This window comes from Peromyscus eremicus, chromosome 6, assembly GCF_949786415.1.
Source record: "Peromyscus eremicus chromosome 6, PerEre_H2_v1, whole genome shotgun sequence".
NCBI lineage: Eukaryota > Metazoa > Chordata > Mammalia > Rodentia > Cricetidae > Peromyscus > Peromyscus eremicus.
In genome coordinates, this window is record NC_081421.1 from 43860769 (window position 1) to 44116047 (window position 255279).

The 255279-nt window shown below is 44.7% G+C and overlaps 1 protein-coding gene and 2 pseudogenes across 4 annotated transcripts; 1 reads left to right on the forward strand and 2 right to left on the reverse strand.

Annotated features, from left to right (window-relative positions):
- Positions 1-5575: 5575 nt before the first annotated feature.
- Positions 5576-6781, reverse strand: LOC131913720 (N-alpha-acetyltransferase 11-like; annotated as a pseudogene).
- Positions 6782-6918: 137 nt separating this feature from the next.
- Positions 6919-7109, reverse strand: LOC131913084 (thioredoxin-like protein 4A; annotated as a pseudogene).
- Positions 7110-65553: 58444 nt separating this feature from the next.
- Schip1 (schwannomin interacting protein 1) lies at positions 65554-229056 on the forward strand. Of its 4 annotated transcripts, none has more exons than XM_059265463.1 (8): positions 65554-65604; positions 94551-95237; positions 197049-197167; positions 217804-217921; positions 218885-219082; positions 219866-219989; positions 223449-223542; positions 228419-229056. In XM_059265463.1, the coding sequence occupies exons 2-8, from the start codon at positions 94569-94571 to the stop codon at positions 228468-228470; spliced, it is 1374 nt and encodes a 457-aa protein (XP_059121446.1). In that variant the 5' UTR covers positions 65554-65604; positions 94551-94568; the 3' UTR covers positions 228471-229056. The 4 variants fall into 4 exon arrangements, with proteins under 4 accessions (XP_059121446.1, XP_059121447.1, XP_059121448.1 ...); XM_059265464.1 differs by lacking the exon at positions 65554-65604 and adding an exon at positions 94225-94351; XM_059265465.1 differs by lacking the exons at positions 65554-65604; positions 94551-95237 and adding an exon at positions 172836-172963.
- Positions 229057-255279: the final 26223 nt, after the last annotated feature.

Consider the following 255279-nt stretch of genomic DNA (forward strand, 5'->3'; position numbering starts at 1 on the left):
ATGGCTGGATCTTAATTCCCAGCTTCCTAAGGAACTGCCACACTGATTCCAGATTGATTGCACAAGTTTGCAGTCTCACCAGCAATGATGAGTGTTCCCCTCACATCCTCCACAGCATGAGCTGTCCTTTGTTTTACTGGCCTTAACCATTCTGAGTGGTACAGATGAAATCTCAAAGTAGTTTTGATTTGCATTTCCCCGATGACTAAGGATGCTGAACATTTCTTTAAGTGTTTCTCAGCCATTTGAGTTTCTTCTTTTGAGAACTCTCTGTTTAGAGATGTACTCCAATTTTAATAGGGTTATTTGTTTTCTTGATATCTAGTTTATTTGTAGCTCTTCATATATTTTGGATATTAATCCTTGATCAGATGTGCAGTTGGTAAAATGCTTTCCCATTCTGTAGAATGCTTCTTTGTCCTAATGATGGTGTCCTTTGTCATGCAGAAGCTTTTCAGTTTCATGAGGTTTTATTTATTAATAATTTGTTTTTATTTTATGTTCATTGATGTTTTGCCTGCATGTACATCCACATGAGAGTGTCAGAAGCTCTGGAACTAAGACAAGTGTGAGCTGCCACCTGTTGGGGAATATTACTTTAAGGTGTGTTACTTTTGCTTGTGTTGCATTTGTTTAACTCTGTGAAGCTGTGTTACTGTGCCTGTCTAAAACACCTGATGATATAATAAAGAACTAAGTGGCCAATAGCAAGGCAGGAGAAAGAATAGGTGGAGCTGGCAGGCAGAGAGAATATATAGAAGGAGAAAACTGGGAGGAGCAAAGGGAGTAACCGGAGAAGGAGGAGGACTCTAAGGGCCAGCCACCCAGCTATACAACAGGTCACCGAGTAAGAAACAAAGAAAGGTAAACAAGAATAGAAAAGGAAAAGCTCAGAGGCAAAAGATAAATGGGATAATTTAAGTTAAGAAAAGCTATCTAGAAATAAGCCAAGCTAAGGCCAGGCATTTATAATTAAGTATAAGCCTCCTCATGTGATTTATTTAAGAGCTGGATGGCGGGCCTCCCAAAAGAGCAAAAACAAACAACAGCCTTGTGGGTTCTGGGAATTGAACCCAGGTTCTGTAGAAGAGCAGACAGTGCTCTCAACAGCTGAGCCATCTCTCCAGCCTCAGAGGTCCCATTTATTAATTGTTGTTCTTAGTGCATGACCTATTGGTGTTCTGTTCAGAAAGTCTTTTCCTGTGCCAATGAGGTCAAGGCTGTTCCCTACTTTCTCTTCTATCATGTTCAATGTATCTGGTTCTATGTTGAGGTCTTCAATCCATTTGGAGTTGAGTTTTGTGTGGGGTGATAGATGTGGATCTATTTGGATTTTTCTACATACAGCCATCCAGCACCATTTAATGAAGATGGTTTCTTTTTTCCATTGTGCATTTCTGGCTTTTTTTTTTTTCAAAAATCAGGTGTCTTTGGTGTGTGTTTATACCTAGATCTTCAATATGATTCCTTTGATCAATGTGTCTGTTTTGTGCCAACACCACGTTGTTTTTATTACTATAGCTCTGTAGTACAATTTGAGGTCAGAGATAGTGATACCTCTAGCAGTTCTTTTATTATTCAGGATTTTTATTTTCTGTTTCTTTCCTTTTCTTTTTTTTCTATCCTGAGTTTTTTGTGTTTCCACATGAAGCTGAAAATTTGAAAATGTTCCTTTCAAGATCTGTGAAGAATTGTGTTGGAATTTTGACGGAGATTGCATTGAATCTGTAGTTTGCTTTTGGTAGAACATTCATTCTTACTGTATTAATCCTATCAATCCATGGGAGGTCTTTCCATTGTCTTCAATTGCTTTCTTCTTAACCTTTTTACCATACAAGTCTTTCAGTTGCGTGGTTAGCATTACCAAAGATATTTGATATTTTTGAGGTGTTGTTTTCCTGATTTCATTCTCAGTCTATTTGTCATTTGTACATAGGAAAGCTACTGATTTCTATGAGTTAATTTTGTAGCCAGCCACTTTGCTGAAGGTGTTTATTTGCTGTAGGAGTTTTATGGTAGAATCTTTATGGTCACTTGTGTATACTACCATATCATCTGTAAATGAAGATGCTTTGACTTCTTCCTTTCCACTTTATATCCCCCTTGAGTTCCTTCAGTTGTCTTATTTCTCTAGCTAAGTACTATATCAAGTACTATATTTAGTAAGTATGGAGAGTGTGAACAAGCTTGTCTTGTTCTTTGTTTCAGTGGAATTGCTTTGAGTTTCTCTCCATTTAAGTTTCTCTCCATTGATGTTGGCTATGCACCTGCTGGAAACTGCCTTTTTTATGTTGAGATATGTCCCTTGTGTCCCTAATCTCTCCAGGACGTTTATTATGAAGGGATGGTGGATTTTTGACAAGGGCTTTTTCTGTATCTGATGAAATGATCATGTGGCTTTTGTCTTTCACTTTATATGGTGGGTTACATTTATTAGTTTATGTATATTGAACCATCACTGCACATCTGGGATGAAACCTACTTGATCATTGAAGATCATCTTTTTCATGTGTTCTTGTTTTCAGTTTCCAAGTATTTTATTGAGATTTTTGCATCTGTGTTCATAAGGGAAATTGGTCTGTAATTCTTTTTCTTTGTTGGATCTTTGTTTACCACTCTAAAGGTGGTGGAACCTGGGAGAACGAAGCCTAAAAGTGACTCGGACTAAGGTCTCATGCAATAACCAACTTTATTCAGAGCATTGGACAATTATACTCTGAGTTAGGAAAAGTCATATGAGTAAAGTTCTCATGAATTCAAGATGTATATAATCACAATGGCAGGTTGCATATGGCAAAATATGTTTTTCCATAGAGGCATATAAACAAATAATAGCTAGTTGCAATGAAAAAAGTAAGCCCACTCTTACCGACTACATCTGGGGCGGGGGGGCAAAAAACACATTCCAAGAACAATTCCATGTTCTGAAAAAACTGAGGTCACAAGACAATTGTCTTCTTTACTTGGAGTTTTCTCACAAGAACTTAGAACTCTCCTCACACAAGACTCCATTCCAGCCATTGCTCATGTGGTTTAGGTATCAGTGTAACTATGGTCTTATAAAATGAATTGGTCAATGTTCCTTCTCTTTCTGTTTCGTGAAATAATTTGAGTATTGGTATTAACTCTTCTTTGAAAGTTTGGTAGAATTCTGTGCTAAAACCATCTGGCCATGGGCTTTTTGTTGTTGTTGTTGTTAGGAAACTTTTAATGGCTGCTTCTATTTCACTAGGGGTTAATTTCTATAAGGCTTTGTCAATCTTACTGATTTTCTCAAAAAAAAAAACTTTGTTTCATTGATTCTGTGTATTCTTTTTTGTTTGGTTGAGTTTGTTTGTTTGTTTCTATTTTATTGATTTCAACCCTGAGATTGATTATTTCTTGACGTCTATTCCTTTTGGGTGGGGCTTCTTCTTTTTGGTCTAGAGCTTTCTGGTGTGCTGCTAAGACTAGTATGAGATCCTTCCAATTATTTTTATGTAGGCGTTTAGTGCTATAAACTTGCCTCTTAGAACCACATTCATTGTGTCCCATACATTTAGGTATGTTGCATTTTCATTCAACTCCAGAAAGTCTTTCATTTCTGTCTTGACCTATATTTCATTCATTAATGAGTTGTTCAGAGTCCATGCATTTATGAGTTTTCTGTTGTTTCTGTTGTTGATATCAGCTTCAATCTGTGATGGTCAAATAAGATACAAGGTGTTATTTTGATTTTCTTGTGTCTGTTGTGTGCTTATGTCCAAGTATGTGGTCAATATTGGAGAAAGCTCCATGAGCTGAGAAGAAGGTATATTTTGTGTGTGTTTGGATGAAATGTTCTGTCAGTATTTGTAAGGTCTATTTGGTTTATGATATCAGTTATCTCTAGCATTTTCTCTGATCAGTTTTTGTCTGGATGACCTATCTCTGGTGAGAGTAGGGTACTGAAGTCTCCCAAATCAGTATGTGAGGGTCAATATGTGAGGTTAGCTTTAGTAGTGTTTCTTTTGTGAAATTGGATGCCTTGCATTTGGTACACAGATGTTAAGAATTCAATGTCCTCCTCTTGATAGATTTTTCCTTTAATGAGTATAATAGTGTCTTTTCCTATCTCTTCTGATTAGTTTTGTTTGAAGTCTATTTTGTCAAATATTAAAATGGCTACACCAGCTTGCTTCTTGGATCCATTTGCTTAGAATATTCTTTTCCAACCTTTTACCCTGAGGTGATTTATATCCTAGATGTTAAGGTGTGTTTCTTGGATGCAGCAGAAGAATGGAGCCTGTTTTCGTATCCATTCTGTTAATAAGTGTCCTTGGGAAGAAATTGAGAGTTATCAATGAGCAGTGTTTATTGATTGCTGTTATTTTGTTGTGGTGGTGGTGTGAGAGGTAGAGGTGTGTGTGTGCGCACACGCATGTGTGTGTGTGTGTGTGTGTGTGTGTGTGTGTGTGTGTGTGTGTGTTTTCCCAGATTTGTTTTGCTGGTCTGGAGTTATTTATTCCCTGTATTATCTTGGGTATGGTTAACCTCTTTAGGTTGAAGATTTCCTTCTAGTATATTCTATAGGCCTGGACTTGTAGATAGATACAGCTTAAATTTTGTTTTATCATAGAATATCATTTTTCCATAGATTGTGATTAAAAGTTTTTCTGGATGTAGTAGTCTGGGGGACCTCTACAGTCTCTAAGAGTTTATAGGACCACAAGAGGTGTCAACTATGAGCTGAGGGTAAGACTGTTGGAGGGGATGGATTTGGAGAAGAGGAGGGAGAAGTGAAAATCTGCAATTAGCCTATGTATTTCCCAGGCTGATGTGGCCTATAGGTTCCCAGGGAATGAGAAAATAATTTTAATGAAAAGGAAAGGGCAATCAAATTCTCAGATGACATTTCCTTATTTACTTTATTATGAAGCTAATAACATCATAAGTAGCAGAATTTTTACAGGCTTCAGTGAGTTCACCACTTTTCCCCTTTTGTATATTTTTAGTTTTTCAGGTTAGAGATTGCAATTTAATCTCTGCTTGTCCTTTCCTTACCATCTACAAATTCTGCTTGTGTAAAAATCTAGCACCTACTGCCTCCTCCCACTGGGAAAGGACACATTCTTCTTCAAAAGGAGGGGGTGGGCAGGACATGGGCAGTTGTCTGAGAAACCAAGAGTAATTATCTTCCACCAGACAGTGGCAGAGGGCATGAGGACAAGCCTGATGGCCCCGACTACTCCAAAAATAAATGCCCAGATAAACGCTGAAAGCTGGGGAGCTTCCTGGGTTGTCCCCACTTTCTATTTGACATTCTAGTTGACAATCTGCAGGATGCACACAACCAGTGCAGGACGGCTGCAAACAGAATGCGATGCAACATGGTAGCAGCCAAGGAAGGTACCACCATGGCAGTCCTTAAACTTCCCTGGCCCCTGTACAGCAGGTTCCTTTTGTATGTTTGCCTTCATGATCACAGTAGCTCATGTGGGAGGTTTCTGTTAAGCCTTGAAATGACCCCAGAACAGGTACTACAAAGCACAGCTAGGGTTCAGAAAAAAAAAAAAAAGTGGCCAAAATACAAGGACCTGTAATGCTCAAGCAGGCTCTAGGAGGTAGATTCCAAATCCTGTGAGCCATCTTGGACATCAGAGATACCTTTGCTGTCACTGCCACTATTATCTCTGGTCATGTTCTCCTGCTGGCAGGCTCTTCAGTGTTGTGGAATATTATTTTAACTATGTAAAGATATTTGTTTATGTTGCAGAACATTACTTTAACTATGTAAAGGTGTGCTGCATTTGTTTAACTAGGCAAAGATGTGTTACATTTGTTTGTGCTGCATTTGTTTAATGATGTAAAGATGTATTGCTGTTTCACCTTGCCTGCCTAAGGCACATGATTGGTCTAATAAAAAGCTGAACAGCCAATAGCTAGGCAGAGGAGGGATAGGCGGGGCTGGCAGGCAGAGAGAATAAGTAGTAGGAGGAATCTAGGCTAGAGAGAGAATGGGAGAGAATGAGGGAGAAAGAGGGGGAGACACCTCCCACGGCCAGCCAGCCAGGCAGTAGCCAGACAGACAGACAAGGAGAAAGCAGTGTCAGTAGGACATACAGAATGAAAGAAAGGTAAAAAGCCCCAAGGCAAAATGTAAACAAAGAGAAACAGGTTAAATTAAGTTATAAGAAATAACAAGAAACAAGCCTAAGCTAAGGTTGAGCGTTCATAACTAATGAGTCTCCATGTCTTGATTTGGGGGCTGGCAGTCTATGAAAGCCTGCTACTCTTCAGAACCAAGAAGTGTGCTGCCCTGTGCCTCCTGGTTTTCCCTGGAACCTGGAACCACGTATCTGCCTTTCTGCAGCACCCATTGCTATCTCAGTCCATCTGCCCTCTGTGAGAGAGCTCCCTTCATAGCATATGCATCTTCTCCATCTGCCTAGCACTTGGGCTCCACCTCAATAACATGGAAGATGAGAGTGTTGGAATAAAGATGCAAGGCTGCTTGGTTGTTCTTCCTGACATTCAGGAGTACATACTTCACTCTGAAATTCTCCATCATGGCCCACGAGGCCCATCAGTTTCTGGATCAGGCCAAGACACCATTTGGAGCCAGTGAGGTGATATGTCTATGAGAGACACCATCAGTATCTTTTTCCATTTTGGCCAGGGCATAACCCGTGGTCTTCCCATCCCTGTCCTCAGCAATATGGAAGAGCTGGGGGCAAGAGAGGCCATGATAGAAATAATATGTCATCTGGTAGTTCTCAGGAAGGCAAAGAAGGTTACAGTGCTGCATGCTCATCAGGTCAGGTCAGCTGGCCAAGCACAGCAGATGTTCGTATTGGCTGCGAGTAGAAGCCTGTCAGAATGAGAAGCAGAAAGTTGCCACAGAGGACAAGCAACACCAACATCATTTTCTTTAAAACAGCAGGAATATCCAAACAGGGCTCACACAAGATGAGGAAGATCTTCCACTATCTTCCATTTCTTGTTGGCAATGCTGTGCAGACCCTCGTCCACCTTCATGCCGGTGAGGTCCCAATCATGTCCAAACTAATGATGACCAAACAATCCTCTTCCGATAGGATGGTCCGGTCAACCTGTCAGCCATTTTTTACATGTAGGAGCATGTAAGACATCTTGAGTGGGACTACACAGCCAGCCAGCCACCGTGAATTGCCTTGTGTGGGGTCCACATGTCCGAACCCAAGTTCATCACTTTAACAAACATCTGTTTTCATTATCACATGCTTACTTCCACTTCCAACTCATTGAACACTATTTTCATGCAGTTACCATTAGAGCATGGAAAATAATTTCAAATTTTAGGGTTTTTTTTTCTCTCTTTAGTGATTTACTGGAAACATTACCCACATTATCTCAGCACTTTCAAACTTCTCATTTTTGTTCCTGAATAACAACTCTGAGTCACTGGCAGGCCACAGTTCACCAGTTCAGGAAAGGCTTCCCTTCTCCTCTGCCAGCTTTCTATCTCTTTCTTTCAGTGGATGTGTCAGGGGTTGGACTTTGACAAAATCTTCCAGTTTAGTTGGTATCACTTGGCATTATCCCCACCCCATTCCACAAGCCTCTTCACAGGAGACTGTAGCAGGTGATCTGTACAGGGGTCGGGGTCAGGTAGAAGAAAGCCTAGTTAACGTGCTTATCTTACTCTTGTGCTCTGAGTCAACTTCCTCATCTTTCCTCCAAATGACACAACATGACAAGCTCTGGGTTTGGAATATAACTCAGTTGGTAGTAGTGTTTGCCTAGCATAAGGCCCTGAGTTTGATCCCAGCACCACATAGATAAGATAGGAGAGATGGAGGCAACGTCCTAGGTTAGCTTGAGATATGTGAGACCCTGTCTCTAAATAAATTAAATGTATTGTTCTTTAATCAGCTCAGCTAAAACTAAAGGCCTATAAAATAAATTTTAAAAATATAAGTTAAATTTAAAGCATGATTCAAAGGTCTAGCCCATGGAAAGCACTCAATAAATACTGGTTTCTTTTTTTAACATAAAAACAGATTATAATTCGGGACTCCAGGGTTATTTGAAACTGGAAAATATTTTCTCTGTAGAAAACAGTAAAAATGATAACATTTCCCAATAAGCCCTTTTAAGCCAAATAATAGCTGAATTATACATATAAATATTGATTAGATTCTGGGATACAGAAGAAACCTATCTTCATCGGTTCAGAGAGCTATATTTTACTTAAGTTGTGTAAGTGAGATTCCTATTCATCTTCCCCTTCACTGTTTGATTTATAGCAGACATTTTTCTATAGGCTAATTCATAATCTAAAAAGATTTCAGCCTCCCCTCCTGAAAGTACGGCCAGCATTTTCTTTCATGAGCTTGATATGGTACAAATTCTTATCCTAATGGTGAAATGTTTCACTAAAGCTTGCCCAGTGATTTGGCAAAACCAAAACTTATTATAAGCCACAGTCATCCTAGGATCCCGGCCCTGCTAGGTAGCCTCCCTGGATCTGTGGGTTGCAGTCTGATTGTCCTTTGCTTTATATCTTAGTATCCACTTATGAGTGAGTACATACCATGTTTGTCCTTCTGAGTCTGGGTTACCTCACTCAGGATGATATTTTCTAGTTCCATCCATTTGCCTGCAAATTTCATGATGTCATTGTAGGAAATAATCAAATTGAGGGCTGAAATCAATGAAATGGAAACAAAGAGAACAATACAAAAAATCAATGAAACAAAGAGTTAGTTCTTTAAAAAAATCAACAAAATAGACAAACCCCTATTCAAATTAACCAAAAGGCAGAGAGAGAGAAAGAGAGAGAGAGAGAGAGAGAGAATCCAAATTAACAAAATCAGAAATGAAAAGGGAGATATAACAACAGACAATGAGGAAATCCAGAGAATCATCAGGTCATACTTCAAAAACCTGTACTCCACAAAATTGGAAAATCTGAAAGAAATGGACAATTTTCTGGATAGGTACCACATACCAAAGTTAAATCAAGACCAGATAAACTATTTAAACAGACCAATAACCCATAAGGAAATAGTCATTAAAAGTCTCCTAACCAAAAGAAGCCCAGGACCAGATGGTTTCAGCGCAGAATTCTACCAGATTTTAAAAGAAGAGCTAATTCTAATACTCTTCAAATTGTTCCACACAATAGAAACAGAAGGAACATTACCAAACTCATTTTATGAGGTTACAGTTACCCTGATACCCAAACCACACAAAGATGCAACAAAGAAAGAGAATTACAGACCAATCTCCCTCATGAACATTGATGCCAAAATACTCAACAAAATATTGGCAAACCGAATCCAAGAACACATCAAAAAAAAGTTATCCACCATGACCAAGTAGGCTTCATCCCAGGGATGCAAGGATGGTTCAACATACAAAAATCTTTCAATGTAATACACCATATAGACAAACTGAAAGAAAAAAAAAAACCACATGATCATCTCATTAGATGCTGAAAAAGCCTTTGACAAAATCCTGAAAGAAAAAAAAAACCACATGATCATCTCATTGGATGCTGAAAAAGCCTTTGACAAAATCCAACACCCCTTTATGATAAAGATCTTAGAGAAATCATGAATACACGAAACATACCTAAACATAATAAAGGCAATTTACAGCAAGCCAACAGCCACCATCAAATTAAACGAAGAGAAACTCAAAGCGATTCCACTAAAATCAGGAACAAGACAAGGCTGTCCACTCTCTCCATATTTATTCAATACAGTACTTGAAGTTCTAGCTAGAGCAATAAGACAACAAAAGGAGATCAAAGGGATAGAAATTGGAAAGGAAGAAGTCAAACTTTCACTATTTGCAGATGACATGATAGTATACATAAGTGACCCTAAATTCTGGTTTCTTTCCTTCTCCTTTTCTGTGGTAGGTAAATAGCAAGTGTCTAAAGAAGATACCTTTTTGGGTTCAGTAACAGCTCTTAGAAAAGCCAGAGGATGGCAGGGCGGTGGTGGTGCATGCCTTTAATCCTAGCATTCAAGAGGCAAAGCCAGGCAGATCTCTGTGAGTTCAAGGCCAGCCTGGTCTACAGAGCAAGATCCAGGACAGGTACTAAAACTACATAGAGAAACCCTGTCTTGAAAAACAAGAAAGAAAGAAAAAAGAAAGAAAGAAAGAAAGGAAGGAAGGAAGGAAGGAAGGAAGGAAGAAAGGAAGAAAGAAAGCCAGAGGCTGGCTGGCTCCTGTGGGAAATTGGCTAGCACAGCTTCTCCAGGTGTGGCTGCCACTTCATTATGCTGCTTCATCTGAGGTTGCAATGATGTTGCTAAGAACTGTAAATTTAAATGGTGGATGATAAAATCAAAGCAGAGAGCACTTAGTTCAGGCGTGGAATCTTTGAGAACTCAGAATCTTAGAAGAAAATGGAGTCTGATCCATAATTCTGCCTGAAAAGATCCCAAACACTATAATCCTGAATGATGGAATCCCAAACACCATAAAATCCAAAATATCAAAATCCCAAAACTACAATTATAGAAAAAAATTAATTCATTTTTTATTATGTGTGTATGTAGGATTGCTTATGTGAATGATATGTGCACATGTTTGCGTGGGTATGCGCACAGATGCATGCAGTGTGCATGGGCCAGAGGTAAACGTCTGGACTCTTCCTCAGTTGCTCTCCATCTTATTTTTCGAGACAGGCTCTCTCACTGAACCTGGAGCTCTCTGATTCGGCGAGGCTGGTTGACCACTAGACTACAGGCATCTGCCTGATTCAGCTCCCGCCTCCGGCCTCCTCAGCTCTGGGATTGCAGGCACAGACCTCTGCACCCAACTTTTTATATGGATGCTAAGGATTCAGACAAAGCTCCCCAAGCTTATACCACAAGCACTATATTGACCAAGCTTTTTCCCCAGACCCACTTTTATTTGTGTTTGTTTTTAAAATATCGTAAAATGACAAAAAGTATTTATTGACACTCATATGCACAAACCCAAACTCAGACATACACTTTACACAAATTTTAAAAATAATTTTTTTAAATGGATGAGAATGCCATCATTTGCCAATGTGAAGAATGTTCTTTTTTAATCACTTTTAATTTTCTGACAAAGTGTAGCTTTTTGCTGTTGTTTTGTTTTGGCAAGCAGGACTCTGTGTATGAAGGAATGAAGGAGCAGAATTATGACAATTGATAATCATAGTGACAACTACCCTGTGTACAGCCAAAAAACATACTAACCCTGCCCCACAATTAGCTTTTATATCTCCCTTATAAGGAATTTTTCCCACATTGAGAATTGCAGTCAAAGCTACAAAAAAAATCTTAAAAGAATTTCAGTGTCAGGGTTTCAACAGTTGGGATTTTAATTACCCAGGATTAAGATTTTTTTTCTAAAAATCTCTGGGGGTTCTCATCTTTCAAGATTTCACCTTTCAGGATTATGGCTTTTTAGGACTAAATCATTCCCACAAGGAAACTATGGTTTTGGGGGTTTTTTTTGTTTGTTTGTTTGTTTTGTTTTGTTTTATCTAGAAACCCTTTGAGCGTGTTACCGTAAGCGTGACTGAAATCAACTCCATGACCTAAGCACACTAGACAAAGGATTGGCATCTCAGCCTGACCCTCTTGATCTAGGTCTGCCAACTATGGTTACTTCTGCCAGTGCACTGCCAAAAAAAGTTCATCAGGCAAAACTTCAACAAACAAGTTCCAAACCAAGGTTTCATTTGTATAATCCTCTGGCATCTTCGATCACAAAGCTGACTCAGGTGGCAGCGGGAAAGCTAAGGGTTCATTTGGGCTCTAAGGATACCTTTCAATGTGCAAACCAACCAACCCAGTCTACATCCCCAGACCTCCACCCCTACCCAAGCGCTCAGTCAACAAGCCAGTATTTGCTCTACTGATCTATTTGATCTATTCAGGTTAAGATAGCAGGCTGGAGACCCTCCAGAGCCCTAAGCCCATTGGCCAGTAACCAGTAACTGAATTGTTTGCTTCCCACAACCCAATGAAGTTTCCCACTAAGACTTCTTTCTATCACCTTGACACTGTGGCTTGCTCCCTATGGCAGGCACGATATGTTCTTTCAATGGCATTAGCCTCTTTGTGTTAAACTCAAGCATGCTGCTACAAGCTAACGTCCAGGTATGTTTTCAGACACCCTCTGTCCCACTTCAAGGCTTCTGTTCTGGTTTCCTTTCTGTTGCTGTGATAAAACACCCTAGCCAAAGGCAGCTCAAGGGAGGAAAGGGCTTATTTCATCACTCAGGTGACAGGTCACCATTGAGGGAAGTCAGAGCAGGAGCTCAAGTAGGAACTTGAAGCAGAAACTGCAGAGAAACACTGTTCTGGCTGGTTTGTTCATTTATTCATACTTACCTAGCTTTCTTACATATCTAAAGACCATCTACCTAGAGATGGTGCTGCCTAGAGTGGTCCAGGCCCTCCTGCATTAATTGATAATCAAAACAACCTGGCAGACTAGCAGCCGATCTGATCTAGGCATTTCCTCAGTTGAGGACTTCTCAGATGGCTCTAGGCTGTATCAGGTTAACGATTAAGCTAACTAGGATAGCATCCTTATGAACAATATACAATCACCCACCAAACCTCAAAACATCCTCAAGATGTAGCTAGGTCCTACTTACCTGGCTAGCCTCAGGACAGTCCTTTACACACTCAGCTCAGACGAACTCCCTGAAAGTTCTTTATTCCCCTTATTGTATGCATCCAGGACATATTAATTCAGCCACCCAAGACCTACTTTTGGCCTTGAAAATGTAGTAGTGAGTAAGATGGACAGATAGTCCTGTCCCTTGAGGAATTCACATTTTTTGTAGGCATGATCACCTCGGAGAGACACACATTCCACAACAGGAAGTTGATCTCTTGTTGATCTCACATCCTTCCATAGGAGTGGTAAAACTAATTCAATTAAGCTCATAACAGAAACAGCTGTGTTCTGTCTCAATGTCAAAATTCAAAGTAAAGGAGTTTTTATTTTAGTGAAAATTCAGAATATAATTATGAATATCAGCTTTTTTATCTGTTTCCTGTTTGTGCTTTGGATTCTGTTTGGAATCAAAGACCCAAATTTCTTAAGGAAAAACTAGTTATTGCAAATGGGTGTGTTGGATCATAGTCACAGACCTTCCAGGCGCATCTCTTTTCCCCGGAAATTAGAACACTCTCTCCCTGCAGTCTCTCTCTCTCTGGGACAGAGAGTTGATAGTGTGCTGTGGCCATACAGTCCCCCTTCACAGCTGCAGGCCTGTCCTGCTCCCTATAACTGTGAATTATAACTATCTTTATCAGTATCTTCTTAACTTCTAGCCTCTTAGGCTAGGTCACATGGTCTGGAGCTTGCCCAAACCCAACCCTACTGTACCCCCCAAAAACGTATAAAAGCCAAAACCAAGTCCCTTTGTTATACAGAGCGGAAGGGTCTGTGTCCCTTTAGCCCATCATGACTGCACATGGCCGTGACGCTGTCTCTTCTAATTGCTCTCTCACTTCACAAGAGCTCAGCTTGCCTTGACACCTGGTCTGTGGGGTTCACACAGCAGCTTTTGATCTCTTCCAACTGAACTGCTGAGTTTCCTTCTCTATGAACCAGCTACATCTTATATAACAATATGCATACCATTAAATTTTTCTTATACCAGCTCCTTAAATAACTCCATTGCCCTTACAAGAAGACTTTGTCTTATTGGGTATGGTCACACATGCTTTTAATCTCAGCACTCAGGAGGTAGAGGTCTGACAGAGCTCTGTGAGAGTTTGACACTAGCCAGGGCTATGGAGTGAGAGAAAGAAGAAAACTAAATAAATAAATAAACTTGTCTAGATGTATCAATGTGAGTTTACTTCTGATCCAAACCGCAGAAGAAGCTTTACAAGGAGGACTATTGCTCCATCAGCTCTAACTTCAGACCACTCATTTTTCTCGACCTCACTGTAGGAACAGTGAGCATGAGTTTTCCTGCCCATATCTTAGGTGTGACTTCTGGTTATCCAGTTATGATTGTCTCATTTATTCACACCAACCGTTCCCCTGAAAATGACTAAAGTACTGAGTAAGGTGTGTTTTTATCTTTATTGAAAACGTTAATAATCCGGGATACAGTGATGTCAAAAGCAAGAGTAAGGGAGTAAGAAGTAAGCCACTCACAGGAAGCTGGGTTTGTCCCAACAGCGGTTGCCTGCTCAGACCGCGAGGCTCAACTGGCTTCACTGGACGCACAGGGTGAGGTGGGTGAAACCAGATCCCACGGCTCTTCAAAGGGAGGCTCAACAGGAAAACACCATGTTAACGTGTAACAGGAAAGGCTCTGCTATAAAGAAGTGAGTCCCCTCCCATAGCCATTGGGAAGATGCTTTAACCCAGAACAAAGGCCGGGCAAGAAGAAAAGAAAAGGGGAAACTCAGTTCTGAAAGGCTACAATCGGAGGAGTGTTTGAAACCCATACATGAGTCCCAAAGTTGTATTGCTGCCAAGAATCAAATGCAGCTTAGTGTCACCAAACCGATGCTAAACCTACTCATCCTTAGAAGCAAATGGCGACTTTCTCCAAAGGGAAGAACGTTGATTTTATTAGCTCTTAGGGAATCCTCTGAAATGCTTCTTTCAGAATGCCATGAGCAGCACGTACTCAAAGGTGGCTCAGCACACAAAGAAACAAGGCACCTGTAAGCAAGAACCAGCAGGCAAAACAGGCAAGAGAATCACTCAGACCTTCCACACTGGAATTACCATGTGTGGATTGTTAAATGAAAAAGGTAATTAGCATATTCAAAGAAATTTTGGAGCCAAAAAAAATTAGAAAATGATCAAGAACTCATAAAAATTTGAAAGTTCTTTTAAATGGCAGTGTCTCTACAAATGAAAAAAGGAAAGACGCATGTCTTCATTTCCATAGCTGAACTTAGCCCCAGTCTCATTGCTGTGAGAAAACGTTTGACAGAGCAACCTAAGGAGAGCAAAGTTCATTCAGCTTACAGCTCCAGGGTGTATGGTCCACCATGATAGGGGACTTAGGATGGCGGGAACATGGTGAAGCTGGTCATGTTGTACCCACGGGTCATATTTCTGATAATGGCAGACATTTCAAATAACTAAAGATGCCATTATAAGTTTAACCTCTCTGAAGGTTCACAATAACCCCGCACTCAGGACTCAGAGCTAAGGGGTTTGCTCTGTGAACTTTGTCTTCTTCTTGGATACTCTGTTTCCCTCAGTTCTTCTGAATTCATTGGTTTTGGTCATCACTGAATCCTCTACCGAAGTAGCCACATGCCCTTTCCACGTCTGTCATGATGTTACTCCTTTACCCTGACTATGAGGCATATTGAGGTCTATGGGCCTCCTACCTGGTCTTAGTCTGTTCCTCCAGTTCATATAGTTTTGTAGAATGAGAACCCAATCAGTTACAAGTTTTAAGAGCCTGATACCATCAAAATGTATTAATTTACCATGTACTTCCCACGACATAGACAGAAATAGTGTTTCAGGGTCACTGAAATTTTGAAGCAAAGACTTACATTAACTTCAGTTGCTAGTTATGAAGGTAGAATGAAATTTTTAAATTGCAGAATTAGGAATGCTATTCTAACATCACAGAGTTTATTATTTCACCCCTGAGTACCAATGGAGAGATGTTATCCTCAATAAGAATTGATGCCAGAGGAATGGAGATATGGCTCAGTGATTAAGGGCACTTGTGCTCTGGTAGAGGACCCAGGTTTGGTTTCCAGCACTTACATGGTGTCTCACAACCATCCATAACTCCAGTTCCAGGGGACCAGATGCCCTCATTTGATCTCTAAGAGTACCAGACACACACGTAGTACACATACATGCATACAGACAAACACTCATACACATTAAGTAAAATAAATAAATATTTTGAAAAAATGGATGCCATAAGTTGATAATACAAAAATGACTCTGCTCATCAACTGAAATACTGCAGTTTCTGGTAGTCTAAAATGTCCTTTGGGTTTCTTTGGAGGAGAAATTTTGCTACGGAAAAATGAAAATTCTAAGACCTTTTTTTCCTTCAAAGATAAAAGCTACATATAAAAAGAAAGCTGATGAAGCCTTCCAACTTTACATTTGGAAAGAAATTGAGAGAGCATTTTTCTGCCAGCAGTCTTGGCTATAGACCAAGTAGATACAATTATCAGAAATGATTAATTGGATCTCAACTCTCACATAATTGAGCGGTAACTTTGGGTACCTGTTTCTTAAGGTATTAGATGAGCGGACAGTGTCTTTCAGCTAGCGTTGAAATGCTACAAAGACAAACTCTGGGAAGCGTTAGGGATACGTGGAAACACTCATGATTCTGTTGGCGTATTCCAGATGTGGCTATAGGCAGAGTCCACATCAGTCCTGTAGAATCAGCATTTATTTTCCACGCCTGCACCCCAAACAAGCAAGAGTGGAAATCCTCCTGTTGCGGGGATTTAAGGTTCACCTAGGAATGAACTTCACAAAAACTCTGGTCGAGTCTTTCCCTTTTGTAAGGCTTCAGCTAATAGGTTTTAGACATCATTTCAGAAAGTGAATCCACCCGTTACTAAGTCATTTACAGAATGTGATAGCTGAGGGCAGGTGTGTGCTGATTCAGGCCAGGTTTCCAAAGCAACTGCCATAGTAATCTTCAATCTTCACTCTGTGCTTTCCTCAACCTGGGCCTGTAACTCCAGTCCCTGATGGAAACACACAGGTGAGCTCACACGCACTCCACTATGTGGATAAGGCTTCTCAAGAACAGAGGTTTCCCTTCATCCCATCAGACTCTCCTTGGTCTGGAGAATTAGAGCATACTGGGCCTTTCTCAGGACTGTCAGATGCTATACAGAGTGACAAAATATTTTTATAGTGAAAATTATGAACAACTGCATATTTTAAAAACCAAATGATCACATGGTAAAAATTACCTGAACCCCCTAGCCTTACAAAAAATCCTGCCATTGGTTCAAAATACAAAAGTCTCCCCTTGGCCCACTGTTAATGCCAGAAACTGTGCTGATAGGATAAATGGATATTTCAGCTCAATTTGCCTTGAAACCTGGTCTGTGGGGTTCACACAGCAGCCTTCAATCTCTTCCAACTGAGCTTCTCAATTGCTTTCTGATTCTTGATAAATTGGTTGAACAAGCTCAATGTGTCCATCACACCAGGTCTCGGTGCTGGTCTGATTGCTATGTAGTACAATTAGCAGGGTGATTTATTTAGAAAGCTTGTCCTCACCATGAATGACAAGCTCCATCCCAACTGCTTGCTCTCCTGTTTCTATGGCAAGCTTTCCTTCCAAATAAAATTGCTCTTTGCAACTTTGGAGTTGATTAACATACCTAACATTTTTAGACTGCCTGCCATGTCAAGGACGGAGCTTTGGAGGCCCTATGCTGACGCTATAACTAAGCAGCTCCAATGGGGTTGATCAGGTACCCACAGCACAAAGAACAGTAACAAAGGAAGTTCCTACTCACTGCAGGCCAGTCCTTGAAATGGCTTTAAAACGGCCACTGCTATGCTGTCCTCTTCCTCTGTTAACTTTCTTATTCCAATGTCCTTCTTTCAAAGGCCTCCTCATTCTCACGCATTCCTCTTACCTCCCCCCAAAAATGCCATTTGTTCCCCATTCTCACCCAAATCCTGCTCTTTAATTTCTAGAAAGGTGGTAGTTTTTCTAGAAACACCCAGCGGGTCCATCTATGTCTAGATGCTTTGTTTTATTTCTATTGTGTTGTCTGGCTTGTTGGTTGTTCATGGTGACACTTTCCTACTTTCATCTCGTTTCTTACTGAGGATTCTGAAATGTTTAAGACACAAGAGGGCATAGAACAGAGATTCTCAACTTGTGGGTTGCGATCCCTGTGGGGTTCACCAAGACCATTGGAAAACATTTTGATTCATAACAGTAAAATTATAGTTATGAAGTAGCAGTGAAAATAATGCTATGGTTGGGGGTCACATGTCAACATGAGGAACTGCATTAAAGAGTCGCAGCATTAGGAAGGTTGAGAACCACTGGCCTAGAGCACCACGGAGGACTCTGGAGTTTAATGAAGTACACAGAAGCAGGGTAAGACGGAACCTGAGTAAAACCAGTATTTGAGCCCCTGTGGCTGTATACTGGTTACCTTGAGCTTTGGAGCCTCGTGTTGAGGATCTAGTCACTGTGTGTCCCACTGCTCCAAATGCCTCCATGTTTCATCCCTCCCTGTTATTTTCATCATCTCTCCAAACCAGCCAGAACTCTCAGTGGGAAGACCACCATTCATCCGGTCAACTCCACCAGGATTCTAAAACCAACACAAGGCATGTCTGACTCGCTAACCCTTCCTCACCCTTTGCGAGCCTTTTGGGTTTAGCTCCACTTCTGCAATACTTGGATCCTTATCACTTCTGGCCTGAATTGTAGTCCTACCTTCTCAAATGTTGCACTCACACCATTCAGAGTCATCCTTCCCTGCACCACAATATTTTTCTCAAACGTACCATTCCACTTCCTAAGTCCCTACAGCTTCCAGAACAAAGGTGAGACATCTTGGTTCACGATTGTTCTATTTTGCTTGTCTGTTGCTGCGACAAACACCATGAAGGAAAACACTTATATTACCTATGTGTAGCTATTCTATTGTGTCCTGGAAGGACTGTTCTGCTGTAGTCATCTCCCCACTCTTACAATCTTTCCGCCTCCCCTCTTCCTGATGATCCCTGAACCTTGAGAGGAGGAGTTGTGAGGTAGATGTCTCATGAATTAACAGGTAATTGTGACAGCATGCATGAGATCTGTGCAAGATCAAGCCAGGCAAAATCCCACCATGGAGGAGAAAAGTAGTCAGGAAGTGTTACCCTTAGCTGGGGAGCTATTGGCAATTGACGGCTGCTGGAAGTGGAAAAGTTGATGTTTAAAAGATGTTCTAGTAGATGGTACACACCCATACACATATTAGCAGTGCTGAGTGGATGCAGTTGTTGGGGAGAGAGAACACATACACACATACACACACACAAAGTTGGAAGGAAATAGTGATATGAGAATAGAGGGATTGGTGTGGAGGGAGTTGGGGGTGAACATGATCCAAACACATTGTATACATTCACAAAATTCTCATACAATTTTTAAACGCAACTTAGGGGAAGAAAGGGTTTGTTTAGCCTATACTTTAGGTCACACTGCATCACCAAGTAAAGTCAGGGCAGAAACTCAAGCAGGAAATGAAGCAGAAGCCTTTGGGGGGGGGGGGGGAATGCTGCTTCTGGCTCAACCACTGTCTCATGCTTAGCTAGCTTTATTATGATTTCATTATATATCAGGCCTTAGCTAGGAATAGTAAAGCCCACAGTGAGCTGGTCCCTCCCATATCAATCACCAATGAAGACAATTTCTCTCAGGCATGGCCACAAACCTATCTGATGCAGGCAAAGTCATCAATTGAGGCTCATCCTCCTGAGGTTGTGTCAAGGTGACAATAAAAACTACCCAGCATGATGATCATGTCCTGTATTGTTTTTGTCACCAGTGACATCTGTGTAGGAATGCCCACAATAACAACTTAGAAACAAGGTCTACTTAGGTCCACAGTTTCAGGAAGTTCAGCCCATGGTCACTTAGCCCCATCTACTTGGGCAGAGTATCACCGCAGTAGAAGTATGTGGCAGAGGAGAGAGGTTTACTTCCTGTCTGTCAGGAAGCAGAGGAGGCAAGGCAGGATGCAGCCAGGGACAAACAGCCCCAACAACTCCATCCATGTGATCTTCTTCTTCTACCCATCTCCCCTCCAAAGGTTCTCAGAACCTCCCAGAATGGTACCCCCAGCTAGCGACCAAGCATTTAAATCATGAGCTTGTGGGGAGCATTTGATATCCAAATCATAGCATGTCCTGTCTGTATTTGTGACTTCCTTTTCCACCAGCCTATCATGTGTCCAAGTACTGTTGTTTTTATTCCATCCATATGGAATATTGTGTAGGACCTATAATTCCTTCCAGCTCAGACTCCCTTATTTCATAAGTGAGTGCTCTTTCATCTCCCCAGCTGTCCCTTTCCCATGGATATTGAAGTTAACTGGTTTTGGTCCTTCCAATTCAGTTTACTATGTGTCATACACTGCATTAAAACAGTGCATTCAGAGGGCTAGAGAGGTATCTCAGCGGTTAAGAGCACTTGCTGTTCTTGCAGAGGAGCAGAGTTCAGCTCTGAGTACCCACACCACACACCTTTCAATCACCTTCTTCCAATTCAATCTGACACCTTCTTCTGGCCTTGAAGGGTACCCATATATATTCGATCAAACATGCACACACACACACACACACACACACACACACACACACACACACTGAATAAATAAAATAAATTATTTTTTAAAATAGTATGTATATTCCACTTCGATGCCCACCACTCACTCAGCATCTGTGAATACCTCCATTAGAATATCAAAAATAGCCTGGCATCAGTGGCACATGCTTTTAAACCCCAGCACTTGGGAAACAGTAGATGAATTTCTAAACAGTCTTATTAAATAAGAAACACAGAGCCAAATACAGGGGTGAAAGTCATAGAGATCAGAGAAATAGTGATAGTCACCAGCTAACCTCAGTTCACCACGCTGCTGTAGCTTCCCAAAAGAACCAGCTTTTTCCTGTCTAATCTGCACCTTCATTGCCTTGCTGTTCTGCCTTCTTGTTGGCTCTTAGCCCAGCCACCTCACTTCCTCATCACAGCCTGTCTGTACAGACATCCAGTCTCTATGGTTGGTACCAAGATTAAAGGCGCGTGTCACCACTGCTTGGCTGTGTCCTTGAACACACAGAGACTCTGCCTGCCATGTGATTGGATTAAAGGCATGTGCTACTACCGCCTGACTTTTGTTTATGGTTGGCTATCTATATCCTCTGATCTCCAGGCAAACTTTATTTATTAACATACAAATAAAATATCACCACATTTCAGCACAAATAAAATATCACCACAGGAGACTATGACAGGTTCAAGTCCAGCCTGGTCTTCATAGGGAGTTTCAGGACAGCCAGGCTATACACACACATACACACACACACACACACACACACACACACACACACACACACAAAGAAGAAGAATATCAAAAATAACATGACTCAGCTGGGAAAAGCCCTTGCAGCCAAGCCTGAAGATCTGAGTTTGATTCCCCAGAGCCACAGGTAAAAGGAGATAACCTACTCCTAAAAGTTGTCCTTTGACCCCCACACTCATGCTGTGATACTCATGCCCACACACACATACACATAAATAGATAAATATCACTCTTAAACCAAAAAGCATTTACTTAATTAATCTCATGCACTTATTCAAACAATACTTTCTGCTGCATCATACAACAGTGAGCAGCTTAGGTGGGTTGTCTATTCTCTTGTACTTAGAGGCTGAGAGAAAGACACCTGAGAAATAACATATGTGATGGCTGATTCCAAAGGTCAACTTGATTATATCAAGAAATGCCCACTGGGTGTGGTGGCACACGCCTTTAATCCCAGTACTTGGGAGGCAGAGGTAGGCAGATTTCTGAATTCAAGTCCAGCCTAGTCTATAGAGCTAGTTCTAGGGCAGCCAGGGCTACACAGAGAAACTGGGCATGGGGGTGGACAAGAAAGAAGGAAGGAAGGAAGGAAGGAAGGAAGGAAGGAAGGAAGGAAGGAAGGAAGGAAAGAAGAAAAAAGAAAGGCCGGCCTGGTAGGAGCATTAAGGAGGCATTCCTCTCTCTTTGGGTATATCTGCAGAGGTGTTTCTAAAAAGGTTTACCTGAGGGAGGAAGACCTAACTAAATATGGATGGCATCATCCCACAGGCTGGGCATGCAGACTGAATAAAAAACGAAAGTGAAGAAAGCCAACTGAACACTGGCATTTCCCCTTTCTCTGTCTCCTGACCCACTGAGATGTGAGCAAATAGCCTCACACCTGCTAAAGCCTTAGAGCTGCCTGGTACCATGCCTTCCCTGCCATGATAGGCTCCAACTGTGAGCCAAAATAAGTATTTTGCTCTTACGTTATTTTTGTCAAGCATTTGGTCACAGGAACGAGAAGAGCAAATGGTATCATGGTTAAGTATTACAAGAGGCAAAAATGAAAGTTTTCATGTATCTGGGGGCTCTTAAATGCAACTCAGAAGGTCAGAAAAGGCTTCCCATTCCCAAGGGAGTCATTCTTTAGGTGAGACCAAGGCATGTTTCAGGAAAGGAAAGTAGCCTGTTAGGGGCCTAGATCTGAGGGTAGACTGGCAGAGGTCCCTCTCCCGGGTGAAAGCAGCATGTTCCAAATTGAGAAAGGCAGAAAATTGGCAAGACATTAGTAGGATGGAGAGTCGTAGAGATGCTGAGTGGTGGATGCTACAGAAGACTTGGTTAAGGAAATTAGATTTTTATTCCTTTAACAATGAGAAGACTATTGTGTGGTTTTAAGGAGAAAGTGACACGATGAGACTTACCTTTTCTGAGATGTCTTTGTGGTCATCCTTGAGAGAAACAAAAACCAATTAGGACCCACTTAGAACCAAGTGCATGATGGTAGTAGGTTGGACTATTTAACAATTGGGAAACGAAGAAATGAGGGACTTTTTGGTTACTGCTCACAAGGTAGAATCGACAAATTTTGCTGATTTATTGGGGGAAAGAGCACCTGAGAATGAGCCGTGAGAGACAACTCCAATCCAAATGTCTAGGTTCAGGTAGTTGTAAGCACTCTTTATAACTGGCCTGTTTGGATGAAGACCCACTGTGTGACAAAGATGACAACCTCAGGTCAGGCGATGCTGATGTGAAGAGCCTTTAGAACTAGGAGAGCTGTCTAACATGTTTTTGAAAATGCGTAGATCTAGAAGTTGAAAGAAGAGAGAAGTAACTCTGGAAAGTTGATGGTTATTATTGGATAGATTGTAAATAATACCAAGAAGATGAGTACAATCTCATTAGACTCTCAGGCTCTACTACTGTGCTTCAAACACAGTAGATTCTTGGGTAATTTTGTTGAAATAATGACTGTGACAAACCATCAGCTTAAATTATAAAGCATTTTGAGTATAAGATACTAAAAAACAAAATGTGTTATTATATTGATAGGAATCCACAAAACTTTTAGAAAAGCAGTCCTGAGATGAATAATCTAAGTGGGGAAAAAAAATTGGGTGGAATAATACCTTCTTTGAAGACAAACACAATGCATTTCACTTGTACAAATCAAGGCACAGCTACAGCCCAAAATTACCAAAGCAGAATGTAAATGCTACTTTATTATGATCATTTGTACACAGTCTGTGACGGCGCAATTAAAATTTGATAATCATATTTGTCTATGCATAATAATTAGCAAGAGACAAAGAGATTAAAAGGATAAAGAGAAACGAAAACCCTAGCAACCTTTAAGTCATACATTTAGCACCACCACCCAAGCTTGCCTTCAGCAAAGGCCTGTCATGGAGGCTTGCTCACAGTCCTCCACAGTTCCCCTCACAGAGTTTAAACGTGGCAAGACAACAAAACCCCTCTGTATATTATTGTGGTGATTTTGCAATTATTATCAAAGGGAACTCATTGTATCTTTTTTATTCTTTTATCAAACTTATGAATCAATTCTCTGGGACCAATGTCTGCCATGATAGTAATGGATCTTTGCTCTACCAGTCAGAGAACAGGAACGTCTCCAGTTTTTAAGCATATCTCTTCCACACCTCCATTTGTGAGGGTGTGTGTGTGTGTGTGTGTGTGTGTGTGTGTGTGTCTGTGCCTGTATATGTTTGTTTAGTATGTTATATGTGTATGAGCATTTGGAGGGTCTTGCACCCAAAGTGTGGAGGCCAGATGTCTTCTTCTATCATTTCTCAGGCTATTTTCTTGAGATAGACTCTCTCACTATACCTGGAACTACACTAGCAGCCAAAAGTACAAATGATCCTTCAATCTCTGCTTCCCACAGAGCTAGGGTTGTAGGCATATTCAGCCATGCGTGGCTTCTTACATGGGTTCTGGGGATTTGAACTCATGTCCTCAAGTTTGTTCAGCAAGCAGCCTTGTAGTCGGAAAGTTTCTCAGGTCCCACCCAGCCCCATGGTCCTGCAGCTGCTTATAAAATAATCACTCAGAGGCTTATATTATTTACAAACTGTATGGCCTATGGCAGGCCTCTTTCTAGCTAGCTCTTATCTTAAATTAACACATTAACTATTAATCTATGTATCACCATGTGTTCCGTGAATCCTTTGGAGTCAATATCCATTACTATCATGGTAGACATTGGTCCCAGAGAATTGATTCATAAGTTTGATAAAAGAATAAAAACACCATATGTTTACCTGAATCCCATTACTTGTTACTCCTTGGATGATGGTTTACATCTCTCTCACTGACTTTCTTCTCTCCCTATTTCTGTTGGATTTTCCCACCTGGCTCCGTCCTGCCCTGCCATAGGCCAATGCAGCTTTATTTATTAGCCAACGGGAACAACACATATTCACAACATACAGAAAGACATCCCACAGTACTTCCCCTTTTCTATCTAATAAAAAAGAGGGTTTAACTTTAACATAGTAAAATTACATACAATAAAACAGTTATCAAGCAAGAATTACAGTTACAATATCTAGTCTATTTATATTTGGCAAAATCAAATACAACCAAATCATAACCAAGGAAAATTATAATTAAAATTATCTAGTCTTCAACTACATCAAAGACCCCAGAAGATATAATATTACCTAAGTGTCAGAGACCAAACATGGACCATGGAAAAGTACTAGCTAAGCCAGAGAACAAGCCCCTACCCTAAACCGGATGCCCCCAAAGATAAGGAACAGGTCAGGCAGGTCAGGTAGCATAGCAACAGAACAATGGGCCCTGACCAGTGACCTTACCACCTAGCAGCCTCACGACTTGCACGACTTGCACGTAGCCCTTCACCTGCACGTCCCCCTTCACCTGCACGTACTGCACGTCGTGCACCCCTTCCTTCCTTCCTGCCCCCTCCCATGCTATATAAGCCTTGCTGAGGAAAATAAAATTTGCAGCTTGATCAGAACACACTGTCTTGCTGTCGGTCTCTCGTGTCTCCCCCGTCCCTCTCATTCTCTCCCACAGGTGGGTCGCCCCCGTTGATACCCCGCTGGCCGGGGCAACTGGCGCCCAACGTGGTGGCTCGACCCTCGCCTCGTCGGGAGTTGAACGTCCTTCTCCGGGAAAGCCCAGACGTCTGGTGGAGATTTTTGGTGATCGTCCGTTGAGACCACCCGACTCAACGCCCCTTCTTGACGATCCGGAGGAGAGCGGGAAGGACGAGGTTAGTCTAAACTTAGGCTTAACCATGGGACAGGGAAGTTCTTCCCATGACCTTTTCCTTAAGGGCATTAAAGAGGCCCTCAAGACACGAGGGATAAGGGTTCGTAAAAAAGATCTCAACAAATTCTTTAGTCACTTAGAAGACTGTTGTCCCTGGTTTCCCCAAGAAGGAACGATTGATGAAAAACGTTGGAAAAGGGTGGGTGACTGCCTTATTGACTACTACCGCGTCTTTGGCCCAGATAAAGTCCCTGTCGTAACCTTTTCCTATTGGAACCTTGTTAACGATATCCTCAAAATCCAAAAAACCTCCCCCTCCCCTGACATCGAGTCAGTTATTTCTCAGGGACAAAAAGTCATGAAAGAACAGTCTCGTCCCCCCTCTCGCGCTGATTCACATCCTCCCCACTCCCCCCGACCCCCTTCACGAGCACCCTCTGTACAGGAGATTAAAAATATGGAAGAAGGAGCCCAATCACCCCCACCCCAGTCTATCTACCCCTCCCTTCAGGATCTTGACCCAGCCCCCCTTAACCCTGGCGATGAGGCCGGTCAAAAAAAAGAGGCTGCCAAATATAATTTTGATTGGCCACCTCCTGTGTCCTTGGCCCCCTTAACCCCCCTCTCACAAAAGCCACTTCCAACAAAGACACCATACAATCTTACTCAGCCCCCTCCTTATGATACCCCTCCCATTGCCCCCTTTTGTGCCCCCGTCATTGAGGCCCCTGCGGGTTCACCGCTGGCACTCCCAATGCTGACCCCCGATGATTCAGAAATTCCCCCTAATCTCGTAACAGAATTACAGCGCCTACAGGGCACACTTCGGGCCCGCAGACAACACCTGGCCCTTCTAAAGGAACTACGCTCCCTTGATCAGGAGCTCTCCGATCTTGCCCTGGGTGCCCCGAAAACGCGGCCTTCCCCCACATTTCCCTCACTCAAAAAACCTCGGCCACAGCCAGTTTTGGCTTTTCCCGTTACCCGAAGCCAGACAAGTGGATCAGATCCGCCAACTTTGCCCGAGATGGAGGAATTGCCTGCCCTTGAAGAGGAGGGAGAGACACTCCACGAGGAGGGGCCCCCGGTTACGGGCTCCGGGGCCGATCAGGGCCCCCCACCCGGTCAGTCTTACCAAAAACTTAGCTTTCGCTTTGTTGAGCGCCTTAAATCAGCCTGTGCTCAATATGGCCCCACCGCTCCCTTCACCCTTGCATTGCTAGAAAACCAGAGTGAGGCCTGGCTTACGCCAAACGATTGGTATTTTCTGGCCCGTGCTGCCCTGTCTGGGGGCGATTTTGTCCTATGGAAAACTGACTTTTCAGAAAACTGCCGTGAGACGGCCCAGCGCAATGCTGATGACCCTTCCTCAAAACACTGGACCATTAATAAACTACTTGGAAAAACTCCTTATGACAAAAATGAGGTCCAGGCCACCTTTCCACCCGGCTTATTGGCCCAGATTCAGGTCGCAGGCCTTCGAGCCTGGAAGCGGCTTCCCCAAAAAGGTGCCGCTACCACCTCATTGGCCAAGGTGCGTCAGGGACCAGATGAGCCCTATAGTGATTTTATATCCCGTCTTAATGATGCTGCTGAGCGCCTCCTGGGCTCAGGGGAAAGCGAAAGCACATTTGTTAAACACCTCGCCTTTGAAAATGCAAACCCAGCCTGTCAGGAGGTCCTCCGCCCCCACCGAGATAGGGCCCCCCTTTCTGAGTACATCCGCCTTTGTGCTGGAGTAGGCTCTGCCCACACCATAGGTTTGGCTATTGGCGCAGCCCTAAAGTCGGCAGGCGCCCAAGATTTGAGATCCCAGCAAAGTCGCCTTTGCTTCTCCTGTAAACAACCGGGACATTTTGCTCGGGAATGCCCTAAGAGGATCCTTGCCCCCTTGGGGGGTACGGCCACGATGCCCCAGCCCGGGGTCACCACTCGGCCACTGCCAACTACCCCATGTCCTAGATGCGGCCGTGGCCTTCACTGGGCGAGAGAATGCAGATCTAAAACCAATGTTCACAGTCACCCGCTCCCTCCCCGCCCGTCGGGAAACTTCCTTCGGGGCCAGCCCCTGGCCCCTCCACTCCGGGGAGTGCCCCATGGGGCCTCGCAGGTTGCTCCCCAACTGTCTGCTCCCTCCAACGGGCAACCCCAGGTAGCGCAGGCTTGGACCTCTGTGCCGCCACCGACACAATACTAGACCCGTCCCAGGGCCCCCAAGTCATTCCTACTGGGACTTGGGGCCCCCTACCCCCAGACACCCATGCCCTTATCCTTGGCCGTGCCTCATCCACCTTAAGAGGTGTCCAGGTCTACCCCGGAATTATTGATAATGACTATACAGGAGAAATTAAGATTTTGGCCTCAGCACTCCAGGGTCTTGTTGCCGTCCCCCGTGGCACCCGCCTTGCCCAGCTGGTTACCATCCCGGCGCTTTCCTCTGATAACCCCGTTCAGTCCGCCCAGCCCCGAGGAGCTTCTCAGATTGGCTCATCGGAGGCTTATTGGATTCAGCCTATTTCCCACTCTCAACCCACACTAACCCTTAAACTAGATGGCAAAAAATTCCAGGGGATTCTGGATACTGGCGCTGATGCCACTGTGATCTCCCAAGACCACTGGCCCGCCTCCTGGCCCCTCACCCCTTCCCTCACTGACCTCAAGGGCATAGGTCAATCCAACAACACCCTCCAATCCTCTAAAGTTCTGACCTGGTCAGATGAGGAGGGCAACCAGGGTACTGTCACCCCCTTTGTGGTCCCTGGGCTCCCTGTTAACCTTTGGGGCCGAGATATTCTCTCCCAAATGAAAGTCATCCTCTGTAGCCCAAATGAGGTGGTTACCCAACAAATGTTACGAATGGGCTTCATCCCAGGCAAGGGTCTCGGTAAATTTCAACAGGGCCAAACCCAACCCATTGTTCCAACTAATAAGACAGACAGACTCGGTCTCGGCTTTGAGGGTTTTTAATTGAGGCCACTGCTCCCCCTGTACACCATGCAGACAAAATCACTTGGCTTACCCATGAACCTGTGTGGGTAGACCAGTGGCCTCTGCCACAAGAAAAACTACAGGCGGCAGAGATGTTGGTACAGGAACAGCTCGCCGCCGGTCATATTGAACCATCCAATTCCCCCTGGAATACGCCCATCTTTGTTATAAAAAAAAAATCTGGAAAATGGAGACTCCTCCAAGACCTACGAGCCATTAATAAGGTTATGCAGCCCATGGGCGCCCTCCAACCAGGCATGCCCTCACCCATTGCCATCCCTGAGGCCTATCACAAAATGGTTATCGATTTAAAAGATTGCTTCTTTACCATCCCCCTACACCCCGATGATCGAGCTTATTTTGCCTTTAGCCTCCCTCGGGTTAATTTTCAGGGCCCCATGCTCCGTTTTCATTGGCGCGTCTTACCCCAGGGAATGGCAAATAGCCCGACTCTCTGCCAAAAGTTCGTGTCTCAGGCGGTGGATCCCATACGCCAAAAATGGCCCTCTACTTATATCTTACATTACATGGACGATCTTCTTTTGGCTGCCCCTAGCTCCTCCATTCTAGAAGCAACCTTCCAAGATCTGTCACAAGCCCTTTGTGCTGCTGGCTTACAGCTCGCCCCTGATAAGATCCAGCGCTCCGCGCCCTTTAGTTATCTGGGCCTTGAATTGCATTCCAATCGAGTCTTGGTCCCGCGCATCCAGCTGCGAACAGATAACCTTACCACCCTTAATGATTTTCAAAAACTTCTCGGGGACATTCAATGGCTTCGACCATACTTAAAACTCCCTACCGCTGATCTTTTACCCCTCTATGACATTCTTCGGGGCCCCAGTGAACCCACCTCCCCCCGTCAATTGACCCCGGCTGCCCATAAGGCCCTGTCACTAATCACCAAGGCCATTTCCTCCCAAGCCTCTTTTCAGATTGATTATTCCCTCCCGCTGGTTTTTGTTGTTTTATCTACTCCCCATGTACCCACCGGGGTCCTTTGGCAGAGCTCCCCTTCCACATTAAGGGATCAGGGTAAACTTAAGGGTCATTCCCTCTTATGGATTCATATGCCTGCCAGTCATACTAAGGTTATTCCCACCTATCCCCAACTTGTTTCTTCCCTAATAATGCGCGGTCGCCAGACCTCGCGCCAGATCTTTGGTAAGGACCCCGATTCCATCCTAACCCCCTACACCCGCGAACAAACTCAATTTTTGTTCCAGACACTGGATTGTTGGGGTGTTGCCCTCTCGGGGTTCCTGGGCCTTCTTGACAACCACCTCCCTGATGACCCAGTCCTTCATTTTGCATGCACTCATCCCTTTATCTTCCCAAAAGTCATTTCCCCCAGTCCCTTGCCTGAGGCCCTGACCGTCTTTACCGATGGGTCAGCCAATGGCACTGCAGCTTATGCTTTTCAAGGTCACTCGTTTCCCTTTCCTTCGCCCTTTCGTTCAGCTCAGCTGGTTGAACTCTTTGCTGTTCTGCAGGTTTTTCAGGATTTCCATGATTCCCCCCTTAACATTTACACTGATAGTGCGTACATCGCTCATTCGATTCCCCTTCTTGATACGGCCCCCTTCATTAAGCCCACTTCCAATGCCACTCCCCTTTTTGCTCAAATTCAACAAAAACTTAGAGAACGCTCCCATCCTGTTTTCATTGGCCACATTCGTGCTCATGGGGAGCTTCCTGGCCCCCTCACAGAGGGAAACGCTCTGGCTGATACAGCCACTCGCCAGGTTTTTCCAGTCCTACAAGAGCCCATCCTGTCGGCTTCTCACGCCCACCGCCTCCACCACCTTAATGCCAAAACCCTTCGGTTAAGGTTCAAAATCACAAAACAACAAGCTAGGGAGATAGTTAAACAGTGCCCTTCTTGTATAGTCTCCCATCCCGTCCCCCATGTTGGAGTTAACCCCCGTGGACTCCTGCCTAATATGATTTGGCAAATGGATGTCACACATGTTCCTGACTTCGGCAGACAAAAATATCTTCATGTTTCTGTTGATACATTCAGTGGATTTATTTTTGCCTCCCCTCATACTGGTGAGGCCGTCAAGGACGTTATCGCTCACCTCCTGGTCTGCTTCTCTACCTTGGGTGTCCCAAAACAAATAAAAACAGACAATGGCCCAGCATATACCAGTGGAGGACTTAAACGGTTCCTCCAACAATTTGAAATCTCTCACACTACTGGTATCCCTTACAATCCTCAAGGTCAGGGCATTGTAGAACGGGCCCACCAGACCTTAAAAACATGGCTCTCTCGATTAAAGATGTCGGAGCTTTCCTTCGTCTCCCCCCGAGACCGTCTGAGCCATGCCCTCTTTGTTCTTAACTTCCTCACCCTGGATGGTGAGGGTCGATCAGCAGCTGACCGCCATTGGCACCCCTCAGCGGATGCCAGCCGCCCTTTGGCCATGTGGCGAGACCCCCTTACAGGTGTTTGGAATGGTCCAGATCCTGTACTTATCTGGGGCCATGGCTCTGCTTGCATCCTTGACCAGACACATGACGCCCCGCGCTGGCTCCCTGAGCGCCTGGTCCGATCTGTAAATTTACCTAACATACCCAGGGGGTCGACTAGCCCCTCTGAGGACCCTTTTTCTTCTCTTCCAGATGCTAAAGCTACCATCAAAGACTAAGACCCCAAAGGGATGGAGACCACCCATAAAGCTGCCCATCGTGAGTCAGCTGACTGTCTGGGGTCTCGTACTCCTCCTTCCGAGCCTCAGCCTCTCTAGCCTACCCCGAAACACCAATCGCCACCAGCCCTTAAACCATACCTGGCAGGTGCTGACAGGGCGACAAGATGTTATCTGGCAAACTTCCCTAGTCACCCATGCCCCCTGGTGGCCTGACCTTTATCCTGACCTTTGTAAAATGGCCGCTTTAACATCCCCTGATTGGCATGTTGATGATCAACCCCCTACCGGAAGGGCTCCTGAGCTTTTTGATTCTTATCATGACCCCAGGCCTCGACCCCCTGGGTGTGCAAATCAGGCCCAGAGAAAAAAACTTGCCACCCTCAGTTTTTATGTCTGCCCTGGTCATCATCGACCTCGCAATCTTCTCCACAAATGTGGGGGAGCTGGAGATCTTTTTTGCAAGTCTTGGGGATGTGAGACTACGGGCAATGCCTATTGGCACCCCTCTTCTTCTTGGGATTTTATTACTGTTACCAATAATTATTCCATTGGGCATATTAATACTTATCATGGCACCCCTGATTGCTCTTCCTGGTGCCACCCACTAAAAGTTACCTTCACCGAGGCCGGAAGAGCTCATTCAGCCTGGGAGGCGGGCCTCACTTGGGGCCTTCGCCTATTTCAGGAGGGAAGAGATACAGGCATCACCTTTATCATTAAACTTTTGAAACAGCCTGTCAATTCCCCTAACCCTGTTGCCATCGGTCCCAACTCTCTTCTTGGCAACAATGATTTCCCTACAACCAATATATCTCAGACATCCACGGGTTTTTCTCCTACGTTCCCACCTCCCCCACCAACTACCAAAGATATAATTACCACCCTTATCACAAAAACCTACCAGGTACTTAATACCTCTAAGCCTGATTTGGTTGACTCCTGCTGGCTTTGCTATCATTCTGCGCCCCCATTTTATGAAGGAGTGGCTGTTGATTTAGATTTCTCCCTAACTACTGACCCACATGATTGTCGCTGGCAACAGCCACCCACATCTCGCCTTACACTCTCCCAAGTTATGGGCTCAGGCCGCTGCCTTGTCACCCAAGGCACTACCATCCCCCCTGCTTATCAGCCCCTTTGTAATATCACAGATAACCTAAATACCTCCCTTAAGTCTGGATATCTTCTCCCTGCCAATGATACTTGGTGGGCCTGTACTGATGGCCTAACACCATGCATTTCTCTTCATTTAAATAATCCCTCTGCCCCCTTATTCTGTATATTAGTTCAACTCATCCCTAGGCTAACCTATTATTCCCCAGATCAATTCTCGAGAAGATGGGAAGAGAAGACTCTGACAGAGACGGCTGCCCTCGCGCCCCCCCATCGCTCAAAAAGGGAACCTGTGACTGCGGTTACCCTGGCTGTCCTCCTGGGGGTCGGGGCTGCAGGAGCCGGCACTGGTATAGCTTCCCTAGTTTTATCTAATCAACATTATTCAGAACTTAGAATTTCCATAGATGAGGATATAGCGCAGCTTGAGCGAGGCATTTCCGCCCTTGAATCCTCCCTCACCTCCCTTTCAGAGGTGGTCCTCCAAAACCGCCGAGGGCTTGACCTCCTCTTTTTACAGCAAGGAGGTCTCTGTGCTGCTCTTAAAGAAGAGTGCTGCTTTTATACTGATCACACAGGAGTAGCAAGGGATAGTATGGCCAAGGTCCGGGAAGGCTTAGAGAGGCGCAAAAAAGAAAGAGATCAAGAGCTAGGCTGGTTCCAAAATTGGTTCTCTGCATCTCCCTGGCTAACCACCCTCCTACCGTCCCTTCTGGGACCCTTGGTTGGCCTCATTCTTGTCTTGACATTCGGCCCTTGGGCCTTGTCTCGACTAACTCGATTTGTGCGCGGTCAGCTGGCCGAACTTCAGGCAAAACAAATTCAGGTTCATTACCATCGCCTCGATCTCCATGATCGTGGTCTCGATGAACCAGATACAGACTCCATATCAGCACAGGCCCCTCCGCCCAGGGGAGGATGCACCTGTGCCTGGGAGCTGGAGCCCACTGCATAGGGGATTGAGGGTGCAGCTGGGACTGCAGAAGGCAGGGAGACTAAAAGTGCTCCACCATCCTGGGTGCCTTGGATGATATGCTCTATTGCATGGCGGTTATGCAGACCCTATACCCTTTCCTCCCGAATTCAAACCCGCCCCCTGTAAAAACTGCATCGTTCCAGCCTCCTTCGGGGCATGTGGGGACGCCTGCATGGACCGACAGCCAATAATGGAACTTATCAGGGATAGAGCCTCTGTCACCCCTCTCCCGTCATGGCAAAAACATTTGGGCCTCTTTTCTTTGTTTTGCTATACATATAAAAGGGGGAGATGTCAGAGACCAAACATGGACCATGGAAAAGTACTAGCTAAGCCAGAGAACAAGCCCCTACCCTAAACCGGATGCCCCCAAAGATAAGGAACAGGTCAGGCAGGTCAGGTAGCATAGCAACAGAACAATGGGCCCTGACCAGTGACCTTACCACCTAGCAGCCTCACGACTTGCACGACTTGCACGTAGCCCTTCACCTGCACGTCCCCCTTCACCTGCACGTACTGCACGTCGTGCACCCCTTCCTTCCTTCCTGCCCCCTCCCATGCTATATAAGCCTTGCTGAGGAAAATAAAATTTGCAGCTTGATCAGAACACACTGTCTTGCTGTCGGTCTCTCGTGTCTCCCCCGTCCCTCTCATTCTCTCCCACAGGTGGGTCGCCCCCGTTGATACCCCGCTGGCCGGGGCACCTAAGTAAATAGGAAGTGCATTACAAGCAAATTCCAAAAATCTAGAATGACAGAGACATCTGGCTACCTAGACAGTCACTCAAAGTTCCTCTGCAACGTTGGGGCATCCATCTTCATCCTATAGGCCTAGAGTCTTTCAGTTACTTCTCCCTGTGTCCTGTAGAATATCTGGTAGTCTCCTCTGTGAAGCAGGAACCTGAAGGACCATCTCACCTTGTTTTGGCAAAATTTAGTGGTCATTTTTCCATGGGTCCTGCATGTCGAGTTGATACAACATTTTGTCAAGCAGTTGAGGCAAGAAACTGGACTAACTTTTGCCAGAAGGAAAGTAAACTCCATATGGAGTTTCTTTGATGTCCATCATCTTCTTTGAAGTAAATTGGTGCTGCCAGGAGTAGACATGTCTCATTGTCCAGAAAGTCTAAGTTTTTAAAACATTTTAAGTGCCATATTCTGTAAGTCTTTGAAGTGTTTGAAGATTACCTACCTAATTGAAATATACCTTTATATACCTAAAAACCAACTAATATGACTATAAGTTTGATTATCCTAGATGACTATTAATCTTTATTTTTTAATTATATATTACAATTTTAAATGAGCTGCATAAACAAGAGTAGAAATATACATATAGTATAACAAAATTAACTTTAAATTTGTAGCAATAAACCAAAATCCATAGCAATATAAAACATTTTAAACAAATTGTTGCTCTTTAAAAGTAGATTCAAAAATCTATGCTTTTATCCTATCATATCTATACTATCACCTTTTCTTTTTTAGAAAGAGATTGCATTTATAATCAACCCCTTTTAAATAAAAATAAACATTTATAAACAATATTTTGGGAATTTGGGCATAGCTTCTCCTACTACTTCCTGCTGATTGGGGGCACTGGCAATCTTATGGGGATCCTGAGAAAATTAAGAATTATAGTTAAATCTTGGCTGTAGCAGTCTGTGAGGATGGAACATCTCAGTTGTTCTGAAGTTGATTTTGGATGTTGGATCATCTAGGCCATGGTGTTATCAGAGACCTTTCAGAGGATCTTGGCTGATCAAACCATATTAGCCTGGAAGCAATCCATAGGTTCTCATCTTCTGTGGAAACAAAAGCAGAACTTCTTTTCCAAAGTAACATATCCTTACACACAAATTTTGAAGTCAAGATACCTTTAAAATATATATACATTGGTTTAACTTAGCAACCTTTACAATCAAATGTCTTTCTGCAGTTAAAAATCCCAAAGACAATATAATCCAGACTCTGTGTGTGATTTCCATCTTTACATGGCTTATTTTTTATATTACTTTTACTGTCTCTTTAAAGATTTTATTTTGAAAACTGTTTCTTTATATAGCTGTCTATCCTCCTTTTTCCTCTCTCTTCCAAGCCTACATATATTTTTACATACGTGGTAAACCATTTAGAGGTTTATTCCATATGAGTCTGTCTTTTGTGTATCTATAATCCTTCTCTGACCAGGAGAGATGTTAAATTGTTAAACCACATGGTTAGGATGAAAAGCAGCAGCTTTGGCTGTTGACTCCACCCACCTCAGCTTCCCAACATGGTGGAGGTACCCAAGAGAGTGATGCTTACCCTGCCAACTCTGGAGTCCGTGCTGACACCAGGTAGTGTGCAGCCGGCCCATAAACCCTTTTTGTCTGTATGAGTAAAGGCTAAATCCACCATGCAGCATGCTACACAGCTTGGAGACAGCTCTGTGTACCACACTCAAGCCTGAATGCTGCAGTGTCTCCGTACCGGCCCACATGAGACGTGAAGTAGGAAGCTATTTTGGGCTCCGTTTTAGAGTCTCTTTTAAGTTATCTCAGGTTTTAGGTGGAAATTCAAGGCAACACATTGGGCAGCCAAATGTAGCTGGAAGGTTTCTCCGGCCCTACCTGGCCCCACAGTCCTGCAGCTGCTTTTAAAATAATCACTCAGAAGCTTGTATTATTTACAAACTGTATGGCCTATGGCAGGCTTCTTGCTAGCTAGCTCTTATCATCTTAAATTAACCCATAACTATTTACCTATGTATCACCAAGTGTTCTGTGGCTTTGCCTGCATCCCATTACATGTTACTCCTAGGGTGGTGTTTTTATGGCTCTCCCACTGCCCTTCCTCTCTCATTATCTCTCTTGGGTTTTCTCGCCTGGCTCCATCCTGCCCTGCCATAGGCCAATGAGGCTTTATTTATTAGCCAATGGGAGCAACATATACTCACAGCATACAGAAAGACATCCCACAGCACAGCCTTACATACTGAGTCATTTCCCTAATCCCACCCCTCTTAAATTAAATTATTGTTTATTCTTTCCATCTCTTAGAAGGCATTACTTAAAGTTTTCTTTCAGTTTTTGTATATAATCCTATCATCTGTGTGAGGCTGACAGATATATTTCAAGTCATAATCTTAGGTAACTGTGGTAGGCAGCAGACTCATGTAGCAATGGACTATGGCAGGGTGAAAAGCATTAAAGAGAGATCTTGCAGCTTGTCTGGGCTTCCCTTATCTTGACTCTAAATTGAGAGATTAAGTTGTCTACTTCTAAACTCCCTTCTTGTTCTGTAATTTTACAATTCTAACCCCAGGAACATTTTATTGTGTTAAACTATCTCAGCTTTATTAAATTTGACTTTACATCATTGTTTTATTATAGTTGTTCTCCATTAAACACCAACAGTTGATAATGCTGTGTCTCCATGCCAAATGAAGTTAAAGGCCTAGAGACATAGCATCAGTATTTATGATCTAAGATGACAGAGCTAATGATAGTGCTCCCATTCTCCAGGCATTTACCATGATCCAAGTGTCTACATAGGCATTTACTCTATCTCATTATATCTTCACAAGAAGTCTATGTAGTAAATATTAATAGTATATAAAGGATGATACTAAGCCAGGTGGTGATGGCACACACCTTTAATCCTGGCTAGCACTCAGGAGGCAGAGGCAGTCAGTCTCTGAGTTCGAGGCCAGCCTGGTCTACAGAGCTAGTTCAAGGACAGCCAGGACTACACAGAGAAATCCAGTCTCAAAAAAAACAAAAACAAAAACAAAAAATGGAATGAAACTAATATTTGTATAATTCGACAGCTATACTGTATTGATACTGCATTGTGTATTGATATTGTATAACAGGACAATATCGTGCCTGGGTTATGACCCCAGATCTACCTACTTCCAGAGCCTGAGTTCTTGACTGCAATAGTTTTATATATATGATTATATATCTGATTTCATATATATATGATTATATATATGATTTCTTGGCAGGGTCCTGCTCCAAGGGTGGACATGAACCCAGTGGGGGGAATGTTGAGTGAAGTCAGCAGAGAAGTTTATCCAGAAAATGGAAACTTAAGAAAGGAGAAAGGAGAACCAAAATTGTGCTTCAGAGGTGCTCAAGTTGTGGAGTAAGGCCTTACAGTCACAACCAAGAGCAGAGGGAGAGGTAGGCACGGGGAGATGAGTAGGCACGGGGAGATGAGAAGCCTCTCCATGTCTGCCCCAGCAAAGCAAGGCAGGGCCTGCAGGTTGGTGTGGAAATTCCCCTCCAAACATAAGGAAAAAGGAGAGCATGACCAAGTCAAGGAAGCAACGGAACTGGCCCTAGTTGACAAGTGGTTTGTGTTAGAGCGTCTCCCCAGGACTCTGCACTGGGCAGAAGGGAAGGAGATGCAGAGGTGATCTCTGGAGCCTGATGCCTACAGCCAGGAAAACAAGTACAGTTACTGCATTCATGACATCAAGGGGCTACTTCATCTGATGTAGTCATCAGACGTAACTGGGCACCCCCACATCATCCACACAATACATTATGTTACACAAGCACACTTACTCACAAGTGGAGAGAGGAAGAAAAGGGAGAGGGAGGGAGGGAGGGAGAGAGGCAGGAAGGAAGCAAGGAAGAAAGGAAGGAAAGAAGGGAGGGAGGGAGAGAGGGAGGAAGGGAGGGAGGAAGGAAGGAAGGAAGGAAGGAAGGAAGGAAGGAAGGAAGGAAAGAAGGAAGGAAGGAAGGCCATTCTTGAATGTGAATCAAGCATGATAGTACATACACTTAAAATCCTAGTGCTTGGAAGACAAAGGCAAGATGATCAAGACCAGCCTCAGCTACTGAGCTAGTTGGAAGCTAGCCAAATCCTATTTTCTTTAGGACAAGTTGTGTGGTTTCTCCAACCAGAATGACTCAAGTATCTCCAACAAACTAATGCTATGAAATAATAAGAATTGGAGTAAAATGTTAGAGATGAGGTATATAATATTACAATTTTTATATTAAAAATCAATGCATTTTATTAATTCTTTGAGAACTTAGTACATGTATCTTGACTATTTTCACACTCCCCCAACTCCTGAATCCACACCTCCACCTTCCCATATTCCCTCCCAACTTCACAACCTCATTTTTTTGTTGTCCCACTGAGACAAATTAATGTTGCTCACAAACACGTTGCTGTGGGGCTGTCCACTGTGGTGGGATCAACCTGCTGGGGACCATACCCTACAGAAAACTGACTCTCCTCCTCTTACACCAGCCATCAACTGTCAATAGCTTCTCAGCTAGAAGTGAGAGCTCAAGTGCTCCTCCTCCCTCCATGCTGGAAGGCTGACTGGCTCGACTTCCTGTAAGCAACCACAACTGCTGTGAGGTCATGACCGCAATGGTCTGTCACATCCAGGAGACACTATTCTGTCCTGGGCCTTGGCCACTTCTGGCTTCTATAACCTGAAACCCCTTCTTCTTCAATGTACCTGAGCCTCGCAGACAGGGCTATGGTACAGATGTTCCATGTATGGCTCAGCAATTCAGACGCTCACTCTCTATGCTTTGACCAGTCATGTGTTTCTGAATTAACCATCATCCACTGGCTAGTGCACATTTTTATATTTCTCCTAAGCATATATCTGGATGAGAGGGTGTAGTGCCTGAGGGCATTCACTGCTTTATTATTTACAGAGTGAGAAATACTCTTCATCCATTGGAAAAGGTGTTGTTCAGACATGTTAAGGCTGAGCAAAGGCACAAATTACAGACCACAGCTATGATTCAGCATGGTACTGTAATCAGAAAACCTAGGTTTTAATGTAAAGGCCACTTCCCACTATTAGATCTTGGGTAAATTAACTTGAGACTTTTCCTCATCTACAAATGAAGATAATTAACATTTCCGTCTCCTGCTATGAAATTAAATGTTAAACACAGGCCTGGCAGCATAAACATGCAGTATATCCTGCTGGAATGCCTACGCGCCTTCCTAGACTGAGTACCCCTATCCAGAAAGGAAACTGTGGGGAAGATTTTACCCTCTTCTAAATAGTCTGTCATCGTCACTCAAGTCCAGAATCATCAGTTTCAAACTAGAGTGCTCTCTGTTGTTCATTTTCAGCCAGCATCTTTTCAGACTCAAGGGCAAACAAAATCTAAAAAACTGAGAGAGAGAGAGAGAGAGAGAGAGAGAGAGAGAGAGAGAGAGCCCATGCATATGTATCGTCTTCATATTCATAGACATTATCTGTAGAGCAATTTTATCTTCATAGCAAAGTTAAGCCAACAGTACAGAGTTCCCACATCCCCTAGCCATATGCGTCAACCCCGCATCAGCAACAGTGTACCGGTACTCTTGAAACTGAGTTATGTAAGTGGAATTTTTAAATACCAAAAGAAATGGGTACCTTTAACATGAATGTAATATTCAATTGCATACCCATCAGAAAAGTGTATGTTTACAAGTTTTATCTTTGAAGACTTTCTATTTGGGGCTGGAAGCTCAGTGACCCTGTGCCTGCCTAGCCCGCAACAGGGTCCTAGGTTAGCTCCCCAGTGCTGCTAAAGAAAATATTTACATTTTCATTTCATGTGTAAACTAACAGTGACAACTATTCATAGATTACATCATCTGTATGATTCAGAGTCTATGTTTAGTTGTTGTCTACATAATATATATAGGTGTGAGTATACATGTGTGGTATATGTGTAGATGTATGTAGGGTGTATCTGAAAACGTCCATGTGGAGGCCAATGATCAATGTCAAATTTCTTCCTCTCCACCTTTTGTTTTTAGACGTTGAAACTGGCACTCTCTGATTTGGCCATCCTGTCTGGCCTTTGAGCCCAAGGGGGAAAAATTGGCAAGGCCTGAGCCAAACTGAAAGGAACCCTACTTGTGTAATAAACAAAATGTGAGTTTACACTCATGACTGAAAATAGGTAGCTCACAAACAGCCCACATGATGTATTTATTTTTAATATTAATGATACTGATTGATTTAAATTAAATCATTTAATATTATTTATTTTTAGATAATTTTATGAGTTTTGGGGTTCTCTGAAAGAATCTATAAATGTAAAAGTATAGCCTTATGCACCCACATTCCTGCAGCCAGTGATAACTAGAAAGTTCTGGTCCCCTTCCCTGACTGGAGTCTACACCAGCCTTCATGCCTTACTCCTTGGGTGATCTGCCTAGTTGCTCCCTATCCCATATTGAACAATCACACACAAGACAGCTTTCTGAATAGCCAGTGTTCACCTATATAGTACTTCCTGGCTGTACTTTACTGTTTAGATTTATTTTTTATAGCTATGAATGTCTTGACTGTATGTATATATGTGCACTACATGTATGCCTTGTACCTACAAAAGTCAGAAGAGAGTGTCAGATCCCCTGGAATAGAGATATGCTCAGTTGTGAACCACCGTATGTGTGCAGGTCCTCTGCAAGAGCAATATGCAAGAACAATACCATGTATGTAAAAGTCCCCTGAACCTCTGAACCATTTCTCTAGCCTCCTGTATATTTTTAAGGTTTATTTTATTTTACGTGTATGAGTGTTTTGCTTTCATGTACCTACATGCACACTGTGTCTGCCTGGTACCCACAGATGCCAGAAGAAGGTGTTGATTTGCCTAGAACTAGAGTTACTGATGGTTGTGATCTGTCATATAAGTGCTGGGAATTGAACCCAAACTGGTCTTCTGAAAGAACAGCAAGTGGTCATAACTTCTGAGCCAGTTCTCCAGCCCTATGGGCTGTATCCTGATCCTTTCTGATATGTAAACGCAAGATTCAAAAAAAATGGGTTTGAGACAGCATCTTATGTAGTCCAGGCTAGCCCCTTGAATTTGTGATCCTCCTGCCTCCATGTCCTGAATGCTGGGATCACCGATGTGGAGCCACCCACTTTATGCTATATAGGCCTGGGACTCGGTTGATGCCTGCTAAGCAAGCAAACTTATTTGAATCAGCAGAGAAACCAACAAAGCATACACAACAGAAGATCCCAGACAAGGAACAACCTTGAGACTCCTTAGTTAGAAAACAATATACTATGTATATGAAACTGTCCACAGGAGTCAGACCATGTCACTCTTTCAAAAACCACTTCCTGGGTTGATATTTGTTTTCAATAGCAAGCCTACACATTTATAGTTTCACCATCCTTTGGCAAAGAGCCCATGCATGTATATGGGAAAGAAAAAAAATGCGTTCACTAGAGAGCATCTGAAAAGTCATTGCCCACAGAGTCACATCCTAACTTCAGGTGACTGGTGCAGAACTCTTGTGTCTAAAAACATGGACTAACAAGAGCAAGAAGCTGAAAGTTAAAATAAATAAACAACTAAAAGACACTCTGAAAAAAATGCCCATATTCCCTGGAGCAGGTGAATTTCAAAGCTGATGTTAGTCCTGACTGAAATTTTCAGAAAATGAGAAAGCATTTAAAACTGAAAGTGCAATTGCATTTGTGAACTTAATTTTCCAGGCTTCAACTGCACCAAGTATCACATGGTGTGTACACTTAAAAACTTTAAAATATATTGTTTTTTCAGTTCAATGTAAGGGGGTCATTTTCAAAACCATGTCACAGCAAGAGTCAGTGACAATAACTTTTGAAACCGGTAGATTTGTACATTAAAACACATATAGCAAAGCTGAAACCTGTGTCTCCATTCCCAGGCATGACAAATCCTCCCTAAATAAATTGTCAGGACAGTTGACAGTGTTTGCACACTCGCTCTGTGTGTCTCATACTCTTCATAACTGAGGTGGTGAAGGAGGAGACTATTGTTGAGACCTTAAGCTGACTCGTGGCTTTGATCGGAGTTTAGCCCAGTGACCAGAAGCCAGTGTCATACTTTTCTGCCAGGATTGAAGTAGAGAAGAAGGATCAAACATAAGCAAAAGATTCGAGAGCTTGACTTGCAATGCCAAACACAGTTTCAGGGAATTTGGTTGAATGAATAAAAAGTTCACTTCACCAGGGGCTAGGAATGTAGCTCAGCTGTTAGAAGGCTTGCTTAGCATGCACAAAGCCCTGCTTTCTCTCTCCAGCTGCACATAACCTGGGTATGGTAGAGCACCTGTAATTGTAGCATTCAAGAGTTAGAATAGGAGGAGGTTAAAGGTCACCTTTGTCTATATAACAAGTTTCAGGCCAGCCTGGGCTACATGGAAACCAACCTAAGCACGTAACAGAGGGAAAGTTGAGTTGACACTTGCCAGTAAGAAAATGTACCAAAATAGCCTGGAATGGATTGCACTCCAGATTTGTAGCTGGCCTACCATAGATATTAGGGTAAATTATGTCGTACATATACTGTAGAGCTGAACCAGAGGTCCCTTAGCAGAACATATCACAAGATATTAGCAAAAGTGGGTGCCCAAACATTCTTGATAGTGGAGCCTACCCCTAATACATCTCCACTTTCTATTACGCTAAGACATTTCTGAAACCCCACTGCCTCTCAGCATCATTCATTTCATCCACACATCAAGCATTGGGTGACATCCCCTTACACAGCCACGCTTCTATCAGCAGGGGAGAGAAGGAACAGGACTTTTGGAGAACCTGAATTCCTTCCTGTGTTGAACTCTGTTTGAACAAAGGCCTTTCAACTGGGCAGAACTCCATGCAATTTGCCATTCTCCAAATGTACTCTTTACTCCCTTGCCTCTGCGTGTTGCAGTCTCTGACATCACCACGCTGTATTTCTTCCCTTGGCAAATTCTCACTCATCCCAGCAGGTAAAACCCAAGCCTCATCTGCTCTCAAAGCTTTTCCTGACTTCTCTTCTTGTGGCCCTTCTTTGTATCAAATAACCTAAGGATGCTTGAGAAGACTCACTGTGTCATCTGCCCATGTTCAGGTACCATGCCTTCCCAGCTATATGCCAAAAGTTGAGCTCAGACTAAAAAAACCATCCTCAGTAGATGAATGAATCAATTTTTTCACCCCCAAATTGTGCTAGAATATTAGCTTATTAGGGGAACTAAAAGGCATATTGATCCCTGTGGTTGCCAGGTGCATCCTTTTTTAAATCAAGGAAGTAGGAGAGCAAATCTTCTGGCACGTAGCAGTAATATAATAAATATTTCATTAGTCAATGATTTTTTTCAATGAAAAGCTATTACTTGTATTAGGCAGTTCTATTGGCAATTAATGTCAGAATTCCCTTAAAAGAATATAAGATTTTTCAACAGGAAAAAAGATCTATCCAGAATTATTTAGATCTTGTTCACAGGCTAAAAGAATCAATAGCACAAGCACACATAAGACCTATCAACCGTACAACTGTAAAAAGATGGTATCTTTAAAAATTCATCTTGTGCTGTTCTTTTTCCAACTTTCTTTCATGTGGCTACATTGGCTCAAAGAAAAGTAGGCTTGAGAATAAGAGAAAAATGAAAGATTCATCATCGTTTTTTTTGACTCTGAAGCAGGCTTTTGAAAATCTGACATCTTGAGGAGGTTTCAGCAAAATTAAAAGGAATTAGATAAAGCTCAATCCACCAGCATCTGTCCTTCCCAATGAGGGCCAGGAGACATAGAGATGCTCACTCAAGGCTTGCAGTAAGGGGATGAGAAGGAGATGATCTGAGCTAGGGTACCATGGGGAAAAAGCTTGGTATAGGTGAAGACTTCAGTGTCAAATGACCACCAAGATGAGTCCAGTGTGCTGAAAAAGAGAAAGTGATCAGTTATCACTTGAAAAGGCATACTGCACAGCGTGTGCAGGGCAGGGGGGCATGCTTTTTTGTGGTGGCTCTTATCATCAGGTTCTCCACTTGGGGCTTTCCCAGCTCAAGCACATTTACTTGTACCCCAAGATTTGTGAACCCCACTCACACAGCTCCTTATAGCTCAGTTACTCAAGATAACCTAAAGTTTCTTCCCAGTCTCTCTTAAACAGTCTTAATTTGCAGGGACTGCAGTTCAGTGACAGAATGCCTGTCAATCATATGTGAGACCCTGGGATCAATCTCCAATGCTGGAGAAAAAAACAAAAAACAAACAAAGAAACAGAAAAATCTTTGACTGCCAGTGTAACAAAGGGAATAGAACGATATGAAAGAGAAGGACCAAGCATGGGTACTTGAGGAGACATTCAGTGATGATCAAATTATCCCCATTGTGCATTTTAAATGGAGGTTGGATTGCTTGAAAACTCCATATGAATCAGTAGCAAGAAGTTAATATAATCTCTGTTCAAAATACAATGAATCTGGACAGAACATATCCAAAGTCCAAATGTTTTCTATAAGATCTGAATATTAGGAACATATGTTCAGAGAATGTAGATAAGACAATCACATGAGGACAGTCTAAGATTCAAGGTGCTCAGAGCCAGAAGAAAAGATGCAGGTAAAACTTTGATGTGGAATAAAGAAGGGAGAACACTGGAGCTCCTTAGAGTATTTCTCCCAACAATTCTGGCCCCATCAGTCTCTGGTCCAAAGACAATATTCAAGATTGCATGTGGTTGACCAGTTGGTCATAATGATTTCAGAGAACCTATGATTAACAGAGTGACTTCTGACCATGAGAGTCTAAAATTCTATACCATAAAGATAAAGAAATCATTCAATTGACCAGCAGCTGCTAATCTTTCATTATGTGACAATCCATGTAATGGAGCAAAACAAAGTGTAGCCTCTACCATAAGCTGATAGTCTAGGCAAAAAGACAGAGTCTAGCCAGAGAATTACACAAGCAAGTACAAATTGTAGTGATGATAAGTGTTACATAAAGAACAGCATAAGGTAGGCATGGTGACTCATCACACTTGTAATCCCAGTATCCCTAAGACAGAGGCAGGAGGATTGCTGCAAGTTTAAGGCTAGCCCAGTTTACATAGTATCAGCCCATCCTAGATACAGAGTGAGACCCCCACCTCAAGCAAATTAACAAATAGCAACAACAGACAGATTATGAAAACTTTTTTTTTTTTTTTTAGTTTTTCAAGACAGGATTTCTTTGTGTAGTTTTGGTGCCTGTCCTGGATCTCACTCTGTAGATGAGGCTGGCCTTGAACTTACAGAAACTGGCCTGGCTCTGCCTCCCAAGTGCTGGGATTAAAGGCGTGCGTCACTGCCACCGGTGTATTATGAGAACTTTTATGAAAGGCTATGGGAATATGGCTGTCTTAGTCACTGTTCTAATTGCTATGAAGAAACACCATGACCAAGGCAACTCTTATAAAAGAGAACATTTAGTTGTGGGCTTGCTTGCAGTTTCAGAGGTTTAGAACATTATCATCATGGCAATGAGCATGACAGCATGCAGGCAGGTGCCGGAGTAGTAGCTGAGAGCTACATCCTGATCTGTAGGCAAAGAGAGAGAGAGACTGGGCCTGTCTCTCTTTTGATACCTCAAAGCCCATTCCTGGTGGCACACTTCCTCCACCTCCTAGTCCTTCTAATCCTTTTAAATAGTGCCACTCCCTGATGACGAAGCACTCAAATACATGATCCTTTGGGAACCATTCTTAGCCAAACCACACATTGGTTCCCTCAGAATATTTGTCTTTTGCTCAAAGATACAAAACATTTAAATCCATGAGAAAAGAGAGAACAGTCAAGGTTATTAGAAGTGCCTTTTTCTCTATTTCCAGGTTAAAAATAATATACCTCTTTTAAAGACAAAATGTCATAATCTTTAAAATGATATAATAGAATTTCATACATTGTTTTATTAGATGCATATCCTTGGATAAGTTATAAGCTCATTAAGCCTAAAAGTTCTTATCTGTAAAAATCAAGAAAATGTCACTGATTATTGAATAAGATAAATGAGGAAATGGATATAAAGTGATTAACCTAAGCCAAATATAGACTGTTTATTAAGCTCTGGCTCTAATCCATAAATGGACATGAAATGACATTGAAGCAGAATATAAACAGACAGAAGATCCTGGGATGCTGAGTATGCCAGCAATGAGGCTGGTACACCAAGCTACTAATGCTAAGAGCACGAACTTGCTGTGAAATTTCATTTTTCCTTAAATCTAATTAAATCTTAACTTTTACACAGATGAAGAAAATTTTTTTCCTGGACCAAAGAATTATTCTTCATCAGGAAATCCAATTTTAATTACTATTGGATTCCTGCATCCTCTCTCATCTTCAGTGTATCATTGTCCAAAATAGCTTTGCCACTGGATGGTAAGAACTCAATTGGCCAGAATCTATGTGTTTTTCATCAAGGTCATTCTTTCCTCTCTAATAGTCCTCTTCCTCTCCCTCTTCTTCCTCTTCCTCCTCCTCCATCTTCTTTTTTTCTTCACCTTTCCTCTTCCCTCTCATCCTTTTCCCCTTCTCAAAGCAGCTCCACTATCTGCCAGAACACAAAGCTATTGTCCTTGATAGTTCAAGCTAGAACACAACCATACTCAAGGTGGATCCGGGTCCTACCAACTTAGAGTCAGAGGACACAAAGGCTTCTGTACACGTAGGACAGGAAGATGTGAAAGTACAGAGAAAAAAATACAAGATAATAATTCAACAAATAAGCTATGCACCCATTCCAAATGTTGGTGAGTGTAGAAAAACAAATACTTCTTACACACAGGGTGGATCTTCAAGCAGAACTTAATCCTTTCTTTCAGAAGTAGGGAAAGAAAGTCGCTAGATTAAAAACTAAATTGGAAATCTTCCTGGTGGAAATCTCAAATTACCTAAACGAAAGCATTTGGAATTTTGTTAGTGGTCAAGAAGAGAAGAAGATGACAAATGACAGACAGAAAAAAATTAGAGAGAACTAACACAAATAAATATTTGCGTAGATGAGTGGAAATGTGATAAATAAAGTTTAGAACTCTCAAAAGCTTCAAACCAGGAGAATAGGAAGAGGATTTTCACATTAGCTCTTAAAGTTACATCAGTGAGATCCTAGCAAAAAAAAAGATGGATACTCAAATAGTTTGATTGATGGAGGTTTCATGAACCTCTCAACATTTACAGAGTACTGACAGAAAAAAAAAAAAAGATAGGATACCCATGAATAACTAAGACCAGGGAGCTGTCATCATCCCTAAGCCTGAAATGAATCAACCTACCAGAGCCTAAACAGTCTCAAGCACAGTAAAAACTTTGAACTAGCTAAGGTAGCCAACATTAGAGCCATGATGAGACACTGTATCAGGGAAATGCACAGGAGAATAGATTAGCAAACATTCCTCTTCCCCCACCCTTCCTCTCCCTCCTTCTTGGTCTAGTGTCTGTAGAGCTGAGCCTAGCTGGAAGCCAGAGAATGAGGAAGCCTGAGTAATGTGGTTCCCAGAGGCCAGCCTCCTGAGAAGCAGAGAAGTTGAAAAGGAGGAGAGGATGGGTTAAAGTGGGAGAGAGTGGTGGCCAACACAGTGTCCTCAGCTGTGATGGTCATTGCTGCTATCAAAAAGATTTAGTTCATTCTTGAAGCGAAAAGAGGTTAAGGTTATTTTCAGGGGAAAAAAGTGATCATTGCAGATAAAAGAAGGGATAGGAAAAGAATCAAGGCAGAAATATTCTTTATCTTGATGATAGCAATGCTGACACACAAGGTCAGGTATTACACTGTTGTGGTTTAGCCCTGCAATGTCCCCCATAGGCCCAAGTGTTTGAACACTTGGTCCCCAAATGGCGGTGCTGTTTTGGGAGGTTGTAGAACCTTTAGGAGATGGAACTTGCTGGAGGAAGTGGGTCACTGGAGAGGGATCTTGTTTATAGCCTGGCTCTACTTTCTATCTGCTCTCTACCGCCTGACTGTGGGTGCAATGTGACGAGCTGCATCATGCTCCTGACATGATGATGGACTAGGTACCTAGCTGAACCATGGGCTAAAACAAACCCTTCCTTCCTTGTGTGGCTTTCATCAGACATTTCACTACAGCAAGAGAAGTCACTAATGCATGTACTGCAGAGCTTAAACACTGTTTTCACATGTACTACCTTCAGGCCTATGATGCGAGATCCCTCATATTATTCTTCAGACTGTGTGAATGTCATCAAAATATAATATTTAAAAAGAAAAACAGGTTAGCAAAGAGCAGAGGCTGAATGTTTCTTCTGAGAACTGTTTTGATCCTCAAAACACAGTGAACTCCATTTATTCAAACAGAAATCTGTAGCTTCCGGGATCTCTATTCAATACTAACCACGGAATAAATTTAGTTTCACTGAATGTCTCTCACACTTCAACTTTACCACATCTTTTTTTAACATTTATTTTATTATACTTTTTCTTGAGGATTTCATACATGAATGCTGTATTTGTATTTCCACCCTCCACCCCTCCCCAACATCTCCCTGTCCCTGACTCTCCCTCAACTTCATGACATCTTCCATAGTCAAACTTCTCTTTGGGCCACCAGCTCACAAATAATGACATGGAGACTTATTATTAATTATGAAAGCTTGGCCTTAGGTTAGGCTTTTTCCCAGCTAGCTCTTATAACTTATATTAACCTGTTTTTATTAATCTATGTTCTGCCACATGGCTCGGTTACCTCTCCTCTGTACCATATGTCCAGCTTCTTCGGTTTGTCTCTATAGTCTCTCACGTGGCTAGATTCATCCCAAGTTCCTCTCTCTGCCTGGAAGTCCTGCCTATTCTCTCCTGCGTAGCTACTGGCCATTCAGCTCTTTATTAAACCAATCATAGTGACACAACTTCACACAGTGTAAATAAATATTCTGCAACACTCTTCTTCAATTATTATTGCTACATATACACAAAAATGGGTAAATACATCTTGCTGTGTCCATTTAGTATTGCTTATATGTACATGTGTTTAGGGATGACCTTTTGGTATTAGATAACATCTTAGGGCCTCCTCAGAGAATACTGACTTTCTCTCTTAGCAGCCAGTAGCCCATAGCTTTCATGTGAAAGTGAGGCCTTGTGAGATTTCCCACACCGATGCTGGAAATAAACTGGTGTTGTCATTGTCCAGGTCTTGTTTAGGCAACCATATCATTGGTGTTTAGTGGGTATAAAACTCTCATCTTTAGAATACTGTTCGATTGAAAAATTCCAAACACAACCAGGAACTCCCTTGGTCTTCTGTGACACAGGAGGAATTCCTGCCTGAGGACAGAAAGGCAGCGAGGCCAAGGACAAATGTGCCTCTGACATAATGACAGAATTCTGCAAGAGGGGTGGGGGCAGTTGATTTAAATATGTATTCGTTATCCATCTTGTTAACAAGAAGATTAAATATGGATGTAGCAGGTGTGCAGTCCAATAATCAGCTCACACCTGTTAGAAAGGCTTATCAAAAAAAATAAAAAGAGGTGAGGGTGGAACTAGATTGGCAAAGATATAAAGAAAAGGGAAGCCTTACACACTGTTGGTAGGAATGTAAATTACTATAACCATTTGGGGAAACAATGTGGAGGTTCCACAGAAAAATTAAAAATAGAACTACCCTACAATCTGGCAATCCCCCTTCTTGGTTTATATCCAAAAAGTATAAAGTCGGTATGCTGAAGGAATGCGTGTGCTCCCATGCTCCCATGTTCGCTGCAGAACTATTCACAGTGGCTGAAATACAAAACTAAGCATCCATCACAGGTGATTTTAAAAATATGGTATATATACACATTGGAGCAGTATCCAACTTCTAGAAAGAGTAAAGCCCGGCTATTTGCAGAGAGCATTACACCTAAGGAAAATAGATCCTTACAGAGAGGCAAATGTAGAATCTATACATTTGAGGCTACAAAAAGAGAGAGTAGAACGTTTGTCACCAGACTGGACGAAGGAGACGTCAGCAGAGAAAAGCATCCCAATAAATGGTCGAAGGTTACAATGTGTCCAACAGGAAGAAGAAGGTCTGGTGATACACTACAGAGCAAGGAGGCTATAGTTAAAAATAATGAATTGTTCATTTCAAAAATTGCTGAAAGAATAGAATTCAAATGTTCTTACCACAAAGGGAGAAGTGATAGCTATGTTAATTCACCTAATCTTCTTATTCTACAATTTCAATATTCTGAACCTTCATATCATGCCCCATAAATATGCACAATCATCATTTTGTCAATTAAAATTAAAAAAAAGAGCTGAGCGGTGGTGACACATACATTTAATTCCAGCACTCAAGAGGTAGAAGCAGATGGATCTTTGTGAGTTCGAGGCCAGCCTGATCTACAGAGTGAGTTCCAGTACAGCCAGAGCTACACAGAGAAACCCTGTCTTGAAAAAACATAAATAGATAAATAGATAGATAGATAGATAGATAGATAGATAGATAGATAGATAGATAGATAGATAAGGGTTTGGGTTATAGTGTAGAATGCTTGTCTAGAATACACAAGGCCTTGGATTGGCTCTCAAACATTACAATAAATGAAGAAAGAGAGAAAGGGAGCAGGGGAGGGAGGGAAGACAGACTAGAGACATAGTTTAATAGTAGACTACTTTCCTAGCATACATGAATCCCTTTGTTCACTACCCAGCCCTGCATAAGCTTAGGATGGACTATGTATATCTGTAATGCCAACACTTGGAAGGTGGAGGCAGAAGCATCAGGAGTTCAAGGTCATCCTTGGCTACATAGATGTTTGATGCCAGCCTGAGCTACATGAAATCCTGTGTCAAAAACAATACAATAGGATTTCATTTCAATTTTCAAAAAAGCAACTCAAGAGGAATTAAAGACTTAAAGGTGAAAACGTTTAACTATAAGACTAAACAATAACAAGAGAAAGTTCTGGGCTGGAGAGATGGCTCAGCAGTTAAGAGCTCTGGCTGCTCTTCCAGAGGACCTGGGTTCAATTCTCCACACCCACGTGGCAGCTCACAACTGTCTCTAATTTCAGTTCCAGGGGATCTGATGCCCTCGCACAGACACGTACAAGCAAAACACAAATGCGCATGAAAATAAAAATAAAGTAAAAAGAGAAAAAAAATGAAAACTTTTTAAAGAATGCAATAAAATTTCCTAAAACTATGTGAGTAGATCCCAGTGAGATGAACACAAGGTGGGAAGTAACAGAAGAGGAATTTCAGAGGAGGGCTGACACCTTCGGCAGGTAAGAGGTCAGCCCCTGTAGCCCTGGTCCGTCCCTTCTAATAGCAAAGCATAAAGCAAGGCACAGAGGGTTGAACATCTGAGACAAAACTTGAAGTGAGCTCCCTATGCATCCTCATCGAAGTGGCATTGCACTTTACTCAACAACATCACCAGAGCTAGCAAAGCTAATTTCATATTTTGGTAGAAATAGCAGAGACTCAACCAGTCCATTCAGGTGTACAGTTCTCTGGCTTTGAATTGAGGCTATTTTGGAGTATGCTCAAAAATGGGAGAATTGCTTTTTTCAAGTAATCTAAAGTAATGGAAGAATTACTTTTTTCAAGGAATCAAAAGTAATGGAAGAATTACTTTTTTCAAGGAATCAAAAGTAATGTTTAAGATGTATTTTATTTTTAAGTGTGTGTGTGTGTGTGTGTGTGTGTGTGTGTGTGTGTGTGTGTGTATGCGCGCGCGCGCGCATGAGTGTGGGTACCTGTGGAGGCCAGAAGCTTTGGATAATCCTTAGAAGCTGGAGTTGCACAAGATTACCAGCTACCCAAAGTGGGTGCTGGGAACTGAATTCCTCTAGAAGAGCAGTGAGTGTTCTTAACTATTGAGCAGTCTCTCCAGTCCTGGTAATAAAAATAAAATAAACTTTATTTTCAACCAAGTTTGGATAAGAACCAGTGGGAACCCAGCTCACTATAGGGCATGAAGGCAAAATAATTAAGAGAAATCAGATGTCTGTCCAAACAAACACTTGAAGTCCAGCGAGCAAAGTGGCGGCTGACAAATAACCTCTATTTTAAGGGCATAGTAAGGTACCAGCTGTTATGATATATGCACGGGGGACCCCAAGGGTATCCTGCATGTGGAGGGAAACATGCTGGCATGCTGGGCAGATGCAGTGGCAGGCTGGCGGGTGACCCATGCCGTGCAGGTATGGCGGTGGGGGTGCGATGGACAGTCATTCACAACCCAGACGCTGCACCCATGCAGAAATGGTTTGTTATAATAGAGAGACGAAGAGAAGGATAGGAAAGAGAGAGAGAAGAGAGAGAAAAAGAGAGGAAGAGAGAGGGGGGTCGAGGGTGCACACCTTGTGGGAGGAAAAGTGGAAGAGAGAGAGAGAGGAAGGGGAGGGGCCTTTCCTCAAAATGAGGCTTTTAAGTCAGGACGCAGGACAAAGCCAAGGGGCGGGTCAGAATATTGAATTGGTTTCCAAGGGGCGTGTCAGAATATTAACACCAGGGGGACCCTGCGCCACCTAAGAGTCCCTGCTCCTCCCTAGACACTATCTTCATAACCAAAACAGGGACCAGATGTTGCCAGCCCTCGCCTCTCTCCTGTGGATTATGGTTCTGTTACACATGACAGGAATCACTCTATTTTAAGCACAAAGAGCAAAGCACTTCAGCGCAGGAAATGAGGTGCTTAAAATGAACTGAGAATGGGTTGCCAAAAGAGCAAGGAGGAACCAGCTGAGGAAGCTCGGAGCCCCGCCTTCCTTCCGTTAGACTGATGGGAAAATCAGGAAGACCCCACCCCATGACAGTTCAGAAGGAACACCAAGGATTAGGAAGTGCTGCTGCTGACTCTGTCGACTCCAGAGCTGTGCCTCCACCTGTTAAACCCACACTAGCAATCGACATACCAATAGCAACAGCTAAAAGATGCCCCTGCCCCACCCACCATTCGGACCCCCTGGCTCCACAAAGCTGGTGGCGGAATCGAATCCTGGACAACTCAAGGGCTTGCCACTGCATGTGGCAAGACCCAGAAAGCACTGCCTGATGCATTGCCCTTCTGTGCATATGACTGACTGATCAAAGACAAAGTCATGTCTGCATGTCTGTCTCAGAACCAACAACTCAAAGTGGCCGATACCTGGAGGCATGGCAGTAGGGAGAATGCAGAAGGACAGTAAACCTGTTTATCCACTATCTCTCCTATTTACACAAAACTCATTTGAAACGTTTAATGCTGGCTCTCTTAGTCCATTTCTGTTCCTAACAGCACAGTGTTACTGGTTGGGTAACCTACACAGAAAAACTATTTTGGTTCACAGTTCTGGTCCAAGGTCAAGGGGCCACATGTGGTAATGGCTTTCTTGTTGGCAGAGTCCTGAGAAGGAGTGGAGAGAGTTTGTGAGACCTGGGCTAACTAATGTTTATATAAGGCTCACTTTGGAAACAACCTGTTGACCTATTAATCCATTAATTAGCTAAGAGCACAGACCTTCGCATTCCTTCAGGGTTCCTTCAGATCCTCTCATAATATCTCATCACGGGGATTAAGTTTTACTATGAGTTTTGGGGTGGATATATTCAAATCACAGCACCAGCAATACAATCCACTGAAAGGATAATTGTGGGTCAGCCAAAACTGTGGAAGTTGAGAAATACAACAGTCACTGACGGGGTGGTGCTTCGGGACAAGAAGCAAGTGTTCCTCAAGCCCAGATCCCCCAGCCTGGGTGTGAATTACCATTCATACAGTGCCATCCAGGGACCCCAGCACCTAAACCTGCATTCTGTGTCACAGAGGCAGTAAGTGCTGGGTAAAACTCCATGGTAAGAACACAGGAAGTGAGACAGCTCTTTTTCTCCTCTTGTTGCCCACGGCCATCCCCTAAATGTCACCTGCCGTGACCATGTGACAGAACCACGTTGGACTTCACAGTGTTTGAAACAGAATCTTTTGAAAGCATCCTTTGTTCCTGGGGTTCTGGCTAAAAAAGTGTAACAGGAGAGCAATGGAGTAAAGAGAGGTGCCATCCGGTCTATATGGAGGTTTGAGTCAACTGGGGTGTACACAACCATGGGGTAGGTTAACCCCCCAGAAGGCAGAGAAGCAAACACAATTTCTTACAGCCAAGACAATAAATACAATTTGCTGCATAATGTACTTTATGAGTTTTGTGGTAATCTCAGACTCTGTGGTTAATGTCCACATTTATTGTTAAAATTTGAATATCTTAAAGATGTCTCAGTGAATATTAAAAGAAAAGAGCTGTAATTTATCATATTCTAAAATGCTGTAGGCAAATGTTTGGATTTGAATAAGACCTTTGTTTCCACGGCTTGTCTCTCAGCAACATATCTTGTTTATGGGGCTCCTGTTTTCATCAGAAATATATATTCTCTAACCTTTTCTTTCTTACCTGTGGAGACAACTCATAATGAACAGTTCTCAAAGCTCTCGGGTCTTCCAGACTTCTTCTTTAGGAATCCCAAGAAGTCTAGTGATCTACAACATCACTGAAATTGAGTCAAGGCCAAATCAAGGGTTTAGGCTTCTAGCTTTGATTGATGTAACTGATATATGGCATTTGTAATATACATTTCTGTGGATAGACAGATGGGTGGATGGACGGATGATGGATAAATAGATGGGGGAGATCCATACAGTGTGTACATTTGCAATTCATACAACCATATAAAGAAGCAAATAATCTGTTATTATCTCCATATTACTGTAGCTCAAAGAGGCTTATAGCTTCATTAAGACAACCAGTGAACCTGATTTGGGTCCTATGTGACTGAATCCCATACTCTTTTCCCTACACTGCATTGTCTTCACACAGCATTCATTAAATATAGCCGAAGGGCTTGAAAGTTCTCAGAGAAAAGTGGCGAGCATAAAGAGAAGATGGGTGGTTCTGTCTTCCCGCTCACAGTACTCATTAACTTGCCATCATGGCCAAGCCTGGCATGTGCTCTCTGCCCAGGAACTGGGTAACTGTTTGCAGCCTCTTGCCCGAGTCCCTGGCCAGCATCTCTCCACCAAGAATTGGGTTCTACTTTGTTTCCAGGCCTCTTAAAGCCAAACAACTCCCAAATCTTGATTTTTTTTTCCCTTGTCAAAATGCTTTCAAATGCTCTTTGCAATAAATTTAGAAAGAAATGGTTTAATACGGACTAAAAGTTTAAAGTAAACAATTATCCCTTCACCCAGACACCTGTATCACTAATGTGTTCTATATAACATTTCTTTCTTTGAGAGCATATTGAAAATGTGAAAGTAAATTTTATATTCTCTTTTGTAGTGTTCTCTCCTCAACATAAGTCTATTTCCACATCATTAGTCTTCTACAAGGACACTTTTAAGCCTAGCATTGTGTCGAACACCTTTAATCCCAGCAATGAGGAGCTACAGGCAGGTGGATCTCTGTGAGTTTGAGGCCAGCCTGGTCTACATAGCAAGTTCCAGGACAGCCTGGACTATATATTAAGACTCTCTCCGGGGGAAGGAAAGAGACTATCTCATTACATGATGTGAAGTTTACTTCATATCCCAGATTGGACTTTTTTTCCCTCTAGGACAGGGTTTCTCTGTGTAGCTCTGGCTGTCCCGGACTTACTCTGTAGACACGGCTGGCCTTGAACTTGGAGATACACCTGCTTCTGCGTCCCAAGTGCTGGGATTAAAGGCATTCACCACCACCACCTGGCCCAGATTGGACTTGTAAATCAGTTCCATTCTTCACCACTGTAGATATGCTAGCCTACCTCACATCCTGTCTTTTGCAGAAAATTTAACCCTAGTTCCACATGTGAACCCTAAAGATGTATCATACCCATCAGCTCACATTTCTCTTCTCAGATAAACAACAGCAAACTGGATGAAGTCAATCTACTGGCATACAAGTCATTAGTCTAAACTGACTAAGAATTGTAGCCAAGAGAACCAGGAAAATGCAAGGCAGCATTTCAAGCATACTTGAATTTTACTTGCACACTTGTGTTTACCTCATTAGAAGAATTATGAGGCTGGGGTTGCCTGTTCAAGTCTGCATTTCCTAAGGCTTTTATGTGTAGTGTCTAATCACTCCCTGCATTCACTGAACTGTTTATTCTCCACCCAACTACCACTAAATGTTAATTTTTCTAGTTCGACTTTCCAAATGTTATTTGTTGTCTTAAATGACATCTCCATGATCCCAGAGTGATTTTTAACATTTTCCATGGGATCGGCCTATTGGAAGTTCTTCTTTGGGTAACTACCTGTTTATATCGTTTGCCCAACTCTTTCTAGCAATGTCATCATAGTTTTCTCATTGATTTAAAATGACTCCTATGTATTGCAAACTTTGACCTTGATCATGAGCTGGTTTTCTAATGGGAGTGAGCTAATGGGAGTCAGAAGCAAGGACAGGAAAAGATTGGCCAAGGATTTCCTGAAAGATCTAAGGCCAAGGGTTTCAGGAAAAATCCACAATCCAGAGGATGACTCCACCTCCTGACTCTTGACCACTCTTCCCTAGACCAGTATCCTTATTGGGGGTCTAGTTATCCTGGGCATCCATCCATTCATAGAGACCTTCAAAGACATATAGATACACATAGTTTTAAATAAATTGAAAAACCCTTTCCTAGCACCCTTTTCCAACAGCATTCTCACAGCCTCTTGTGATGGTGAACCGTACTGGTTTGCAAAATGGTGATCCATACTGTTTTGCAAAGTACTGAGATCCAAGCCAAAAAGAAAAAGTAAAAGAAAGACGGAATAAATACATACATACATACATGCATGCATACATACATACATATATATACACATACATACATACATACATACATAAATAAATAAGGATAGTCTGAAATACTCATCTAAAAAGTTGGTAAGGAGTCTAAGAAAATGAATGACTTTAATGCCTGCATAACAAGTTCCTGTGCAAATCAACTGGCTGCTAAATCTTTGCCTTCAAGAACATTGAAATGGGATTCAATTCAGTTGGCGGTTGACAGATTGTTTTAAAATGTTATTATAGATCACTACATACATGTAACGCTGTGAGAACTGAGTAACATAACCAGAACTGCCTTCATTCCTATTTCCATGAACAAGATTTCTGTTTTCATTGAGTGCATTTTTAATTTTTTAAGTTATTTGTTCCTATTATACTTATCAGAAGTTATAATATGCCCACACTGCTTTGATAAATTGTGATGGTAGGATCCTCAGGATGAAGAAAGCTGTCTTACAATTGCCCATACACTCTACCAGGGATTTGGTTCTATTTTTTTGTATTATCTGATTACTTTTATTTATTATCTGCTTTTGTTCTGTAATGGTAGTAATAGTATGTTGATACTTCATATCTGATACCCTTGGCTTTCTCTGGCACCTGCATTTATGTGCACATAACCATATACACACATAATTAAAAAGAAAATAAAACTTTTTTTAAAACCTAACAGACCGGAAATACAGCTCAGCTGGCAGAGTGCCTACCTAGCATCCTGAAGTCCTGAGTTCAGTCCTCTGTGCCAAGTCAACTGGGAGTAGTGGTAGAATCCTATAATTCCTGGCAAACAGAGAAAGTAATTGTTAGTGGGACCACTCTCCTGTGTTACACTTTGCCTCTCCATTGTCTTCAAAGCACAGGCGTTTGGAACATCAACTTCCTGGAAATCTAGGAATAGATAGTTCCAGGTACAGAAATGTGACTCTTCCTTGGCAGAGTTCACATATCAAGATAACAACCAGATCCGTGGTCTGCTATACCTTCTTAGCTTTGCAGTCAAGGTCAAGCCGCTGTCCGTCTTGGGAATTCTGCGCTGTAGTCAGGGAATTTTCTATAGCCTTAGCCATCAGCTGGTCAGACTGAAGCACTCTCGCAGCTAAATAAACAACCTACCTCTTTCCAGAAAAGCCTGTCATTTTGACTGCTGCAGATGGCAGTTTGAGACAGGGGTCTAGCTCCCCTCCCTAAAAAGGTCCATTGACCTTTATTGCAAGTGAAATAGCTTATGGGAACAGTAAATGGCTACCTCACTGTACTATAAAACAGCGCTCCCTGTAGCCTTTCTCCGCTCGGCTCCATCGAGAGTCCTGTTAATAGCCCTCCTCGTAAAAGCCCTGTGCTGCTGCCCAGGTGTCAACCTTTACAGAAATACAGCTGGAGCTTCCAAGACTGCTGGAAGAGAAAATTGTCTAAGGATAGTGGCAACTGTTTCGCAGGGGTGTCTTGGCCAGAGTTGGAGATCACTGTTTCTGCATTTTCTGCTTTGTATCTGGCAACTGACAAGATTCTAGAAACAGGAGAGGGGGCTTAGATTAAAGGTGCACTGACCTCCATCTGACCTGGTGATCAAAAGGAAATCAGACTCTGAACCAAAGAAACTAAAAGCCACAAAGAGAGAAACAGCGGTTAGTCTCCCAAAACCTTTTTCTTAAATAAAAAATAAGTATAAATGTGCATTAAAGCCAAACAACTGTGATATCCTTAAGGGTAATATAAGCACGAACATAAAAAATAACATAAATTACACCTTTAATCCCAGAGTTACTTCCCAGCACTCAGGAGGCAGAGGCAGGCAGATCTCCATGAGTTCAAGGCCAGTGTGGTCTACATAGTGAGTTCCAGAACTCTAAGAGCTACATAGTAAGGCCCTGTCTTGAGAAAATAAAAAATAAATAAGTAAATCATATATAAAATATCTGTTACAAATATCTCTCACCATAAAGCCAAAAATAAAAATGTGTCCACCAAAGGATTAATAAACCCCTGACACATACTGATGCTTAGTTTGTTTTTTAGTATACTCATTTTTTATTTTTCAATATATATAAAACATACTATGATATGACTATATTGGTTACTTTTCTTATTACTGTGACAAAATGCCTAACAGTAGTGAGGAAGGACTTATTTGGGCTCACAGGGTACTTTCCATCATAGTAGGGAAGGCATGGTGGTGAGAACATGTAATGTGGCTCCTCCCATCTCTTCAGATCAGGAATTAGAAAGAGAGCTCTCAGGCCAGAAGTGAGGCTGGGAGAGACATCCCCCTAAAGTGCCCATGTAGTCAACTAGGCCCTACCACCTAAAGCTTTCACAGCCTCCCAAAACCCTAGCAGCAGCTAGGACCTAAGCATTCAACATGAGCCTGTGGGAGACATTTGACACTCAAACTATAATGTCCCACTCCTGGTCCTCATATGAGATTATGGCCATCTCATAATTTAAAGTGCATTTAGTTCAATTTTAGAGGTCCAATAGCTTCACAGTCACAGTGGTGGTCAACTCAAGGCAACCTTTTAACTGTGAGCGCCTATAAAATAAAAAAAACAAAACAAAACAAAAAAAAAAAAAACAAAAATATTCAAAGAAGCCGCACACTTCCAGCCTGCAACGGCACAGAATTAAACAGTCCCATTCCAAGGAAGATAAATGGGGCATGGCAAGGAAAAGTTGACCAAAGCAAGACCAAAATCCAGCAGGGCAAACACCAAATCCTGTAGTTCCATGTCCAGTATTCATGGCACGTGATCTGGGCTCCAATCAGCCTGGGTAGTCCAGTCCACACAGCTCTGGGGACTGCAGCAAAGGCCTCTCCATGGGGCTGGCTCTGCTGCTTTCCAGGGAAGATACCCCACATTTCTAGCCTAAATACACTTTAAATTATCTAGCTGTGATATATATCCAGCCAATAGGCATATTAGAAATGCCTTCAGCCAACCTATATTTTTATTAAGTAAATTATAGTTTATATTATTACCATTTTAACAGAAAAAAACTTAATCTGTTGACTCTTTTTTTCTGGGGTCACATGCTTTTCTTGCCCTTTCTTCTCTCCTCTTGCAAGACAGAAAAAAATCTCTGAGATAACTTCAAATAACAAACTATGATTACTGAGTTCAAACCTGTAAATATATTAGTGCCTCCTGATATAAACTGTAAGTTGGCTCTTATAACTTAACTTCGTTCTGTAATCTCACAGAATATAAATATATCAAGCTACTACACCCCTTAACAGTTAAAAGTACTGTCAGAAAATTTTAATTATAGAGAATTTGTATCAAAGTTCCCTCTTTATTCCTATAACAACTTCATCCTCTGTGACTGATAAACGTTTTTGGATTTTGAATGCCTTGTTGTCATCCACATGAGAGAAAAATTATAGTGGAATACCTCTTCTGTGCATGACTACAATACAATGCCTGATTCTTCTTTTAAAATTTATTTACTTCAATTTTGTGTGTTGTAAGTGGCTTTTTCATTTTTTGAGATTATAAATATAATTATGTCATTTACCCCTCCCTTCCTCTTCCTCCTTCCAAACCCTCTCATATACCACCCCTCTTTATTCTCTTTCAAATTTATGGCCCTTTCTTTCTTAATTGTTGTTATACATACACACACACACACACACACACACACACACACACACACAACCTGATACAAAAATACAACCTGCTCACATTACTTGTATTTATGTTTTCAGGGCTAACCATGGGGTATTGGAAAACCATTGGATAACGAGTCAGTGTGCTTTTCCCTGGAGAAGAATACTTCTCTCTCAGCATTTCTTTGTTGTCTATAGTTCTTTGTCTAGGAGCACATCTATTGGTATGCTTTGAGTATTTTGTCTGTGTGTATGTATGAGCATCGCGTGTGTACAGAAACCTGTGAGGGCCAGAAGAGGGTGTTGGATCACCTGGAACTAGAGTTACAGATGGCTGTGAGCCGCCGCATGGGTGCTGGGAATCAAACCCAGGTCCTCCTGCAGGAGCAGCCAGTGCTCTCAACTGCTGAGTACCTCCACAGCCCCACATTAAAAAAAAAAAAAAAAGTTATATTTATTTATGTGAATGCACACATATGTGTGTGGGTATGTGCTTGCCACAGCATATGTGTAGAGATCAGAGAACAACTTTCAGGAGTTAATTCTCTCTGTCCATTATATGGGCTCTGGGAATGAATCTCAGTCTTTAGGCTTTGTCCTAAATGCTTTACCCAGGGTGCCATCTCTCGCTACTGGCCTAATATCTTATTCTCACAGATAGAAAGAAAAGATGAACATGTCGCTTTGACCTGACCTTCTTGATTGCTTTTAAAGCTTGTCTCACTTCAGTACCCTCCATGATGCACTTGGGCTGGAGAGTCTCTTGATGGTGCCGGTTATGATTTAGACGTGAATCAACTCAGAAAGAGTGAGTTGATTCACTGCTTTGAGGCAGTGCCAGTGTGCAGCGTGTGGCACACACAGGCCCCAGGCCCAATTTCTGTGAATGGCACTGTCAGCGGAGGGCCACCCCTAACAATGTTACAGCTGACCTCCTGGGTTGGTTTCTTGGCTTGTAACTGACAGAAGCTACTTAACGGGTAAAAGATTTACATTGGCTCATGGCTCAGGGAGTTAGGCTCCATCACAGAGAGAAAGACCTTCCAGAAGTCAGTCTACGGTGGTAGCTACTTATCAAATGACACTTGACAGAGGCAGTGTGGCAAGAGCCTCTGGCACAGGGTTCCTGACGTTGTCACAGAAAACAATTTAAGACAAGTCATTAAGTGTGTGTGTGGGGGGGGTGTCAATAGAGAGGCATTTGGGAAAAGGAGACCACACACCCAAGCATGGTGTGTGCTTTTCAAGTGGGTCGCTTTTAACATGCACAGTTTGGTTAGTTTCTGGCTACATCTCAAAGGGTTGCTAAGGAACTTAAATGAGATGATAGGGTGGTTCCTGATGTGCTTTAAATACAACTGAGAAGTAAAACTCTAGTTCCCAAAGGTTGTACCTGAGCTAAGATATGTTCTTACTCTAAATAGGGTTTATGGTCTTGTTTATGAGATTCCCAAAAGATTACAGGCTCACATTTGGGAAAGGAGTAAGGCCATATGCCAATGTCATATGTTCTCAGGCCTTAAACATAGCTCATTGCTATTTTAACATTCTTATTTGAAAATATCTCTATGTAAAAGGAATATTATCTATGTGTAGGCAACTTTTGAGGCAAATGTTAATCTGCCTGGAATTTTTTTCTTTTACTAAAATATAATTATATTATTTCCCCTCTTTCTGTTCCTCACTCCCTTTCAAATCCATGTCCTATTTTTCTTTGCTATTGTTATACACACACACAAATACACGCACATGCACATGCATGCACACACACTATGTGTGTGTATTTATATATAACATATTATATCTAATATATAGACTTATATAATATATAAACATATAAATACAAAAATACATCTGCTGAGTCCATTTGGTGTTATTTGTATGTATATGATTACAGGGTTAACCAGTTGGTACTGGAAAGCCAATTAGGAGGCTCATCCTTGGGGAAGACTAATTTTCCTGTGCTCAGCATTCCCTGGTTGCCTGTAGTTACTTGACTAGGGTGGAGCCCTGTGGGATTTCCCCCTTCCAGTTTAGCATGTCTATGATGTTGTCTTTCTTCAGGTTGTGCTTATGCTTGGCTTGAATTATTGGCTTTCACTTGGGGAGAAACTTCAACTAGACTCCAGAGTGAGGGGCTCCTTTCCCTTCCAACTTGACCGTAATGTTCTCTGTCTTCCTCTCCTGCCCTGATATAAATCAGGAAGTAGAGAGCTGGGACCAAAGCAGAGTCAGTATATAACCCTAAAGGTTCAAGGACTCACATCATCGTCTAGCTAGGATCCACCTAAAGGTTCCACAAATACCCCAAATAATTCCACCAGCTAGGGACAGTGTTCAAACCCTGGTGTCTGTAGGGGACATTTCACATCTCAACCATAACAGACACCATCCAGAAACACTCTTGTCACTCTATAATCTAGCCCTAGCATGTGACATTGGATGCTGGAACAAGGCCACAAACTGAAAGCAGTAAGAAGGCCAGTCAAAGTTTTGTAATCTTTTAATGAAAATTCCTTTTAAAAGCCTACTTTAAGCCAGGCATAGTGGCTCATACCTTTAATCCCAGCACTCAGGAGGCAGAGCCAGGCAGATCTCTGTGAGTCCAAAGCCAGCCTGGTCTACAAAGTGAGACACAGGATAGCCAGGACTACACAGAGAAATCCTGTCTTGAAATCCAAAAACAAAAGCAAAAAATAAAAAACAAAAATCCATTTTTGCAGGTGTAGTGTCTACTACCTTTAACCCCAGCACTATGGAAGCAGAAGCAGGCAGATCTCTGTGAACTCAAAGCCAGACTGGTTTGCGTAGCAAGTTGCAGGACAGTCAGGGCTACATAGAGAGACCTTGTCTCAACTAAAAACAAACAAAAAATCTGTTTTACTTTGGGGAAAATTATCATTTCCCCAGTGCTAAGATTGCTCCTGGCAGGCTACCATGCTAGTGTGTGTGTGTGTGTGTGTGTGTGTGTGTGTGTGTGTGTGTTTAGCCTACATATATGTATTTGTACCAAATGTGTATCTGGTGCCCTTGGAGACTGGAAGAGGGTGTTGGGTCCGCTGGAACTGGAGTTACAGATGGTTGTGAGCCACTAGCTGGGTGCTGAGAATCAATCCTGGATCCTCGAAAGAGTAGGCTATGCTCTTGATCACCAGTCCTCTCTCCAGCCCCGTGACCAGCTTTTTCCGTGGATTCTGAGGAGTTAAACCCAGGATTCATGCATGCCTGCCTGGTAAGCACTTTACCAACTGCTTTGTCTCCTCACCCCACCAAGTTATTCTTCTGTTTCGTTCTGTTGTATTTTCTTGGAATAGCCTCACCATGTAGCAGAGGCTGGCCTCAACTTCACTCAGTCCTCCTGTCTCAGTCTTTAGCATGCTGGGATTATAGTTGCCATGCCTAGTATACTTTCTGCTTTTAGCCATTGCATGAAAGCAGGGTCCTTTCTGCATTCTCAAAATGTGTAACCACGGTGCTTATTATGATGCTCAACACAGAATGAAAATACCTCAATTCGAATACCAATTTCTTACTCTCCCTGCCTTCATTTTGTGGCCTAGGAAGAGGCATGATGGCCATTCCATCTCAGAGGTTTGTGCTGAGGGCTGAGTTGTCTCTAGGAAGGTTTTGGAATCGTGCATGGCACTTACCGAGCAATCATCAAAGAAGAGCGGTTGTTACTGGTACACAAAGTGACCTCCGAGTCTAAGTCACTTCCTATTTTCTTCATTACAAATAGCAGTATAAGGAACATCCTCACATAGTGTGTTGTTTCCTCGAAATCGGATTATTGGATCAAAGAGACACCAGAAGGAAAACTTTCAAAAGTATTTCCTTTGACCTCTGCCCTTGAAGAAGACTTACTGGTGTGGAAAAGAAACACTAATTGAGCTAAAAAAAAAAAAAAGACGATGAAGCAGAGAAACCCGTGTCTATTCCACAACAACCACAATAATTTAGCAAACATCCACTGTCTTCACAAAGCTGTGGACACCAGACAGATACCCCAGGTTCTACCCAGTTGTTTTCTGGTCTGCTCTAGACGTAACTGGAGTGTGGAGGAAAACGAAGTGCTCTTTGTCCTTAAACACACACTCACACATCTGTGTAAGGAGGTAACACAAGCCTCTCTAACCAGGTGCCAAATTCCATTCTTAAAGATCCGTGGTGCAGGCAGCACTGGGCCAAGTTAGCTAAGTGCTGAGTGGGTGCTGGCTAGAGCTACCTGGCAAGCTTAAAAGCGTTTTCAAAGGAGCATGGCCAGTTGGCTGCAAAGACAGAAGCATGTTACCACCCAAGTGATGACTAAATTAAACTCCGCTTTCTTCTTAGCATCTAGCCTTTCATAATTGCCTTTAATCTACCCCCAAACGAACAGGACAGCTTCGCACTTAAATATCAGCTGCAGGAAATGTTTTTTCTTGCTGAAACACATTCCCCTGCCGCTGTTGGAAGGAGAAGGTGGCTGGCAGCTTTGGCTGTAGGCTAAGGCCAAGAGGGGCACTTAGGAGTGGGGTCGGTGACTCGGGTGGAGAAAAGCGTGCATTTATCTGTTTAGGAAGGAGCAAAATAAACGCCACTTATTCTCAGGGTGTAGTATGGTAGATATCGGGGTGGATGGGCACCCGCTGGGATTTCTAGGTTCTTATGTCACAAGAACTTAGACCCAGACAGGTGGGTAGTTGGTTCGTTAAGGGAGAAAAGCATTTTTGACAGTGGAAGAGCTGGAGCTGGAAAAGGGTCCAAGGCTCAACGGCTCCGGGTCCGGAACCTTGGAAGCTTTCCTGAATGCCGCAAAAGGGCACCTGCCCTTCTCATGAGTTATTTTCATTCTGCTTGGCTTCTGTTTTGTTTTCTGCACATGTTTTATTCTGTTACTTTCAGCCTTTCTCTCAGCCGCTGGTGTCTTGCATATGCCGACCCTAATTTTGCCGGGTCCTCACTCTGTCTTGTTTTCTGCCTCTGGTGAAGAAGTGTATTAAATCACACCACAAACCTCACCACCCTCCAGTGCTCTACACCCCCTCATCTGGAGGAAGGAGTTACAATCTGCCTGGCCTGGGTGAAAGAGCAGGGCCACTCATTTCCAGAAAGCCAAACCTGAACTAGAAGCAGAAAGCCTTTCATGGCATTCAGGAAAACTTCCAAGTTGCCAGAAACTCCCTTTACAAGAAGATAAGACCCCAGAAAGGGCTTTTGGGCCTTAAAAATGCCCAGCCAAGCATTATTCTTGTGCCTTATCAAGGCTCAAGTAACCTGCCTCAGGAACTGACAGGCTCCAGATGCCCCCAGAAGGCTTAAGCCTCCTCTACACGGAGAGACTAGCTGCTTTGCCCAGGCAGCAGACAAGCAAAACTGCCTTCCTTATATGGCGAAAAGTGCCCTGCCCCTTTAAGGCCAAGATACTTGGCTGCAGACAGTCCCTGGGAAGTTTGCAGGCAGCCCCGTCCGGTGTCTGATCCTTGCTGCTGCGCAGGTGAGTGCCCAAACCTTCCATTCCCATGAGCGCCCCCCTCCCAGAATTGTTCCTCAGATGGGTTTGAAAATGCTTTTATGAAAGACTAGAGAATTTGAGCGTCAGCAGCAGATAGGGTGCTGCTTGCAGAAGTTTTGAGTTGAAGGAAAAAGCAAGGTTACTGGAAAAATGTGCAGTAATGCAGCCAGCTTGGATGCGTCTAACTTCACCAGCTATGGAGCGGTCAGGTTCCAGATGCCCGAGGCACTCCGGGACAGGAAAAGTGAGAGCAGATTCTAGGCAACGCCGTGAGGGGTAAGTTCGACTCTTGAGCTATATAATAATCTGGCGAGCTGCAAGTTTGAAGCACACAGGGACGGCAGGAAACAATGCTTCTGCCAAGAGCTGGTGACTCTGTAGAAGCTGGAGTCCGGGGCTGACTGCAGAGGAGAGCGTACAGGCGAATGTCCACCGCAGCTAGGGCATGGAAGGCTGCAGACTTAACCCTTTGTCTGGATCACAGTAAGGCTTGGCTCTCACAGACTCCAGGTGGACCGGGGAGGGCTGCCTGTGAGAAGTCTTGTGATACACTGCAACAAGAGACTGTGGGTGAGGAAGACTCTGGCTGTGGGAAAGTGTCCCCCAAGTACCACGTGAAAGAAAGCCCTGGGGGATTCTGTCATCCACCTGCACGTGGCTGGGAGGCTTAGTCGCCCTTAAGCTGATTATACCTCCATCATTTACTAAGTCAGCTTCCAGATGTTTCTTCCCATGATCTATAGCCTCTCACATTACCAATCTGAAATCAGCTAACGGAACTTTTAAGACCGAAAGACTCGCTGGCGGAGTGTGTGCCTAGGAGAGGCTAAGAGGCATCCATTTGGGACTGGGATTTTATTGATAGCCTAAGGAGAAGTGGGTGTGGCCAAGGAGGAGAATACTTGATGGTCATTTTATCTTCTGCCCCAAGCCTTTTTAATCAAGCCCATCCATCAGCTGCAGCCAAAAGAGAAGTCCGCCCAGGAATTTAAAAAGAGAGGTGGTATGTTGCAGGGTGTGGGGTTGCCTTTCCTCATTGCTCAGTCAGGGGTTATTCATCATTCCGAGGCCAGTTTCTGTGCAGTGCTTGGTGGTAGGAAGGTTTATAATTGGATTAAAATTCCTTACATATTCCGTGTCTTGTAAAAATATTCATATTATCTGAGTAGTCGCTGAAGAATTTATTATTAAGCAATGGAGTGCCTGTGCACTTGTTAGTGCTTCCTCAAGACTCCTAGGAGAAGGTTTTGTTTGTCTCAGCAGGGCCTCCTCCATGCAAGGGCTTCTTCTCATGCCTGGCTTCAGATGGGTGGGCAAAGTCTGACGCTGACTTGCTACACTGAGCTCTAAAGTCATGAAGGACTCTCTTGAGTGTGACCTACTCACAAATACTACTATCCACACCTAAAGTTCACAGTCACAACATAGGTGAGAGGTGAGCTTATGGGCCTAGCTCTGCTTCATTTTGTATCAAGCTGATACTGTCAGATACACTGCAGGCCTGATGATTTGAACTCGATCCCGGGATCCCACAAGGTGGCAGGAGAGAACTGACTCCTGAGGGTTGTCCACTGTCATCCATGGGCATCATGGCATAGAATGTCTGCACACACACACACACACACACACACACACACACACACACACTAAACATATGCATACATACATGTGTATACAATGCTTTCAATACGCATGCAGCCAAGAAAAACAAAATCCGACCCCACCCCACCCTACCCCACCCCATCCCACCCCTAGGGCTGGGAAATCTCTCCAGGTATACACTGTGATTTTCTGTAAACTAAATCAAGGCATTGAAGAAGTACGGCTTCTTACACATCTCACACAGTGACCTTCAGTCACATACCAACTGTATGACTTCACAAGGCCATTTATTTGAAGCATACTTCAGTCTCCTCACTACTGGCACGTGGATTGGAAGGGACTTTCCAATGACGTGGGAAGGCCAATTGGAACTGAGCAGGCCTGGGATACATTTCCAGTCCCTTCACTTACTCTGTGACTGCAGACAAGCTCCCTAGCTGGTATGCACCTCAGTGTCCTTGTTGGCAAAGTCAATGAGTAACTCATTTTTTCTCTCCCCGTGACCTGAAGAAATATGCCATCCCTGGAGGAGGAAACAAGGCTGGGAAGCAGAAACCAGCTCTGTAGCACACACAGGTCTAGAACCACAGAGCTCATTGTCTTCCTTTTAGCCCCCTTTGAGCGAGGACACGGAGCTCCCTGGGAAACCCATCCCTAGTTATTAACCAGGCTTATTGTGGGTGTTCTTAAAGCAAATGCACTTGCACTTGTGTGTGTGTGTGTGTATGTGTGTGTGTTCAGAGACAAAGGGTAGCTGATGTTTTCCTTTGGTATAAAACATTCCGTGTGCCTGAAGAGCACCTGGAAACCATCTCAGCATCTCTGTAGAAGTAGTTCACCCCAATACAAACACTTTAAGGAGACTTTTTTGTTACTATATGGCAGACATGTGCTTCAGTAACAGCGATTGCTGCTACTCTATATGATCTCTTAACACACTCACATGTTTTAGAGAATGTCGCTCTTGTTCCTTACATTGTTTTCATTGCTCAGGCCGCTTTGAGAGAAGGAGTGTTTCACTCTAACAGAGATGTATACGACATGCTTCTATATGGAAGACCATCTTTCTGCCATCTTTAGAAGGTAGAGAGACTTTTCAGCAGCAGAAGCACTCCAATTACATGTCACAGCACATTCACCAGCAGGGGAAGCAGAATGACCCTCCCCCCCCACACACACACACACACAGCCGATCTCCAGTTCTAGACCTAACACCTCTCCCATCAAGAGGCTAGATTTAGAGTACATTGGCTTGAAGTTTAAATCAGATCTGAGACTCTAGGCTTCTTCCTTTGTGTGTCTGAGCCTCAGTTCATATGCATAATAGAATGATAATGGTACCTGAGCACACAGCTGGGGAGAGTCAGAAACATGGCCAGTGCAGGTGACCCAGTCTGTTGCATCCCAATGTCTAACAGTTCCTAGCAGAATTACCAGAGCTCATTCATAAAACAGTGGTCCTGGGGCTCAGCTGGTAAGAGTGCACTTGCTATGAAGTCAACAGGCTGAGTACAATACCCGGTACTCACATACAAATCTGTCTTCCCAATATTGATATTGAAAAGCAGCAACAGACAGATCCCAGGACCTAGCTGGCCAGCTTAGGGTTCAGTGGAAGATCTTGTCACAAAAAAATAGGTGTAAAGCAAATGAGCCAGACACCCAATGTCTTACTCTGACTTTTGCATGCACATGTACCTGAAAACACACAGGCTCATACACCACCACCACCCCACACACAATATATATATATGCACAAATGTCTCCCTCTGACTTCTGCATGCACACACACTTGAAAACCCGTAGGTTCATAGACCACACATACACACACATATATACACACTACATATATGCACAAAAATGAAGTTTTAAAAAGACGCTTGCCCTGGATCTTTTGGCCCTTTGAACTAGCTACCAGTATAGGTATATTTCTAAGGATACACAAATTTTATTTTATGTGTGTGAATGTTTTGCCTGCATTTATACAGGTACACTGCATGCATGTCTGGTACCTGTGGATATTAGGAGAGAATGTCAGATCTCCAGAAGCAGGAGTTACAGATGGTTGTGAACAACCATGTGTGTGCTGGGAATCAAACCTGGATCCTCTGAAAGAACAATAAGTGCTCTGAACCGTGAAGACATCTCCCCAGCCCCTATAAGCTTTTTTTTTTTGGGGGGGGGGGCTGTTTCAAGACAGGGTTTTTCTGTGGAGTTTTAGAGCCTGTCCTGGAACTTGCTCTGTAGACCAGGCTGGCCTTGAACTCACAGAGATCCGCCTGGCTCTGCCTCCCAAGTGCTGGGATTAAAGGCGTGCGCCACCACTGCCAGACTTTTTTTTTTTCTTATTTTTTAATTAAAAAAAAAAAGTGTGTGCTTAAGTAGGACTGAAAAGCAGTTGTGGGGATGGTGGTGGATCTGTGAATGTGGCTTAAAAGCTGCTGGATGTCATGGGGCTTTGGACTGTGTTCTTTAAAGCCTTTAACCCCATGGGGGATGCTACAAAAAGAAAGCCTTGCAATGGAGAGCAGGAAGTGATCCTCTATTAGGCAGGTGAATAGGAGACTTGGGTGGAGCTGAATCACCTAAAACATCTTCAATTATTTGCTTGACTTCTGCAGATGATGTCATTCATTCATGAAGCATCTATGATGGGGAAGCCTGGGGAATTGTCTTGACTAATATCTAGCCTTCAGCTAAAGCTGCACTTGGAAGAGTCTAGAACAGTGGCACCTCCCTCAGGGAAAGGGACAGTTCTCTGTCTGTTGCCTACCTGCCTTGGGGCTGCCTTTGAGATGCTTTCTCTCTGCCTTGTCTTGTAATTCAAGCGCAGGCTTGTCTAGTGTGCTCTGGGTCTGCACTTCCTGTTTGTGGCAAGCTGATGTCTGCCAGTGGGAAATTGTCACTGGAGCGAGGCATGTGGATCTTGCCAGAGATGTGTGGTTGGCAGGGCTTCCTGGCTTTCTCTCTGTTAACCATCACAGGGGGAGCAGACATTCTTCTTCCCATCTCATCACATCTGTCCCTGCCCACTCTGACTTCCTTCTCCCCATTGCAGTAATTTCCAAACTAGACAGAGCATAAAACAAGAAAGCATTCCCTTAGATCAGGTTGTGACCACGTCCCTTGCGTTACTATCTGTAGATCTGGCCTGGGGCCAGAATACAGCCATTTCCTGTCATTGCTGACAGTCTAGTAGACCCACTTTGGAAAGAGGTCCTCTAACCCAACACTAAATTTCAGCTCCAGTACTCCCAGGCCTCGCATCTCTTTTCTTCTGGTGTGTGTGTGTGTATGTGTGTGTGTGTGTGTGTGTGTGTGTGTGTGTGTGGTGTGTATGTATATGTGTGTGGTGTATGCATGTGTGTGTATGTGTGTGTGATGTGTGTGGGGGGGGGGTATGTGGGCATGTGAAGTACAGCCATCTCCTTGTTAAAAACAAAGAGTAATCTTGGTATAGCACCAGGGACAAGATGGCTTCCACCTTTTACCCCTGATCTATACTGGTCAGATGACAGCATCTCATCCCACTGGTGGAAGCTCAACTCCACAATCTGACCGGATTAGCTAATGGGCACAAAGAGGAAGGGGAAAGTTCAGGAAATAAGAGTCCTTTTCTCACATCCTCATCAAATACTTAGTACCGTCGAATTGAACTGTAATCATACAAGCATTGTGTCTTACCTATATCATTTGAAATTCTCCCAGCAGCCCACAGTTCTTAGTATCCTAAAGCAAACTGAAAGAGATTAAATAGGCAAGGTCTCACTAGTCAAGAGAGGGAGATTTGATGCTCAAATCAGACATGTCCAGAAAGTTTTCTCTCTTTTCACTCGTCTTGGACTAGAAAGTTAACTTGTCTGTCAACTCCGTTCTATTGGCAGTAGATGCCTAGGGTGCTGGGTTGAGGAGTCACAGGTGGGCGCAGTGATTGCTGGGGGTTCTAGATTGGCAAGTCACACTTGTGAGGGCTCAGGAACAGAGTGCATACAGCTAAGTGCTCTTGCACATTCGAAATCATCATATTGTTCCTAACTTTGCCCATGGATCACTTCTACTACATCTCAGACTCATAGGAAACGTGTAGACGAACTTCTAAACAGTCTCATTAAATAAGAAACACAGAGCCAAATACAGAGGTAATAGCCGAAGAAATCAGAGAACTAGTGAAGAGCCACGACTACCTTATCTTACCACCTCACCACCGTCGCTTCCCCAGAGAGATCTTCTTCCTGTGTAACCTGTGTTGTTTTTATTGCCACCACCACCTGACCCTGCTTATGGCTCGCTCTGACCTCTGATCTCCAGGCAAACTTTATTTATTAACATACAAATAAAATCACATTTCAGTACAAAAAAAATATACCACAGAAACACAAGTTCAAGTTTCCTTTTATTTTGAAGCTGCTCCATGAGGAGCAACAAAACTTGCCTTTCCCTCTCTATCTCAGAAAGGAGAGTCCAATTTTTTGGAGAACAGTAATAAACAGTAAAGAAAAATTAGAGGCGATTTATTTATAGGCAACAGTCGCTAATGTAGACATCCTGCTGTGAAGTGGCAAGGACAAGAGAGACACATTAATTACAGCCTTATATGCAAAGTCTTCCACCATGACACAGCCGGTGGCCTTATACGGAAACAATTCGCTATGATTTAATAAGGAGGTAATGATATGCCCAGTTTAGTCCCTCCCTCCATCTTTAATAGACAGTGTGGGACATTTTCTTCTCAGTTTTATACAAAAATGAACTTGATGATGCCTTTTTGCTTCATCTTAACACTTATTAGTCTGGTCGGTTGGATTTTTTGAGACGGTCTCCCTCTGTAGCCCAGCCTGAACCGGATCTCTCCATGTAACCCAGAATGGACTTGAACTCATGGTAATCTTCCTGCCTCAACCTCGTGAGTGCTGGGATTACAGGTGTGAAGTACCATGGCCAGCTCATCTTAACATTTAGTATGAATAATAAAATCATACAACTTAATGACAACCATTATGTTCAATCAAAACATTTATTAAAACATATCCTTAGGGGGCTAGAGAGATAGCTCAGTGGTTAAGAGCACTGGCTGCTCTTCCAGAGGTCCTGAGTTCAATTCCCAGCAATGACATGGTGGCTCACAACCATCTGTAGTGGGATCTATGCCCTCTTACGGCATAAAGGTGTATACGTAGGTACATAAAATTAAAAAACCTTTAAAAAAGTTGTTTATAAAATGTATCCCTAGACACTGAAGATACAGTAGAAATAAAACAGGATTTACAGTGTACAGAAAAAAACAGACAATAAAAAAAAAGAAGGAAGACTGTGTGTAATACCTGTCCATAGAGGAGAAGGCTGTACCCTCTGGACGGCTCTCCGTCCCTCCTTCCCTCTTTATCTTTTTCTTTCCTTTTGAAACAAAGTCTCTACATAGCCCAGGCTGGCCACCCTTATAATCAATTTTAGCACTCAAGAGGCTGAGGAAAGAGGGTTGTGAGTCTGAGGCCAGCCTGGGCTATATTAAAATATCGGCATTTGGGAGACAGAGTCTGGTGCTGAATCTGGTTCATTGTTGCTGAGATGCACTCAGCCTTATCTTACTCAGACCACACTGCAGAAATGGTCTCTATCGAGAAACCCTCTAGAACCCTAAGGGCAGCTCAGTTAAGAACTGTGCCTTAGTTCAGTGGGAAGCTACTGAAGCATTGGGAGCTTTAAAATGATCTTTAAAAGATCAGTGTGGGCAGAGCAGTGGTGGTACAGACCTTTAATCCCAGCACTCAGGAGGCAGAGGCAGGCAGATCTCTGAGTTCAAGGCCAGCCTGGTCTATAGAGTAAGTTCCGGGACAGCTAGAGCAGCACAGAGAAACCCTGTCTCGAAAAACAAAACAGAACAGAACAAAAAAGATCAGTTTGAGTCAGACATGGTGGCTCGCACCTTTAACTCCTTCACTCAGGAGTAGGCAGATCTCTGTGAGCTTGAGGCTAGCCTTGTCTACATATTAGGTTCCAGGACAACCAGGGCTACATAGTAAGACCATGTCTCAAAGAAAAAAAAAGTTTGGAAGCTCTTACCTGTGATCTCAGTACTCAGGAGGCTGAGGGAGGAAGCTTGCTGTGGGTTTTTAGCCAGCTTGGGGTTACATACTACATACTGAGTTCTAGGAAAGACAAGGCTACAGTGTGAGATCGGGTCTGAAATGAATGAATATGGCTACTTTGGCTAGTAAAGTGGAGGGAAAATTGGAAGGGCACAGGGATCAAAGATCATGATTCAACAGGATATCATTCCAGCTGTCCATTACAAAGATGATGGCAGCCTGGATGAGGCACGTAGTGGGAAGCTTTCTAGAAGATCCTGCCTTCAGAACAAAGGTTACTGTCAGGCCCAGCTCACAGGTCTATAATTCCAGCACTATCGAAGCAGAAGCAGATGGATCTCTGTGAGTTCCAGGCCAGCCAGGACTACACAGTGAGACCCTTTCTCAAACAAAAGAAGCCTACGAAGTAAATATAAACTGTTTCTCATGACACTCTGAAGTTATCTTTTCTTCTGAGAGACTTTTCCATTGTAAAAGCAGTTGGTTTCCTCTATACATTAAGGAGTCTTCGTGGCACCAAATTCTAGAACTTAACCTTTCCAGTGTCAGCCAGATCCCCTTGTACTTTTGCCCTGCCATCCACCTGCATTTCAAGATGTTCCTTCCTCAGAGAGAGAATCAATTTGCCTCCAGCTCACAGGGAGAGGTGAAATCGTGTGTGCTCCCTGAACAACAATATGTAATTTCCCGCCATGAAGGGTCAACAGGAATGAGCCTACGTGTATCATTTTACAAAACCTGTGTCTAATCACATGAATTACAGGTACCAGATCTGCATTTCTTCTGCTGAAAGGGTAACATCAAAATAGCTTGAAGAGATTGCAGGCATTTTCGTGCTAATTTTACTACAGTATTAAAACCTTCCAAATAGCTTCCAGGTGCATAAACTCTGTCTCCCCAACCCAGGCAGTTTAGCTCCTGGGACTTTAGAGGATCCCCTACTGCCTCTCATCACAGCTACATCTTCTGCATCCCTAAGCAATGGGTCTACAGACTTTCTCCCAGAAGGTCTCTACACGCAGAGACCCGCAAAGCAATGGGAACCTGGTGATTCACCTTCATAGGCCCCGTTTCTCTCCATCCTGTCCACTGGCTGAGCCTACAGCACTGATTAAAGAGGGAGAGGGAGAGTAGATGGCTGGCTGCCTGTCCACTGGTGAATGTTTCCACTGGGTGATAGGTGCCTCTGCCGTCATACCTGGGTCCTCCCCACATATGCCCTCAGAGCTGAACATGGTGACTGATCATGATGGGAACTGCCTACCTTCCCTCTACATCAGTGATTCTCAACCTTCCTAATGCTGCAACCCTTTAATACAGTTCCTCATGTTGTGGTGACCCCCAACCATAAAATTATTTCATTGCTACTTCATAACTGTAATTTTGCTACTGCTATGAATCGGAATGTAAATATCTGATATGCAGGATATCTGGTATGTGACTCCTGAGAAAAGGTTGTTCATCCCCAAAGGTATCGCAGCCCATTTATTGAGAACTACTAATCTAAATGGATGGAGTCGGGTGCTCACCAACTCATATCCTTCCTGCCTTCTACTGTCTGAATGAAACTGAAGAGAAACAGAAAGAAGGCCACTACTGCCCCCACCTCCAATCAAATTGTACCTTCTTTAAACTTATCGTGACATCTTCATCAGCCCAAGAACTAAAAAGCAACTAGGGAGCGGTGTAGTTCAGTGGTAGAGCATGCATGCTTAGTATGCATGAGGCCCCGGGTTCAATCCCTGACATCTTCACTTTTCAAGACACAAAAGTATTGAAGCAGTCTACCTCTTGCCCAGCCACCTTTCCCTGCACTCGGGAGGCAGAGGCAGAGGGATCCCTGTGAGTTTGAAGCCAGCCTACTCTACATATGAGTTCCAGGACAGCCAAGGCTATGTAGGAAGACCCTGTCTCAAAAAACAAACAAACAAACAAACAAAACATAAAAAGCAGCTAGGCTCTCTTATAGTAATAAAACCCCAGAGAGAAGGCTGAGATGTACTTCTGTTGTGTGAGTACTTGCCTAGAGTACAGAAAGCCTTGGGTTCCCACCCAACATGCAGCAGGCTTTCTCAGACAGACAGCTCCCAAATCATGACAGGAAGACTTACTATTAGTTATGAATGCTCGGCCTTAGTTTAGGCTTGTCCCACTAACTCTCATAACTTATTTTAACCTGTTTCTCTTCATCTACATTTTGCCTCGGGGCTTTTTACCTTTCTTTTATTCTATATGTCCTACTTTCCTGCTTCCTCCATGTCCAGCCGGCTGACGGCTGCCTGGCTGGCTGGCCCTGAGCTCTTCCTGTCTTTCTCCCTTGTCTCCTCCTACTACTTATTCTCTCTGCCTGCCAGCCCCACCTATCCCTCCTCTGCCTAGCTACTTGTCGTTCAGCTTTTTATCTGACCAATCAGGTGCGCTAGGCAGGCAAGGTGAAACAGCAACACGTCTTTACATAGTTAACCAATTATTCTGCAACACAAATAAATGCAACACATCTTTACATAGTTAAAATATTCTATTCCACAACACCAGTACCTCATGAACTTAATGTGGTGTTGTACCCTTTAATCCCAGCACTGGGCAGGTGGAGGCAGGTGGAGGCAGGTAGGTCATTTGACTATGTAGTGAGTTCAAAACACAGCAAAACTAAACAAATGGGTTCTGTCATCTCTGGGTCATGGGTGTGGCCCTACAGGGGGTGACACACCTCACTGCTCAGTCAAGAACAAAGCGGGGGAGGGGACAGCACCTCACTTGTGTTTCAGAGAGCGAATACTTCACATCCAGAAATCCTGTCTTACCTAGTAGCTCATCACACAAAACTTGGATAAGGTCACCTTGGTTTTCAGAAACACGATGCTGAGGGGGGATTCATTCAAGACTGAGATGCCCGAGAGGCTGATGTGTGCATCCTCTCAGGCTCCTTGAGGCTTCTTGCACATGAAACCAAACCAAACCAAACCAGCTCCACTCCCCCTGCCCCTCCCCAGCATGACCAGGCTTCGCCTTTCTTTGTACCTCTCTCCCAGCCCTCCGGTGTCTGGCAGGGCGCTGCTCTACAGGCTTTTGTGGTTTGTTTGAATCTCCAGCACGGAGCTGTGTACCCGACACTCAGTCGGTGTGCAGTAAATGTTTGCTGTTGAGTGAAGGGAAAGGGAGGACGTGGAACAAGAGGGTAAGCCCAGCCAGCTCAAAGCTATAAGAGCGTTTTTTGCTTAACATCATGTATTCTTTCCTTCCATACCATCTGACCTTCTTAGAATGAGAAGGCAAGCGAGAGAGAAGGGAGTTTTGATATTATAACAATAAGTTTTCAGCTGCCACAGTTCTAATACCCACGTCTCCATCAAGATGCACATTTCACACAGATGTTAGAAATAGTAGCCTTACCTAAAACTAGTATAAACTTACTAATAAAAATTTCCAGATTCCTTGCTTAACGTAATGCCTCTTTGAGCTCTTCCTAGTCAGGAAAAAGAAAACCAAATTCTAAATCAGAGAGTTTAAAGTGGACTGCCTTCTTTGCATAAGCTTGGGGCCTCTCATTCACTGAAATACAGAACTACCAAGACTCACCATTAGAATTACCGAAGAATGTAGTTCAAACTCCTGGCCTGCCCACTCAAGTTACCAAAAAATGGTAAGGCATTGCTGGTGTGGGAGCCAGGTACAAGGTACAAACCCAAGTCCGGATAGGAGCTTGGTCTTCAGTCTGAAATAGGACCAGTGGCAGAACTCTGTCCTAGATCAGGGATGCCTTGCTCAAGAGTGTCAGGCCTCAGGAAAGGGTCAAATGTAGCCATCTGTGCCGCTGTCTTTCAGACAGGCCCTGTGCTGGGGGGTGTACCACCCCAGGATTACAGCAGGAACACGGCCCTTCAAAGTGTATAATCCCCACTGGTGTTCCCTCAGGACACCGCATAGATATTTCCTTGAACGTGAGGCAGGATAGTGGCATCTACAACCTCATCATCTGGGCGTGATGTGCAGGGCTCATCCATCCATTTTCCTAAGTCCTGTTCGCAATGTGGGTGGCAAAGGTTTTGAACTCAATTATTTTTATTTTCCTGTTCAATTTGTAAAGAAGGAAGTTCTTTGGGTGCTTACTAATTCTATACTGGAAGTGAGCCATGATACAAATGGAGGTTGGATGGTATGCTGGCTGGTTTTGTGTCAACTTGACACAGGCTGGAATTATCTGAAAGGAGGGAACTTCACTGGAGAAGATGCCTCTGTAAGATCTGGCTGGAGGGCATTTTCTTAACTAGTGATTGATGGGAGACGGTTCAGCCCTTGTGAGTGGCCATCCTGGACTGGAGGTCCTGGGTTCTACAAGAAAGCAGACCTAGCAAGCTAGAGGGAACAAGCCAGTAAACAGTACACCTCCCACGGCCTCTTCATCAGCTCCTCTTCATCACTTCCTGCCCTGCTTGAATTCCTGTTCTGGCTTCCTTCAATGATGGACTACAGTGTAGGAGTGTAAGCCAAATAAACCCTTTCCTCCCCAACTTGCATTAGTCATGGTGTTTCATCACAGCAATAGTAACCCCAACTAAGACAAACGGCAGTGACAACCCTTATTCTGGCTCATTTGGGACATATTCTTTTTCGATGTGTATGTATGTTTGGTACAGGAGATTTGATCCAGGGACTTGGGCAACCTGAACAAGTGCTCTACCATGAGTTACATCTCTAGCCATGTGAGTGGGTTTTTTTTGTTTTGTTTTGTTTTTTTGAGACAAGGTCTCATGTAGCCCATGTTGGTCTGGAGCTCATTAGGTAGCTAAGGCTGGCTTGAAATTCTGATCCTCCTGTCTCAGCCTCCCCAATGCTAGGGTTACCATCATGTGTCTGTCTCTCTCTCTGTCTCTCTCTGTCTCTCTCTCTCTGTATCTCTGTCTCTCTGTAACTGTCTCTCTGTGTCTCTCGGTCTCTCTGTAACTCTGTCTCTCTCTCTGTCTCTCTGTCTCTGTCCTCTCTCTCTCTCTCTCTCTCTCTCTCTCTCTCTCTCTCTCTCTCTCACACACACACACACACACACACACACACACACACACACACACTACATGCTTATTGGAAAACACTTTATGGGTGTGGAAAACCTATTACATTTAAGGAGAAATACTTTATCTGCCCACCCTGCTTACTAGGGAGACTCAGCGCACATTTTTTTCCAGAGGGGAAAGGTCCAAGGACCACCTCCCCTCTCTAGAAGCTGGCATTCTGGTACAAGGCAGCCCTTGGGTGGAAGCCTGGAGAACATCAGAGCATGTAAGATGTGGCTGTGACACGAGCCAGTGCCAGGTGAGCAGCACGCCCTCAGCTGCCCTGCCTGGTGTCACTCCGTGGTCACACTGAGCCCTCTGCTTGGTGTGCCAGCTCAAAATTTCCTCGTGTGTCACTCTTCGCGCGCCCCGGATAGCTCATTTTTCCTGAGCCTGGGCTTAGCCAAGTTCCCCGCATTTGCCTTCTCTGATCTTTCTGCTAACATCAATCTCTTCTAATTATCTTCTGTTCCGTTTCTTTGAACCCTTTCCAGCTGCTTCCATTTCTCAGGTGTTTAATACAGAGTCTGGGTGAGGTTCAGGCTCAGTCAGGTCGAGGCAGCTGCTCATCTCTGAAAGGGGCTAAGATGGTTCGCCAAAGCACCCCCCAGTGGAGAGCCAGGCAAGGCCGGCGCACAGGTGGCGCTCAGCGCGTCCCACCAATGGGAGGAGTCCGTTATGGTGGCTTCTAAATGGCTGGCGCGTTCCAACTGGCACTCGGGTGCTTCCCACCCCACCCTCAGCTCCGGACTCACTCTGGTCTTTTTCTTTCTTTTTTTTTTTTTTTGTTTGATGGTTATTTTAATGATTATTTCTTTGATGCTGTAGTTTGTGCATTTAAAAAAAATTGAAATTCCTTTTGTTTTTGCCCATATAGTTAGTTTGGTTTGTGTGATAGGAATTTGACAGATTACCATTATTTATGAATTATTCTGTTTTATCCCTTGCCAGAAATGACTCCTAATCATGTTAATATTCTCGTATTTTTAAATTCTATTAGAGAGTAGAATCGGCCTCGGTGTTTGTTAATTTTTCAGTTAATGAGCTACAGAGTAAGATTCGTGCTGCTTTGATTGTGAGGGTTTGGGCTGAGGACATAGAAAATCAGTGTCTTAACGTGGCATGACTATCTGGAACTCACTTCCAAATAACCCAGTGGGGTGAGGGAGGTGAGAGGCCCTGGGCATGAGACTACCCTGGAGTTGCTGCAGTCAGGAGAGAGCTACATGGGACTCATCCTGCTCCTCAATTACTCAAGTGCTACAAGTGTTTCCATATTAAAAAGAGGGTTTTAAAAAGGGATTTTTTTTTGTTTTTTACTTTTTGGGGGGCTGAGGGGAGACAATCAAGACAGGGTTTCTTTCTCTGTATAGCCCTGGTTGTCATGGAACCTGCTTTGTAGACCAGACTGGCCTCGAACTCAGAGATCTGCCTGCCTCTGCCTCCAGGGTGCTGGGATTAAAGGCATGTGCCATCACATCGGGCGGGATTGTTTTTAAGGAGCAGGAAATGGTTTAAATAGGCCGAAATCAGAGACTTTCCCGACATCAAGTTCTCTGCCACCCTCTCCCTGGTCACTGATGCTCCAGAGGGCTTGACAGCAAGTTTATTGTTTATTTCAGATTCCACTCATACCTCCCTTTCTTTTGACGGGTTTCCTAAGCCACCCACAGGAGTTTAATCCCCCTCTGACATCTTTTGTAAAACACTTTCCGATAATGCTTCCTCTGAGGTTTAGAACCCTGACTGTAATCTGTAATCTCTGGCATCCTTGTTGACTGCAATTGATGGAAAAATCCTTCTTCCTTCCTAGTTCCTGAGCTCTTTGGCCTTTTTCAAGTCTCTCTCTAGAACCCAGTGCCTGATAACATAGGTATCTGGACAAATAAACAATAAAGTAAACAGAAGAATGCATAAATGTATACTGTTGTCTCCTTGGGCAGCAGCTCCCTATGCAGGGACCTTCGTCAGCCTCTCCATCCTTTCAGCATCCCTCTCCAGTCACCTGATGACCCAGCTGTCACCCAGTGTCCCCACCTCAGCTAAATCCTTCCTGTTCGGTGTTTCAACCAGACAATCACGTTCTACAGTGTGACACACACTCCTTTTTTGATGCTACTCAGACACATGTGTATTGATAGTCTTCTACTTACATCCACACAATGGGAAGAGGAATTAGTCATCAAACCTGTGATTTCACAGAGAATGTTGTTTAGGATAAAAAAAGTGTAGGTAGTGCTGTTAATCGACCTCACCTAGTCTCATAAATCAGCTACAAATGTTCAGGTGTAATCATAGATGTCTCAAGCCTTCTATAACTGAACTCTTGGCTATGCCTGTTGGAAGCTGACAGCATGATCACAGACATACTGAAATATCACTTTCTGCAACTGCAAAGTATAAACACATATGCTTTTTTTCTTATGAGACAGCACCTCATATAGCCCAGGTGACCTTGAACTCATCTTCCCGATTCCATCTCCCGATGGCTGGGATCACAGACTTGTGCCATCGTGCCCGGCTCTACATGTAAATAGAATTATAAGAGATGAAACGGCTAGAAAACCTTTTGAACTCTCCACCCACACCCTTACATAAGCTCAGAGTCAGTGTGGGTGAAAGTAAAAACTGTCCGATTGTGTCACGGTTGTGAACTCTTATCTTGGTCAGTAATAATCCAGCCGGAGAGCCAGTGTTGATCCACCTGTTTAATTTATTGTGTCTCTCAAGTGCTGTGTTTGCGGTTTTGTTTGTAAAAGTTTAAGAATGCTGCTTATATAAAATTCACTACATTTCATCAAGTCTAATGTGTTACTAATATGGAAAGCACATCATTATTTTAGGTGCTATTAATAATAGGAATGGGGCTGGAGAGGTGGCTCAGTGGCGAAGAACGTGTGCTGCTCTTCCCAAGGACCTCAGCTCAGATCCCAGCATCCACTTAGAGCAGCTCACAACTGCCTGTAATTCCAGCTCCAGGGGATCCAACACCATCATTTCCGGCCCCTGTGAACACCTGCATTCACATGCACTTACCCACCCCATTTCCCACCCCACATACACATAAATTTTTAAAAAGAACAGAAATGGGCTGGGGGTGTGCCCCAAGGGTAGAGAACTTGCCTAGTGTGCATGAGATCTTGGGTTCAATCCCCAGCACTGACTGACAACATTTCTGTTATTTATTTATCAATCATAATAGCAAGGGGTGTGGCTCAGTAGTAGATCTAACACTGCTTCTAGCACTGTAATAATAGTAATTGCAAGATGCCATTGATTGCAAGAAACTCCTGATTTCTAAAGCGTGATTTAAATTGTGGGATACAGAATATGCACACCGCTTCTACTTCAGCAGAGAGGTTTGTACTCTATTGATAGTAGTGATATGAAGTTTTCCTCTCGAGTGAGTTTAATTTTAAAACAACCCAATCTAAAGAAAAATAGAATACAGACTTGGATAAAGAAGGCCCCCAGAAGTGGTACCCAGGTCTTGGCCTAACTGCTGTTTGGCTCCATTTGCCTCAGAGCACCAAGTGCTCCGTGGAACATGAGAGAAGGATTTGGGTCTAGGTTGAGGAGTGCAACTATACAAAGAAAGGTCTAGAAAGTAGACTCATTACATGTTCTAGAACAATCCACACTTGCCTCTATCTAAATAAAAGCATACTCAGAGATTTGTTTTGTTTTGAATCCATTCTCTAACAAGGAGGGGATTTTTTAAATTAATTATTTATTAAAGAAAATTGGCTAACAAAACATTTGATCTCTGGGATTATCAAATCAAATCACGGTCTACTCCCCTTTTCTATAATACATTTGCCACTTAGATTATGAGGAACTTCTATCAAAGTATGTTTCATTGGGAAAGTGCAAGACATGAGTGGTTTCCTGTTTCTCAAATAAGAAAAGTGAGGAAAGAATGGCTTTCGTGGTGTTTGGGGAGACTGCAGTTTCCATTAGGAGTCTGCTGGTACATGGCTTCGTGCTTCTCGGCCTTGTAGCTCCGATTCTATACTCAGCCAGGCCGTCAACTGCTGGGCACGGAGGCACCATTTCGCAAAGAGCTAAACAGAATCCCTTGTTCTAATCTACGCTTATTCTTGAAGGTCACTGTGAGTCATTAGCCCCCAAGCAACAAAGCGGGAGGTCACAAGGCAGACAGGCTCCACAGCACACACATAGCCTGCTTTAGTAAACTTCACTGTGAAGCTTCTCGTGTAGGTGTAATTGAAAGAGAAATGGAACACATCTCCACATTCTAATAAAGACATTCTTTGTAGTCAGCAAATATGCGCACAATATTGTGCATCAGCGAACCTGTTACATTATGATAAAATGTAAAGGCCCTAGGAAATCATATATAGGCCACTGGCTATTAGTGTGATTTTTAATATGTAGTCAGTAACAATTAACAAAGCCAATAATGTGTCTGCAGCTGTTCCTGCTCATTGGTACTAATGATACTAGAAATAGTTCTAAATAGTAATGCCAGTTCAACACTGTCTCTTCTAAGTCCTTTATGTTTATGAATTCTCTCATGGAATAACTTTATAAGGAATATTTTCTGATATTTTTAAAAGTCACTAGCAGCATATACCAAATTTTAAAAGTCAGACATAGAAAAATAAATTTATACAAATACACAAGTTGACCTTTTCTCCAAGCAGACACACTGGTCAAAAGGGCCAAAGATCAAAGAAAAAGAAGGTGGGGTGGAGTGGGCTGGGAAGATGGATCCTTGGATAAAGAGCATGCTGAACAAGCATGAGGACCTGGGTTCAGATCTCCAGCACACACTTAAAAATGCCCAGACTGTGTGTGCCTTAGACCCAATGCTTGGGGGAGGGGTGGGAAACAGGCAGACCCTTCCCAGGTGGTCATTGGCCCACCAAGCTAGTCAAAACAGTGAGCTAGTTCCAGGTACAGTGAGAGGCCCTGTCTAAAAGACAAGGTGCAGAGCAATAGAAGACACTGGACGTTGTCCACTGGCCTCCATGTATGCCTACACAGACAAGTGTCCCTACACACACACACACACACACACACACACACACACACACACAGCCATATATGTGTAGCTGATAAATTAATTTTGTCTTGGTGTCTTTTTTTTTTTTTTTTTTTGACGAGATCTCATTTCGAGATCAGCCTGCCTCTGCTTCCCAAGTACTGGTGTTAAAGGAGTGCGCCACCATCATGCTGGGTCTTTGTCTTAGTGTCTCGGTGTCAGGATTCGGGATTTGATGCAGGTGGTGTGCTGAGAAACAGTAAGGGAGGAGGTGCTAAGTAGGATGTGTAATCAGAAAGCCCACTCTCAGCCTGGTGGAGGCACAGAACAAATCCCATCCTAGAGGAGAGCTGAGAGTCCCGTGACCAAGCACAGTGGCTGCAGGGTAAGGTACCCAGGCCTACTTAGAGCAAAAGCAGCTCAAACTCCATGCGGTGGTGTGACTGGAAGGCGGGGGGCAGAGCAGCTTCCATGTTCGCACCATGAACAACTGAGTTCAGAAAGTTACACAAAGGTGCCATTTCCTCTCATGACCCCCCAAATTTAAAAGATGAAAAATGAAAAGATTTTCCACTTAATTTTTTTCTTTACCTTTTCCTTTAGTTTTTTAGCCCAGAAAGTTCAAATGCCAACTCCCTGACAAATTTGCATAGAATCAATTTCCCATTAAAAACACATAAGCTTTTAAGATATTGCTCTTTTTGACCTTTTCAGCCCAGTCTGCTTCCTGTAGAAAACATAGAGATGAATTCCCTCACTCTAGGCTGGTTCTCTTTTTCTTTCTTTCCTTTTGTTCTAGGGAACAAACCCAGAGCTTCAGAATATTGTTATTTGACAAACTGGAGATTCAGGCAGCTTCAATCCATACTTTCTATCACCTTTTCATTTTTATTTATTTATTTGTCATGCACACGGTGCTTTGCTAGCCTGTATAGCTATGTACCACACATGTGCCCTGCAGACCAGAAGAGGTCATCAGGTCCCCTGGGATTAGTGTTACAGAGGGGTGTGAAGCACCATGTGCTAAGAATCAAGCCCAGGTCTGTAGATGTAACCATCTTGTTAAATAAGAAACACAGAGCCAATGCAGAGATGAAAGCCCAAGAGGTCAGAGCAATAGCTAAGAGCTAAAAACCTTACCCTTCACTGCCGCTGCTGTCCTCCTCAGCAAATGAGCTACTTCCTGTGTATCTGTCTTTATATAGACTTTCTGTTCTGCCTTCTCATTGGTTGTAAACCCAATCACATGACCTCCTCGTCACTGCCTGTCTATACAGACCTCCAGGTCTTTTATGGTTGGTACTGAGATTAAAGGCATGTGTCTCCATGCTGGTGGTATCCTTGAACACACAGAGATCTGCCTGTCTGTGATTGGGATTAAAGGCGTGTGCTACCACTGCCAAACTTCTGCTATAGCTTGCTATTAGCTCTGACCCCCAGGCAACTTTATTTACTAACATATGAATAAAATCACATTTCAGTACAAATAAAATATCACCATACAGGTCCTCTTAGCTACTCAGACATCCCTCCACCCCTCTATTAGCTTTTTAATAAAAGTAACTATAGCCAGGCATGGCAGTGCATGCATTTAATCCCAGCACTCAGGCAGAAGAAAGTGGATTTCTGTGAGTTTGAGGCCAGCCCATTCTACATAGTGAGTTCCAGATCTGCCAGAGTTACACAGTGAGACCTTGTCTCGCAACAAAACAAGTAATTATGCCTTTCTTTATAAATTTTACGAGTTCATCTATTATACTCCAAACATTATCAGTCTCTTAGATATTTTCTAAGATATTTCTAAGAAATAAGATATTTCTAAAATATTTTTTAAATTTACTACATGTTGTTTTTTTTTTTCAACTTTTTTTTCTTTGGTTTTTCAAGACAGGGTTTCTCTGTGTAGCTTTGCGCCTTTCCTGGGACTCACTTGGTAGCCCAGGCTGGCCTCGAACTCACAGAGATCCGCCTGGCTCTGCCTCCCGAGTGCTGGGATTAAAGGCATGGGTCACCACTGCCCGGCAGTACATGTTGCTTTTATTGAGACATTTTTGTTGAATTGCTTGGGAGCTTCTTTCAACCAAGTAGCTTTCAATTGACAGAGCAATGCCACCAAACATGCATACCTTCATTTGAAATTCTGGGTGGATTTGGATAAAATTAACATCTTTCCCAAAGTTCACTTAGCCCTTTACAATTACCTCCTAAGTTGGCTGGGACACTTTGGAGAGTGAAAACTTAGTGTTGACAGTTAGGCCAAGATAGCAGGAATGGAGCAGGACCAGCCCCCACAAGACAGCAGGGATGGAGCAGGACCATCCACACAAGACTGCAGGGATGGAGCAGGACCATCCCCTCAAGACAGCAGGGATGGAGCGGGATCATCCACACAAGACAGCAGGGATGGAGCGGGACCATCCACACAAGACAGCAGGGGTGGAGCAGGACCATCCACACAAGACAGCAGGAATGGAGCGGGACCGTCCACACAAGACAGCAGGGATGGAGCGGGACCATCCACACAAGACTGCAGGAATGGAGCAGAACCATTCACACAAGACAACAGGGATGGAGTAGGACCATCCACACAAGACAGCAGGGATGGAGCAGGACCATCCATACAAGACTGCAGGGATGGAGCGGGACCGTCCACACAAGACAGCAGGGATGGAGCAGGACCGTCCACACAAGACAGCAGGGATGGAGCGGGACCGTCCACACAAGACAGCAGGGATGGAGCGGGACCGTCCACACAAGACAGCAGTGATGGAGCGGGATCATCCACACAAGACAGCAGGGATGGAGCAGGACCGTCCACACAAGACTGCAGGGATGGAGCGAGATCATCCCCTCAAGACAGCAGGGGTGGAGTGGGACCATCCCCTCAAGACAGCAGGGGTGGAGCGGGACCATCCACACAAGACAGCAGGGATGGTGCAGGACCATCCACACAAGACTGCAGGGATGGAGCAGGACCATCCCCTCAAGACAGCAGGGATGGAGCAGGACCATCCACACAAGACAACAGGGATGGAGCAGGACCATCCACACAAGACAGCAGGGATGGAGCGGGACCATCCACACAAGACTGCAGGGATGGAGCGGGACCGTCCACACAAGACAGCAGGGATGGAGCGGGACCATCCACACAAGACTGCAGGGATGGAGCGGGACCATCCACACAAGACTGCAGGGATGGAGCGGGACCATCCACACAAGACAGCAGGGACGGAGCGGGACCGTCCACACAAGACTGCAGGGACGGAGCGGGACCGTCCACACAAGACTGCAGGGAGGGAAGTGGATCATCCACACAAGACAGCAGGGATGGAGCGGGACGGTCCCCACAAGATAGCAGGGATGGAGCGGGACCATCCACACAAGACAGCAGGGATGGAGCGGGACCATCCACACAAGACTGCAGGGATGGAGGTGGATCATCCACACAAGACAGCAGGGATGGAGCGGGACCGTCCACACAAGACTGCAGGGATGGAGTGGGACCATCCACACAAGACTGCAGGGATGGAGGTGGATCATCCACACAAGACAGCAGGGATGGAGCGGGACCATCCACACAAGACAGCAGGGATGGAGCGGGACCATCCACACAAGACTGCAGGGATGGAGGTGGATCATCCACACAAGACAGCAGGGATGGAGCGGGACAATCCACACAAGACTGCAGGGATGGAGTGGGACCATCCACACAAGACTAGAGGGATGGAGCGGGACCGTCCCCTCAAGACTGCAGGGATGGAGCAGGACCAGCCGCACTAGTCTTATAAGATGCCAGTTCCTCAGCTATGATTTTACAGACAAATTCTGGGTCCCTAGAGCTAAGAACTGAGGTTCAAGTGACCATCCAGTGATGGGCAAAAAGAATAAACCTGCTTTTGGTGTTAAGTTTGAAACTTGCATGCCTGTATGCCAGGCTGTGTGGCTCACTGGTGCAATGACTCTGCCCTGGTCTTCCTGGTTGCCCTAGTGCTCACTCTGTGCATTTGCACATGAAGCTTCAGCCGTTTCTAGGCTCAGACAATTTCATACAGTTCCCTTTCACAGGATGCCACCGGGCCATCCAGGGAGCTGCAGGGACTGTCTTGTCTGTAAATGCAGGGATATTCACATCCAGTGCCAAGGCTCTTGGCAAAGTTCCTTGCTGCTCTCCAAGCTGTGACCACTGTCTATGGCAATGCCAGCAGCCAAGTCGGATCATGAAGTGACAAGAACAGAGTTCTCACCTCCCTGAGTCTCCTGCAAAGATGCCCTTCAGCATGCATAAGGCAGAGAAACCAAAGGCTTAAAGAGGCAGCTTCTCTTGTCTTGGGGTCAAAGGACACAGACTTCTGTGCCTATCACTTGGGATGCCATTGTGAGCCCTTGGATCGAGTGACCTACAACCTTCCCCAGCTTATCCTAAATTACACCTCCTAGGGAAGCTCAAAAAAAGAAAAATGAGCTCAGGTTTGCTTCCAGACTTACCTTTTCAAAACTGCTGTGGACTTTAAGACTGTGGAAGATGATGGCAGAAAACTTCTGCAAAAATAAAGTTTAAGCAGTTGACTTGTTTGTTCCTTTATTAGAAGTACAGCAAGCTCCCTCTCTTGTTCTCATCAAAAGAGAGCAAAGTTCCTACTAACAGAATCTCAGCAGGGCCTCTGGATACTGTTGTGTGCATTGCACAATGCACATTCCCAGAAGGTGCCATTGACTTCGACATCTATGTGAACAGTGCCAAGTGGTTCCACCGACAGGGACCTATTGTGCAGGTGAGGGCCTGATGGACATCTTTATGTGACTTTTCTCTGATAAAGATGCCATCTTGGCTGAGCCTAGCCTTTTTTGTTCACTGATACCTACAAACCACGCTTGGTAATCGTCTTGATAAACACACACACTCCCCATTTCTGTAAGATCCAAACTGTCCGTCAGTCTAGGAGTCCTGGGATCAGATTTGGAAAGCATGTCACTGGATTTATTTTGTAAGTACTATTTGGTCTAGCTCTAGTCATTGAAGAATGTATAATGTACAATCACGTCGTTTAATGGAGAATCAAAACCTTTAAGATGTGTATTTTAACTTTTATTTTATTATAATTATCTGTGTGTGGTGAGGGGGATGTTATGTGTGGAAGTCAGAGGACAATATGGAATTGGTTCTCTCCTTCTACCTGTACATGTATTTCAGGAGCAAACACATTGTCAGGTTTATGTAGCAAGTTCCTATATCTGCTGAGCCATCTCTTGCTGGCCCAAGAGGTGAGTTTTAAACGAATTTTTCTATTAAAGTATAGCACTGTCATTGGGGGGAAAGGAAATATAATCTTAGATATACTTGGGGCTCCATCTCCAAAATGTATGCACAGATAGGCTAGTAAGTGAAAACTGACTCCTTGTGGATGTACCATGCACTCAAGGGGCTCCCACCTGCTTAGCAGACATATACTTTGGTTTTAGATTAATGCAGGAAATGAATTTGATATCTTTTGATATCAAGGAAGGTGATAAAAAGACTGAGAGACATTTTTACACCACATTTCCCATCTTTTCTGGGATGAAATCCATAGGGTCTTTAGACTGGAAGAAGCTCATTTACTTCCAGACAGTTAACCAATCTCTGCTATTTGCCAAATGCCCTCAACATGCAGTCCATCCTCTTTCATCTACAAACTGTGGTCATAAAGTTGTTTAGAGACTGGGCTGGGAACAAGGCCCAGATGTTCCACATCTAGGACACTTCGCCCTACAGAGCTGTTCCACATCCCCACAGCTACGCACAGGTGATGAAACAGCCGAACATCTGTGTCCTGTGTGTGACTTGCATGGAGTTCACATAATAAAGATGAAACACAGACCCTTTGCTAGCCAGCTCTTTTTTCCTATACATGCCACAATGTAAAGAAGGTTCCGTGTCAGGGCTAATCATTTCAGAACTAGCATGGAGATTTTACAAATGATCCTTTCCCTCCTTACGACTCATGTCAATCATATCTTTGCTCAGAGGCTACCCCTACAAATTAAAATCCTGGAAACGGGACTAGCCCTGAGGGGTGTGACCATTCCAGCCCCACCGTTTGAGTATGAATCCAGTTTCCAGTCCATGACAAATGAATACCCCAAACTGACCTTGGATGGCTTCCTCCTTAAAGGATTTGTTTAGGAGACAGGGAGGAACTCAACACACAGTGCCAACAGCAACATGGTATTTCCTTTCTACATGAAGGAAGTATGAAGTGTCTATACTCTTCCTTTAAAACATTTTTTTATTTATTCGTATGAGTGTTTGGCCTTCATGTATGTATGTATACCTTGAACATGCCATGCTCTTGGAGGCCAGATGTGGGTGTTTGGAGTTAAAGAGACTGTGAGCAACCACGTGGATGCTAGAAATGGAATCCAGGGTCTTTGCAAGAGCAGCAAACACTCTTAACCACTGAGCCCTCTCTCCAGCCCCTGTACTCCTCCTTTTCCAGCTTAATCTCTAATTTGTTGAATATTGCTGAACTTAGAGAGGCCAAGGACTGTGCCTGCCAATGCCTTAGACACAGACACAAACACAGCCCTCAGAGCCTTTCCAAGTAGGAGACAGAGTGATAGACGGAAGATGCTACAAGGAGACCCTTTCTGAGATTTTTTTTTTCCCTAGTAAATCAATCCACACGGGACCAAGAGCTACTAAGCTTGTAGATAAGGGAGTAAGAATCCTAAATTCAAACTACCCAGTGTCAAGTCCTGGCTCAGCCACCTGCCTCACCAGTCTGTGACATTGGGCAAATGAGGTCACTGTCCTTGACCTCTTCACATGCAAATGAGTAAGAAAATAGTTTCCTCATGGAAAATTTGAGGATCAAATACATTAGAAAGTATTAATAATAACTCCAACATCAAATGTCTATCAAGCTTTTATTCTTTTCACAGCCCAACTGTCCATGGAGTTCAGAGTATTTTCCTCTTCCACACTGGAACCCCATCCCATTTAAGGATTTTTAAAGTCACCATAGCAAAGTATAAAAATACAACTAGGCTTTGTTTTACATAAGTTAGAACAATATTTTTGAGACTGGGTCTAAAATTTGGAACCCAAGTGGTTGAGGCCAGGGATGAGTCGAAAGGCCTGAGATGCCAGCTTCCACCTGAGCCAGTGTTACCACCACCCCATTTCAGATGGCTTTGGGGATCGAACTCAGGGCCTCTGGTACGCTAGATCAGCCTTCTTCTAACTGCTGAACTATACCTCTAGCACCCTAAAATAGGATTCTCACAAAGTAAGAGTTTCATGAAACATACACTTATTTATTTATTTATTTATTTAGTTAGTTAGTTAGTTAGTTAGTTTTTTGAGACAGGGTTTCTCTGTGTAGTTTTGGTGCCTGTCCTGGGTCTCGCTCTGTAGACCAGGCTGGCCTCTAACTCACAGAGATCCACCTGGCTCTGCCTCCCAAGGGCTGGGATTAAAGGCATGGGTCACCACTGCCCGGCTACGTACACTTATTTTTATACAGGTGTGTGACCTGAGTTTTAACATAAAATGCAGTTCTTAATCTGAGGCTATATGAGAAGCAAAGTGATTAAACAGCGTCATTGACAATGTGCACCACATGGCAGCAAATGCCATGGGCTCAAGAGAATGTCCTCTGACCCAGGTGAGCAGGACATAGCAGTCAAACCATCCAGGAGGAAGTGACATGTTGGCTGAGACTTGGGATGAATAAAAATTGTCAAAATAAGCTGGAAGTCGTGGGAAGCAGGTTCTTTAGAGACAACCATCATGGAGTTTTGGTAGTCAGGGAGAGATCTGCACTTTTAGGAAGGTTACTCTTGGCTGCATACTTGGGGTGAGGGCACTGGGCATGCCAGAGGGATTGACTCTTCTGGCAAAGTGTTGGCAAAATTGACAACACTGGAATTGTTGGAGAAGGTTCTGGATGTAGGACTCTCTCTTGTCCTACATCTCTGATGTCTGAGAAAGTCTCCCTAAAGAGGAAGACAAGACTTTGCAAATCATTTCTCCATCCTGCTGGACCTAGCTGCTAACTATTGCAACCTTAAAGCTGGCAGGCCTTCCTGTTCCAAAGTGGGAGGGTTCTTGGCAGGAGGTGGCAGGCTGGAAACAGAAGGGTAACTGGGCTGGCCAAGTGCACTTTCCATGAAGAGTGGGGAAAAGAAAACTGGGTACTTCCGATCTGATCCAGTTTATCTGGTCAGAAAAGAAAATGAAATTACAGATAATTCCAAGATGTTTATAGTTGGCTTTGAAAATACCATGCATTTTTTTGGCAGCGCGTTTACCTTGCCAAATGTTTCATTTAGGTTTTGTTTTCCATTTCCTGACCACAGACCATCTGAGCAGCTGCGGAGTAAGCGCACCAGCTGTGTAGGTGGGTGGCTCCAGAGGCCCTACTGTTTAAAAACCGGACTGTCCCTACAATGCTCCTGTCACCCTAAAGGATCAATATGTGTCCACATGCATCTGGTACAGAGCAGCTAGCTAGCTCTGTGTATGTGTGTGGTGTCTGTATGTGTGCACACATGGGCATGCAGGTATACCTGCCTGTGTGGGAATGTGTGGGGCCAGAGGTTGACATCAGGATGACGTCCTCAGCTACTTCACCTTATTTATTTATTTATTTATTTATTTATTTATTTATTTATTTATTTAGTTAGTTCATTCATTATTTTGAGACAGGGTCTCTCTCTGAACCTAGGGCTTGCAGTTTGGGGTAGCCTGGTTCTCAATATCAGGGATCTTGCATGTCTCCACCCCCAACATCCTCCCACCCCCCACCCACGCATGCTGGGGTTACAGAGAGCACCCAGATCCTGGCTTTTACAGAAAACACTTGACTCACTGAGCCATTTCTCCAGCCCTCTAGGTGGCCTTTCATGGCTTTGCCATGGCCCATGGTGATCTTCCCATGCATCCCTGCATATCACAGAATATAGGACCTCCTCCATACCCCTCAGTGTCAGCCAGCACTCCACGGCAACCTCATAGCAAACCATATTTGGGGCCCTAAGCAGGCTGTTTACAGATGTTAGTGTGAATTGTATGTTAAGTCATAACCAGTGGTTCCTGACTGAAGAGCTAGCCAGACCAGAAAGGCCTCTTTTCCTGTTACTCACAGGATTGTTGCTTCCAGACAAGTTAAATAAAAGGGTTGCTTACATTTCCTGGCCAGGGGCTTAGCTAAGGAGAGGAAATCACTGAGACAAAGGGTCTCTGCACCAAGTCCCCACTAGAGCCTAAATGGCCAGGGTGGCAGCCACTCCCTACCAAAGAATCCCAAGCATGCTTCTGCTCCTCCATTTGAAAGGTGCCAAGCTAGGGTGGGGGGCTGGTCCAGACTAACCCTGCTGGAATAAATTAGTTACAGCCCTAAATCTGGAAGTCCAAAGAAACTGGTTGTCTCCATTCCATTTTAGAGTTAAGCATTCTTTCATCCTCACTGCAGAGGAGGGCATTTCCTAAATCACTTCTTACAAGGGCAAAGCTGCTCAGAGGAAATTTTTAGTCCTTAAAAGGTATTCCGCAGCCCATCTACAGTTCCCAAGCAAATATTTTCACATCAACCCTCTTCCTAGAGAAGGGTTGGCAAGTTCAGGTAGCTCGTGTGTGGTTCTGGAAAACTCCCCATAGATTATCTTGGATTCAATTTCCTGAAGAAGAGGAAAAAAATAAATAAATCAAGGAAGCAAAGCCAGCCAGTGTGCCCGGGCCACCAACACTCAGGACTGCCTTTCCCTCTTCTTTACTGTCTTCTGGATCCCTTCGGTCGGAAGGGATGTTTGGCCCCCACCTTCAAGATAAATCTCCACCCCACTTCCCGACCTCCACTCCAGATAACAATCCCAGCTCACCCCCACCCCCACCCCCACCCCATAGCCGTACATACACCTCGCTGAGGTCATCCTCAGTGTCGCTGGGAAGGGGAAGGAAACGTGAGCAAAAGCAACAGGTTCCACCCACTGCCTGAACTTGGAAGTGGATACCAGGGCGCGGTGAAGGGAGAGGAAGCGGCAAGGGGGGAAGGTGGAAAGGAAATGATGGGCCTGACCACTGGGCACCGGTCACTTGAGCTCCCAAACGGCTTGTGTTTTTGCTTGTGAGGGGGACAGGAGATCCTTTCCAGGGTCACTTGGGGACTTCCGCGTGGACTGAGAGGCATCGGGCCCGCGCGGCCCTCCAGGAGGCTTTGGGTGGGTAAAGAAGCCAGCGAAGAGGCCTTGAGGTGCGTTCACGCACACAGCACCCTCCCCAGGGCGGGGCTCACACTCGGCGAGGTCTGCAAGCCTAGCGCGCGTGGTCCCCGCCCGCCGCCCTCCGGCCTTTCCGAGCTCTCCTAGCCGGCCTCTAGCTCCAGCCTCCGGCTAGGGAAACCGGGAGAGCGGACTGCGCCGCACCCCGCAGCCTCTGGGCATGCTCCGTGGCGGGACCGGCTGTGCAGCCGCCGCCGCCGGGAGGGCGCGTCCTCCCTCCCCCAGGGCGGCGGCGCCTGCAGCGACTATCGCTGCGTCCTGGCCCCGCACACCTTTGGCGGAAGCGGGAGTAGAGGGGTGTCATCCTGCCGGGAGTGGGCCGAGAGCGCCCCCCGTGCCCATCCTTCCCGAGAGGGACCGGCCGAGGAGGCGCGCAGGCGGGATGCGCCCTGCGACTACTGCGGTTCCTTAGAAAGTAAAGCTGAGCTCGGCCGGCGCGGGGCTGCGGGCGGCTGTCGGGAGGGGGCGGGGCGGGGCGGGGCGGGGCCAGGTGGGGGGTGGTCCCAGTGCCCCAGCGAGGTGCGAAATCAGTTTCTACCTCCCTCTCCTCGGGTCCCGCCCCCAGGGAATCAGAATTCAGTGGGAAAGTGTCTGGGAGAATCCTTGGGGCGGAGTGCTAGGACGCGCCTGGCGCAAAATGGTTAACACTAAGTCCGCGCGCGCCCCTAGGCTAGGAGGGTGAAAAGTGCGAGCCCGTGGCTGCGCACCCCTTTGCTAATTTGCGGGTTAGTTACCCGGAGGAAGTCAACTTGTGCGGGGAAGGGTGGGGGCAGCTCAGGCTGCTGCTGGCTCCCGCCCCCAGGCCTCTTAGGGAGAACGTACCTCACGGCAAGCGGACGCCGCGCGCGGGGAGGTCGGGGCGGGCAGCGGGCGGCCGGAGCAGGCTCGACCCGGCCACTCACTATCTCTGCCTCCCCCCCGCAGGATTACCGAGAGGATGGGATGGATCTAGGCAGTGACGCCGGCAGCAGCAGCAGCAGCCGCGCCAGCTCACAGTCCAACTCCACCAAAGTGACCCCTTGCTCCGAGTGCAAATCCTCATCGTCGCCGGGGGGCAGCCTGGACTTGGTGTCTGCTCTGGAGGACTATGAGGAGCCCTTCCCGGTCTACCAGAAGAAGGTGATTGATGAGTGGGCTCCGGAGGAGGACGGGGAGGAGGAGGAGGAAGAGGAGGACGATCGAGGGTATCGGGATGACCGCTGTCCGGCCCGGGAGCCCGGGGACATGAGCGCCAGGATCTGCAGCAGCGGCGGCGAGGGCAAGAGCGCCACCACCACCATGCCGTCCCCGATGCCTAACGGCAACCTCCACCCGCACGACCCCCAAGACCTCAGGCACAATGGCAACGTGGTTGTGGCCGGCCGGCCGAGCACCTTCCGGGCTCCCCGCCGAGCCATCCAGAAGACCCAGCCTCCCGGGAGCCGGCGCGGAGGCCGAGGCCGGGCAGCTGGGGGGCTCTGCGTTCAGCCTCCGGACGGTGGGACGTGCGTCCCGGAAGAGCCCCCGGTGCCCCCGATGGACTGGGAGGCTTTGGAAAAGCATCTGGCCGGGCTGCAGTTCCGGGAGCAGGAGGTGCGAAACCAGGGTCAGGCGAGGACCAACTCCACCTCTGTAAGTTGGCCCGGGTGCGTGCCCACGCGCGCACACCCGCGTGTACACCTCGCGCGCAGCCCACACGCCCCTTCTCCGCGCTCCCGCCGGTGGTGGCCCCATTCATCCTTTCCCAAGGGTGGGGGCTGGGCCGGAGAGCCTGCCTCCTGTTCCCCTGGGGTACGCTTGCTGTCTGTGAGCTGTCTGGGTTTACAGGATGGGCGGAGAGAAGGGAGGGGCAGCCAGAGGGCAGCGGAAAGTCGGGCTAGAGGAACCAGCGACTCATTTTGATGGAATTACTTATGGAGACTAGGTTGTGAGTCACTTGCCTGAAAATAAATCTAGGGAGATTTCCTCACTGAAGCCAGCCCCTGCGGGGACTGTTTCACACTGTAATAGTTGTGGCTTTGTCCATCCTGGTGGGTCTTCCAGCGTTTCACTCACGTCTCGCCCTTAGCCGGGCTATGCCTGTGCACGCCTGTGCACATGCACGCAGTCGCCTGCCCACACCTCAGATCTGGCAACCGGGTGTGTTCCATCCCGGCTCCTGGATTTGGATGGATTAAAGGCCCTCCTGACTTTCTTCCATGAAACCTGAGCGATTGCTGACCTGGAGGGACCCGGTGAATTGAACTGCCAGAATGAGGGAGGGGGCTGTTGCCTCTGTTGCCTGACTCACTCCCTGTCGGCGAATCCCTTCTTGTTTTGATAAAAGAACCACTTATAGTTCCTTACCGGAGGCTACTGCCTCAATTCAGGAAAAGCCAGACAGGGAGGGGTGCCGGCGTGGAGGGGGAGGGAGAGAAGGAGGGCTGCATCTATAATAAGCTCAGGCAGGTTTGTACTTGTCTCAACATCTTTTTTTTTTTTTTCTTTCTGCCCGAGAGGAGAGCAGATAAATGACTCAAAGGAAGAACATCATGAATGTAGCTCCCCCTTTTTATCACTGTTTGAGATAAAGCAACAGTTGTAATTTGAAATCATTAGTGATATCCCAAATAGGGCTGAAGGGCACAGTTGAAATGAGCTGCTTTCTGTGTGCGGCAGCTGTGTGGCAGTGTAGGCAAACGCTTGCCTTGCAGGTGTAATTTGGCCGCTCTGAGTCTCCAGGGCTCCTGGAAATTGGGTGCGTGCACTTTTGACTTCAGGGGTGAGGGTGGTAACAGGGTCTCGCAGAGGAATTGGCACGGTTTCTGTCAGTTAGCGCCCTTGGTTGACAGAGCCCATTGGTTAGCGTCCCTTGAGGGATGACCTATTAAATTAATAATCCCAGCTGTTTATAAGTTTACCATGTCTCACTAACAGACGTGGAATCTTTCCATTACAGCCACTGCTCTTTCTTGTCCCTGGCAAAAGGAAACATCTTTCCCCATTAAATTCCCAGGATTTGAGCCATGATTGAAGATCAGCAGTTACATGGCTGTAACTAGGCTGAGATTCTGGTAAGGTGAGATACGGGAAGACTGTCTGCCCTATGAGAACTTGACATTTAAAGGCTTGCCTGACAGTCCTCTCATCCCAGTGCTCACACATGCCCTTGTTGTTGTGGCTTCGTTATTGGGCCTATCTCTAGAACCTAAGGTACCCACTCACTTTATCAACAATTTGGAGTTTCTTCCTCCTAATTTCCTAGATTCCCAGGCCCCCAGCTCTCCTAAAAATATATGCTCTTGATATTTTTAGAAGTCATTGCATTTTTATTTTTATTTTTTAAAAAGTTCCCCTATATATATGATATTTATTATATTCTATATATCCACCATATATATAGAATATATATATATATGGGATGTGTGTGTGCCAAGGTCCACATGTAGAGGTCAGAGACAAACCTTTGGGAATCTGCTCCTTCTTCATGTAGACCCTGAGGATTAAGCACTGGACACAAGGCATGGTGGTGCTTTAACCTGCTGAACCATTTCACAGGCTGGTTTTGGTTTGTATTTGGATAAAGCTGTTACTCCATGTTTGCTTAGATTAGTGCTTTCAAACCAAGTTATCCATGAAATTACCATAATGCTTAGAAGCATTGTAGTGCGTACATCCGCAACCACAGAAAGTGTGCTGGTTTCTATGACTTTGCTTTTGTCTATGCACTGTGTGATGGTCTAGAGTTCGTTACTGTGGGTTCCTGTTAGAAAAGTTTTAAAAGCACCATTCACATCCTGTTTAGCATTGCCTGGAATAAGCAACCATAAGTACAGGAACCTAAGAACAACGAATAGTTGGTGTAGAAGGCCTACCTTGAAGAGACGGTTTAGTCCAGCGGTGTTTTGATGGTCTTTAGAATGTTGTATGTCAACACGTTCATGGGGCTGCGTGCACCCATGAGCAGGAGGGGTAAGATGCAAAGGGAAGGGAAGGTTCTTTACCAGGTGCTCCAGGAACCACCTCACCATTTGTCCTTGCTGTTACCCCTTTAGTTGAGCAATCGGTTTGGTTCCTCAGATCTTCCAGACTCGGTTCAGCTCTCACCAGCTCTGAGAGCTTGTGCCTGACCACCCTCCCTGCAGCAGAGTGGCAGCACCCCTCACCCCTGCCCACACCTTTGCTCTGTTTTCTCAGTTCTGGCGTGGTCTTGTTTATAAGTCCCCACTATTTGGGGTCTCTCAGAAATCTCAGTAGCTCATGGTGGCTCATGCTTTTAATCCCAGCACTCAGGAAGCAGAGGCAGGCAGATCTCTGAGTTTGAGGCCAGCCTGGTCTACGGAGCAAGTTCCAGGACAGCTAGGGCTACACAGAGAAATCTTGTATCAAAGAAAGAGAGAGAGGGAGAGACAGAGAGAAGAAAAAATAAATCTAGCTGAAAGAAGTATAGGGATCTTACCACACTGCTTTGGTTTGGATTGAGAATTATTTAGAATATTTTTTTTGGCTTTATTATTGTATTTTATGTGTATGACTATTTTGCCTGCGACATATACATGTGTAGCATGAGCATGCCTGGTGCCCACAGAGGTTAGAAGAGGGTGTGGGATCGCCTCTAACAGGAATTACGGATGACTGTAAGCCACAGTATTGGTTACTTTTCTGTTGCTGTGATCAAACACGATGGCGACTTATAGAAGAGTTTATTTTGAGTGTATGACTCCAGAGGTTTAGAGCCTGTGAGCTCAGCTCTCTTACCGCAAGCAGGAGGCAGAAGGACCTAACTTGAAATGGCAGTAGTCTTTTGAAGTCTCAAAGCCCTCGCCCAGTGACACACTTACTCTGCCAAAGCCACAACTCCTGATCCTCTGAGGTTCTTATCTATCCAGTGTAAGAAGAAATATTTAAGGCCGGGCGGTGGTGGCGCACGCCTTTAATCCCAGCACTCGGGAGGCAGAGCCAGGCAGATCTCTGTGAGTTCGAGGCCAGCCTGGTCTCCAAAGCGAGTTCCAGGAAAGGCGCAAAGCTACACAGAGAAACCCTGTCTCGAAAAACAAAAAAAAAAATAAATTAAAAAAAAAAAAAAGAAATATTTATAGCAACCATACATCCCAGACCTTAACCAAAGCCCTTACCTTACGATTGAGACTACCACCTTAGAGATGGAGACTCCTTCACAGACCTCCATCACCGCTGGTGGTCCAACCCCAGCAGCAAGTTTAAAGTATTCTGCAGTCATATCTCCTCCACTGGCTCCCCTTGTGCTTGTCGCATGTGAAGAACCTCACGATCACAACTACCCTGAGAGCGCCATCTCTTGCCAGACTGGACCTGCCCGTGTGTTGTCCTGCCAAGGCTCATCTTCCCTCCTGGATGGGCTAGTTGTTGATGAACTTGAGCTGAAGGGCCAGATACAGACTAAAGATAGTTCTGGACGTTGGTGGTGGAGCCTCCTCGATCCTGGAAGTTCATGTTCATCTTAAATTCTTATCTCCCTGCCTGTTTTTTATTCTGGAGAACTGGTGTGGACGGTCCTGAGGGAAACAAACATTTCATCTTCCGTCTCTTGGCAGCCTCCCCATGCAGTGGCCCATGCAGGCCTCCCTGGCATCTGTCTCTGGACTTCGGTTCAGTACCACCCACTCATTTTCTTACTCGGGGGACTCCCTAGATCATTCACCAGGTGGGGTAGTCGAAGGGCACACTGCCTCCGTGTCCTCCTTTCCAAATGGAAAACACTTTCCTTTCTTCATGGTTTGTCATGAGGGTATTCCTCCTTCGGTATATGTGCTCTTTCATGTTTACCCTGTCTCTGGAAGCTCTGCTCCCCTCCCCCACACACAACCCCGCCCCCACCCTGTGTATTCTTCTCTAATAGCAGATTTCTTAGGCTGGGCATTTGGCTCATTGGGTAAAGCCAGCTATGGAGGTCCGTGCACATAATCTCAGCGCTCCCACGGTGAGATAGGAGGCGGGGCCGGAACCGTGGTGAGCACGTGGGCCAGCCAGCATGGAGTACATAGTCGTCAATGACCAGAGAGAGCCTGTCTCAGACAAGGGAGGAAGTGAAGATTGGTGCTGAGGACATCCTTTCACTGCCTCTTGCACACCGTCCCACACATACTCATCCACACACACATAATCGTCACCCCATGTTTATAGCAGCCTCGCTGATGTATTTATAACGTAAAGTTAAATGTTCTCTATAATACTTGCCTGACTTTCGACACAGCTGTGAAACCACCACCAAAATCACAGTCTTGGGTCCATCACCCCCAAGAGTGTCTCTGTGTCTCTTTGCATTAGCCCTGTCCTCTTCCTTGGTAATCATTGGCCTGATTTTTGTACTATAAGTTGATTTACGTTTTTGATATGCATATTCCTGGTGATGGGCACTCGGATTAGTTCTCGTTTTTAGCTGTCACATGAAAAATTGCTATGGCCAGTTATGCATAAATCTTTATGTGAACCTTTATACGTACACATGTGAGAGTGGGACTGGATCACACACATACAGGCATGTGTTCAGCTTCTTGAGAAGCTGCCTTCCAAGGAAGTCCCATTTTAGAAGGCGACTGCCTTGACTCTTTAAAATATTTTCTATTTTATTTACTTATTTGTGTGTTTATTCTCTCTGTCTGTCTGTCCGTCCCTCTCTCTCTGTACACATGCACGTGTCTGGGTGTGTATGCACCACCACTCGGGTTGCAGAGGTCGAACTCAGGTCGTCGGTCTTGATGGCAAGTGCTCTCTCCTACAGAACCACCTCCTGAACCACTGCCGGGACTCTCACAGCACCGACTGGAACCTCAGCTCCTCCTCCTAGCAGCGAGTCCCTGTCCTCTGAATGCTTGGGTTTTCTAGGACATCTCTATTCGGGTTACTCGTAGCAAAGAGGTCATCCGTTACATCTAACCAGACTCATTCCTCTATTGTTCCCGAGAAGAGGGGTGTCACTTTTACATCACATCAAGGTTCTGGTTGAGCCCCCCACTTTTTGTTTGTTTGTTTTGTTTTTTGTTTGTTTGTTTGTTTGTTTTTCCGAGACAGGGTTTCTCTGTGTAGCCCTGGCTATCCTGGAACTCGCTCTGTAGACCAGGTTCGCCTCAAACTCACAGAGATCCGCCTATCTCTGCCTCCAGAGTGCTGGGATCAAAGGCGAGCGTCACCACGACTGGGTGACCCCACCCTTTTTAAGTGCAGTTTTATTATATTTTAGTGCCCTCGACAGGTATATTTTCCTCATTTAATGAGAAGTTAAGAATTATGTTAATTGACACATTAATTGAAAGTAAACTCTCTGATGAGGTTATTTGTAAAGTACTTAGAAATAATTTGTCTTTTTATTTGTTTATACTATTAGCTAGTAGCAAACTTTAAATTACCTACGTTTCTCCCTAGAATAGTGCTAATTACCAGTTACAGTCAACCTACTGTTCTGTAAGAATTACAACCTAGTTATTCTGCACAATAGTACAGAAATGAATGACTGAGCGGTTTTTTCCTTAGTTACTTGGGCTATGGTTAAATTACATGAATTCCTGTTTTAAAAACTGAATCAAAATCCCTTAGTAGTCCTACAAAACACAGGAAGGTTTAGATGTAAAGTTAGCTGATTATTAGCAGTCTGGAACTTAACATTGGAAACTTACTGCGTGGGATACAAGTATCATTTCTATCAGAGAACATCTGATGTATGTATCTGTGTAACAATGGTAAAGGTTTGTTTATTTTTTCATTCTATTATTAGAAATGATGAGAGCTGATTGTATTCTATGGTTAAACAGTGTACCCTGAAATATCTAGTACCATAGTCAAACTTTCTTTGCCTACTTGCTAATGTGTGCTGATTCTTAAGAGTGCAGAGGCCGATCTCTGTGTCAGCATAAACGAAGATTTCAAAGGAATGGGTGCCTCAGCTGGAAGGGTGCTTGCCACTAAGCCTGAATTTGATGTCCTGCAAGGAGAGAACACATGAACCCACACAGTGCATACAACATACACATCATACACATGCACCCACACGTAGCAATAGTAACAAAGAGAAAACAAGTATATACATATACATACTCTGTTATACAGCCCTGGTGGTCCTGGAACTCACTGTATGGACCAAGCTGACCTCAAACTTGGAGATCTTCTTGCCTCTGCCTTTGGAGCATCAAAGGTGTGTGTGTGTGTGTGTGTGTGTGTGTGTGTGTGTGTGTGTGTGTGTTGCCAGTTGCCAGACACAGCTTGAAAAAAATGTTGTCTTGAGACTTAGAAGGAAAGTGTTTGGGCTGTAAACACATCAGCTTGCCAGAGCGGAAGCTGCTCCTCAGTTGTAGGGTGCTGCTCAAGGCCTTGAGTCAATACCTGACGTTAGTTATAGATCCTTGTCTGATTGTGCTCAAGGCCCTAAATCCAATATCTAACAGTGAAGAAAAGAAATAGATTTAAAGCTGGGCGGTGGTGGCACACACCTTCAACTCAGCACTCGGGAGGCAGAGCCAGGTGGATCTCTATGAGTTCGAGGCCAGCCTGGGCTACAGAGCAAAATTCAGGACAGCCAGGACTGTTACACAGAGAAACCCTGTCTCAAAAAACCAAAAAGAAAAAGAAAGAAAGAAAAAGAAAAGAAATAGATTTAAGGAATGCCCAAAGTGAGGAACATTTTTAATATAATAATTTTATTAGTTCTTTGAGACTTTCATACAATGTATATTGATCATATTCACATACACCCCAGTTTCGAGATTTATTTATTTGTTTGTTTGTTTTAACCCATCAAGTCTAATTTAGGACAATCTACTGGAGCATGGTCTACCTGCCAGGGGTCTCACCCTTAAAGCAAACCGATCCTTCCTCCCTCAGAAGCTCTTAACTGCCCATAGTCCTCAGTTAGGGATGGGGCTCATGAGTTAGAATGTTGAGTATTATAATGTTGACTGGCTTCCTCCTGTGTGTTGTGGTAGTCCTGTGGAGGCAACCACAGCTGCCGTGAGTTCATGAATGTAGCACACTTGTCATGTCCAAAAGACACCATTTATCTCTGGCCCTGCCCGACCTCTGGCTTTTACGATCTTTCTATCCCCTCTTTCTCTGTGGTCTCTGAGCCTTTGGAGGAAGGTGTGATACAAATGTTCCATTTATGGTTGAACACTCACTCCACTGACATCTGCACTTTGACTAGTTGTGAGTTTCTGTGTTAACCACAGTGCATGACACTAATATAATAAGTGAACAATTATTGAAAATTTGAAAATATATCATTAACCCTCCCTTTCTCAATGTGTGTAGTGTGTGTGTGTGTGTATTGCAGAAGGGCCCTTTGAACTGTTGTAACTGGATTAAAAGACACCTCTGCCTCCTAATAGGTTTGTGTGGCCCAGTCCTTAAAACCTCTGAGGGAGAATGTTTATCTGAAATCCTGATGCAGATGTATGCTGTCATAGCCAGCTGACTGAGCTCTTAGCCGCTCACTGTGGGCACGCTGTCACCTTCCCTGCCTGGCTCTGCCCTCCATAACTCTTCTAACTGCAGGTCCTTTGCCTGGGCTTCCTTACCAGGCATGCTTGGGAAGCCTCAGCCCAGGAGGCATTTGCTCTCACAGTGGCAGGTCCACAGGTGCACACCAGCCTCCACCGGACCTCTTTGAAATCTGACCCACCTCAGTCTGGTCAGCTGCGCTCCAGGCAGCCCCTCTCCCCTTGGACTTTTATTCCACATAGGTACCGTTTATTACTCTCTGAGTCATAAAGGGCCTCCAGGTTTTCATTTTCCTATTTGATTTCATGCCAGACCCCCCAAATGGGACAAATTAAGGGTTTCCACTTTAAGACTGGAAAAAGGGAGCTTCAGAGTTATAGACCATCCCTTAAACTTAGAGGCTCACTTAGGCTCCAGTAAGATCAGGGATTTGGCCAAAGCCTGTGACTGACAAAACTCAGATCAGACCCATCAGGCTCCCTCTGGTCCCAGGCTGTCAGTAGTTGTCTTCTGTCTGGGGTTGTGGTTGGGTGTTATCTTCCTAGAGGTGTGTCTCTTATCTATACAAGTGTTCTACGTGCACCCCACCCCCACCCCTGTAAACACACAGAGCAGGGGTCCCAGAATTCCCTGAAGAGCAGACATCTGGTGTTCCCTGGCTATCTAGTTAGCTAATTAGTATATTTTGTACCATATTTTTGTCTTGGTTCTTTAATTTTCTCAAAGCTGAAAGATATCATGAACTTTCTTATTCGTGCTAATAACCACAATTCCATTATTATTCCTTAAAACCATGCTCAAATAATATGCTACTGCATTTGCATATTAAAATAGAAATTTGCGAACCTGGGCCTTGGCCCCTGAAGGCTTGTGTGGTTTTGCTTTCTGAATTTTGAAATTCGGTCCTAGATAGCTTAAGAGATGTTCCTACAGCTGCTGTGTCTCAGCTGCTCTGTGATTCTGGAGCCTCTAGGACCCGTGACATTCTTGACTGTTAGTTACTGCGAGTCTATGGGGGACCCAGCTTCTGGGGCGATTCAAGGGCCGCTTGTAAATGTGAGCCTTCTCAATAGGAAAGTAAGAAGATCTTGGAGGGAGAACCTGAGAGCAAATCCTCTCCCTCTCCATAGATGGATATGGACTGTGTTCACCCCTGCATAGCCCAGGCCTGACCGGTCTCCAGACACCCCGTTCCACTCAAGTGGATAAAGCTGTGCCTAGGCTGAGAGCACTAAGGGAGGGATCTCTGTGGCTCATTCTGAGAACACTAAGGGAGGGATCTCTGTGGCTCATTCTGAGAACACTAAGGGAGCGATCTCTGTGGCTCATTCTGTAAGCGGAGCCAGTATGTTCCATCTAGACCAGTGGTTCTCAGTCTTCCTAAAGCTTTGACCATTTAACACAGTTCCTCATGTCGTGGTGACCCCCCCCCACACACACACACCATAAAATTGTTTCATTGCTACTTCATAACTGTAATCTTGCTAGGGTTATGAGTCGTAATGTAAATATCTGCCATGCAGGATATCTGATATGCAACACCCCCCCCCACCCCCACCCCCCCGCCGCTCCTACCTAAAAAGGGTCCTGACCCACAGGTTGAGATCCACTGACCTAGATATTTTAAGTGGATATTTTGTTACGAACTAAAACAAAACAAACAAACGTACAGAAAGAAAAATAAACATGACAAGGCTTTATATTAAAAAAAGAAGTATCTATAAGCCTAATGTGGTGGCACACACCTGAAATCCCACCAGTTGGGAGTTTGAGGTATAAGGATTGCACAAGTTTGTGCCCAGCTTGCCTGGGAGTCTCTAAAGACAAGTCCCAAGTCCCTTTGGAAGGGATTTAGCAGCTGCTGCAGGCTGACTGAGAACTGGGAAGCTTGTTCCCTGCTTGGGACCTGCAGGCAGTAGGCCCTGAGTTGAAGCAGGCCTGGAAGCCCAGGCTGTGGTTGAGCAGCAGAGCCTGCAGGAGAGAGAGTTCATGGCCAAGGAGGCTGCAGCGCTGAGGTGAAGGAGACCCAAGGTGAGAGGACCTTCCTCCAGAAAGGCATGGCGTCCTGGATAATTTCTGAGCCTTTGTGTGACGTCAGGCCAGGAATCCAGGAAAACTACCATATGAAGGGATAGGAGTGCCCTTTGTGAGGGTTGGCACTGGAGACGCCACTGTGGACCAGGAGGCCACCACGAAGCTTGAGTTCTGTTCTTCTGAAAGGCATTAAATGATTGTTCTATGCTGTACAGTAGGTCTGTCACTGTAAGAGAAGTAACTAGCCCTTCGTACAGACTGAGCACTAAAAGGTACTCCTTTTACCCCATGTCTTAGAAAAGCAATCAGTATTTGTTGTCTGTTTTTCATGCTCTCAAAACCAACACGAGTCCATGTTGACTTTGTTTTTGGTCTAGTAGGTAAATAAGGCAGTTCTTTGAAGAAAGAAAATGATCCAGTTGTTCTCAAAGGCCTTATCTATGAAAGAGTAGCGAGCAGTGTGCTGTAACTCAGTGAAGTGTCAGCCAGCCTTACTGGTCTGTTGTGGTTAGTGAAGGCTAACACACTTGCTCAGGCTGCCTTCAGCGTATCGGGATCCAAATTACTAGATGATGGGGCTCAAGAACTTGTGATATGTCATTTGGTGTTCAAGTAACTATTTAGAAGTAAAATTTGCTCGTGCATTCACAGAAAGGATTTGTGATTTGTGAGGTCCATAAAATAGTCTAAATCGGAACACTTGGCTTAGAATATGGGTGAGAGCAAGGAATAGAAAATGGGCATAAGGAGAGGGAGGCGTGTGTGAGGGTTCTGCTTCCTGTATGATGTTTCTGCATTTTCTAGTGTAATTTTTTTTTTTACTTTTAATTAGTTTGCTTTGTCCCATTACAAAGATTTTTCAAACATATTTCAACTATAAAACGTTGATGTTTTCAGGGTTTAAGTATAACTTTAATCTTCCTATCCTTTGCATCTTTATCTTTAGTTTCGTTTTCATTTTTATTTTCATTCATTTAAAAGTTAGCATCTGCCGGGCGTTGGTGGCACACGCCTTTAATCCCAGCACTCGGGAGGCAAAGGCAGGTGGATCTTTGTGAGTTCAAGGCCAGCCTGGGCTACCAAGTGAGTTCCAGGAAATGCGCAAAGCCACACAGAGAAACCCTGTCTCGAAAAGCCAAAAAGAAAAAAAAAAAGAAAGAAAGAAAAAGTAAAAGTTAGCATCTAAAGTAATGTGTTCTGTTACAAAATCTTCGTCGTACAGCTTCGTTCTCCAAAAACGAGCCTCCTTTCCCACCCCCACCCCTCCTGCTCAGCCCCTTCCTCTCCCCGCTGCTCCCTACTGTGTTCCTGACTCAGGGACTCCAATGCCCTCTTTTTCTTCTCCTCTGTTTAAGATCTTTGTCCTTTCTCACGATCTCCTTCCTGGTTTCATGCAACACACTAAATATGGGAGGACTCGCCATTTTCCTTCCGAGTCTTCCTTCCCTGGCTCGTTGTGACACTTCCATCCTCTCTCCTGGAAACGTCCTGGCTCCATTGTGCTTTACGGCAGAATAAAATTCCATCCTGTGCGTGGACAGTACTTTGTCTGTCGTGTTGATGGACACCTAGACAAGTTCCACTTCTTAGCTGTTGTAACTAGTGCAGCAGCAAACACTTACACGCAAGCATCCAGGCAGGACTTGGGGTCTTTGGGTGTATACCCCTGAAATGTGCAGTGAGGTCATATGGTAGTTCTCTGGTTTTTTGTTTGTTTGTTTGTTTGTTTGTTTGGTGAGGAAACCCCATGTTTATTTCCATAGTGGCTGCACCAGTTTACACCCCTACAAGCAGGAAGCAAAGGTCGCTCTTTCCCCTACGTCCTTCATGGCATCTGCTGTCACTGTTTTCTTAATGGTAGCCAATCTGACTGGGGGTAGATGGACTCTCCAAAGAGTCTCCGTTTGTATTTACGGATGACAAAGGATGTTGAACATTTTTGGTAATATTTATTGGTCATTTGTGGTACTTCTTTTGAGGACACTCTGTTAGCCCGTGTGTTAGAGGGAAATTTTGTGGGTTTGGGTGTTGTATGTTCTTTATATGTTCTAGCAATCGACAGCACCACCCACCCCACCCCTGGTCTGATACAGATACTCTGTAGGTTGTACGTTCACGCTCCTGATAGTTTCCTTTGCTGCTCCGAGCTTTTCCAAGTTCATGTCGTCTAATTTGTCAGCATTGGGGGTTATCTCTTATGATGCTGGAGTCCTTTTCAGAAAGTTCTCGCCTACACCTCTTGCCTGACGTGTTTTCTCTCTTTTCCTCTAACGCTTTTCAATGTTTCAAGTTTTATACCAAGGTCTTTGATTCATTTTGAATTGGTTTTTGTACAGAGTAAGAGATACGGATCTGGTTTCTCTGTCCGCGGCGTGTGAACACCTGGTTTCCCCAGCACCATCTGTGACAGTGGCTCCGTCGTATAACACGAGATCAGCTATTGTGATATGCCCAGCGTTGTTCTCTTGGCTTAGGATTGCTTTTGCAGTAGGGGTCTTTGGTGTTTCCACGTGAATGTTAGGACTGTTTTCGTTAATTCAGTGAGGAATGTCATTGGGATTTTGGTGGAGAGAATCTTGCTGCATCTGTAGACTCTTTTCAGTGACATAGCTGTTTTCACAGTGTCCATTCTGCCAGTCAGTGGCATGGAAAGTCGTTTTGTTTTCTAGTGTTTTCTTCTGTTTCTTTGTGTCTTGTAACATGAGTTGCTAAATGGTCTTATTAATAAAAGCCAGATATTGGAGTGAAAACTGAGAGGTCAGAGGAATAGGACAAGCCACAGCCAACCTTACCTTACCAACTCCTCAGCCTCCAGAGTGAGCTACTTCCTGTATACTCACGCCCATGTACCTTTCTGTCTCTGCCCTCTTACTTCCTCTGTCTGCCCAGTGTCATCACTTCCTGTCTGTCTGCACAGACCTCCAGACCTTTATGGTTAACTAGTGCTGGGATTAAAGGTGTGTGCCACCATGCCTGGCTCTGTTCCCAGTGTGGCCTTGAACTCACAGAGATCCGGATGAATCTCTGCCTCCCGAATGCTAGAACTAAAGGCGTGTGCTACCACTGCCTGACCTCTATATTTAATATAGTGGCTGGCTTTTTCCTCTGATCTCCAGATAAGCTTTATTGGGGTGCACAAATAAAATATCACCACAGTGTCTTAAATGGCATTAGTAAGGAGCTCATTTCTGAAAAATTGTCAGTTCAAAGGCCTTGATTTCCTGTGTCATAAGAGAGGTGATTGATCCATTCAAAACTCTAACATGCAGAAACGTCTTAGCTATTTGTGTGATTGGCTTTTGTTGTTTTGTTTTGTTCTTGTTTCATAAAATGCTACAAAAAAAAAGTTTATAAAAAAGGTGTGTGTTGGTCTGGAGAGACGGCTTAGTGGTTAAGAGCACTGTTTGCTCTTCCAGAGGACCCGGGTTTGATTCCCAGCACCCACATAGAGGCTAACAACTGTCTATACTCTAGTTCCAAGGGATCAGATGCTCTCTTTTGTCTTTCTCTGGCACTGCATGTATGTGGTACACAGACTTGCAGACAAGACAACCATACATGTGAAAATAAAATAAAATTAAAAAGAAAAGAAAAAAATACATAAAGTGTGTAGGTTGAGCTTTTCTAGGTCTACAGGCAAAGGATGCACCATTTCCTGTAGGTGGATGAAGCTGGTTTTTAAGGTACTTGGCAAAGGGCAGAAACTCAGCATCATCTATTGCTGGGGCCTAGCAGTCAGACCTCTGCACAGTGGCCTGCCTAGCAGTGTCTTCCCAGGCACCCAGCAGTCATGGCCATTGCTTTCTCCACAAGCATCCTTCCACTGTGGTCTCTGCCTTCCTGTTTCCCCCATCCACCCTCTCTGTGCTGAGAACCAATCCAAAGTCCCCCAGGAAATGATTTGCCTACTGTGGGGCACTTCTGATAGCGGGGACCCTTTGCCAGGTCTCCTCATGTTCTGCTACAGTTTGGGAAGGAAGGCAACCTCTCTCCCTGACCAGCAGTTATGGCCAGGATCTGCCAGCTAACAAATGGGTTACAGGCATGCTGGGAACAACAACAACAACAACAACAAAAGTAAGTTGTTATAGTCCCTAACTTGGGGTGATTTGATTCTGTTTCTTTCTTCTTTTGCCACAAATGGAAAAAGCTTAGTTTTCTAAAAAGGTTGAAACAGAATGAGGTACTTTATTGATAATTCATAAAATTTTTGACAGTGGTATAAATTTAGATTTGAAGTTAGGGTACTAAAAATAAAAATCAAAAAACAAAAACAACAAAACAAAACAAAAAATAATACCCGGAAAGCAGCTGTGTTGTGAAATGTTGACATTTTTTATATCGAGCTCAGCACTACAATAACTCCTGCTCCTCTTTCCCACTCAAAGAGAGTGTAGGGTTCAGTTATATTCAGAGTAAGGGTCTGAACCTCTGGGAGCCTGGTACAGTGTCTTAGACCTTAAGGCTAACCTTCCCTCTGCTAAAAATAACACATTCATAAATAGTTTCAAGATCAATTTAGCTCTCTGTGTTTCTTCTTGTGGCCCTAGTAGCTGAGTATTATCCCACTTATGAAAATTGTGGGTTTTTTTCCTTGTGCAATCTTACAGATTTTTGACCCGTTCTGACCTGGTCTGCCCCCACTCTTCTGGGCAGTGTCGTCTTACGTCCTCATGTCCACTCTATTTCTACTCTAAAATTGGTCCCACCAGGAGCGAAGGAGCAGACCACTGGGATTTTATTTTTGAACACTTAAATTATGTAACCAGTGATCTTAGTGTTTTTATCCAGCCTGCAGAGGCTCCATAGTCTGACCCAAATAGCCCTTAAAATAAGATCTCGTTCTGGAAGGAATGAGTAAGGAAGACACAGTAAGGAAAAACAAAATCTCTGATTTGCTATGGAGTGTAGTGATTTAATTTTTAGATTGTCTTTTCTGGTGTGCCGTACAGAAGCCCCTAAGAAGACAGTGTTAGTGTTGGGACATGGGTAAAACCCCTCCAGAAGTCCCACTGTGCTTGAAGCGGTATTGAATCGTGTCTTTCGGAAGCAGTCACACTCAGAGCAAGAGTGGTCCGTTCAAATGCTTCCAGACAAATAGCCCATGGATGCTGTCTTCCAGGTGAGCAGACCCATGGTACCCTGCAGGATGTGTTCCAGAGATAAAAGGGAGGCTGCTCTTCCTTGCTGGCTACGTAATGACACATCGCAATGTAGTCTCGGCATTCTGCTACATCAGGAGAAGCCACACCCGGATTTTTGTAAGAAATATCTTAAGTACCAGTGAAGCAACTCCAGGGACAAAGGTGCTTGTGGCCGGGCCTGACCACCTGACTTGGATTTCCGGAACCCAAGTGGTAAAAGGCAACAGGTTGTCTATTGACTTGCACGCATGCTCGGTCACACATGTGCCTCCCCCAATGTAATTAAGAACATAAATGCCTTGACTGTCAAATACTGGCAAGGAACCAAAAACACACATCTGTTTGTCCAACAACCACTGACTGCAGGTCAGACTAGGACTCCAGGCTGCCAGGTTCTCCTCCCACACCTCAACCACTGGAGGTTACAGATAAGAAAACCGAGGCCCAAGCAGGCGACATGCCGTTCCTGAAGTGGGGTGAGCAGGGGAAAGAGGGGCAATTTACGAGGAGGTTACTGAGCTTCTAGAAATGGAGATTTCAAAGAGAACCCATGCAGGAAGCTGTTCTGATTTAATGAAGGAGTGTTTTTTTGTTTCCTTCTCTCTTTTCAGGGGTTGTAATAGTTAGAGATGATAATAGCGAGAGGGAAAAATAGGAACCAGGACACATCTCACTCCATTTCATTTCGTTGTCGGGGGGCACCCCATTCCTTAGCATTTAGTTTCTTTTCCTCTTCAGAGCAGTTCCCAAAGTGATTTGCTGTCTAGATTCAGGGAGATGCATCAGTGTTCAATTTTTCATTATTATGGATAACAAAAGGATGAGAGTTTTTAAAGAGCACTTTGTGGAATGAGCGATGGTAGTCTTGGTTCTTATATCTGTTGGAAAGTCATCTGAGGCCATTTCATTCCAAGGGGGTGGTGGTGGTGGTGGTGGTGGTGGTGGTGGTGGTGGTGGTGCTGATAAAAAGTCTCTTTTATTTTGGGGGAGGCTACTGGAGGTTGAGCTTAGGACCTCACACATGCTAACCCATGCTCTGCCACCGAGTTCTGTCCCTAGCCCTCACTGTTTATTTTGGCCTAGGGTCTCAGGAAGTTGTTCAGACTGGCCTTGAACTTGGGATTCTCCTGCCTCAGGCTTTCCCCTCCTTTCTCCTTCCTCCACCTTTTCTTTCTTGCTTGAATTTGCTGTGTAGCCAAGGATGAGCATCCCTCGTTTATGCGGTGCTGCAGATAGAACTCAGGGCTGTGTGCTGGCTGGCCAAGTACTCTACCATCCCCAACCCTCTACTGTTTGTTTATTGGTTCTGACAAAATTATAGTCCTTAGCCACCAAACTTACTCACAATCTACTCAACTCACGGCGTTGAGATTTTATTTAATGCTGTTTTCCTTCTTAATATGGAGAAGGATTTGTTGAAAATACAACCATTTGAATCGTTTTTTCCCTATTAGAACTTCTGGCTTTAAGTAGACTCAACACAGTCAACAAACCAGACAAGTTTGAGTTATTCATTTACTTTTTTTTTTTTCAAAAAATAGGAAACATTAATATCAGCTTTCTTTCAAAAGTCATTTTGAAATAATTATAGACATATAGAAAAGTTGCAAAATTGTACAGAAAGTTCTGAGTATTCCTCGCTGTTTTTCCTAATGTTACCTCTTCAGTAACTATAGAACATCTGTCAAAACCAAGAAATGAGCAACAACACACACTATGACCTAAATTATGGATTGCATTTGGATTTGTCGTGACTTTAAAATTTTTAAAGTTATATTAAAACTGTGTGACAAAATTAATGAATAACACAGCCAACATTACCCCTGAAGTCTTTATGTAAGTAAAGGTTACGCTGTTGGATAGGATTTGCTTTGTAAATGCATTTTGAAGATGGGGCTTCTGGTCTTTCTTCCAGCCAGCTGTTTTCCCTAAGCTCCTCTGGCAGGGAGCCCTGCAGCTGCTTCTGTGGAGAAGGCCCGTGTGAGAAAGGGGCAGAAAGGAGCAAAAAAGCCGCGCGTCAGATGCTTTGGAGGCTGAGGTAGAAGGATAGTTTGATCCCAAAGCATTGAGAAAAACCCTGGGCAACTCTGGAGGACTTGTCTTGAAAAACAAAGCGGGTAACAAGGAAGGCAGTCAGAAAAACCCTTGAGTGGGTGGGACATGAGCCTCTCTAAGCCCAGTGCAAGCAGTGAGGGGTGTCAGAAAGGGTCCCCAAGCATAGAGGCACCCTGCATGCTTACCTACAGTATGTTTTCTAAACGGACTGTGACAGCCACAGCCTGTCACTATGCTTTGGCTCTGCAGCTGGGGAACCGTGTGGGAGTGTAGTCTTCAAAGCTAAGTTGGGACGGTTTTATGAATGTGCTGAGTAAAGAGTGTCAGAGGGGGTGAGTGACAGTTTTAACAGACAAGTGGGAGTGGCCTGTGGCTAAGAGGACTGGAGAAGTGATAAGGCACGCGTCTGATTTCACAGATTGGACATGGCACTAGAAAGAGTGTTGAGACTTTTGCAGACGTGGTGGAATGAGGAAGAGAAATCGGCAAATTGGGATGTCCAACTGGCCAGATGGTCAGAGTTTTTAAAATTTAACCCTGAATGGGTGCGAGGCATAGTCTGTCACCAGTAGAAGATTGTCCCAGGGACCCCCTGTAGTCTCATAAAAGTGGCTTTCCCGTTTACTCACTCTTTGTCTTTGGCTGACAGGATCAGTGAATTCTTCCCTGAGGCTTGTTAAAACTCTTTTCTTAATTACATATTTGATGTAGATTACGATATCACTAGCCCAACGTTTCTTGCAGCAAAACTGTGTTTCCCCGAACCAAAATGTTTTCAGCTTATGTGCTCTTCCCAATGCATTAGCAGCCGTCCTCTGGGCAGAAAGAACAGCGGCACCCCAGCCTGGAATCTTCAGCTTACCCTCCTGGAGAGGATGTCTGTCGGGTGTGAAGGCCAGCATGAGTTCCCCTTCCAGTGCTCTGCAGTTTCCTTCCGGGGGTGACCTCTTTCCTTTGTGTGGTGGTGTGTGCTTCTGGTTAGTGAGTGATTGCGAGTGGCTGACTCATGTTCCGGGAGCCTCCATCTCAGCTGGCCTCCAGCTCTGCCGTGGGCGGAAGAGCTCCTTGGACTGTAGGTTCCGAGTTCTGGCTGTGAGGTCCCCTGAGCTGTCAGAGGAAGCTGCTGCCCAGCCTGTGTCCTGAAGGAAGTGTGGCCTTGGCTTCTCCCCAGGGAGCCTCCCCCTTCTTCAGCTCCTGCCCATTCTGTGCTTTAACGGCAGCACTGCTGGCTTTATTTACAAGATAGGAACCCTAACTGATAACAGCAGACAGTCTTTTGACTCAGACTCAGATTGTGACAACTGTGGGCCTGCTGTCAGTTAAACAGATGCCTTTAACCACATCATGGAATTCTGAAGCTTCGGATCAGCCTTCAAGCCCACCTGGCCCACAGCCACGCATGCCGCAGGCAGGGAAGTAACCACACAAAGTGAAAGAAATTTGCAAGCTCTTATAAACTGGGCGTCACCTATGAATGCCCGCACAGACCACAGGACGCATCTGCCCCAGGGCATCTGGTCCACACACCCTTGCCCTCCTCTCCTGCCCTTGTGCCCCATCGTGACGTTTATGGGGTGACAGCAGGGACTTGGAAAGGATAGGAGTGACTGGCACATGGAGAGTCAGCCTGCTGTGTTAGTGTTGTAGTCGTTTCCTTCAGACGCGGAGGCAGAGTTTGCACATTATAGGCACACCTGTCCTCCGTGATTCCAACGCAGGCAGGCCCTCCATGCAGCTGACACTTTCCATAAGGAAGGGGTTATTGGCCTGCCCGGGAGCCAGAGAGCAGCCACAGCATGCTTACTGGGGGTGACAACACGTAATAATATGGTATAGATCTCGTTTTACATCTTAATTAAAAACTGCTTTCCAACCATTCCTTATTTTGTGGACTGTGTTTTTGCATGTGTTCTAAGACTCGGGCCTCTCGAGTTCTGAAGGGATAAATGTGCTCAGGCCGTTTTGAATGGAGAGTTATGTTTTGAAGTTGTTTCTGTGACTGTTTTCAGAAAAGCATGCAGGTAGGTAGTTGATGAAGTAGTGTCTGCCAGGCATTTTCTTAATGGGCGCCATGATGTTTTCTTCGTAGCTGTGTCCAATCTGTAAATACACGTGGTGTGTTAGGTGGGGGGACAGAGGGGAGCAGAAGCTGATTTGGGACTGACCCATCATAGGACCAATGCTTATTAAATACCACTAAGAAGCCATCTTCATCTTTTCCTAAGACAGGGGTGTGTGTGTGTGTGTGTGTGTGTGTGTGTGTGTGTGTGTGTGTGTGTTTCACAGGCCTGTCTACCCTCTTCCTCTCCCCCCCCCCTTTTTTTTGAGACAAGGTTTCTCTGTGTTCCCCCTGGGTGTCCTGGAACTCACTCTGTAGCCCAGGCTGGCCTCAAACTCAATGGTCCACCTGCCTCTGCCTCCTGAGTGCTGGGATTAAAAGTGTGAGCCACCACAGCCTAGCACACCCTTCCTTCTAAAAATTTAAAGCACTGGCAGAAATTATAAAAGAGCAAGCGTGTCCCCACTGTGTGGTGGTTATTTGTAATAACAGTAGCTGTGGTGGCTGATCTTGATTGTCAACTTGAAACCTTGGAAAGAGGGAACCTAAACTGAAGAGTTGCTTCCGTCAGATTGACCTGTGGGACATTTTCTTATTTACTAATTGATGTAAGAAGGCCCAGCCTACTGTGAACAGCACCATCCCTGGGCAGGTGGGTGAACTTAAGCCTAAGAGCAGGCCACTAAGCAGTGTTCCTCTGTTGGTTTCTGGTTCAAGTTCTTGCCTTGAGTTCTTACCTTGGCTTCTTTTGATGATGGATGGCAACCTGGGCGGTGAAATAAATCCTGTCCTTCCCACGTTGCTTCTGGTCGGTGTTTGGTCATGCTGCTAGAACGGTAGCGTAGCTCAGCGGGTCCCCTTTATGGCCAGGGATTCATCTAGCAACTTTTCATTGGTCGTGGCTAAGGTTGGCGCTGGTGGATAGTGTTAATGTCTTTTCCCAGACAAGCAGCTGTGGAACCATGGAGATGGTACCCTGGTCTCTTTGTCAGCGAAGGGCACATGGGCTCCACTTTCAGGTACATCTGCTACAGCAAATATTTGGAAGTCAGCCACTTAGCCCTCCATCACACAATAACTGATGCCCTGCCTGCCCTCTTGTTTTCTTATTGAGACAGGGCCTCACTGTGTTGCTCCAGACAGTCTTGATCCCAAGATCCTCCTGCCTCAGCCTCGCAGATGCTGAGATAACAGGCGTGTGCCGTTTATGTTGCCTGTTTTCCTTGGCCTGCAGCATGGCTGCCTCTGAACTTCTGTAACGTCTTGATACTTTCTTAGCCCTAAATTTCTTCTGTTAAGAGTTTTTCATAAGTGGAAACCTCATTAGCTAAAATTTTATTTAAACGTAAGTGTATGCGTGACATGCTTTTCTCCGAAGTTCTAATCTCCACCTCTTTGCATATTTCCAGTAAACCGTCAGGTGTCAAAACTCACCCTGTGTAGTGGCTTGAAGAAATTGTAACGGTGTTTAGATGATTCAAAGTGGCTGAAGCCCAGCTCTCATGATTCCTGATCCTGAGCTAGTTCCCAGTAAACCCTCTTGTATTCAGAATAGACCACAGCTCCTAGACAATACAGGCAACCTGGAGATTATGGAGCCTGTCTGGGAGCCCTTGCTACTTGGAGGGTGTCACCTAGAGAGCTCACTGTCCTCCTCTCAGGAATCCTGAAACTACACCTAGCAATGGCTTCATCTATAGCAGCATGTCTAACAGAAACTCTTGCCCACTGGGCCATGGAGGGAGGTGCGAGGGATGAAGTTGGAGGTGTAAGCCGCAAATGGACTCACTTCTTCCCATTGGTTTACTTAGTCATTTAGTGCTAGGTACTAGGGAGAGGAGCTAGTTATTCTCTACCCATGTGGCATTTATTCTGGGAAAGGAAGAGGGGCATTAAACATAGGCACTGTACAAATTCTCAGTCATTATGCATCCGAAGTGCTTTGAGAGTGAGAGATTCAGGGAGAGTTCGGAGGCTTGCTGGGCAGCATGGGGAGGCATTGCCAGGGGACCAGCTGGCTGGAGACCTGGGGAGACAGAGGGATTTCACAGAGGTTTGTGAACACTGAAGCCGGGAGGACTCTGACCCAGATCACCTCTAGCAAACGCAGCCCAGCATCCACGTCTGTAACTCATTCTCAGAACTTTCTTCCACTGCTAAAAAGCGTGCACAACGGAATAGCCTCGCAGTTTCCCTAGGGTTAATTTAAACATTTTCATGCTTCGAAAGGTTTAATAAGCGCTTAGGAGATGGCTCCGAGGGTAAAGCACTTGCTGCACAAACCTGAGGAATGCAATTCCGATCTCCAGCACCCACGGGAAAAGTGGACGGGCATGCCAGCTTTCCTGTAATTCTGTGTGCCCCTGGAAGCAGAGACAGGGAGCCCCCAGCAATTTTTATAGCCGGACTAACAAGCTTCAAGTTAACCCAGAGACCCTGCCTCGATATATGAATTGGAAAGCGACGGAGGAAGACATCTGATATCAGCTTCCCCATGCGCGTGCCTGTGCACATACAAGTGCATACACACATGAGAACACACTATATACACATATGTATGCAAAAAGGTTTACTGGCAGGGCTGAGGCTGTACGCAGTAGACCACGGGTCCTAGATGCTACAGGCAGCCCACGGGTCCTAGATGCTACATACAGACAGCCTGCAGATTACGGGGCCTGTCTGGGAGCGCTTGCTACTTGGAGGGTGTCACCTAGAGAGCCCACTCTCCTGCTAGGAATCCTGAAACTACATTCAGCAGTGACTTCATCTGGAGCAGCATGTCTAACCACGGTGATAGAATGCTTACCTGCATACAAGAAGCAGATGGGAAACTCTGGTCTCTACCCCAGCACCACCAAAACTGAGCTTAATGGCACATTCCTGTAACTCCGGCACTGGGAGGGTAGAGACGGGAAGGTCAGGAATTTAAGGTCATCTCTGGTTACACAGCAAGTCTGAGGCCAGCCTGGGCTATGTGAGATCCCACCTCCAAACAAAACAACCCCCCACCCCCATTCTTTTTAATAATCACAGATCTTGAGGTGTCATTTCTTTGTGTTTAGATGAGTGTGGTGTGGTGTGGTGGGGCAAAGGCGTCTCAGGGAACTAAGTGGAAACAGCAGTTTGAATTTAGTAGTAACTTAATGTTTAATTCTCAGGCCCCATGAGCTTCTTGAGTGTTTTGGTATAAGGAGATGGGCATGTTTGTGGGGGTTTCTGCAGATCTCCTGGATGCTGTGACATGGGACCATGTTAACACAGGAGTCCCGGCAATTTTCCTCGTGTGTTATTGAGATGCCCTTGACAGTTACACCAGTAAGATGTGAGGTAGAGATGTTAATAGTTACCCTTAGGTTAGGACGCTCACCGTGTGAGCTCTTCCCACCGATTCCTTCTGGAACCCACAGTGTGTTGCTGGAGAAGCAGGAGAGGCCCTCCCTTCCCCGGCCCAACCATTGGGTTTGCAATGATTGGGTTTGCAATGATTGGATTTGGGAGTCTGGGTTTGGAGTGAAGGGTAATTACTCTGTCAGAGCATGACCAGTGAATCGTAACAAGCGTAGGTAAAGGAGAATACTCCTTCTCCCCACCTCCAATGAAAGCTGTTGAATGTCAAATCTGGTTTGCAGCTTTGAAGTGACAATGTTTTCCCTCCACATGTCATCTAGTTGAGCAAGTTCACACCTGTTCGTTCAGCCCTGGGTTAGTGGAAAGAATGGAAGGGAGAAACTGCCTTGGAGTCAAGGCGTTTTCAGAGGCAGCAGCAGCATCCGATGCCCTGGGCACCCTTCTGTCTCTGCAGTCCCCCTTTCATCTTGGCTCCAAGTGATGCAGACACCCTCCCCACAGAGCCGGTGAGATCTCCTTGACATGGTAAAGCCTCTGCAGCTCAGCTGACATCTTGTCAGAGGAGCCGCTTGCTACGCAGGGAGCAGGAAAGTTTTGTTGGAGAGAGGCTAAGGACTTCCTGGGCGGTGGACCTCCCCCACTTGTTTCCTTTGCTCTGTTCCTTGAACTGGTGGCTTGTGCTCTTTCAGTTAGCTTGCCGAATGAACGGGAAAGTAAATGGCTTCACAGCATCGCGCTTCACTGGAGGAAATGGTTTACACATCACAGTCAAGAGCAAAACGGCAGGCTGATTAGACGGTCTGCAGTTAAAGTGCCTGCCGTGTATGCGTTAAGACCCAAGTTCCAGTCCCTAGAACCCAAGTAAAAGGTTGGGAGGGTGTGGCCACCTGCCTACAATCTGGCATGCTGGGAAGTAGAGAGGGGCATCGTTTCTGGAGTAAGTTGGCCAGACTAGTCAAAATGATGGGGGTCTAGGTTCAGTGAAAGACCCTGCCTGAGTATATGAAAGATCAGAGAAGACAGTGGATACAAAGACACACACACACACACACACACACACACACACACACACACACACACACACAGAATGAGAAAGGGGAGATAAAAGAACAGTGAACTTTAGCCTCAAGTAAAGGTAAGAAACAACCTGACCTTGATGTGGCTGCCTGCTCTAACCTAGTGACTAAGCCAGGCCAAGTGCTAAGAACGAGGTAAGGATCGTAAGGGATTACCACACACTTCTTTCTCTGTCCATAAAGTTTAAAAGTAAAATGCTTAGAGAGAACCCCACCCTCTATAATACTTTTTAAAAAATCACATTAAGCCGGGCGGCGGTGGCGCACACCTTTAATCCCAGCACTCGGGAGGCAGAGTCAGGCAGATCTCTGTGAGTTCGAAGTCAGCCTGGTCTACAGAGTGAGATCCAGGACAGGCACCAAAACTACACAGAGAAACCCTCTATAATACTTTTTAAAAAATCACATTAAGCCGGGCGGCGGTGGTGCACACCTTTAATCCCAGCACTCGGGAGGCAGAGTCAGGCAGATCTCTGTGAGTTCGAAGTCAGCCTGGTCTACAGAGTGAGATCCAGGACAGGCACCAAAACTACACAGAGAAACCCTGTCTCGAAAAATTAAAAAAAAAAAATCACATTAAGTATGACTCATCTTACACATCTACTAGTCATGACTTAAAATGCTGCAGCAGAGCATTGCACAGACCGTCGGCTTGATCACTTCTCTGAAAGGCATAGCCAGGCTTCTATAGACAAATGAGAGCCTTTTTTTTCACATTAAAGCCATGTTATTGGGGCACGGAATGCTTCCCTCTCCGTGCATAACTGCACAGAGATTAAATATTGACTAAGAGCCAGCAGCCTCACCCTGGTAAATGCTGATGTGTGAGGCTGAATGTAAACACAGAACCATCCACGAAGAAGGGCCCAGCCTTTCTCCCTGGGAAGAGGGCAAGCCCTGAGTTATGCATGAGGTGTCGACTTCAACTGCTCCAGTGGAAGGGTGTGATGTGAAGCAAGTAATTCCTTAAAAAGCAACCCAGTTCTGTCAAAAGAAAATATATTTTCCCAATCAATTTGAATAATAAAGAGGATGTTAGTGAGTTTGAACTGAACATCCAGGGTACCCACTGAATGCCACTGTTTGTGAGAACAAAAGAGCGCTTCGTCACCGGGACTGCTCACTCTTTCAAAGACTCTGATTGTTTGCTTTATATGAAACACACTGATTGAAATCATCAGATTTACTTCTGGGCCATGAATATCTGATTGGGAAGTTTCAATCCGTCTTTCTACTTCGTGTTTATTGTCTACGTACTTTCTTGTTACTGTTGTGAGTAGGCTGACCATTTAAATCACAGAATTGTCCCCCCCCCCCCCCCCCCCCGTTATGGGGGACAGTGAGATGTTTAGCTTGGTTTCTATAGGAAAATAAGGTTGTTGCTTTTAATTTCTCTCTTTTTTGAGATTATAATATAATTATAGAAAATAAGTTTCTTTGAGATTATAATTTCAGAAAATAAGTTTTGCTTCAGTGTTTTCCCCTGGTAATAAGGTTTATTATAAGATCTAGTAATTTTTTATTGCAATGCTTTTTTTAAATTAACTATGTACATACATATAGGTGAGTGTGTGTGTGTGTGTGTGTGTGTGTGTGTGTGTGTGTATTCACGTGGAGACCAAGGGTCAACCTCTAGGGGTTTTTTTTGTTTTTTTTTTTTAGATAAGGCTGGCCAACTCTATTTGCTGACTGGTCAGCAAGCTCCACGACCCTTTTCCCATGGGCTCTGGAGATGGTAATCCATTCACAGTGCTTGCACAGCAGGCGGTTTACAGACTGGGCTGTCTCCCCGGCCCTGTAATAAACCCGAAGACTAACTCAACGGTTGTTCCTGCATGTTGTGAAACTGTTTATTCCTTAGAAGGACTTAAACACAGGTCTCCTTCTCAGTAAGAACAGTTGTCTAAAATGTCTGCATCTTATTCCAGCAAACTTCCATCCGAGCTGCCTGGACCACCTGTGGTGACAGTTACCATCTGAGCATCAGCATCACCACCTTCAGGGTCTCCTGAACTCAACAAATGCTTTAGGAAAACATTGTATTCCTTAGCTGGGTGAGGTATACACCGCTGTAAAAACAGCACTCGGGATGCAGAGGCAGGAGAATCAACAGGATGAAGCCATCCTGAGCTACGCAGGAAGACCTTGTTGCCGATAATCAAAGACTGAAGATGAGTAGCTCAGTGGTAGAGTGTTGCCTGGTGTGTACCAACCAGGTCTTGGGGTTGATTCCCAGAACCACAAAATCTTTTTAATTGTATCTCTCAAATGATTCTGTTTAGCCAAGATGGACTCGTTCATACTTCAGGGATTTAAAAAATAGCATGCATTAGAGGTATTATTAGCATATGCCTATTCAAAAATTTATTTTTCTTAAATATTGATGATGCCCTGCTCCTTTGAAACATACTCAGGCATGTACTTAGTAAGAGTGAAAGTCGCATGAGAGGGAGCGGAGCAGCTGTAAAGTGTGGTGTGGCTTACCCTCAGTCAGAAGCGCAGGAGCCAGTCCCAGGGAAACCAGTCTGTGTGTATGTTGTTGGGCCGAGAAGTTTACAGACACGAGACCCCCACAGCGAGGCCAGCCACATCTGCAGTCCTTCCCTTTGCAGTGACCTCTTTGTCCTTCAGAAAGCCAGAAAGGTCTTTTTTTGAAAAGTAGGTTGATGTGGGCATTAAGGACAGTTCGGGTTTTTTTTTTTCTTTAGTATTTAGTTTTTGAGGGTATCATTACATCATCTCCCTTCTTTTCTTCCTGCTAACCCCTCCCTATGTACCATCCCTTTATCTCTCTCAAATTCATGGCCTCTTTTTCTTTAATAGGGGTGTGTGTGTGTGTGTGTGTGTGTGTGTGTGTGTGTGTGTGTGTGTATTCCTAAATAATAACTACAACCTGCTCAGTCTGTATGATGTTACTAGTAGGTATGGTGTCAGGGCCAACCACTTGGCGTTGGGTAACCAACTGGCGTACTCTTCCCTGGGAAGATTATTTCTCCCACTTTCTGCATTCCTTAGTTGCTTGTAGTTCTTGACCCAAACAAGGGCGACACTAAGAGATATGCAATCGTGGAGATAAGCTCATGAGGATAGTTTTGAAGACAACAGAGAGGCAGTGTGGTAAAGGAGCTAGCATAAGAGCATGCTGGTCAGCCTTGGTACTGATGGACAAGAGGCCCGACTTTGGAGCTGATCGTGTGTACATTTTCAGTAAGAAGATGAGAAGACAAGACCCATGAAGATGGAGTAACTTCCACAGCGATAGCAAGTAATCATGCGACAACGCCAAATCCAATGTGACTTGCTTTTAAATTTGTTTCAAGCGGTTGCTGCATGAGTGGACTGGAGGCTCTCTGCCTCTGCCTAGTCTCCAACCTGTTTGTACGGCCTTGCCTTTGGTCTCTGTAAATGCTAAAAGCTGCTGAACCACCTCTACATTTCCAGCTCGTCACTATTCGATATCTCAGACATTCCCCGTTGGCTCAGGCCTGTGTGTTCCTTCTTTGAACCTTGGGTGACCCTTAACCATGCCTGGGCTGCTTCAGAGTCTCGTGACAACTGTGAAATGCTAGGTGAATTGAGTGGATGTGACTGGAAAACAGATTCAACAAAATAATTCATGGCGGTTTTTTTTTTTTATTATTTTAAATTTCTCCCCCCAAGAGAACATATTTGAATTTGAACAAGGTTCTCAAAGATTCATCTTAAGGACTAGCATTGTGTTGGTGGCATGTGTGCTGTCTCAAGTCCTCCCTCAGGCCAGCTGCCTTCATCTGCCCACAGCACTGGCCTCCTCATTTGAGCCTGAAATGGTCAGCCAGCACTAAGAACCTGGCACGGCTTCAGAGGAACTTGATTCAGGCTTGAGTAGGAGGAGTGAAGAGAATTAACCAAGGTATGCATTTACTCCTTTTTAATCATATATAATAGATACAATTACCATCCTGGAGGAACATAATAATAACCTTATCAAGATGACTTTTAGTCTGCGGAAAACAGTCTTCAAAGCCTGGTCAACCCTGCTTTTTTATATATAATATATATTATATATTATATATATCCCCACGCCCCCCAGAGACTTGCAATGTGGAAGTCGTGAATTCTAGTCTCATCAGGAAACTACATTCTTTACATTACACATTGTGGAAGGCACTGAAATAAATACACAACAACATTGTAAGGTTGAATTTTCAGTCTCACTCTGACAGAAGAGCAGTGCACTGATAAGAGGCGACCGTAAATGCTCTTTCTGCATCGTAAGTGTGGCGGAAGTGACAAGATGCAGCCACCACACCAACACACTTAAAACAGCGGGCCGGCGGCCGGGAACAAAGCTTTAAGAAGGGCCTGCTGAGTGCCAAGTGTTCTTCCACTGTAAGAAATTAAACATAGGCACACTCAACACATCCCTGGATGGGACTTCCTGTGGGCTCATGTGTTCAGTCTGGAAGATTCCTGAGGAGAGGTTTATTGTCCACAGAAACTGAGTGGAGGTGTCTTCAGGGTTGGCTCTTTTCCAAGAGGCTCTTCCTAGGACCAAATTAGCTATTACCCTTTCTCAGTGAGTTTACCAAAAATATATGGGAGTTTACTAATTGTTGAACATATGGTACTGGGAAAAAAAGAAAGGAAAGGAATAAATTCCTACTCTTAATGTAGGTTACTTCAAATCTGTGGAACTCCCTCCTAACCCCATATTAATCATGGTCTTCCAAAGAAGCAGAACAAAAGTGTGTATGTGTGTGTGTGTGTGAGTGAGGGGGGGGGGAGAAGGGGGGAAGAGCAGGAGTGATGGATTTTTAAGGAGCTGGTTTATGAAACTGAGTAAGCTGGTAAGTCCAGGCCAGCAGCACGAGTTGATGTCGTATGGTGGAAACCAAAGCTGGGAGGCAGTCTCCTTTTCTGGGACCTGTGTTGTCTCCTTCAGTTGAATGGGTGAGACTGGCCTACTGTCTGGAAAAGAATCTTCTGTATTGCAAGTCACCTGGTTTAAATGTTAATCACATGTAAAGACACCTTCACAGAGATACCTTGACTAGTGTTTGACCAAACAGTGGGGACACTCTGGCCTAGTAAATTTGACACATAAAATTTCTCATCACTCCCTCCCTCCCTCCCCTCCTGCACCTGCCTCCAAATAATGATGTCATTTTCATTTAATGACTCTTAAGCTTGAGCACACATTAAGTATCCCCTGGAACTCTTGTTAAAACGCTGATAGCCTGTGGAAGACGGGTCCAGGAACTCGTGGTTCTGACAAGTCCTGGGCGATGCTGATCCTGCTGGCCCAGGGACCACACACTTGGGGAACTGCAGGTGCTCTGTGATCTAGGATCTGCACTTCAGCTTCATGGCTCAGAAACGGATTTTGTGATCAGAGGAAAGTTAGGTTTCTTTCTCAAGGATGAGCCTGGGTAAATCAAGATTACACTGCTAATACATAAAACATCAATGCCAAGTTGCTGGTCTGCAATAAGACATGAAACCACCACTGCCTCCAAATGCCTGGCAGAAACAGCTGCGAGGAGGGAAGATTGGCTGACACTGCCGGAGATGTCCGTCCAGGGCCCTTGGCCATGATGGTTGTGAGACCATGGTGACATCACAGAGGCAGGGGCATGTGGAGGGGACAGTTAGCCTCATGCTGGACAGGAAGCAGAATTAGGAGGAAACTGGGGTAACGTGGGACCTTTAAAGGCACACCTTCAGTGACCCGCATCCTCCAGTTTAGGTCCCACCTCCTAAAGTTTCCAGAGCCTCCCAAAATAGCACCGGTAGCCGAAGACCAAGCATCCTGTCCTAAGTGTGGAGAACATTTCCTCTCCACACCGTTAATATACAGCAAAATAATCCCAGCAGCGTGAGGGGGCGGGGGTCAGAGCCGATCCTGGGCAGCTCTGTAGAAGGCTGAGGAGTGAGGGAGTCAGAGTTTCCCACACCCACACCCACCCGTGGGAGGGAGGACGACACCCTCCACGCCCAGAGAGCAGACGCTTCAGGTTTTACCGTTGTGAAATGGGGTGCTCCCTTCTGCTCTGAAAACTCCACGCAGCAGTGGAGTTCAAAGGGCTGAGATTAGAAATGCTTTTGCTGAGTCGTTAAAATACTACTTTTGCAGAAGCGAGTGTATGCGCGTGTTCGTGTGCACGCATGCGCACACGTGTGCACGTGCATGGGGAGGCCAAAGGTCAGTGTTTACTGTCATCCTGAGTTGCCCACCTCAGTTTTTGAGTCAGGGTCTCTCGCTAAACCTGCCGCTTGTGAGTGTCTGAGTTGGCTAGCCAGGGAGCCCCGCGGAGCCTCCTGGCTCCACCTCCACGGTGCTGGTGGGTACGGGCTTACGCCGCCACACCCAGCTTTTACGTGGGGGCTGGAATCCGAACTCAGGACCCCATGCTTGTACAGCCAGCGCTTTCCTAACGGAGCCCATCTGCCCAGCACCCTGAAAATTTCTGTTACGTGTATCACACTCCATTTTTATGAAAAGTGAACTCAGGCACATGAGAATTTGTGAAATCCGTCCTTCATGTGCTGGGTTTCCTTTTCTGGTGGTTAGAATTTAAGTGAAGGCACAGTTGTTCCTTTAAAAAAAAACAAACTATTCTATCTTCACTTGCTTGTTGAGAAACTTTAAGAAAATATTTATATGCTTTGTGTTTTCAATGTTTGCTGTGTTTGTTTAGAAGTTTCCTGGCTTTATTGTGCCATTTTAAGATTTTTTTCACATGAAGTATATTATTTCTTAATTAAAAAGAAAAAATCTGTGGGCAGATAAGCTGGCTCAGTGAAGGCCCGTGTTGTCAAGCCTGGGGACCTGAGTTTGGTCCTCGGACCCACATGGTGGAAGAACAGAACCAGCTCCAAGGTCTCTGGCCTCCGCTCATCATTTGCAAGCTCACACACAGTAAACAAGTATAATAAAAAGAATTTAAAAATATTTTAGTCACATTATGTTGCTAAAAGTCATGCTTAAATGATGTGTTCTGTTTTTTTTTTTCTTTTCAAATCCCGAAGTCCTCTTCTTCATCCTGGAAATCCCTCCTTGTGCATAAGGACAGACCTTTAAAATTGGTTCGGAGCGGTCAGGAGCAGGCTGGGCCTGTGCCGGCCTCTCACACTTTATTTAATTAAAGGCCCCGGCCTTTAATTTCTTGTACAGATTAGTGTATAAATAGCATTAGAACGTAGGGACACTTGACCTTGCAGCTGTCTGTAGGTGACATGGACTAGGTAGGGACCTCAGGGCTCTGAGTGGTAGATTTAGACAGGCTCGGTGACATGGAGTGAGGGCAGTGCAGCCTTATGGTTAGTTAATAGTCATTGTGTCAGCCCAGGCCCTGGCAGCAGAAAGAAGCCACTTTAAGGATTTCAATACAAGGACAGGTGAAGGAAGGCTGAAAGCAAAACAAAGACCCTGAGCTAGCCCAGGGACACTAGTTGCTAGAGACAGTGAACTGCTGCTGCCAGGACCAAGGCCAACAAGGGGAAAGAGATGTGACCAGGATTTTCTTGGAGCTGTGTCATGTGATTCAGGCCTCTCCTCCAGGAGAGACAGGCAGAGTCACAGTCGGAAGGGTTGTCCTAGGCTGTCATTCCTGTGGTGGCTGGAGAGATGTCCCCAGGCTCTGGGTCCTAGAGTCACATCTCTCCATCTCCCTGCTCAGTTCTCTCTCCATCATACTGCTCAGCCTTTCCCTGTCTCAGATTGAGGGGCCCTGCAGGAAGCCAGGTGACAGCAGAGCCTGGGGTCCGTCCACTGACAGTCTCAGCATCATAGAGCAGGAGTCCTGTTCTTTCTTTGGGTCCCTGCTTCCTGTGCCAGGCTGTATCATTGACCGCATTCACTCATCAGTCTACAAATCTTGCCTCTTGAGTGAGTGACGGGAGGGTCAGAGAAAGGAGGGAAGCTGTTAGTCTATTTCAATTAAGCGTATCGATTGTGTTCATTGTTAATAATAATATTAATGATGAAAACAAAAAAATGTAAATGTCAGAGAGACTGGAGAGCTGTGTAAATTGTGACTTTCTCAGACAATGGGATGCCTGTAATATTCTGATTTCACTTTCAGGGCGTAACCCATGTCCTCATGATAACTGTTTCTGTCTCTGTGTGTTTCTTTGCCTGGAGCGGGGAGGGGGGGGCGCTCATTTTCCCTCTATTTCCCACTAGAGATCAGAATTCCAATGGTTATCTCTTTTTTACTACAGTTCCTTTGTTCATTTCTAGAGATGATGGAATTGGTATTGATGGTGCTCTCCCAGTCTTGTTTTCAAAGTCTTCTCAATAAGCCTTTATGGTCAGGTACCAGGCTGTACCTCAGAGACGAGGAGCCAAAGGGACCAGGTGGAGCACAGCTTTGGCCTTGAGTTCCAGCAGTGGCCCGTATATGCTCCTTATCCTTTGGTGCTCTCTATGCTGTGAGGACAAACATTAGTATACAGGGTTGCTAAAGCATGGATTGTGGTGGAGCCGACATCAGTGTGGACCACAGTAAAGGTTCTGTGGTAGCACTTTTTCATCTGGATCACCAGCCCACAAATAAGGACCCAGAGACTTATTATTAATTATGAAAGTTTGGCCTTTAGCTTAGACTTGTCCCCAGCTAGCTCTTATAACTCAAATTAACCCACTTCTATTAATCTACATTCTACCACATGGATCAGTTACTTCTGCTCTGTACCGTATGTCTGACTCCTTTATAGATAGTCTCACTGGTGTCTTCCTGCCTTTCTTCCCAGAGTTCCCTCTCTCCCTGGAAATCCTGCCTATACCTCCTCCCTAGCTGTTGGCCATTCCGCTCTTTATTACACCAATCACTACAACACATCTTCACACAGTGTACAAATATCCTACAACAAGGTTTCGTCAGTGGTAATGTATTATAATTTTGGTAACAATTCACAGTTTGGGTCCAGATACTTTACTCACTATTCAATCTAGTAGAATTTTCATTTTACTTGGATTTTTGCCTTTCACTCACCCTACCAACATTTTAGTTGTTTATTGGTTTTTATGATTTCCATAGAAGGGAATGTTTGTTTTAAATTGGTAGTTTAGGGTTTGTCTCATTCTGTTGTTCACCTTTAGAAAAGAGCTGATGGGACTTGCTTTAGCCATTTCTCAGGGCCTGGGGTTTTATATTGATTTACGGGTTGATGGTTTGTTCATCAGAATAGAGATGTGATGTATGGTTGGGTAGACACGGTCTGTCATGACCGCAGCACTGATTTGAAAGTTAAGCAAGGCTGGGCGGTGGTGGCGCACGCCTTTAATCCCAGCACTCGGGAGGCAGAGCCAGGCGGATCTCTGTGAGTTCGAGGCCAGCCTGGGCTACCAAGTGAGTTCCAGGACAGGCGCAAAGCTACACAGAGAAACCCTGTCTCGAAAAACCAAAAAAAAAAAAAAAAAAAAAAAAAAAGAAAAGAAAGTTAAGCAAGAATGTGGATTCTGGTTATAATCTTGCAGAAACTTTTTGTTACCTTAGGTGAACTATTTATTCTTTCTGTTTTCAGTGTATATCTGTCACCTTGATTCACTAATTAATGAAACTGTTTACAAATAGTATACAAGGAGCTGGGGAGATGGTTCGGTCGGTAAGTGCTGTGCAAGCATGAGGACCTGGTCAAACCTTCAGCACCCATTTAAAAAGATAGTTGTGTGTGCCTGTAACCCCAGCACTGGGGGACAGAGACAGGCAGTCCCAGGCACTCACCAGCCAGCCAGCTGGCCCAGCTGAAATAGTGAGCATTTGGTTCAGAGAAAGACCTGTCTTCTAAGGCCGAGAGTGTAAACAGACGTTTCCTGTTCCGACTATTCCCAAATTACCACAGAGAGGCTTATATTATAAATGCTCAGCCGATAGCTCAGGCTTGTTACTAACTAGCTCTTACAACTTAAAATAACCCATTTCTATTAATCTATGTATTGTCATGTGGCTCATGGCTTTACCTGTCCTCTAGCATGTCTTGCTTCCTCAGTGGCTGGCTGGCATCTCCCGACTCTGCCCTTCTTCCTCCCATCATTCTCAGTTTGGCTTTCCCACCTAACTTCCTGCCCAGCTATGGTCCTATCAGCTTTTTATTAACCAGTGAAAGTAATATGTATTCATAGTGTAGAAAAGGGTTGTTACACAGAATGAGAGCAATAGAGAAAGATATCCATCCTATGTCCTTCTTGGGCCAGTGCTCACACACATGCAAATTTAAAAAAAATGAATATTATATAAATGTACCTTGGCTATAAAGGGCTATAACCTACCCTAGCTTTGTCAGTAGGAGGCAGGATTCTTAGCTGTTCCTGTGTATCATGACCCTCACACGGCTTTAACATGTTCTTGTCCAAAGTATTATGCACCCCACCATAGATTCTGATTCATCTGGGGGCCCCAGCATTAGTATGTATGTGGTGTGAACTATCTGTCAAAATCTATTTACCTCTATGCCTGTATCTGTCCATTGCAGCTTCTCAGATGGTTCTAACAAGCACTCAGGGTCAAAAACACTGGCATAACATATGGACAAAAGATGAAATTATGTGCTTGGCTCTTGCTCATTGTGTGTGTTGCCATTTTGTTATTTATTGAAGAAGGGCAGATGCATTCATTTTCTTTTATCACTGCTGTAACATTGCCACAAGCAAGCAGTGCATATTTATTGTCTTACAGTTCTGAGGTCAGAAGTCTGAAATGGTCTTATAGGGCCAAAGGCGATCTTTCTGCAGGACCTAGAGGCCTCTGGCCTTCCCCAGCTTTTAGAAGGCATCTGTATGCATTGGAGCATTGCCCTGCATTACTCTCACATCAGCTTTAGCGTTGCATCCCTCTCTAACTCTCCTGCATCCCTCTTATAGCAACACTTGTAATTATGTTAGGACCATCCAGATTATCCTGGATAATCTTATCTCAAGATTTAATTTACCCATACCTGTGAAGTCTCTTTTGCTGTGCAAAAACACATGAGGACATAATCATGGGGTCTGAGGACTTAGACTTAAACATGCTGGGGAGGGCATGTTTAAGGAAGACAGTCACAGTCCCCCAACTCTTTGAGTAGAGCAACCTCTGAGTCAGACCCACGTCCTGCTTTCTTTCCCTCCAGTGTCTGAAGGCAAAGACTACAAGTGATGACAACGTGTTCAGAGTTTTAATTTTATTGATTTTCTAAAAGGCTACCAGTTTTAAATTTTTCAGATGCCTTAAGAATTGTTCTGGAAATAGGTATGTAACATTTGAATCTCATGAGCTCTAGCACCTTGCTGGTTTCTCTCTCGGATGGGGTGCTTCTCAGCTACCAAGCCAAAGGTTCTCAGCAAGAAGTGGGTGTGGCTTGTTATTGAACTTATTCTTGCAACAATCATCTACAGAGTACCCACTGTATGTTAGCCTCTGAGACAGAAAAATGATGAATGGCACAGGCAGGCGTTCAAGGTCAGGGGCAGAGAAGTGGCTGCTAGCGGTCAGCATATCTGTAGTTCAATGTAACTGGCTTTCTTTGTGAGCCTGTTTTTGCTTTGTTAGGATTTGTTTGTTTTGCTGTGATTGTTCTTTGTTTTGTTTTAATATTTACAAATAAATAGGACCTCTTGAAAAGAGGCCCTTTGTAGCATATAAATGATTAAAAACATCCCTGAGAGGTCAACAAATAGGATACTTTTTTAAAGTTTAGTTGTTTATTTAAAGTTTTTTTTTCATTTTACATACCACCCGCTTTTCCTCCTCCCTCCCCTTCTCTCACTCTCCCCCCACCTCCTCCCATTCCACCCCACCCACTCCCCAAAGCGGGTAAGGTGTCCCTTGGGTATTCAACATAGGCTGATATATCAAGTTGAGGCAGGCCCAAGCCCCTCCCCCCCTGCATCAAGGCTGAGTAAGGCATCGCACCATAGGGAATGGGCTCTAAAAAAGCCAGTTCATGTACTCGGGATGAGTCCTGATCCGATTGCCAGGGGACCCACAAACAGATCAAGCCACACATCTGTTACCCTCATTCAAGGGGCCTAGTGCAGTCCCATGCAGGCTCCACAGCTCCCCTGTAATCAGATCGGTGTCTACCCTAATTGTCATCATAGAACCTACATCCAGCAACTGATGAAAGCAGATGCAGAGACTCACAGCCAAGCACTGAGCCAAGCTCCTGGAGTTCAGTTGAAGAGAGGGAGGAGGGACTATAAGAGAAAGGGAGGACAAGATCATGATGGGAAAAACCACAGAGACAGCTGACCCAAGCTGGTGGGTCTGGACGGAATAAATAGGATTTTAATAAAGTGGTAGAACATTGCAAAAGAATGACCTGGAGATATAGGAAGCTGGCCCAGAAGGGAAGAGGTTTCAACAGTGCCTTCTGACTCCAGCTACTTACTGAATTGTGGGAAGAAGGGGGTGTTACCCTTTTTTTTTTTTTTTTGGTTTTGTTTTGTTTGTTTTGTTTTTGTTTTTGTTTTTGTTTTGTTTTGTTTTGTTTTTTTGGTTTTTCGAGACAGGGTTTCTCTGTGTAGCTTTGCACCTTTCCTGGAACTCACTTGGTAGCCCAGGCTGGCCTCGAACTCACAGAGATCCGCCTGGCTCTGCCTCCCGAGTGCTGGGATTAAAGGCGTGCGCCACCACCGCCCGGCTGGGTGTTACCCTTTTAAAAATCCTGGTCCCTTTGGGACCTACTCTTAGCAATTAAATTTAATTTAATTAAGAGAGGGCTCAGGCATCTGTCACAGAAGTAATGATGTAGAGTTTGGTTCTGTAGAAGTGAAAGGATGAGAAGACCTGAGAAAGTATGTCAGAGCTCAAGGACTCAGTGAAGAGCTGTCAACTTTGTCTGGGTGCTTACCAATGAATGCCCAGTAAAAGTCCTGCCCATCCTGGTTCTGCCCCAGTTCTTCTACCAGACCGTCTGCTGAAGACTCTGACCTTTTAGCAGGACAGAACCAAACTCAGATCCTAATTTCACTAGCTCCTGCCCTTTTAACTGGTTTCCCTACTGGGGAGCTAAGCCTTTAGGTGTTTAGGCTGTTGGCATAAACTTCTAATCCTAGTTTCTCCACTTATTAAGCACATGTGCTTTAGAAAGTTACCCAGTGTCTCCCTTGGCTTCCTTACTGCTGACAGGAGTGTATGGAAGAAAGTGTTCCAGGCAGAGGGAATAGCATATGTTAAATTGTTTGTGAGGATGGGCGGGGTACATTGGGAATCCAATAGCCGTGAAGAAGGATGTATTGAGGGAGTTGGAGCCCTATCTCTGCATGGTTTTCTGTCTTTATATGTAGAGTCTGAACCTTGCCCCGGGGATAATGGATCAGAATCTAACTGAGGTTAGAACCTGGAAATACACACCTTATTTTTTAATTAAAACAAACAAACAAAAAAAGATTTTAGGCCGGGCGGTGGTGGCGCACGCCTTTAATCCCAGCACTCGGGAGGCAGAGCCAGGCGGATCTCTGTGAGTTCGAGGCCAGCCTGGACTACCAAGTGAGTCCCAGGAAAGGCGCAAAGCTACACAGAGAAACCCTGTCTCGAAAAACCAACCAAACAAACAAACAAACAAAAAAAAAGATTTTAAAAGTGTGTGTGCGTGCTCATCTGGCTGGGGTGAGGGGTGGCCACAGAGTCCAGAAGAAGGTATTTGGACCCCTTGGAGCTGAAGTTAGTCACGTTGTGAGCCTCCTGGTATAAGTGCTGGGAACTGAACCCTGCTCCTGTGGAAGAGCAATAACTGTTCCTAACCAGAGTCATCTCTCCAGCCTGGAAATCTGCATTTTAAATGAAGCAAACCACTTGAATGTAGGAAGACTGAAGTGTGATGAACATAGACAAGGCTTTAGGCAAGAGCTAGAGCACCTAGGACCCTGTCATGCTAGAGCAGAGCCCCTGCAAGTCAGATTTGGGTTTTCAGAACTCTCCCTCTCAACAAGTGTGGGAGACTGAAGAAAGGGACTCACGGAGTGCGGAGTCTATTCCAACAGGGAGACCACAGTCCTCAGTGATGACTCCTGAACCAGGAGAGGCAGGAGGGCAGAAACAAATCCATATCAAACAGGTAGGACCATCCTAACTTGGTGACAGATGATCTGTGTATGAAGGTAGCCTTGGGGAACACCAAGACACCAGATAGAAGTCTGAGTTTGGGAGAGTAATTGACACTGTACTGGCTGGTTTTGTGTGTCAACTTGACACAAGCTAGAATCATCAGAGAGGAAGGAGCCTCAGTTGAGGAAATGCCTCCATGAGATCCAGCTGTAAGACATTTTCTCAATTAGTGATCAATGAAGAAGAGCCTAGCCCATGGTGGGTGGTGCCATCCCTGGGTTGCTGGTCCTGGGTTCTAAGAAGGTGGGCTGAGCAGGCCACGGAAAGCAAGCCAGTAAGCAACATCCCTCCTTGGCCTCTGTATCAGCTCCTGCCTCTGGGATCCTGCTTTGTCTGTTTGAGTTCCGGTCCTGACTTCCTTCAGTGATGAACAGCAATGCTGAAGTGTAAGCCAAATAAACCCTTTCCTCCATAACTTGCTTTTTAGTCATGGTGTTTCATTGCAGCAGTAGAAACCCTAACTAAGACAGACACAAAGGTTGGACTATATAGTACTACTTGTGAGGGAGATTTACTGCTTCCCAGATTCCTTAGAGAAGAGCAAGATGTAAACACAGCATAACTCCGGCAAGGGCACTTGTAGATAATGGGGACAAACAAGGCCCTCATTGTATAATACTTGTTAAGTGATGATACAGAGAGAAAAAAGAGATTCCAAGTTTTGATTTGGGACATAAGTTGCAGTGGAGAAACATCATGCTAAAGCAAAGTACGATATTACCAATCCTTTGGTGACAAGTTCTGCATTGACTGTGGAGAAACAAAGTAGTAACTTAAGAAAGCACCAGGGCCGACAGTCACAGATGGGAGACAAAAATTAAAGCCCTCCATTCTGTATCCCAGTGAGGGAAAGGATGATGTCATGGCATTAGAACAAGGACTCAAAGGCTAGCTACTGAATTCGTCTGTGTTTCCATGACTAACTGACTTTGACTATTGTCTTTGGACTCTTGTTTCCAAAGAGATTCATGTCTACTTCTTCAACCTCAAACCCTTCAAAATTGTTCTTAACAATTCTTCTGTTGTGTGGTTCTGTTCCCGAGAAGTCATGAATAAATGACCACTCACCCCAGTTAGGGAACAGATGACAGACCAAAGTCCAGCTTGATGAACCAATGAGTTTTATTGGGGTTACTTGGAGAATTGTGAGCGAGGGGTTATTTACTAGGAGCAGAAATGACTCAGAGACAGCTGTATCACCAAGCCCACCTCAGCATGGGTGAGCTCACCAAAGCTGGAAACTTTGGAGCACACTGCACAGACTGTAGGCAGCTCAACAGTTTGGAGAGTATCCATCTTTCCCAAGATAGATCAGTTGGTCTGAGCCTCTTTGAAGCAGCTCAGCTTGTGGTAGAGTATCTTGGTAGTCCTTACTGCTTATATACTTGGGAAGGAAAGAGCCTAGTGAATCTGGTCAGTTTCAGGGACTTCCTGAAGCCATTCTGAGTTGTTTGCTTCCTGAACTTTGCAAGCTTCCTTGCAGGATGGAGTGTTTCACCTCTCCTTAGAACATTCTATGTTTTAACACACTTTTCCTTTAGACTATCCTATTGTTTCAACTCTCCCTTAACATAGTGTGTCTTTATGAGCCTCCTTCTAAGCTGGAAGGTTTTAATCTCAGAAGAAACTGCCACATAGCCTCCTTTCAGCTTGGGGGGTGGGGTGGGGCAATGGCACCACTCACTCCTGCACCCTCCTATTGACAGTTCATCACATGCTCTTGAACCTGAACATGAACTTTTTGTATATTAATAATAGTATCCTGCAGATCACTATAAAACTTGATTTGGGGGGCCTGGAGAGTTGGCTCAGAGATTAAGATCACTGGCTCCTCTTCAAAAGGTCCTGAGTTCAGTTCCTAGCAACCACATGGTGGCTCACAACTGTCTATAATGAGATCTGGTGCCCTCTTCTGGCAGTCAGGGATACATGAAGACAGAACACTGTATGCACAATAAATAAATAAATCTTAAAAAAAACCAAAAACTTGATTTTATTAGAAGTCTGCATTTCAAATGTGGGATTTTTACAGCTATTTATACTTCCCTAAATCCTGTCTTCAGATTTTTTCTAACAAGGCATTTTTCTTTCATCCTTTCCATTTTTACTTTGAAAGGATCAAGCAGAATATCAACATTGTGAAGTTTCTTACTGAAAACAGCATGTTGATAAGATACAAATTTTTATCTAAATGTCAGACGCTGTCAAATTTTAAATTGATTCTTTTGGGAAAATATAAACCTAATGACTTATTTGTATTACTATTCATTTGTGTTACCATTATACAAACTAGAAAATTGGGGGTGGAGGGGGCAAAAAAACAAGCTTGGGACCAGACAGACTGAGTTGTGTGTACTCTGTGTGTAAGTGTGTGTCTGTGTGTACATGCATGTCTCTGGGTCTCTGTCTCTGTGTGTGGTTACATGTTTGTATGTGTTTGTCTGGGGTGCATGTAAAAGCCCAAGATGGACATCAGGTTCTTCCTCAATTGCCCTCCACCTTATTTTTTAAGACAAGATCTCTGTCTCTCACTTAACCTGGAGTTCACTTCCTGGCCAGAAAACCCTAGGGTCGGGCTGGAGAGATGGCTCAGAGGTTAAGAGCACTGCTTGCTCTTCCAAAGGTCCTGAGTTCAATTCCCAGCAACCACATGGTGGCTCACAACCATCTGTAATGAGATCTGGTGCCCTCTTCTGGCGTGCAGCCATATATGCAGGCAGAACACTGTATACATAATAAATAAATAAATCTTAAAAAAAAAAAAAACAACCCTAGGGTCCTCTTGTCTCGTTCTCTCCAGTGCTGGCATTACAGGTGTATAGTACCATGCTCACCTTTTCATGTGGGTGCTGGAGGCCAAAGCTCAGGTTCTCATGCTTGCAAGGCAAGCACTTTACTGGCAAGCTCTCTTCCCAGTCCCGTCTAGTCCCTTTAGCTGTTCAGTCTTGAAAAAAACGCCTTGAACTCGGTTGGCTCTGATTTCTACGTCTGTGGAGTGGGAGTATCAATACCAGGCTTGCTGTGAGAATGTACCTGGCCCATAGCTAATGTTAGCTGATTTCCCCTCATCTTTATAATCATTGTCTATTCCTTGTCTCCTGTGCCAGGGACCCCAGTGTGTCTGTCAATCAAGCCCTGGACCACACTTAGAATTCCCTTACAAGGCTGATTCTTGCAGACCCTTGCCATAGTTTCTGTGCCTGGTGGGCTGGTCACAAGTTAATGCCTGTGAAATTCTGAATTGGAATGAGCGTGAGCTCAGACAGAGGACTTAAACACTCTTGGTTTTAATGACGGTCACTAAACTGGAATTTTCCATCTGATGGTTTTTAGATTGTGACCTCACATATGCAAATGACAAAAGTTAGGCAACCACAAGAGAGAGACTGGGCAGGGCAATTATTTGACCTACATTCCTTCCCTCTGCTCTTCTAGAGGCTCAGCTCATATTTGAGCCACCGGCAGCAAATTCCTTGCCCCCAGGCATTCCTTCTTCCTGAGGTAAAAGGGCCCCCCACTGAGGAGGGCAGTAGGGCTCAGGTATGCAGCCTAAGCTAGCCTTGGTAAAGAAAGATGAAATGCTGCCAAGTAATGGATAGAAAGCCAAGTCTGGGGCCCAGGAATCCCAGCCCTGTGCAAACGGCTTAACCTTTCAAAGCCTCACTTTCTCATCTGTGAAGTCATAGGGTGGAGGGTTACTGCATCCATGGCATTGAAACTGGCACCAAATCAAATATGTTTATCCTGTAAGAGTTGCCAAGCTGCTTCCCGGAGGCAAAGGCCTGGGACATGCAACCAAGGTCACAGAAGAGCAGGACCGAGTTAACTGGGCACCTGACGGACAGTCCAGCCGGGGTTGTGAAGAAACAGTGCAAGGGCAATGGGAGTGAATAAGGTGGCAGATGTGGAAGACTTCCCTGAGACCCAGTGGCTGCGTGAGGAGTTCGCACAGCTTCTTGGAAGGGCAGCTGGGCACAGAGAAATTGATCAGGAATTCTGGCTGGGGTGGGAGGGACCGGTTGAGGCCAGGTTCTTCTTGACTGCCTCAGGAATCTTGGACTTCATCCTAAGAATGATGAAGACTTATTGAGGCATTTTCAGGATAGTGAAACGGTAGATTTGGAGTCTGGAACAATAACTCAGGACAGCAGATTCTTGAAAAAGGAGTCCCTCTGCATGGAGGGCAGCGGTGTGAGGACTTCTGCATGGCACTGTTCATGCCCAGCATTCTGGCTGTGCTGAGAATGCAAAGTGTTTGCTTTTTACCTGAAAAATTCCTATTTTAGAATCTGGGCATTTTCTCACCCTCTCATTTCCCAACCCTAGAGCTAGGAGTCTCCCCTTCATAGGCCATAAAAATGAGTGACAATTCTCCTATTTTTTCTTCTTGCATTTATGAAGAAGTTATATATAAAAGTTACACACACACACACACACACACACACACACACACACACGCACACACACACGGAGGAATTTTTAACTGGGGATGATAGCAGTTATTCCAAGTAAGATGTTGTTATAAATGTTGTTTCTCTAAGGGGAGAAATTTCAGAATTTCAGTCAATTTAAACACGTTTCTAGAACACATGCAATTATTCATAAATAAAATAGAAAAAGCACACACATATATACATATCTATATATAGCACATGTCAGTCATATTTTTACTGTTTACTTTAAATTATGTGTATGTATTGTTTTAAATTATGTGTATGTATATGGATGTGTATGTGACTGCAGCTGCCTATGAAGGCCAGAAGAGGTTCCTGGATCCCCTGGAGCTGGTGTTTCAAGCAGCTATGAGCTGACTGACGTGGGGGCTGGGAACAGGCCCTCTGGAAGAGCAGGAGGTGCTCTCAACCATGGAGCTATCTCTCCAGCACCATATTTTTCTTATGAATTGTCCAATACTTATTTTTTGCTGGATCAAATGATGAGGGTTATTCAAAGTAAAAGGAAAGGGAGTCCAATATGTTCTTCATATGCATTTTGTCATCTTTGCAGTAGTAAGCAACTCCATACATTTCTTGTCAGTTTGTTGTCTTAAGTCTTTAAAGAAAACAGATCCGCCCGTTATAAAGGAAATCTTTTGGGGTCTCTTTCCCCTAAAAGAAGTTAGCTATTCAATCAGTAATAATTCCGTATTTATGTATATCTTATAGTGTAGTCCTGGCTGGCTTAGAGCTCACTATGTAGACCAAGCTAGCCTCAAACTCAGAGACAGCCACCAGCCTCTGCCTCCTGAGTGCAGAGATTAATGGCGTGCGCTCCCACCTACCATGTCTGACTTGAAATTTTCTTTTGTAAACAGAGTCTGTCAATTTCCTAATTTTTCATTCCCATCCCCTAAAACATCTCCAGAGGACAGAAGAAGAAAAAAAAACCCAGATTTTAATGCAATAATGAAAATAAAGGACTTGGCACAATGCCTAATATCTGATAATCATACAACATGTTAACAATTTTTATGGTTACAATTAATCACATCGGAGCTGTTGTCGCATTCTGATTGAAGAAACCGAATCTTCAGTAATTAGGATACTATGATTATAGAACTCATGCATAAAAATGCAGTTCTACAAATTTACAAGTAGTCTCTCACTTGTCCCAATTAAAAACCAAAAGAACAAACAAACAAATATTGTCCCTTGGCTTAGTTAGGGCTTCTGATGCTGTGATGAAACACCAAGACCAAAAGCAACTTGGGGAGGAAAGGATTATTTCTTCTGACATGTCCTGATCATTGTCCTTCATGAAGGGAGGTCAGGACAGGAACCTGGAGGCGAGAGCTGATGCCGAGGCCGTGGAGGAGTGCTGCTTACTGGCTTGCTCCTCGTGGATTGTTCAGCCTGCTTTCTTACGTATATCAGGACCACTAGCCCAGGAGTGGCACCAACCACGTGAGCTTCCTACCCCGTACCCCCACCCCATTAATCATCAGTCAAGAAAATGTACCACAGACTTGCGCACAGGCCAGTCTGGTAGGGGCATTTTCTCAATTGAGGTTCCCTTGAATGACTCACTTGTATCAAGCTAACATAAAACCAGCCAGAACATTACTAAAATGCCTTTTAAGTACTGGGAGACCTGCACGTATTAGTTCCTTTAATCCATTAGTTTCTTTCTTTTTTTTTTTTTTTTTTTTGTAAGTATGATTTGGGCTTTTATTTTATAGATGAAGGAGCTGGAAATAAGAGTCTAAATCACTTAATTGTGGTAGGAATTTAAAGTGTCCCTGCTGCAGCAGGAGAACATTTTCCTAATTCCATAAAACTGCCAGTCACAGTAGGCAAAAGCAGTGGTCTTGAATAGATCAGTTTCCTCTAAAAAAGGTTTTTGTTGTTGTTTTTTGATAAGTCCCAATTCCTTTTCATCTGAGAGACAACCTTTCCAGTGTAATGTATGTAGGTGGAATTCATTCTGAAGGCTGTGAGTAGGGTTGTAGAGGTATGATGGGAATGACTGACGGCCCCGCACCCCATTTATAAATGACTCACCATATTAAAAGCAGCGCGGCTCTGCTACCACAGGGGAGTGAGGAAACATAAAAGTAGATTTGGCGGTCTCAGTTCAGATTATCACTATTAGCTCTGAGCGAGCAACTGGTACTCCAAATGCCGAAGCTTCAGTGGCGTAGGTTTTCACTGCATGAGGAATATGGAAGAAGTGTGGAGATCTGCTACCCAAGACAGCTTTAAGATGGCTGAAGTCTCGGCTTGAGCGTTAGCTGTAGATTCAATTTTTGTCTTCCCATCCATCCTCAACTGACTGTTTCCTGCCTCGTGGTCCAAACTGGCTGCATAAGCACCTGCTATCACATAGTCCAACTCTTTAGGAAGAAAGGACACTTTGCAGATGTCGTGGGAAACTAGTAACTTTGCCGGAGAGAGAAGGAAAGGGAGTTAGCCATGCAGCATGGAGAGATGGCTTCCGTTGCTCCCTCTGTCCCAGGAGGCCCCACTGTCTGCCACCTTGAACAGGAATCCTGGAATGGTTGTGTATATGTGGGGCCTGAACTTCTCGGGGCACCTGATTTTGAACGAATGACTAAAATCCTTAGAAACCTGTATTTTTATAAAAAAACAAAAGCAGGGGCTGGGTGATAAATCCCTTGCCTTGCAGACCCATGTGAAGTGCCAGACCTGGTGGCATTGGTCTTATGGTCCCAGTGCTGGGGAGATAGAGAGACAGGAGGATCTTGGGGCTCACTGGCCAGCCACTATAACCTAATTGGTGACTTCCGGGCCAACAAGAGACCTAACCTCAAAGAAAGGGGATGACATTCTTGAGGATGATACCCAAGATTGTCTTCCAGCCTCCACACGCATGCACGCACAACTGCACACACATGCATCAGCACACAGAGACGTAGCTGCAGCGGAGGAGATGTCAAGACACCCACGACTTTAAGTTCTTAGTAGCTCTTTTGAGACCGCTTTTAAGACTCACCTAAGAAGTTGGATCATTCCTGAATCACAAGCATTAACCCAGTGATTACTCTCAGAATCTTGTGACTTATCGAAGATTCCCATTGGAGATACAGACCCTGCGTGAGGGAACTGCATTTCGAAGTTCTTGCAGCCGACTTTCATCAGTGCCTACCTAGGGAATCTTGTCACAGGTGGGGATGTATAGACAGTGGGAAGGCATCAAGAGCTGGCTGCTCCTCTGCTTTTGTAGGACACAGCATGCCTTCCTCCTAAGGAGTAGTGACATTAGAGGTCTAGCAACTGTGGTTTTGGAATGCTAACATCATTACCTGTGTTACGTGTAAACCTGAGGGTAACCTGCAGGATAGGCTTCATCCATCACCTGTTTACTGATGGAGATGAAGTCACCCAGTTCCAAGGGAGTTGCCAAGATCTGAACAGAAGTGATGAACTCTGACATCTATACCCTTTATAGATGTAACTTTACCTCTTCAAAAGCACAAGAAAGCATAGGACCTTTGCTGTGTTTCATAGTATGTAATAAACAAATGAAAGTTGACAAGTGGAGTCAGTTTTGCCTGTTCCCTAGAGTCGTATCTCATCCCTTGGTGTCCTCTGGGGACTCTTCCAAAACTCCCCATGGTTACCAGGATGCACAGGTGCTTTTCCCAAGTAGTGTTTATATGTAGCCCATTATATACTGCCTCCCAAATGCGGAGTCCTTGGTCAATTGCTTATAATAACAAACACACAGCAAACATGCTGAAAATGATCTTCATACGAAGCTCTTTAAAGAATAATCACAGGATAAAGTCTGTACATGTTCAGAACAGACGTAGCTTTAAGGTTATTACATTTATTTCGGTCCGTGTGTATGTACCACACCACGTGTGGAGGTTTTCTCCATTTATGAAGTGGGTCCTGGGGACTGATCTTAGACCATCAGGCTTGGCAGCAAACACCTGTAATCCCTTGAACCATCCCAGCAGCCCTAAATGGTTTTTATGTGGTTGGTTTGTTTTTGTTTTTTAAGGCTTATTTATTTTATGTGTATGAATGCTTTGATTTCATTATGTATGTGAACCTGATTGCCTGGTGCTGGAGGAGGTCAGAAACGTGTTGGAACTGGTGTCAGGGCTAGTAGTATGCCACCATATAGGTTCTGGGAACCGAACCCTGGTCCTCAGAAGAGCAGCCAGTGCTCTTCGCCATGGAACCTACTCTCCAGCCCTCTTAGAAATGTGTTTTTATCTGTAGCTGATCCACAGAGCTTATTGTGTTAGTGTTCCCTTCCTGATTCCCTAATGAGTGCCAAATAAAACCAGTTTCATACATGAAAGGAATGCCCAGGCTTTTGTGCTCCGAAGATCTGGAAACCGCTTAGGGCTGAGTAGGACATGGACATCAGCAGACAACTGGAGTGGAGGCCTGTCCCCTCCCCACTCCGCTTTTCAAAGGCCATGGCAGCAGCCTCCCATTCTTGTCAAACAAGAGAATAGAATTCTGATCAGTGAATTTCCAAATGAGTGTCTTCTGCTTCTGAGCACATGGGAAGGAAAAGGAGCCAGGAGTGAAAATGGGCCCCCACATAAATGGGAAAGAAAGGAGAGAGGCCTTGTGTATATAATGACCTCTGCCCCAGTCAAGAGCTCTGGGTGCATGGCCTCTTAATCGTCATGTAGAGTTTCGGTGTCACCGCATGGGTAGGGCTGGCATGAAACTTACAAAGTTTTAACTTACAGGTCCCTTGCTCTCAAATTTTTGGGTTTGAAATGCTTTGTCTCCTCAGTGTGTTATGTAAAACGCCACTAAATGCAAATATGAAAAAAAAAAACTTACTCAACCCGGCTTCACAATGATGATATTTGAGATCTGGCTTTTAAGCAGCTAAAAAGTTCTTTAGAAAATGCTTCTGGAAATGTGGCTGAAGCTCAGGGAAAGAATGCTCCTGTACAAAGCTTTGGGTTCCATTTCCAGCATTGGCGGCACGCACACGCGAGTGCGTACACACACACACACACACACACACACACACACACACACACACTCTCTCTCTCTCTGATGATTTAGAGTGTTTCCTTCTTTCACTTGGTAGGATCCTACCAAAACTTGCTTGTTGTTTTTTATTAACGCCTCCGCTGTGTTTCTTGCAGTCAGCTTCATTTTATAACTGCCTCTCATTGCCACACCTGGTTGCAGCCTAACCATCAATCATATGACTCCAGGGTTTTTGGGTTTCTTATCCCAATTAGAAGAAAAGAGGGGTAGGGGAGAGGCTTCCAGGAACTCTGTCCGAAGAACCAGGTGTCCTTAGCAAATCTCTCCTTTACCTCCTCATTTAATCTTTTTATAAACTTTAATTATTTTTTTTTGTGTATATATATAAATGTATGAGTGAGGGTGCCTATGGGGTCCAGAAGAAGGTGTTAGATCCCTGGATCTTTACAGGCAGCTGTGAACCTCATAATGTGGGTGCTTGTGAGTGCTGGGAACCGAACACCCCTCCTTTATAGGAGCAGCACAGGCCTTTCTGTTAACCCCTGAGCCTTCTCTTCAATCCCCGCCCTACCCTCCTTCCCACCTCCTTCCCATTTGATCTTAAACAAAAGTCCCTGAAGCAGTCTCTTGGAGCTCATTGCCCAAATAAGGTCATATTTCTTGGTACTGGCCTACAAGGTTAGAGCTGTGGGAGGTATGATGCAAATTAGCTTGGGCTGTGCCACAAACCCTACCAGATCAGCGTCTCCGAGTACCCAGGCTTTGAAGGAGGACTTCAGGGTACCCAAATAAAAGTTAAAGCTATTGCTAAATGGAAGGCCGGGTTAAGAAAGCAGCTACGGTGCAGATTAGATGCTTCCTGTTGTGGGCATCACTCCAGCAACAGCCTGGGCACTGGGGCTCCTGATTTCACTCACAGCTCTTGGGAATCTGCTGACCCCTAGTGTCTGCAGTAAAGCATTGGATCTAAAATCCAGAGACCTACCTGCCACCTCTCCCCTTACATGAGGAGTCTCAGAGCTATGCCCTGTTCACTTAAGAGGAGGTTGTGAGCAAAATAAGACTTGTAGAACGTTAACAAGCCATGAATTTAATGAGAAGCCTTCCAAAACCTTTTAAGACTCAGTACAGAGTGCAGTGTGGTGGCTCTTTACCTGTTAATCTCAGCACTCAGCAGGTTAAGGCAGGATTTCTGTGAGTTCCAGGCCAGCTGGTGTACAGAGTGAGATCCCCATATAAAAAAACAAAAGATTGAGCATACATGCATGGGCCTTCCTGACCATCATTCTAAGAGAACTTTCTGCAATCTTGATCACTCCTGTCAATAATGTCCAAGTGAGTCTCTTCCCTGGATGCAGGATATGCTTTTGAAGGTGGGGGCATAGGTACATAGCACCTCCACTCTTAGTGAATATTGCCTGGATAGATGAAGACCCCCACTATTTTCCCAGCATTGGAGAGGCAGAGGCAGGAGGATTTCAAGTAGGAATCCAGCCTGGGTGTCATAGAGCAAGTTCCCCATCAGCCTGGACTGTATAGAGTTACTTTAAATAAAAGTAAATAAACAACAAACAAACAAACCATCAAGAGTGCGGATGTTATCCAGCTGTGGTTTTGCTCACAGATGGCAGGTCTGTCAGCCTAAATGCACAAAGTAACCAAGTCAGCAGTCAATTGCGTTTGTAAACTCTGTTATACAAAGTATTCCAAGAGCCCAGAAGGTACCCCGAGCAGCTGTTTTGTGCTCTGGGCTGGCTACAGTGTGGCCAGCCGCGCCAGCTCTCACTGTGCAAGACTTTTAGGACACTGTTTCAGCTTGTACTGCTGCGGTGAGCCAGATCTGAGCCATAGGTGACGATGTGTTCCATGCCGCCTTCCGCTGGGCTGTGCACTTGGAGGTCCAAGACGTTTAACTGCTTTCCCTGATTTGGCTTGTAGGAAAAAAAGGAAAGGCAAAGACCTGGTAATTATTCAGGATGATGATGCCCCAGGAAAAGAGAGAATATGTCGTCTTTGATTTGTTTCGCGTGTAACTGACTTCTAACTCAAGTGTGAAACGACGACGCAGTTCTCCGACTAGGAGGAGTTTTACACAAAGCAAGGATTAGAAGTTAACTGCTGTTGGAAGGCACTGAAGGGCAGATAGAATTTCTCGTTCTGGGGTCTGAGGAAAGTTCCGGAAAACAGGCGCAGCTGTTTGACAGCTGTGTGCTTCTAGCAAGCAGAGTCACTGCTGCTGACCAAGGGCTGCACTGCCTGCTGGCCAGGGGCCCATGCAGCTGCTTCTGGGATGGCCTCGCCCACCTTGGCTGTCTCCTCCCCCAGGGGAGGGAGAGCATCAGAGGTGAGCTGTGGCCACAGTGGCTGAGGGAGGAAGCAAGGCCACTGACTGGGACAGTGACTGACAAGGCCAAGCTGGCGTTGGTGTGGTGTGTGCCTGTCTCTAGATTAGACACACCAAGTGAGTTTTACCGTGACGGTGCCTTTGATATTTGGTAGACAGTAAATAGACTTATTAAATATTTGTTCTATCTTTCCGCTGACAACTTTGGAGTTTACCTTTGTGACACATCGCTTTCTTGCAGAAATGGAAACTGGGACTATATTCAGTCAGTGTTAACTGTTAACTACGAGCTGTGAAAAGCTACTGCAGTTGCATGCCACTTAAAAGTTGTGTACTCACCTTGTCAGTTTGAAAAGGATCTTTTGATTTTTGTTCTTTTACATTTACTGTGTGTGTATGTGTGTGTGTGTGTGTGTGTGTGTGTGTGTGTGTGAGAGAGAGAGAGAGAGAGAGAGAGAGAGAGAGAGCAAGAGAGAGAGAGAGAACCTGTAGAGGTCAGGCCTTTGGAATTCAGTTCTCTTTTTCCGCTAGTGGATCTTGGGGATCGAACTCAGGTCCTCAGGCTTGGCAGCAAGTGCTTTTCCCTGCTAAGCTGTCTTACCAGCCCTGACTAGATCATGTTATAGGTTCATGTTCATATTCACACACACACACACACCCCACATGCTGTCTCGCCCACTCTCCCTCCGTTCCTCTCCACCTTTTATGGATGACCTGAGCTTGTATCTGATGACCTGCCCATCCACTTTCACAAGCACCAGACCTTCGACCTTCTGTCGAGTGCCCAGTATATGAACAGGTCAGCATGTTTTTCCAAGTGCTGACTATGAGTTTGTGAAAGAATGGACCATTAGGAAGATGATAATACTTTGAGCTTGCTTTTTGTTTTTTAAGTATTTTTAGAATTTTGTTCTTTGTATGCTTTTATCTTTATTGTTGTCTTTCTGGGTTTTTGTTTTTCTTTTTTTGGTAGGTTGAGTTTTTTTTCCTCCCCCTTCTCCAAATTAGTGTGTGTTTGTGTCTGTGTTGAATGGATGATCTCTAATTAGGAATTCCCTTGAGAAGCATAAATGTGGGGAAAGTGTGGCTGGAAAGCTGTTTCGTTTTGGCAAGAAAAGCAGCGAGTCCTCACTCTTCCTGGCTGTGGGAGGCAGCTGTACCACCCTGACGTGTGAGTCTGGAGGAAGGCAGCTAAGGCCATGCCAAGGGCTTCACACCGTGTCCGTGAACTCCTCTCCACACCAGTGAGGCAACGGCCGCAGCCCTTTGTACAGATGAGGAAACTGAGTCCGAGCCACACTGACATTTGCCCAAGGCATAGTTACGTCAAGACACCACCAAGTTTCAAAATGCAGGCATTTCTAACTTGAGAATCCTGTTTTTCTACTGTACCAAATGTATAGGTTTTTGACTTGGAACTAAAAATATGAAGAACAGTGAACATTTGTGGTTTGTATTTAGATTGATAGCAAGAACTATTTTTTCAGCACTGAGATTGGGAGCTGCTCTTCCGTTCTTTCTTGCTAATGGAACCTTAGGTGTCTGCCAGTAACAATATAGTCAGTCCTATGTTTCCCTGCAGTTGATAATGGTCGTCGGGTGGTGGTGGGGACCCAGCACTCAGGAGGCAGAGGCAGGTGGATCTCTTAGTTCATGGCCAGCCTGGTATGCAGAGTGAGTTCCAGGTCAGCCAGGGATACATAAAGAAACCCTGTCTCAAAAAACAACAGCAACAAAAAGAATGGTCATGTATGGAGCTAGGGCAATGGTTCTCAATCTTCCTTGTGCTGCGACTCTTTAATACAGTTCTTCATGTTGTGGCGACCCCCAACCATAAAATTATTTTGTTGCTACTTCATAACTGTAATTTTGCTACTGTTATGAATCGTAATGTAAATATCTGATATGCAGGATATCTGCTAGGCAACCCCAAAGAGGTCATGACCCACAAGTTGAGAACCACTGGGCTAGAGAGATAGCTCAGTGGTTAATAATACTACCTACCGTGTTGGACGGCTCACAACTACCTGTAACTCTAGTTCCAGATGCCCTCTTCTGGCCTCTTTGGGAACCTTCATGTCACACACACACACACACACACACACACACACACACACACACACACAAGTAAAATCACAGGGTGTGAGGGCGCGTGCCTTAATCTTAGCACTCAGAAGACAGAGGCAGACAGAGCCTATGAGTTTGAGGCTAGCCTGGCCTATGTAGTATGTTCTAGGCCAGCTATGGCTACATGTGAAACCTTGTTTCAAGTAAATAAATAAAATCCTTTTAAAATGGTCAGGTGACATGTTTCTGCCAGTGATTGGAGTTTCTCTGAGATACCTATTAAAGTGTCTGGCTTAGCTGGCCAGTGTCTTTTTTGGTTTGTTTGTTTATCTTAATTCTACTAAGGGGGAATACTGTTTCTCAAGGTACTATCATACCAGGATTATGTGTGAAGTCTACCTCCCTGCTCCAGAACTCATCTGAAGTGATCGTCCTCAGATAGAGGATGCATCGGGAAGTAGGCTGGTGAAAACAGGTACCCCAGTTGGACTCATCTAGAAGGCCAAGCATCAGTGGCCCATGTCTCCTTCACTGTCTAGTTTCTTCTCCCTTGTAGCTAGGAAGGAAGGCGGTGTATAACTATGAAGGCAAGAGCACAGCAGAGAGGTGTCTGAGATTAGAAAGAAAGTCTGTCCTTAGTGAGGATCCACACCATCATACCAGCCCGGACTACCTGTCCTCACCGGATGGGCAAAACAAGCTCTCTAATTTTCAACAGTTTTACTGAGCTATGATTGCCTGCCACACCACTGGCCTGTTTAGTAAATGAGTGATTTTAGTAAATGCGTCGGGTTGTGCAGACACCACAGAACCCAAACTTAGAGCGTTTCTGTCACCCTAAAGTATCGCTTCTGTCCATTGGCTGTCACACTCGGTTCCACTTCCAGCCCAGGCAACCACTGAGGTGCTTTTTTCTGGGTGTTTCACGTCAATAGAATGATACAGTACATCGTCTGTACTGTAATAGATGCCTGTTGCTGCTCTCACTTACCCCATTTCTATTTTCTGTAGTCATCTACGTTGTAGCACATGTCATGGTTTCCTTCTTTGTACTTCAATAACATCTCATTGTATGTCTACACCGCAGTTACTGTATTCATTGGTGGTGTGCGTATTATCTTTGCTTTCTAGACCTTATAAGAACGTTGCTGTGATGACTCACTCATCTTGGCTGCCAACTTGACCCGGCTGGCAAGAGGGCAACCCCGTTGAGGAATCGCCTCCATCAGATGACTCCATGGGCATGTCTGTGGGGCATTTTCTTGGTTGTTGATTGAGGTGGAGAACCCGGCCGGCCCCATGTGGGCAGGGCCGGTCCTTGGCAGGTGACCCTGAGTGATAGAAGGAAAGTAACTGAACGTGAGCCAGAGGAGAAGCCCGTAAGCAGCATTAGTCTGTGGTCTGTGCTTCTGGTGCTGCCTTGAGTTCCTGCCCTGAATCCCCGAGATGCTGGACTGTCACCTGACGGTTGCCAGAGGAAACAAGCTTTTCCTCTCCATGTTGCTTTTAGTTGTAGTATTTATCAAAGCAACAGAAACCAAAGTAAGACAGTAGCTAGGAAAAAAAAAACATATTCACACACACACACACACACACACACACACACACACACGGCATAGATATGTTTTCTTTTCTCTTGGATAGATACTTTGGAGAAGTTTTCCAGAGTCAATTCATAAATTTGATTAATTTTTTTTTTAAGGAACTGCCAAAGTGTTCCAAAACTGCTATACCGTCTTACAGTCCCGCCAGTGATAAAGAGGCCCCAGGCTCCCTTACCCTTTCCCACTGTTATTTGCCTTTGACTCTACTCTTTTGGGCATGGAGTGGGGTCTCGCCTTGATTTCTTTTATGACTAATGATTATTAGCATCTTTCAGCCACTCCATTTCTTCTTTGGTGGATATCAATGCCACTGTTGCTCATTCTTAATTGATTTATTATTAACTAGTAAGAGGTCTTAAAGATGCTGAATATAAATCTTTTCTAAGATGGAATACAATGTGTACGTGTGTGTGTGTGTGTGTGTGTGTGTGTGTGTGTGTGTGTGTATGTACATAGGTTTACATATAGAATTGCAGTTCTGCTGCATTGATTCATATGCCCTCCCCATGCCAGCACCATGTTATCTTAATTATGGTAGAATAATGGTAAATTTTAAAATGAAAAGTATAGGTCTTCTCCTTTCTGCCTTTCAAAATTCATTTTGGCTTTTTTTTTTTGATCATTCATGTTTTCATTTGTATTTTAGAATCAGTTCATCAATTTGTGTTCAAAAGACTTGGAATTTTAAAAAGACTTTGTTGGGTTCATAGATATTTGAAGAGGATTTATGTTTTAATAATATTGACTCTTCTACCCTACTTCCTCGGAAATATTTACAAATATTTAGAAATACCTTTTTCTCACTTATCAGCCCAGTATTTTCCCCCTTGAATGGCTGTGTTTTTATTATCTAACATTGTGAAATACTAGTTTTAGCTTTTTTTCTTTTCAAAAGCGTTTTGAACTTATTGTCTGCTGTAGTTTACTTTCATTCCGGTGATAAGCACCATGACCAAAAGCAACGTGGGAGGAAAGTGTCTATTTCATCCCACAGCTTACAGTCTGTTAGGAGAGTCAAGGAGGGACCAGGAGGCAGGAACAAACCAGAGGCCATGGAGAAACATTTTAACGGCTTGCGCTCTCTCCAAGGCTTCCTTAGCTTGCTTTTTTAAATACCAGGACCACTTGCTCAGAAGTGGCACCTCAGTGGGCTAGGGCCCCCCACATCAGTCATTAATCAAGATAATGCCCCCACCATCTTGCCTACACACCAATCGGATGGAGGCATTTTCTCAGTTGAGGTCCCTTCTTCCCAGATGACTCTAGCTTGTGTCGAGTTGACAAAAAAAAAAAAAGTAAGCTCTATACCATCTTGGGGTTTTCACAGCGGTCCTGGAGCTTGTATAAAATAAGATTTGTTTTAATTATTCCCTACTATAAAAGGTGAGATGAGATTCACAAAACTAAGTGATGTGTGTGGTTTGGTACATGTGTAAGTGGCCGTTTAGTTTCCAAACCCTTGCTCTTGCCTCTGGATCCATGTTGTCTTAGAGTTACTATTGTTTTGATGAAACACCATGCTGAAAGGAATTTGGGGGAGTAAAGTTTAAAATGCTTGCATACCCTGGATTGCAGTCCATGAGGGAAACCAGGGCCAGATCTCAAACCAAGGAGGAACCTGGAAGCTGGAGCTGGTGCAAAGACCATGAAAGGTTCTCCTCGCTGGCGTGCTCCCCAGGGCTTGCTCAGCCTGCTCTCTTAGTCCAGGGGTGACCCCACCATCAATGGCCTGGGCCCTCCCCCATCAATCACTAATTAAGAAAATGCGTTACAGCCGGATCTTACGGAGGCACTTTCTCAGAAGACTCTAGCTTGTATCATGTTGACGTTAAACTAGCCAGCACAGATGTTGATTATTAGTAATCTCTATAAACACTGCTAGAATATAAGTGTAAAACTTTTGGAGGCTTTGAAGTCTCAGTAGAGAGATAGATCTGATTCCCACAAGACACACTGAAGCTAGAGTCAGTATAGGAGCCCCAGACACAGCCGCTAGGTTCTGTCTGGTGGGAGGCAGACTGAGTAATGAAGTGGAAAGTACCACCTGAACAGTGTAGACAGTGGGGCCGGGATGGATAGCCTGTACCTGTGACGTTCTGCCCTCCCCTTTCAGGAGTGCAGCCCTCCTCCCCCAGCTGCAGAATGTTGGCAGCTGACCGCTCTCAGTTGAGACCCTCTTTGAGGCTGAATCAACTGTTTTGCCTGAGATAGTGCCTTCTTCTCCAGATAAGGCCTTCTCTAGTGACTGATTGTTACTGGGAAACAAAGACCTGCCCTCTTTCTCCGGGAGAAACAATTAAGAAGTTGGAATAACTTAGAAGGCCCAGCTCACCCGCCCACCCTCCACCCCCGACCCCCACCCCCCACCCTACTCCTTCAGTGAGACCCTTGTCTACAGGTGCAGCAGAGTTCAGGGTCTACCTGTGCCCCATCTTGTGGTTCATTTCCTCGCAGGTGTTGATCTACAGGACCCTCTTCAGCACACTTCTTCCCTGTGATTCTGCTTCCCACACCTGTGACAAAGGGCTAGAAGCCAGAATTCCTTTCATGGATGTAGGGGTCAGTATTTTGTAGAGGCCAGAACATAAGGGACCAATGTAGGGGACTTTGAGAGACAGAGTAAGATGTCAGCCACAATGGAGAACATCCCAGAAAGCCTTAGCTGGCCCACATAGAGTGTATGTTGCCAAGTAAAACACAGGAACAACCCGTTATGGTTTGGATGTAGATGTTCCTCACAGCCTCGTGTGTTTTAATACAGATTCCTAAGTTGATGGTGCTGTTTTGCTTTTCTATTGCTGTGATAAAATACTTTGACCAAAAACACCTTGGGAGGTGTCTTAGTTGAGGTTTCTGTTGCTGTCAAGAGACACCATGACCACGGCAATTCTTACCAAGAAAACATTTAATTGGGGAGGCTTGCTTATGGTTTCAGAGGTTCAGTCCATTATCATGGCGGGGAGCATGGTGATGTGCAGGCAGACATGGTGCTGGAGTAGGAGCTGAGAGTCCTACGTCCTGTAGGCAACAGGAAGTTGACCATCACACTGGGCAGTATCCTGAGCATAGGAAACCTGGAAGCCTGTCCCCACAGTGACACACTTTATCCAACAAAGCCATACCCACTCCAACAAGGCCACACCTCCTGATAGTGCCACTCCCTATGAGATCATGGGGCCAATTACATTCAAACTACCACAGGAGGAAAAGGTTTATTTCATTTTATGTAGGTTCCAGTCTGTCACTGAGGGAACAGGGGATGGGAACTCAAGCAGAACTGGTGCTGCTTACTGGCCTGCCCCCTGGCTCATGCCCTGCTATCTTTTCCTCCACCCAGATCCCCCTGCCTAGGGATGGTGCCACAGGTAGTGCTCTGGGCCTTCCTAGGTCAGCCTTCAAGACAGTTTCTCATAGACACGGCCACAGTGTATTCTGATCTGGGCAGTTCTTCAGTTGAAGTTTCCTTCTCCCAAGTGACTCCAGGTTGTGTCCGATCAACAATAACAACTAGCCAGTAGAGTTGTGGAATCTTCAAGAAGGGGAGCCTTGCTGGAAGAAAACAATGGGTGAGATGTAGATCTTCTGGGCCGTATCCTGCCCTGGCTCTGTCTCAGTTGCCCCTCTGGATGTGATCCACCCAGATGTGAACAAATCACTTCACACCCCACTCCCTTTGAGCGCTCCACTGTTCTCCCTGCACCCCATCCCCACCCCATGATGAAGGGTTTAGCTTCAAACCATAGCTCCACGTCCCTTCTTCGCTAAGGTGCTTCTTGTCCTGTGTATTTGGTTACAGTGTCATGAAAAGTAACTAACACAGACCCTGACATTCCCTTTGTCAAGTGACTGTGATGCCCCTCATCTTTAGTATTCGCCCTGCCCACCCCCACCTGTGACCCCATGAGAAGGCCCTGAATCTGGAAAGGGAAGACATGAGTTTAGGTCTCTCCTACCAACTTTCCTGGCTACACAGTCTTAGAGCTTCCATTTCTCATTGAAAAAAATAATAATAGTAAAGAAAATGGGTAGGTTTTTGGTTTGTTTGTTTGTTTGTTTGGGTTTTTGTTTTGTTTTGTTTGTTTACACTGTACTAATTCCTGTTTCAGAGCTGCACTGGTGTAAAGTGACCGAGGCTGCCTTGGACAAATGACTCTGGGTGACACCAGAGTCCTATAGATTGCTTCACTTGATATAATCCACATCATCTCATGTTGGTCCTTCAGGCAGGTGTACCCCAGGCTTGACTCCTTCAGGGAACTTGATATAATCCACATCATCTCATGTTGGTCCTTCAGGCAGGTGTACCCCAGGCTTGACTCCTTCAGGGAACATCTAATGGATGTGTCCTAATGGAGTCATATTCAGAAAACCTGGTCCTGAAAGATTCTGTTGGTTACCCTTGATCACTGGGCAAAGGGATCTTAGTAATTCAACCCAAAAATAATTATGTCTTTGCTTGTTTTAAATTTGGTGAGGTACAGTTTACTTCAAAGATAAAAAAGATGCAACTCCTTATGTAACATATATATTTTATTTTATCTTACTTATTATTTAATAATATTTTTTTTTAATTTGAGCCTGGGTTTCACTATATAGGCTGTCTCTCAAATTCATGATACTCCTCCTGCCGCAGTCTGTGGAGAGCTAGAATTGTAGGCATGTGCCACCACAGCCAGCTTTTGACCCTCTATCCATCTGTGATGGTATAGGGATGTTGCCTATTGACAGTATCTGCCACCTTGATTTCAGATTACAGTTAAGTTGACACATACACTCTTTTAGCCTTTGAAGACAGCTAGAGAAAAAACAGTTAATGCAGACGGTGCCGAGGCACTGTCTGTACTCAAAATTTAACTCATCCCTGTCTCTTCTAACATATCTGTGCCAGTATTCTGGAGGCAATGGCCTCCAGCCATTGGAGAATAACATTTCATTCATCATTCAGTGGTAAATAGTACTAAGGAAGAGTCTCTCATGAGAACCCCATGGGCTTCATTTCCCATTAACAATTCACCTTTTAAATGATCTTAAGTCACGCCGGGCGGTGGTGGCGCACGCCTTTAATCCCAGCACTAGGGAGGCAGAGCCAGGCGGATCTCTGTGAGTTCGAGGCTAGCCTGGACTACCAAGTGAGTTCCAGTAAAGGCGCAAAGCTACACAGAGAAACCCTGTCTCGAAAAACCAAAAAAAAAAAAAAAAAAAAAAAAAAAAAGATCTTAAATCATCTCCTCCCCATCAGAGACACCACCATCATCTACAAATTTCTCATTCAACCATTTTTCCTACCTTATCTCCTTGACCCTTGGTTCTTCACCCTTGTCCATCCCATTCTACGCCTGTCCATCCCCTTCTCAAACACATTAATCACTTCTTGATGTCTTGATGGTAAAGCCTAAATTCTTTTTTTTTTTTCTTTTTCTTTTTTTGGTTTCTTGAGGCAGGATTTCTCCATGTAGTTTTGGTACCTGTCCTGGATCTCGCTCTGTAGACCAGGCTGGCCTCGAACTCACAGAGATCCGCCTGGCTCTGCCTCCCAAGTGCTGGGATTAAAGGCATGTGTCACCACCGCCGCCTGGCTCCTAAATTCTTTTTTTTTTTTTTAATTAAGAAAAATTTTTCATTCATTTTACACACCAATCAAGGATCCCTCTCTTCCCCCTCCCACTCCCCCCGCAGCCTCTACCTCCTAACCTTCTCCCCACTCCCCCCCCGACAAAAGGCCTCCCATGGTGAGGCACATCCGGTAGAGGCAAGTTCAAGCCCTCCCCCTGCCTCAAGGCTGCAGAGGTGTCCCGTCATAGGTAGTGGGCTCTAAAAGCCAAAAGCCTGCTCATGAACCAGGGAGGGATTCTGATCCTACCACCAGGGGGCCCCCAGGCAGATCAAGCAGAAGGCCTAGTCCAGTCCCAGCAGGCTCCACAGCCATTGATCCAACTTTCCTGAGTTCCCACTAGATTGGTTTGGTCGTCTCTGCAGGTTTCTCCATCATGATCCTGAGGTACTTGCTCATAGAATCCCTCTTCTCTCTCTCTGACTGAACTCATGGAGCTCTGCCTGGTGTTTGCTTGTGGATCTCTACATCTGCTTCCATCAGGCATTGGAGAAAGGCTCTGTGATGACAGTTAGGGTATTCACCGATCTGATCACTGGGGAAAGCCAGTTCAGTTCAGGCACCCTCTCCACTATTTCTAGTAGTCCAAGCTGGGATCATCCTTGGGGATTCCTGGCAACTTCCCTAGCACCAGGTTTCTCTCTATCCCCTTGATGTCTCCCTCTATCATGGTATCTCTTTCATTGCTCTCCCATTCTGTCCCTGTTCCAGATTGACTGTCCCATTCCCTTATGTTCCCACCCCCTATCCCCTACCCTCCATTGCCCACCCCTCATCCCCAGTTCACTCATGGAGATCTCATCTATTTCCCCTTCCCAGGGTGATCCATGAGTCCCTCTTTGGGTCTTTCTTGTTAGCTAGCTTCTCTGGAGTTGTGGGTTGTTGTCTGATTATCCTTTGCTTTACATCTAGTATCCACTTATGAGTGGGTACACACCATATTTGTCCTTCTGGGTCTGGGTTACCTCACTCAGGATGATATTTTCTAGTTCCATCCATTGGCCCGCAAACCTCATGAGGTCATTGTTTTTTTCCATTGTGTAAATACCACATTTTCTTCATCCATTCTTCAGTTGATGGGCATCTAGGTTGTTTCCAGGTTCTGGCTATTATGAATAATGCTGCTATGAACATAGTTAATCCTACCTCTTCATAGAAAGGTATCAAGGAGTTTTTTGCGTGTATTTTAAAAGTACCTCAATACTCCCTGGCCTCTTTGCGTACATTTTCTGAGGCAAAGAAACACAAAGGGACCAGCAGCAAGCACCAGCCACTGGAAGGAAATTAGGGTTCCTTCTCTGCTCTACTGTCACTGCCCACCAGTGGCTCCAGCTGGGAAGCCACTTTCCACGCCCCTGTACTGCTTCCTAATGGAAATGTTTGCCTAGCAGAGAAATCCGTGCTCCTCAAAGGACTTTAGAGATACTGGAATAGTGTAGAGGTAATCATGGCTCATCTTGATGAAGCCCTGAAGGGCCAGGGAGTACCTCTTGAGCCTAATTTCCACTCTCCTGCCTGCCAGTGATCTAAGGGAACCAGCAAACGGCAGAGCCAGTGCCTACAAAACTCCCCGAGAAAGTGCTCGGTGTGTTTTCCTTGGAGCCCATCTCGGATGAAGGGTTTGTGCCCTGGTACTCCCTCGATGATGGAAGGGGCTCAGGGACCAGCTGCGGCTCCTTCTTTTGGTTTTCCGAGACAGGGTTTCTCTGTGTAGCCCTGGCTGTCCCGGAACTCGCTCTGTAGACCCGGCTGGCCTCGAACTCACAGCGATCTGCCTGCCTCTGCCTCCTGGGTGCTGGGATTAAAGACCTGTGCCATCCGCCTGGCTGAGAATCAGCTTCTTGGTGGCTGTCATCTCCCTGAATCATGTGGTCTTGGTCAGGAGGCCACCACACAGGTTTGAGTGAAGCCGCCGTGTGTGTGTGTGTGTGTGTGTGTGTGTGTGTGTGTGTGTGTGTGTGTGTCAGGTATGACAGGGTTTTACACATGACCACCTGGTGAATGCTGCTGCTGTTGTTCCCAGCTCTGCCACCAGACTTCGGATGGACATTGTGTAAAAGACTTCCGTGGCTCCAAAGGACAGCCCAAAGGCTAACTGTAAAGTCACAGAACCAGGTCGAGAGTCCAGGTGTTTTTTCCCCCACCCACAATACCCACCTTAATCGGAATATATACTAGGAACTTCCTTCCGAAGAGAATCAGACACCAGGACTGAGAACTCGGAATTAGAGCTTCCTAAGAGAAGGAATTATTAAAACCTCTAAAAATAATAATTACAGGTGATAAGTCCTCCTTCAGGGAAAATTATATGCATGGCCAAGTCAGTCTGTTATAGAAAAATTTCAAATCTATAATTTTCATTCAGTCTGAAATTAAATGAACCATACACATGAGGACAAGAGGTGGTTGTAGGAACAAAGTAGCTAAACCCGAGCAGGAATAGCGAAGGCATGTGGTCACCTCACTGCCCATCACGCTCAGTCAGAGACTGTGTACGGAAGTGATGTCCTGGTATTGTACAATGTCCAGAAGCTTGAAACAACTGAGAGCAAGATTGTCTTCTGACATCTTGAGGCCGCTGGAGCTGGGAGTTCAGCCAGAAGCAGCCAAGCACCAATGTCACGCTGAACGAGAAATAAATGCAGGGATAAGAACTGGGGAGGGTGGGGTAGGAAGGGATGTCCAGGAAAGATCACACTGTACACATGGTTGTCAGGGAGAGACCTCTCTGTGAAGGCAACATTTGTGGGAGAGTACAGGAGCAACCCCCAAGACTCCCTGGCAGACCCAGCACAGTGCTCAGCTGTACTGAGGACGGCTGCAGAAGGCTTTGGACCATTCTGAGCAGGAGGAAGATGAGATCTCATCGGTGCTGGGGGCCCAGGTGGCTCAGGCTCCTCCCACCTGAGCCTTGGTGTCAGCTCAGAGAGATGGCAGCTATTGGAAAATTTTGAAGAGAGGTGATAGAGTCAGATTATCTTGCTCTGTTGGGGTTATTTTGCTGAGACTGGGCCAAGCTGGGGGAAGTTGGAAGGGCAGAGTCAGGGAGCCTGGGAGGGAAACTTGGGCATTCATCCAGGGAAAGATGGCGGCATCGGATAACTCCAAGGGCTTCTGAAGGGTCAGTCAAAAAAGTTTGGCTCCTAGATTGTGGGAAGAGGGGCAGGGAAGAGTCCAGGATGGTTCTCACACCGCACCAGAAACTTGCCCTGAAGTGGGAAAGACTGTATGAGGCAGGAGTTTGAGGGGGTCAGAGGTCAGGAGAGGCCGGGAGCTTGCTTTAAGCTTGACAGACCTAAGACAGGCTTGAGATCGGCGAGTGGAATGGTGTAGGCTGTAGGGTAAAGGGGTCTGGAGTTCAGAGAAATGTCCAGGAGAGACCGGAGTCTGGAAGTCACTGGGGAAGAGATGAAAGGTGCTTCAGAGAGGGAACACACACACACACACACACACACACGCACACGCACACGCACACGCACACGCACGAACGCCTCAGATAATCTAGTATAGCTATGTCCTGTAGGACACTCAGTGATAAACAGAAGTGTTCCTTGTATTGTCCAGCTGTCCAGCCGCTAAAGCCAAAAGAACACAATGGTTAACTTGATTTAACTTAAATAGGCACACGTAGCTGGTGGCTGCCATATTGGACAGGAAGTTCTTGTGCATTGAGAGTAAGAGAAATGAGGAGGGGCCAACAGAGACGAAAGGGCCAGAGGAAGCTGGGAGCCTCAGAAGCTGACTGGGTTGCGTCCTGCTGGAGAACCTGACACAAGGAAGACGATGTGCTGATGTGGGGTTTAGGAAGGTAGATGGCAGTTGCCTGTGGACAGCTTGGTCAGCAAGTGTTCAAAGGAAAACAGATGGCAGAGAGAAATGGCCGACTTGGCTCTTTCTTTCGGAGAGTTTTGTGGTTGTCTAGGAGATCATGGAGTGATTGGACTAGGGAAATACACCCGAGGGTGAAGTGGAAGGTAGCAGCCATGAGTTGAGGGAAAGAGTAGTTAGTATGACTGTACACTTTTCTGTAGCCATCCATGTCAGCCTGAGAGCTGACGCAGAGTACCCGGTGGGATTTAACCCAATGAATATGGAGAGTGAGGGGCAGGCGAGCTGAAGTGAGGGGTTACAGTGATGGGCCGTACATTCCAGCATGGGGAGATGTGCCAATGTTAGAGCAAGAAAAAATGGTGGTGATGCAAGGCCAGCTCGAGACTCAGGAGCTGGCCAGTGGGAGGTGCTTGGTAGAGGTTAGCTCTCTGCTCTCCCTCAGCCCCCACTTGAGTCTCATTTGCTCTGAGGGAAATTCTTTCTTGGCATGGGTGTTTGCATGCCCAAAATCAAGACTTGTTTTCTTTTCTAGTCTGTGGTGGTTAATCAAATTATTCCTTATTTGACGACATATCAGGGAGGCAGTTTCTAGATGAGTTTAACGGAGGTAGGAAGACCCACTCTAAATGTGAAGAACAGCATTCTGTGGGTTCGGATCCCAGCCTGAATCAGAAGAAGAAAGGGAGCTGACCAGCGGTGTTCCTCATTCCCTTTCTGACGTCAGACACAGTATGACCAGTCAGCTCCTGTTCCCACCACCACGGCCCTCCCCCGTGATGATCATGGACCAGCTCTCCAGAACTGTGAACCCCCAAATTAAACGCCTTGGTCATGGTGTCTCCTCACAGCAATAGGAAAATAACTAAGACAAAGGGTATTTTAAAAATATGAGAAGCACCATCACTGTGTCGTTTGTAAATAAGAAAATAACTGAGTGTGCATTAAATCTTATGATGGACTTCCAATATTTCATCACATCTTTTTTTTTCAGAATGAAAGACTATAGAGTGTCTTTCAGAAGAATTTGTTATCATGATTCCTATATTCTAGTAAGTTGAAAATCTGAAAGGCATTCTTAACTAAAAGCAAAGCGTGACTGGACTGCCCGTCACAGCAGGGCACTAAATCCTTCCTCCAGAGCATTTCTTGCCTGGATTTGGGAGCTCTCCTGTTTGCACAAGCAACATCGATTTCCTGTAGTGTGTTATCTCAAGAAGATAACAGGGGCAGAGCTGAGCAGGGCTGTGTACAGACAGACAGACAGACAGACAGGATTCTAACCTACTCACCATCCGGAAAAAACCCAGAGTCCCTCCCCAGGTGTAGCCATCAAACCGAGATCGTGGGGACTGATGTTAACAAAGAGTCCACAACGCTTTTAGGCAGCCCAGCCAGGTCTGCACTCACTGAACCAAATTCAGATCCATGTCTAACCTGTCACCCCATCCTGGAGGGTGAGAAGTCCACCCTCAGTCGTTCTTTCTGGTGGAGCTGTGGTGAGGACAGAACCCGTTTTCTACAGAGAGAATGTGGGAGCTGGGGAGACAGCTCAGAGGGTCAAGTGCTTGTCATACAAGCGTAAAGACCTGAGTCTGACCCCCTAAAACCTGGGTTTAAAAACCATGCATGTCAGTGTTCTCTTATAATTCATGCCCCTTGGAGGTAGAGACAGGCTGGTCCCTGGGGCTTGCTGGCCAGCCAGTCCAGCTGAATCAGGGAGAGCCACTGTCCCAAAAATTATGGTGGAGAGTGATTAAGCAATGTACTTGACATGGGCGTACGTACACATACACACACACACACACACACACACACACACACACACACACACACACCAAGAAAAGAAAGAGAATATGGATCAGAGAGACACAAGCCATGCTCACTATAACACATTAGAATATTTTATGGAAAGCCACAGCTTAAACTGTAGATTTTACCTTGGTTTTACCAGTCAGTTTGTTCTCTTTCTTTATTATTTATATCTCCTTTTTAAAATGTACCCTAAACCTCCATAGTCGGCAGGAAATATAAAAGTATCCATCTTTCACAGCCCAGGTTGTCTTCAAACTGGTCTCCTGGCATTCTGTTCTCTTGATTAGAAAGTCGCTTGGGGCACTTCATCATTCTTTAAGGTGGGAACTGACTTTATATATTCATCAGTATGCTTTGGGAGGGTATGCAAGTTGGCAGTAGTAAGTCAGTTGCTTATTTTACCAGATTATCCCTTGAAACCAAATATCCATCCCGCTAGGTAGCAAACCAGAGAGGGGAGGGGAAGACTTCATAACCGGTCTCTTTCTACTTGCTAATTTGATATTAAATTGGGAGCCATCAGCTCCTGCAGTTTAGTAACTGTTAACCTTACTTGAAATCCTGTAAACAGTTATTAGCCCTTAGTCCCAGCTGAGGCAGTCAGTCTTGGCCCTGTGGTAGGTAGATCTGTAAAGTCAGGGGGTCCCCCTAGAGCCCACCGCCGTCACCACAGCTCAAAGTGAAGAGGGAATTGTGGCCAAAATGCCTCCCAGGCTTAGTTCCAAGCTGGCAGTCAGCTGCTTGGCTCCCAGGTGAGCCTCGGCGGAGTTCAGACAAGCCAGTAGCCACTTGGACAGCTTGGCTACACTGCAGTACTAACAGCCGGCTACTTGGGATTTGTGTTCGTTAGCTCATTCAGATATTCATTGATCCCTACTGGATGTCTGGTACTGCTAGATGCTAGATGTAGGATGATAGATATGAGCAGTAGGACTCGGCTATCTCGTGAAGCAATTCAACACTATCCATCTCCAAAGCGACTGATGAGTTACATGTTGTTCTGCGGTCTGAGGAAGAAACCCAATGAAACCTTATTTCAAATAGGGGCTAAGGAAAGACTTCAACTTAAAGCGGTAAAAATGGCTTGTATGGTGGGTGGTGGGGGACTAGTGTCCAGGGTAAGAAGCAGCCTGTGTGAAGACCCGGAGCAGGCCCAAGCCTGGCTTTTCCTGGGCATCCACAGGCCACCAGTGGCCTACAGCACGCATGTTCACTTTGCGTCACTCTGACAAAGTGCCTGAGGAAATCAACAAATAAACAGAAAGGTCTACTTTTGCTCACATTTTCAAAGTGTTCAGTGTATGGTTACTTGGCTCTGTGGCAGCAAAGCAAAGGAGGTCTCTTCACCTCTTGGTGCCCAGGATGCACAAAGGATAGAGACAGGAAGGGACCAGGGTCCTAATACCCGCTTCAAGGGCTCCCTCCCAAGGACCTGATTTCCTTCCATTAGGCGCTAAAGTATCCTTCAGTTCCAAAGAGCTACAAACTGGTCACCAAGCCTTTAAAGCTTTGGCAGATGTTTAGGATCCAAACTGCAGGAGTGAGCAAGATTTTGAGATGTGACAAGGGCCAGGTGGTGGTGGCGCACACCTTTAATCCCAGCACTCGGGAGGCAGAGCCAGGCAGATCTCTGTGAGTTCGAGGCCAGCCTGGTCTGCAAAGTGAGTTCCAGGAAAGGCGCAAAGCTACACAGAGAAACCCTGTCTCGAAAAACAAAAACAAAACAAAACAAAAAAATTAGATGTGACAAGGAAGTCTGGAGGTGAACTCAGTGCTAGGATTTAGGATGGGATCATAAGTGTTGTGGGAAATGACCGAAGGTTTAAACCAAGACCTGATGTCATCTGTTATGGTTTGAGAAGTATATTTAATTTGAAAGGGTAAGGCTGCCAGCCCTTAATGTTTTATAACCCTGCAAACTAAAGCAAGAAGCAAGAAATTGTCAAGCCAGGGGAGCAAGGCGAGTAGTGGGTTTAAGTTTCTTTCTAAATGGTATTTTTATAAATTTATGCCATCAAAAAATAGGGCTGAAAGTCTGATTGCTGCACTCATAGTGACAGCTCCCTGAAAGAAATCTCTCCTGTGCTCCGGAAACGGCATTTGATTGCGAGAATCCTGGGCAGCGTGACACTCTGGTCAGCGTGTTTCCACTGATGTCTGCAAAGCAAATGCCTTCAGCTGCTCATCACGTAGGGTCACGACGGGTGACAGCAGTGAAGGGAGGGTACAGGTGGAGGTGCTGGCACAGGGGCTCATGCCTCTTCATCTAGTGTGCCCCCTCATTGGTTGATGTCAAGAGTGAAAACGGGCTGGAGAGATGGCTCAGGTGGCCAAGCGTTTGCCGTACAATCCTGGGGGCCTGAGTTCAATCCTCAGCATCCCCTGGCAGAAGGGGAGGGGTTGGAAATCTGCAGGCCACAGTCCCAGTGCTGCAGAAGACGAGACTGGAGGACCCCAAGTTTAATCCCTGGCCAGCCTCTTCCGTGACAGTCAGGTTCTATGAGAGACCCTGACTCAAACAGTCAGATGGGAAGCAGCTGAGGAAGATACCGGAAGTCACTTCTGTCCTGCACATGCAGGTACCCACACCCATACAGAGAATAAAAACAACCCAGTCCCTCCTTTAGTGTCAGCTCATGAGGAGAGAGGAGACACTGCAGAGTAAAGCAGGATTATCCACAGAACACTGAGCCTCAAAAAGGCGGTTCATTTCGGCCTTGGCGTCGTTGGCAAAAATGAAGAAGCCCTGAAGTTTCTGCGAGTGAGCATCATAGGGGCCCAGGTTGTGTGTCTGAAAGAGTCTGTCTTTGCCATTCTCAGAGGAGAACGGGTTTAAATTTGAATTTTAGAGGAGTTGGAATTAACGTTCTGATTCACTTGAATGCTTCAGAAGAGTCCATGAATGACTCATGTCACCTTCCCCTGAGCTCACCTTCCTTCCAGAGCTGTTCCAAGCACATCATTTCCTAACCAACGCTTTCACATCCTCGGAAGATAAGAGTCTACGTCAGGAGGAGCATCTTTGTTCGGTCGCTTTAAGTTATGCAACTGAATTAGATCATTAAGTGTGTTTCAGGCAATTTTGTTACACACTGGAAAAACTTTCAGACTAGTGTTTGTTCAAAGCTAAAATCAGGTGAGGCCAGGAGACTGGGGAGGATTGCGAAATCAGTCCATGTTGTGGCCTAAGGGGTCCTAGAGAGCTGACAGAGAACATTCCTGAAGAAACTCTTGGGTGCCATCCCATGGTAAATAAGGGTTTCGACAGTACTCTTGCATTTCAAAAAAGTATCTTTAAGGGCCATTGATGAGTTTTAATAATTCTTTGGAGACTATATTAACACTTTAATCATATATCATTATGTCCCACCCTGGTGATAAAATAGTAACTGAGGGCTAGCATGGCTCCGTGGGCAAAGCATTTGCCATGGAAACATGAGGGCACATGTTCAGGTTCCTGGAACCCGTAGAAAAGCTGGTCTTGGTAACTTACATCTGTAATCTCAGTGCTCCTAAAACAAGATGAGAAGTGTAGAGTGAACCTCGGAAGCTCCTGGGCCAGCCTGGTGTACACCACGGAGAACAAGGAAGGAGAGACCCTATTTCAAACGAGGTGGAAGGCGAGGACCAAGACCCAAGGTTGTCCCCTGACTTCCACGTGACACATGTACCTGTACTTACACACCTGAGTGTATGCACACATAAAATTCACAGACACACAAAAAATAGTAACTGATTTTACCTTAATGAAATTTGCCTTCACTTGAATCTAGTGGTTTGTTTTTTTACTCATCCAATGCTATGCATAAAACATAGATTGTGATATGAATTTTGTATTGCAAATTTGGAAAACTCAGGCTATAAAATCAACTTGACTTTAAAATACAGTCATCTCATCGCCCCCAAAGGGGAGAGGGCAGGTGAGCCTGTTTTATACATTAGGAAATAGAGGGCCTTAGGTATGAAACAGTTGACCAACGAAAAATGTAAATAGTCAAGCCTAGAAATAGTTGTTTCGTTTTGTAAGAGAGTCTTAGGGAGCCCAGGCTGCCTTTGTACTATGTGGCCAAAATGACCTTGAACTCCAAATCCTTCTTTGAAGCCTGGTCCAAGGCCATATCAACTATAGAAGCATCCAAGAGTGCCCTGAAACTCTGGACATATCCATATGTTATAAACTTCATAATTCTTTACTAACACGACTGAAGACTTGTGTGCTTATATTATTATTGTTTCTTAAGACATCTTTGGGATGGCATTAGATTTGTATCTTACCTTTGAGGGACTTTTTGTTTTGTTATCCTATTCCTAGTTGAAACTGATGGAATAAACTCAATTGTCCACTAGAGGTCACCTTTCCAACTAGTTTTAATCAACCACCCCCACTGGAAAGGAGTAAATGATAGGCTTTTTTTTTTTTTTTAATTGTCAGAGATTCCATGGAGCCCTTTAGCTAAATGCATCTATATTGATAGAAAAGATTATCAGGGCTACTCAAAGATCTAAAGGTCAAAGGGGAAGCATGCCCTTTATCCCATCTACCTGTTATATCCATGCATACATCACACACACACACACATACACACACACACACACACACACACATATTTACTTAGTGCTACTCTGGCCTTCTCTTGGAAAAACCTGTTTGATTTTATTTGGAAATTTAGAAAGTCTCATTAGTTCCCTCCTACCCCCTAAAGTGGCGGTAAAACCGTCATTAAGGATATAAACAGTTGGAGAAGAAACCATGTAGACATCACACCGTGGACCTGTGCATCAGTTGCTAATTTTCTGCAGCATGCAAATTTCCTCTTGCCTTGGGCAGAAAACACACTGGGGAGAAGCCTAAGACGATGCAGTAAACAGGCGCCTTGGCAGTTCCTGTGGAAATAGAACTGTCTCATTATTCTGCAGGGAGGGTGCTGCTATAACACTACCTGGTTTCACACGGTGTCTATAGAAACCCATGGCGGCAGCAGGTATTTTTAGAGACTAATTTGCATCTATTATAATGATCTGCTAAACACCTCATCTTCAAGTCCCCCAAACATAAAACTGAAAATTAGAGTCCCAAAATGTAAAAATAATCCATAATACATATACAAGTGAGATCATCCGTAGGACTTGGTAGAAAAGTTATCTATGAAATTAGGGTAAGAAGACTATAACATTTCAGCCCACACCATGGAGAGTGAAGTATTTCCACCTCCATCTTTGACATCAGCAGATGGAGTCAAATGCCAGGTCCTCAGATGGTTGAACTAGTCGATAGGCTTTTGACTGTGTAAGGAGTAGCTCTGTGCCAGCCTTTCGGAAAACGATGCCTGCCAACCTCTAGGCAGGAATGATCTGAGTTGCCCGAGAAGCCAGGCTTGGCTCAGTGCCAGGCTAAGACTGGGCTCATCTGCTTGGTGCATCTTGCACAATGACAAGAGACTGCCCAGCCCATCAAATGAGGAGGTCTTGTTCCAGACTGATGCCCTGTTGCAAATACATGTATTCTCTTTTATTACTTTTATTATCGTGTTCATAAGAAACATGAGCAATTGCTATACATTGTCACCAAATCACCTATGGGTAAGAGTCTCACTCCTTTGCCTTCGACCTTCTGGCTATGCTGTGCTCCAGGATGATTTATCCAGAGACGATAGCCTACACCATTACAGAGAACTGGTTCCACAACTACTTGCCTCTGTGAAATGGGATTCTTTTGATAAGGCGCAACAGAGCAACACACAAAAAGAAAGGCCAGGCTCCGATTGTCACGTGACGGACATCTTTAATGTTACGCCGTCAGTGTTTGTGTGGGAGAGAAGAGCTGCGCGTTTTCATCAAGTGAAATACAAGCTTGAGCTCAAGTTAATTTTATCCTCATAAAAACTTTATCATTTTTATCAGCACTACTGATTCACACTAATGATTTTCCAAGGAAGCTACTTTCTAATGTAGCTTAAAATAATAAGCATTAAGCGGGAGTCAGAATAGTCAAACGACCAAGCAAATTATTTTACGTTATTTATGAGTCTTGGGTTTCTTGTATGTAGTTACAAGGATAAAAACATATAGCATGTCTCTTTTATCTTCCTCTAAGATCCCATTCTGGCCTTCTAAATATTCCTAGGGAAAAAAATGTACAGTTATCCTGACGCCAGTGTTTTCTTCTGGGACTCTTCGCTCTGTAACATGGAGAATGACTTTGATACAGTAGTTGTCTGCAAGTACGCTATGAGGCTCTCCATCCCAGAAGTCACAGCCCCAGGGAAGATACTCATTTGACAGGTTGTTACAACACAAAGCAAAGGCAAGAAAGAGAGAGGGCGCATTGAAATACCAAGAAGTCAAGGGCTGTGAAGGGCTGCACTGCCCACAGCTAGGATTTTGCAGTCTTCATGTGCCCAACCTCTCCCCAGCAGCCTATCTGGGAGATGATGAAGCTGTGTACCGAGAGTCAAGGTTTACAAACTGGTTCTCAGTTAAACAGAAAGTATCTGCCAGTGACGCACACTTCCTTTATCAGAGAGAGAGGCGATTTCCACTGGCTTCCTCTGTACTTCACCTCTTATCCAGAGCACAAACTGGGCAGGAATAGGAGGGGCCAGTGGGCAGTCCTCGAATCTAATGAACACCGAGTGCCCCAAATGAACCAGGTAATATTCAGTGTGTGAACAGCACGAGGTTCTTCAGTCTTCCTGCCCCTTTCTATGCTCAGCACTCACACTTGGTTTAGTACTGAACATATTCCATAAAATCTGGCTGTGTCTACTTGCCTGTTCTTTGTCTGCTTTTAACACATATACTGCTTTTCACTGATTCAGCTACTGCCTGTTCATTGCCTGCACTTAACATGTCTTAGGAGTTTCAACTATCCTGTTTGTTTTTGTTGCCCTTCTGGACCAGAGTTCACAAGGAACACAGAAAAACCCCTAGGAAATCTTTGGGAAAAGTTCCCCCTACAATCATCCAGCCTCTCTGATCTCCCTCAAGCCTTACCCTCCAGCTGCCAATGAGGGCCACTCTGCCATCTGTATCCCATACCCACCAGAACGTCCTTCTCAGACAGCATTTCTTTGCAACCTGGCATTCATGTGTTCATTTCCAAAATGGAATGAACACATGCCAGGTGTTCCCGATCAGGCCTTCTAGTGCATGGCTTTTCAGGTCCCCCCACCCATCACCCTCATGCTATCTATCCCTTCTGGTTGGTTCCTTCTCTGATGCCCGCCTCACATGTGGCCCTCCACTCTCTTTTTTAAATCTTTATTTTTATTTTATGCATGTATAGGTGTTTTGTCTCCATGTCTATGTGTGCTTGGTGTCCGTGGAAGCCAGAAGAGGGTGTCAGATCCCCTAGAACTAGAGTTACTGACAGTTGTTAGCCACCACATGGGTTCTGGGAATCAAACCTAGATCCTCTAGAAGAGCAGCCAGTGCTCTTAACCCCTGAGCCATCTCTCCAGCACCTACCTGGTCCTGCACTCCTAAACACCTGCAAGGTTCTGTACTGTGTTCATGGAACCACCCTGGTATTGTGAATGGTCAACAAGATTGTTTACAAACTGCTCTCTACTCAGTCTCTCAACATGTTAACCGCAGCTGCAGAACTTTCCAGCCCTGACACTGGACTGCTCACAGTTTCAGAGAAATAACTTACAGCTTCCTCTTTGTCAGAACACATGGCTCTGGCTTTTCTCTCCTCCTCTCCTGAAGCACCTGAAGCAGATGTCTGTCAGCTCCTGTCTCTCTTTCTCTGTCTCTCTCTCTCTCTCTCTCTGTCTCTCTGTCTCTCTCTCTGTCTCTCTCTCTGTCTCTCTCTCTCTCTCTCTCTCTCTCTCTCTCTCTCTCTCTCTCTCTCTGTCTCTCTCTGTCTCTCTCTCTCTCTCTCTCTCTCTCTCTCTCTCTCTCTCTCTCTCTCTCTCTCTCTCTCTCTCTGTCTCTCTCTCTCTCCTTTACCCTTGCAAGGCACTTCACCTTCCTCTCTCCTTGCTGACCACATCCCAATGGCCTCTTGCCCTAAAACTGTGGGCTTTCACCCAAAGACTAGTTTCGGATGTATGCAGTTGTAAGTCACCCCAAGTCAGCTTAAGCCAACACAAATGCATGAATTTATTGTGTTACAGTTACGGACTTAAAAACTTGGACAGAACTCTGACTTGACAAAAATCAGGGTGCTAATTGAACTGTGTTCCTTTGGGAGGTTCTGGAGAAAATGAGCCTCCTGTTTCTGAGAAGGAGGCCGTCCCTTGCTTATGGTGTCTTCCTCTATCTTCAAAGCTGACACCACCAGGCAAACCTTTCTCCTACGGAAAGGAAAAGAACCTGGGTTTTGTTTGGTAGTTTTTGGTGTGCGTGCGTGCGTGCGTGCGTGCGTGGTGTTATTTGTTTGTTGCTAGTTTCTGAGGTAAAGACTTGCTGGATAGTCCAGGCTGCCCCAGTCTCTTCCGTGTCAGGATCATGGACATGTACCATTGTGTCTGTTGAGATCGAAGCTCTAAGGAAATTTAAATCACTCCAAGAAAAATGGAAATTCAAGAAGTGAACTCTAAGTGAGCAAGACTTTGGCAGTCTCGTGTTCACCCTAGCTGAGAGTTTTCTTCCTCTTCTCAATTGTTAGTGAGCGTACTCACAAAATCTCCTCTTCAGAGGCATTTGGTTCGCTTCTGGTTATGTACAGTTATCCTGTACTGTAACCTTACCAAACCCTGAGGGCAGAACCCCTGCCTTGAATTGTACCTAACAGGAACTTGTTTTTATTACATGGCTGTTAGAGTCAAGGGAACTGTTGGGAAAGTACTTGCAGGATGGGGAAGCATCTCAAAGGATTTGTGATGAGGTGACACCAGGGTTGGTGACAGCCGAGGGAACTCCCGCTTCTCTAGACTGGGCATTCAAGAACTCTGATGGCCATAGGATTAATTTTCCTCCCAACTTCTCTTCCTTTATCATCCTAAAAAGTCACATTGGCATTTCATTTTAAAGTGGAAATTCATTTCACAAATACTAATTTATATATTAGTTTCTTTTCGGAGCCCATGAGTCTTCACCCTCTTACAAGCGGTGGTTTATATACCACTTAAGAGTCTGAAATGATGTTTTACTAAACATGCTTTGTCAGAGCGTTCCATTGATGTAGCCCTCTACCCATCCATCAATTCATTTGACTTATCTGATTCATCTCAGTGTAAGTTTCATATATCAATAAGTCTCCCTGTAAATACTTTAGCCTGCATATACTTCACTGGAGTAAAAAAAAAAATGAGTAACTAGGTCTTTTTTTTTCATCCTTTGGAGTAAATACTATATATAATAAAATGCACAAATCTTAAATATTTTACTCAGTGAAGGTTGACAAATGCATACATCCATGTAAGTGAACAATCTGCTTTTGTAGCTTCTGCCAGAAAGTCTCCTGTGCCCCTGCACATCACTTCTGAACTGGTGCTGGAATGCCCTGTGAATGTGACTTTTTACTACTACATTTACTGTTCGAAACAGTTCTCCAGGGCTGGAAGGTGGCTCAGAAAGTTAAGAGCACTTACTGCTCTTCCGGAGGACCCAGGTTCCAGTCCCAAGACTCACAGGCAGTTCACAAGCACCTGAAAATGCACTCCCAGGGTATTTGACCCTCCTCTGGCCTCTGTGGGGCCTGCATGCATGTGGTGCACATGCATACATATGTGCAAGTAAACACTTATACACATAAAATAAAAATAAACGTAAGAAAAAAATTAAAAACCAGCTCTGCATTGTGTTTCTCCTACTTACCACAAAAGGAAAAAAAAAACCAGCTTTTTTTTTTTTGAGATTTAAAAACACAACTATTTTATAGTGGCATAAACATGTTTGTTAATTGAGAAATGCTCTGACTCTTCTTCCTTGTGCACATCCCTTGAATCAGATTTAAGCAGACCACACTCATTTTGGTTTGCGCCTGCTTTGGCCTAGTCCAGGTGAGTTGGTTTCTGCCAAGTCCTACTGAACATTTGTCTTATTCTATCCAGGCTGCTCTACGCTAGAAACTCGGGGACTTCTAAACAATAGAAATGCATTCTTGCTCTTCTGGAAGCTTGGTAATTCCTGACGAAGGCCCTGCAGGTTCAGTGTGTAGTGAGGGCCTGCTTCCTATCGCAGACGGCCAGTTCTCACGGTGCTCTTAATGTGGTAAGAGGTACAAGCGGATGCCTGGACCGTCTTTTGAGGGGGCATGAATCCCATTCATGGGGGTTCCTCTTCATGACCTCCCAGCAGCCCCATCTCCTAAAACCTTCACTTTGGAGATAAACTGTCTGTTGATCAGGAAAAGTAGCCTTCTTGGACACAGAGACCACTCAGTTGATAGGACCCCGGAAAACAGTGTTTCTTTCTTGCTTTTCCCTCCTAGGACACTCTTGTCAGCAGTAGGCCGGTTAACAGCATCCTTCGGGCTCATCTTACATGTCTTTGAGGCAACAATTTGGGGTTAAATAGTTTCTGGGGGTCCCATCTAAAAATGGAATATCAGTAGTTTAAATTTTTTGGCTTTTATTTGTTTTTAGATTTCATTGTATAGGCCAGGCTGTCCTCAAACTTAATCCTCCTGCCTCAGCTTCTTCTGTACTAGAATTACAGATACACAGCACAGTGGCTGGTACTCAACTTAATACTTACATGTTTTTAAATGTGTAGTGTGTGTGTGTGTGTGTGTGTGTGTGTGTGTGTGTGTAGGTCAGTGGACAAGTCTGTGAATCTGTTCTCTTGGACCTTTATGTGGGTGGGTTCCAGGAATCGAACTGAGGTCTGACTTTCACACAAGAGCACTCACCCACTGAGACATCCTGTTTGTCCTTCATTTAATGGTTTTAGCGGGAAATGAAACAAAAAGATTTGAAGAGAAGAATCAGTGCCCTATAGACTGCACTTAAAATGAAAAGGTTGTGGGTATTTTTAGACAAAAATAACAAATATTAATGTCCTTTTCTGACCTGTTTTAGCTGAAATGTTCTCGGGGCATCTGGTTTGTGTTTAAAGCCTTTTTCTTTCTTCCTTCTTCCTGTACTGGCAAGTCGTGTTTTAAATTGTAACATAAAGTCCTTTCCAATGGATAGTTATATAGACAAGCCTGCTAAATCCGTCCGGTTTTGTCTTGTTTATACCTTTTGCGAGGGGTGTGATTTGACAGCATTTGGGAGGCAAGTGTCAGAAATCTGTTCTCTGCAAAGCCACCTCTGAGTCACTTCCCCTGTCTCTGGAACAGCAACTGTGAAGAGTGGGATATGTTTAGACTTTTAAAAAAAGAAAAAAAAAAAACACAACACTTGATAAACATCTTCAGGAGCTTATATAATATAGCCCAGAACCCCCAGTTTTTTAGAGAAGAACGGAGTCCAGAATGTGATTTTTTTTTTTCCCAGCTCTGTGTGGAAGCCTAATCCTCTGTCTTAGACTCAGGAACCAGAGTCAGGAGACGAAGGCCATTGTGGCAGTCACGTTCCAGTGGCCTTTGAAGTGAGCTGCTCTGTCTTGGACGGCGGCGTGGGGTACCACTCACCTCCCCTACCACCTTGTACTCCGAGTACGGATCTCTGCTCTGCGTGGACAGTAGGGAGGCTTGAGTCTGGGTGGGCTGGGTTGTTGGTTGTTTTGATTCCTACAGTACTGTAGTCTTTCTTCGGTCTTATGTTTGGGTAGACTTGTTAGTACCCCCAGACTCCGGTCTTCCTAATACGTGCTCCTTGTCCAACATGGCCACTTCTCTCTGTACTGGAGGGAAATGAGTCAAGAGGTTCTGCAGGACACATGTCCACCGTGCCTATTCCTGGAACCCACCCGCTGCTCAAATTTAAAGCCAGCGAGAACACAAGGGTTGGGCCTCTCCTATCACTTTTTATTCTCTTAGGAAGATAAGATAACCTGAAATGGGTGTGCACATTGGTGTACTGGAGCTAAAATAGGAAGTAACTTAAGATGTTAGCCTTGGGAACTTTTCTTCTTTAAAGTGTGATGCTTGGAAGCCAGTCGTGGTTTTTCTGAGGACCAGTTATGTCAACAAGGGCCAGAGAGAGAGATAGTTCGCTGAGTTACCGTGCTTGTCACTGAGGCTGATGACCTGAGTTTGATCTTTGGAACCCACATGGTGGAGGGAAGGACTGACCTAACCACCGCCCACACTCCAGGGCATGTACACACCCACCCTCCACAGAGACACAAACAAAAGAAACAACAAAATGAATTGTTTGGGGACAACCAAGGAGTACAAATAAGAAAATTTTATTGTTTTTGCTCTTTGTGTAATTAGGTTGAAGAATTTACAGGCCTCCCTGTTCCCTCCTAGGTACCCTAGAGTCCTCGAGTGGCACTTGAGACTGTTCTGATTGGCACTGGTTTTCTCCCAGAAATGTATGATCATTTGATAATGATCTGCAGGTCCCAAGTTCTTCCCAATACAGACTCTCGGAGTCTGTCCTAGGAATTATCTGTGTTATGTTATCTATTCAAGTCATAGTACTAGGCAATATATACGTGCAAGGCCCTACCTTAAAGAAAAATTTTTAAAAAATGACCTGCAAATTAGAGTTCAGCTTTCATGCAAAGAATACATTATACCAGTTCTAACATTTTAATAAATTTACCCCAAAATTATAGAAATAATGGTTCCACTATATTTTTTGTTTGACTTAAAAACAGTTAAGAATCGTTTTTGTAAATTACAAAATAATACATAAAGAAAGCCCTTTAGTTAGAAAGTTGACAAGATACTTTAAAAACGAGTCTCCGAAGCACGAGTACCAACCTTGCGTGTTAGTATGCAGAATGGACTGTTTTCCCGTTAGCATGTTAAAAGTTCTGAAAGGATCCTTAAGGCTTGGCTTTCATAAGCACCAACGGAGCAGCATTTAGTGGCCAGGAAGGATGCTGCAGCCGCAAGTTAGGAATGTCCAACTGCAGCATAGATTTGTGTCTGTCTCTCTCTCTCTCCCTCGCTGGCCTTTTTCTCTTTAATGAGTACTAGAATGTTTCCACATCAGTTAACTGCCTTCATAAAGCACCAGAAGGTCACACCAGCCCCAGACAGATCCTTTTCTTTGTGCCTATAATATAATTGGCTGATTGTGCGGGTGATGCGCCCGCCCCCTCCCCCAGGCCGGTCCCAGCTCGGCTCAGCAGCCTGCCTCCGGGTTCCTGAGAAGCAGAGCAGCTCAGAGGCTGCAGAGCGAGCTCGCTCGGTGGCGGCGCCGCTTCCCAGCACAGGCAGCGCCACTGCGCAGGTTGCTCAGCGGAACAGCATCCATTTTAATCTGCGGGGAGCCCCTGCCTAACCAGGGCGTTCTCCCGCGCCTGTGGATGCTCGGCGCTTCCCCTGCGCAGCCTCGCCCAGCAGCCCAGCTTTAGGGTCTGCGCCCTAGGATGCTCTGAGATGGTACATCAGGAGAACTGCTCGTACCAGGTAAGGTTGGAAAAGCCTGATTTTTTGAGGCCCTCGCCCCTATGGGAGAGGCCTTCCTCTTCTAGGGCAGCAGGTTGCCTCTTGCTGGATTTTCAGGGGATTTTGCCATCCTGGGCTCCGCTCCCGGCCTTCATCGCATACAGTATCTGAATTCTAATGAGGCTTTCTGGGGAGTAATGGGGCAGAAACACTGCTTCTTTGGCCTTTAAAGCGTTTGTGGAATGCACGGAGGTGATGCGTGCTCAGCACACTGTAGGTCTGTGCAAATGAGAGGAACTGCCCTGAACTGTAATTGAATTTAAGGGGTTCCTAGACACAACCCTGAAAAATGTGATTATTGTCCATTGCATAAGAGGCGACTTACTTGGCATCCAGTTTTTAAGACTGTCTGTGAGAAAATTATGAACATCAAGAGTCCCAATTGATAATCTTAAAATTTTTCATAAACCAGTCAGCAGGCATTTGGTGTTTTAAGTTGCACTCACATGTCTTTATGAACCTGTTTTTAACCAGCATGCTCTTTTAAATGGTTAATAGGTAAGAATGCCAGTGTCGGTGTGGATTAAAAACTTCACATAGAAAAAAAAAATTGAATAACACATGTTCATGTTAATGTGCCAATTTGCTCTCTGGAGCTAGGAATTAAACACTTCAGACAATTTCCAAAGCTCCCTTCTAGAATGTTTCATAACTCCACCCTACCGCTTGGATTGTAGAGATAACACTGTAAACAGCAAGAGCCGTCTCAGGGAAATCGCTCTGTGCAGTGGCAGGCGTGACTGGGCCACATCCTGGGTGGCTGGCATTGGGGTATTGCTCACCTGATGGAGTTTCTCAGAGACCAGCTCTCTAACCTAACAATGCCTCTTCCTTGTGAGAGGGAGGCTACCTGAGACAGGTTACCTGAAACAGGTGTTTCTCTGAGGGTCAGATTTCACAGTGTGAATGTCTACAGGAAGAATAGTGCATTTCACGAGACTCGAGGCAGCTCTTGCTAGCTGAGAAAGGCATGCCTATAAAATATGTTTGTATACTATTTTTATGCTTAATAATTGGAATTTTATAATCAGGGACCTGTTTTGTAGTATTTTCATTTTATGGGACATTTAGTTACATGGGTAGATCCTTTAGTATCAAGATTTATGCTTCACAGGAATTTTTTTCCAAGAGAAAGTCAGAGAGCTAAGAAAAGAGTCACATATTTAGGGTGGGGAGTGCCAGGCATCCATGGAGAGTCTAGTGTGGGGATGGCTACATTCGACTGCAGGAGCTTAAATTATTGTCATAATTAAAATAGTTTTTCATCTCCCTTTTCAGAGAGGCTCCGTAATTTATGTTGAAGGGCAGGTTACTAGAGGATCATTCCCTATATTTTCTCATTAGGCCGAACATGAAGTCATTGTTTTTGGAAGGTGAAAAATTGGTCAGTAGCTGGAATTTCATCGGGAGAGGGAGGGACCATGTTAGGCAAACGTTTCTTCCAAAGGAAGACAGATAGATAGGACTTGATAGGAACTCAGTATTTAACAGTGGCACCGTGTGTTTGATAACCTGGAAGTCTCTATTGCTTATTTCCACAGTAAACTTACATGTGTTAGATTGATAAATGGTAGTTAACAGACTGTGTATCACCAGTGGAGGTTGGTAAAAGAAGCATGTGTGTAGACTCTTTTGAAATGCTTTCCTTCAGAGCTAACTAACAAAAACAGGAATGCTAGCTTCAAAGCCAAGTCCCAATCCGACTTAGAAACCTTAGTTTTAGAACCCATCTGGCATCGCGAATGATCGGGTTTAGAAAAAGTGATTTCTCTACAGTCTTAGCTTGATGTGGTCCTAAGTAGTGATATCAACAAACTAATTTTTTTTTCAGAACCCCCCACCTTTTTTTTTTTTTAAACCTAGGGCCTATTTATTTGTTCTAAATGGTAATGCAGAGTGGTTGTGGCATATTGCTTAGGTTAGTGGGGTTTTTTATGTAGCCCTGGCTAACATGAGACTCACTATGCAGAGATCATCCCACCTCTGCCTCCCCAGTGCTGGTGCTGGGATTAGAGGCCTGTACCACCACTCCCGGCGGGTTAGCATTTTTAATGAACCAACAGGATTTCGTTGGAGGACTGATTACTTTTCTCCCACCGGTGATGTCTCCTGAGATTTCTGGAGAACACTCTAATGGATCGGCCGTGAGTGGGAGTTCAGACTCCCGTCTCCTGGATGTTACGTGCATGTGTTGCTGCATAGAGAGAGGTAGATGACTGCCACACCATTGGCGGATCCTCATATGGCAGCCCGAGCCCTTTTAAATGCTTCCATGTTTCTGCATTTGCTCTTCCATCACTCACAGCTTGTTTTCAGCACAGTATCCGGAATAAGCTAGTAGAGCCTAAGTCTGATCATGTGCCACATCTCCAAAGTTTTTGAAAGTTTATCATCCCACTTAGAAGAAGAGCCCAGTTAGTTATCCACAGGGGCCTGGACCTTTCACCAGTGTCTCCCAACCCCCACCTCCGTTTCCTCCTGGGGTCTAGCTCTGCTTGCCGTGACCCCTCCTCTGTCAGCCTCTCTGATCTACCTGGCACACACCCCTCCCCCATCACACCCTCTGTGGGGCCATCTTATTTAGCGTTGGGTACGTCGTTGTTCTAAAACGTTGTTCACCCTTTTTGTGAAGTTCACCATGCACTGAGCAATAGGGTAGTAGGCAGCCTTCCCGACACCTTGCTCTCTTCCCTCAGGCCTTTCCTGGAGGGTCACATCTTTGGGTGTCTTCTCTAGACTTAACTCCACAAGCATCAAGTTTTCCTACTTCTGTTCCAACATTTTGCTTACAGTTCCCAAATTTGTTTTTATAGTGAGCATTTACCACCATTGATCAGTACGGATTTTACTTAACTGTTGGTGGTCTGTTTCCACTGCTGTATGAAAATGGGTTTTCTAGGTTTTCAGGTACCATGGGCGGATGTATCTGACCAAGTGGAAAAGGCTTTGAACACACTCAGCTCCTTCCCTCCATGGACTTGACTGTTATTCTGAGAGGGAAGCCCGTTCCCCTCTTTCTGCCATATGTTAATCGACTTTCTCATCTCTGAAATGGGGTGTTTGCCCGTTGACGCCCCATGAGAGTTGCCCGGTCTTCTGCCAGAGATCGCCCTTCCGCACAAACAAGTCAGCCATTATTAATCCAGAGCCACCTTGCCCCTGCAACTGTTTCCTCTGTACTTTTGGAACCTCATCCAGCCATGTGTCACTTCGGTCTCAACTGTTTGAGGCTGATAGAAGTACAATCAATTCTGCTCTGTTGATGACCGTGTTGCCCAAGAGTTTGTGTGTCTCTGCCAAAGCCAAGTATCTGGCTGTTCTGTGCTCCAGGCAACTGAAACCAAGGGAGAGTGGGCAGAGGAATTCTGCTGCAGAATTTTTCATGATAGTTTCAGGTCACCCTGCTTTTATCCTGCCCCTCTCGGGGTTCACAGGAACCTCCAGCTCGCTGAGGCATGTGTTGTCTTTTTCCGTCTTCACCCTGTTAGAAGAAAGAGCTGTCGACCTCCATTTTTCCAGTCTTGGGAGGAAGCCAATCTCTTCATGAAAGAATCTTGCCCACAGCTTCAGGCCTGGAAGCCTTCAGAAGGCCGAATTCTTCTAAATGGGTTTTGATAGACAGCTTAGAAATATGCTGAACTTGTAAGCACAAGTTTAGGTCAAGGGGTCCACTGAGCTTAAAAACTCCCAAATATTTTTTTTCTCTTCGCCTGCAGTTTTTTTTTGGGGGGGTGGGGGTTGGGGGTGGGGGGAGTGGGGGTAAGCACACAATTCGAAACAATGACAGGCTTTCATCCCTCCCTTGCTGTCCCTTAAATGACCGGCTCTGATCCAGATCACACCCTTGAATTCCGAGCTACTGTGGGAACAGAGAAGAGATAAAATGGCCTGTGACTCACTCTCTTCTACCTCCCTCCCCAGCACAAAGTCTCTTCTTCCAATATGATCAGGGATCTTTAATGCTTCTCCGGTCCCTTAGGATAGATTCCAGACCCTTCTGCGTGGCATTCAAGGCCTGGCCGAGGTCCAGACCGTGGACGAAGTCCTCCTCCCTCCCTCCAGATCTGATGTTGTCCCCCCACTTTCTCCCTGCTGCTGCTCTGCCTCCCGCTGGGATGCCGGGATGCCGGGATGCCTCCCACCCACGCACCACCTGCCCGCACCTTTTGCCAGCTACTTTCAAGGCGCACATGCCACCACCTCCCGCAGGAAACTGCCTCCTCACCATCAAAATGTCTCCCGGTACTCTTCCTTCCATTAGCTCCTCTTTACCTCTCCATCAGAGAAAGCCTCCTGAAGACAAGACCCTTGGACCCCTTTTTAGAAGGCTCTGCCTTACACATAGACTTTGTGGCTGTTAAATGCCTGTTGGACTGAACTGCATTTGCTGCCATTGGTATGTTCTGAGCCCCAAGAGTTGGAGAGCTATCCAGAGCGCCACCTTGCAGCAGGGAACCAGCAAAGCTGAACCCAGCACTCGTTGGAGCAGCTGCTAGGTAGACATCCTGGATGCCCGAACAAGATACAGGGCAACACACAACCAATGAATGAAGGCGATGCGTGCACATCCCAGCCCACCCAGGGATGATGCATGAAGTACCTCCAGCCCTGCTGATTTTACCCCGAGATTTCGCCAAGATGAAACTCGCGCTCTGCCCCCAGGCACTTCTGCACTTTTTCTATAAACTTCATTCTTTCAAAACCTATGCAAAGAAATAAAAATATCACACACCAAAATTAACCAGACCCAAAGTCTGCACAACTTAATGAACTTCTGTACGTTTAGAATTGACATTCAAAACAAACTGTGAAGCTTCACACTAAATTTTACACTTTCAGTACTGAGTATAGTTTATGCACATATCCACCACCCAAACAAACAAACAAACAAATCCATGACAGTTAGAACTAGAAAAACAATTAGCTCTGTATTCTCTTTCGTAACTCATGTCCATTACCTGTACCCAGTCCTTTCTCATCCCTCACTATATTTAGCTTTCCTAGCTCACCTCAAGGATTTTGCCAAGACACACCTCATGGCCTTTCTCCAGGCACTTCCACACTTATTCAAAAACACCCTTCTTCCCCTTCCCCCTTCTTTTTCCTTAGTCCCTCTCTCTTCCTGCATCTCTGCTCAGGACCAAACCCAGGGCCTCCTGAATGTCAGGCGAGGGCCCTGCTGCTGGGCTGTATCATCTATCCCCAGGCTTTTTTTAGTCTTGACTTTCAACGACTACAGTCCAGTGGCGTCTTAGCCTCCCAAGAAGCCGAAATTACAGGCTTGCCCTACCAAGCCCAGCTGCTGATTTTGTTAATATATTAAATTTTCTGAAATTTTTGTATTTATTTATTTTCTTGTGGGAGCTAGGTGGGCAACATGCTGCACGATTTGTGGGAGTTGGTTCTGTCCACCACCTTTCGAGTTCCAGGTATTGAACTCAGGTTGTCAGGCTTGACAGCAAGCACGTTTCCCTCCTGAGCATTCTCATCCAGCCTCTGACCGCATCCCTTTACAGTACAGAGGGGTAATTTCACGGCCTCAGAGAGCACTTAGTTTTCTGGAGCACAATGCTGTGGAAGTGTCACGCCCAGCTCACAATACCAAAAGATCCCCTATCTTGGTCTCAAGTGCTAAAACTGGGGAGTCTATCAGTTTAAGTAGTTCATCAAGATACCCTCAAATTCTCAGTAGAGAAAGCAGTAAACAGTCCTGAATGCCCAGATTCTGGCGGATCATGTCATGGTTAACAGCAGCAAAGAAATCCATCTATCCCTGTTGACACCAGCTCCTTCCCCTCTTCCTTCCCAAGAATGAGAGAACAGGGTGTCGAGCTGGAGTTCACCCAAGAGTGCCAGGATAAGCCTGGGTCCATCTGCCCAGCGGAAGAAAACAGCACTTGGGGTTGAAAAGAGAACTCTGGGGCATTTTTATCCACTATTTTGATACAGACTTTTAAATACAAGTTCAATGAAGTGATTTTCTCCATTAGTCTGTAGAGTTTTCATTAGCTGGGAAGTTTTTGTCTTCACAGTAGACAATACTGGGGTGTTTTATCTTCATAGTTTGCCTGGTTAGAGAAGAGTTGTGATCTGTCTGTTGAGATGGTTTTCTTTCTAAGCATATGGTAACAGTAACAATTAAGAAAGTAATTATGACCGGGCAGTGGTGGCGCACGCCTTTAATCCCAGCGCTCGGGAGACAGAGCCAGGTGGATCTCTGTGAGTTCGAGGCCAGCCTGGTCTATAGAGCGAGATCTAGGACAGGCACCAAAACTACACAGAAAAACTCTGTCTCGAAAAACAAACGAACAACAACAACAAAAAGTAATTCTGGGTATAAATGCCTCTATGTTGGTTTTTAGCCAAGATGCCTGGAAAAAAAAATCTGATTCTGTGCTTTCTCACCAAAAGATGGGCGAGTGACAAGTGGGTTACAAATGATCATCAGCTGGGCCTCACTGTGAACTTCATCTGACATAGACACGTAGCACAACGCATTCTTGTGGGGGCTCGATCTTCATGAGTCAGACTTAGCGATTTAAAGAAGTAAATATTTAAAGCTCATTTAATCCCAAGATCTGTTATTTTCTCTTGGAAGGGATGGCGATGATGGGGGAGGGGAAGAAATGGGGGCATCTTTGGGGTACAGACCACCGCACCATAGCTTTTTGGAGAGTAGAAAACCCACATACATATGTGTGTGTGTGTGTGTGTGTGTGTGTGTGTGTGTGTGTGTGTGTGTGTGTATATAAAGAGAGAGGTACAGATATAGATATCTATGGAGGTACATGTAAATATATAATCTTGGATGAGCAATTACAGCTTCACAAACAGAGGGAAACATTAATAGAGCTGTATACCACCTGAGCCATTTTCCATTATATATTTATATTCTCTATACCAGGGGGAAATTTGAAACTTTGATGTACACTGTATGGAAGCATCAGAAACTACTAAGCCTCCTGAAATAGAAAGTAATTTGACAAAACTGCTTGCGTTCAAAAGAAAGCAGCCCATCAGGGCAGCCTAGTGGTAATCAGTGTAGGAGAGCCATTATGGGGTGGGACGCAGAGAGAGACATAATGGGGGCATTAGTGGTCCCACCTGGTGGCTGGGCCATGGGCTGTCAGAATGAGTGCAGAGGTGTTTCTGGTACTCGGGATTTTAGCCTGGCAGGAAGATTTACAGACGTGGTCCTCGCTCTTTGGATGTGGAAACGCCTTTGACGCTGCCTGCTTCCGGTACTGCCTCCCCCTCCCAATATCATTATTTTAATGTTGTTAACCTACTTTTTTTTTAAGTGCTCCAAATTTCCAGGGGTTTTCTAGCCATAAGAATATCTTAGTTGAAAAGCATACCAAATTCAGATGAGCTTTACATTAAAAAAAATGATTTGGAAGGAGGTTGTAATGTTGAAGGTAGAATAGGGATGTTAAAAGATGGGATTGGACGGCTGAAGGGTTAAAGATGATTAGATGGAGTTTCCACCTTTGAGTAGGAGAGGCTTTTGACAGTCCATAAGTGATTTCCCAGTAATGTACTCAGGGTTCTCAGAGTCAATAATTTCCACCAATGGCTGATAATGATTATTTAAAAGCATTAGATCACATGAGAAACACGCCTTGCTGTTCAGAGCATGGCTTGGCGTCCTTGGATTTCAGGGCAAGGAAAGGAGCTTTCAGCCTCAGATTCTGAGAGGCTGTGAGCACGTTTTCTAAGAGAGAGCATTCGTGTCTGGGCCTGGCTTCTTCCCAGATGGTGCACTTTAGACCATTCTCTGAAGAGAGGACATGCAGTGTTGGCCTTAGCTTACATATTGACTACAAAGCCTCCCACCATATACTCAGCTCCTATCTGCCAAGGCGGAGGCTGGTTTTGTTTCATCCAGTCCTGTATTCCTTAGGACCGCTTTTTGCAAGTGAAATTTATTACAATGTTGATCTCAGGCAACAAAAATCAGAGTCTTGCCAGCCTGTTTGGAAATGCAGTCCAAAACAGAAGAAAGACAGCTAATAACGACTTGTTTTCCCTAAGTTCGCCAGCACTGCTTCAGAAATGGAAGGTGCGTTTAGAAATCGCAGGGGCCGGGCAGTGGTGGCGCCTGCCTTTAATCCCAGCACTCGGGAGGCAGAGCCAGGCAGATCTCTGTGAGTTCAAGGCCAGCCTGGGCTACAGAGCGAGATCCAGGAAAGGCACCAAAACTACACAGAGAAACCCTATTTCAAGAGAGAGAGAGAGAGAGAGAGAGAGAGAGAGAGAGAGAGAGAGAGAGAGAGAGAGAGAGAGAGAGAGAGAGAGGGAGGGAGAGGGAGAGAGAGAGAAATCACAGGGATCTCTCTTCAGAAGCACAGCCTCTGATGTGGGAGGCCTCCAGTGGGACCTGAGAGTTTGTGTTCCTAAGCCCCCTAGCTTTGTTGATGCTCTGCTCCAAGAGTCATCCCGAGTAGGGAAACTCTAAAGTGCATCAAAGATCACTTTTGTCACGTGTGACGGGACACTGACTACCGGGTCACCTGGAAAGGGTTTGAGCAATGTGCCTGAGCTGAGAACTCATCTAGGGAGTTGCAGAGGAATCGCACTGCTTCTGGAGCTCCTGCTAGCTGTCACATCCCTGCTTTAGGCGGTGGCATGGGGCTGCTTGTGGGAGTGCAACACTCACTTATGAGAAGGGAGGTGGGGGTAGTGGAGTAGGAAGGTCCTGCAGCGCTTTCCCACCACTGATCCTTGTAGTTACTGAGCAGCTGAGAAATTTCCCTGTTGGACCCAAGTACCCTGTTTCTAAAAGATAAAATATTAATTGATATATGTGTTTATACATTGGTATGTATGTATATAGTCAATGCATTATTAATAATACACTATGTATTATTATTTGTATAATTTGTATGGATAATTAATGATAAAAGTTTAGTTCTTCTAATTTCAACTGTGTACTGGAGCCAAGCCAGTAAAATCACACCTGTAGGGTGTGTGCAGCGTTCTCCTGAAGGGGCTGCCCTGCCAGGCTGAGGTAACGGCCAGATGGAACATCCTATAGGCAGGTGGCCTTCCTCCCTCAGCCAGCCAGACTCACATGGGTCCCACCGACGATGTGGGTTGAAAAACCCTGTTATCTGCGGCTGCTTCTCACTCTTACGCACCAGCTCTTCACTGACCACTTAGCATGTGCAAGGCCATGTCTCAGACACTGTGAAGCGAATCAAATGAGTGTGCACCAATCTCTGTTCTGTAGAAAAAACACCTAAAACAGGAATAGCTGTCAGGAAGAAGCCACAGTGCCTCTGAGAGCTCCATGGTAAAGCAGGGAAGCAAATCCACCAGCCTGTGTGCTGGGTCACGAGAGCAACAGCTCTCCTTTCATTTCCTGAGGCACCAGCAGCAGGAGGTGTGTGGCGGAGCGTGCTGGGTGTGCCAGATGTATGATTTAGAAAACAACTCAGCATACGACATTGTTACTGGGGAGTGCTGCTGGTTTTCTCTTCGGTGCATCCTAATTTTTAAAAAATACACTTTTACCACGCTTGTTTATTGCTTACGGGGGGCGACCAGTAGGGGGCTGTAGCACACCCATTTACATTGTGGGCCACCAAGGCAGAGGACCTAGGCTCAAATTCCTGCCTGCCTACTGCTTAGCTACCATGCCTTTTGACGGAGGTCTGTACCATCTCTGTGTGCCCCTCCCCCCTCGGCTATAAAATGCAGCTGACAACAATACATACTCCATAGGGTTAATAAAATGGTTAAAGATGTAGGAAGCGCATATAAGGTACTTGGCCCCAGTCAATGACAACCATTATTGTTGTGTAGCTGCATGCCATGTAAGAAGATGTGTGCTTCCCCTCCCCTGTCTAGATTTAGGAGACAGAGGATCGTTCAAAGTTGAGCATCACCGTAACCCCAAAGCCTTGACCTTGGTGACTGCTCTGCTTTGTGACCACCAGCCCCAGCCAGCACTCAGTGGCCACCATTGTCACGTAATCTGGACAAACACCCCAGGACACTCGCAGCATGCAAATAGGGGAACTCCCATCTGGAGTGAGGGTCCATGGGTTTGGACCAGTGTCAGGCAGGGAGATCTCAGCAAAGGAGGCAGCCCTTACAAGTGTGTCCCCCAAAATGAAACTTGTCACTGTGATACCTGACAAAAGGGCTATTCATCCTCTTGGGAGGGGAGAGGACTGACTGGCTGGGAGGAGGATGAAATAAAAGGATTTAGATTTGGATCTGGGCAGCAAGAGGAAAATATTTGCTTGATAGAAACAGGGCTACCGTAAACCACACTGAGACGTGTTTACAGCACAAGTTCAGCACAAGTTTGAATTTAAAAATACTGATGGAGAGAAAAAGGTAAACAACTAAAGGTGAGCCTGTCAGAAGACGTTGAGATGCCAAACAAGGTTACGTTGCGTGGCATTTTGCTTCAGAACGGTTCTTAACAATGTTGCAGCTGCTCAGGAGTGTGTGTTGGGAGAATTGACTGACTAGTACGTTTGCAGTTTTCTGTCTGAGCATGTCAGAAGGTAAGGCCTGCTGCTAAGTGGAGCCGTGACCTTTGAGTTCCTCCATGGCTGGTTTTTCCTAAAAATGATTGTTTTGAGGTAATGGCATATTTTTATAGTTTATGGAAGTATTAATTTGATGTGCATGTGTATGCTCAAGCGTGTGCCTGTGAACTTCTGTTTGTCTGTTCCTTTGAGCCAAACATCCTCCAGCTGTGGCCCTTTCCCTGGCTGCATGTGAAGCCCATAAACAAAACCAGAAGCCATGGGAAAAGGGTAAAGAGCGCAATAGAAAAGAAAGCCGTGCTTCTGTGGAAAAGCCCGCCACTGGCTGAATCTTAAAGAAACGTTGATGGATCCCTTTCTCTCTATATTAATAGAACAAAGCCGCACTCCTGGGGCAAAGGAGGGTTTCTCTGGGTTGGAATCAGCTTCAGTTTTGAGCTAGTGCTCATTCCAGATGATGAAACTTTTACATCTCATTTTAAGAAATGATTTGGGGGAAAAGAAAGAAATGAAGTGGTTCCCGGTGGTTATGGGAAAAAGAAAAATGGTGAACATGTGTCAGACAGGTCACTTTAAAGGAGAGTTTTCATTCTCTGTGGAGCACCCGACTCAGCTCACAGCGAGACCTCTCGGGCTGCAAGTTTTTGCATCTATTTTTATCCTGCAGTCTACTAGCTTCAGGGCAGGCTCCTTGCCTCACCAAGCTCCAGTTCACACTGGGCCCTGAACTGGAGTCCGGTCAGCTGGCGGAAGCTCAGTGTGTCTCTCTTTTCCCTTTTTGGGAGCAGGAAAGGTGCTGTGGAGAAGAATCTGGGCCAAATCGTTCAGGGAAGGTGACAGCAGATGGTGGGAAGGCTGGACTCTCTCAACAAGCCGATTGTCAGGGACGGAGTGAGCCTTACAGCAGGCAGCTGCCCAGTGCCCTGGAGAAAGAAGCCAGGCAGGCCGGGCGGGCGGGCGGGCGGGGCACTGTCTGAGGCAGAAGGGGGCAAGGACACTACAGCCAGGCACAGGCAGGCGCTTAGCTGGCTCTCCATGCCAGCATGAGTGGTAACCAAGGTACTGGGCAGTTGGCACTTCAGCCTGTCAGGATTCATGGGAGATTATTTAAGTGAAATTCTAAAGAGTTAAAGGATGAATTTGGACAGTGATGGAATGGATGACATCATCAGTCAAGAATCCCCATTGGATTTGGAGGGGAATTATAAAAAGGTAAGGGGGGAGCTCTTTTGTTTATAAACAATTGGACCATTTTTCTCAGTGGGAGGAAGGTTGCCAAATTCCACACACGGTGGTCACTGCCGTTAAAGAGTGAAGAAAAACTAAATGCACAGACTTAACCACAGTAAGCTCTGAGAGTTCCAGATTTTCCCAGCTTATAGTCTTTAAAATAACAACAGCTAAAGCATACATGTTATTGTTCTAAAGTTGAGAGAAATTCTCCTGTTGCTTCATTGCTAAGCAGCATTTTATGCAAAAATCATTGCTAAGCAGCATTTTATGCAAAGAGATTTTTTTTAATTACTGACATTTTAACAGTTTAGTAGAAATAATTACTTGGTAGGGCTAACTGATCTTCTACATTTGTTGTTTTTAACAATGAAAAATAAAAAGTTTTACAGAGAAGTTTGGGATCTTAAAAAACGTCGATACAATGTGAATTTTCTATTTGCCTTTCCTTTTGAAAGTCAGTAAATATATTTTGGGAATGTTTTATGTGATAATTGTCTAGTAATAACAGGCCCAAGTAAAAATAGCTTTAGTTATATGGGTGAGGTCATGAAATCAAACTACAAATATATACTTGTTGTCTGTCCACAGAAGCCTAAACACACACTGTCTTTCTTACATTACTATTTGACAAAAGTCAAGTGTAGTTCATGGCTGGAGACCATGTAGATAGGAGCCCCCATTGTAGACCTGGAAACAAAGATTTCTTTTCCTTCAGAAGTAAATATCAATGAATGTAGGCTGGCAGGACAGTAAAACTTGGTGATTTTTTTTAAAAAAAATCAATTAAAGATGTCATTGGTGTTCTCCTCCAGAGTGAGAATTAGGGAGAAGGTTCTAGCGTGTTCATTCCTCAAGTCTGACAACTCTGGCGTCTGCTGCATCTTAAACCTAAGACTGGGTGTGAATAAGGAGGCTCTCTCGAGGACTTGTACTTATTATTTCATGACCATTCATATTCTTTTTCCAGTGGGTAAAGCTTACATATGCAGGAGGCCTCAGTGACCAGGCCATGCTACCCTGTGTATTTGCCATGCCTTAATGATTCTCCACCAAGGGACTAAGGGCTCAAGTGTGGTGATTTGGTATCCTGAAACCCCAGCTGTCCGCCCTTCCCCCACTTGGCGGAAGCCGGTATACAAAAGACACTTGGGACACTCTGCCATCGGTCAGATCACTTATCCAACCCTGCAGAGCAAGGGTGTAGTTCTCTTGTGACCTGTTTTCAGTGCCAAAGAACCAGTCACAGTTTTCTTTGTCAACTCTTTTTTTCAGATATTTAAAAAAAAAAAGTCAAGATCAGTTCACACGAAGGAAAAATGAAAGGCATACCGTTGCTAATTCGTTCACAATAAAATCATGAGCACTATGCTTGTGTCCTCCCCAGGAACAGGGAGGCAACCAGATGCCCAGAATAAGTGAGCTGTGTTACACTGGCAACCCGAGACAGGGCTGGCCCAAGCTACAGACATGTAGGGCTCAAAGGAGCTTTGAGGCACCACCTTCAACAAAACAATGTCGCCCACCAGGAAGCATGGGCAGTAGAAGGCCACGTGTGATTTCGGGAGAAATAGTACCTAACAGGTTAGTGCAAAACAAACAACCTATTAGGTGAAGCTTCTAGACATGCGGGGTGCACAGTCTTCGGGACCCTAAACATGAGTTGGCCCCCCACCACATCAGCGTCTTAGTTCCCCCAAGTGCCTTCACGTGTGTGCGGTACCTATACCTGTGCTCACTGTGAAGGCTTCATTATGCTTAGAGAAAAAAAAATGTAATTTCATTAAGAGCTTCTAGTGAAATAAAGCAATATAGGCTTTTTTTTTTTCCAAGTGCAAAGATGAGAAAAAAACAGTTCTTATAAAAATCACTTTAGGGGCTGGAGAGATGGCTCAGAGGTTAAGAGCACTGACTGCTCTTCCAGAGGTCCTGAGTTCAATTCCCAGCACCCACATGGTGGCTCACAACCATCTGTAATGAGATCTGGCTCCCTCTTCTGTGTACATGTTCAATAAATAAATCTTTAAAAAAATAATAAATAAATAAATAAATAAATAAATAAATAAATAAATAAATAAATAAAATCACTTTAGCTAATTAGAATCCTCCTTTTCAAAGCTTTTTTTTTTTTCTCTTCAATGTTTTTGGTCTTTGGTTGACTAAGGAAAAAAATAAATTAAATACCCATCAAAAAGTACCCTTACATGTATTTTGGCCTTGCATCCATCAGTTAAATGTATTGGAGACTGTGCCTCAAGTATACATTGATTTTATTCCAAAATTATACTATTTACCATTGTAAATCTAAACGTCTGAAACATACACAAACATCTGAGAGAATAAAATGCTTACAAATAAAAATAGAAGTCCTAACGAGACCTTTCTTCCTTTTCTGTGAACTCTCCCCTCATTGAGGCCCATTATCAAAAACAGTGGGAAAATCAGTGTTTGCTGCCCAGGTGCCGTACCATTCATTCCCTGGATGGGTCACGTTAATAAATACCACCCGTGTATAGGGATTGTTTTACAGGGCTGTTTTAAAGTCAGACAGACAGCCTGTGGGAGGGGGGAAAGGTCACTTTCCAATGACTAAAATTAGATTCACCCAGGCAGAGGGAGGAAAAGATCATGCATCTGTCCCTTTTCCTTGGGGAAGGCCCTGCCTGGAGGAAAGATGTTTTATTAAGAACCTGCTTTATCCACTAATGATAGTAAAAAGCAAACCAAACAGAGAACAGATCCTGCATTTGGGAGAAAACGGAGATCCTAGCCGTGTGGAGGATGTGTGCTTAGCCTGGTTCTTCCTGCTCGACTGTGGCCACTTCCGAGTCACTGCTCAAGCATCCCACAGAGGCCGGAGCCACAGCTGAGCCGTGTGCAGCACGTACTGCTCTTTCCTAGAACCCACGTGGAAGCTCACGACCACCTGTAACGCCAGTTCCGAGGGATCTGACACTCTCTTCTGGCCTCCTCAGACACCAGGCACACATGTGGTACACATACATATGTGTAGGCGGACACTCGTATTCTGAAAAATAAATAAATAAATCTGAAGAAGAGGAAGAAAAGGAGGAGGAGGAGGAGGAGGAGGAGGAGGAGGAGAAGGAGAAGAAGAAGAAGAAGAAGAAGAAGAAGAAGAAGAAGAAGAAGAAGAAGAAGAAGAAGAAGAAGCAGCTGTCCTCCATCATCTGCCAACAGCCTTGTTCCTCGCTTCTTGTTCCTCGCTTCTTGTTCCTCGCTTCTTGTTCCTCGCTTCTACACTGCAGCAAGGTCTCGGAAGGGAGGCTGAGTCTTCCCTCCAGGAGCAGCTTAGGATCCAGGGGGGCAGGCACAGAAAAACATGCTCCATGAACAGGTGCTGCCTGCAAAAACGTCCACAGCCAACATGGACCTCCAAAACTTTCCCCCAAGGCTGTGCCAAGGTAGAGGGTATCTAAATGAACATTGGCGGACAGAGGGAAGGGAGGCGTGAGTAATGGTTTAAGCACGCAGCCCAGGACTGGCTCTGGCTCTGTCCCTCAGGAAGCCCCCGGAGAAGCTGCCTTTTGCTGTCTGTTCCCAGGCCACTGTGCACACAATTAAGGGAACCAGTGCCGTCCCAGGACCTGGCAGGCTCAGCTTTGTCCTACAGAGGTGTTGTCCCTGGTGGCTTACATCTAATTACAGTGGAGGATTAGGGAGGACCCCGTGAGAAAAAAAAAAAAAATAAAAGGCTGGAAGGGAAAATATTTAAAGTGAAGCCACAGCTGCGCCTCATGTTTTTTTTAAAAGGTGAATGGAAATGGCTGCCTGAGATAAACTGCGATAAACAGGAACCCGGAATGCCAGCTGCCATTCCTGACAGGCTCTGCCCTCCCCACACAATTACTGAGGGAAAGCAGCCGCCCGACCTCCATTAACTCTCCCGGCTCCTGGCTCAGAGGCATGAATATGCTTGAAGAACCACGTTAGTCACCCAAGCCTGGGCCCTGCCTCCCCCTCGGCCACCTGGGGGAAATCTCCTCCAGCTTAGGGGCCAGGGTCTCCTTTTCTTCAGAACGAGGAATCAAATGTTCTTAATATGAAGCCCTCAGCTTCAGGATCACCCAGTGGCCCCATCTCAATCAGCCATCATGGTCAGGAAATGGGCTGTTTCTAGAATGTTCAGTGAAACACTGAGAAAACCGTATGTACCCCTTTCTTGTCATGGCCTCCTTCCTTCTCCTCTGCTTCTCTTCTCAGGAATTATTTTAGGACGCTAGCTCTTTTCTTTTGGGAGTCAGCATAGTATTTTATTAAAAGAAATATAAAGCTGGGTGGTGGTGGTGCACACCTTTAATCCCAGCACTCAGGAGGCGGCAGAAGCAGGTGGATCTCTGGGAGTTCCAGTCCAGCCTGGTCTACAAATCAAGTTCCAGAACAGCCAAGGCTGTTACACAGAGAAGCTCTGTCTCAAAACAATAACAACAAAAGGTATTGCATGCCTTTAATATCAGCACTTGGGAGGCAGAGGCAGGCAGATCTCCGTGAGTTCAAGTTTGAGTCCGGCCTGGTCCACATAGCGAGTTCCAGGCCAGCCAAGGCTACATAGTGAGACATTGTCTCAAAATAAAACACTTTTTAAATGGCTTTTAGTAGATTCACAAGCTTGTGCAAACTACTATTTAGTTCAAGAACGTTCTATTTCCCTCAAAAGAAACCTGGGACTATTAGCAGTCACCCCACACCCTTTGTCCAGTTCGCCTTGGACAGCCACTTTCTGTCTTGATGGGCTTACTTTTTCCACATAGTTCCAGCACTTTAATATTTTTTTACCTTTCTACACTCCTCATCTTGCCCACTCTTCCATTATGCCCAACATCAGGTACCATTAATAGACTATCAGCTACCATTTTCTCTCTTCATCAGACAACATGTCGAACCCTTCCTATTTCTTTTAATTGTCCAAACAACCTGAGAAATAGATATTATCTCTTTAAAAAAAACAAGACAAAACAAACCCGAGGCTCAAAGAGTTTCCGTAGTGTCAGTCTCCACCCTGGATCCTGTGGCCCAGCCTCTGCTCTACCCTCTTCTCAGGTCATCCATCTGTCCCCTCTCTCAGACCCTAAGTCCATCCTGCCCGTGGGTTGAGGGCACCGGTTCCCTGGCAGTTGACCAGGGCCGTTTCATAACTAGGCAGTGTCTTGGACTGTTGTGTTCCTGGCGGTGACACTGAATGACTGTGATGGGCTTCTGAAATGGCACCCATTAAAAATAGAGTTGCCAGATAACACTGTCCTGTGCAGAAGTCATCTGGGCACTCAGTTGTTTGAGAACTAGAAATGAGTGCAGGCTGTTCCCAACAGCTTCTGTTTGGGATAGGCTGCTCGGAGGGTGGGAAGCCAACTGTATACCCTGTTAGGGTTTCACTTGAACACTTCTAGCAGTCAGGTTCGACGGTTATACTTTTTCCCCCATCACCAAAGTTCCCATCCTAAGTAACTACTGAACTTACAATTGTAGCACAAATCCTGTTTGGTCTTAATAATAAAAACCCGGAGTCAGACAGCAGGGTGAAAGCTGAAAGATCAGAGAATCAGAGCAGCCAGCCACTAGAGTTTTTAACCTCTACTGAATCCTCAGCCTGGAAATACAAACAACGACAGGTCTTTGTTAAACACCTTTGCTCTCGTCCGAAACAGTCAGACTGGTTCCGTATCAGGGCCCTTGTAGAGCAGCGCTTGTTCCCTCAGAGCATGGGAAGGCGGACAGTCAGCAACCCTGTTCAAAACCACCTTCACGGTCACACTAATGTAAACACCTCGTCCTATAAACTAATAGTCCAGCACTTTGGATGTCAGCCTTTCTCTGGTAAAACAGATGAACTTGCCCCCAGGGTCCCCCTCCTGGATAATAGGTATTCAAGGCCAGCTTTCCCAAGTAGTGGTCCTGAAATTTCAAAGGCAGTCCAGGAAACCTGCAGCTGACATTTCTTTGTGGCCTTTTGGTAGAATGTTTAGTGTGAGATGGAAAATGTCAGAAATACTAAATGAAAAGGAAAGCGTCCATGCTTAATATCCGTTCAGCCACACGGTGGAAAGATCCAATGCCATTTAGCGACTATATCCACTCATAATTTAAAAGCACTTCCCAGGGAATAAAATAAAGTGCAAGAATTTGAAATAACCTGCCTTATACAAGTATTTATGCACTTGGGCATTCAAAGGTATTCCATTTCTTTTCTCATAGACTGCTATTTTCCTATTCTGGGCTTGTTACAAATCCATGGTGTATCTCAGCAAGAAAATAATTAAAAAGTGTCGGCCGTATACCCAAGTTTTCTTGCTTACTGTTTCATTTCAAAGAAAGTCACTGAAATTTGCCACTGAACAAATACATCTTGTACTTTTGCTTCCTGATCTTTCAAAGCCTCAGCCTCGCCCACCCTGGAGAGCTGCCTACAGTTATTACAGTCCAGCTGTCTTCCAGGCAGAGGAGAGAAACGAGTGACCGCCATTTCCTAAAGGAAGAGTGCTTCTCCACAGGGAGCGTCAGATTCCCAGTTGGGTTCCCTGGTGGATGCTGCTAATGGTGATGAACTGGGTACCACAAGGTGATAGATTGCACGGAGGCAAGAAGATCATTAATTGCTTCAAACAAGCGTCCTCACAGGGTCTTGGGGGAGGCCAAACTGCTACAGATCACGTGGTCCTGGCTGCAGAGGCTGGACATGCTACACGGAACAGATGTGGGCGTGGGGGAAGGGGAATTAGCGCTGTGCATCTGAACATCAGAGCAGCAGCATCTGGAAGCTCGTAGGCCTGCACCCTCTCAGCGCCAGCCCAGGCCTGAAGCAGAAGCGTGGCCTGTGCTTTTACAAGCCCTCTGGGTGACTGCCATGCACATTCGGGTTAGGGAACTACTGACTCAAAAAAATGTGTCACCCACGGTGAGCATTTGTGTGTGTGTGTGTGTGTGTGTGTGTGTGTGTGTGTGTGTGCGCACACGCGCGCGTGCGTAGTCTCCACTCGGCATACTGATGTCTCAGCAGCTCCTGGAACCCTGACTCCCATTGGGCAAAGGAGACCAGTGGCTCCTGAGATGATGTAGCCCATATTACTTAGGAAGTTCTTCGTCTGTGGACACCATTGTCCCTGTTAGCCTTGTCGAAAGTCTATCTCTTCCTATCTATGTGGCATTGCTTCCAACACCTCCCCCCGCCCCACTCACACACAGATCGCAGATTCAAGTTCAAGTCTTCAACATAAAGTAATGCAGAGTTCTCATACACTTTATTTGTCATACTTGGTACAATACAGACAGATGCCTTGTATATAGTCATTGTGTTGTTGGGGGAATAGCAAGAATGAAGTGTGTGTACATGCATGGTCCAGACAGATTTCCCCCTCACGCACTTCCAATCCTCGGTTGTTGAATCTCAGACGTGGAACTTGTCCGTAGGGAAACCCACTACGTTTACTTCATTGCTTTTGCAAACAATTCTTTCAGTTTGTAGCGGCACAGGAGATGGAGAAAGGGGCAGTCAAGGCTCATGAGCAGTCAGTACTCTTACCACGGAGCCGTTCTCCAGCACCAACAACGCCATCCCACAGCATTTCTGTGCAGTTTCCGTCAGGTCCCGGGAATTTTTAGGCAGAGATATTATATGTGTGTGTGTGTGTGTGTGTGTGTGTGTGTGTGTGTGTGTGTGTGTATGTATATGTATATGTATATAAATCTTTGAGGGAGATTAAATTCCTCTTAATCTGGCAAGCCTTTCTGGCTGGCTATGGTTACATCACGTGCATGAGTTAGGAGGAGGAAGCCCTTGCTGTTGTCTCAAACACCAGTGACTTTTTAATTAGGTTTGGAGTGTTGTTGCCCAGGGAATGTTCCTTATGCCTCACAGATGTGTTTCCACACAAACACTATGTGCCAGTGCAATATATTTTAGAAATGTAAGACATACCTAATCCATCCTTGGAAATGTCTGTGCAGAGTATTAGGTTAAATGACAAGTACCCCTGGCTTCAGAGACACCTAGATGCCACCAGCATCAATGTAGCATGAGCCAGCCGTGAGCAGGAGGAGCCTAGGAGAGAATGAGGGAATGATACAGTTGTATTAATATAAGGGAAGGGTTCACGCTGTGTCCTGAAAACAGCATAGAAAGGACCTGGAGACAGCTGGGTTTCAAATAGACAACGTCTACCCAAGCAGAACATTCTATTATTTCCTTTAGGACATGCTCTTCCTACCACATTTGGGGAATAGCAGTAGATCTATTCACACTGAGAAAGGAATCTAAGTGCCCTGTAAGATCCCTGTAGCTTGCACAACACCCTTGAAGGCAACCGTAAGCCTTACCTGCCCAGGCACAGTGTGTGGCAGTAAGCAATGCAGCCCGTGGCTGAGGACAGAACTGCCTGAGGCTGATTAAGGGTTACCATCTAGGGCCGGGCGGTGGTGGCGCACGCCTTTAATCCCAGCACTCAGGAGGCAGAGGCAGGTGGATCTTTGTGAGTTCGAGGCCAGCCTGGGCTACAGGAAAGGCGCAAAGCTACACAGAGAAACCCTGTCTCAAAAACAAACAAACAAACAAACAAACAAACAAAAAAGTTACCATCTAAGACCAGTTTCTCTTCCATCTTGGTTTTGAACAGCTTTTCTGTCTTGTGGCCATGAGCCTGTATTCCTCAGTTGCTCTTTGGCTGTTTGCTAACAATATCAGCTTTAGAGCTTTAAGTTTTGTTTTATGAGGGTCTTTCCCAAGGCTTTTGAGTAGTGTTCTTGTCCCTGCTGGCCGTAGTACATCCAGACAGTGTTGTTTTGTGTTAGTCTCTCCCTTCCTCTGCCGGCTTCAACCTGGGGCGTCTCTGGTCTCTGGGAGGTGTGAGATCCAAATGCCCTCAGGACAGATTTCCTCAGACAATAGAAGATTCTGGCTTGGCTAGTAGTCGAAGTTATGGTACTTGAAACACTTGGAATCAGATGTTGTAAAAAAAGAGGGCTGAACTGTGTTGATGAGGAGAGTGTCTGCGAAGCTGTTTGTAAATATCTCTGTTTACAGTTGGCCTGTGGTAAGAGATGCTCTGCAGCGCAGTGTTTTGTGCTTTTCTGGGAAGGCATCACATCCGTGTCAGGAGAAATTGATCCATAACTCTAGTCCCCCAGTGTGTCTTCACCATAGTGCCCACTGTTATCGTTAGCCTACACTCTTTCCTTCACAAGGTGGAAGAGAAGAAAGATCTAGAACCAGAAAGCATACACTTAAACCCTAGATCTTCTCCCCAACAATAGGGTAACCTCTTGTTACCCTCAGTTTCTCGTCTCCTAAACGGAAGTCGTTGGAGGATTAACCATTAGGTCACCGTTTATTGCTGGCTACCTCACCACCAGCCATCTCTGAGAACTCCCTTAGTCAATCTCCATCGTCAATGGAGATTAGTTTCCAGTCTGAACTGGGAAGAGTCTTCCACGCACGAAAGCCACCAGCAATGTGACAGAGGAAGCGAACTATTGACTCAACCACAAAACACAGCTAAAAGTCAAAAGGACAAATTCCCTTCATATAGCGAATTGCAAGTCCTCAGATCTCTGTAGAAAAATAAACAAACCCAGGAATAAGTAATTCAGAGGGAAGAAAATACTGTAACACAAACACTATTTATTCTCACGGATAAACGGAAGGAGTTGGAATGAAGAGAACGTGAGCGCCTGTCACACTAACAACAGCAGCAGCCAGCGCTCGGTGCTAGCCGGAAGGCAGTAGAGGCGCACTTTGCATTGCTGGTGGGCATGTGAACGGAAGCAGCTTTTCTTTGGAGCAATGTGACAAGATGTGTCAAGAGCTTCAACAAATGTTCGCTCCCAGCTGATCTGACAATCCCACTTCCAGGAACTCATCCCTGGGAAATCATCAGCCATGTGGGCAGGGATTTATGTAAAGATGTTATTTTTAAGTTGACACAACCCCAAGTGGCTAACTGTAGAAGGAAACTCCATAGAGCGGGATGATAAGCAATCATTCAAAAGTGTGTTTTTAAAGAGTGTGCAGTGCTCTATAGGAAATCTTCAGTACAGGCACAAAATTTTTAAAAACTAGGAGGAAATATACCAACTGTTAGCAATGATCTAAGTAATGGAATTATCGTTAACCTTTATATTCTATTTTCCTTAACTTTTGTTCAGTGGAATCCAGAAAGGGAAATGGGGAAAATGTTTTTTAGTGCCCTCTCCCCCACCAACACCAATATCTGTAGCACTGTGTATTCCAGAAAGAATGGACAAGAAACCAAGGGTGTGTTGACACAGAACAATGGGGATAGGTGTTGCTCTTCCTCAGTACTCCCTCTAGATCCAGACCAGTTTTGAACCAGCAAATTGTTGACCATCAATCATGGACACTCACATTATCTCCTGGTTTTTATTTAGATATTCAATTCTACTTAGTTTTCTGACTGTTGAGGACTTGTGGTTGAGACATAGGCTCAGTGATTTGAGCTAAATCTGTGCTAACTGCAGATGGTATGGGCTCTGTTTCACTAGGTTGGTCTATGTTTGAGAGGGCAGTAGGCCTTGATGGAGGGGCCCGAACTACAGTCGTGAGTGCTTAGCCAAATAAAAGGCATTCCTGCTTCCCTTGACAATCTCATAATGACTTTCTTAGTGCTCAGTACTGGAGCAGGGCAACACACAGAGTGAAATTAGTGTCTTCCTTGTAAGAAACATCCGTATGAAAATACTAACTCCTAGTATTACAGAATATCTTTGGTGTGTGCCAAAATGGGAGGGAGGTGTATTGATAGATATCACTGCTAAGTGTCAATTAGAATAATGCTTATGTATTCAGAATTAAAGTCTTGGAGAAGAGGAGCGTAGAGGTGAGCTTTCTTTGAATAACAAGTTTTTAAACCTTCTGAAATTAAGTGTCTGGATCTAGCACCCCAGGATGTGTATTTTAAACACACTAGTTCAGTCTAACATAGCCTGCTGAGACCAGAACATGGGAACGGTTGTAAAATACTATGCTGTCATATTTTATTGTGCTGTCCAATATGATATCCATACTCATCCCCGATGGCTTTTGAGCTCCTGAAATGAGGCCAGATTGACTGAGGAACTGAATTTAAATTTTAATTAACCAGTTGTTAGATTGAAATGCAGACAGCCACATGTGACCGCACGTGCTGTGAGACAGAGCAACCCTTATTGCGCTCAGCCTTTCACACGGGAGTGAAGCGAGTCATTCGTCAGCCCGTCCTTCCAACTGGATATACAGTTCATCTTTCTGACACAGGAGTGCACAGATATGGCTCTAGAACCTTCTGTAGGGAGAACACTGGCAGCACCAAGTCCTGTAACCAGCAGGGGTGGGGGGGTGGGGGTGGGGGGGTGGGAGCAGTCCTTAGCAACCTGCTCATCACGTGAGATGGTCCCACTCATAACCTTCTCATCCCACCAAACAGAAACCCCCAAATCTTCTCAGCCCAGGTTTCCTGGTGGCTTTTGTAGTAGTTTTATTTTTTAACTAAGGAAATCATTTCTGATCTCCTCCCCCGTTGTTTAAGGGGCTTAAAAGTTCAGCATGGTGAGTTTTTATGGGGCTTTTAATAGGAAGCCGAGTATTGTAAACACACCCAAATGATCACAGTAGCATAGTTCAAGTCTTTTTACTATGCATGCTTCGAATCAAATATGAGACCGATGAGGCCAGTTACAACTCTCCAACTCTCACAGGCCTCATACACATGATCATACATACTCTGGTAATAGGAGGCAAACGCCTAGACAGAAACAGTCATCATGCCCAGCAAAACTGTAAGCCCAATGCGGGCAGATGCGGTATTGGTCTTGGAAGGCTCTGTGCCAGACCAAGCTACGGCATCAGCCAGCTCACAGAATCCAGTGTGCATAGCTGAATGAGTTATTGTTCTTGCTGTCGAGGGTGTCGGCTGAAGGGACGTACAGGGGAGAGAGAAGGAAAAGTCTGGGGGAAAGCCTCATTTGGGACCAGAGTGACTGAATTTATGAGAAATTGTTGGCCTCCCTGACCTGACTAGTAGGTGACAGGAGCAATTGTTACAAACCAACTCCATCTAGTCGGGTGGAATGGATTGGCACCACAGTGATCACCTAAACTAGAGATCAAAAAGAGCCACCAAAGAACTGGAACTGGAGCCAGAAGAGACTGATTTCATTTCAGCTTTTAATAATTGAAACCTCTCTGGACTACAGCCCATTTATTTTTTGTCTGGTGTTACAGTCCAAGAAATTTAGCAAAGTGGACTCCCTATGCTTGCGATGTGTCTGCCCACTGATCAGCACTTTTTTTTTTCTTGAAAATTTAGGCACAAAAAAATGAGAGAGAGTCTATCAGACAGAAGCTGGCCCTTGGAAGCTTCTTTGACGATGGTCCCGGAATCTACACCAGCTGTAGCAAAAGCGGGAAGCCCAGCCTTTCCTCAAGGTGAGTGCGCTTTTGAGTTGGTTTTCTGATGTGTACCGTGTGGTACCTGTAGGTCTAATAAATGACAGCCCTGTGTCCTTTTGTGGTTAGTTCAGGGTTCTAGGCAGACCCCTTCCCACTTGTGTGTTCTTTTATTTTCAGTGGTGATTGTTGCTATGGCCCATTGCCCAGTGACGGGAGGTGACGTTTTTATATTTCATTGGTCTTTGAAGAGAACACTGATTTCACAGTGTTGGGGGATGGGTGATCAGGCCACAAGCCTAAGCAAGTGATACCTTCCACCTGTGGCAGACCATCAGATTTCTCACAAAGCAGCCCCAAAGTCACCCAGAGTCCCCCCTTAATACATTTGATTGTAATGAATACCATTACATGAGAAATATAATTCTCACTTTGATCGTTCAGTGTTTATTACTGTTCTTAACTTGTCTGCTAGGTAGTTTTTTCTTGGTCTTTATTATAGGATATCATTACTCACTTAATCATTAGTTCTTTCAAGAGGTTATTGGTAATTTGCATAGCTTTCCTTTCCAAATAAAATATGTTAAGGTTCCAATTTTGCCAGGAAAACAGAAAGGGCTTGTGAACTTTCAGCACGTTCATATGTCGCCTGGGGAATTGAGGTGAAGGTTCTTGTTCAGTGTGTCTCAGCTGAGCTTGAAACCCTCCATTTCTATACCACTCCTAGATGAGGACCATGCCTCCATTCTGGGGGCTACTTTGATTAGTGGATACTCCCACTAACAGATAATTTTCAAGTGTTACATTCCAAGCGGTCGATGAAAGCATATAGAACATTGTTTCCATGAAGGGAGTAGTAAGACCCACCAACACTCCTTGATTCCCTCCACTCCACCTCCACCACGTCTGGTTCTCTGTCTTTTGAGCCGAAAGCAAACATGCCCTATGTAAGTACTGCATATAATGACAACATTAAGCCCAGAGCTAGCAACAAATGATAACGCCTTGCATTCATTCAACCAGAAGATTATTGCTGTATCTCTGCTTCATGGGAGACCCAGAATTAGGCAACCCAATATCTACCTAATCCTGCCCTGTCTGATTTTACTAAGCCTTGTCTGGTGCTTGGAGAGTCCTGTAAATCAGCGGAGATCAGAGACAGACACATGCTCACACGAGTGCATGTGTTCCAAGCAGTACAGGTAGGTGGGAGTATCAAGAGCACACCCTGGTTTGCCCATGGAATGTTAAGGCATCTCTTCCTTAGCTGAGTACTGGCCTTCTCTTCCAGTATTGCCCTCAGGAGCTAGAAAGTTAGTCTGCCCCCTGGCCTTTCACCTCCTGGTGGCTGTGGCAGAAAGCGTTCTGGCCTGGAGACTTGCAGCTTTGTCTTAATCTACTTTACATAATGAGAATAACAGCTCATTTCGTTTTTCTCGTCCTGACTTTCCTGAGTGTGAAATGAGGGGACTGGGTCATTGTGCATGGCCTTACAGATTTTTGCTCTTGATCTCTGCTCCACCCCCAGGGGGCCAGAATGTCTTATCTAGAAGCCCCACCTGTCTTGGCACACTGTTACATCCATCTGGTACAAATGGGAAGCTTTCTTTGTAAACTCATACCTATGTGTTCTTATCAGGTGTGTTTAATATATTTGTGAGACACGTCATGCAGTTTGATATAATGCATTTACATATTAATCAAATGTGTGTTTACATCTATCCATGAAGGTGGCAGTGACCATATTCATCATTCCTTGACCCCCATACCCTGCTCTATTATAATGTACAGGACCGTGTATTGTAATGTGTGTGTACACACACACACACACACACACACACACACACACACACACCCGCATCTTGTTGTGCTCAGCAGAAGCAGTACACTCCAGCTCCTTGGCTGCTAATTTGGGTGTTTACCTACATATCTCTACATAAAATGCTTATGTGCTCAGGTTTTAGTTCAAATAGCCATCTATTGTTTCTTCTAGTTTGAGGTCAACCTGGTCTACAGCGTGAGTTCCAGGATAGTCGGGGCTATACAGAGAAACCCTGTCTCTGAAAAAAAAAAAAAGAAAGAAAGAAGGAAGGAAGGAAGGAAGGAAAGAAGGAAGGAAAGAGGGAAGAAAATAAGAAAATTGGGATTTATCTTTTATCACATTCTGCCCACAGACACGCCCTCCATTCTTCCTTTCATTCTCCCTTTGTAGTTACAGCACAATTTAGGATCAGTTAACTATCAAATGTGTGTGTTCTTGAGAGCAGACATTATTTCACCTGAGCCATGTAACATGTTTGAGTTACTGGAGGCACGCTGCTGTTTGACGTGAATAGGAACTGGCTCTTTTGGACTCTCTGCCCATGCATGCGTGGTTTTGAATTCCACAGTCTACTCTCCTGAGTGAATGCAATAGTTTATGTAGCCACTTTTGTAATGGTGGGCATTGGAATGTTCTGGAATGCTTGCTGCTGTCACATGCTGCTCAGAAACCCTCTTGTTCATGTCTTCTGCACAGGTTGGAGAATTTCTCTTTAGTGTGCACGTGAGGGTGGATTTATGAGGAAAATACATGAATGTTCAGACTGATGAGATCATGACAATCATTTACTAACATGGTGGTCACAGGATACTCTCCTAGCAGGAGTCTTTCAGAGACCCCGTGCCCCTGAGACCTTTCAGCACTTCATATTATCTTTGAAAAACTATTTGTTAGTTAAATAGGAATATGGCAGCATTTCGTGTTTGTTAACTAGTTGCATATCCTCTTTTGTGAAAAGTCTGTGTCTTATTTCAAATTTCTAGCTTTCTTCCTCCTCCTCCTCCTCCTCCTTCTTCTTCATATGTATGCTTTTCTTTATCAAGGTTATTTAATCCTAATATTACTCATAATATTTCATATTGTGAATCCTAAATATACATTGCAAATATCTTTTTTGTAACTTGTTTTTCACTTCCTTATGTGTTTTGTAACTATAAGTCTTGATTTTAATATAAGTAATTTTCTTTCCTCATCAGTGTTACCTGTAATTTTGTGTGAGAAATCTTTCTTAACTGTAGCTGGAGAGCTTCTCTCCAGGTCCCACCAAGCCCCACAGTCCCACAACCCACGTATAAAATAATCACTCAGACGTTTATATTACTTATAAACTGTATGGCCATGGCAGGCTTCTTGTTATCTACTTCTTTTATCTTAAATTAACCCATTTCTATTAGTCTATAAGTTGCCACGTGTCTCGTGGCTTACCGGTACCTTACATCTTGCTTGTCATGGCGGTGGCTGGCAGCGTCTCTCCCTTCCACTTCTCAGCCTTCCACTTCCCAGAATTCTCCTCTCTCCTTGTCCCGCCTATACTTCCTGCCTGGCCACTCGCCAATCAGTGTTTTATTTATATAGAGCGATATCCACAGCACTTAACTGGTCATTGTGACACTTGCCTGTAATCCCAGCCCACAGTAAGTGTAGGGAGAAGGGTCAGAGCTCAAGGCCCACCTGAGTAGATAGCAAGTTTAAGGTGAACCTGTGCTACAGAAAACCCTGTCTCAAAAGCCAAACAAAATCTTATTTCTACCCATAGTCCAGTAGATATTTGCTAGTCCTACCAAAGGTTAAAAGTGTTGGTTTTTTAGAAATCTGTAATCAGTTGATTGATTTCTTTACAAGTTATGGGAGAGAAGACTGCTTTCTTCTTTCTCTTTATAGCAACCATTTTATTATGTTCAAATCAAAGAGAAATTCTCACCTGTACAGAAGACATGGACAAAAGAGTTTCTGAGCAGCATGTGACAGCAGCAAGCATTCCAAAACATCCCAATTCCCACCATTACAAAAGTGGCTACATAAACTATTGCATTAAACATTAAACATAATTAATTAATTAATTAATTACCTCCTCCACTCACTGATCTCTCAGATCACTCCTGCTTGTGCTTTACAATCATGGGAATATTTATTTTACTTGTTTATTTCATTATTTCTCTCTTGCTCCAAAACTTTATTTATTTATTTTTTAATTACTATAGCTTCAAAATACATCCATCCCAATGTTTGGATAGTCAAGTCCCCTTAATCTTTTCAGTCAGACAAAAAAGAAAATTAATGCTTTTAATAAAATGAGAGAATACATCTTGTTTTTTTATTCCTCCATATAAATTTAAATCATCTAATAAAGTTCAATAATTTCATAGATTTTTTTTTTAAGATTCTCATTGAATCTGTGTATAGACCAATTTAGGAAGAATTACATTTTCACAGTATGAAATCTTCTTATCCATGAACACGGTCTATCTTTCCATTTACGAAGTCTTTTTGAAAATAAGGATTTGTGTTTTTCCATTTAGAGATGCTGCACGTGTTTTGTTAGACTTATTTCTAGAGACTTCCTGTCTTGACTCTTTAAATTCCCTGTAATAAAGCTTTCTTTTCCTTGCTGCCAAAGAGAAAGAATTGCAACTAACTTCTTAAGCTAGCCAACCTCCCTTCCACCACTTCCTGTGGCGGGGGGAGGGGTCAAACCTAGTCCTGTGAGTGCTAGGCCATGCTCTACCACTTTGCTACACCACCAGTGGGTCTTATACTCACTTTACTATCGCCAATAATACTTCTGTAATTTCTTATAGTAGTCTGTGGGTTACAAAGATTCTTTGGGGATTTGTAAACAATCTCTTTTACCAAGTGCAGTGGCGCAATTGATTTCTCTCCAGCCTCTGGCCTCTGTTTTCTTTCTGTTTCTTTTGTACCTGACAGGTATTTGAATACAGTGAAGATTAGAAATCACAGTGGGTAGAATCATTAGCTCACTCCTCATACTGAGTAGACTGTTTCTTCAGTCGCCTTTTTAGAGTGACGTTAATTATATGTCATATCTAATTATTCTTTGTGTAGAATTAGTAATGTTCCCCTGTGTTAATAATTTACAAAGAACCTTGGTCGTAAGTGGACGATGAATACTACCACATGATTTTTCTTCATTGCTGAAATAACTTTGTCACTTGATCTTGATCTGTTAGTGAATCAGTGAAGTACATTATAGATTTTCAAAACGTTGAACTGTCCTTGCATATCCAATATAAACCTAAGCTGATTGGGATAAATAATCTTTTTTTCATATTCTTTATTTTTAATATCTTGCTTAAGTTTGTTACATTTATATTCATGATTGACATGGGTCTTTTCTATTCTTTTCTTAAAATATTTTGTCTGATTTTAGAATTATATGGCTTAAAAATGGGCTGGGACTTATGTTTCATCCCCTGGATGTCTACATGATATTGTAATGATCTCCTTCTGTGAGGTTGGTAGAACTCACCTGCGTTGGTCTGGGGTGTATGTGTCTGTTTCAACAACTGCTTGTATTCCTTAAGAGATACTTGATTGGGCTGGAGAGATGGCTCAGAGGTTAAGAGCACTAACTGCTCTTCCAGAGGTCCTGAGTTCTATTCCCAGCAACTGCATGGTGGCTCACAACTGTCTGTAATGAGATCTGGTGCCCTCTTCTGGCCTGTAAGGACACATGCAGGCAAAACACTGTGTACATAATAAATTCTTGATTGTACCTGTTTTTCACTTTTTTTTTTAAACTTTCTTTTTTTATTGATTCTTTGTGTCTTTCATATCATGCATCTCGATCCCATCCATCTCCTGTACCCTCGCATCTGCCCTCAAAATAAAATTTAAGATAAAAAAGGAAGAAAGAGAAAGTCTGTGGTCATGGAAGCTGCAGTTTGACACAGTGGGTCGCGCAGTAAAGCCCTTGATCCATACATCTTTACGTGCACAAGTTCATCACAAAGAATCATTGGTCTGGGTCGAGTCCCCTGGTTTCAGCTACACCGTCGATGCTGGGCCCTCACTGGGGCTCTTCCTGGACATCCCGTTGCTGCCCTGTTGAGTCACTTTTTTTAAGGGTTATATATTTATTTATTATGTAAACAGTGTCTGCCTACATGTATGCCTGCAGCTGGGTCCTCTGGAAGGGTTATTTGATTGATTGATTGATTGATTGATTGATTATGTAGACAGTGTTCTGCCTGCATGTATGCCTGTGTCTGGGTCCTCTGGAAGGGCTATTTTATTTATTTATTTATTTATTTAGTATGTAGACAGTGTTCTGCCTGCATGTATGCCTGTGTCTGGGTCCTCTGGAAGGGCTATTTTATTTATTTATTTATTTATTTATTTAGTATGTAGACAGTGTTCTGCCTGCATGTATGCCTGCGTCTGGGTCCTCCGGAAGGGTTATTTGATTGATTGATTGATTGATTGATTGATTATGTAGACAGTGTTCTGCCTGCATGTATGCCTGCAGCTGGGTCCTCTGGAAGGGTTATTTGATTGATTGATTGATTGATTGATTATGTAGACAGTGTTCTGCCTGCATGTATGCCTGCAGCTGGGTCCTCTGGAAGGGTTATTTGATTGATTGATTGATTGATTGATTGATTATGTAGACAGTGTTCTGCCTGCATGTATGCCTGCGTCTGGGTCCTCTGGAAGGGTTATTTGATTGATTGATTGATTGATTGATTGATTATGTAGACAGTGTTCTGCCTGCATGTATGTATGCCTGCGTCTGGGTCCTGTGGAAGAGCAGCCGGTGCTCTTGACCGCTGAGTTGTCTCCCCGGCCCTCTTGAGTCAGTTCTAATGAGATGGATTTTTCTAGGTATTTCCCCATTTTCTTTACACTTTCAGAATTGTTAGAGTTGTTTATTTCAGTGAAACTTTTTAAGTTTTAGTTTGACTGTTTCAAATAGTTTTGACTGAGCTTTATATTGCCCGTGATTTTCTCCGTAAGTTTCTTTATTTTACTTTCCATCTGATAATCATTAAATATAGGATAATAAAGGCTATTTTACTGTCTTATATTATGGGTTGGATTTTTTTTTAACATACATCATCTCCTCAGGGAGACCTTCCTTGATGGCCTTATTAAAAATAAACACACATGTTCTTATCATTTTCTCTCTTATCCTCTTTATCCACTTACCTTGATTCGGTTTTCTCTTTAGTCCTTGTCACTCTTATTAAGACATTATATAATATATTTAAATCCGTTCCGTGTCTTCTGCCCTCACTCAGGTATAAAGTACTGGTAAGCAAATCTTTGTTGTGTTCGTTACCAAGACAACCACATGAAGTAATGCAGACTCTCTGAGTATTGTTGAACAAATGAATGGGGATCTTCACTATGGAACTGACCAAACTCTTTCACCAGAATGCAGCCAATTGAAAGTATCTACTGGTCTTTTTTCTTGGCCTATGACTGACCATAGAAAAGAACCTTCCAGCCTTACGGTGAGGAGTCGTAAGCCTGTCTGGCCGTGTCTGATAACCTAGGAAGGGAAGGCTTGGAAGGTTAGCACATGTCTAGGTGCTCCAGTCCAGAGCACTTCTGGCTTGACGATCAACTTCCTGATTCTTCCAGGCCAGCGATTAGCCAGGCAGAGAGCTGGTCTGAGTGGCCCCTTCAAGTCCTGAGTCTGTGCACAGCTCTACCGTGCTCCCCTGATAATGCGGGGTTCTGTGGTATCGATTTGTGTCCCTCCCCTACCAGCCAGTCTGAAGAAGCACTTGAATTGCTCTCTGTCTGTTTCATTTTACCTTCTAAAGTTTTTCATACTCTTGTGCTGTTGTTTCCTTTCCTTTGTGTCTTTCTTCCCTCAACAGATACTGGTTTAGTAGGATTTCAGAACTATGCTGTGGTTAAGTCTCATGGAGGCTTTCAGTATTTGCCTTGATTTGGTTTTTTTATTAAGACAGAACCTCACTGTGTCCCACTGGCTGGCCTTGGACTCACAGAGAGCCGCCTGCCTCTGCCTCTCAGTGCTGAGATTAGAGTCACCACCCCTGACTTCAGCAGACGTATCTTGTCAAATAAAACTCCATGAAGAAACCCCATATGTAAAACAAAGTGTTCCTTCTCAGATGGAGAAGGACCGAAGGCCAGGAATTGGGGTGCCTGGAATACTGATGCGCAGAAAATGCTTCCTCCATCTCTCCTTCTTCCACCTTCCCCACCCTTTGGTGCCTCTCTCCATCCCCTCCCTAGAATTCCCAGAGCACTTGAGACTTACAGCAGAGCCAAATTGGAAAAGCACTGACTCCTCTTGCCCCTGGAGACAGCTATGCAAACACAAATGTGCTTCGCAGTAGCACATAACAAGCTGCGCTTGTTGGCTTGCCTTAGAGAGATTATTAATAGCCTGTTCTTTCAGATGGACTCATCTCTGTTCTGAGATGAGCTCATCATCTGTGAGAACAGGATGACTTTTCTAGTTCCCCTCAAGATGATAGTTAATAAGGATCCTAAATGTTTCTAAGAAACATCACTTTGTCTTGTCAATAGAAAATCTGCTATGATGGACCATCATCACCCCTGTCAGCCATAGTGTGGGAGGGAAGGACTCCAGGAAAGCTCAGTCACTATTATATAACCCTGTTATATAACATGTGGTCATTTAGGCTATTGGGATATATTTTTTTCTTTGTGTTTCTGTTGATTACTTTTGTTCTTTGTTAATTTCATACATGTTTATAATGTATTCTGGTTACTATCTTCCATCACCTTCTCTATTCCCCTCCCACCCCTCCCAAACCCCACCCCAATAGCTATCAGTCATCCCAAAAGCTTTTTACTAGGCTGGAAATTCCTTACCTCTTACAGAAGTATTTGAGGATGTCAGCTCAGCAGTACAGTACTCCAAAATGTACCAGAGCAGATGTGTTGGGTTAGTTAAACAACCAGAACCAGGTAGACCTGTCAATGAGTCTACTACCCTGAAGAGCTCAGTCCTCAATATGAAATGTAGTGTCAGATTTAAGATTAATTGGCACGGAGCCAGGCATGGTAACATAGACCCAGCACAGGGAATACTGAGGCAGAAAGATTAGAGAGTATTTGAGGCCAATATAGTAAGCACCAGGCAAGATGGGGCTACCGAGTCAGACCCTGTCCAAAGCATCCCAAGTATTGGACTCTGAAGGTGTAAGCTTGCTTTTTAAGGCAGGACCTACTGAAGTGAATGGGATCTTTGGAAAACCAATCTGCTTCATGCTTATGCTTTTTAAAGGATGTGAATTTACCTGCAAAACATTAGTCGTATTCAGTACGCGAGGAATTCTGAAGGAGTATGAAAGTCTGAGTGTGTCAAACTTCAAGTTCAAGTTTGCATGGTCCACCAGGATTCAGCACTGCCAGGTTTTTCTAGACCGTGTTAGCTCTCTTAAAGCAGTTCTTTAAAAAGTGGCAAGCTGTTAAATGTAAGCTAGGCTTACAATAATCCCATAAAGACATTTTATGCCTAATACTATAGCCAGAGAACGTTGGATATTGCTGCATAACACAGCTCATTAGACCTGACTAGTACTGGAGTGTGGCATCCACAGTGTCACATTTTCCTTCAAAATTTGCTAATCCAGACATAATCACCTTCTTAAACTGAAACTGTATGATCTTCGTCGTCGTTCTTTTATCGTTTTGAAAAAGGTCTTAACTGCTTAATAGGAAATAAGGAAAGTGGATTACCTATTTTTTGAAATGAGATTTCCAAGAAGTTTAATAATATTCTTGTGTGTGGGGGGCTGGGTGTCTTGCTGTAAGGCCAAGGCTGGCCTTCCCCTTTCCATCCTCCAACTGCAGTCTCCTGTGTGCTCAGAGTACAGACACACCATCACTCCCAACTTGGCTTTTACTACTAGTATAATGCTTCCCGATAGAAGTTTTCATTGGCCATATTAATGATCAGTTATTGTTCTGTGTCCACATTTTGAGCGTACATAGCTTAGTGTTGAGGGGACAGGAGCAGGCCTAGCTGCTGCAAGGACACAAGATGGAAAGGTCATTAGCAATAGGCATCTAGAAAAGCTATCCTTTTCAAACATTACAGCCCAACCCAACATTATAAAGAAAACTTTCCCTCCTCTCTCTTCTCCTGCCCTCACAGTAACCACAGAGAAGGCCAGTTTTTCACTGTCTTCTTACCTTAAAATGGGTTTTCTTTAACACACACCAGTATAAAGGCATCCTAAAAAACCGTCTTTATTGCTCTTGCAGAGCGAGTAGCCTAGACGAGCTGTATCCTTCCCTCCAGGCTGTATGATGAAAAAAAAAAAAAACTCCCCAGAGTGTTTTTGAGCAGCTGGTTTGAATAATGATTACTGTTTACTTATCTCAACCAGCCCAACATCCCCGAATCAAAATTCATTTCTTTCTTGGTCTTCTCTGTTTATTGGTGAATGGCTGAAGCGGGGCCAATAACAAACACCTGGTACCTCCTCTCTGTTTGGGTGGGAGGGCGGGAAGCAGGGCCAATTCAGACCCATGAAAGTGAACCCAGGAGGCTTTAAAGAAAAGAGATTCACAGGGGCTTTGAGTGTGTGTGTGTGTGTGTGTGTGTGTGTGTGTACACTGAGCCAGCATCATTTGCCAGGAAAATGAATCACTATCTTGAATCTAACAGTAATAATTTTTGCATAATTTCCTGGACTTAAGTGGAGTGGCTTGTGTCTTCCCAGCCTGAGAGAAAGGCTGACCTGTCTACGTGTACCGAGACTCACCGTGCAGCATCCTCCTTGAAATAAGAAGTGCTTACTAAAGTGACTTATTTGTAATGCATGGTGCATCGCTAAAACTTCACATTAATCCCATGCACATTCCATTAATTTGTTGTGTGTCTGTGTTTGGTTTTTTTGTTGTTGTTGTTGTTAAGTCTTCACATTGGTGGTACCAGCATCACAGCAAACTGTGGCTCTGTATCTGCTTTTACTTCTCTTTGTACAGTCACCAGGAACTCTACAGGAACCCTGACTTTTTCTGAATGCCTTGTTTCAAGGAGACCTCTAGTATTCTCAAATATGACGCAATTTCAAAAGCGAGGCAGGATTTAAAGTGGATCTTTTGAGAAGTAATAAGATTAAAATAGCAAAACAAATTTAATTATGTAAGCAATTCTTCCCTTTCACAAATCTGAAAGAAAAGCAAATTGGTATTTGTGAAATTTTCTTTGTCTAATAAATAGCCTTGCTTTACAATAATGCCAATGACCCCAGTTTAATTAGGTGCAATTAATTTTGTGCAGGCTGAGTTTGACATCTTGCTAAAGGCATAACCAGCTGTACCCTGTCTTATGAATTTTTTTTTTTTAATCAACAATGAGAATTCAATTGCCTGAGCTGTTTCAGAAAGGGCTGGGGGTGGGCACAGGGCTATATGTTATAATAAAAATTGACTTCAGTGGACAGCTGAATGTTTAATTAGAAGAGCTTCTAGGTATTAGCTTTCGTTTTGCATAATCTTTGACATGTTCTCATGATACCATCAGTGGCATTTGCACTCCCTTTAGACGGTGGTCACGCACGTGGGTTGGGCCTGAGGTGTGCAAATGCTGCTACTAGGAGAGAAGTCCACTGGCAGCAGTGAGCTGCTTGGCTTAAGGTCTAACAGCATCCTTTCTTCTCTGTCGCTGCTGCTGACCGAGCTCAGAGCCTCATGCTTATTTGTCAAGAGCTCAACCAACTAGCTCAACTGCGCCACACCCCCATCCGACACCATCCTTTAGTTCAATCTTATAAAACTTCCCTGTGCCCTTCAGAGTTTTCTCTCACAGATGATCACATGCGTGAAACCCATGGAAGATATTTTTACTGAGAACACAGGCCCTTACGTGATACTATTTAAACAGATTATGGGGGTGGGCCATCTGGTGGCCATAATTTATTGTGTCTTTTCAGATGTATAAATAGATCCACAGTTAAGTAGAAAGATAAATAAATAAATAGTATCGGTAAAAACGCCATTAAAAGAAAAGATTCCTGCCTTTCCATCGTAGTACCCCATTCTTCTAGGCTCTGGTGCCTCTCATCAACTGTTCGAAGATTCGTCCTCCCACAACCCTCTCAGAGGACAAAGAAATGACGTCTCTCCTCTCTGTGTTCAAAGCAGTGCTCCTGCACCAACCACTGTTCAGAGCATTGTTGAGTCAGTCACTAGGAAGGAAGTAGCTCGAAGGGTCTTAAGAGCCAGGAGACCTGACTTGGAACCCTGGCTGCTACTTAGTAGCACTTGCTGATGACTTTACTTGTGCCTCAACCTCCTCATCTGTAAAATGGGGGTAATCGCTGCGCCTTCTCCCTGAGGTAACTATGAGAAGGTGAGTGAAGTACCCGGAAGAGTGCCTGGTCTCTCTCTACTCTCTCGTTATTTCTGTTACATTTTTATTTGCTACCACACACTGCTGATTATATAGCACATGAAAAGTTAAAAAACAAAAACAAACTGCCAATTAAATGCCCTCTCGGCTCTTAGAATTTTGATTTTAGTTGCGGACTATTTTAGACTTATTTGGACATACGCTTTTTTATATGCGGTTATCAGTTCTTTGAGAATGTCACACAAATTATTTTGATCCCATTCGTCCCCTTCTTCTACCTGTAACTCCTTCCAGAGCTGCTCACCACCTCTCACCCCTCCCAACTTTGTGCTTGTTGTTATTGTTTTAATAATCCACAGAGCCCAATGTGTGTTGCCCCTGTGCTCATGGGTGGGGGACATCCACTGAGGTATGGTCAGCCTAGCAGGGGCCACGCCCGTAACAAAAGCCCCTGAAGCTTCTCACCTGTTAGCTTCTCCGTTGAGGGTAGGTTCTCATGCACCCCCTCTCCCCTGCAAGTTAGAGTGCTGACTGGCTTGTCATATACAGCTCATGTGTCAGCAACAACTGTGCACTGAGTTCATGAGGGCAGCGCTCCTGTCAGGGTGGACAGACACTATCATTTGGTGACCGTCTCCTGGAACTTGTCACATCAGAGTTGAACTCTCCTTGTACCTACACCACGTGTAGCACCAGGGCCTTGCTTGTCCCCACAGTGACACCCTTGCTGCGTGGGTGGGTGCTGGGAACAGAATCTAGGTCCTCTGCGTGAACAAGAAGGGCTCTAACCACTGAGCCATCTCCTCAGCCCCCAGGAGTTAGCCTTGAAAGGGCTGTTTTTAAGGTAAAGCTTACTATAGAGCCAAGCTTCAGTAGCAACTTCTAAATGTTTCTCAATATGATCATAAAAGAGGTGAAAGCTGTGTTTCCGTGTCAACAAGTATAAAATAACTTGAAGTATTCATCTACATGTTAGAATGGCGCTCAGTGGAGCTGGAGTTTGGTATGGGTGAGTGAGGCTCTGGGTTTCATCCCGTTACCCAAACCAGAGACAAACAAACAAATCTGACTAATCCAGTTAATCTCAAAGGTCACCAAGCACTGACCCTTCTCTGCCGTACTTTCTCAGGAGCCACTTAGACCGCTGACAAAGGAAAGCTTGCGTCTTTACCCTGCGTGGCTCTGGCAGCTATCTGCTGGAGACTTGTTTCGGTCCGGGGGCTGAGCAGAGTAAGTGGACTGGCTGTCTTAGAGAAACACAATGACCTAGGTAGGGTCTGTGGTCTACTGCGGGCGCAGGGAGGAGAGGAGGAGGGCAGGGATTGGGAGGGGTGTCCGTGGGTGAGTGGAAGAGCCTGTCCACGGAGATGCTCACTCACAAGGAAGCGGCTTCCCGGCTGCCCACGTACCATCTCCCACTATCCACAGCAGCCTGCCCGAATCAGAGCTCCGGCTGACTCATGTGTGCGTCACAGGCCCTCTTCGGTGTGGTCTGAGTCAGCCTGCAGCCGTCAAACGCCGAGCCCCACTCACCTTTCCGCCAACGCACAGCTCAACCACCAACTCTCGCTTTCTCTCCTTTTCCTTTTTTAATTCTTGCCAAGGGCCCACACATGACAACTCAGAGGCCTTCAAGAGAGACAAGCTAATGTCAACCCAATGTCTTCCATCAAAAGTACTTAAGTGTATCTCCTCCCACCTTTCGTATACTTTTAAAAAAATACTACATTTTATCTATTTATTGTGGGGTGGGGAGCACAGGTGTGCCATGGCACGTGTATGGAGGTCAGGTGACAACTCCTGGGAGTCAGTTCCTTCCGTTATCGTGAGTCCTGGGGATTGAACTCATCAGGCTCAGCAGGAGGTGACTTTTCCCGAAGAGCTACGGCACTGGCCCTTACCTGTGCATTTTTATTTATAAAATTGAAATCATAGCTACTGTTTATGGCGGTTTTTTTTTTTCCATTTAAGACTATATCGGGACATTTCAGCCTTTTTCACAGCCATTCCAGTGTGTGTGTGTGTGTGTGTGTGTGTGTGTGTGTGTGTGTGTGTGTGTTTGCTAGCTGAGCAATAGCTCATCATATTTAGTCTTTTATTCTTAGGCATTTCAGTTTCCAGCTTTCTGTTTCATTTTGGGTTAATTTTGTTTCTTTTTTATCTTCTCTTTTTTTCTCATTTATGAATTCATTCTGCCCTTCTTTAAGTGCCCTACCCCTCAAGAGGGAGAATACGTACAACTGTGACCTTGTGCGGTTTTGCCTGTTTTTCCTATGTAAAGCAAGGTCCCCACTCCATACTTCCTTTCTAAGTGAGGTAGGTAAAGTGCCTGGCATATAATAGATGCTCACAAATGGTAACTTTTTATTTCATAAATAGGCTGCTTAGTAATCATCTGAACTCAATTAAGATGAAAACAGGCCACATTTGACATCTGGGGGAGATGGCTGTTTTGTGCCTACTATCCTAAGAGGGCCCATTCTAGCCTTCCATTCATAGCAGAGAGTATTTCTCTCGAAAATACATTTCCCTGACATTAAAATCCTGTAATTCCAAATTCAATTACTGGGAAGTGGTCGTTAGTGAAGGGAACTGACACTGATGTGGAGTGAGGCCCGACAGCTGTCTGAGGGATGCAGGTATTTACAGCTCTCTGGAGCCCCGGTTAGGAAGCAGGCTGATGTTTTTCCAAAGGAAAGCTGGTGGATGGAGGCCCCTACTCTACTAGCTGCTTAAACCACTGAGAAGACTCTGTGACCATGAGGCCTTGGCAGCCTGCTAGCCGTGCTTTGAGCATGGACAGAAAGCAGGCTTAAGAACTAGACCTAAGAGATGGAAGCAGAAAGGGGAGAAGTGTCTGTGGGGTTTGTAGAGGAAAACCCTGCGTGGTCATTTACATGTCCTCTGCTTTTAGAGTTATCCTTTTCCTTTTAAGATGCCGCTCAGGACAATTTGGCCCGTTCTCCCATCAAATAATCCATTCTTTGGCACATAGTTAGAAATACCCGTTAACTTCTCTGGACACAGAACTGGAGGGTGGTCCTCTGCTCCCTCCTGAGTTCATCCCTCCGCCAGCCTGACTTCCTTTCACCTGAAGCTCTCTGCTCTAACATTCCTGGCTAATACCTTGCTTTATTAATGTCCAGGTAGCAAAAGTGTTTGCTTGCACATATACGGAATAGGGAGAGTCCACCAAGTGTTTCTGAGTTCCCTTCCAGTGTGTGTATTTCCACACTTCTACTGACACGTTCTGATCGATGACTCCAACACTTGCTACCTGTTGGAAGACCTGGTTCTGATTCCTCACTTAACTGCCATGCCTCCATTTTTAGAGGTCGAGAACCACAAAATGCTTGTAGGGTCCAACAAGAAACTGGAGCGAGTGAAGTAATCTAAATAAAAACCAATAGAGCATAGTAGGACTGTAGCAAATTAGAAAGTGTGTGCCCTGTGCAAAAGGGGACAGAAGATGCTCAGCACTGGGTTGCTGGTGCTACAGAGCTTCTGGAGCTGTTGCCTGATCCATGCATGCATGAGTGGATTAATGAATGGATGGATGGATGGATGAACAATCAAGCAATTCTTTTCTCTATATACATGCTTAAGAAAATCCTTTACAATGCTTTTGTATGATGATGCCATATGTTGAACCAGCAACATTTGTAGCTGGTACATAGACAGAATGATTTTTAAACACTCCAATCGAGTGTTTTCCTATTTCTTAACTATACCTCATAGCAAGAAGAAGTTTACACAATCCTGCTAGAATAAAATAAGACATAGTATTGTATTTTCATAACAAATGTGGAAAAGTAGAAACCGTGTTCCTTTTCACCATTTTTTAAAACATCAATAGGAATTTGTCCAGTTCTCAAGGTAAATGTCTACAAGGCACAGAAAATGGGGAAAGAAAGAGGCAAACTGTGGGATGGAGAAGTAGTTTGCAGTTCTTTATAAAGCAGTGGTGCCTTCTCTGGACCTGCCACCATCCCACACAGAGTGTAGCTAAAGCTTACCCAAAACTCTGTTGTTCTCACATTCACTGTGACGTAGTCCCAGAAAAATGAAATGCATTTATACATACCCTTGGGTAGTTATAATCCATATTTTATGCTCTATCCCCTTTGAAATCAATATGAAACAGGAAAAATGGCATGAAAAAATACGGGTGATTATTCATTATGTATAAAACCTTTGAATAATGCATCAAAGATCCATTCAAATAAATGGAAATAATGTGTTCTACCAGCTTGGCCACAAACTAGTTGGAGATGTTGAGTTATGAATGGCACAGCGTGGCTGTGACTCACAAGCCTCACTGGCTGTAGACAGTTAATGAGCAATGCAAGCTCAAAATCCATAGGCATATGGAAGTTCTTTCTTGCTCTGTTTTCTGAGTGAAGCTGTACAATTCCCTTGGAACTATGAGCAACAATAGGAGGCATGAGCCCTGTAAAATTACGCTGCCAGACACAGGCAGGATCTAGTAAATTAAAACCCACTATTAAGAGTAGCATGGGGGAAATGCCACTGGATTAAAAAATCACAAGTCCAGCATGTGATCTCCAGTTCTGCAACCTTGAGCCATTTACCCATCGCCACAATGATGATGCATAATGAAGTGCACGGCCATTAGTAGCACACAAGGTAAGTGTTTAGTTCTGCTCGGGAGCCTGCCATTAGCTGGGCAGCTCTGCCCATCTGTGTTGGACTTAAGCATCTGCAGTCCACTAGAGGTCACTAAGGTCCCTTGACTGCTCTTGTCAGAAAGAGCTCTCGTGTGTTCCTGGAGCTTTGGTTCTGAGCTCTGAGATGAATCACTCACACATCCACCAGCAGGAGAGTGTGTTCAGAGAGTGATGGCAGAGTAAGGGCACAAGAGAAGACCGTGAAATCTTGAGAGAATCATAAAAATGGGTCGAGGAGATGGCTCAGTGAGTGAGGATGATTGCTGTGCAAGCATAAAAACTCAAGTTCAAATCCCCAGCACCCACATAAAAGCTGGGCATGACAGCAGTGTCTCCAACTCCAGTATGGGAGGCCTGAAGGTAGGTAGAACCTGGGAGTTCACTAGCCAGCCAGCCTCGTCAAAACTTCGGGTTCAGTGAGAGACCCTGACTCAAAAGAATAAAATAGAGATAGAGGAAAACCTCCCCTGACCTCCACATGTGCACTCAGCACACACACACACACACACACACACACACACACACACACAGAATCTTACATTTTTTGTGTATTGATGCCTAAGCCAGATTCTCATTTCTGGAACCAGAAAACAAGGAGAAACTCTGGGCTTCAGAGCTCACACCAGCCCTTAATCACCCCAGCCTAACACCAAGGACAAGACCTGCTTTACCATCTTTTCTGCCCTTCTGGAAGTCACCAGCAAAGCTTAGAACCATGAAGTTGTTTCTCTCTGGAGAACCCTAGTCTTGTATCTGTATTTTTAATGAAATAAAATTAAAATTCACTGCCCCCCCCCCCAGCACTAGCAATCAGACGTAGGGCCTTGCACGTCCTAAGCAAGTGTTCCACCACTGATCTGTATGCCAATTCCTTTTCCTTTCCTCACAACTGCACTTGAAGTCAGCACAGCCCTATTCTAAGAGCTGGTCTTCTGGCTGGAAGACAGGGCAGCTGAATCTCCCCATGCGATTCCCCTTCCCCTCCACCCAGCCATCAGCCAGCAAGACAGATTACCAATGGAGTTTCTGTGCAGTGTTCTGCTAAGTACCACTCAGAACATCAATTAAGGACTTAGTGCGATGGTTCAGATCAGATCCCAACACCCATTTCTGGTGGCCCTCGGATGCCTGCAGCTCCATCTTCAAGGAGTCTGGCACCCCCTTATGGCTTCCACAGGCGCTCACACTCTTGTGTATATACACTCACATAGACACAAACACACAAATAAATCTATTTTAGAACATCCAATGACCCTGAATGGGATACTTTGAAATATTCTTTTCCCTTGGTACTGTGCTTGAGAGACCAAGGAAGCAGAGACCCAGAGTGAACTTTACGGTACTTGTAAGTAAGGCAGCATGAGGCTGGAGACCCAGGGAAGTGCAGTCTTCAGAAGTAAACCTTTCAGACAGCTGCATATCTCACTGCCAGGCTGCAAGACTGGAATGGGGATTATCTCCGTGGCACAGAGGCCTTCAGAAGACCTAGTGGCCCCCATCATCCCACAGCCAGTCTTCTGCTTAGGGACTGTGGTTGAGTTTACCCTGAGCTGTCTCCCTCCTAAAATGCGATTAAAGGCTAAAGGCAAACAAATCCCTCTTGAAACGGGAGCCCATTTAAGATGTCTTTACTAAAACCCTCTCTGAATCAGCTATGATGTCACATCATTCCTTCGAGTAACATTCTTGGCGATTACCACTGTAAGGAATTACAAGCCACCCCGACCCGCCCAAGCGCCCTTCAGTTTCCCACGGGATTACTGTGCTACTAAGGGGGTTTTCTGAATTTGTACCTGAGGCGTTCCTCCACTTCCCCCAACTGCTAAGTCTTTCCTCATACCTCTCCCGGGTTAGATGCTCCTTGGGGGGTTGGTTGACCGGTTTGGAGCAGAGCTGCAGAATTTTAATCGCATTTTCTTCAGAATGAAGTTATTTGTCCTTGGGCATCTTTAACTTGGTTTTGTGGTGCTGTTTGCTGGTTGTTTTATGTTTTTGCAATCTTTATCTCCAGCAGCCAGATATCTAGGATCTCCTGAGGCCTTGTGCATATCTAGGAAATGCTGCGTTATCCTAGGTTCAGGTGAGATTAGCCCTTCTCCGTCCGTCTGTGCTGTCGCCTTCCAAACTGTAGATCTTGGTTTTATTGTTAGAAATTGCATGGTTCCACTTTTTAGACAAACTACAGATGTCACAAATTTATTGAATTCGACTTGTCTGGATCAGAGGGAAACCTGAACATTGATGGAGAAAGTTTGAAGGTGTCCCAGCACAACTGGAGGGCAGCTACTTCCTAGTTACAGACAGCTCAAAGGGCTGACTGCATCGGGGTGGCTGGGAATGGGTGAGGAGTGTTAGGGACTCGGGAGGTCCCTTTAGAAGGCCGTATTGGCTCCAAGGGTCTCCATCCCTTTGCCCAGCTTCCAGAAAGTGGAAAAAAGAAAATAGTTCATATGTACGGAGCACCTGCCCCATGCCGAGCTCTGAACACACTCAGGATCGGGAATCCACGGTCATCTCAGAACCTGTGGCCTGCGCAGTTCCCTGCAGCCCTGGGCCTGGGCTCCTTGTCTGTGTTGGGAAGATTGAAAGAGGCTGATAATACTGGAGAGCGGCTACCTTTTCTTGAAGGGAAAATAAGTAAGCGTGAGCTTGTGTGATTATAGAATTTAACAATAGGTGGCAGTACATACCTGTCCTAAATGCAATGCAGGCCAAATGGGCGGATCCTGTGTTTTCAATCAAATAAACATTTTTTAATCAGTCATAGGAGCAATGCGTGCAAAGTTTCTCCATCATTAAAATAAATAAAGGCATACACAAATGTCAGGTATTAGATTAGCTCCCTGTGGCAGTAATGACACCAGAGCAAATTCGGTATCCTCTGCCCCAAAGCTGGCTTAGACTGGCTCACAGTGGTCCCATCTGCCACAGGAGCCTCCCCCGCTAGGAGACTTGCTTCTCCACAAGACTGGGGTATTAGAGACACTGAGAACCACCAAATGTGGCTCACTTTCAAAAGCCGGTCAGGACCTAGAGCTGAGCCCATGGTCTGGCCACGTTTATCGCCAGCGTTTGCCCTTCCTGACTCCACTACCAAGAGCATCCTTCAGAATCCTGATGTAATGAGCTCTGGAGAGGTGGCTGGTCTCGAACTGCTGGGTGTGGGAGGAGGTGTGCAGAAGCACAGGTATTCTAAGACTGAACACCTTGGGATTTCCTTACATGTCCTGGGGTTGACGAGAATGCGATGTTTTCATCTTTAAGAGACATGAGTGAGCTTTCTCTGTTGGCGTTTGGCAACTGCTTTAGTAAACGTTTCCTTCAAGTGATCCTGTCTTACTGGAGGGGAAGGAGACTTTCTGCAGAGAGCTGTAGTCTTGGCCTACTGGCTCTAGTGAGCATCTCTGGGTTGTCCTTTTAAACAGAATCCTAAATAACATCACACACATTATTGGCTGAAGAAGTCTTTTTCATCTTGATGGACAGAATTGGAAACACAGAGCATCTCTGTATATGTGTCAACTATGTGTTTGCTATTCACGGGGTGCTATAACATATAACTTTAAAACCAGACTGATGTGGAAAAAAGAGTAGAATCCTGGGAGGTCCTCTCGTAAGATTCCTGTTTGCAGGAGAGAATAGGCTGAGGCGGGGATTGCCAGCCTGGGCTGCACAGCAAAACCCTGTCTCAACAACCAGGAAATGTAGAATGATTTGGATCACTTACTTCTCCACACGAAGAACAATGATTATTTTCTGTTAGTAAACTCAGTTTAATGAGCTACAGCCAGATACCGAACAGCTAAGTCGAACGGGTGTCCTGTTTGTTTCTGCCCAGACTGCAGAGTGGGATGAACCTCCAGATATGTTTTGTCAACGACAGTAGCAGCGACAAGGACAGCGATGCAGACGACAGTAAGACTGAGACCAGCTTGGACACCCCCTTGTCGCCCATGGTAAGTCCACATGGCCGCCGCCGCTGCCGGCTCGGGCGTGGCCCTCTTCCCTCAGTGGTGACCCAGGAGCAGCCATTCCGGGGGTGGGAAAGGAAGCATCTCGGGACTGCAGGCTTCGAGAATTTGACAGTGACTGACTGCAGAATCAAAGACACAATGAGGATAAGTAAGGCTTGTTAAAGTTATCGACTATGAGAGAAGTCACTTACGCTTTTAGAGATTATAAAAGGAAGGTGGGCATGGTGACGTGTGCTTGCGGGGCTGTGGCAGGAGGATCACAAATTTAAAGTCAGCCTAGGCTACATAATGAGTTCAGAGCTGACCAGGGCTCAGTGAGGAAGCTCTGTTCCACACATACACATATGTGCGAAGGAATCCTTCCCCGTTGGACTTAGAACTAGGAGCGCAGATCTTTCTCACGTGTTCCAGAAGTCACGAATAATCTGAATGCTTGCTGCTAGAATGTTTTCCCCACCGTGCTGTACCTTTGTACCATTGATCAGCAGAGTCGTGTTGGTCTCTGAGCACAGTGCACATGTCATTAGATGCCGACTCTCAGAAGACCGTCTCTGACCCTGGCTCTGGGCTCCATAATTGAACATGACCCATTATAACTTCCACCACTCTTTCTGTTTGTGCACAAAGCAGAATCATTCTAAACAGGCCCTTTTTAAGGTATCTTGTGACTGACTGGCCGCAGTGAGATCAAGTAGGTAGTGGAATTGCTCCCAGGACACACACACACACACACACACACACACACACACACACACACACACACCTGCACCCACCACCCACACACACCTGCACCCACACACACATACCCCACGCACACATACACTCCGCCCCCCCCCACACACACACCCTAGCCGCCGTGCTGAGAAAGGACTCAGTTGCTAGCCCCCTTTCCTGAGTGCTCAATGACTGGGGTGAAACTTGAAGCTGCTCTCTCTTCCTTCACAGAGCAAGCAGAGTTCTTCCTATTCCGATAGAGACACGACTGAGGAGGAGTCGGAATCCCTGGATGACATGGACTTCCTCACGAGGCAAAAGAAGCTACAAGCCGAAGCCAAAATGGCCCTTGCCATGGCCAAGCCAATGGCCAAGATGCAAGTGGAGGTGGAAAAACAGAACAGGAAAAAGTCCCCCGTCGCTGACCTTGTAAGCAGCGGAGGCTGGGGTGCGAGCAAGCAAGCGTTTGGGGCTGAAGACGGGTTCTTCCCCAGAGTTATGCAAACCTGGGTTTCTCTGAGGCAGTTTGTCAAAAGCACTGGCAATTGAGAAAGAACGAAGTCTGTTTCTTTTTCCTTTCCACTGTCGCACTGAAAAACACACGGGCAACATTTCACAGAGAAGTAAACTCCACCCTCGGTTCAGGTCTCCTGTGTTCCTGTGTTAATATCACAGTGCGCTGCTGCTATCAGTTCTCACTCCCACCTTTCGAGGGAGATGGTATGATGTCATGAATTAGTGCCCAGGACTTAGCAGTCACAATAGGCTCTGCCACTGACCTCCCGCCCGGGTCTGAAGAGTGACTCACGTGTCCATTCTCTCCCGTGCAGTGTGGATAGCAGCACCTGGGTGAGAGTATGATTGTTGAAGACAGTGAGAAAGGCATTCAGAGCATATCGAACAGCTGATGGCAGGGTATAAAGTACTAAACAGCAGCTGATATTGCTCATTTTATCCATGCTCTTCCTGTTACTTACGTACCCGATAACTCATGTGTCAGAGACCAACCAGAAAGCCTGTGATGCAGCAGCGCATCTTTTGGGATGCACAAGGCATCATAGTAAGAAATGGATGTGCGATGCGGGGCCACCGTTGGGAAGCCCAGAGGCTGGGGGAGTGGGTGATGGGGGGGGGTCTCCTGAGAGCAGACAGGGTCTTTCCCAGGGTCTTGGCCACTCTGCTCACACCTCCCCCGCCCCTTTGTGTCTGCAGCTGCCACACATGCCTCACATAAGCGAATGTTTGATGAAAAGAAGTTTAAAGCCCACTGACCTGAGAGACATGACCATTGGGCAGCTACAAGTGATCGTCAATGATCTCCACTCCCAGATTGAAAGTAAGTGGGAGATCCGCCTGGGATGGAGAGTGGTGAGGGGTGAGGCTGCCTTGTGGGTGCAGTTCTTCTGTGGGGTGTCTTCCCTGGGCTGTCTGTGTGTTTGCAAGATTCTCGACAACCACAGGACTCTTTCATTGTTCCTTTCCTTTTCTAACTGTAAAACGTCAGGAGCTTTCAGAATTGTCCAAGGTTCACCATGGTTACGGGTCCTTTTTAAATTGCTAGCTCCTAACACGGGGCATGTATTTAACACACCTCTGTTTGTGGAATAAACTTCAATGGCTATAAGCTTTTCACAGTTATCCCTTCTGCTTTACTCATGTACACATTTGTTTGAGGTATAATCCATCGCCTTCACTCACATTAAATGACACTTATTTTTAGGTCGTGCATATATAGTTACAAATATGGAAAAATTACAAAGTAGATTTCCCCTTCAGTATAAAGGGCCTAAACAGAAGCATCCAGAGAGGGTGGGGAGTTGGTGGGGGTGGTGCTCGCTGAAGGTCATCTGTCATACGGAGAGCAGGCCATGGTTGGCCCAGGGAAAGATGGTGTCCCCACAAGGCAGTGAGGTCCCCCAGATGATGTCACCATCCCTCCAGCCCCCAGAATATGACTGTATAATCCTATGGATGTAAAAGATTGAGAGGAATTCCGAGACAAGAGAAATACCTATCAAATGCATTCAAATAGACCTTTCTATTATTATTATTATTATTATTATTATTATTATTATCATTATTATTATTATTATTTTAGGTTTGCTAAAGGTATGGGAATCTTGTGAATTTTAAATAGCCCTTTCTTTTAGAGATGCACATTTATGCGTTTAGAAACAAGACCATATGTTTCTGTAATTGCCGTGAAATAGTCCTGGAGACTCGGGAGAGAGATGATTCAAGCTGGTCATTGTTGAAGCCTGATGGAATCTGTAGGGAATCATTAAACAGATTTTTCTGCTGTTATGTGAGTTTGAAATTTTCCATAGTAGAAAGTTTAAAACTTAACATAGGGCTGGGCTGGGGTGTGAAAACCAATCTGTCACGCACTAAGGGTTCCGATGTGCAGGCACCCTCTTAGCTGGTGGTCAGGAAGGCCACCCAGGAGCAACTGTAAAAGATGATTTTTTTTTCCCCCACTGGATCCAAATAAAAACCAAGATCTATTCAGTGCATATGTAGTTTTGTTTCAGAATCAAGAGAAAGGATCTAGGATTTTAATATTTTTGTTTTGTTGCTTGGTGTTTGGTGTTTTCGAAACAGGGTTTCTCTGTGTAACAGCCCTGGCTGTCCTGGAACTCACTCTGTAGACCAGGCTGGCCTCGAACTCAGAGATCTGCCTGCCACTGCCTCCCGAGTGCTGGGATTAAAGGTGTGCACCACCACACCCGGTTTTAGGGTTTTCATTTTAAAACCCTAGATTCACAGGATATACATTCACTTTAATTTTGTTTCATCACTGGGCTTGTTACACAGCCCAGGGTTAAGAGGACTTGCAGGACTTTACCACGGAAACAGCTTCCTCTAGACTTTATAGAGACACATGGAGTTTTTAGAGCTCTGGGTATGATTTTTCCCCCTTTCAAGATGCAAACTCTTCTGAACTGAAGGCACGGAGGCCTCGTTTGAAGTCAAAATCTCTGAAAACACGTCCAAGGGGCCCATTGCAACAAACCCACCCACTCCTTTTGGGTCTTTGCTCACGGCTTTTTTCAGTGGGTCTTTTCCCTTTGTGTGGACCTAATAGCTGTAACTCTCAGCTTCTCTAAGGGAAAAACTTTTTTTTTTTTTTGGTTTTTCGAGACAGGGTTTCTCTGTGTAGCTTTGTGCCTTTCCTGGAACTCACTTGGTAGCCCAGGCTGGCCTCGAACTCACAGAGATCTGCCTGGCTCTGCCTCCCGAGTGCTGGGATTAAAGGCCTGCGCCACCACCGCCCGGCGGGAAAAACTTAAGAGCAAGCAATTTTCCTGAACCACGTTGACCCAGCCCCCTAATTTTTTTTTGGGGGGGGGAGCCTAGAAATGTTTCCATATTCATACCTTTAGTTTCTGACTGTAAGGGCAAGGGCTCAGGAATATTCTCGTTGCACTCTGTTTTCCAGACGTCTTTCCTCAGATCTTACATATCCTGTTAAATCAGAAATCTAACTTTTCAGTATTTCGGAGAATGTTCTCAGAGCGACACCCCTCCCTAGAGTCATGTGAAGGCCCTGGGCATCCTGGATGTGCCCACCTCTGGCATCTGGGTGTCACCCTTAGAGACTGAGGAGCTCCCAAAGATGAAGGGTGAAAAAATAATATAATCTAAAAACTACTCTTCACACTTCCCCAAAGCCCTGTTGTTTTCTTTTTTTGTTTGTTTGGGTTTTTTTTTTTGTTGTTTTTTTTGTTAAAGACATTTATTTAGCAAATAGTTTTTAAATTTTGTTTTTATTTTATCTGCATGGGTGTTTTGCCTGCACATATGTCTGTACACTGCATACATGCAGTCCCTGTAGAGAACAGAACAGGGCATTAGATCCTCCAGAACTGGAGTTACAGGTGGTTGTGAGCTGCCATGTAGGTGCTGGGAACCGAACCCAGGTCCTCTGCGAGAGCAACAAATGCTCTTAATCACTGGGCCATCGCTCCAGCCCTAAAGCCCTGGTTCTACTGACAAGCTGATTTTCTAACAGCTTGCAATTTCTTTTCTGACTGTATTATGAATGAATGGAAAACACAGGTTGAGTATTTCTAAATCTAAAACCCAAAATGTTGTGGAATATCCGAAGCGTTTCATATCTTGGGCTAGGGTTGCTTAACTGATCAAATCTTTTCTATTATATAATCGTGAGTAAATACTCCAAAACTCAAACGAGTTAGAAAACAGAGACATTTCCGGTCCTGAACATTTCGTGTAGGAGATACTCCGTCTGTGGTTTATTTCTTCTCTTCAGCGTTTCTTTAATTTTACAAACAGGTCGTGTTGCTTCAGCGGGTGCTTGACCTGCACATATAAGAAGCTAATATAAGAGTCCACTGGAATTCAGATCCCCAGAATCCCGTGTAAATGCTGGGTGGGTACGATGCCACCTGTAATCCCACCTCAGAAGGTAGCGACAGCAGATCCCTAGAGTGAGAAGGCTAGCAAGAGTAGCTGTGTGGCTAGCAAGAGTAGCTGTGTGAGTGAGCTCTGGGTTTGACTATGAGGTCTTATTTTCATGGTGGAATTAATAATCATTCCCAACATAAATTATGGACCTCCATATGTATGGTTGTGCACCTATACATGAAAAATCATACAAATACACACATGCAAATCACACATTCACCCGAAAGAAGATCCTTTCCTATGATGTTGAATTATACTTTATGTGTACTTTTGTGTCGGTGAACATGCATAATGGGCCATACATGGTTGCATGTTCTGATCTGGTTGTGGCTTGATGTGGTTTTTAATGTTCCCTTTTTTGACCCAGGTTTGAATGAAGAGTTGGTCCAGCTGCTCCTTATCCGAGATGAGCTGCACACAGAACAAGACGCCATGCTGGTGGACATAGAAGACTTGACCAGGTCAGTCTGGCTCCCCTCTTCCAAAGGAGAAAAGTAGCCGTGGGTAGACCGAAGTTGAAGGACAAGAATTGGCTCTTGGGGACTTAATCCCTTACTTTTGTACCTAACTCACCAAACAGCTGTTGGTGTTTGGCGTTTAGAAGAGAGGAAGAGGCCCCAAATCCTCTTTAGGAAACGCATTATTCTTACTCTGTATGTTGGGGGTGAGGGTAATACATACGCTCCGGCACACATGTGGAGGTCAGAGGACAAGCTCGAGTGCCTGTCCTTGTTTGAGATAGGAGCTCTTGGCTTCCAGGGATTCTTCTAGCTCCAACTCCCACCCCACGGTAGCAGTCCTGGGGTTGCAGAACATGCTGCTGTGTCCAGCTTTCTGTGGTAGTCTAGTTGTGTTTCTGTTGTTGCAGTAGTTACTATGACCAAAGCAACTTAGAGGAGGAAAGAGTTGATTTCATCCTACAGGTTCTAGTCCATCACTGAAGGAAGTCGAGGCAGGAACTCTTAAGGCAGAAACCCTGGAGGAAGGCTGTTGGCTGGCTCCTTCACTGTCCAGCTCACTCAGGCTCATTCATGCTCAGCTACCTTCTTCATACAGTCCGGGACCACTTGCCTGGGGAGTGGTACCACCCCCAGTGGGCTAGGCCCTCCTGCATCAATTAACAATGAGGACATCTCCCACAGACAGGCTCACTAGCCAATCTGATCTTGCCAGTTCCCCAGTCAAAGCTTTCTTCGCAGGTAACTCCAAGCTGTTTTAAGTTGACAAAGATAACAAGGCTCACAGGTTCCAAACTCCAGTTCTCACACTTTCAAAGCAAGCATTATACTCACTGAGTCATCCATCTCCAAGCCCAGAAATGATGATAGCTGTCAGTCCATGAGGACCTCTTACACTGTCCCCTAAATCAGAGCAACAGTTCTAGCCTAGAGGGACTTCATCCTGCAAAACTGCTTCCCCCACCCCCCACCAAGGCAGTTGGCCCTCATCCATTCCATTCTATTGTTTCCGGCACAGGAGTAGCCACATGGTTGGTGCCACAAAGAGACACCAGCTCTTATGTGGCCCAGCTCTTGATCATTACTGCCATGCCTGGAAGGCAAGGATCCTGGCATCTTTCCCCAGCCTGGTGGCACCAGATTGTTCTCACCATGGAAACTCTGAGATCTGAGTGTCATGCTGGACATGGTTCCTCACAGGTTAGAGGTAACGAATCAGGCAAGTGCCGGTCAGGGAATTCCACTTCTTAGTAGCTCCCCTCATAGGAAAGCCCACCATACATATACAGTATGTATCATGCATGTATATTATAGGTGATGTACATATGCACATGAAATACTGCAAATATGCTTGTGACTTCAAGTGGACTGTGGCACCTTTTCCAAGATGCCACATGACATTCTTAAACCAGGAGATAACAGTTGCTGTTAAGCCCAGAAATGTGTTGGAGAGAAGAGAGAGGTTTCCCCAAGAAAGAACTCTGCTCATCTCAATTGACATAAGGCATTAGGCATATGCTCCAGATGCTCAAAATCACAAGTAGGGCCAGCGCGCTCGGCCCTGCCACAGGATTTTGCCTCAGTGAGGAACAGGTAATAAACTATGTTTCTAGTCATGCAATGTCATTGAAACAATATTTGTAATAAACAAAAGCTACATACTGTTGAGGCTCAGTTTTAGGACCCACGGTGAGCTCTTGCATGTGAAAGCCCAAAGTGGATGTCAAGAATCGTGCTTGATCTCTGCTCTACCTACATGGCTAGTCTGGCTAACCAGTTTGCTCTGGGGCTCCCGTACCTCCGTCTTCTGAGATTACAATTACAGGCAGGTCTCCACGCCCACCCAGCATATACGTGGATTCTGGAATCCAGACTCCAGTCCTCACACTTGCATGACCCCGGGTTCGTATGCTTCAAGTTATCTTATCCCTCATCCGGAAAGGGGTAAAAGTAGGCCTTGTAAGTTGAGAATAACTCACATGCTACTATTGCCACCTGGAGACCTGTTGGGGCATCGCACGTCAGCAACTGTACACCACCTTACCCAGAATTCAAGAGTCATGGAGAGTCCTGGAATTGAAAAGATAGGAAATCAGCAGTGAAGTTTGCAGCCAGGTCCTGTAGTTCACAAAAGAAGTCAGCAGTCTTCCATAAGCTCCGATTTTCCTGTGGTAGCAGAAACCACCTCCATCTCTATGGTGGTGCTGGCATTCCTTGCTGAAGGAGACGTTGAGAGACTACCCCCCGCCCCTGCGCCCTGCCATTTCTAAAGGTGTTAGGCTTCATATTAGTTTCTTGGTGAGCCTATGTGTATAGATGGGGTGATTTGGGAGACAGAGCAAGTGGGACCTTGGGGTCAGGAGGTGAGGGGTAGCTAGTTTGGAGGTGATAGAGGGAGCTTTTCAGTTGGAGCAGCCCTATAATAGGCAGGGACATGGTGCTCCAGCCCTCCACATGGAGGGAGAGAGCCATCCTTCTGGTCATTCTGCTCTGAGGTTGGGGGGACTGCATGGGGGCAGTGAACAACCAGAGGGTGCTTAGCCATTTCCAGTGGTAGTATCAGAGAGACACTTCCGGGAAGTGTGGGTCCCCAGGTTCCTCTACCTGTTCTGCTGTCATTGTAGATGTTAGTTCAAATCCAGTCCATTCACTTTCAGCTCCTCTTGCTGGAAGCCCCACCCCCACCCCCCCACCCCCCGAGATTCTGGTTTAATTATTCTTGGGTTTTTTTCAGAGTTTCCAGGAAATTTGAAAATCACTTCTGTCTCTTTAAAGAAGTTCTGTCTGTCCCACACTGAGCCCAAGAGCTCAGTTTTTGGTATTTATTCTCCCCTTGTGCTGGATTTCCAGGAGATCCTACACCACCACCTAAATCCGCTCCACAGTTGTGACCTTGGAGTGCTTGATTCTAAAAAAACTGTCCCGAGGGACGACCCCCCACTCATTCCATATTGCTGTGTTTTCCACACGTGAGCCTTGTGATGGGTATCACAGAGTGGCACCAGCTGTCAGGATGCCAAGGCCAGCTTATATCCCTCCTCTGTCCTGGCCGTGAGGAGCTTCATCACACTGTCATTTGGTCTGCTGTTTCTCCCCAGACGATGATAAATTCTCTGCCCTTGAAAGCAGGGGTCAGACCATTGGAATTCTTTGTTGTGTCTCCAGAGCCTAGCACTGAGCCTACCATGCACGTAGTAGGGCCTACCATGCACATAGTCAGTCCTCAGTAATGGTTGTTTATAAAAAGTTTTTTGCAGGGCTTGGATGCTGCACATCTTATAAAGGACTTTAATGTAAAAATGATTAATGAAGGGGTTTATTGAAATCCTTTCCCTCTTAAAATTTTAATGAAATCCTCCCTACGTATGTCTCAAAAGAACACGCAGCTTGTCATATTTCCTGAAGCTGTTTATTGCCTCTTTTTCTTTCCTTTGAGAAAGTCTCTTGAGGTGTGCACCTGTGTGCACTAGTGTGTAGATGTACATCAAACCAGGAACTGTAATTCAGTTAGCTGTAGTGAATCTTCCATCACAGAACGCCAGAATGTCTGTTGAATTGAGTTTTCTTGAGATGCACACAGACTGCGATATGAGAACAATCTGCTATGTGAAAAGGATCCGTAGCTCTTCATAGCCATCAACATGGCCTTCTTTTAGGGGAGAGAAAGCCAACGACAGCATTTCCCTGGGTCCCTTGATTGCTAAATGTGCATTGCCTTTGGTTCCTGACCTTCTGTGTGTGGCAAGGATGCTGGTGTCACTTCCCCAGTTTTTGACAAACCAGTGGTTTGTCTTCTCTGGACCATGGATGGGAGGCGTTCTGCATGACACCAGGGCTTCAGGCGTGGCATCACTGACTCCCCACATCCAAACAGCACACATGCTGTCCCCGAACCCTGATGACGGTTAGAAACCACAGTCTTAGCCTCTCATAAGATTTGCCATTTCCTAAAATCATCCTTCAAAACTTTTTAACTTTTTGCAGCCTACAGATCCTACAGTTCTTTGGGTGGTGCTTGTTCAGGGGGTTACCAAGAACCTGGCCATTCCTCCCCTCCTGTCCCCACCACCCACCTTCTGGTGGCCAAGTTTCACATCACACCCACTCTGGCCCTGTTTTATTGTCCTAACTATGGCCTTAAAATCAACTGGGGGTGGGGGAACTTATGCTAACATGGGAAATCTTTACATCCACAGGGAGCTTTTCATCATGCATTCATTTGACGTAAGCTCTAAGAACAAATTAGACGGCTAGCTCCAGGTTCCTGTCAGCCTTAGTTAATGCCTCAGTCTATGTGTGTTTAAATAGTTGCTCAGTTAACACCCAGCTACTCAATTGCAACACCTACTTTTGACTTGTTTTACCTTTTTATTTTCTGGAGTAACCTTTGGGCCACCCTACACATTGGGCAAGTGCTCTACTATTGAGCTGCAGCCCCACCTTTAATATTCGGCTCCTCTCTGTTCTTTCTTCATTTGCCATTTGTCCCCTTCCTGACTGCCTTCACTGGAATGCTCCCTCCAAAGACCTCACAGCCTGGCTCAGCCCCGGGGGCAGTGCCTGGCATGTAGATAGCACAGTTTCAGTGTGCAGGGATTCCAGACACTCGCCTCTTGACGTCTTCTGAACCCAGCGCTTTTCTTCTTCACAGTATTAATATCTGTCAGCCTCAAATTACTCCTGTGAGTCACATAATCAAGGAATCAAGATCACCTCGTATAAAAACTGGGACAGTCGATCGAGCTTGAGGGAAGCGCTCTTCCCTGGCCCGAGTGTGTTTCACTCAGAATCTGGGTTTGCAGGGTGTCGTAGCTGTGGGTTGGAAAGCGTCCGGATCTTTCTTCTTAGTGCTGAGTAATTGTGTTCTTGATTTTTGCAGACACGCTGAGAGTCAGCAGAAGCACATGGCAGAGAAAATGCCTGCGAAGTGAAAGGGGGTCACCCACCAGAGGACAAGCTAGAATTTATTTTGCTTCTGTGGTTGTGAAAAACGCTGTTGCTCAAGGTGGCTCCCAAACAGACGTCAGTGTTAGTCATTGGTAACGTCGTCCGAGCTTACTGTCCCGTGACTGGCCTTCGCTTCTTAATTTATTTTCATTTTTTTACTTGTGCCACTTAATATCAGGCCTTTTAATAAAATATTGTTACAAGAAATGTACAGTACTTACACCACCACCAACCGTGGATGAGCAGAGGGTAGTTTGAACTTTATTTTTATTGTTTAGAGACTTTAAGTTGGAACAGTATTTTGCCATTGACTACTCCCTTCCATTCTTCACTGTAGTTTTGAAGAGGGACTGTAAATGTCGGTGCTATACAAGTCAAAATACATGCCCGCCTCCTAGTGAAGTCGTAGCTCTCCATACTACGTATATTTTCATCAGTTTTCAACATTTTGTGAATGTTGACTACCTGAGGTTCATTCTTAGACGTGCTATTAACATTCTGTTGGATCCACACGGTTCCTTGAAAGTTTTATGTATAAATATGTAAAATAAAAATTAAAACTTTGTTTCATATGATATGTCCTTTTGCTCACTCACAAAAACTGCCTGTGCCTCCTCGCCCTTTTCCCTTTGTGACTAAATCCCCACCAGAAAGCTTCTGTCAGTGAACACTGCCAGATTGCTCCAAAGAAGGCAGCAAGGTAGGAGGGGGTGAGTGTGCTGTCGATGACGTCAGAACCAGCGTGTCTGGGATTGACTAAAGCTGTCCATCTGGAACATCGCCACTCTTCCATGACACTTCATTTCGTGGGGGCCTCGGATCGCATCAAAACATTTACCAATTTACCACATAGACAAATGGCATTTGCATTTTTTGGCGGCACTCTGGGCCTGACTTGGCAGAGTAGCTGTGGTCACCTGCACGAGACCCTCACATGACTGGGTCCACTGGCATTTTCTCCTGAAGGTGGGGAGGGCTCGCGGAGCCCATGAGGCTCTCCTCTGCCTGGGGATATCTGAGCATTGAACAATTGCTGGAATTGCACTGGAAGGACTGTCCTTGAATATGCAGTTGTCTGCAAATGGCCCATGCGCCTCTCAGTCAAATTCAGCTCCCTGGTTCATCAGGTTAGATGCGGGGGAATCATTTTGTTGGTCTGTTGTTGGTGCCCTGTCTGAAGTAAAGTTAGACATTTGTCTGGGCTTCACAAGAGAATCAACACAACCTGTTTTATTTTGTTTCTAAGGCACTTTTCCTGATCTCAAAATTCTTCAGCTCTAAAGAAGATTGTAGGCTGTTTTCTAGTAAGTAGAGAGATTCACAACGTGCCCTTAGTTAGTTGGTGTGCGCAAACGGATTAGAAAGCCACCAGCTGAGAGAGATGAGCAGTTCATCAGACCAGCTTCACCCCTAGGTCATCACCTGGTCTCTCTGTGAAGTCCATGATATCGACAAGACCTTAGAAACCACTCTCCTCCATCCCCCTTTCTCAGAAGTCCTCAAGCATTGTAAGTCACTGAAGGAGTTACCACCGTTCACGTTTAGCGAAAAGGGTCATCTTAAGTTGTAACACTCATCACTTTTTATGGTCTTAGTCAGCATTTCCATTCAGAATAGAAAAAGAACGCAGCCCTGGATGTGATTCGGTTTTGTGAGTTGGTTACTGGGCAGGCCTGATTGCTGTTGACTATGGAACCCCACTGAATTCTCTCTGCCAGAGTAAGTCCCACAGCAGCAGTCAGTGACCTACTGGTCACTGGGCAGGCCTCTGGTTCTCCTCTGCAGCTATGCAGCGGAATCATGTGGAAGCTTCAGAAACCACCGGTGCCAGGGTCTTACTGTGGCCTCGGCGTCTCTAATACTAGAACACTGACTGCTTGGGGGTGAGTCTGCAGGCGCCGCGGTGCACGTATGGAAGTTGGGACAACTTTCAGGAGTTGATTCTCCCCCTTTCCACCATGTGGGTTCCAGGGATTGAACTTAGGTCGTCAGTGGGCAAAGGCACTCGTCAGTCCCTTGGTACCTGCTGAAGGTCCCCAAGTGCTAATATTGAGAACCCCGTCACGGAGTTTCTTTTTTAGCTTTTGGTTAAACCACGTTTTTCCGTGTCAGGTGATTTTTTTTTTTTTCAGTTTAAGTGTTACATTCCTATTATTTTGAGCCTTTGGGAGAGCACAAACTTAGAAAAAGTATGCAAAATGCCTCTGCTCAAGCAAGAGAGAGTAGTTTGGCCGTCCACGCCTCCTGCTCTGACACCCGCAGCTGGAGCTGACACCGAAGCTCATTTGTCAAGAAAAACTGTTCATTTTTAAGAGTCTTGTCAGAATTAACCAACGCCAATAAACTTTAGACTCGTCTTTCGTCTTAAGCAATGCACCCTCCATAGCTACACAGACACATCTGAATGAATCCTTTTTTGACTGAGTTAAAAATAGGACTCTGCCTCTCTTTCACGTATGAAGAGAGTGGGGTGTACTCAAGAGTACTCGACTTAGGCCGGGTCTGGCTAAGGAAAGCTCTACCAGCTTCCTAGGCGTACGATCTCAAGAGAGCTACTGAGGCTGTGTCCTGTCACCTGTTAATCCTGTCTGGAATCACTGCAAAGACTGGATGAAACAACCACGTTCATAAAAGCACTCAGCACTCACAATAAGAACGGTGAGAACCATTGAATGTACGAAGTAGAGATGCTTAAGGAAAACATTAATCCATTCATGTCCATGTTCAGACAATCTCCCTCCCTCTAAATATAGGTGCTAGGCCATGGGGTGTACTTTATACCCCTTTCCCTGTATCTACATAAACAGATGCACGTGGGTAGCCTTTGTATTCCCATTTGTCCGTACAAAGTGGGACGCCATAAAACAACCCTTCGCTACTTGCTCTGTCCATGGAAGTACTTGCGTGTTAAATACGAGAATGTAGCGTTTGTCTTTTTGAGTCTGCCTTGTTTTGCTCAACATAATAACTTCCATTTCCATCTGTTTGCAAACATTCAAGCCACTCTTTTAAACTGTGTGTCTAAGCCATTTAACTGCAGATCCAAGCTACTGTCTGTAACGGCATGCCATTCCTGCCCTGCTGGCGCGCTCTTTATCCAGCCAGTCCCTTTCCTTTGGAGAGCGCCCCAAAGTTTTGCCCCTCCATCCTATTTTTGCTTGTGCTTAGCATCCTCTTTTGCCTTTTATTCTGCGCTCACCCCATGGCTCTTCTTTCCCTGTCACTTAGTGTGGGGTAAGTGTATCTCAGAGTACAGGGAACTACCACAGGGGAGGCCGCTGCAGAGAAGCCTGATTCTTCGGGACAAAGTTAGACCTACATCTGACAAAGACATAACTCATTTTTGTCATTAAACATTGAGCTTGAATGACACTTTCTTGTTGAAAACTCTCATTTTCACACGTGCCTACATAGCCTACAAGAATTCTCTGTCAGACTTTTCTGTTTCTTGTTGAAGAGCAGAGGCAATCCTCCACCACTTGAGTAACAGCAGCCCTCGGCAAAGAACCGCTGATGACTCTCACTTGAAGACACTTGGATTGACTGACAGCTCTCCCCTCTTCCTCATGGGCAGTGCCTCTTGGCTGAGGGATGGGCCCTGTAGACTGGCTTTCACTTGGGTTATTCTTACTGTTGTCAGGTTTAATCTCAGTGATTGGTTCATTTTTCTCCCTTAAGTACTTGGCCTTAAACCAATATCTGTTGGTTTCTTCTACTGAATCTGTCATCTCTAATAAATATGCCTATCACAGATACGGCTATCCATCTACTAAAATCCATGCCTCTCTATGTCCATAGTTGCAGAATTGCCCCTAGGACATGGCTCCTCAGACAGAGACGTTCCCAGCCCCCTATCTAAGGTGACTCCATGGTTAATTGGTTTTTCCCTGTAAAATGTGAGCGAGTGGCCGTGATGTGTCTTAGCTTCGGCTTAGGCATTGAAGAGCATCTGCCCAGTATCGTGCTCATCACACCAGCTGCAATCTCAAGACCCTAGGAGATGTCAGAGCCACAAGATGGAAGGGGTGTGGGTCCCTGAGCTGCTGTATGGGGGCAGCAGCCTGCTGTTCTAGTGGGATTCACCTTTGGATGTTACAGGAGTAACATCCTGTGAGAAATGAACAATGGCATTTGAACTAACATACACTTAGTTGAATCTCTTTCTTAAAATCAGCATTACACTAGCAAATGCAGGCCCTCAGTAAGGACAACCAGATTTAAGAAAGAGTTAGAAAACCAGTTCTGGTCTCTGAGAACAAACTGTTAACCAATATACCACACTGTTTCATTTCTCTGGAAAATGAGTGAGTCACTTTTTCTGCCCACTGACCTTCTCAGCTTAGTTTAAATCCCATTTCCCATTCTATCTTCTGTCTCTGGGGCAGAAATCAAAAGAAGATCAAGGTAAGATTTATGAACAAACAATCCTTTCCAGAAATGAGAATATAGATTGTATAATGATGTTGTGGCTTTAGGAAATCTCTGATATCCATCTGGAAAAGCCTGGATTCCTCTAATCCTCATGACCACACTGATTATTTCAACCCCAGCTAAGTTCTGAGAAGCACGAAATGCCATTTGCACTGATGCACACTTACTTTGTCTAAATACGATATGACATGTTCATTCTGATATAGGTTGGGGTGATGAGTTTTTCAGGATATTCTAATGGAAGCTTGTAGTCGGTTGTCAGTATAAACCAATACCAGTAATCTATGGATTAATCACCTGACTGTACGAAATGGAAATATGAAGCCAAAGGGCTTTCCAGTCTGGAGCTTTGGTTCACAAAGAATTGCCAAGAATGGTCGGGTGCAGTAAGTTCTCTTACAGAGCACACTTCTCTTGGTACATTTCTCTTCTGGATTCCTGCTGGCCTCCAGTCATAGCACAGTCCTTGGTTTAAAAGTTACTGAGTCTGCCGGGCGGTGGTGGCGCACGCCTTTAATCCCAGCACTTGGGAGGCAGAGCCAGGCGGATCTCTGTGAGTTCGAGGCCAGCCTGGGCTACCAAGTGAGTTCCAGGAAAGGCACAAAACTACACAGAGAAACCCTGCCTCGAAAAACCGGAAAAAAAAAAAAAGTTACTGAGTCCGTTTCCCTGCACCAGGCATAAGAGCCCAAAACAGAAGAGACATGGTTATGGGGAAAGTGATTCTGGTTTCACCGTCCCGACTCAAGCTTTTGTTTTGATCATTTACTACCAGATTCTTTGATCCTTTATGTTCAATCAATACCTTGTTTTCTGGCTTTTCAGAAAATAGACACATGTGTTCTGACTGTGGGAAGGCACAGTGAGGGTGGAAGGGGGTCTTTAATTTTCTGCCTCATAAAGTTACTTCCTTCCCGATGTCAGTTCTCAGAAGGAATCGCAGCCTGTGGTGACACGCCATCTCATCTTATGTGTGGGCTCTTTTGGTCTCTGAGCATCCCTGTGTATTAAACATGGCATCTTAAAGACCCTAGCGCTCATTCCTCACCTCTCGAACAGTTTACAGAGAAGACAGTATGGATGCTGTCAGGAGAAAGGCCTTTCCTGTTGTCACAAGGCACCCATTTCCTTTTTCCAGTGAGCTAAAGGACTCTTATCTCCACTGGTAAGACAGATGATTTGAAAGCATGTCACTAGCTCAGATGCAGGCCAGACGGAGAGCAGAGCATCAGGCAGCTCTGTCAGGCTAAGCAACCTTTTCATTATCATCTTTTAAAGTGGAATTACATAATTTCTCCCATTCCCGTTCTTCTCTCCAAGCCCTCCCATTTATCCATCCTTGTTCTTTCTCAAATTCTTGGCCTCTTTTTCACTGTATATACACACATATATAATACTAACTACATACATACGTATTCCTAGATACATTAATACAGTCTGTATAATGTCACCTGTATGTACATGATCTCAGGGATGACTACATGGTATTAGATAACCAGTTGAGAGGGGAGGTTCTTCCCTAGTAAAACCATTTCTCCACTCCCAGCATTCTCCAGTTGCCCATAGATCTTCGTCTACGGGTGAGGTCCCTACCAAGCAACTTTTTAAGGGAAGTAATGAATGCCTCAGAAAAATAGTGAGAAGAGGGAATGTTTGCAAGTCATAACCCACAGAGTCATAAACCAGTTCTGGCTAAACCCAGAGTGGGAGTGAAATGCCACAGAGGCCTTTCTGGAGTTCCCAGCCAGGGTTACACAACACAAGGTGGAGGGTGGGATTTGCATGGAGACAGCAGCTTCAACTGCCAGGTCTCCCCCAAGAGCAGAAGAAGGAACCTAGGCAAACGCAAGGACTTGGGAGAATGGAACCATGGCTCAGTGCATGGTCTGGGGACTAAGTGGCACCTGCAGACCTTGTCAGCTTCCCCTGAGGCCATGACATAACAGTTTCTTCTAAACACACCTTGGTACATCGAACCCTCAGGCCAAGCAACCCCTTACTGGATGCAATCTGCTGGGAGGGAGCCAGAGAACAAAAGCCTACTTTTTTACCAATCTGCAGTTGCCAAGGAAACGGTCTTTAGTCAGCACAGTGGTACCCAATGAACTGTGCCCATCCAGTTCCAGGAGTGCTAAGGTCCAAAAGGCATTTGTCAAAAGCAGCTGAATAGTTGCACATATTGCAGGCAGTGTATAAACAACCAAGAGCCTCTTTGGCTGAGGCTTGACTACAGCCCAGTGTAGGGAATTTGCCTAGCAGGTAGAGGTGTCCAATCTCCTGCACTATGTAGTGAAAAGTCTGGAGTGCTCCCTATTGAAGCGAATCTTGGGGCCTTCTTCTCCCAGACACTGAAGCAAACATCATTTGAGAAATATAAATCATTGTAATTTGGAGGGAAGAGACAAAACCAGTAATGAAGAAATAGACCATCAAGGGGTTGATTAAAGCCTCTGTTGGCCACACTTCAAGTTTAGCGTTCATTTGCATCTTACATAAAAGAACCCTAGACAAACTATCTTCCTTTTGAATATAAATTCTTTGCCTTGTTTTTGCTTTTCTTGTTTCTTTTATCATCATCTTAGTCCCCTGATTTGCATAATGTAGTAAGAATCTCCTTGCTTAGCCACTAAAAAAAAAATCAAAATGCCCACTTCCTTTTTTTAGTATGCATATATGTATCACTTCCTCGACCGTGCTTTTTTGTGACGGACTCGGGGCCACAGCATCATAGATGCCTTGGTTGGTGTCTTAACAGTGTTGGCTATGCCTATCAAACACCACCAGTGCCTTGACGCCATATGTGAGGACCCTCTGGACGGACAAGCTGAGTCCAAATGGACCGCCTTCTCAGAATTTTGAAACTCAAGGGAAGATGTTCATGTACAAACGCGTGGAGTTGCCTTGATTCCAACGAAGTAGACAAGAAGCATGGCTTCCACATTGCACCAGAAAATGAAAGACAGACCTCAAGACTTCTTCAGATTTCTAAGACAAGTACCCATTGCCATTCCCACCTCAAATTTGCCCCAAGCTCAAGACTGAAAGGGTTTTCACTGGGACTTCCTCGGGCTTCAGTTTCCAGGCCAGTTAGACATACACACACATCACACACACACACGGACAGTTCTCAACCCACTGTAGGTACGGAGATGCAGCCTTCAGGAAGACAGTGCCTTTACCCACAGATCTTGCAGCCAAAATCAGAAAAAGAGTAAACAGTGGGAGGACTTCATCCTCCAAAATTCTGGAAGAGAACAGAAGAGATGTTTGATGAGACTAATACTGGAGACACCCGCGAAGAGGGAAAGAGAACATCAAAGTGATTTCATGTGTTCATGGTGTACAATGTGAAAGCTTGGACTGTTATATTATACACATCATGCCAGGGGTCACAAAGCATGTAGGGACTAGACTGATGAAACTAACCAAATAGATGAAACAAGTTGAGCGTAAGACAATGGTGATGATAAGGAGTCCTTATACAGAGTGAGGGGACTCGTAGCCAAGCAAAGGCTAGCTGCTTATGTGCACTGAGCTGACCTGATTTCTGCCACACTCTTCTAAGATTTCAAAATAGTCTTGATTTATCCATGGATGGTGGTACACACCAATAATTCCAAACGTTGGGAGGCAGAGTACTGCTATGGGTCTGAAAGCAGCCTGGGCTACTTAGAGGGCTCCATGCCAACCACAGATGCAAAGTGAGAACCAGTTTTAAGAAAACCCTAATAGTTCTAGGGGATTCTGGTAGAATGCTTGCCTAGCATTCCTGAGGTCCTGGTCTCAGTCCCCAGTGTCACATACAAACAGGCATGGTAGCAAGCATGTGGGAGGTAAAGGAAGGGTGATCTGAGGTTCAAAGTCATGTTTAAGTGTATAAGGAGTTTGGCGCCACCCTTGGATGCATGAGACCCTGCCTCGGAAGAAATTTAATTCATTAATTGCATGAAAATAAATCTAGATTCTCAGAAGAACACATTTCTTCTGCTCATCAATGCTTGGCTGGACAACATTAGTCACTGAAGGTCACTGCAAGACTCTACAAAACTCACATTCACTGATATCTGTTATATTATCCAATGACAGCGGTATGAGCACAAGGTGACACTTCTCTGCGATGTTGGCACCAGTAATACGTGGCTTTCCCTGATGTTCGTTGATAAAGTTGCCCTCTTGGCATTGGCTTCCAGGAAGCAATGAGTAAGACTTACAGTCTATCTCTGACAAATTGAGTAAAGGTCCCAGCCTTGACTTTGCTGCATTATTCCTCTAAGTTGCCTCAAATTAATTTTGGGGGAATCAAGAGAGTTATCATAAGTAAATCAATCTATCTTCTACTTGTCTATTTTTACTCATGTATTTACATACTAACTTAGGCCTGGCTGGATACTAGCATTTAGAATCTTCTCCCAGGGCAGGGAGCTGCCAAAGGTGAACATCTTTTTTCAAGACCATATGAAGAAAACTCAAGTCCTGTTATCAATTACACCTATATAAACATCTTATATGTGTCATATTTCCTTCATATATATAATAAAATATGTCATATATACTCCCATTTCTCCCCTACATATCTCTCAATATATTCCCGTCCTAACTTTGGTTGGTTGGTTTGTCCTTCCTTCCTTCCTTCCTTCCTTCCTTCCTTCCTTCCTTCCTTCCTTCCTTCCTTCCTTCCTGCATTCCCTCTGTTGCTTAGCCCCCTCTGGTTCCACTGTCTTCCCCTTCGGAAATTGTTTATTCATTGTCTAGGTTTTCCTGCTCCCTGTGCGCAGGGAACATCATTTGTCTTTGCTTCTTTATTTCCATTCCAGCAAATGACACTTAATAGTACCTAAGTATATAATTTGAAGGACTGAACAAGTAAAAGAATGTTCCATGTTATCCCACAGAGAAATCCTGCTTCTTGTTTCTCACCACTCAGTTTCCTCATTACACCATTTCTTCCATTAGTTCTGAGGCAAATACATCTGCTTAAAATTCCATATATATTTGTTAAATATCTCTCTCTCTCTCTCTCTCTCTCTCTCTCTCTCTCTCTCTCTCTCTCTCTCTCTCTCTCTGTGTGTGTGTGTGTGTGTGTGTGTGTGTGTGTGTGTGTGCGCGCGCGCGCGCGTGCGTGGATTCTTCGGTTCTCTCCTTCCACCTTGTGTCTCCTAGGGATTGAACTCAAGTCATCAGGCTTAACAGCAAGTACCTCTACTCACTAGGTCATCTCACTGGCTCCAAACTCTATATCTTTTCAGGATGAAGGCATTCCCAAGCCTTTGTAAGACATTCAATCTTTTAATAAGATCTTGAACAAAACTTAGTCCTAACGTCCATTAAACATACTGAACATAAGACCCTAGTGTACTTTATCAATGAATTACAAAATTTTAGGCAATTTTAAGAGGGAATGAATTACGCATTATGAACTGACCATCCTCAGGTATCCAAACATGCATGAGAATCAATACTCAGAACTTCATCCATGGTTTTGAGTGCACGGTGGCTGAGCATTCACAGCCATCTGAGAAGAGAGTTTCAACTTCCCGGCTGTACATTTGGTTGCTCCTGTTGATCATCCGGGTAGAACTTTGGATTTAGCCTTGATAGACAGTGGACTCCTTCTGCAGAGGCAGTTCTAATCCTGTGGAGTTAAATTGCTTTTCAGTGTTTAGTTCAGAACAGAGGTAATAATAAGGTGATCTTTCATTTACCTTTTGGGGGGGAACCAGCCAGTATTCTTACAGCCTGAAAAAGTTATTGAAACTTCCCAGAGATGTTCAACTTACCCCCAGGAAACAATTTTCACAACACTCCATTATCTCATATGATCACAAAAGTTTCCTAAGAACAAGGAAAGGCAAGCTGGTGTGATTTTTAGTTTGCAGAAAGGGAAATATATACAGGGAGTAAGAAGGGCATTTCCCACAGCTTAATAGTAACCACAGGATCAAAACCAGATGGCCACACATGTGCACTTGTATCACTGGACCACTTCTTAAGCTCTTTGCAAAGCCTCCCTCCCCCAAAATAAAGCAACATATTCCCTACTCATGTTTAAGTTGACCTCAAATTTTCTACCCTATGTTTAAAGAATTGCAAATAAAATTATTTCCAAAATCTTCTAAATGTAAAAATTAAATATATCCGACATAGTCAAGTATATATGTTCTCTAAATGTGGACAGTGAGATACGAATGCTAGAGTAATTTGATCATGATATCCATTTTGAAAAATAGATTGTGTAATTGGCAGCAGAGTCCTTGCTTATCATGCAAGAAACTCTGGGTTCTGCCTCCTGTAGACTTTTAAAAATGTGTTTGTGTATGTGTGTGCATGTGTATATACATACATACATGTAAATATATACATGTATATGAATTCTTATTTAACCCGAGAGAAAAGACATTTGTTAGAAGATAATAATTTTCATTTTCTATTCAACTTTCTCCTCGTATTTCAGTCCTAATACCATTGTGTCTCATTTTTAGAAATGTTTTATTTCTCTGTCAAAGTTTCTTACGTAAATAAACACACTTTTAAAAGCGCCTTTACTCACCGAGCTGTCTCCCTGGCCCCCACTTCTCCTTTCTTGAAGGGACGAATAAAGGAAGGCCAGCCCAGTGAGAAGACTTTCTTTTTAAATTCCTTGGAATCGCAGGAAAATAGCTGGGTCATTTGGAATGACTTCATCCACATCCCAGAATGTGGTTTCTTGTTCTCAGTCTGAACAGATATGAATGGGATGTTTCGTGAATGGGAGACCTCCATGGTTTCATAGTGAATTTCACACGTGTCGTCTGAACCAGAGGCTAAATTTCCCATCAGGGACTAGCAGGATGCCTGTCGGGGAGGTTCCTCAGGTGTTCTGAGGTCTTAGGGTCTTACTGGCCCTCCAGAGGGAAATCCCTGCGGTCAGATAAAGAGGTTCCTCAGAAAAGAAACAACGCTGTTTAATCACACCCGCACAAATGGAAAGCAAAGAAAGTGTTTCGAAGAAAGGAATTGGCTTTGGTTTTCACGTCTGTCCCCTGTGGTTTCACTTTTCATTTCTGTGGCATCTGGGTGAGGAGACATTGCCTGAATAGTTCCTGCTGATGTCCTTCGAACAAGAATCCCTGGAAACCACTAAGGAGTCGAGGCTGAAGGAACCCAGAAGAAGAGGTCATCTTACAGCTGGCCTTCAAGCTGTGGGGAGGTCTCCCAGATTCCTTGCTCTATGGCTGGCTAAACTCCCTTGTATTCTAAGCCTGGGATTCTTACTTGCTTGTAGAAACCTCTGCTTAAAAAGTCCAAGGACATTTCAAGCCCGTTCCCACTGTCTTTTCCTCTACAACTTCTCACCGTCCATTTCTTCCAGCTAAACAAGTAGCACCCCCTTTCGTTCAGGTATCCAAGCCTGAAACTCGGGGCTTATGTTGGACACATTCATTGTCTTTTATCAGCTCACATGCAGTCATCACCAGGCCCTGCTGTTGCTGCTTCTAAATGAGTCCCATACACTTCTCCGGGGCAGGCTGAGAACCAATGCCTTTTGGGTATTGTCAGTTCTCACCAGGGCTGCTATAAAACCTTCCCAAAGTGCCAGTCTTCGCATGAGTCACCCCTTGTCCACCCTTGACACTGTCCCTTGTGGTCTTTCCAAAAGGAAAACACAAATACTTCCCCTTCCACTCCGGCAGTGGCTGTGAAAACTGGGGCAGCTACAGAGCAGGACGGCATGGCAGAGGCTGGTTCAGGCTTCACACCTAACTTGGCATTCCAGCCCTGCTACTGTCTTTGGAAACAGGACAGAAACCTATATAAGCCTTCATTTTCTCTCCAAAGAAGAACCCCCCAAAAGTGTGGGGAACAGTTAGATATAGATATAGATGATTTAGATATACATAAAGATTGCTGAAGATATTTTACTGATCATTCTCAATTAGCCCATTCAGACAGGCCACCTCTTCATAGCTGTATTGTATTCCATTTGAGAGACAGTGTTTTATTTAACTCATTTCTTGTTAACATCCATTTCTACAAACATCCTAGAGATGAAATTCCCAGAGCAAAGAACACACACACAGGTTGTTTGACTGTATTGCTGAGTTTTCTTCCAGGGGAACTTTACAGTTTAGAACCTTACCGACCAACAATTGTGTGAGAAGCAGAGTCAACCTGAGCTTGGATGTGTGGTACATTACCCTGAACAGCATTCTTATCTACTTAGGAAGCCCCTTATGGGCCCACGGGTGCTCCACCTACCCCCTGAGTCTCCTTTGCTAAGCCCCAGCCTTAGGCCAGGGAGATGTGGATAGTGGGATCTTTTCTGTCTCCCTCTGTGTATGTTCAGATGGCGGCATGTGGGGAGCACTTTACAAGCCCCACCAACTCCCTGTTAGAGTCCTCAGTTGTCCTCTTCTGTGACTTTCCCCAACAAGGGTTCCAGCATCGAGTTACTGAAGCCCTGGCCTCCCTTTTACACTTACCACCAGCATCAGACTTCCCCTGGCAATCTGGCAGGAAGTGGGTTCACCTGAAGAATAACTCAGGTAATTTAGACTCTGACCAACCAACTCTAGCTGGTCCTCACAGGCAAGGAATCGCTCTCAGCTTCTAGTCTGCTCCTGGCCAGCTTCCAGAGGCAAGCCCTGAGATCCTCAGTGACAATATTGTCTGGTTTTGTCATTGTGAGAGATGATTCACTGACTTGTTCCACCCCACCGGACGTCTGCAATCTAAGTTTCGTGATAAGCAGCTGTCCTTTGTACTGGCTGGCTTTGTGTGTCAACTTGACCCAAGCTAGAGTCATCAGAGGAAGGAACCTCAGCTGAGGAAATGCCTCCATGAGATCCAGCTGTAAGGCATTTTCTCATTTAGTGATTAATGAGGAGGGCCCAGCTCATGGTGGGTGATGCCATCCCTGGGCTGCTGGTCCTGGGTTCTATAAGAAGGTTGGCTGAGCAAGGCATGAGAAGCAAGCCAGTAAACAGCACTCCTCCATGGCCTCTGCATCAGCTCCTGCCTCTGGGATCCTCTCCTGCTTGAGTTCCTGTCCTGACTTCCTTTGATGATGAACAGCAATGCTGAAGTGTAAGCCTAATAAACCCTTTCCTCCCCAACTGGCTTTTTGGTCACGGTGTTTTGTCACAGCAATAGAAACTCTGTCAATAGAAACAGTGTCAGCTTTGATCCTTGATTGTCAGAACATTCTCCTGAGATTTCTTGGCAGGGAGAGTGGGGCCTCAGTGACACTGTGCCAGACCTGTAAATCCAATGTCTGAACATCACTCAGCAATTTGATGTTGGGCAAAATGAGCTCCATTGGACAGAAGAAACAGCAGTGGAAAATATGCATGACGTTTACCTGGAGAGAGGACTTGTCAGGTAAGAGAGTGAATTGCTCTTGCCGTGGACCCTAGTTCAGTTCCCACGTTGGGAAGCCCAAGACCACCTGTAATTCCTGCTGGTGGAGAACTGATTCCATTGCCTCTGGTCTCTCTGTAGACATTGCATTCACGTGTACACACCCATACACATACACAGAACTTTCAAACACTAAAAACAGACATGTTTTCTTAAAATGCGCATGGTGTATTTACAGGGTAGATACTAATCTCTTCTAGTAGATTAAAAGCTAATACCTAAAGCCTGTCTCATCCCAACAGAATCTTGACATGAAGTCCTTCAGACAAAGGATAACTGCATATGGAATTGTATACAATTAGAATCCTGAGACAGAGCTGAAGGACCAAAAAGACTTTATTGTTGGAGACTGGCATACTGTATTTGAAGCAATGTAACAAATTCAATGTTTCTCTTATATCCAGAGAGAAGGATTCCTTGATGACTATACCAAAATGGCTGCACATAAGAACAAGCACATATTAGCTTGGTGCCCAGGATCTGGAGCCAAACTCCCTCAGACTGAATCCTTGCCCCCACGCACACCCTTTCTCTGTGCTGTCTGAACCCTTGGACAACTTTCCTAAAGCTTCTTTTTCCTTGCCTGTCACAGGTTACAACGAGTAAGAGAGTGTGATTAATAAAAGCTTTCCCTAGAGGGTGTGGTTCATGCGGAACTTCTTAAAATTGTGCCTGACCTGTAATATGAGTTTAATAAATGTTAGTTCTCATTAATGTCTGTACTCATCACTGTTTCTGGGGTTCCTCGGTGTATCCCTGGTAAGAAACCAAACGAATCCTCTGGTCAGCCCTGGAGCACAGCAAGGAAACAGAAGGAACAGACTGGAAAGTTGAGCTGCTTCCAGATGTAGACTGGTACCCCACGAAGTTAGAGTGAATCTGTTCCAGTGGCCCTTCCCATTATACTCCTCAGATACACGTTTGAAAGAACTATCTCCCCTCCCCCACTACCCTTCCCCCAAGGCCATCTGCCCCCCTTGTTCCTGGGTCTCAGGCCTCCTGATCAGACACCACTCCATCCAGCTGAGCGTCCAAGAATCAAAGGTCTCCTGGCTTAGGTGTGTCCAGCCTTTCTGTTCAGGTCTTGTAGCCAAGCCCCTGCCCAGGCAGCTCAGTGGATTTATTAGCTTGCCAAAGCTCACGTGACTCCCTGGCAGATAAGTACATGTTTGAATTTGGGAAGCTTAATAATGGCCCATGCTAGCAAAGATAATACTTGGGAGCCCCAGAATCTTCCCAAGACCTCACAGATCTGCTTTTCTAATCATCTGAACTAACCAGCCAGTTAAAAACAAAAAACCCGGGCCGGGTGGTGGTGGCGCACGCCTTTAATCCCAGCACTCGGGAGGCAGAGCCAGGCAGATATCTGTGAGTTCGAGGCCAGCCTGGGCTACCAAGTGAGTTCCAGGAGAGGCACAAAGCTACACAGAGAAACCCTGTCTTGAAAAAACAAAAAACAAAAAACAAAAAACAAAAAACAAAAACAAACAAAAACAAAAACAAAAAACCCATGTATTCCCATACTCTTTGTCTGGAGAAAAACTATGATTACTCAGTAGTTGGCTATAATTCTTACTTAGGGATACATTAGCTACTACAGGATATTTTAAATAACTCTTCATCACGTATTTGTAAATACATGCCAATCCCATTTGAGAGACTGAAACATACAAAACATACTAACAGCCCTTATCACACTAGATCTCAAGTTCATGTGATAGGACATAAACTAGATCTATGCCCTACATATTTACTTGATGAGATCAAGGCTTTGGTCTAGGGCAATGGTGCAGTGGGTAAGAGATTTTGTTCTGCACACATGGACCCGAATTGTAATCCATAGCACCCAGATAAAAAGCCAAATATGGTTGTATATGCCCGTAACCCAAGCTTTGAGGGGTGGAGACAAGAGCTTGCTGCCAGCCAGCCTAACCAAAAATGGAGAGCTCCTGCTTTAGTGACAGATTCTGTTTCAAGGCAATAAGGTGGAGAGTAATAGAGGAAGGCACTGGAAAGACCATCTGGCCTTGGCACAGGTGCTCAGGGGTACACTCACGAGCACACTCTCATGTGCATACACCAAGATTAAGACAGTCAAACCACTGCCGGGCGGTGGTGGCGCACGCCTTTAATCCCAGCACTCGGGAGGCAGAGCCAGGCGGATCTCTGTGAGTTCGAGGCCACCCTGGGCTACCAAGTGAGTTCCAGGAAAGGCGCAAAGCTACACAGAGAAACCCTGTCTCGAAAAACCAAAAAAAAAAAAAAAAAAAAAAAGACAGTCAAACCAAAACAAAACAAAGAATAGCAGTGCAGTAGGAAAGCAATAGGTGAGGCAATCTACAGCGCAGCCAGTGAACACGGACTACCAACATTCAGACATCCTCATCTCCCAGGCAACTATGTGAATCAAAGCACCAAGCCTACTCCTCCATCTGGAAAACAGGGTTAATAATAATATGTCTCCTGGAGTTGTTTTAAGAAATGAAAGACATGTGTGCAGCATACTTAGAACAGTGCTCTGTACATTACTGATGCTTCTAATCTTTAGCTATTGTTTATTTATTATTATTTACAAGTTAGGTCCACCCGCCCCATCTGCTGGTGCATTGAACTCAAATTGGCCACAAGAACTGAACACTAAATGGCTTTAATCTTTAAGATACAAACTCACTTTATTCTTAATCAAGAAGGTAAGTTACAGGGTAGTCAATGTTTTCAATACAATCTGTCCTTTCGATAACAAAAGAAAAGAAAGGATTTTCCAATATGTTACTTTGCTCAAATAAATGTTCAGAACAGGGCTCCCTCCTTTTGGGATGACTCTAACTTGTGTCAAGTTGACATAAAACCAGCCAGCACAGTCAGTAACTGAATTTTGACAAAGGAGAAAGATAAGACTTAAGGGAGAAGCTGATGTTTCCCCTCATTTCCCCCCTTAAAAAAAAAAATCAGAAAGGCAGCTTAACAAACAGCCTTGCTCTTCAGGATTAAATTGCATCCTTTTATGCAACAATTCAGTCAACAAGCACTTCCTGATGCTTGCACAGCATGTGCTAGGCCATGCAAGGATGAGGTACGGCGGAGAAGAGCAGGCATGCTCCAATTCTCCTAGGACAGACATCTTGTTAAGAAAAATAAAGTAAGTCTGGAAGTATTTTTAATAAATTGTAAAAGAATTGCATAATGCTGTGGCAAAAAAAAAATAAATAGACTGAAGGCCGATGATCGAGCTTAGTGGGAAAGTACTTGTCTGGCTTGTGGACCACTGTGGGTTTATTCTCTAGTAGCACACACACACACATGACCACACACATACACACATACCACATACATACACACACACACACACACACACACACACACAAGAACACCACAACCATACCAGACATACATACACACAAACACCACAACCACACCACACAAACATACACACATAGATTACTGAGAGGGTGCCACAATACCCCCCTGAAATTGCATTGAAGCTGGAAAGTGGAGAAGCAGGTGGTAGATGCTGCCCCAGGCACCCACGGCAAGCCTGTAAGATGGGTGGGAAGAGTTTAGCAATCTCTAGAAACCGTCTGAAGAGCAGGGTCTGCTGATGGGGGTCGGTGCTCTGAGTTCCAGACGGCTGATGAGGAAGCACGGTTCCCATGGCCACCCTAAGGACTTGGGATTCCAGACAAGGGCCACTGAGAGCTCCCAAAGTGAGCAAGAGTGTTTAGGCAGGAGACTGGCCTAATCTGGTTGCTTTCAAAGATCCCTCCAGTTTCTAGAAGACATTTACAGGCAGAGGAAAGCTAAACAGGAGGCACACACAATTATCCAGGCCAGACAGGATGGATATGAGAGAAGTGAGTGGATTCGGAAGATCTCTCAGAGAACAGGCTGATGGACTGGATGCAGGTTAAGCAGGAAAGCAAGGAATTGAGAATGACTCCTGCATTCTTATTGATTATTTTTATTAAAAATTTCTTACGTGTACATAATATATTCACTCCATGCCCTCTCTTATCTCCTTCCCATCCTTGTCAATACTCCTCACCCCTCAGTTCCTTTCCCAGATTCATGAATTTCGGGTTTTTGACTAATTTAATTACACCAGGGACTTCTGTGTAACAACTGGATTGGCCCTATGTATTGGAGCCTGATGGTGACCACACATGCGTGCACGTGCATGCGCACACACATACGCACACTCACACATTTCTGACCTGAGACACAGGTATTTTTATCATTTGCTTACATGAGGAAGGCTAGAGCGGTAGGTTCCAAGATGGAAAAGTAATTATGATAGTAGCCAATGGGGACGCCTATGAAACGCGGTCCTGGGGGACCCCTACACACAGTGAGCATGTCACTGTTCGCCCTCTTCCTGCCTTGCCTGAAACACATCCATCGCTTCACAATGCTACTGAGGCAAAACACAAATAACTTAGTGTGGAAGTCCAAGTGCTCCCTGGCTTGGGGCCCACTGTGATCCCCCAGACAAATCTATTTCCTATGCACAGTCACCCCTCCTTCCTTATCAGTAATGTCAGCTTTTCGGTCCCATAATTTGACTTTCCTTGAGTATCCTTTTCTTCACTCACACCCTTAGACGTTTAAACACATTTCTTTCTCTGCAATGTCTTTCCTTCCCCACCCACCTGCTGAACTTGGTAGAACTCAGTGTGACAGGAATACCTCCTCTCAGAAGCCTGCCTCCCTGTTTTTCTTCTTTCTTTCCTCCATCCCAGCTTCCGTCCCTGGCTCCAGGCAGAGGAGGATATGCTTTCTAATTGAGGTAGGGGAGTGTTGATTTGGAGTAAGTACTGTTGCCAAGGTTTAGAGTCTGACCACATCAGTCAGTAGGTTTTTAAGGGCAGGACTCTTCCTCAGTCTCCATGTCTTAGGATTCAGGTGTTGGTGTCTTCAGCAAGACAGTCTTACCAGCAAGAGCAGTGCCAATAGCATGCCACATTTGGGGGAGATCCATTGAATCCCACTACCCAACCACTCAAAAAGCCCATACCTGTGACTGGACTTTTTATTTGTCAGCCAATGATGGCTGGGGGGGGGGAGGGTGCCCCCTCCCCAGCCCACCCCACTACGAGTCATTCCATTCACCCCACCCTTTTACATATGTGGATATTTCAGGAAGTTCCTACTGTAGTAGATAGAAAACTTCAACGTTTAAAGAATGGATGCTAAGCCTGATGTGAAGGCCAGCGCAGCAACGGCATTCAGAGGAAGTACAAACAAGAAGGACAGACTGAGGTGAATGTAAGTTGACAGTGTTGGTCAATTTGAGCAGTGATTGATAATTATGGCATCTGACTGGGCTGTGTCTAAGGAAACTCAGCAGGGCTTGCTGAAGTGCAGCTCTGGGAAAAGAGAGGGAGAGACTCCTCACTCTAGCTGGCCCCATGAGGACAGGCTCACTTTCTGGATCAAACACCAGAGGGAACCAAAAGCAGGCCTCAAGGAAGAAGTCTGAGGAGAACAAGAGTATTTCACAAAAGAGAGTGAATGTGTTCCCACTTTCTTTTGGTGGCTGGGCAGGTTTGAACAGCAACTCCTAAGCATGGGGCCAATTCACCAGGAAAAGCATTACCTAGTTATTTTCACAAAACACCCTGAAGGTCTCATTCTTCAAAGCCAGTGGTTTAGAAACCCCAGAAGGCTTGATGGAATGGTGAGTCACAGAAGACAGAGTCCTATGAGCAGGCCTGGGGGGGGGGGCACTGCTCCTGAAGTCCTGGCGCTGCACTGATTGTAGATGCCCAAGTGAGGAAGAGGTGCCAGCTCAGGTCAGGAGACAGAAAACTGGTTACCTCACAAAGAGGGAAGCTACAGATCCCACAAATGTGAACTGCGAGTCTGTGAATGGAGTCAGGGGAGTGAACAGCCTCCTGATGCTCAGGAACTGGGCCTTCATATGGCAGGTCTTCTGATAGACAGGACCATGGCCGCAGGGGACTCTAACCTGTGTCCCATCTCCAGAGGGGCTTCAGAGAAAAGAGAGGACTTGATGTTTGGAAACTCACACTAGGCCTTTCAGAGACAACTTGACAAATAGAAACCACATCTGGAGTCTTACTGACAGTGTTAGTCCCACCAGGTGAGGATAAGACCACTACCACAATTTCTGAGCCAAATTTGAAGCAAGCTTTATTAAATACTGGCCAGGACTATGGACACTAGCTAGATCCATACCAGGAATTCCCAGAATATGGCCAGAAATTGCATTAGTCAGAGGCTTATAAAGGCAAAACCCACAAGGCTAAGTACTTCCAGTCTTCGTCCAATCAGAGCAAGCAAGTCTTAATGTACTTCCTGCCTATTTGAGATCAAGTACATTCTCTGCAGTTGGAACACAAGCAAGTCTTAATGTACTTCCTGCCTATTTGAGATCAAGTACATTCTCTGCAGTTGGAACAACCAACCTTGTTTACAGAAGCAGAAAACATGTGGCTTGTTATTTTACATAAACAACAGCCACAGCATTCCAGGAAGTTATCTGTCCTTGGGCAGGTGGGGCTTATAGGTTAGAGGCATTTTTGTGTTATAGATCTCTTAAGCACAGTAATTTAAACTTAAAACATAACTTTAGCCCTCACAACAGGTGTAAGGAACAATTCTCAAGCAAGAAACAAGCAGTTGTTTTACAGATGCATGTTGAATCAAAGTCCTGGACATCTGTGTTGACCCATTATAGATGGTAACCAGAAAGAAATATCCGACTCTGGAGTGTATTCCTACAGCCACCACTAGCAGAGCTGGGTAGCAGTTGGGAAAATGTAGCATGCTTGCTTAACTTGTGCAAAGCCCCGGGTTCGAATTCCAGGAACACATAAGATCCAATGTGGTAACAGGCATGGCTGTCATTTCAGCACAGAAGGTAGAGGCAGGAGGACCAGAAATTCAAAGCCATCCTTTGGCTGCTTGCCAGTTCAAGGACAGCTTGGATTACCTGAGACCGTATGTGAGAGCCAAAGTTACATTTTAAGTTTTAATTACTATGCCTAAGAGACTCAAGGCACAAAAGTGCCTCTGATCTGCAAGCCCCTTGCCCAAGGACAGACAGTTCCTGACATGTTGGAGGCTGTTGTTTATGGGAGATAACAAGGCACACATTTTCACTCCCCTAAGCAAGCTTGTTTGACCCATCTGGACTGGATGTGGGCAAAAGGTTCACAGGCAGGAAATATGTCAGGATGTATGCTTGTCCCTGATCGGATATAGGTTGGGAAGTGCGTCAGGACATATGCTTGCCCCTAATTGGGCCTGATGGGAAATACTTAAGCTGCTGCAGAACTTAATTTGGGGCCTTTTTTTTTTTCCCTAGGAAACCAGAGATGGACATGGCCAGAGCCCATCCACCTGGCAGTATTCAAAGTTTGCCTGAAATATGGCTTTCAATTGTGGTAGTGGTTTTATTCCCAGCTGGTGGGATTAACACCTATCGCAAACAAGTAAGAGAACTTGAGGTGGTCTTATGATTGAAGTAGGATATCTCCCCTCCTCTCTTCGAGTAATAAAATGATAACTATCCTGCTGAGGTATGTCCTCTTGTTTCTGAGACTCAAAACTGTATGAGTTTACAGCTCCCATGGTATCAGGCCTCGACAGTATTTATTGACTCAGGGGACAGCAGCATGGACGGTCTTGATTAAGTGTGGCTTCTAAAAATAAGATCGTAAGCCAAGGGACTCTTGATGATCAATGAAAATAATGAAGAAACTGAATGAATCAATGAAAAAATGAATAATGAAAAAAATTGACCGTTGTTCTCGAAGAATATAGAAATTGAATTCATTTTTCAAGCTGTAGAAGTAAGTTGAAGAAGAAAAGTTCATGGAAGTTGTCAGTTCTCAGGGAACAAGAGCACCCTAGACCCACCTTCAAAGTATAGAAAACGATATGTAGAAGACCACAGCAAGGTCACTTAAATCCACAGTAGCCCAGTGTGTGCCTGCCTTCCCCCAACTATAATATTTTGCTCCAAATGCTAATAGGGAACATTTTTTTTTTTTTTTAGTTTTTCAAGACAGAGTATTTCTGTGTAACCCTGGCTATCTTGGAACTCTCTTTGTAGACTAAGCTGGCCTCAAACTCAGAGATCTGCCCACCTCCTGAGTGCTGGGATTGCTAGTAAGGAATCTTGAAGTGGGTGACTTTGTGGAAGTCATTCTATGACTTTATCTCTGGAACTGCCAGTTTCCAATATGGCTGCTGTGTAACTATCAGATGTACAGTTGTATATGAACAGGTACCAAAAAAACACAATGAAAGGAGATACTGGCCTTGGATGAAACGTTCACTAAAGATCCTGACTGATTTGCAGGATCCCAAACAACATGGATTTGGAGCAATTTGTTGTGTTCTTTCTGCCCTAAATACCTGACTCAAATAAGAGTATTGTTTCTTATTATCAATAAGAAGTCTTAGCATGTGAGGTTTTCCTGTAGCAGTGTTCCTGTGAGGAACAACTATCTGAAAAGGTCGAGTCCGATGACATTGAGAATGTCTGTTCCTTGGTGTCCAGTGCATCCCTAGAGATACTTGTCAGCTCTAGATGCCAAGAAAGTAGAAAAGATAAAAATGAACCTCAAGCTGGTTGTGGGGAAGCCTTTGCTCCATGTGAATGCATACTTATATGTGTAGGAGGGGCGGGGACAGTGAATGTGCCGAGGTGTCTGTTCGGAGGTCAAAGAACAACCTGCAGGAGTCAGTTCTCTCCTTCCATTGTGTAGGTCCCGGGACCAGGACCAAGCTTAAGTCATCAGGCCAGGTGGCAAGCACCTTTGCCTGCTGAGTCCTCTCACTGGCCCAGCATGCTCATTTATAATAATGCCACATCTATCTAGAAATAATTTATCAAGAAGAGAAAAGAATAGTAAGTTAAAGCCTAGATCTGGTAGCACATACCTATAATCTAACACTTGTGAGGCAGAGACAGGACTACCAGAAGTTCAAGGTCACTCTTGTGTATATACTGAGTTTAAGGCTAACCTAGGCTATATAAGATACTGTCTCATAAATACCCCCCCCAAGAAAAGAGAATTAAGTTAGACTAAACTGATGTTCAAATGGCCAAATGAGACATTTCACAGTTTATGTTCTGAAATTGATATGCCTTGTTCCTATGCTCGTCCCTCCTACCCACTCTTAGAGTCAGCTTTATCCTTACACCCCACATCATCCTAGTAAGTTTAAGTGCTTGTTTAAAAGTTCCAGAACAAATTTAAAAATCTGATTATCAACAAAATGCAACATCCTTGGCCTCTTCAGCGTGCTAAACCAATGTCCCGTTGTGATGAGCTGCTGGCCCTCTTGTCCTGGAACTCCTTTGATGTGCCTTGGGGAGAACAGGTGGGAAAGCTGCTCCTCCCAGAGCTCTTGGGTTCTCAGGGGGCTGGTGCTCTGACCCCAGACCTGACAGCAGAACCCTCAGATCTTACTTGGCAAACACAGTCCCATCTTGTACCCACCCTGTCTCCTGCGCAGTGAATTTGGGGCCAGCCTTCCCTTGAAAGCTTCTGCTTATTTCCCCCTCTTCTTGTGTGGTGACTACATCTTTCAAAACTGAAATGTAGGGCACCAAAATCTAGCAGTAGATAATTTTCTGACTTACGAGTCAGTCGCCTTTAGGGGTACACTTCAACTATTTAATTGAAGCAAAATCATGTGAAGAAATAGATTTAGCTGTATTTAAATGTGTATATAATCAGCTATGTGATTTGCAAATATTATAGATTAAAATTTTCTTTCAAAATATGTTCTGTGACAACCTACATTTATGCTATAGCCCACGTATTTATAGGTAGACATGTTTGCTTGTGGAATTAGCTTTACTTCTCTGTACTATTGGGATATTTTTGCATACAAAATTTTGTTCAAGCTGCTTGGTTTCTATGGCAGAAGGGGAGAAATGAATTCTGTTTTCTCTGTGAAAAAAGCAAGCCTGGCCCATTTCTCTGCCTATGAGAATGTGCATTTCCCTCTAGGGAGAGGAACACTGTGGTTTCCTGGCCAAGTCCAACAGGTTGGTTCAGCTCAGAAGCCTTTTATAGCCTGGAGGTCTGGCCTGCACTAGGCTCATTTGTAAAAATAAAGCATGGAACAGGGCTGGCATCTATTTCAGAGAGATAAGCACTACAGGCAAGCTTCAAGACAGACTATAAAATAAGTGCCTTATGACCAGTGGGATGCAGATTCCAGCTACACACTGGGGTGTAAGAGTGGGTGAGAGAGAAAGACTCCCCAGAAACCCCTGAATCCCAGGCCTGCCTAGACTGCCAAGTGACAGGCAGTCCTGACAGAATGGAGAGGGACTCCTCTGTCCTTTTCTGCTTCTGGTCCGAGAACCATGTCCACCTGAGCCCCCTGAGGAGGAAATGTAACACGACTTTTAAAGGGTCTTATTAATAAAAACAAACCCAGAGTCAGGAATTGGGGTGAACGCTGAAAGGTCAGATAAACAGAACAAGCCACAGCTTCCTCACCTCACCAATTCCTCAGCTGATCCTGTTTCCTCAAACTGGAAGCCTCTGAGTCCTCATCCAGATGTATCTCAGCTGAACTGCTGCTCAAAAGCCTAAAAGCTTAACCAGACTCTAGTTCCTAGTCCTCATGCCTTACATACCTTTCAGCTTCCTGCCGTCACTTCCTGGAACTAAAGGCGTGTGTCCACCATGCCTGGCTGTTTCTAGTGTGGCTTTGAACTCACAGAGATCTGGATGGATCTCTGCCTCCAGAATGCTAGGATTAAAGGTGTGTGTGCCACCATTTTCTGGCCTCTATGTCTATCTAGTGGCTGTTCTGTTCTCTGACCCCAGATAAGTTTATTAAGGTGCACAGTATATTGGGGGACAAAATATCACCACAAGGAAAGGTAAAGCAAAAGATGGCACAGAGAATGGTAGTGTGTCTGAGGTTGGCTGTCTTAATACAAGCATTTGGTAAGTCTGGGAACTGTCCACCACCGTCAGTGAGGCAGGCTGAGGAGCTCCTATAAATAAACACATATAATTATATCTAATACATGTATCATGCACATGCAGCCTTATTTGATTCATGTTGTAGTATTTGTGCATAGATGTCAGGTCAGGTCTTTTTTTTTTTTTTTTCTTTTTTTTTTTTTTCTTTCTTTTCCAATATGGACAGGTCTTTCATTTTTATTTTCTTGTCCTTCTGTGGTTCCTTTGAAGTTCGTGCATTGACGGACTAACCAAAGAACCTAACCCATTTTCTGACAGGACAATGTTGGTGGAGAGGAAACAGTATCAGCAGAAACACTTTTTCCCTCATTTTATCCAAATATCTTTATTTGCATGGGTTCATTGCAAAGAGTCATTGGTCTGGTTCAATCCTCCAGTCTCTACTACACTACGGATGCTGGGCCCACACTGGAACTCCTCTTGGTTATCCTGTTATTTCCATGTGTTGTGGAGATCCTGTAGCTTTGGGTCTGAGGAATGGACCTTTCATGTGCTCCAGCAGATCACAGATGGGGTGGATGTTGGGGTGGGCCAACTCATAACCCTGGTTCTGGGCCTCGGTAGCTGCAGGGTTGGTCAGCCTGCCAGCTCTCCCCTGTCCTCACCTCCAGGGTGAGCTCTCCAGCCTTGCTCTGGCTAGTTCACCCCTTGCAGGGATGAACAAGGGGCGGGACCTGTTCTCCTGCTTTCGCATCCTCGGGGTGGCTCTCATACCTACACCTTCAGGGCCAGCTCGACTGTATTGCCCAGACATGGCATAGGGGCCGGGCGCTGCAGTGGTGAGGGGCAGGGCCAGCTTTTCTACTCTTATGACCTCAAGGCCAAGGGCCAGGACTCCCCCCACCCCCACTTTTCAGGCGTTGGTGGGGGGAGGACATCTCTCCCCTGCCCATGCTGCCACATGACAGGTGAGTAATGGGGACAGCTCTCCCGTTCTCACAACTCGGGTCTGGCTCACCCACACCTCCACCAATGGTGTTGACTCTATCACGCTGCCCAGGTAAGGTACAGGGCCTCAGCAGGAACTCTTAAAGGAGATTAGGTGCGCGCTAGCTCCATCAGTACTTCCCCAAAACAAACCATATAGGAAATAATAAACTGGCCCTCTGCAAACTGCCCCAGGGAGTGAGACTGCAAATCCAGATTAGCCCACCGCCACAACTTGCCGCTCACACACCCACTCGGCTCACCCTTAGCTCCAGTCCTTTCTTCTCTTCCTTTGATTGAACAAATGTATATTGATGTCCTTCGATGGGCTGATTTATTTCTATCTATCTATCTATCTATCTATCTATCTATCTATCTATCTATCTTATTTGTTGAAACAGAGATCTTGTGTAGTTCAGGCTGGCCTTGAATTACCTATGTACTAAAGGAGGACCTTGCACTTCTGATGCTCCTGCCCTTAGCATCTAAGTACTGGGATCACAGACATGTATTACCATGAAAGTTTTTAATTGCCTAATATTTTTATGACAAAAGAAGACTTCATGGCCCCCTGTGGTCTAGAGCTAGTCTGAATATGACCTCCTCGGGGTAGCATTCTTTGTGACTGGGCCTGCTGTGTTCATCACACAGACCCCACCTGCTCACACACTCCTTCCTCACTGGCCCAGGGAACGCCTCAGGGGCAGGGCCCAGGTCTTGCTCTTACTGTTAGTTCCAGCTGTGACTACATTGTCTGCGTTCAGACAAGCTTGTTACTTGGATTTTCCAAGGCCAACCTGGAACAGACACTGAGGATTGAAAGAGGAGTGAGAGACAATGGCCTTGCCTTCAAGGAACTCGCAGCTACCAACTGCCAATCAACCAGAGGCGCATCACGGATGTCTGGAAATCAACCTTCCTTTTTCTCAGAACCCTTGTCTAGGCACCAAAGGGAAAAACCATCACAGGTCCTTCCCTCTGAGTCTTCCGCCCCTTGATCTCTCACTGCTGGTGTTGGCTTTGGTTGGGGTGTTTGGTGTTTGTTTTGTCCACATTT

Coding starts and splice junctions, on each gene's coding strand:
- Schip1 (XM_059265463.1), top strand. CDS start 94,569: ATGGATCTAGGCAGTGACGCCGGCAGCAGCAGCAGCAGCCGCGCCAGC. Junction 217,922..218,884: donor ACACCCCCTTGTCGCCCATG/GTAAGTCCACAT, acceptor CTTCCTTCACAG/AGCAAGCAGAGTTCTTCCTA. Junction 223,543..228,418: donor GACATAGAAGACTTGACCAG/GTCAGTCTGGCT, acceptor TGATTTTTGCAG/ACACGCTGAGAGTCAGCAGA.